Below are 215,763 nucleotides of genomic sequence, written 5' to 3' on the forward strand. Positions count from 1 at the left end.
TTTTCTTTGTTAAGACGCACTTTCTACTCCCTTAATGCCTTCTTCACATATTAGGCAATAAAGGTGACTGAGATATATTTGTGGTGTCTGTGTTGGGAATAGTCTATATCTTCTTTTTTTTATAAATTTAGATTACCCAATTATTTTTTTCAATTAAGGGGCAATTTAGCGTGGCCAATCCACCTACTCTGCACATTTTTGGGTTAGAACATAGAACAGTACAGCACAGAACAGGCCCTTCGGCCCTCGATGTTGTGCCGAGCAATGATCACCCTACTCAAACCCAAGTATCCACCCTATACCCGTAACCCAACAACCCCCCCCTTAACGATACGGGCAATTTAGCATGGCCAATCCACCTAACCCGCACATCTTTGGACTGTGGGAGGAAACCGGAGCACCCGGAGGAAACCCACGCACACACGGGGAGGACGTGCAGACTCCGCACAGACAGTGACCCAGCCGGGAACCGAACCTGGGACCCTGGAGCTGTGAAGCATTGACGCTAACCACCATGCTACCGTGCTGCCCATGGTTGTGGGGGCGAAACCCACGCAGACACGGGGAGAATGTGCAAACTCCACACAGACAGAGCCGGGATCGAACCTGGGATCTCAGCGCCGTGAGGCGGTTGTGCTAACCACTAGGCCACCGTGCTGCCCTATAGTCTATATCTTTAAGTTTTAGTTTAATTTTTGAGAGTTTCTTGTATGCCTTCGGACTTGTTTAGATGCCTACATTTGGAGTGAGGTTTTACGACCCACAGCAAACACAGGGCTAGTACCGAATAACAGAGTGGCTAAGGGGAACAGAAAGCTGTTTGAGTGCAGTTGAAAGAATGTAACCTAACAACAAGGAGTTTGCATAGAAACTGCTGGAACAAGAACACAAAAAGAGCAGATCTCAAACTAAAGTACAGAATATTTTTTTTATTCGTTCATGGGAAGTGGACGTCGCTGGCACTTATTGCCTATCCCTAATTGCCGTTGAAGGGGTGGTTAAGAGTCAACCACACTGATTTGGGTCTCGAGTCACATGTAGGCCAGACCAGGTAAGGATGGCAGATTTCCTTCACTAAAGGACATCAGTAAACCAGATGGGAAAGAGTAAGGGGATGGGTGCACAAACCCAACTCGGAATGGGTGCAGATGGAGGAGGCCTCCTGCAAGGGGATGACCCTCCGGGCCCGAGACAAGGCAGCACTCCCATCATCTACGATAAAATACGCATTTAGCCAGTGGTAGCGGCGACACTGAAAACGTGGGGCCAACTAAATCAGCACTTCAGGCTGACCAAGATCTCCAGGTGCTCCGGTTTCCTCCCACAGTCCAAAGACGTGCAGATTAGAACATAGAACAGAACATAGAACAGTGCAGCACAGAACAGGCCCTTCGGCCCTCGATGTTGTGCCGAGCAATGATCACCCCACTCAAACCCACGTATCCACCCTATACCCGTAACCCAACAACCCCACCTAACCTTACTTTTTTTAGGACACTACGGGCAATTTATCAAGGCCAATCCACCTAACCCGCACATCTTTGGACTGTGGGAGGAAACCGGAGCACCCGGAGGAAACCCACGCACACACGGGGAGGACGTGCAGACTCCGCACAGACAGTGACCCAGCCGGGAATCGAACCTGGGACCCTGGAGCTGTGAAGCATTTATGCTAACCACCATGCTGCCCATGGATTGGCCATGATAAATTGCCCTTAGTGACCAAAAAGGTGAGGAGGGGTTATTGGGTTATGGGGATAGGGTGGAAGTGAGGGTTTCAGTGGTCGTTGCGGACTCGATGGGCCGAATGGCCTCCTTCTGCACAATATGTTCTATGTCCCTCATGGCCCCCATCTGCGGTAACTAGATTCCCTCCAGCCGTGCCAAATATAACCTTTAAAAAATGGAGACAGGGCGGGGGAAGCTGACAGTGAGGGACTTCGACAGAGGAAACAGAATAGCGACGCTGAACGAACTGACGGAGGATGGTAATTGTCGACAGGACAGGAAATGAGGCACCTACAAATAAAAGACTTCCTCCGCAAAGTGACAGTAGGGTACCCCTGGGTCCCGGAGACCACATTATTAGTAGACCTGATGAGCACGGACAGTAAGGAAGGGGGACTCTGTGGGAAAATATACGGACAGCTACAGGATAGGGCCCGAACACATCGGACAAGACCAGACGGAAATAAGAGGACGAACTGGGGACAGAAGTGGGGTGGGGACTCTGGAGCGAAGCACTGAGCAGGGCCAACTCCACCTCCTCCTGCGCAAGGCTCAGTCTCATGTTCAAAGTGGTGCACAGAGCGCATCTGACCAGAACCCAAATGAGCAGGTTCTTCCCAGAGTGGAGGACAAATGTGAGCGGTGCCAGAGGGGCACGGCCAACCACACCCATATATTCTGGGCATGTCCCAAACTTGCTGGGTTCTGGACGAGGGGGCGAGGCAATGTCCTAGATTGTGGGGGTGAGGATGAAGCCATGGCAATCTTCGGGGTATCGGAACAGCTACACATAGGGAAGAGGGCCGATGCCCTGGCTTTCGCTTCCCTAATCGCATGCTGGAGAATCCTGCTTGGCTGGCGATGAGCAGCACCACCCACAGCTGCAGACTAGCTGGAGAAGATCAAATACGCCACTGAGGGTCGGGAGAAGGCTTCCTGACTGCATGGGGGCAATTTGTCGGCCTGTTCCAAAACGTGTTCCAGGCCAGCAACAACCAATAGAAAGGGATACTGGAAAGGTTAGAGAGGGGAAAGAAAAAAACGCAAGGAGGAACATCAGGAACGCACAACCCAGGGGGGAAGGGGGGAAGATGATGGAGACGCTGAGAAGGACAAAAAAAAATGTGGGGGGAGGGAGTAAACACCCCCCATTCACAAGATAGGTTTGGCCAAGACCGAAGGAGGGAGAAAAAAGGGAGGGGGGAAAGGGGAGGAATCAGGAGAAGGGGAACACCCCCCAGAGAGGGCAACGAGGGGAGGGGGGGCGAATAGGAGTGGGGGTGGTGGTGGTGGTTAGGGGGAGGGGGCCTGGGGGGGGGGGGGAAGGATGGAAGTGGGAAGTGGTGGTTAGGGGGCGGGGGGCTGAGGGGGGGGGGAGGATGGAAGTAGGGGGTGGGGTTAGGGAGAGGGGGGCTGAGGGGGGGGGGGAGGATGGAAGTGGGGGGTGGTGGTTAGGGGGTGGGGGGCTGGGGGGGAGGATGGAAGTGGGGGGTGGTGGTTAGGGGGCGGGGGAGGATGGAAGTGGGGGGTGGGGGATAGAGGGCGGGGGGCTGAGGGGGGGAGGATGGAAGTGGGGGTGGGGGTTAGGGGGAGGGTGGCTGAGGGGGGAGGATGGAAGTGGGGGTGGTGGTTAGGGGGCGGGGGCTGAGGATGGAAGTGGGGGGTGGGGGTTAGGGGGCGGGGGGCTGGGGGGGGAGGATGGAAGTGGGGGTGGGGGTTAGGGGCGGGGGCTGAGGGGGGAGGATGGAAGTGGGGGTGGGGGTTAGGGGCGGGGGCTGAGGGGGGAGGATGGAAGTGGGGGGTGGTGGTTAGGGGGCGGGGGCTGAGGATGGAAGTGGGGGGTGGTGGTTAGGGGGCGGGGGGCTGAGGGGGAGGATGGAAGTGGGGGTGGGGGTTAGGGGCGGGGGCTGAGGGGGTGGGATGGAAGGGGGAGTGGGGGTTATGGGGCGGGGGCTGGGGGGGAGGATGGAAGTGGGGGTGGGGGTTAGGGAGTAGGGGGCTGAGGGGAGGAGGATGGAAGTGGGGAGTGGTGGTTAGGGGGCGGGGGGCTGAGGTGGGGAGGATGGAAGTGGGGGGTGGGGGTTGGGGGGGCTGGTGAGGATGGAAGTGGGGGGTGAGGGTTAGGGGGCGGGGGGCTGAGGGGGTGGGATGGAAGGGGGTGGGGGTTAGGGGGCGGGGGGCTGAGGGGGGAGGATGGAAGTGGGGGGTGGTGGTTAGGGGGCGGAGGGCTGAGGGGGGAGGATGGAAGTGGGGGGTGGGGGTTGGGGGGGGGCTGGGGAGGATGGAAGTGGGGGGTGAGGGTTAGGGGGCTGGGGGGAGGATGGAAGTGGGGGGTGGGGGTTAGGAGGCAGGGGGCTGAGGGAGTGGGATGGAAGGGGGGGTGGGGTTTAGGGGCGGGGGGCTGAGGGGGAGGATGGAAGTGGGGGGTGGTGGTTAGGGGCGGAGGGCTGAGGGGGGGTGGATGGAAGTGGGGGGTGGTGGTTAGGGAGCGGGGGGCTGAGGGGGGAGGATTGAAGTGGGGGGTGGGGGTTGGGGGGGGCTGGGGAGGATGGAAGTGGGGGGTGAGGGTTAGGGGGCTGGGGGGAGGATGGAAGTGGGGGTTGGGGGAGGGGGAGGATGGAAGTGGGGGGTGGGGGTTAGGGGGCTGGGGGGAGGATGGAAGTGGGGGTGGGGGTTAGGGGGCTGGGGGGAGGATGGAAGTGGGGGTGGGGGTTAGGGGGCGGGGGGCTGAGGTGGGGAGGATGGAAGTGGGGGGTGGTGGTTAGGGGGCGGGGGGCTGAGGGGGGGAGGATTGAAGTGGGGGGTGGGGGGCTGGGGGAGGATGGAAGTGGGGGGTGGGGGTTAGGGGGCGGGGGGCTGGGGGGGAGGATGAAAGTGGGGTGGTGGTTAGGGTGCGGGGGGCTGAGGGGGGTAGGATAGAAGTGGGGGGTGGGGGTTAGGGGAGGGGGCTGAGGGGGAGGATGGAAGTGGGGGGTGGGGGTTAGGGGAGGGGGGCTGAGGGGGGAGGATGGAAGTGGGGGATGGGGGTTAGGGGAGGGGGGCTGAGGATGGAAGTGGGGATGGGGGTTAGGGGGCGGGGGGCTGAGGGGGGGAGGATGGAAGTGGGGGGTGGGGGTTAGGGGGAGGGGGTATGGTTCGCCAAGTCAGGTGGTGTGAGTTTGTAAATAAAGAAAGTCAAGGTAAAGCCTTTCCGTATTGTACAATTAATGAAAACGAACGGCAATATACATGAGCAACTCAAATGGAATGGCTGAAGGAAAAGTGGCCATTACCCATGAACAGTAAACTGATGGGGTCGGTGCAGGAAGTTTATGCTTCCCTGATAGAGGGGGTGTCTAGAGATTACGACTAGGTAAAGATTACTCTGGGTGCATATGAATTAGTTCCTGAGGCATTTAAGCATAAATTTTGGAATTTAAGAAAATTGCCATGACAGACTTACGTTGAATTTGAATGGGATAGGCAGAACAATATAGATAGGGGGTACGAGCATTGGGAGTTCAACCTATGATGCTCTGGGGGAAATATTTCTCTTGGAAGAATTTACTACAGTTATAACCCCAGCGGAATTTCACGGGATAGGAACCATCAGGCTTGATTGCCAGTAATAATAAACATTTTGAGCTAACCTACAGCTTATGCGAGGCTGCTTACCTCGGATCTAACAACTACTTTCTGTGATAAGAATTCATGTTGAAGACCAAAGGGTTACGACCACAAGCAGCAATACCGGCTGATGATTATGATCCGATCCATAAATTTTAATCTTTGTTCCGTCACTCCCATTATTTTGAAAATAGGGGGCTGGATTCTCCATGTGAGCAGCTAAGTGCCAGCGCCAGGGGAGAATGCATGAAACCCTCACCGATTCTGGCACTGGTGAGGGGCTAGCACCGGCAGCGAATGAAACTCCCGCCTCCCGTGCCGAAAACGGCTAGAGAATGGCCGGGTCCCAGGCCACGCATGTGCACGGCTGACGACCTGCAGTGGTCGCGCCGTACAACATGGCGCCAGCCGTGCGTGAACCCAACCCACCATCTGCGATCCCACAGCCCACCCCTGGCCACCCCCCCCATCAGTCCCCCCACCCCTAACAGAAGCCCCGCCGGCCAGCGGCACGGATCCAGGCAGAGTGTGGTGACGCTGAACACAGTCTGCAGCCGGCACACTCGGACCACGCGTGCCCCACACTGTCGGGAACTCGGCCCTTCGGAGCGGAGCATCACAGATGGGCCGGCCGCTGATGTGCCAATGCCACTGAAACATGGCGGATCAACGTCAAACCAACGCTGGCCCCAGCCCTGATTTCGCCGCGAAAATCCATTCTCCGTCCGATCGCCGAACACGATTTTGATGTTGGCCTGTGGAGAATCCCGCCCAGGAAGTGGGAGAGTGAAAGGAAAGCAGATAGTCAAGAATGGGAATGGGAATATTCTGTGATCTCCTCCTTAGACCGGGATGAAAGATACTGAGGGTGGAGGTGAGACTCGAAGGCCTAAGTGTTACCATTACAATAATATTAAGGTTCATAAGGAGGATTCTGAAAAGGGAACACAAGTGAAGAATATTACAGAGCAAACTATTGCTCTCACAATATCAAGGCAATCTGAGGTAAACACTGCCATGGGAGCAGGTGTGGTGAATGAGGTAGATGAAAGATATGCAGGGTTATTGTCCAAGGAGAAGATCACTCCATTTTCATTAAATGATTTAGCCAAACCCATAATTATTCTAAGGGACACAGATGCTACGCATAGCATACTCTGTGACTGGAGAGGGATTTGGTTTTTCCTCTGGAAAGTCCATTGAAAGTTAAGGTGTTAGTGAATGGGATAAGTGGAGATAATATCACAGTTCTATTGTATAAAGTGATGTGTTATGTACTCTGGGATAACACAGGCTGCAACTGGATGCAGCTTTGACTAAAAGATACTCCAGACCTTGAAGTTAGTTCAATCTGATTTATTGAACTAGTAGCACAGTTCTTTATGAGTTGGACTCTCTGCTGACCTAAGTGTGGTTACTCTGTCTGACTGAACCAGACTAGCTCTTGGCCACGTGCTGGAGGTGTAATACTGTACATACACCCTGACTCACTCTGTATATGTTCATCAGTGGAAAGAGGCGGAGTGCGAGTGCCTCGTGTCTTTTATAGTGAGATCCCACCCCTGAGAGTCCAGCCTGCTCATTGGTCATGTCCTGTTCTGTGTGTTCATTAGCTGCCTGTCTGTATATCATTATGTGTATGTTTGCTTATCATGACATAAAGTACAAGTAACAGGGGCGGGGAAGTGTGAGGGTCAGCGAGTGAGGAACAGGTTGAAGAAACAAGATGGCTCCACAAGCAGCCACTTTGGAGGGTCCCTAAACAAAGGGAGACCCCGGAGTGTAGGGGCGCACCCAAATGGCAGACACATGGTTGGCAGACATGTTGGGTGTCCCCTGGAAAAAGGGAAACCCTGGAGCATAGCGCCCAACCTAATGGTGAAAACGGCGGCCGTGGCCATCCGGACGGCCCCCTAATAAAGGGAAATGCAGGGGTGTGTCCACCAGGCAAGTATGGTTGATGCCACAGGAGGGGGGAGGGGGTATAGAGAATCGGATACCATATGGAGGAGGATGGAGGCAAGCTCGTGTAAGGATCGAGCCTCTAGGCTCTCGTGAAGGCACCACATCCATTCTGTCCAGCAAAGCAGACCTGGAATCCAGTGGTGATTTCTACTTTGAAGATATGGAGGCAGCTCAGACAACATTATATGCTGAGCGACAAGTCATTATTGGCCCCTATATGCAGTATCCGTTTGTTTACAGCATCAGGTTTAGATTTGACTTTTAAGGTATGGGAAGGGAAGGGGCTGGAGTACATTAGAGACCGTTTTTTGAAGTGGGACGGTTCACCAAATGGGAGGGGCTTTTGGCAAAATTCCAACTATCAGGGGCCCACCTGTTCCAGTACTTTCAATTACTTGACATAGTTCATGGGGCTTGCGCTGCTTTCCCCTTAGCACTGAAACCCTCCCTGTTGGAGGAAATCTTATAGTCAGCAAGGGTTGGGGGGGGGGGGGGGGGGGGGGAAGAGGGGGGGAAAGAGAGATTTTGAATATTTAGGAGTCAATTATCTCATTGGAATCTGCGCTGTTTGATCATGTGAAGACGAAATGGGAGGAGGAGGTGAGACCCATCCTAGATGATGATGTGTGGAATGAGGCCCTTTGTAGGATAAATTCCACCTCCTCTAGCACATAGCTCAGCCTGGTCCAACTCAAAGTGATACACAGAACTCATCTAACGAAAACTAGGATGAGTTGTTTTTTTTGTTGAAGTGGAGGACAGGTGTGGGCAGTGCTCCCGCCAACCAAACCCACATGTTCTGGTCACGTTCAAAGATGGTAAGCTTTTGGATCTCTTTCTTTAGCATCATGTCAGCAGTTCGTAACATCGATCTAGAGCTTTGACGGAGAGTGCCATTTTCGGGGTGCTGGACTCACCGGGGCTGCAGACTGGGGTGAGGACGGATACACTCGCCTTTGCCTCACTGATAGCCTGAAGACGGGTTCTGCTGGGTTGGGGAGTGTCCGCTCCCCCCAGGGCTTCGGCCTGGTTGGGTAACCTTGTGGACTTTTTATATCTGGAAAAGGTCAAGTATACCGTTAGGGGATTGGTGGAGGAATTCTACCTGAAGTGGCAGCCCTTTATCTCCACTTCAAAAGGTTAGTTACCATCAGCTGTTGGGGAAGGAGCGGGGGGGGGGGGGGGGGGGGGGGGGGGGGGGGGGCCTAGGGTTTGGTTCTTGGACTCGGGAGGTTTGGATGTAGCTGTTGTTGCCTATTTTTTTTTCCCCTGATCTTTTGGATTATTAACACAACAAATGTACCATATTTGAACCACCTTCAGAGTTTTGTTGTAGTTTAGATCGTGTGTGTTATCTATGAAATCCTTAATAAATTTTTTAAACAGGTGATGGCTCAAGTACCTAGCCAGGTGATCTATTTGGACGATGTGGTAGTTTGCAGTGACACATAGAAGGAGCAAGATGGACAATTGGAGGAGTTATTTAAACAACTGCATTTTCTGATTTAGTCATCAATTTGGCCAAAAGCTAGTTTGCCAAAACAAAACTGACCTACATAGGGCATGTTGTGGTACCCAAAACAACCGAGGTAAGGACATTATTGGATTTCCCCAGTTATTTCCCCAAACAGGGAAATAATGAGGTTCCTGGACATGTGCGAGTTCTATAGAAAAGATGTACCAAACTTCAGTACCACTGGCCAATGTGCTGCAGAAAAAAGTAAAAATGGTACGGCCTGAAAAGTGCCAAGCAGCTTTGAAGAAATTGAGGGCCACGTTGGCAAGTGGACCGGTGTTGGCTGCGTCTGATTTCTCCAACACATTGAAATGGCTACGGATGCCAGCAATCTGGGAGTGGGGGCAGTTACTACAAAGTGACATCAGGGAGAGGCCGGTGGGATACTTTTCAAAGGAACTAAGTCTGTGCCAAAGAAAGTACCCCACCATTGAGAGGGAAGCCTTAGCATTGCTACTAGCCCTTTGGCATTTTGAAGTTTATGGCTGGCATGATAATAAACAAAGCCTAGTCTATACTGACCATAATCTGCTTGCGTTGGTGGAAAAATTTAAAACTCAGAACGCAAGATTGTCCCATTGGAGCTTATTGTTTCACCCTTTCAATGTAAAAATTATGCATATTCCTGGAAAGGACAATATTATTGCAGATGCATTGTCATGGGTTTGAGTGTTGGTAGGTGGCAGATATAATTGGGGAACTTAAGTATTGGTAAAGAAAGGATGAATGGGTGTGCGTTTTGTGTCACATACCTTGTGATGAAACATTCTTTGTGTCACATACCTTGTGATGAAACATTCCTCCTAGTATGCAAGAGTCCTTCATGTATCTTTCCTTTGTTCACACTTTTTAAATGTTATGTTGGTCCGTGGACCCATAATCAGGGTGTACCTTTAAGCAGAAGAGTTGAAGCAGCCTCCTTATCAAGATTCCAGGTTTTGTTTTAGGAAAGAAATCAGACTCCTCGGAACTGAGTGGATCTTAGGAACCAGATTTGGAGGGAGCTGGATCGATTGGTTGGTTGGCAACCAGTGAGTAGGCCACCAGTGAGTAGGCCAGGGATAGTGTTCTGCCTGCCTACGGTCAGTGATTGGTTCCTGTGTGATACTTTGGGAGAATTGGGCAGAAGCATTTAAATCTTGGAAGTGAAAGGAACACTCTCTCTCCAGCTTGCTCAAGTAAAAGAACTACTTTATTGTCCTGAAAGCAGTGAATGCCAAGCGCATCCCTTGCTGTGAACTTGGAATGTGCTGAGCCTGAAGAGAAGATAAACAACCTTGCCAGAGAAAACCATCTCAAGCCTATAAGCATCAAAACAAAAGCTGAACTGCAGAATGACACCAACTAGAAACCAAAGATCTTTATCCATTTTTAAAAAATTAATATTTTCTTTCCCTTTCCCCTCTGTTTGCGTGTGTGTGTATTATAGAGGGGGGTAGTTAGGAAGGGGAGGCTGGGAAAGGGGTATTTCATGGTTACATTTTTGATCCATTAAATTATAATGCAGTGCATAATAAAAGGTTATTTTTGTAAGTTACAAACTTGGTGACTGCAGTTTACTGGACTCAAAGACCACGGGTATATTGAATAAAATTTAATTTTACCTGTGTTGTAGCTCTGGGTCAAGTGGGGCTGGAATTGACTGCACGAGGTAAGTGTGGATTGTGATGCAGTAAAAAGGCTATTCTAAATGCATACGAGTTGGCCCCTAAGGCAGCAGACAGATGCACGGCAGCCTGAGCAGGCCTATATTGAGTTTGAAAGGGTAAAGCAAAATAATTTAAACCATTGGATACAACATTAAAGATGAAGACAACATATGGAACTCTTAGGGAGTAATTTTCTTGGAAGAATTTAAAGATTCACTTTCTTTGGTAGTAGGAACCCATGTTGAAGACCAGAGGGTTAAAATGGACAGACATACAGCAGAGATGGCTGATGATTATGAGCTGCTCCATAGATTGACACCCTTTTTTCCGTCGCCCCTAAAAGCCCCGAGAAGGTGAAAAGAAAGCAAGTAGCTAGGGAAGACAATAGACAGCTGGCAGAGGGGGAGTCGGGTGCAGAGGTGGTCGGGCGGTTGAGTCAATTTGGGAGGGCAGACAAGTCAGTTTGGATGGGGAATTGATTCTAATGCTCAGGTTAGTTATGTGGTTAGTCACTTAGTTAAGAACACGTATTAACAGCGCAATATTTACTGTGTAGGCATCCAGTTAAATCCCGCAAATCTGGCCCAAGGCCCTGACCTAATCTCATGGCCTGAGACATTTGCAGAAGGTCTGTACTGTGGAAATCAATCCATTGGAAGTTTAAAGTTTAGGGCGGCACGGTAGCACAGTGGCTTCACAGCTCCTGGGTCCTAGGTTCAATTCCCGGCTTGGGTCACTGTCTATGCGGAGACTGCATGTTCTCCCAGTGTCTACATGGGTCTCCTCCAGGTACTCCGGTTTCCTCAAACTGTCCAAAGATGTGCAGGTTAGGCGGATTGGCCATGCTAAATTGCCCTTGGTGTCCGAAAAAGCTTAGGTGGGGTTACGAGGTGCTCTTTCCAAGTACCGGTGCAGACTCGATGGGCCAAATGGCCTCCTTCTGCACTGTAGGTTCTATAAAACTTCCCAGGTAGTTTTCATTGTGTGTGTCCGGATTTCTGCAGATACCCACGACACCCAACCAGAGTTTGGATGCTGGAAGGTTTGGGTCACCATGTTTACAAAATAAATTAGGGATAATATTAAATCCAAAGAGGAATCATATAAAATTGTCAGAAAAATAAAGCAGCAAGCCTGAGGATTGGGAGAATTTTGGAGTTCGGCAAAAGAGGGGAAAAAATTTGATCGAGTGGGGGGAAAATAGTGACTGAGATCCTAAAAGCGGGCAGAAACTGGGGAATCTATAATGGGGAACAAAGAAATGGCAGAAGAGTTGAAAACCTACTTTGGATCTGTTTTCACAAAAGAGACCACAAATAACCTCCCAGAAATATTAGGGAACCAAGGGTCTAATAAGATGTTGGATCAGTAATAAGAAGAAAATGGTGCCGGGGAAATTAATGGGGTTGTAGGCTGACAAATCACCCGGGTCTGATGAGCGTCATTCCAGAATATTAAAAGAAGTGGCCCTGTAAATATTGGATGCATTAGTGGTCACCTTCCAAGTATCTATAGGCTCTGGAGCAGTTCCTACTGACTGAAGGATGGCATATGTAATCCCACTATTTAAAAAGGCAGGGAGAGAAAAAAAGGGAGAATTAAAGGCCAGTTAGCTTGTCATCAATAGTAGATGTGAGAACAGAACACTTGGAAAGCATTAATGGGAATGGGGTTTATAGAAGGCACATCTTGCTTAACAAATCCACTGGAGTTTTTTGAGGATGTAGTTAGTAGAATAGGGAACAATGTGATGTATTTGGGCTTTCAAAAGGCTTTTGACAAGATAGGGGCCTCACGGTAGCATGGTGGTTAGCATCAATGCTTCACAGCTCCAGGGTCCCAGGTTCGATTCCCGGCTGGGTCACTGTCTGTGTGGAGTCTGCACGTGCTCCCCGTGTGTGCGTGGGTTTCCTCCGGGTGCTCCGGTTTCCTCCCACAGTCCAAAGATGTGCGGGTTAGGTGGATTGGCCATGCTAAATTGCCCATAGTGTAAGGTTAATGGGGGGATTGTTGGGTTACGGCTATACGGGTTACGTGGGTTTAAGTAGGGTGATCATTGCTCGGCACAACATCGAGGGCCGAAGGGCCTGTTCTGTGCTGTACTGTTCTATGTTCTATCCCTCATAAGAGGTTAGTGGGCAAAACAAAAGCACATTAGATCGGGGGTAATTTACTGGCATGGATCGAGAATTGGTTGACAGACAGGAAACAGAATGGGAATAAATGGGTCTTTTTCCGAGTGGTAGGCAGTGACTAGTGGGGTACCTCAGGGATCAGTGCGCGGGCCCCAGCTGTTCACGATATACATGACCTGGATGTGGGAACCAAATGTAACATTCCCAAGTTTACTGATGACAAAACTGGGCAGAATTGGGAGGAGGATGCAAGGAGGCTTCAAGGTAATTTAGATAAGTTGAGTGAATGGACAAACACATGGCAGATGCAACACAATGTGGCTAGTTATATACTTCGGTATGAAAAATGAGTTATTATTTAAATGATATATTGGAAAGTGTGGATGCACAACGGTATCCAGCTGTCCGTGTATAGCAGTCAATGAAACAGGAGAATCAAGTGCAGCAAGCAATTAGGAAGGCAAATGGATGTTGGCCTTCATTGCAAGAGGATTTGAGTAGGATGCATTACTGCAGTTATACAGGGCCTTGGTGAGACCACATCAGATGTGTTGCAAGCAGTTTTGATCTCCTACCTAAGAAAGTAAGAAGTCTTAGCTTTCAGAGCACAGCTCCTTCATCAGGTGAGTCTTAAATAAGACGTAGTGAACCAGGATGAAGCGGATGAGTTGTAGAATTGCATCTGGAGATTGGCAGTTGTTGGTGTTGAGTACTGAGGCTGTTGCAGCAATGTCGCTGTCATGGGGAATGCTGGTGTAGAGTGCTGAGGCATCCATGGTGACGAGGAATGTTCCTGGTTCAACTGGTCCATGGGTGCTGAGTTTCAGTAAAGTCCGTAGTGTCACGTTAGAAGCTGGGGGTTCCTTGTACGATGGGTTTCAAGATGCCCTCAAGTAAGAAGTCTTACAACACCAGGTTAAAGCGCAGCTCCGAAAGCTAGTGATTCCAAATGAACCTGTTGGACTTTAACATGATATTCAAAGATTTCTTACTGTGCCCACCTCAGTCCAAAGCCAGCATTTCCACATCATGGCTACCTAAGAAAGTATATACTTGCCATAGAGGGAGTGCAGCAGAGGCTCACTAGGCTGATATCAGGGTTGGTGGGACAGTCCTATGAGGAGATTGGTTCAAATCAGCCTGTACTCACTAGAGTTTAGAAGGATGACAGGAGATCTGATTGAAATATATAAAATTATAACACGTCTGGTCAGACTAGCTGCAGGGAGGATGTTTTCCCCGGTTGGGGAATCTAGAACCAGAGGACAGTTTCAGAATACAGGGTCGGCCATTTAGGACTGAGATGAGGAAAGGTTTCTTCACTCAAAAGGTAGTGAACCTGTGAAATTCTCCACCACAGAAAGCTGTGGAGGCTAAGTCACTGAATGTATTCAAGAAAGAGATAGATCATATTTTAGATTTTAATGGCATCAAAATGTATGGGAAGAAAGCGGTCATATGGCATTGAGAGAGAGGATCAGCTATGACCATATTGAATGGTAAAGCAGGCTCAAAATGCCAAATGGCCTACTCCTTCTCCCAGTTTCTAAATTTCTTGACTGTGGCAGGTCTGAAATTTGTGGGACTGCATATTTCTGAATTTACAAGATCTGAATTTACAACATCCAGCTGAGCTCAAGTGCCAATAGCAGAATTAAACCAAGAATGCTTTTTTTTTTAAACTCAAAAGTGGTTTATTGATTTTGTTAATGTATGTTCAAGTTTTACAATGTATAATAAATCTCTTGCAGCTGTTCCAAGAATAACCAACACAGACTGTAAATCGTTGTAGCCCATTCTGCAGACGTATGCCATGGATTACATATATTGAATGGGCATCTTCAATTAAACTAAAATGTTGGAACATGGTGCGGATATCTTCCGAATTTCCATTCACAATCTTGTGGAAGGATAAAAGGAATAATTAGAACGAGCCATTCAATAACTCTTTTCTGCAAAAATGTTTTACTTAGACTTTTCATTATAAATCAGTCAGCTTTAAACCCAAAATATTTTAATTCAGTAAAATCATAAAGTTACATTTAGGATTAATCCTCTTTATCCCTTATGACATTCCTTAAGGCAGCTATTTTAAGTGATGTAAGATTATTTGATGTTGCACAAGAACGGCCAACTGAAGATTATCCTAAAACTACACAAAGCCAGATTTGGGTTTATCTGTTAGCTAGGTTACTAATACCATGTTAAGACTCTCCAAAACAAGTTGTCAAGAAATTCCTACATATTGAAGATCTGTTTGCTTGATGTTGTGCATACTCTTTCACCATATTGTGCATACTCTTTCACCATATAGATATAGCCACGCCTGGAGGTCTTAGATGGATAACAGCAGGGTCTGGCTTCCTGAATTGGGTGTACTGCTGAGAATGTACCCAGCCAAAAGTAGACAGTTTGCCAGCACAGAGCACTGCTAAGTTGCAGATCGCAAGTTTTCTGAGGGGCATCCAATGGTTCTGGCCAATGAGTTCAGATGCGTGGGTGTTCCAATAGATAGAATTGATGTTTTCTGACCCTCTCAGGGTACAATACTATACTAACCATCTTAGTCTCATGCATGAAGAATAGCCATATGATGATTTCATATATGGGTGATTGCTAGCTATAGAACTGCACACCAACAGAAGCAAGGACTTTCAGAAAGGGAACCAAATAAAAATGGATGAAGAAAACAAAGGCCCAAACGCACGCAACTCAGCAGTGACTCATCATTGAGCTGTGGGGCAAGGTGATGGTGGGAAGTAGTTGAGAAGAAAATAGATTTAAGAACAGTTACGCAATCTTAGGCTGAAAGTTTTATATAAACGAGTAGAGTTGTTGCAATGGTTCCAGTGATATTTCAATGCAAAGAGAATAGAAGAATGTTTGGCAAGTCACAGCACTTACTTTGCTTAATCATCAATATATTCAAATGGCTCTGGTGGTTCAGGCTCTTCCTCTTCTTCCTCAATTTTGGGTCCATGAGCATCAACGGGTTCCACAAGCTCTTCTGTCTCTTCACTCGTGTCCTTTAGAATTATAATCCCTCCAATTGACAGCTGCAACAATAGATTTTGACCATATTTATAACAGAACTGAAGTCATTAAGAAGTGACAATTTAAAAAGCTATGCAATGTATATTTCTTTTTTTCCCCATTCGTTGACAGGTTGCTGTGGGCCAGCCTTTATCGCCCATCCCGGAGGGGGTTAAGTCAACCACATTACTGTGAGTCTAGAGTCACATGTAGGCTAGATCAGGTAAGGATGGCAGATTTCCTTCCCTGAAGGACATTAGTGAACCAAATGGGTTTTTACAACAATACACACTGATTTTATGGTTGTCATTAGATATTTAATTCCGGATTTTTATGGAAATCAAGTTTCAACATCTACATTGTTGGTATTCAAACGGGATTCCTAGAACTTTCCGTGGATCTTCTGGCTTAGTTGTAGAATTCCAATGGAGAAAATAAACATACATAATGATTTGTACTGCTGTGTTTAAGAATACATAATGCCTATCACGAGACCGAATAATATTTTTGATATTAACATTGGGATAGCAAGCTCATTAGACCAATGTTACTTGCAGATAGATAGATAGAACAGTACAGCACAGAACAGGCCCTTCGGCCCTCGATGTTGTGCCGAGCAATGATCACCCTACCTAAGCCCACATATCCACCCTATACCAGTAACCCAACAACCCCCATTAATCTTATTTTTTTAGGACACTAAGGGCAATTTTAGCCCGGCCAATCCACCTAACCCGCACATCTTTGGACTGTGGGAGGAAACCGGAGCACCCAGAGGAAACCCACGCACACACGGGGAGGACGTGCAGACTCCGCACAGACAGTGACCCAGCCGAGAATGTGGAATGATATACTGCAATGCATTCTTATAACATCAGTGCCCATGCATATAAGTTAAATTAATTCATACAGGGCTTTTGCACTAAGTGGGCAATACAATTTTGATCAATAGTCTGAAGATATTTAAGTCTGAAGCAATTTAACAAGAAATGATTCCACTGACCTACTCCAGAATTATACGCTCAGGCCTGCATTAACAATTAAAAGAAGCCTGGAATGAGGACAGACTATTCAGGCACACCAAGCCCGATTCTTCCATTAACTCATCATAGCTGCGGGCAACATGGTGGTGCAGTGGATAGTACTGGGACTGCAGCGCTGAGGACCTGGGTTCGAATCCTGGTCCTGGGTCACAGTCAATGTGGAGTTTGCATATTCTCCCTGTGTCTGCGTGGGTTTCGCTCCCACAACTCAAAAGATGTGCAGGTTAGGTGGATTGGCCATGCTAAATTGCCTCTTAATTGGAAAATAATAATAATTGGGAACTCTAAAAAAAAAAAAATATTTTTTTAAAAAAAAACTCATCATTGGTTCAGACCCCTTTAATTTACAGGGCAAAACGTTCCATAAAAATATTCCCTGAAGCATACCAGAATATAGCCCTGCACCTACTTTCAGCAACAACAAAAAAATAATTGTTCGCAGGTACCTGCGGAGACTGGAGAGCAAGAATAAAAGCGAAAAGGAGAAAGGACAGAAGACAAAAAGGACAGACAGCAAAACAGCAAGGGCAAAGAGACACACATGTACATACAGAGCCAAAGATGGGAATATTAGGACAAGTGGTAGAGACAAGTGTTAACCATAAAACCACTGAAATGTTATAGCATAGAGGCCATTCAGCCCATTGTTCGTGTGCCGGTCAAAACAATGAAAAACTAGCCATCCATTCTAATCCCACCTTTCAGCACCCACCCAGTAGCCTTACAGGTTATAAAACACTTTGGGTGTGGATCCAGATACCTTTTAAATGAGTTGAGTGTTCCTGCCTCCAAACCAGGTAGCAAAATTCAAACTTCACCCTTTGGGTGAAGAGGTTTTTCCTCATGTCCCATCTACTCCTTCGAGCAATCACCTTACACTTGCGCCCCTTGGTAATTGATATCTCCACAAGGGAAAACAGTGCATCTTTGTCTTCTCTATCTCGGCCCCTGATAATCTCAATCAGAGATCTCCCCCCAGTCCCAAGGAAAACAACCCCAGTCTATCCAATCTTTTCTCATAGCTGCAATTTTTATATCCTGGCAACTTCCCTGTAAATCTCCTTTGTAACTTCTTCAGAGTAACTACATGGCCAATTTTTGTATCATCTGAAAATTTCCCACTCACGTCTCCCACATTTAAGTCCAAATCATTAATGTACAGAATAAACAGCAAGGGACCCAGCACTGAGCCCTGTGGAATGCCACTGGAAACCCTTTTCCCTTTGCAAAAATCAATCATTACCCTTTTTTTCCTGTCGCTGAGCCAATTTTTGATCCAACTTGGCCACATTCCCCTGTATCCCATGGACCTTTAGTTTTCTGACCAGTCTGCCATGTGGGACTTCATCAAATGCCTTACCAAAATACATGCAGACAACATCTAATGTACTACCATCATCAACCTTGCTCAAAAAAATTTGTTTCACATTAGTAAGACAATATCTTTCCCGTACAAAACCATGCTGACTATCCCTGATTAATCAGTTCCTTTCTAAGTGACAGTTTATTTCATCTCTCAGAATTAATTCAAACAATTTGCCCACCACCGAAGTCAGACTGACTGGCCTATAATTATTTGGCCCATTTCTCATACCTTTTTTAAATAATGGTACTGCAGCCTGATGGGTATTCGTAAAGGCACCAGCAAAGCCTAATGGTTAAAAGAGCTAACTTTGTATCAGGCTAAGGACTGTGGGAGCATCAAGGCTGCATGGGTCTGCAGTGAACAGGATGTGCAGCCAGGGAGTCAGCATATGAGCTGATTGGATAGTAACTGATCGAACACAGATCCTTGTGTGTTGTACTCCTGAGAGAATTATGACTCCACCGAGTGAGCACGACTACCAAAGAAAAAATGCTGGAAAATCTCAGCAGGTCTCAGCATCTGTAGGGAGAGAAAAGAGCTAACGTTTCGGGTCCAGGTGACCCTTTGTCAAAGCTGGTGAGCGTGACTCTCGTGCATTTGTGACCAGAAAGGGCACTGATTGATTAGTGTTGGCCTGTGAGTATGTGACTGGAAGCATGAGCAAGATCTGTATTAAAAAAGAGATAAAGGAACTTCTGAAGCCATAACCTGCAGGAATAATCATTGGAAGAAGCTGCGCCCTGGGTCCGGGACTCAGAAAGGACATTAGGAAAACGTCCGATCACCTCGCCTCTTAACGGGTGGTATTTAGATCCAAGCCGTGAATTTTGACACCTTTTGTGGAACAGAGTCTGAAACTGTGTGTAACAGAGCTTCTGGTGCCCTGTATAGTGGTGTTTTAATACTTTTGGGGTAACTTGGCACGGTACAACAAAGGAGATTGTTGTACGATAAGTTGAGAATTTGCATGTTTTGTCTGTAATACTCGTTGACCCAAGTTTAAGGTACAACAGTATAATGTTCACAGACCACCAATACTCTGGTACCTCCCCCATATCTAGTAGGGATAGGAAAACAATCTTCAGAACATCTGGTATTTCCCTTCTGCTTTTCTGTAACAGCCTGGGATACAATATATCCGGTTCTGATGATTTATCCACGTTCAAGGATGTCAGTCCCTCCAGCACTTCCTCTCTCACTATGCCTATTGCATCTAATATTTCGCACTCCTCTTCTTGAACTAGAATATCTGCATCATCCCTCTCCTTAGTGAAGACAGATGCAAAGTATTCATTGAAACCCTGCCCACGTCTTCAGCATCAGCGCACAAGTTACCCTACACATCTCTGATAGACCCTACCCGTTCCTTAATATTCTCTTGCTCTTAAAAATACTGATACGATATCTTTAGGTTTTTGATTTTACCTGCTAATATTTTACCTGTAGCTTCTGTACTCCTTCTCTACAGTATTAAGTTTTTTGTGATTACTGCAAGCTTTCTTTTTACCGCCCTTTTTCTTTGTGGGATCATGTCTACACTGTGCCCGTCGAAGCTTGCTTTTGAATGCCTTCTATTGGTCTGCCACATATATCCCTTCAAGTAGCTGTAACCAGCCTCTTTTGCCAGATCATCTCTCAGCTTTGTAAAATTTATCTTTCCCTAATTTACTTTTACTCCTGTTCCAGCAGAGGCTGGTTTAGAACAGGGCTGAATCGCTGGCTTTTAAAGCAGACCAAGGCAGGCCAGCAGCACGGTTCAATTCCGATACCAGCCTCCTGAACAGGCACCGGAATGTGGCAACTGGGGGCTTTTCACAGTAACTTCATTTGAAGCCTACTTATGACAATTAGCGATTTTCATTTTTTTTTTCATTACATCTTTATCCTGTTCTATAACTTTTCTAACTCTAACTGCATTATGGTCCCTATTCCCACTTGCTCAACTTCATTTTCTATCACTAAACCTAGATTTGCACTCCCGGTCGTTGGATTTGTTACATGCTGGCTAAAAAAAGTTATTTTGGATACAGTTCATTACACTGTTCATATCCCAGTTTATATTAGAGTAGTTGAAGTTCCCAACTATTATTGCCCTTTTTTTTGGCACTTGGAAATTTGCCTACATATTTTCACTTGGAGGGTTGTAGGGCTGTTACGAGGTCACATAGGGATCAGACGACCAAGTAAAGGAATGGAATTAGTAAATAGGGAATGAGGTTTGTGGTAGGGATGGAAGACAATGAAATCAGTTTTTCCAAAGTTTAATTAGAGGAAATTCTGGCTGATCCAAGACTGAATGTTGGTTTCACAACAATATCTGAATATCTGATAATTATCTGAAGAGAAATTTTTGCAGGCCTGCAAGGAAAAGGCAGGGAAGTGGGAATAGGTGAGTTGTTCTTGCAGCAAGCCAGCACAGATACAATGGGACTGAATGGCTTCCTTCAGAACTGCATTCATTCTAAGATTCAATAGAGGAGTCGAGATATGTGGTTGTGAGGAAGAGCTAGGTGCTGGTAGCATCAATTTGGAACATGACTCTAAAATCAGGTTATGCTGCCAAGAGGATGCACGTTGATGAGAAACAGGTGTCAAGACTAGATGGGGATTGGGGGGAGGAGGAGGTGAAGAGGAAGGTGGTCTACAGGCAAGGTATTTGGTTTGGGGGGTTTTAAGAGAAGCCACTGCAGGAGATTCTTTGCTTCCAACCACACAGGTAATACAACCACAAAGGTAAGAGTGGAAGTCGCCGACATAAGTTTCATACAACTGAACAACAGAGCATAAGTCGATGGTTGATACCTACATAGCTGAAAATGAAAGAGAAAAATGTTTTGGGTGGCAACACAAAGTAGGTCATATACCTGCTTATACATTATTACAATTGTAGAGCAGAGTCAGGCTCAAGTTATGTACTTTGCCATTAACTGACAAGATTTTGAAAAAGCATTACTCACGGGTTTAAACGGCTGGTACCTGCACCCTTCTGGCATAACCAAGACTTTAAGCTGAGCAGGCATCACTCGGGCTGGGTTCTCCAATAACTGACTGCTTGGCTCTGGCTCCTTTTTCTTTTCTTTCTCTTTGTCTTCATCCTTTTTCTCAGTCTCTTCCTAAAAATGATAAAAAATCAGTGAAATTAACATATAACCACATTTAGATGATCAATTAAGTTAATCAAGCCATATTTGGATATCATTTTAACATTAGTTTGATCTTGTTCAAAAGCAATGAAACATTAATAATTCATGAAGCAGTGTGTACTCAGTTTGTACTTACAACATCCATTTTTTCTTCCTCTTTTTCCTTTCCCTTTTCTTTTTCCTTCTCCTTCTCCTTCTTCTTTGCTTTGGCAGTGATTGACAGGACAGCTGTGGAAACCTGAGAGTTTAACAGATTACAACTCTTCAGACCAAGCCTAAAATCACAGAACTAGAAAATTGAACAGAAATGCTTCTCAAATTTTAGAAAGAGGATTCTAGGTTAAACTACCAGATGACAACAGAAACAATAGCAAACAGGTAACCTATAAGCGAAGTTATCTATTTTATAACTATCCTTCAAAAAAATAAACAAGGGCAAAACTGAACAAGCACCCGTGCACAAATTAAATTGTCGAGCTACTGATACTTTGGACAGAAATACTCAATATAATAATAATAATCTTTATTAGTGTCACAAATAGGCTTACATTAACACTGCAGTGAAGTTACGGTGAAAATCCCCTAGTCGCTACACTGTGGCGCCTGTTCGGGTAAGCTGAGCGAGAATTCAGAATGTCTAATTCACCTAACAAACACGTCTTTCAGGACTTGCGGGGGGAAACCAGAGCACCCGGAGGAAACCCACGCAGACACGGGGAGAACGTGCAGACTCCACACAGACAGTGACCCAAACCGGGAATCGAGCCTGGTTCCTGGCGCTGTGAAGCAATAATGCTAGCTCCATGAAATTTGGGGAAAATACATAAACAGAATGCAAGATTTTTATGCAAGAGGGGAACAAGAATATGAAAAACAAGAATATTTGAATCTCTATGATCAAGTTGATCTTCAATCCACTTTAATTATACATTTGGGTTACAGAGCATTTGCTCTTCTTCATCTTTATTTGAATGGAAATGCCATAGGAAGCAGACCTTTTCTTTTTCTTTCTCTTTCGGAACCTCCAGAGGAGCAGGATAGGCAAACGTTGATGGCTTACAATTCGACCGGCACTGGACTTTTGGCATCTGTGAACAAAGAATATCATACATATGTTCAGAAAAAATTAAACAAGCCCCAAGAAGTAAGGTTAGAATTCACGTTTTAATACTTTGGAACAACTGTGTGTTTGAGTTCATTTGTTTATAGCACCTTTCATGACCTCGGGTCTCTACAGCCAATTAAGTATATCTTTAGTGTAGCTGTTACTTTAATTTAAGAAAATGACTAGGTGATCTATTTCAGGGACTGATTGAGACACGAATAATGGACAGGATACCACTACAACTTCCCGGTTCTTCCTCATATAGTCATGGTATCTTTTACATCCATCTGAGGACACATAAATTGCACCTCGAATAGCATCTTATCCAAACGATGCCACCTCACATGGAACAGAGCCTCTCAGTATCTGCCTAGATGATGTGCTCAAATCTTGGGAGTGGGAGTCGAACCTACAACCTCTGATTCAGAGGTGAGGGTACAATCACCGAGCTACATATGACATGAATGGATATTTAACTATCCATTTCTCTACCACTTGCCCTTCTATTGTACATCATAATACAAACATCACAGAGTTGCATTTTCTACTCTTAAATTATATAACATTCTGCTGAAACTTCCATTAAGAACTGAAGACTGTAGAACTTTGATTACTTCCTGTTTCAGATGGTAGTTGTTGAAGTTATAAATTTCAAGGTACAATCTTGGTCTACTTTCACTCATTTAATAATGTGCTCAGCATTCATTCTCTTTTGGAGAGGAGCAGTTACTTTTTACTTTCTTTTCTGGTTGGCAACTAACACATGCTGCCAACAAACTGATTTGTTGCCTTTCATCAGTTCTCGTTCTGAATGTTGCCTGCACTATGAACCATCTTTCTCCGCTGCCCTCACTGTCTGACCTCTTTAAAATCTGACCCTCACCTCAATGTGGTGAAGAGGTCAGCAAATAAAAGTTGGGTAAATAAAATCAAAATATTGCGGATGCTGGAAATCTGAAACAGAAATCTAAAAACAAAAAATGCTGGAAAAACTCAGCCGGTCAGGCAGCAGCTGTGGAGAGAGAAACAGAGTTAATGTTTTGAGTCCATTTGACTTCTTCAGATCTACTAGAAGTAGGGAATTGCTTGTTGAGGCAATGCCGTCAGCAACGAAAGTCTTGACTGAAGTAAATATAAATGACACTACAGTCCCAGAGGACCAGAAGCTGCTTGCCCCTTTGAGAACTGACCGGTGGCAATTTAATCTGAGGGAATTGAATGCGCGCTGTTGGCGCCGGTCCGCATCACAAACCAGCCATCCAGCCAACTGAACTAATCAACCCCCTACTTGACTGAGGGCGTTACACGAGATGGGCAGGTTCAACAGGAACTCTGAAAATAGCGGGTCAACTTTGATGGTTTCACTAGTTCATAATTGACTCAGCTGCAGAAAACATGACAAAACAGCCATTCCATGCCAGGGGAAGCAGGCCTGCCGAATTGCAACAGATGGAACATTGCTATGTTGAGACAGGACCAGAAGAATCATAGGCCCACTTCACCATCCTTCCCCGGAATAAAAATACATAAACAAATACATTATGCAGTGTTAAAACATTTCACTCTATCACATCAGATGTCGTGACAATCAAATAGAACTTCTGATATCATTCCCACCAACACAATCACATCACATTTTGACTCTTGATAAAACAAATCCCAAAAGGCACATGGAGTAGCAAGGAGTTAAAAAAGATAATACATCAAATCAAGTTACCTTGAGATCCTTGTTAAGCCCAATGACTGCAGTTGGAGTGAAGGCCAGGGACAAAAAATGTGAATGAGGGAACCAAAACCAGAACTGGGTGAACACCAGCACCCCGACCACTGAGGGCATGTGGGTGTGTCCTGTCCGTGACTGGAGTGAAATGGTCATGTTGCGGCCACCTATCAAAACAGAAGGGGAAAAAAAGTGTTAGATTTCCATATGATGCCCCAGAGCATGAAACCTTTGTCCATTGTTGTAAATAAAAATACTATCTGGTTCACTAATGTTCTTTAATTGTCCAGACAACAATGCCCACATCCCATGAATGACGTTTAAAAAAGCAAAGCAGAGTGATAGTATTGACACACAAGTGGGCCTTTTCATATCAAAATGTTCAGGTCAGGCAGGCATATTCTGTACAGCTTTGATACATCAGGACAAGCTTAATCTATAAAAATGTGGTGCAGTGCAGTGCTGCTTCCAATATGGCATCTTAGACTTCAAACTAGCTTCAGCAGATCCTAGACTCTAGATTGCAACAATTTTCACACTTGGTTCTTTTCCATAAATCCCTCATTTTCTTTGATATACTTCTGTATTTTTGAACAACTTTCAAATGAATCACTTTTTCACCCTTTTATGATATCTAGTGCGTCAAAAGTGGCTAGCACTGCTGCCTACGATGCTGAGGACCCGGGTTCGATCCTGGCCCTGGGTCACTATCAGTGTGGAGTTTACATATTCTCCCCGTGCCAGAGTGGGTTTCATCCCCACAACCCAAAGATGTGCAGAGTAGGTGAATTGGCCACAATAAATTGCTCCTTAATTTAAAAAAAAAGATTCAACTCAGGTGATTTCATGCCAGCATGAATTCAAATAGATGCGCAGAAGACAAACAGATTGAGCTACTAAAGATGCCATCAACTTCAAATAATATCATTAGCTGAATCGCCCATTAAGAACTACATAATTCCAAAGTTGAATATCAACAGATTGACTGATTTATATTATTTAACTGAAGAGTATGCAAGTCCTCAAAAGCCTACTGAAACAACTCAAATTGAACAAACATATTTTGGTGATCCTTGCAATGGCAATTAGCTTCAATCAAATTTCTTTTCACTTCTTTCAGAACATAGAATTCTTGATTTTTGTGTGTAGGATCAAGGGGTGGCAGGATATTCTGACAAGCAGATCATTTTACGGAGCTTGGAAAAACTGCAAACAGTTGATCACAGCAGCAAATGCAAGCTTGCCTAGTGGCTGTTCGCCACTGACGGGAATTAAGACATCTTCCAGAAAGAGCCATTAATATCGCAGCTGATTTGCCCTCTCAGATGGATGCAAAAGATTCAATGGTACTATTCAGGGAATTTAGGAGATTTCCTAGCATCCTGGCAAATAATTATCCCTCAGTCAAAACTCAAAGCAGATTATTTGGTCACCGTTTGTCGAGCTCACTATGTGCAAATTAGCAGCAGTGCTTTCTACACTGCAAATCACAGATAGCAAGAGCCTTATTCATTAATAATGGATATTCTAGAGGAAAATGGAAAGGGGGCAGTAATTGTTGTTTTGTTGACAGCCCAAGGGACAGTAATGGGTAAGATGAATGGAATAAGAAACACAAGCAACACAGGCGCCTAGTGGGCGCAAATATCAGTGAGAGGATGAGACAGTTGAAGTTGCTGCTTGTAAGAGGCTAGAAAAGGGAGCCTTTGGAAAATGCAGAGAAAGAGAGAGAGAGAGAAAAAGAGAGTAGCTTTTGGCTTATCTAAGGACAATGTGTCTGCAAGTGGAGGCAAGTAGCAAGGCAGGCAATAGTGAAATTCTTTTGAGTCTTTATGAATTGCTGAAACCAATAAATGCCATTATCAAGTCGATGAAAAGATACCCACATACAAGTGACAAATTTCAGTGCAAATTCTAGTGACAGGCATTGCCACTCCTACAGATGGGAAAATTGATAATTATCTGTACATTTTTAATGTTTTAGTGAAATTAGAGAAATTATAGAATAGACAAACAGTGGCCCAAATGTTGCTCTCAGAGGTGAAGGAACTGTAATTGATGCTCACCGCTCACTAACAGCTGCCTATAGTTTTGTGGACTTGTCAAAGGAAATTTCTTGTAATCCAGCATTTGTTCCAACAAGATAAGCGTTACTGGGGATGTGTGGGGGCTCTTTGACCAAGTCGGCTGAAGAACTCACACTGAGATACAAAGCACAATTTCCTTCTCAGGCCAGGAAATGGACATTGGACTATTTTTGGATTTGAAATCTACCCCTGGGGTGGGGTAGAAGGCAGTTGGGGGGCAGGAGGCAGTGAGGATGAAGAACTATGTCCTGTTTCCAGAGGGTGGCAGTAGGCCACTTTTAGAGCAAGCAGATCTGGACTGAGGTGATGAGAGACCGTGGAACAGAGCAGTGTTGTTCAGAGGAACTGGTTCCACATTTGGAAAGAGGTTCAATATCCTTATTTGTTCTGATATGGTGAATATACTGCCAGACCCTCAAGACATACGTCTGGCTATTTATCCTCTAGCAGACACAGCAGCTGAGAAATCTGAGGATGCAAAGTGCTCTTAAACACACGAGGAAATTGGGCCCAGGCAAGTTCTGGCTCTCAGCAAGGCTCAGAGCAAAAGCGTAATTGAAGGCCTGCCACTTGGAGATGCTTATGAAATAGACATTGGTTATAGAGACAAACAGTGCCTATCTCTCTCTCTCTCTCGTCCTTGTCGAAGAAATGGACTCACCATGCCCACAAAAAGGTCAAGGCTGGAGGAATTACTTTTTTATGCATCATTACCATGGAAATCGTTAGGATCACTGCTCATGAGCAAATTAGGAAAGAGATGTATCCACGGAGAGGGTGGATAGAATCTGGAATGTGTAGATTAAGGAAGTGCATTGCACTGCAGCCCATCTGAATACATTCCAAAGACTCAGCTGCATTGGGAAGTCTCTGCTCACAAAAGATGAATTCTCATGATTTCATGACTCACAGGCTCTGACATCCAGACACAAAGACTGACTCCTGCAATGGGTCAAGCGCTGCCAGAGCACACCTCACAGAAAACATCATCACACCTTGCCTGTGCACCAGCTTAAATACACTCACCTCCATGGGTCCCACCAAGCAGATAGATAGGCTGGCACTGTGATTAGCATATCACAAATGTACAGGAAGAGCTTGGAGGACAAGTACACTGCCCCTAAGCTGGATACAGGCGCATGTCCTCAGGAGTTACAGGAAAGGAGGATCTACCAAGACCAGCAGCAACAGCTGCACTCTCACATGTCAGTGCTGCCTTAGGTAATGCAGAGTCATGTACTGAGAATGAGGCTCATTCAGCTCATGTGCGCCATCATTGCTTAGGGTTTTTAAGCACAGGAATGACTAATCACATGGAAAGCCATATATGCAGTAGCACTCTGTGCACACAGAAATGGGCACAATAACATTCACAAAATGCATGGCCCACACTATGGGCCGGATTCTCCGGTTTCTTAGCTGAGTTTTCCAGAGGCGGGAAGTGTCACTCCACTCACTGGCGGCGGGATACTTTGCTCCCGCTGCTGTCAATGGGAATCCTCATTGAAGCTACCCCAGGCCAGCAGGAAATCCTGGTGGGGTGTGTTGCTGGCAGGACTAGAGAATTCCGCCGCCAATGAACAGCCAGAGAATTTTGATCTATGTAACCTTGACTTGTATGGGGCAAGTAGCCATCTTTTCAAGAATTGTTTCCCAGAATCCATCTATGGAGTTTGAGGGAGGAATTAAGGTGGGTAAAGGATGAAGGAGTCATGACAGGTGCCAGGAAAGGAAGTGAGCACGTGGAGGAAACCATGGTGGTTTCAGAAGAGTTGAACATTGAAGAATGGAGGCCTTTCCTGTTGATAAATCTGATTAGAAAGTCAGGTGGTGTCTTGATGGCCACATGAGCGCAATCAATGAAGTCCTGTTGTGGGATATCCAGTGATGGGAGGCAAAACCCAGTGCCTTCTGTGTCTGCAAGGCTGGGTTCTTCTGGTAAATAGAGTATCAGCAACCTGCAAGATGCAGTGGACAGCAATAGCTTGCAGGTTGCCAAGAAGGTCCGCAGCTAATCCTTCACAGGATCTAGAGGCAAATAAATTCAGGGTCACAGTGGCTTTGATTTACTGGCAATTGTGACCATTGTGGAGATGTCAGGTCTTCTGTGACCAGGGCACATATGGCCATCTGCCTGAACAGTAATCGTCTCTTGCAGCACTGGTCTTTGGCCATGTCAAGGCAGCTCCAGCTTCGATGGAGTGGCCTATGCAAAGAGTACGTCCTCTCTCGCCTTCCTGCCTTTTGTTCCTTTCCTCTGTCCTCTTGATGACCAGGTTGATGTCCATCCTGCAGAGGACGTTGCACCTCATCACCTCAGGACCAGAAATCTGAGATTTGTGCTTCCATTATCAGCTCTGCCTTCCTTCTGCTCAGTTGGCTTCCCAACTCAGATGTCCTGGACCCTGCAATCCCCTGCACTACTCGAGTGCTTACTTGCCACTCTCCCTGCAATCTGCGCTGACCTGATGCCACATTTGTGCCAATGGTTATGGGGCACTCTAACATTTTCTCTTTTACGCATCCACATTATTTGCAGGGGAAACCATGACTGGAACCCCGCTGTGCATCCGCCTCCCAGCACCTAGTCTGCCCCCAAACCAAGCATACAGCCTGTGCACCCTCATTAAAATCTCAACATGGCTCTCCCTCCATCGTGCCAGTGAAACTCGCCAGCGCAGAGAAACTGATTGGCTCGGTATTTTCATCACCTGCCCACCTCTGTTTCTATCCCCAGTAGGATCTAAAAAATAAGTCCATAACATTCAAGACTGGAAATATAAAGCAAAATAGGAGTTCAATTTTATACTAAATAAAAATAATTACTGAGAAATTCAGATGGGATTGTAGGAAAATCTACAACAGTAATTGTATTAAAGAATGAGACTCCAAATCTGTAAAATCCTTTTTGTAGGGATGGGAGGTTTGTTCAGCAGTCATCACCACTTTCCATATTGTTGAAAATTCACTTACTCCTGAATGCACCAGCCCCAACATTTTTAGCCTTTTTCAGTGTGGAACTACTGGGCAAGTACAGTAGGTTACATGATAAGCCTATCTGTAAGACCTGCAAAAATACAGCCAGTGAAGGAGCAAGGTACTTCTGGATTTCCACATTTAACTGTGTATTTGCAAAACACTGAATTTGTTATTAGATTTCCATTAAAACTGCGAGTGCCTATAACCTGACCATTATTCTCATCGCAAATTCCTGTCCATTTAGGTCACAGTATTGTCAAACAAAATTATTTTAATAAATACAAATCAATCAATAAACAGATGGTGAACTGCCTGGTTGCAGGAGTTCAGCTTTGGCAGCAATTATCTACATGGGCCAGCGCAACACAGCTGAACAGATGTCTTCTTAAATAACTGTGACAGAAAGCAGCTGTATAATGAAAAACAGAAACAGATAAATGTTCGGCTCAGATCTAGACCTTGCCCATTTTCTGGAAAATGAGCTGTTTGTCAAAAATCAATCTGCCAGATAACCTCGTAGTTATCAAAGAAACACCCAATTACTAATGTTTTATTTTCAAATGGTAATTCAAATTGTGTTAAAACCCTCCTATTATATGATTTATAGAAAACCCAATTAGACTAACATGATGAGAGCATTAATTGCTTACAGCATTCAAAACAACTTTTCCATTGTAAAAAGAACATTCAACTGCCAGTTTCACAGTATTTGTTTAATTCCTCGAAATTACGAGATGTCGAACGCCTCCACTTTGTGTGCGAGGTTGGGGCTGATATAGGTGAAGGTGGTAAATAGGGCAAGGAGAAACCAGCTCTTTGAGGAGGTAGAAGATATGTGTGAGTGTTGCGGTGGGAGCATGTTTTGTTCCTGTCCAAAGCTGGAAGAATACTGGAAGGAGGTTTTTAGGGTAATCTCTAAAGTGGTGCACGTGAAACTGGACCCGGGCCCTCAGGAGGCCATATTCGGGGTGTCGGTCCAGCCGGGGTTGGAAACGGGGGCGGAGGCAGATGTTGTAGCCTTCGCCTCGTTTATCGCCCACAGGCAATCCTGTTAGGGTGGAGATCAACCTCTCCACCCTGTTCCCTGGTGTGGCGGGGGCCCTGCTGGAATTCTTGGCTCTTGAAAAGGTCAAATTTGAACTGAGGGGAAGGATGGAGGGGTTCTGCACTCTTGGGCGTTATTCATTGCGCACTTTAGAGAATTGGATTACATCAAATATTATGGGGGGGTGGGGGGCTGGGAGGGTTGGTGGGGAAGGGGGGGGCTGTATGTGTTAATGGTGACTATGGGTGATTCCTGATTCCTTTTTGTCATTTATTTATGTGGCCCCAAAGGCCAGCAGAGGGCAGCAGAGCAGAGCTACTGATTGGCTGTTCCGGGGAGATTTGCAGCCTAATTTGAAGGTGTACCTGCGAAAGAGACCCGAGGAGTTTGAGTGACGGCAAGCATCCAGCAGAGGGGAGCAGAGCTACTGATTGGCTGTTCCGGGGAGATTTGCATACGTGCAGTGCGGACTGCCTAATTTGAAGGTGTACCTGCGAAAGAGACCCGAGGAGTTTGAGTGAAGGCAAGCATCCAGCAGAGGGCAGCAGAGCAGAGCTACTGATAGGCTGTTCCGGGGAGATTTGCATACGTGCAGTGCGGTCAGCCTAATTTGAAGGTGGTCTGTGGAGGGGCTGTTGTCAAGTGAGTTCAACCCGAAACACTTTCTCAGTGTTTCCCTCCCGACCCCCTCCTCTAACCAAAAAAAAAAAACCACGGTCGTTGGGAAGCGGGAGCAGGGGCCTGTCGTGAAGGTGAGTGAGTACTTGAGTGCCTGTAACAAGTCGGGCGGTTGCTAAACCCGTGACACTACACTTGCAGTGTCCCCCACCCTTCCACCTCCTCTAGGGAATATCAGGTAAGAAGCTTGCGCAGGTCAAAGAGACACAGTCGGAGTGAGGCACATCCAGAGTGGGAATTGCAATTTGGTAATTTGGTGCAGTGAGGTAATTCGGTGCAGAGTGAGAGAGGTGCTTTTTCGGAGGTGCTTTTTAACCCTGGTAAGTGACTGGTAAATAGTCTTTCTTTCATTGTCTAATTTATTTATTTTTATTTTGAAATCGTAGTTGTATAAGTTTACCTAAGGTTTAAGACATGGCAGAAGATCCCAGACCCGTGTCATGCTCCTCGTGTGCGATGTGGGAGCTCAGGGACACGTCCACTGTCCCTGGCTCTTTTACATGCAAGAAGTGTGTTCAGTTGCAGCTCCTGTTAGACCGCTTGACAGTTCTGAAGCTGCGGATGGACTCACTTTGCTCTATCCGCGATACTGAGGAGGTCGTGGATAGCACGTTTAGCGAGTTGGTCACACCTCAGGTGAAAGTTAATGAGGGAGATAGAAAATGGGTGACCAAAAGAAAGAGCAAGAGTAGGAAGGCAGTGCAGGTGTCCCCTGCGGTCATCTCCCTGCAAAACAGATATACCGCTTTGGATACTGTTGAGGGAGATGGCTCACCAGGGGAACGCAGCAGCAGCCAGGTTCATAGCACCGTGGCTGGCTCTGCTGCGCAGCAGGGCAGGAAGAAAAATGGCAGGGCTATAGTGATAGGGGACTCAATCGTAAGGGGAATAGACAGGCGTTTCTGTGGACGCAATCGAGACTCCAGGATGGTATGTTGCCTCCCTGGAGCAAGGGTCAAGGCTGTCTCGGAGCGGCTGTAGGGTATTCTGGGTGGGGGGGGGGGGGGGGGGGGGGGGGGGGGGGGGGGGGGGGTGAACAGCCAGCTGTCGTGGTGCCTCATAGGCACCAACGATATAGGTAAAAAAACGGGATGAGGTCCTACAAGCTGAATTCAGGGAGTTAGGAGTTAAACTAAAAAGTAGGACCTCAAAGGTAGTAATCTCAGGATTGCTACCAGTGCCACGAGCTAGTCAGAGTAGGAATGTCAGGATAGATAGGATGAATGCGTGGCTCGAGAGATGGTGCAAGAGGGAGGGATTCAAATTCCTGGGGCATTGGGACCGGTTCTGGGGGAGGTAGGACCAGTACAAACCGGGCGGTCTGCACCTGGGCAGGACTGGAACCGATGTCCTAGGGGGGGTGTTTGCTAGAGCTGTTGGGAGGGTTTAAACTAATGTGGCAGGGGGATGGGAACCGATGCAGGAAGTTGGGAGGTAGTACGGTAGCATGGTGGTCAGCATCAATGCTTCACAGCTCCAGGGTCCCAGGTTCGATTCCCGGCTGGGTCACTGTCTGTGCGGAGTCTGCACGTCCTCCCAGTGTGTGCGTGGGTTTCCTCCGGGTGCTCCGGTTTCCTCCCACAGTCCAAAGATGTGCGGGTTATGTGGATTGGCCAGGCTAAATTGCCCTTAGTGTCCTAAAAAATAATGTTAATGGGGGTTGTTGGGTTACTGGTATAGGGTGGATACGTGGGCTTGAGTAGGGTGATCATTGCTCGGCACAACATTGAGGGCCGAAGGGCCAGTTCTGTGCTGTACTGTTCTAAAACAAAAACAGGGACAGAAGCAAAGGAAGTAAGGGGGAAAGTGCAAGACAGAGAAGACATAGTCAAAAATCAAAAGGGCGACAGTACAAGGTACAGTGACTGAGGGGAGCTCAGTGAATAGGCCCAGTAATACTAAAAGGAGTAAAACTGGAGATGTTAAGATTCAAAACAGAGGTAAAAAAACCAACATAAGTGTACTTTACCTGAATGCTCGTAGTATTCGGAATAAAGTAAATGAGTTGATGGCACAAATCATCGTGAATGACTGATTTAGTGGCCATTACTGAAACATGGTTAAAGGATGGTGACGGCTGGGAGTTAAATATCCGAGGGTATCAAACTATTCGGAAGGACAGAGTGGGTGGTAAGGGAGGTGGTGTAGCTCTGTTATTTAAGGATGACATCCGGGCAATAGTTAGGGATGATATCGGTGCTATGGAGGATAAGGTTGAATCCATTTGGGTGGAAATCAGGAATAGTAAGGCGAAAAAGTCACTGATAGGAGTAGTCTATCGGCCACCAAATAGTAACATTATGGTGGGGCAGGCAATAAACAAAGAGATAACTGATGCATGTAGAAATGGTACAGCAGTTATCATGGGGGATTTTAAGCTACATGTCGATTGGTTTAACCAGGTCGGTCAAGGCAACCTTGAGGAGGAGTTTATAGAATGTATCCGCGATAGTTTCCTAGAACAGTATGTAATGGGACCTACGAGGGAACAAGCGGTCCTAGATCTTGTCCTGTGTAATGAAATAGGACTGATTCATGATCTCATAGTTAGGGATCCTCTCAGAAGGAGCGATCACAATATGGTGGAATTTAAAATACAGATGGAGGGTGAGAAGGTAAAATCAAATACTAGTGTTTTGTGTTTAAACAAAGGAGATTACAATGGGATGAGAGAAGAACTAGCTAAGATAGACTGGGAGCAAAGACTTTATGGTGGAACAGTTGAGGAACAGTGGAGAACCTTCCAAGCGATTTTTCAGTGCTCAGCAAAGGTTTATACCAACAAAAAGGAAGGACGGTAGAAAGAGGGAAAATCGACCATGGATATCTAAGGAAATAAGGGAGAGTATCAAATTGAAGGAAAGAGCATACAAAGTGGCAAAGATTGGCGGGAGACTAGAGGACTGGGAAATATTTAAGGGGCAACAGAAAGCTACTAAAAAAGCTATAAAGAAGAGTAAGATAGAGTATGAGAGTAAACTTGCTCAGAATATAAAAACAGACAGCAAAAGGTTTTACAAATATAGAAAGCAAAAAAGAGTGGCTACGGTAAATATTGGTCCTTTAGAGGATGAGAAGGGAGTTTTAATAATGGGAGATGAGGAAATGGCTGAGGGACTGAACAGGTTTTTTGGGTCGGTCTTCACAGTGGAAGACACAAATAACATACCAGCGACTGATAGAAATGAGGCTATGACAGGTGAGAACCGTGAGAGGATTGTTATCACTAAGGAGGTCGTGATGGGCAAGCTAATGGGGCTAAAGGTATACAAGTCTCCTGGCACTGATGGAATGCATCCCAGAGTGCTAAAACAGATGGCTAGGGAAATTGCAGATGCACTAGTGACGATTTACCAAAATTCACTAGACTCTGGGGTGGTCCCGGTGGTTTGGAAATTAGCAAACGTGACACCACTGTTTAAAAAAGGAGGTAGGCAGAGAGCAGGAAATTATAGGCCAGTGAGCTTAACGTCGGTAGTAGGGAAGATGCTGGAATCTATCATCAAGGAAGAAATAGCAAGGCATCTGGATAGAAATTGTCCCATTGGGCAGACGCAGCATGGGTTCATGAAGGGCAGGTCATGCCTAACTAATTTAGTGGAATTTTTTGAGGACATTACCAGTGCAGTAGATAACAGGGAGCCAATGGATGTGGTATACCTGGATTTCCAGAAAGCTTTTGACAAGGTGCCACACAAAAGGCTGCTGCACAAGGTAAAGATGCATGGCATTATGGGTAAAGTAGTAGCATGGATAGAGGATTGGTTAATTAATAGAAAGCAAAGAGTGGGGATTAATGGGTGCTTCTCTGGTTGGCGATCAGTAGCTAGTGGTGTCCCTCAGGGATCCGTGTTGGGCCCACAATTGTTCACAATCTACATAGATGATTTAGAGTTGGGGACCAAGGGCAATGTGTCCAAGTTTGCAGATGACACTAAGATGAGTGGTAAAGCGAAAAGTGCAGAGGATATTGGAAGTCTGCAGAGGGATTTGGATAGGTTAAGTGAATGGGCTAGGGTCTGGCAAATGGAATACAATGTTGACAAATGTGAGGTTATCCATTTTGGTAGGAATAACAGCAAACGGGATTATTATTTAAACGATAAAATATTAAAGTATGCTGCTGTGCAGAGAGACCTGGGTGTGCTCGTGCATGAGTCACAGAAAGTTGGTTTACAGGTGCAACAGGTGATTAAGAAGGCAAATGGAATTTTGTCCTTCCTTGCTAGAGGGATGGAGTTTAAGACTAGGGAGGTTATGTTGCAATTGCATAAGGTGTTAGTGAGGCCGCACCTGGAGTATTGTGTTCAGTTTTGGTCTCCTTACTTGAGAAAGGACGTACTGGCACTGGAGGGTGTGCAGAGGAGATTCACGAGGTTAATCCCAGAGGTGAAGGGGTTGGATTACGAGGAGAGGTTGAGTAGACTGGGACTGTACTCGTTGGAATTTAGAAGGATGAGGGGGGATCTTATAGAAACATTTAAAATTATGAAGGGAATAGATAGGATAGATGCGGGCAGGTTGTTTCCACTGGCGGGTGAAAGCAGAACTAGGAGGCATAGCATCAAAATAAGGGGAAGTAGATTTAGAACTTCTTCACCCAAAGGGTTGTGAATCTATGGAATTCCTTGCCCAGTGAAGCAGTTGAGTCTCCTTCATTAAATGTTTTTAAGGTAAAGACAGATAGTTTTTTTTAAAGAAAAAAGGGATTAAAGGTTATGGTGATCGGGCCGGAAAGTGGAGCTGAGTCCACAAAAGATCAGCCATGATCTCATTGAATGGCAGAGCAGGCTCGAGGGGCCAGATGCCCTACTCCTGCTCCTAGTTCTTATGTTCTTAAAACAGTGATTTTGCGCAACCACCATCAGGTATTATTATTACTATCATGCAAACAGTTTATGAATGGAATCAGGTCCTTCCTTTGTAGTCTGTAAAATACAGATATTGAGTCACTGTTGAAGAAATGAATGTGGTTGCTGTTCACATGACCTATTTTCTTCTCACTAAAATAATTACAAATATGACAAGGTGTTTAAGGGGTTTAAGTGTTAAATTTAAAAACAGTTTTGCACATATACAGAAATTAACTAGAAAAATATATGGAAAGATTAAGGAATTTCCAAATATTCTGATTGTAATACATTGAAATAAAATTACAAATGCTAAGAATTGCCTCATTGTGAGGGACAGACTAATTTAATGAGGAACTTAACTGCCCTGATGAAAAAGGTGAAAAAAATTGAAGAACGTCTCAGTCTAAAATCTTTTGCTCTCACTGAATATACTCAATTGCAAAGAAAGGTAAATCAGTTTATAACTGCATTAAAAAGGGTATTTCAATCAATCTGCAGTGCATTTTGAAACTATTTCTTCAATAAAGACTTACGGGCACGGTCCATTTGCTCTGCAAACAATATTCTATTGGCATGAACAAAGACCAATCAAGTCTTCCAACCTGGGAAAATGCTTCTGACTATTCATTCTGTCTATACATCTCGTAATTTTGTAGACCTCAATCAGGACTCCCCTCAGCCTCTGTCTTCCCAACGAAAACAATCCGAGTTTCTTCAATCTTGCCTCATAGCTAACACCCTCCAGACCGGGCAACATCCTGGTAAACCTTCTTTGCACTCTCTCCAAAGCATCCATGTCCTTCTGGTAGTGTAGTGACTAGAACTGCACGCAATATTCCAAATGTGGCCGAACTAAAGTTTTATATAACTGTAACATGACCTGCCAACTCTTGTACTCAATGCCCCGGCCGATGAAGGCAAGCAGGCCATAAGCCTTCTTGACCATCTTAACCACCTGCATTGCCACTTTCATGGAACTATGGACCTGAACGTCCAGATCCCTCCGTATGTTAATGCTCCCAAGGGTTCTGCCATTTATTGTATAATTCACACCTGAATGAATTTGATCTTCCAAAATGCATCACCTCGCATTTGTCCACACTGAACTCCATCTGCCATTTCGCTGCCTAACTCTCCTGAATTTAACATTGATATTATAAATAAGTTGCAATAATTTGAACCCAAGATTTTGTGAACCTAATGACACTGAATTGGAACAAAGAACATTATAACAAAGGAACAGGCTGTTCGGCCCTCCAGATGCGCCAATCCAGATTCCTTATTTAGACCTACTACTTATTTCCCAAACAATCTGTATCCCTCCATTCATGTGCCTATCAAGATACATCTTCAACGTTGAGATTGTGCCTCCACTGGCAACACGTTCCAGGCACCCACCACTCTCTGCATGAAAACCTTTCCGCTCACATCTTCCCTAAACTTTCCCCCTCTCAACCTGAACTTGTACCCCCTTGTAATTGAGTCTTCCACGCTGGGAAAAAGCTTCTGACTATTCACCCTGTCTATACCTCTTGTAACTTTGTACAACTCAATCAGATCTCTCCTCAGCCTCCGTCTTTCCAATGGAAACAATCCGAGTTTATTCAACCTCTCCTCGTGGCTAACACCCTCCAGACCAGGTAACATCCTGGTAAACCTTCTTTGCACTCTCTCTAAAGCTTCCACGTCCTTCTGGTAGTGTGACCAGAACTGCACGCAATATTCCAAATGTGGCCTAACTAAAGTTTTATACAACTGTAACATGACCTGCCAACTCTTGTACTCAATGCCCTGTCTGATGAAGGCAAGCATGTTGTATGCCTTCGTAACTACCTTATCCACCTGCATTATCACTTTCAAGGAATTGTGGACCTGAACACCCAAATCACTCTGTATGTCAATGCTCCCAAGGGTTCTGCCATTTACTGTATAATTCACACCTGAATTTGATCTTCAAAATGCATTTGTCCAGACTGAACTCCATCTGCTATTTCTCTGCCCAACTGTCCAATCTATCTACATTCTGCTGTATTCTCTGACAGTCCCCTTCACTATCTGCAACTCCATCTATTAGTATCATTTGCAAACCATCTACATTTTTCTCCAAATCATTTATAATATATTACAAACAACAATGGTCCCAACACTGATCCCTGTGGAACACCACTAGTTACAGATCTCCATTCTGAAAAACTGATACTTTGTCTCCTGTTGCCAAGCCAGTTCTTTATCCATCTAGCTAGCACACCCCAAATCCCATGCGACTTTACCTTTTGTACCAGTCTGCCATGAGGGCCCTTGTCAAACGCCTGACTAAAGTTTATGTAGATGACACAGACTTTAGGGCTTTGGCCAAGGGTGGTATCATGGCCGGTAGAGGCTTGGAGGGCCGATGGGTCTGTTCCTTTGCTACATTGTTTTTTGTTCTTTTCCTCAGCAATTAATTTTGTCACTTCCTCAAACAACTCTATCAAGTTGGTAAGACATGATCTTCCCTGCACAAAATCATGTTGCCCATCACTAATAAGTCCATTCGCTTCCAAATGTGAATAAATCCTCTCCTTCAGTATCTTCCCCAACAGCTTCCCTGACGTCAGTTCACCAGCCTATAATTACCTGGATTATCCTGGCTTCCCTTCTTAAACAAAGGGACATTGGCGATTCTCCCACACTCTGGAACCTCGCCTATGGTCAAAGATGATGCAAAGATATCTGTAAAGGCCCCAGCTATCTGCTCTCTCGCCTCCCACAGTAACCTGGGATATATCCCATCCGGCCTTGGGGACTTGTCTACCTCAATGTATTTTAAGATATCCAACACTTCCTCCTTCATTATGCTGACATGTCTTAGAGTATTCACACACCTATCCCTAACCTCAACATCCATCATGTCCCTCTCCTTGAATACCGATGCAAAATACTGATTAATGATCTCACCCACTTCCTCTGACTGCACGCATAACCTCCCTCCTTTGTCCTACTCTTTCCCTAGCTGCCCTCTTGCTCCTTATATATGTATAAAAGGCCGTGGGATTTTCTTTGCTTGCCAATGACATGGCCTCTTTAGGCCGTGCTAACTCCCCGTTTGAGTTTACTCCTACTTTCCCTATGTTCTTCAAAAGCTTTGTTTGTATGCTTCTTTTTTCTTTTTGACTAATCTCACAATTTTCCCCGTCATCCATGGTTCCCTAATCTTGCCATTTCAGTCATTCATTTTCACAGGAACATGCCTGTCTTGCACTCAGATCAACTATTCTTTAAAAGACTCCCACATATCAAAAGTGGATTTACCCTCAAACATCTACTCCTAATCCACATCCTCCAGCTCTTGCCAAATTCTGTTGTAGTTAGCTTTCCCCCAATTTAGCACCCTACTCAAGGACCACTTTTGTCCTTATCCATGAGTATGCGGAAATTTACAGAATTATGATCACTATTCCCGAAATGTTCCCCTACTGAAAAGTTTGATCACCTGGCCGGGCTCATTCCCCATTACTACGTACAGTAAGGCCCTTACACTGGTTGGACCATCAACATACTGTTTCAAAAAATCCTCTTGGGCACCCCTAATAAATTGCTCCCCATCTGAACCTCTGCCACTAAGGAAGTCCCAGTCAATATGGGGGAAATTTAAATCACTGATCGCAACAACTCCGTTATTTTCATATCTTTTCAGAATCTGACTACATATCTGTTCCTCTGTAACCGGCTGGCAGTTGGGAGGTGTATAGTACAACCCCAACATTGTGATTGCACCCTTCCTATTCATGAGCTCTACCCACAATGCCTCACTGCAGGATCCCTCAAAGAGATTCTCCCTCATCACAGCTGTGATATGTTCCCCAACCTGTAATGCAACTCCCCCACCCTTTCTGCTACCCCCTCTGTCTAAAACATCGATATCCTGAAACATTAAGCTGCCAGTCCTGTCCCTCCTTTAACCATGTCTCCGTAATAACAACAATATCATAATCCCCCACATTAATCCAAGCTCTAAGTTCATCCGCCTTGCCTGTTATACTTCTTGCGTTGAAGCAAACGCACTCCGGACCGCCAGATCCACTGATCAGCGACTTCCTTCTGCCTGCTCTCCTTCTTTGCTATACTTGTCTTAGTCTCAAACTCTTCCCCACTCTCTACACTTGCTGGCCTGCTGCTCCGGTTTCCATCTCCTGCCATTCAAGTTCAAACTGAAAGAAATTGGGGACTGAGGAAAAAAGAAAGTGCCCACTATTGCACTGGAGAGATAACCAAAATCGTGCTCAAGTCTCTGGACTGGAGCTTGACTCCATGACCTTCTGACTGACCTCTGGGTAAATGCATAAGCATAGATGGGCTGCATTTAGAAATGAATAGAACTAAGGGAAGTGTGAAGCTGTGATCAGGACTTAATCCAAAAAATGAACTTAATCTTGCCACATGAGATTTGGCTTGTGCGTTGCTGAGTGCTACTAGCATTTTTAAAATTTTCTTTCATAGTTTCAACATTTCTAGGTTTTTGCTTTTTAATGTACAAATATTAGTAGTGCATGGTTAGCACATTTTTGCTCCTATTCATTTTTGCATGTTATCCTGTATTCAAATGCTATATAACAGTGTCAGGGAGCTAGATCAACAAACTGTTTTGGCAGCAATTGACTGCACCTAATTCACCGTCTCAAATTGTCAGCTTTAGAGATTCCTTAAACTCGCTCAAATTACATAGTATTTCATTGCTTAAACTAAAGCCTTCACACAAGGGACGGCAGACAGGTTGGAATGAGATACTGACAAAAAGGCCTCTAAATCAGCTTCCCATTGGTAATACAAGTTATTTAAGTATTACCTGCATCAAGAATGCCCTGAGCTAGTATAGCACCAAACTTGGCCATGACATCATCATGCTTGTCATTGATAACCTTTGCGTAGAGCTGTCGGAATTGTGTGACCTAGTAAAAGAACCACAAAACATTAGGTCAAAGATGAATTTATATACATCTATAATACATAATTCTATGGCTTTGCCACTTATCAAGCAAACTGTTTTGTCCTGAATGGTCTCGAGTTTCATGAGAGGTATTACAGCTGCACCCATACATGCAACTGAAGAGTATTTCATTGCAGTTTTGACTTGTAGGTGTTGGAGAGACTTTGAGAAGTCAGATAGTGAACAATGCTCCAGAATACAAAGTCTCCAACTAATTCTAGCTGCCACAGCATTTATGTGGCTGGTCCAGTTGAGTTCCTGGTCAATGACTCTCCCTAAGATGTTGATGGTGTTGGACTCCAAGCTAGTAATGTCACCTATTGTTAGGTGGAAGCGGTTAGGCTGTCTGCTGTTACATACAATTGAATTAGGAGCAGGAACAGGCCATTTGGCCCATCAAGCCTGCTCTGTCATTCAATAAGATCATAGCTGATCTGATTGTGGCCTGAACTCTACTCTTTTACTTTTTGAATGCCTTTTTAGTTACGAATCTGTCATTAACTTAAAAATATTGGATGATCTTGCCTCTACTACTCTCTGGGGAAGAGTGTTCCACTGACTAATTACCCTCTAAAAGAAATAAATTATCCTCGTCTGTCTTAAATGAGAGAATCCTTATTTTTTATTTTTAACATTGCGGCCCCTAGTTCTGACCTCTCTCACACGGAAAAACATTCTTTCAACATTCATTTTGTCGAGACCCCTCAGGATCTTATAAGTCTTCTGAACTCCAATGGATAAATGCCCAACTTCATAACATACCCCTCTCATCACACCAATCAATAGCGAACCTTCTCTGAACTGCTTCTAATGCAATTATGTCTTCTCTTAAATAAGGAGACCAAAACTGTACACAGGTATTTTAAATGTGGTCTCATCTATGCCCTGTATAACTATTGTAAAACATTCTTTTATTTTTAAGATGAAATTCCCATTGCAATAAATTACTACATTCCATTTGCCTTCCTAATCACTTCTATACCTGTATACCACCGTTTTGCGATTTGTGTACCAGGACACCAAGATCCTTCTGTACCAAGTTCTGCAATCTGTCTCCATTTAGTTGATATGCTGTTTTTTTTATTCTTCCTTCCAAAGTGGACAAGTTCACATTTTCCTATATTAGATCCTATGTGCCAGATGTTTATTCACTCGCTTAACCTATTTATATCCCAAATGCCCTCTTCTTAATTTCTTAGTAAAGCCACTTGAGTGATAATTTACTGGTAAAAACGGTCATCGGTAACAACGGTTTGAAAATCAATTACATAACATTCAAAATGTCACACTAACCATGAAACAACAAGGAAACCTATTTTTGTCTCAATCAGCAAATTCAGCAACCATACATTTGGTCCCTTCATCCACAGATTGTAAATAGTTGGGACTCCAGCAGTGATCCCCATGGCACTCCTTTCGCTACATCTTTCAAAGCTTAAAATCACTCATTTGTGCCTATTCTTGGTTTCCTATCGGCCAACCAATCCTCTATTCACGCTAATATATTATCTCCTACATCATGTGCCCCTACTTTATGTGGTAACCTTTGATATGGAATCTTGTCAAATGCCTTCTGGAAATCTAAGTACACTACATTGACAGGTTCCCCTTTATCCACGTTGCTAGTTACTTCCTTAAATAAATCTTTAAATTAGTCAAACATGATTTTCCTTTCACAAAATCATGTTCATTCTGCCTGATTGCACCAGTTAAAAATAGATTCCCGCATTTTCCTATGACACATTACGTTCTGTAGTTTCCCAATTTCTATCTCCCTCTTTTCTTGAATGTTGGAGATAATCATTGTCTGATATTTGTCGCAAATAACATATGTGCTATGCATCAGCCCAAACCTTGAATTTGGTGCACGTCGCGCACACGATTGAACTGTTGCATTATTTGAGGAATTACAAATCATAGAATTCGGCCCATCGAGTCTGCACCGGCCCTTGGTAAGAGCACCCTACTTAACCCACACCTCCACCCCGTGCCCATTACCCCACCCAACCTTTGTATTTTTGGACACTAAGGGCAATTTAGCATGGCCAATCCACCTAACCTGCACATTTTTGGACTGCGGGAGGAAACCGGAGCACCCAGAGGAAACCCACGTAGACACGGGGAGAACGTGCAGAATCCGCACAGACAGCGACCCGAGCCGGGAATCAAACCCAGGTCCCTGGCGCTGTGAAGCAACAGTGCTAACCAAATGGAAGAGAACATTGTACAACAAAAAACAGCTCCAGATCGGACTTTTTAAATGGAAGCTTGGTCATTGATATAAGAGCTGAAGACATTTGGACCAAGGAATTTCTGCAGCAACTCTGGCCTAGGTGGATTGACCTCCAACCAACCATAAATATGTTACTTAGTGCCCCAGGTATGACTCCAACCACTGAACAGCTTTCCTCTTGATTATTACTGACTTCAACAAATGCAAAATACTGCTGAAAATCTGAAATAAAAACAGAAAATGCTGGAAATATTCTGTAGGTCAGGGAAAGCCTACAGCCATCTGTGCAGTGAAAGAGTTAATGGCCGGAGCTTGCCAGCTGTTCATGCCAGTGGGATCTTCCAGTCCCGCCGACGGCACCCCGCCGCCACTGGTTTCCCAGCAGCAGGGGGTGCATTCAACGGACCAGAATATCCCGCCGCCGGCCAATGGTGGGTCGCCTCAATGAAACACACGGCGAGTTGCACAGAAAATCCTGCCAACTCTTTCAGGCCTCCACAGATGCTGCCTGACCTGCTGAATGTTTCCAGGATTCCGTTTTTATCCTACTGACGAGTTTGAGTAGGGTTCCTTTGTGCTAAACACAGCCAAATGCTATCTTAAGGATATGCCTCATCTCTAGAATTCAGCTTGTTTCATGTTTGATCCAAGGCTGCAATGAGGTCTGGAATGGAGCGGCTCTGGCAAGTCCCAAGCTGAGCACTAATGCACAGGTTATTTTGTGAATAGGTACCACTTGATAGCACTGCTGGTGACTCCTTCCATCACTTTGCTGATGATTTGGATTCACTTGCTATGTTGGCTATTATTCAGCCTGCATTTGCCCTGCTCTTTGTGGCAAGGAAATACTTTGGCATCATTGGGGAGACATGGTGGCACAGTGGTCAGCACTGCCGCCTCAGAGGGCCAGGGACCCAGGTTCAATTCCAGCCTCGGGTGACTGTCTGTGTGGAGTTTGCATGTTCTCCTCGTGTCTGCGTGGGTTTCCTCCGGGTGCTCCGGTTTCCTCCCACAGTCCAAAGATGTGCAGGTTAGGTGGATTGGTCATGCTAAATTGCCCATAATGTCCAAAAGGTTAGGTGGGGTTATGGGGCCACAGGGATATGGTGGGGAGGGGGCCTTGGTAGAGTGCTTGCTCAGAGGGTCAGTGTAGACTCGATGGGCCGAATAGCCTCCTTCTGCACTGTAGGGATTCTATGATTCTAGACCCAACAATTTGGAAAACTGTGTGCTGTATAGTGGAACAGGTTAATTAAGGATATGATTAATGATGAAGGTTTTGAGCACTACAGATGAGATACTGTCTGGGCCCATAATCTTTGCTGTCTCCAGTGCACTCAACTATTTGATGATAATACATGGAGTAAATTGAATTGGCTGAAGATATCAGTGATGGTGGGGACCGCAGGAGCAGACCTAGGATTATCCACTCTGCACTAGCCGAAGATGGTTGCAAATGTTTCAGCTTTGTTTGTCACACTTGCATGAGGGTGGGATGATCAAGAGGCAGCCTTTTCTTGTTAGTTGGTTAATTCATCCATTGCTAATCAAAACTGGGTAATTGTTTCTTTTTTAAAAATTTTGTTTGACAATATCATGAAAGCACTCAACTGATCACTCATTTCAACATATTTTTTGAAAAACACAATTCAAATCTCAATACAAACAGGGGACAGCACGGTGGCACAGAGGTTAGCCGTGCTGCCTCACGGAGCCAAGGTCCTGGGTTCGCGCCCGGCTCTGGGTCACTGCCCGTGTGGAGTTTGCACATTCCCGTGTTTGCGTGGGTTTCGCCCCCACAACCCAAAGATGTGCAGAGTAGGTCAATTGGCCACAATAAATTGCCCCTTAATAGGAAAAAGTGAATTGGGTACTCTAAATTTATTTTTTTTAAATCTCAATACAAACTTATCTTTTGGGTTTTATTTTCCCTGCATTAAATTATTTTAATTAGTCCTGATTTACCTCTCTTCTTGATGAACAACCATATCATTTAGCCGTTGATAATTAGAATGCATCCCATCAGCGGCATAGCCATTTAACTTGGCTTGTTTCGGGGGCAGCACGGTGATGCAGCGGTCAACAGCGGTGCTGAGGACCCGGGTTCGATCCTGGCCCCAGGTCACTGTTCATGTGGAGTTTGCACATTCTCCCCATGTTTGCGTAGGTCTCAGCCCCACAACACAAATGATACACAGGATAGGTGGATCGGCCATGCTAAATTGGAATGGCCATGCTAAATTGCCCCTTAATTAGAAAACAAATAATTGGGTACTCTAAATTTATTTTTTAAAACTTGGCTTGTTTCTACGGGGAACATTTCACTGCTGCGAAGCATTGTTGTATAATGTATGGGAATAACCACTTCTCTGGACATTACTATTTGTCAGTAAAGGTATCTTTATGTACTCGAGGCACAAAACATTTGGCTGCCAAAACCCAATGATACTAGTCACCACTTGTAGAAAAAAAGTAAAAATGAGATGCTGAGCCAGTAAAAGCCTCACGGTTCAGGTTCAGAATAGTGCCCTGACATTTCATTCAGGTAGACAATGTTGCTCCCCACGGTCGGAGAATCCCCGGGGGGGGAGGCGCGAATCCCATCCCGCCTCCCCGACACCGGCTGCCACATTCTCTGGCGCCGTTTTTTGGCCGGGGGCGGGACTCAAGCCACACTGCTCAGGGGCTGTTGGCAGCGCACACCCAGCGATTCTCCAGGCCCCGATGGACTGAGCGGCGTCCACTTTTGGCCACATCCGCTGGCGTGGGTTACGCATGATTCCACGTGGCAGGACCAGGCAGGTAAGTCGGCGTGGGCAGTCCTCGGGGGGGGGGGGGGGGGGGGGGGGGGGGTCCGACCGGGCCCGCAATCGGGGTCCACCGATCTGCCGGCTGGCCTGCCTTCCACGCTGGCCCCTGTAGGGCTCCGCCATGGCCGGCGTGGAGAAGAGAACCCCCTGCGCATGCGCCAAAATATGACAGCCGGTCTGCGCATGCGCGAGATCATGACGGCCGTTCAGCGCATGCGCGAACCCACGCAGTCCCTTCGGCGCCAACCTCTCCTGCATCCACCTAGTCCCCGGGGGCCCGTTGACGCCGGAGTCGTTGGCACCGGTTTTTCCGCCGACATGGGGACTTAGTCCTCGGAAGGGAGAATCCCGGCCGTAGTATTCATATTTGATTACATTTTTGACCTTGTATGTCATCAGTTGCTCAACATTCAGGCTATTTCAGATGTTATTGTATTTTTGTTCACCTCTTTTACATTACTTTCCACCCCCTTTGGCTTTTCTTCATCTATTTCATTTGTTCTGAAGTATTTTGGGAAGCCCTGAGGATGTTGAATTTGTCAGGTTCCTTCATCTTTCGTGGGAGTTTATGCCACAACAGTATACAAGCCTTGTTAGGTCATAGTTGGAAAACTGTATAGAGCACTGTTAGTGCATTATAGGAAGGATGTGGTCTTACCAGAGAGTGTACAGAGGAGACTTAGGAGGATTTTGCCAAGATGAAAAATTTTAGTTAGAAGGAAAGATTGGATAGATTGGGATTGTTTTTTTTGGAACTTAGGAGGCTGAGGGGAGATTTAATTAAGGTGCATAAAATTATGAGGACCAGAGTGATAGCAGAAAAGTTAATAACCAGAGCACATAGGTTTAATGTAATTGGTAGAAGGATTAAGGGCAGTTGGGAATATTGTTCACTCAGAGGGTGGTCGGGGTCTGTAACTCATTGTCGGAAAAGGATGAGAGGCAGAAACCTCAGTTTTAAAAACACTTGGAAGGAAGTGACATAACCTGCAGACAATGTAGGTAGGATTAGGCTGGATATTTGGCTGGCACAGATAGAATGGGCTAAATGTCTTCTTCTGGGTCATAAATCTTCGGTGTTCTACCTCTGGCAACGAACAACAGTTTGAAGTTTCTAAATCTACTAAATCTGGAAGAGTCCCAAAAAGTTCAACATCAGGCATTTGTGACTATAAACACCTGACACAATGAAATGCACAAGTAGGACTCAGACACATGATTCATGATCTTGTTAAGTGTCTTCCTTGGCTCAGCAATAACATCCTTGGAGCCAGAAGTTTGTAGGCTTAAGTCTCACTTGAAAGAGAGAACAAATTCTAGTACTGAAGGAGTGCTGTATTGCCAATGGCACCAGTTTTCAGATGTGACATTTAAACTTCAAATGGGACTATTTTGAAGAAGGGCATGGTATTTGTTCCTAATGTCCTGGCAAACATTTATCACTCAACCAAAAATCACCAAAACAGATTATTAGTTATTGCTTCATTGTCTTGAGACATAGTTGTGCATAATTGGCTGCCATGCTTTTGCATTACAAAACAACTGCACTTCAAAAGTGTTTCATTAGCTGAAAAGTGCTTTGATACATCCCAAAGTTGTGAAATACACTATTTCAATATTTCTGGGCGGCACGGTAGCTAGCACTGCTGCCTCACAGCACCAGGGACCTGGGTTCAATTCAAACCTTGGGTGATTGTGTGGAGTTTGCACATTTTTACCCGTGTCTGCGTGGGTTTCCAACGGGTGTCCCGGTTTACTCCCACAGTCCAAAGCTGTGCAGGTTAGGTGGGTTGGCCATTATAAAATTGTCCCTTCATGTCCAAAGGTTTGGTGGGGTTATAGCGTTTCAGGGATAGGGCGGGGGAGTGGTCCTAGGTAGGGTGCTCTTTCGCAGGGTTGGTGCAGACTTGATGGGTCAAATAGCCTCCTTTTGCACTATAAGGATTCTAAAATTTCCTGAACCCTCTATCGTAAAAAAGTGACTTATTTAACCATTTCAGACTCAGTTACTTGCCTCAAACAATTCACGCACAGTCGGGTATTCTCTATTAACAAAGATGATTGGGGCAACACTTCAATTTATGCCACTAAGCATGGTGCTTATCAAGTGATGTTGTTTGTGGGAAAATCTTCCCTCATCTGCTTATGTGCAACAAAAATCTTAGAACTCAGAAGACATTGAAGCCCTGAAGAGATAGGCTACCAAATTTATGACAGTTTTTTTTTTAAACAGTACCAATAACTCACTGATATCAATGGCAAGCTTTGCTGCTTGGCCCAGAACATGTGCACTCTTTTGAAAATAATTAAGTGCTCACACAAAAAGGTATTTATATTCTTAAGTACCAACTTGCTTCAAATGGTGGTTTGATCCAGTCAAAAGGTTGCACGTTCTAGTTTCACTTTGAACTTGAGCACAACACCAAGATGATATTAGGGCAGTACTGAGGGAACTTCATACAGTAGCTTCATAATAGGAAGTGCCATCTTTCAAATAAGACATTGAGCAGAAACCTGTTCGCAGTGCCTGTTCGGGTGGACAGATAAGCCCCCATGGCACTATTTAAAGAGCAGCTGGAAAGCTTTCCCCTCAACCAACACCACTAAAAGTTATCTGATCATTTATCTCATTGTCAGACTGTGAGCATGCAGGCTGTCACTTTTGCCTATTTAAAAAATGACTAAACTTTAAAAGTAGTTTCTGGTTGTGAAGCTCTTTAGGGAATGTAATGCAGTTGAAAATTGTTACAAAAAGCACAGGCTACTGAAAGGATCCATATAGAGATATATAAACCATATCCTGATCAGAAGAATTAGCAAAGGCATGAACAAACTGAAGAGGTAAAATAAATAACATGGCACAGTCCAAAGATGTGCGGGTTAGGTGGATTGGCCATGCTAAAATTGCCCGTAGTGTAAGGTTAATGGGGGGATTGTTGGGTTACGGGTATAGGGTGGATACGTGGGTTTGAGTAGGGTGATCATTGGTCGGCACAACATCGAGGGCCGAAGGGCCTGTTCTGTGCTGTACTGTTCTATGTTCTATATGGCACAGGTAAACACAAGATTTGATAGCTACTCTAAATTATGAAAATAAATTCCAAGACAGAACTGACTATGACATGCAACTTTAAAATAAATTTTGATTTAGAACATGAATTAATAAATGCACTAATGGACAAAGTTATAACAGAACAAACTGTTGCCGCTGACAAACAAGCTTCTAAAATTAAGCATTATAGTTGAACAGGGTGAGGGGATAAAAAGCATGGAAACAGCAGGATCAATCGCAAAAATAGTGTTTGCAAATTCACATGACCTGGATTTATTGATTTGTACTAGAAATTGTAGCAATTAAGAAGAATGTATTCATGGGATTATGTAATTCAACTCTGAATTAATAGAAAAATTAGTGAAATCCCACTGCAGTTCATTTGCAGTAAACAGTGAGGGGAGCCTGCGCTGACCACGTATTTCTGGAAGATGTATATTTATAATCTGAATGGCTGGAGTGCATATTTCACATTTAACCTTACCTTTGGACATGTGACCTCAGTCTGCTGGATCAGGAGAAGGGCAGAAGCAATCAGAGCACCCTGACGAACGTAGTTCACTGGATCATTAGTCATTGGCTCCAAAAGGTTTATGGCATCCTATAAAGCAATAGAAGTTGTTACTCAAACACTAGATGAAGAAGCAGATGGTGTCCTAGGCTGAAGGCTCTGGAACTTTTCATTATAAATAATGTTTGGGCTCAGCAGAAGTTACTCAGTATACAGTAAAATCAGTGCATCTGTATACTTTCAAGATGAAACGTCTGCCCACAATAAGCACCTTAGAAAATACTTCTGACAGCTTTCAGAGACCAGAATTTATCCACCATAGGTTTGAGTTAATTTGTTAGGGACACTATAAGTCACTTATTCAGTATGCAATGCAGCCATCGTAAGATGCATTGGCAGCAGGTTAAATGAAATGAAAATCACTTAGTGTCATAAGTCGGCTTGTGACAATGAAGTTACTGTGAAAAGCCCCCTAGTTATCCCCTGTTCGGGGAGGCTGATACGGGAATTGAACCATACTGCTGGCCTGCCTTGGTCTGCTTTAAAAGCCAGCTCTTTAGCCCTGTACTAAACCAGCCCCTGGCTTGGAGCATCTTGAAACAAAAGACTCGATGATGTAGAGCTGGAAGGAAAAGGTTCTATTTTACGTTACAGTCTGTTTCTGACATGAACCAGAGTGGAACAGGCTGTGATGCCTTCAAGCAAGAGTGAAATGTCAGGCAGAAGGATTGTTTTCATCTAAATGTCTTGGGTGCAACATGTTGGGAATTAAATGAGTACCTCATACTTCAAATATGTACCTGCACAAACAAATTTGTTGCAGCTCAATAGTAATAGTGCATGAAAGATTCTGACATGACTTAAAAGTCAAAAGTCAAAAGATACAAATACAAAACTAGAAAACAAAATTTGAAATAAACCAAAACAAGTTTCTGAAAAAGCACCAAATAGCAGAATTACCACAATGTTAGCCAATTATATCGCTCAATTTTTCCAAACTTGTTTCAGCTACCATTTTCACTTCGATCTCACCTGAATTATTACCCAAGTACTTACTAAAAAGGAAAACCTACTGGAAAACCATCCAGTAAATAAAGTCAGCCAAGCTCCAGAAATATGCCACATTGTCCCAGAAACTGTTTCTGCTCATTTAATTTTGAACACATCTATTACATATCCCTATAACCTCTCTGCTTTATGGGGAGCAATGCCAGTTTCTCCCATCTTGCCATATTACTGAAGCCCCTCGTCCTGTTAACCTATCATTGAACCAACTGGTTAGCAAGCTCACATTTGAAATTTTCCTGTTGGCTACTTGTGCTTTTTGAAGCAAAATATGAAGGGTGCTCTAATGACGAATCCAGTTTACAGGGGCATTAATAAATTACTAGTAGCATATTGTAAATTGTCTTGTAGCATTTTACCTTCAAACACAATCAGTTTCTGGACTGTATTTTGTTCTTTCGGCAGGAAGATAGTTTTGAAGTTTATGACTTAAATGGCTATATCATAGATTCCCTACAATGCAAAAGGAGGCCATTCGGCCCAATGGGTTTGCACCGATCCTCTGAAAGAGCACTCAACCCTATCTCAATAACCCCTTAACCTCACCTACACATCTTTTGGACACTATGGGGCAATTTAGCATGGCCAATCCACCCAACCTGCACATCTTTGGGCTGTGGGAGAAAATTGGAGCACCCGGAGGAAACACGCAAAAAAGAAGAGAACGTGCAAACACCACACAGTCACCTACGGCTAGAATTGAACCCGGGCCCTGTGAGGCAGCAGTGCTAACCACCATGCCACCGTGCGGCCCGATTTGAAAGTTTTACAATTTTCAAAGTTTTTTGTGTCACATGCATTGTTAGAATAGATCGAGAACGTCAGAAATCCTTATTATGGTATTTCTGATTCTTAAAGTGGACAGCTCTACAATCAAGATGATTTTAAAACAACAATTTATTATTTAAACTTAGCTATACACCTAAGCCACTGAATTCTAAAAAGTGATGGAATTGGTTTCAGTATATGCACTAAAGGCTATTTACAACTTTTATTTTAAATATTTCTTTAAAATTCATGGAAGTATGACCCACATTAAGTAACAAGTAATTAAGCAAGACGTCTATATTTAAAAAGGTTCCCAGAGTTTAAAGCATAAACATCCTTTATACTGTGTATTAGTTGGTTTATGTAATAGCTAGCACAACAGAATTCTTTGAATATCTAACAGTTTTTGAAAGTTACCACATATCAATATGGAGTTTTCATCTGTCTGCACTGTTTGGATGATGAGTTGGTTTGATGGGTAGTGCCTGGCACATGTAGGGTGTGCGGAGAACTACACATATGCAGCTGCCAATATCTTGTCAATTTGGTGGAGAAAATAAACAACAAATGGTATGGACAAAGTTACAGCATTGGGCGAGGGAAGGAGTGAAATAGCATGGGAGTAAGGCATGGATTGGAGTTGGGGAATGCACAGGAGGGATGGGATGGCACAGGAAGAAGGGGTGAGATCGGGAATCGGATGATATGAAAGAAATAAAATGAATAAGAAATGAAAGGAATAAGATGAGTGTGTATGAGAGGGATGGAAGGGGAAAACTGGCATGAGGTGGGCCTTTAAAGGTGTATTGCTGGAATTAAAAATACTAATTTCACCTCAAACCTTTGTTTACCTCTGCTGTCTAAGAAATGTTATTCAAAGCCATTACAGTGCTGTAATTTTTATCCTAAAAGTTTATACTGGTGAATGAATCATTAATAGTACTGTGCACAATTCACCAAATGCACATTAGAACATTTAAACCAAAATGGAAATTAAAATCAAAGTGAATATTAAGAATTTGGGCGGCACAGTAGCACAATGACTAGCCCTGTTACTTCACAGCTCCAGGGTCCCAGGTTCGATTCCCAGCTTGGGCCACTGTCTGTGCGGAGTCTGTACATTCTCCCCGTGTCTGTGTGAGTTTCTTCTGGGTACTCCAGTTTCCTCCCAAAGTCCAAAGATGTGCAGGTTAGGTGGACTGGCCATACTAAATTGTCCTTGGTGTCCAAAAAGGTTAGGTAGGGTTACTGGGATAGGGTGGAGGCGTGGCCTTAAGTAGGGTGCTCTTTCCAAGGGCCGGTGCAGACTAAATTGGCTGAATGATCTCATTGTGCACTGTAAATGCTATGATCTATGAATTAAAACAATCTAGATCAGACATACATAACTATATTAGAATTCATTAATTAAATGACAATCTAATTATTCGTAATGTACCCTGTGACATATTCTCAAAAATCTGACAGGATTTCTTCTAATCATCAACTGTAACATCAGTGAAAATCCTGGAAACAAGTATTCATGCCATTTCTACGGTGTTTCTGGTATGTAGGGGGGAGGGGGTATTTGGTGGCATACGCAGTGCAGAAGGAGGCCATTCGGCCCATTGGGTTTGCACCAACCCTCTGAAAGAGCACTCAACCCTATCTCAATAAGCCCTTAACCTCACCTACACATCAGGTGGAAGGTGCGCACAGGTGGCTCCCGCTGGAGTACTGTTCCTTTTGCCTCCTTTCTTAGTCCCAGATTGTTTATTCTCGGAAACCCACATAGTTATTGTAATAAAGATCTTGTATGACTAAAATGCTAAAATAATCAGGGAATAGGAGGCTGGGAGCAGAACTCTCCGATGGTGGCTGAGGCCTCTCAGACCAAAGTCAAATTCAGAGTCAGAGTCAATTTCTGGTGCCCCATCCACTAAAAGGAATTCAAAAGCACCGACCTGTCAATTGAAGAGGCCTTGGCTCTTATTTGAGAGGCTCTGGGGAAAACGAATCAGACCGTTGAAGCCTAGGAGGCCATGATCAAAAATATGGAGGTGGCCTTGTTGGGCCACAGCGATCGGATTGCCTCGCTGGAATCGGAACTGTCTTCGGTGATCGAAACAAATAGATCGTTGAGACACAAGACGAATGGTCTATACAATAGGTCCAGGAGGCAACGTATTTTGATGGTGGGATTGCCGGAGGGGATGGAGGACTCAATGCCCATGGTGTATGTATTGGGAATGTTCAGCGAGTTGGTGGGTGGGAGCACTGCCGAGACAGAAGGGAGCTCGCGTGCAGATGCAAGACAGGAAAGGAGGCCATTGGGGAGGGGTGGCTGGACGGACAGACAGACAAACCAGTTCCACAGCCTCAAGGAAAAGGAGGGGGCTTTGCAATGGGCAAAGGAACACTGCAACTTTAAGTCAGCTTGAATCAGGACATGGGTGCAGAGCTAGCAAAGACGGCCATGTTCAATGGAGTCCAGGAAGAAGAGGGCCATGTTCAATGAAGTCAAGGCTGCCCTGTATAACAGTAGAGTCTGGTTCGGTTTGGTCTACCCAGCTCGGTTCAGAGTAACTTTTGAGGAAAAAAGATCATTTCTTGGACATGCCGGGATAGGTGGACTCGAGACACAAGTTAGGCGCGCTGTAATTGGGATTTTGGTCTGTCGACAGGCATGTTGAATTGTTAAGATTATTGGGGTTTCATGTTGTCCTTGTTTTTTCTTGCTCTTGTTTGGGTTGAGTTCTTATAGTTCTTGTTTAGATTTGGGGTTTTACACTATGTGGAGTTCTGTTCGTTATAATATATAGCTTCCTTTTGGTGCGCAAGGTATATGGAGTTTTGGTATTTTGTTGATTATATCTATTTTTCTTTTTCTCCAATTGCGCGCCTCCTTGCTAATTAAAGAGTTGGGTAATGAAACTGGTATTGAAAGGTTCGCTGCAGCTCATTATAGTAGTGTTTTAAATAATGAGTTTAGAGTTCTTGTTTTGCTTGGGTTTGTTTTATGTAGGTTTAAGTAGTTTTGTTTCCCTCACTTCTATTTGTATTTGTTCTTGGATGTGGTTGTATTCAAGGGGGTGGGGTAGTTTGATGATGGTGTCTGTAGATTTCTCTTTGTCCAATCTTTTGTCTTGGTTTGGTGGCCATCTTGGTTGAATCTGTTTTCTGCACCATTTTGATATCCGTTACGGTAGCATTGTGGATAGCACAATTGCTACGGCCTATTTCTCCATATTACAGACCAGGACTCTCCATGGATAACATAATCAAGTTACTTAGCACTTTTGGCTCGTTCTCTTGGTACAAGCTGAAATCAGGCAAGAGGGAATGTCAAGCCCCCATATGTCATATTATCACCTTGACGAGGCACACCTTCATTATCTGGGGGTCCGGGTGGTCCACAACTTAAATTACACCCGTTTGGTTAGTGGTATTGCAGAAGTGGAACTAGAGGGTGGCAGGGTAGCACAGTGGTTAGCACAGTTGCCTCATAGCTCCAGGGTCCCAGGTTCGATTACCGGAGTCTGCACATTCTCCCGCGTGTGCGTGGGTTTCCTCTGGGTGCTCCAGTTTCCTCCCACAGTCCAAAGATGTGCAGGTTAGGTGGACTGGCCATGTTAAATTGCCCTTAGGTTAAGTGGGGTCACTGGGTTACGGGAATAGGGTGGAGGTGTGGGCTTGAGTAGAGTGCTCTTTCCAAGAGCCGGGGCAGACTCAAATGGCCTCCTTCTGCACTGTAAATTCTATGATTCTATGATAACCTCCTTATGCTTGGCGGGTAGGGTTCATACTATTAAAATGAATGCGCTCCCAAGATTTTTATTTCTCTTTCAGTGTCTCGCCATTTTATTCCCCCAAATCCTTTTTTTATTAAGGTCAACAAATTGATACCTTATTTTATTTGGGTGGGTAAGACAGACAATCGGGGGTGGGGGGAAACTAGCCCTCCCTAATTTTTTGTATTATTACAGGGCAGCTAATATTCAGAACATATTGTAGTTTAGCGATTCCGGATCTATATGGGAACCAATGAAACCATGCTCCTGTATTACCTCCGAGCTTCGTGCACTGGTTAATGCCTTTTTCACCTGTTAAGACTTTCCTCGAATCCAGCGGTAGGCTCCTCCCAGAAAATCTGGAAGCAGTTTAGGCAGCATTTCAAGCGCCTTTCCCTGTTTACACTCGCATCCACTTGTAATAATCACCTTTTTTACCAGCTGGTTCGGACTCGACATTTAAAACTTGGGAGGGGAAGGGTCTGGAGAGGTTTGTGGACCTGTTTGTGTGGATAGGTTTGCTCGTTTTAAGTAGTTAGCTGAGAAATTCCAGCTGCCCAGTTCCAGTCTCTTTAGGTATTTCCAAATTTGTGATTTTTCACGTAAAGCTTTTCTCTTCTTTCCTGGTGAAGATGATTCTGTCTCTGGCTAGCCTTGATGGGGGGAGGGTGTCTCTATTTTGGGCATATATGGTTATATCCTTTCAACGGATTCTGCTCCATTGAGTGGTGTGAGGACGAAATGGTAGGGTGAATTGGGTCCCATTCTTAATGGTGAGGTATGCAGTGAAGCCTTTCACAGGGTCAACTCCACGTCCTTATGTGCTGTCTGAGTTTGATTCAGTGTAAGGTTTTGCATAGGACGCACTTGACTGGGCCTAGGATGAATGGGTTCTTCCCTGGGGTTGAGGATAAGTGTGAGCGCTGCTCTCGTGGGCCGGCTAACTATACACATATGTTCCCAAGTTGATGGGCTTCTTTCTTTTACACCATGTTGGGGATACTCAGTGTAGATTTCGATCGGTGTCCCTGGTGGCCATATTTGGGGTGTCAGATTCGGTGATACAGACTGGTGTAACGGCAGATGTCCTTGGCTTTGCCTCGTTGATAGTCCGGAGGAGAATTTTGTTTGGGTGGCGGTCTCCCACTCCGCCTCTTGCCTCTGCTGGGCTGGGTGACCTCATGTTATTTAGACGTTTGGAGAAGGTCAAGTTCACCAGCAGGGGGTCGGTGGAGAGGTTTTATCTCAGATACCAACCATTTATCCAAGAACCATTTATTTCCATTTCTAAGGAGTTAGTCACCATTAGCTGTTAGGGGGTTTAAGTTAGTTTCTTGTATTTCAGTTAATTAAGTATTGCACATGGCAGCACAGTGGCACAGTGGTTAGCATTGCTGCCTCACGGTGCCGAGGTCCCAGGTTCGTTCCCGGCTCTGGGTCACTGTCCGTGTGGAGTTTGCACATTCTCCCCGTGTTTGCGTGGGTTTTGCCCCCACAACCTAAAGATGTGTAGAGTAGATGGATTGGCCATGCTAAATTGCCCCTTAATTGGAAAAAAATCAATAGGGTACACTAAATTTTTTAAAAAATTAAATGTTGCACATGTTTTTGCCTTTTGTTTTTCTCTTCTATTATAATTTTCTGTTTGATTGTTTTGGACTGTTCTAATTATGAAAAAATCTCTTAATAAACATACTTTTTGTAGGAAATGGTATATGACCAAGATAATGCCCGTAAAAATGTTATCCCACGAAATCCATACTACTCAGTTTAATATTGTGTTTTAATTCCTCTTCATTTGTTAGCTTTTAAAACACCATTAAAACAAGCAAAACTTGTGAACCCAGTTGAAAAAGCTAATTATCACATACTCTTGACAATACAGAAAAAACTGTTGATGCACAAAATTAAAATTGAAAATTAGAATATACAAGTATTCAAAAATGTCCATGTCAAAATCTAACCTTCTAGTTATATTCACTGTATTAAGAGTTTAGCTAATTTTTTGGTTTTCTTGGAGTAAGTGCCTAAATTTGTGAATAATGGCAATCCAATTGATATAAGAACAGGGTTCCATCCTGGCCCCGGGTCACTGTCCGCCTAGGGTTTGCATATTCTCCCCATGTCTGCGTGGGTCTCAACCCCACAACCCAAAAATGTGCAGGGTAGGCGAATTGGCCATATTCAATTGCCCCTTAATTGGAAAAGGAAATAACTGGGTACTCTAAATTTATTATGAAAATAACACCCTTCTTTCCACCATAATGTTTGAAGTGAGGCAGTTTACCGATGACTTCAGAGTTTTCAGACTTATTTGGAACTCCACCAATAATGAAGCAGTGTATATCAACCTACAGGAAGAGTTGAAAAACATTCAGAACAGAAACTCTGTTTCACTCTCTGATAGATGTGACCGACCCTGTTATTGCAGAATTTTTTGTTTTTATTTTGGATTTCGAACATCCACAGTATTTTGGTTTTCTATTAGCAAAAGTGTCATCTGGATGATTAGCAACAATGCATCCTAACCAGATCTGCTTTTAGCACATTACCCCAATAAATAAAGCAAATTCTTATCAAATGACTGTCAGAATGAAGAGAAACACTGAGTTTTATGGTTGTGCAGATGTATAATAAAAAATATACATTCACACACGGTAATTTGTATCAATGTTTCTATGATCACTCATGTTTAGCTGTCCCAAAGACAAACCTAATATCTCAACTTTGACCAACTATGTCTTCACTCAGATGTGACAAATTTGATTATCTTTTCATTAACTCCACGATTTCAACCCCTACATTATACGGCAATACGTCACTTACTGTTGAAAACTGCTCCTCAAGTTGGCACCTAACATTTTATTTGCCCATCGCACTTCAATAATATCCAATGTTTGTTTATATACCTCAATGCTCAAGTCTCAAATGGACACAAACGGCAACAATTTTCCACATGTCAGGTCATCTGTCCCGTATGACGTAATGTATTTTCTAAACTGCCAGCACTTTTTAATCTGCTTCAAAAATAATGTTCTGTCAGAACATTCACATCCACTTGTGAAGTATCAACGTCTTTCTTGCACCTTCCTATCCAAAAGCATTTCCTCAAATATTTTTCACAAGACTCATCAGATCAGTTGTTAATGGTTGAGCATTCTGCTGCTCTACACATGGAGAAGTTGTGTTTCATTTTGGAATACTTCAAACTTTAAGGTGAAGTGTTTGGGTTATTGACGTTATGCACCCAATGAGCTGATGATATGTTCAAATAGCTACTTAATCATTTTCAAAAATCCATCTATTTTACAGAACTATCAGAACACTTAATAGGCAATAAGATCTCACCTTGTTGCCAGTTCCAGCGCAGCATATTCCCAGAGCTAGGGCAGCACCGTATCGAACATGAGGGTTATAGCTTTCAGAAAGCAGAGACACTACACTTGGGCACTGTTCCGGTGTCCTATAAAACAAAAATACACAAAAATATCAGAAGGATTTTCGAAGTGAGTTTCAAACTATTTTTCCTGTACAATAGCAATGTTTAGTTGCAAGAGACTGAGTAAAAGAGGAAGAGTACACAGAATGACGTGAAAATTAAATGTCTTGGACATTTACAATAAAGGAGATTGGCAGCACGTTCTCCACATTTACCTAAAAATGAACAGTAAACATCTATTTTACCCTCCTACTTTAAGGATAGGCCTCTGAAAGACATAGAATTTCTGAAGCAACATTTACACACATCACAATCCAAGTAGTTTATTATGAATAGGATAAAGTACTTGAGCTTCTCAGTTGGGGGGGAAAAAAACAATCTAACAATTACTATTAGTCAAGAGTTTTTCAACACTAATGTGATTCTCTTATCCATGCCCAATAAAGAGCTGTTGCTAAGTTTAGTCTTTTTTTCTGCAACTTCAAAACAAATGATGCAATTCAGAATTGTCATAATTATGGATGAGTTGTGACCATAACTACTCTATATTCCAAGATGCAATTTCCAACTTTCTGTCTTCATTTTACCAAGTCATAACACCCTATCACATGTAACAAATTGCACTAAACATTTTAAATCTAAACTTTAAAATAACTATTTAAACAGACTGCATGGCTAGCCTTCTTTTCTATGGTAGGGGAGGGGGGGGGGGGGGGGGGGGGGGGGAAGAGAGGTAAATGATACATGTCCTTCAATGTTATCAGTCTACTTGATCCAAATTGTTCTTTGTCATGGTATGACTACAATTTTAAGAGCACGTCTTAAATTTCTTAAAAATCTGAACAATGAACAATTTTGGGCAGCACGGTGGGACAGTGGTTAGTACTGCTGACTCAAAGCACCAGGCTCAATTCCGAACTTGGGTGACTTTGTGGAATTTGCACTCTCTTCGCGTCTGCGTGGGTTTCGTCAGGGTGTTCAGGTTACCTCCCACAGTCCAAAGATGTTCAGATTAGGTTGAGTGGGCATGCTTCTTAGTGTCCAACGGTTAGGTGGGGTTATGGGGATGGGTGGAGGAGTGGGCCTGGGTGGAGTTCTCTTTCAAAGGGTTGGTGCAGACACAATGGGCCAAATGGTCTCCTTCTACACTGTAGGAATTCTATTCTATGATCAAGTGCAGTAAAAACTTACAATTGTAAATATTGCCTTTTCTTTTAAAATTAAATATTAGAATTGGAAAATCACAATTAGCAACAAAAAAAATCAAAAGGCAACCCTTTTCTGTTTACCATCACCACTCGTTAAAAAGGAATCAGTGGAAATATTCATGATGCACAAAAAGTCCATTTGCCACAACAAATCTGTTAAAAATGAGGGGGGAAGCAAACAGGCGGCACGGTAGCACAGTTGCTTCACAGCTCCAGGGTCCCAGGTTTGATTCTTGGGTCACTGACTGTGCGGAGTTTGCACGTTCTCCCCATATCTGCGTAGGTTTCCTCCAGGTGCTCCGGTTTCCTCCCACAGTCCAAAAGATGTGCGGGTTATATGGATTGTAAAGGCCATGTAAAATTGTCCTTTGTGTCCAAAAAAAAGGTTAGGTGGGGTTACGGGATAGGGTGGAGGTGTGGGATTAGGTAGGTGCTCTTTCCAAGGGCTGGTGCAGACTCGATGGGCCGAATGGCCTCCTTCTGCACTGTAAATTCTATGATCCTATGATAAACAAGACCACGTGTGCTAAAGCAAAGGTGAGTATGCAAGAGCAAAAGAGAGAGTGTGAATTGGGGTGGGTGTGCCATATTCAGCGAGTTAAAAGTGTTTACAAAACTTTTTACGTTCATTGCAGTTTATGAAAACATGCACTGTACCTTCTCATTAAAGGACATTTGTTGTAAAGAGTAGCAGCATTAGTGGGATGAAAGTTAGTGAAAACATTGATGCTCGATCAGCTATCCAAGACAAGCAGTTTTATTTTTAAAGAAAGAGAACTGATTCCACACAGTTCTAACTTGTACCATTTCAAACTTTGTGCCAAATGCTTTTTAAACATGGAACTTTTCCGTGTTTTGTTATTCTCCATCAAAAACTGCCCAACTTCATTTCCATAACAGCACTAGATGCAAGAGGACTGCACATTTTAGATTATTACTGGCAGTGTACTACTTTTAAGCTGTAAAAGACGCACATTATTGAAAGAGCTGTATGAAGCCATAGTGGAAAATGAGCTCAGCTTGGCAATTTGTTCCTATAGTTCTTTAACATAGGGTAATTTCATCCACAATGAAAACTCTCGCATTTTAGAACTCCATATTATTTTTCAGTCTCTTCAAATCAAAATAAATTTGTAACATATAACTTTTAAGGACTTAATAGTCCCTATTGAGCAGTTATAAAAATGCAAGACAAGATTTTGTCTCAGCATGTAACATATCATTGTGCTAAACCAAAGTAGCTCAAATCCATAAATCACAGAGCTGCTGCAAAGCTTTTGTTGTTTCCTCATATTCAATTTCAATCTTATACTAAGAATTTCATCATTGGTCCAGTCCCACTCCACACTACAACTCCTACATCCAGATTTCAAATATAGATAAGCAAAAATTGACGTGTAGGAAAAGCAGACAACATCAAAACCCAAAGATAAAGCTACCAAAGAACAAAGAAAAGTACAGCACAGGAACAGGCCCTCCAAGCCTGCGCCGACCATGGTGCCCGTCTGAACTAAAATCTTCCACACTTCCGGGGTCTGTATCACTCTATTCCCATCCTATTCATGTATTTGTCAAGATGCCCTTAAACATCACTATCGTCCCTTCTTCCACCACCTCCTCCGGCAACGAGTTCCAGGCACCCACTACCCCCTGTGTAAAAAAACTTGCCTCTTACATCTCCTCTAAACCTTTCCCCTTAAACCTATGCCCCCTAGTAATTGACCCCTCTACCCTGGGAAAAAGTCTCTGACTATCCACTCTGTCTATGACCCTCATAATTTTATAGACCTCTATCAGGTCGACTTCAACCTCCTTCGTTCCAGTGAGAACAAACCAAGTTTATTCAACCTCTCCTCATAGCTAATGCCCTCCATACCAGGCAACATCCTGGTAAATCTCTTCTGCACCCTCTCTAAAGTCTCCACATGCTTCTGGTAGTGTGACGACCAAAATTGAACACTATACTCCGTGTGGCCTAACTAAGGTTCTATACAGCTGCAACATGACTTGCCAATTTTTACTCAATGCCCCGGCCAATGAAGGCAAGCATGCCGCATGCCTTCTTGACTACCTTCTCCACCTGTGTTGCCCCTTTCAATGACCTGTGGACCTGTACACCAAAATCTCTCTGACTGTCAATACTCTTGAGGGTTCTACCATTCACTGTATATTCCGTACCTGTATTAGACCTTCCAAAATGCATTACCTCACATTTGTCCGGATTAAATGCCATCTGCCATCTCGCCACCCAAGTCTCCAAACTATCTAAATCCTGTTGTGTCCTCTGGCAGTCCTTATCGCTATCCGCAATTCCACCAACATTTGTGTTGTCCGCAAACTTACTAATCAGATCAATTACATTTTCCTCCCAATCATTTATATATACTACGAACAGCAAAGGTCCCAGCACTGATCCCTGTGGAACACCATTAGTCACAGCCCTCCAATTAGAAAAGCACCCTTCCATTGCTACTCTCTGCTTTCTATGACCTAGCCAGTTCTGTATCCACCTTGCCAGCTCACCTCTGATCCCGTGTAACTTCACCTCTCCAACTTGCTGAGTGTTTCCAATATTTTCTATTTTTCTTTTAGATTTCCAGCAATTGCCTTTCTATTTTTTTAATTACAAAGGCTTCATTGCTGATCAAAGAGGTAAAAATTATTTGACTGACGTATTGACCAACTGAGGCCTTGATCACTCAATGGCTTTCAAAAACATTTAAACTTATCAAATGTGAAAGTAAATTTCATAGAAGTACTACTGTTCCCTGTAGCATTAGAAACAGCAGTACTTACATTTCGCCAGTATTTAAAGAATTTTTTAAAATGACACATCAAGTTCCCAAATTGGGAATATTCTTCAATCCAGGTGGAGCAGAAATTCAGGAGCCTTCTTTAAAGTGTCCACAGTTAACGAGATTCATGTGTTACCTCCAGTAAACTCATTGTGAGGGCAAAGTTTCATCTTTTTGACTCACGGTAATATCATACATAATCAGAAATATCCATTTGGCTACTGCAACAAACACAATACATTCAGATTTATCATCCCAACCATGGCCATAACATTATAGGTAAACAGCTGAGTTCAAGGATCTATGCCCCAAACATCCATCTATAAAATTTAGTGTTTAAATTAGGTTTACACACATACAGTTAGCAAAATGTATTTCATAGATTTCATAGAATTTACAGTGCAGGAGGCCATTCGGCCCGTCGGGTCTGCACCAGCTCTTGGAAAGAGCACCCTACCCAAGCCCACACCTCCACCCTATCCCCATAACCCAGTAACCCCACCCAACACTAAGGGCAATTTTGGATCCTGAGGGCAATTTAGCATGGCCAATCCACCTAACCTGCACATCTTTGGACTGTGGGAGGAAACCGGGGCACGCGGGAGGAAGCCCACGCAGACACGTGGAGAACGTGCAGACTCCGCGGAGACAGTGGTCCAAGCCGGGAATCGAACCTGGGACCCCGGAGCTGTGAAGCAATTGTGCTGACCACTATGCTATGTGCTGCCCCTATTTACCATATTTAAACCAATGCTCTGTGATATTGTACGTCAAATTCCTTCCAATACCAGTGGCACTCCAGAGCAACATACTTAAAATACTTTATTGAAGCACAAAAGTTAGAAAAATAAATGAAATCAACTTGAGCTTCCAATTCATCACAATTATGACATTCATTAATAAATAGGGAGTTTGTATTGAATAAACACATGGAAATTAAGTCAGCTGTGTGCAAATGGCACTGGAACAATTTTATCGGAGATTCTATTTAAGGTGAGAGGAGGTGGGATGGGGTTAAATAAAAGACAGTAATTGAAAAATCCCTCTCAATCCAGGGAAATGGGAGTGAAATTAAATAAATCTGGGGCGGAATCCCCCCCCCCCCCCCCCCCCACCCCCCCCCCCCCCCCCCCCCCCCAACGCCGGGTGGGAGAATCGCCGGGGTGCCGAGTGAGTCCCGCCACGCCGCCCCGGCACCTGCACGCGATTCCCCCACCCCTCCCCAAACTGGTGGGGCGATATTCAAGGCTGGCCGCTGGGAGAATCGCCGCTCGCTGTTTGTAACAGGCGAGTGGTGATTCTCCGGCCTGCCCGACACGACAGGTTCCAGCCGACGCCATCCACACCTGGCCGTTGCCGGCGGGAACAGCGTGGGAACGCTGTGGGGGGCCTCAAAAGGGGTTTGGCCCGCGATCGGTGCCCAGCGATCGGCCTCTCTGAAGAAGGACCTCCTTTCCCCCACCGCCCCGCAAGATCCATCCGACATCTTCTTGCGTGGCGGCCGTGGGGAGGACGGCAACCGCGCATGCGCGGGTGACGTCATTTACGCGGGGCCGCTTTTACGCAGCGCCATGGCCCGGCGCGCGTAAATGACGTGGCGCCGCTCCTTGCCCCGGGGGCATGAGAATAGGGGGCTGGGAGCGGCCTCCTATGCCGGAGTGAAACACTCCAGTTTTCACTCCAGCGTCAGGACTTAGTGTCCCGATGGGAATTGCGTCCCTGTTGTTCATAATTCTGCTGGTGTCAGTTTGCTACCTGGGATTAGAGCACACATATTGTAAAAGTTATCCTCAAACTCAACACGAGCAATTGCAAGGGATAGTTAATAATAATAATAATAATAATAATAATAATAATCTTTATTACTGTCACAAGTAGGCTTACATTAACACATGGAATGAAGTCCAAGGGCAGAATGGTGGCGCAGTGGTTAGCACTGCTGCCTTACGGCGCTGAGGTCCTAGGTTCAATCCCGGCTCTGGGTCACTGCCTGTGTGGAGTTTGCACATTCTCCACGTGTTTGCGTGGATTTCACCTCCACAACCCGAAGATGTGCAGGGTAGGTGGATTGGCCACGCTAAATTGCCCCTTAATTGGAAAAAATTAATTAGGTACTCTTTTAACAAACACTGCAATGAGGTACTCTGAAAAACCAAGTCACCAGACTACGGCGCCTGTTCGGGTATGCTGATTGAGAATTCACAATGTCCAATTCACCTAACAAGCACATCTTTCGAGAATTGTGGGAGGAAACCGGAGCACCCGGAAGAAACCCTTGCAGACACAGGGAGAATGTGAAGACTCTGCAAGTAGAGAATCGAACCCCGGTCGCTGAAAAGCAACAGTGTTAACCACTGTGCTACCATGCCTTATGAAACTTACATAATTTAAATTAATTTCTGACAATTCATTGCATCATGTTTTTACACTGAATATTTAAAACATGAAATACATGTATAAAATCATTTGACCATCAAAGGAACCCTATTGAAAATGGCTTGTCACTGCTTAGTGGCATGTCACGTGCACTGAACACTAAATGATTAATTTCAAGAGTTGAGAATTTGCTAGTGCATTTATTTTGTGGGTTGAACTGTCTTGACAAATTCTCAAACAAATAAAACCTCTCCCTTCCTGAAAATGTGAAAACACAATCATATCTGTTGACACAGCAAAGCCTATCTGTTCCACAATGAAAGAGTGGAAACATGTTCAAACTGAGTGTTCATAAATGCCAGGATTAATAATGACTAAGTAATTAGATACACAAGAATGGCAAGATGTAGGTATGTTGCCATAGTTTCTTATTACAAGCTTCTAATCTGTGTTAATGTTTCAGATTGGGGAACTGAGATGAGGCAGCCACTCTCCCTTGAGGTGGAAAGAGGGAGAAAAATATTTTCAGATTGCTCTCTTACATCTCCTGGTGGCAAACCATAGAGCTGCATTAACAAAAGGATTAAATTCTCTCAATCTGAAATCAGATCATCACAAGAGGAACTTTGTAAAGTATTGTCCTGCTTCACACAAGGCAAACAACTTCACTACAACTTTGACATTATTACGAAACGATCAAATGCTATTTTAAAAATGCAAGGGCCTTAATTATCCTTATCCTCCTCAATCCTTTAATTAAGTCAACTCCTTACTTTGTGATGGCTTCAAAATCCTTCCCTCAGCGGGTAAATATTTAATTTTGCATGAGCTCATTGTGGGTGATTTCACTGACATCATTGCCTTGACATAAATCCAGCAAAATTAAGCCTCCATATGGAGATACTTTTGAGCTTTTGATTTCAACCTCCCTCTTAATTGAGCACGCCTCACTCTCGGGTTCACTGCCACCTTATCCTCCATATAAACTCACTCAACCTTTTCATCTCACATGGCATTGCTAATCCCATCATGTCAATTGGTGATCAATTTGCCCTTCATCCATATCATTCTTCCACTTCCTTCTGCACCAGCCCTGGGGAAATCTCTCGATTCACTTATAACTGCACTTTCAAAATCCCAACTGTTTAGCCATTGGCCCTCCATTCATTATATTTCAGCAGCTACCAAGGTACTCAATCACACCCTTGCCCCCATCCTGGATGCCCTCGCTTCCATCAAAACCAGCACACTCACTCACTATGGCCCCATCCCCAATACAGTTCCCATCTCCACCCTCGAGCCCTTGAAAACTACACCATCTCCAATTTCCCTTTCCTCTCCAATGTCCTTTGTTATATTCCAGTAACCCAGGTAGTGAAGGCTAGCATTACTGCCAGACTTTGCATACTTTTGCAAGCATTTCTTTTCTTTTCAGCCATACATTTTACAAATGTGTGCCTTCTCACACAAACTTGCACATCCTCACGAAACAACCAGACTTTCAGTCCATTAATTTTAATAGTGACGTAAGTAAATCCCTGCCATCACAAAGACTATTTCCTTTTTAATAACATCACCCACTCTGTCCCTGCCTCAGCTCATCTGAACCCCTCGCCATGCCTTTATTGATGCATTTCCGGTCAGCCTCCCACTTTCTGCCTTCCGGTTAACTGATGTCATCCAAAACTACAATCTGTGTTCCATTGGGCACCAAGCCCTGTTCATTCATCACCCGTGTCCTTGATCTATGTATACTTCCAATTAAGCAACATCACCACTTTAAAATTGTCCTTTTCTTCCCCAATTCCTTCATGACCTCCACTCACTATACATCTTCAATCTCTCCAGCCCAACTCCTGCAATTTTAGCCTTTTGAGAATCTCTGATTTTTATCATTCCACCACTGACAGTCATGGATTCAGCTGCCAAAGCCCTAAGCTCTGGATTCCCTCCCTAAATCTCTACACTTATTTTTCTTTCCTTACAACACTCCTTAAAACAAGTAAATTAAACTCCATGTGCATTTGGCCCTGTAAGTAGGTTTAAAAAATCAAACTTAATAAGAATAGCTATCGCAAAAAAAATATATGCATATGATTCAGACACTAGATTTTAAAAGTATGACATTCCCAGCTCTTCATTTGTTTCATTTCAGCTATTTTCTTACTACCACCTCACCTGGCTTATTTTCAACACAAATGTTAACTGGCATTACATGCCAACATTTGACATTTCACTTCAATGGCTGAATGCAGCCAGTATAGTTCTTTATAATAGCAGCAGTGAGGTCTCCATAAAAATTGGCTTTCAATACACTTTTCCTTCATCAACCTTGAGGTATTCCCCATTACATCAGGACAATGATAATAGCATCCCTTTTAAAATAACCCACAAGCTGGTAATTTTTAAAAATACATTTTTCCAATTATGGGGAAATTTAGTGTGGCCAATTAACGTACCTCGCACATCTTTTTGGGGTGTGGGGGTGAGACCCATGCAGACAAGGGGGAGAATGTGCAAACTCCACATATTCAGTGACCCGGAGTCACGATCGAACCAGGGTCCTCGGCACCGTGAGGCTGCAGAGCTAATCCCTGTGCCACCTTGCTGCTCTGAAGCTGGTAATTTTAAAGCAGACTATTATAAGCCTTCTACTAGGCTCGAACAAAGCAAGACTGGCATTCATAACAAATGGAGAGATGTTTGCAAAATATAGTCATCCTGTTGATCGAATATTCGAGCAGAATGGCAAATATTTACTGGCATGTCACTGATCACTTCATATCATATACCTTAGATTTCAGAAAGAAAATTCGGTGGAGGAATAGCAGGTAAGAATTTGTACAATCTTTATCAAATCCAAAAATATACATGTAACACATATTCAAATTATTCAAGAGCATAATTTCTGTTCCAATATTGGTTTAATGAAGCATGATAACCTGGATATTTACAACTCTTCTGCAGCCATCCCAAATACTGTAATATAGATGAACTGCAGTACTTTTAGTAATTCTGCAGGAGTTCCTGCATCCTCTCAGAAACCAAGGTTTTATATTTTTCCACAAAACAGTGAAAAGGTAAATAATTGTAATAATTATATAAAATCAGGTATCATTACAGATGGGCAATAAATGCTGGTGTAGTCGTCAATGTCACATCCTGTGAATTTATAAAAACATTGATCCTGCAATGGTGTTGGGATGAGGAATAATTGGTCCTAACATACAAGAGGACTTTTGTGCCCTCTCTCAACATACTTAATGAATACAAGAGGTATAAAGGTATGTTATAACCCTTTTGTTTATTTGCTAATGGAATGAGTGTCACTGGCAAGACCATCATTTGATGTCCAACCAGAATTGCTCTTCTGAAGGTGGTGGTGAACCGCATTTGGAGTCCGTGTGGTGTAGGTATACCCATCCTGCTGTTACGAGGAGAGTTCCAGGTTTTTGACTCAGTGACATTGAAGGAACAACAATATAGTTCCAGGTCAGGGTGGTGCATGAATTGGAGGCGATCGGCAAGTGGTGCTGTCAAAGAAAGCTGCAGTTGTAAATGGTACATTCTGCTGCCACTTTGCACCAGCGGTGGAGGGAGTGAATCCTTATGGTGATGGATAGGGCGTTGCTTAAAACAGGCTGCTTTGCGGTGTTGAGCTTCTTAAGAATCAGAATGCCGACAGTGCAGAAGGCGGCCATTTGGCTATTGGGTCTGCACCAATCCTCTGAAAGAACACACTACCCGAGTCCACTCCACCGTCCAATCCCCGCAACCTAACCTGCACATCCGTAGACACCAAGGGGTAGTTTTAGCATGGCCAATCCACCTAACCTACAATCGACCGTAGGAGGAAAATGAAACACTCGGAGGAAACCTACACATTCACCAGGCAAGTGTGCAAACCCCATACAGATAGTCACCCAAGGCTGGAATTGAACCCGGGTCACTGGTGTTGTGAGGCAGCAGTGCTAACCGCTTAGTCGCCGTGCCCTTGAGTGTTATTGGAGCTGCACATTTCTTATGCCTTGTATGGGGGGGTTGTTTGGGGAGTCAGGAGGTGAATTACTTGCTGCAGAATTCACAGCCTCTGAATGGCTCTTGTAGCTACAGTATTAATGTGGCTACTTCAGTTAAGGTTCTAGCCAATGGTGACCCCCATGACGTGGATGGTGGGATAATTAGTGATGGTACTGCTGTTGCATGACACGGGGAGATGGGTTATTCTACAATTCTAAAGAGTGTAAACAAAGAAATTACTGGAGTTTAGGAAGAATTACTTTCTCCTGCAATTTTAGCTTTTCTTTGTAAGTCGTACAAAAGTCAGACATTCTCGTTGAAACTTTAAGCATTTAGGGGTGAAAGGGTTAAAATCACAAGCAACGCAACTAAAATGACTTTATTTATTTAGGCAGGATGGGAAGATTCAACTCCGAGATAGGACACCAAGACAGATCATGAATTTTTCTAGGAAGAGTACAAAAAGAAAATTCTTGGAAAAAGAAATACACTTTCAACTGTAGTCACTCGTGATGTTACTTTTCAGCTTTCTGGCTCTGTTCCTTTAGCCAAAAAATCCTTATTTATTTTTCTGCATTGAACCATTGGAGGTTAGTAACGTCCGCCAGCAATACGGAAAAAGAAAAGGACTTCGGGCTTGGAAAAAACAGTAATGCTCAGTGTGTTTGAGAGTGAGGAGATAATTGGCATATTTAGCAGAGATTTAAAGCACCAGTACTGTAAAGCTATGGCACAGAAACATTGTAGAAAAAGGAATTTAAGTGCCCAAGAAAACAACCAGAGTACATCAACCTTAAAGTACCAAATATTCTCCAGAATGGAGGTATAAACGCCAGAATAAAGTTTGCAGGAGAGATGAAGAATCTAGTATCAATGAGTATCAAAGAAAGATATAACGCAGCTTAAGGAATAAGGCAAAAGCAGTGATCTGGCAGCAATACAGAAAATGGATCAAAACAAATTCAGAGACGACAAAGAGAAAGAGAAATGGGGAACCGAAATGATTTCCTGACAGCAATCCAGGCAACACCAGTTAATTTGTCGGCTGAATTTACATTAACAATTCTTGAGCATATTTGAAAAGCATCTGTCTGAGGTAAGAGCAATTCCAGTCCCTGTAACAATATACAGTGAAGTTAATTAGAAACCTGTATGACTTAAACGGCAAGTGTTTGCAGCAGCTGGGAGTGTTTGGAGGTAGTTGGATGGCTGTTCACTTTTAAGAAACCTTTGGTTCTTCACAAACCTGTTAAAAACTATTCTCCTTATTTTTCAAATCACAGTTATTATTAAAAAAGTCATCGGTACATGGAAATTTTGAACAGAAGATGCAAGTAGAGAAATTAATACTCTGTCAAGAGTATATAGTTAGTCAAATCGAGAAACTAAACTTCTAGAAGAATCTGATGTAAAGACACGTTAGTCTGGCACAAGTTTGCCAGCATCCTGTGAACTGACTGTTCAGACCATGCTGCCTGCTTCTCAGCATTCTTCAAAAGCAACCAGAGGGTCAACTGCTTGTACTCAAACATGATGCCTGGTTCAGAAATTAATGGCACATCGAACTCAGTGGACTCTGTGACCATGTTTACAATCAGCAGAATGCAGGCAACTCCAATCCAGCCCTTCAATACTTCTGGAACAAATGGAACCTTTTGTCTTACAATTACAGAGCAATCCAGGCTCACTAGTCCACTTAGCGACTCTTTTCCAGAAGGGGATCAGACAAAGGATGGACTTCAATGGGCAGCACTACTGATTTTATTGGTGATCATACCCACTATTGGAGGCAACATACTTGTTATTTTAGCAGTTTCTCTCGAGAAGAAACTCCAAAATGCCACCAACTACTTCCTCATGTCACTTGCAGTAGCAGACATGTTAGTTGGACTCCTGGTGATGCCCATCGCTCTCCTAAACATTCTGTTCAGTAAGTTTCATTCAATTTTCTCTTTAATAGAACTGTGGTATTCTACACTTAGTTAACATTACAAGCAATTCGTATAACGTAATCCTCCCCGTGCTTTGTTACTGTTACAAATTGAATTTTTTTTATAGTGGGTCACTTTCAGCTTTGAGGAAAAAGTGAAATGAAGCACTCTGCCAATTGAAATGAAAATGCCGGAGAGTGGAGTCATTAGTTAATATCTCCTTTGAATTGCACATCATTCACTCTTCCCTGCCATCATAAACTCTTATATGCACATTTTAAATTACTTTCTGCATTTTCTTTCTGGTCTTCTAAAGGATCTTGCTCTCATTAGCTTTATTCCTTTTCTCTCCCTGACCTTACCATGCACCCTGAAAAATCTGTGTTGCGCCATAAATTTATTTGCTTGCTGTTAAAAATCAGAACTGCATCATATTTAATATTTATTAGTTAAAATATTATTTTGCAATGCCTTCTGAACAAGAGCACAATTTGTGAAAGTATCTGCATTACATGGAGTGCCAGGCTCTAGTTACAATTAGGGGCCATAAATAAGAGTCACTAATTAATCCAACAGGGAAGCTTCTTTAACCAGTATATGGAAAACTACCATAATGAGTAGCTGAAGCAATAGCACAGATGCATTTGAGAAGTTAAATAAGCATGAGCAGAAAAGAAACAGGATGGTAAATTAATCAGATTAGATGAAGATGGAGGAGGCGTGTGTGGCGTATAAACATCGATATGGACCTGTTCGGCCAAATGGCCTACTCCATTGTTGCAAATGCTATGTAACTGATTTAATCTCATAAGAATTCCTTTAACAGTGAAGTCAATTAAATGAAACAACGTACAAGCTGCACAAAATTCAACATTGAATATATTGAAAGTTTAAATAGTGCAGTCAAACCTCAATAACTCAGAAGTTACCAAATCTTTGATTGAATAAGTATTACTGAATACAGTGTAATTTACTGGAGACAGTGTTCCTTGCAACAAGCAGAAAATAAGACTTTGCCTTCCCATAGTGCTTATAAATTCATCTGAAAATATTTTGCTTTTGTTTAAGTCTTTAATGAACATTTAATTTATTTTAATTTAAATATAAAATACTTTTAATGAAAAAATGGTACACTGAAAACATTAAATTAAAATGAGGCATTCAAGGCTACCTAAATATTTTCAGTCTTTTCATTTTCTAATTGCATGCAAATAAAATGTTAAAAGTTTCAGCAGCTACTGATTAAGCAACTTACTTAAGTTTTTGAAAAATATAGCAGGGTGAGCATTTTGAAAGAAAATAAGCTAAATTAAATTTGAACCCAACACTAAATGATTGTGTTTGAAATTCTTTGTTTATCATGCTGTCCCATGGAAACACCTGCATCAACACCATGAAAATAGATGAGATGGCACTATCAAAAACACAGCAATCATAGGCACTTTTGACAGTCATGCCACTTGATAAATGGAAACCTGGGTGCCAATGGCAGAAGTGCCCAAGTTATCTAGTCAATGACTCCAGGATACATGTTAGCAAAGCAATTTTGCTGTTGAATATCGATTTTCCTCAGCTATTTAAGATACAATCACAATTTAAAAACATCTTTACATGTATAATTTTTTGTCTCCACTTGCTTTAATGATGCTCTGGCTTTGTGAAATCCACTTTTTGATATAAAGGTGGTTTCTTTTCGCTGATATTGCAGAACCATTTTCTGAAGTGGTTCTCAAATAAATATTCCATCAGTTCATCTATGCTGGATTTGAATTTGTTAGCGATGGAAATCCCACTGTTCCTTGCGAATAACATAACTAGCACCCAGCTAGTTTAGGCATTTGAATCAATTCCAATCTCATTTCACCAACACTGCAGTTTTTTTTCTTACAATCTATAACCTCAAATAATACTAAAAGGCAGATTTTTACTCACATTGAAATTCAAACCTGAATCACCAAGAGTATTGTCCCGAACACAGTAAATTGCTGAATTTAAAAGTAAAATCAAAGTAATATCAGATACAAGAAACTTTTTTTAAAAACTGTGTAGATGCCAAATTAAAAATGATTCAATTTAAAACAGGCAATGCAACATCCTGACCGATGTTACAGTTCTCAACCTTTCATCTGTTATGCTACAGGTCAATTAAAATACATGATAAATAACCTATCATCGGGTAATTGCTCCTCCTACCCTCCTCACCCAAAATTATTCTTTCAAAAATGGTGATTTAATTGTAATAAGAAACAATGAGTTAGAGACAATGCTCACAAACACAAAATGTCTGTCTGGCAAATAAGAAAATATTTGATCAGAAAGATAGTTTTGTTATTTCGAAGTATTAATGAACTGAGAAACAATGGTAAGAGAACTGTTTGACAGATGTAATGGAAATAATTGCTGAAGTTGGTAGTTATGTTTTGTACCTGGACTTTCAAAATGCATTTGATCAAGTTCCATATATCAGATTTATTAGTAATATTGAAGCCCATGGCTATAAAGGGACAATGACAGCATGAACACAAAATTGTCCAACAGAGAAAGCAGAATAGTGCTCCCGAGAATGGGGGGGGGGGAATGAAAAGAGAGTGCTCTGAAGTGCTCAGCATCCTTTTGATATATATTAATGACCCAAACTTGGATGAAAAGCATAATGTCACGGGTGAGAGACCGAAAACGTAGTAAACAATGAAGAGGACACTAGCTGACTACATAGACATACTAGCGAAATGGACCGAAACTTGGCAAATAACATTTCATTATTAATAATCTTTATTGGTGTCACAAGTAGGCTTACATTAACACTGCAATTAAGTTACTGTGAAAATCCCCTACTCGCCACACTACGGCGCCTGTTCGGATACACCGAGGGAGAATTCAGAATGTCCAATTCACCTAACAAGCACATCTTTCGGGAGGAAACTGGAGAACCCAGGGGAAACCCACGCAGACATGGCGAGAACGTGCAGACTCCGCAGAGACAGTGATCCAAGCTGGGAATCAAACCCAGGTCCCTGGCGCTGTGAAGCAAAAGTGCTAACAATTGTGCTTCTGTGCATTTAATGTTTAATGTGTGAAATAATGCACTTCGGGAGGAAGAATGAGGGTTGGTGGGGTGGGGGAATGAATGAAGAAAAGCAATATAAATAAAACGATACAATTTTAAGAGGTGTACAGGAACCTTGGGGTTCACATGCACAAATCATCGTGGCAAAACAACTAAATAAAGTGTTTTTAAAAAAGCATGCAAAATCAAGGAAATATTTATAAGTCGCTGGTTAGGACACCATGTCCAACTCTGCGCTTCGGGAAGGGTACCTGGAGAAAGTGCAAAGATTTGCCAAAATGATCACAGAGATGGAAGGGTTTCAATTATATGAATAGGCAGTTATACAAATAGACTGGGGAAACTATGAACATACCAATTAGGAGCAGAAGTAGGCCATTTGGTCACTCAAGTCTGTTCCACCATCCAAGATCAGATTGTGGCCTCCAGTTTCCTGTGTGCTTTACTCCCTTTTGATTCCTTTGTCAGTCAAGAATCTATCTAACTCTGCCTTAAAAATATTCAAGGACCCTGCCTCCACTGCATTCCATAGACTAATGCTCCTCAGAGAAAATAAATTTCATATCTGTCATAAATAGGAGACCCCTTATTTTCAAGCTTTCGCCCCTATATTACAAACCATGGCCAGACCCCAACAGCGGCTAGGATACAGGAACAAAACCCCAATATTTTAGTTTATTTTAAGACTATGCAGAAAGAATGATTTGCTCCAGGAGTGATTTCACAAAAAAAAGCGCTTTGGTATTTCTAAAACAAAACGTTTTTATGAATACAATATTAAACTTTTAACTTCACACCCAAAAGAAGTGCTTACAATTACCCCTCAACACATGACAGATGTTCGGCTAACTGGCCTGTAATTTCCTGCTTTCTGTCTCGTTCTTTCCTTGAAAAGAGGAGTTGCATTCGTTGCTTTCCAATCTCTTGGGACGTTTCCGGAATCTAGGGAATTTTTGAAAATTAAAATGAATGCTGCTACTGTTTTTAGCAGCCAATTATTTTAATACTCTAGGATGAGGTCAATGAGGATCTGGGAACTTGTCAGCTATTAATCCGAATAATTTTCTCACCCTTCCAGAGTGATTGTAATTGTTTTAGGTTTTTCCCTCCCCTTCACCCCATGATTTACAATTATTTCTGGAATGTTATTTGTCTTCTATAATAAAGACAGACTTAAAGTATCTGTTCAATTCATCCACCATTTCCTCATTTTCCATTACTAATTCCCTAGAGGACCAACTTTAGCTACTCTTTTCCTTTATAAATACCTATAGAAACACTATCTATTTTTTGATTTCTTACTAGCTTTCCAATTTCTCCCTCATGATTTTTTTAGTCATTCTTTGCTATTTTTTATATTCCATCCAATCTTCCGACCTACCACTAATCTTTGCAGAATAGAATGCTTTTTTATCAATTTGATACTATATTTAACTTTCTTAGTTAGCCAACAATGATGAATCCTTCTCCAAGAATCTTTCTTTCTCATTAGAATGTATTTTTGCTGAGTGTTCTACAGTATCTCCTAAAATGACTTCCGCAGCACCTCTACTGACCTACCCTCATTATTGTTAGTCTTGTATTACAGAATTGTAGTTATGTTATATATTTCCAGTCACAGTCATTATGGCATAGGAGTCCATTTGGTAATTTGATTACATGCTGACTCTGAAGAATAATTAAGCCAGTCCCAATCATCATCAATATCCCTGTAGCCCTGCAAGTTTATTATCTTCAAGTGCTCATCCAATTTCATTTTGAAATCATTCATCAGCTCTGCTTCCACCGCCCTAATAGGCAATCAGTTCCAGTACATGACTGTTCACTATCTATAAAGTTCTTCCTCACATCCCTTGTGAATTTTTAATCAAGTAATACAGTACTGTATATTATACTTTATGAAGGCTAGCAATCGGCCTGATGATTTTCTATGTTGCAAGGATTAATAAGCCAGAAATTTAGAAAAATCGTAGAAACAACAAAGCACAACTAGCTAAAAAATGAGAGGAAATTGAGTATGTGAAATTTGTGAGAAATATAAAACAGAATAAAAGCTTGTAGAAATATATAAAATGGGAAAAAGCAGTGAAAATAAGCTTTGAGCACTTAAGAGGGCGAGACTGGGAAATTAATATCGGGAAAGAAGGAGATGGCAAAAGCTTTGAACAAGTATCTGTATCTGTCTTCATAGTGGAAGACATAAAAAGCATCCCAAGAATCGTCAGAAAGCAGAGAGCAAAGGGAGAGGAACTTAAAACAATCATGATCTCGGAGCTAAAGTACTAGAAAAACGTATTGGACTAAAAGCTGTTACGTCCCCTGGACATGATGGCCTGCTTCCGAGGGGCCTTAAAGGAAATACAGAGATAGTGGACGCAGCATTGTTTGTCATCTTCAACAATTCCCTAGATTTTGGGAAGGTCCCAGCAGTTTGGAAAACCACAAATGTACCACAACAGTTGAAGAAAAGGGGTAGATAGAAAGTAGGAAACTACAGGCTAGTCAATTGTCATTGGAAAACCAGTAGATGTCATGTTTTAGGATCTCCAAAAGACATTTAATAAAGGGCCATACAGAAAGTTATCACGCAAGAGCTCATGGTGTCGGGGACAATATATTGCCATGGATAGAGGACCAGCTAACGAGCAGGAAACAGTCAGGATAATGAGCCATTTTAAATTTGCAACGTGCAACTACTGGAGTGCCACAAGGATTAATGCTGACTATTTACAAATTATATTCATGGCTTGGATGACGGAGTTGACTGCAATGAAGCCAAATTTGCTAATGATACAACAATAGATTGGAAAGCAAGGTGTGGAGGAGGATACAAAGAATCTGCAACGGGATAAAGCAAAGAAAAATATTGTCAGATGCAGTATAATGTGGAAATATGGGCGGTTGCCTTCTTTGGCAGGAAGAACAGAAACACAGAATATTATTTAAATAATAATCGTTATTGTGTCGCAAGGAGGCTTACATTACACTGTAATGAAGTTACTATGAAAATTCCCCAGTCACCACACTACGGCACCTGTTCTGGTACACAGAGCAAATTCAGAATGTCCAATTTACTTAACAAGCACATCTTCTGGGACTTGTGGGAGAAACCCACGCAGACAGGGGGAGAGCGTGCAGACTCTGCACAGACAGTGACCCAAGCCGGGATTCGAATCCGGGTCCCTGGCACTGTGAAGCAACTGTGCTTGGAGAGTACACTGTAGCATTCTGCAGTCTGATGGATTTGGGTGACCTTGCCCATGAATCACAAAATGTTAACATGCAGATATGCAAGTAAACAGGAAGGCAAATGGAATGCTGGAATTTATTGCAAGGAGGATGGAGTATAAAAGTAGGGAAGTCTCGCTACAACTATGCAGGGCACTAATAAAACCACATCTAGAGTACTGTGTATCATTTTGGTCTCCATATTTAAGGAGGGATAAGCTTGCATTCAAGTAATTCAGAGAAGGTTCACTTGGCTGATTCCCAGGCTGAATGGTTTGTCTTACGAGGAAAGGTTGAGCAGCTTAGGCCCAAATTCATTGGAGTTTGGAAGGGTGAAAAGTGATCTTATTTAAATATACTAGATTCTGAGTGGGCTTCACAGTGTAGATGCTGAGAAGATGTTTCCACTTCTGGAGGAATTCTAGAGATAGGGGTCATAGTTTCAAAATAAGAGAAAGCAAAATGAAATTAAGCTGGGTAAATGGGAAGGAACAGAAAGAAACAAAACAATACAGGAGAAAGCCTTCTGGCTTCTGAAGATTTGTACCGAATAGAATTCTAACTTCAAGCCAGTAAATATATTAGACAAACATTAAAAACAATTTATGAATATTTTGATATTTCTTTTATCCACCATTTGCTTTTATCCACTATTGCTTTTAGTCTTTAAATTAGCTATAGATGTGTTTAGTAAAAGGAAAATTCTGCAAGAATATATGACGAGAAACAGGGAAGGACAACTGTATATTGAAAGGGCTGAACTGATTGAGGAATATCAAAACAAAAGAAACCTGAAATAAGACTCTATAAACACTACATGTAAAATAAACCATGATTAAAATATGGAGGAATTAGATGTTACACAGTTCTATTTTCTATCTGTTAGCTAGAATCAACTTAGGGATTCTGTTGCTATGAGTTCATGGAAGCTCACCAATGAGTATAAGGCAAAGTAAAAAGTACACAACTTCGGAAGAGAGGATTCCACCAAGTAACATCTTTTTTAAACCATATAACAATGGACGCTTAAAAGGGACAGAAATAAAGAGCTTAGTCAACTCTTGTTGTAAAAGTAAAGTTGCCATAGTCCCAGGTGACTTTCCTCTTTGAGGGGGAGAGCTGACTGCTGGTGATTTAAACTAAGGATCACCTCACCACACCTCATGCAAGGGACAAAGTTGAGAAGACAGGGAGTCCATGAATAACCTCAGCCGGTACGGGAATTGAACCCGTGCTGTTGACCTCACTCTGCATCATGAACCAGCTGTGCAGCCAACTAAGCTAAATCGGTCTAATATTGTGCCATTAACGGGTATTGGCAAATATTAGGAGGTGATAAATCTTTATGAGATTATCTATGCAAGAGATTGCTGATAAAAATGGCACTTCTAACCTGAAAATTTGAATTTTGGTATTAAATTTGGTCAGGCCAAACCAAAATTGTAAAGGGATTGGGCCAAAAATGGTTATGTGGAAGATATCTAAAGGAGAAACTACTTGGAAAGAATCATGAAACATGAACATAAGAACTGATTTCATTATTCAAATTTCATTTCCGCACCCCAAAATTCACCTTATAAAATCAAACACAAATGCTGATTTTGCATTTAATTTTCTTATGATTGGGCGGCACGGTGATGCACTGCTGACTCACGGTGCCGAGGACTCGGGTCGATCCTGGCCCCGGGTCACTACCATGCGGAGTTTGCACATTCTCCCCGTGTCTGCGCGGGCCTCACCCCCATAGCCCAAAGATGTCCAGGCAAGATGGATTGGCCACGCTACATTGCGCCTTATTTGGAAAAAAATAATTGGGTACTCTTAAAAAATTTTTTAAATAATAATTTTCTTATGACAGAAGCACTGTGGGCAGCACGGCGGCCTAGTGGTTAGCACAACCGCTTCACGGCGCTGAGGTCCCAGGTTCGATCCCGGCTCTGGATCACTGTCCGTGTGGAGTTTGCACATTCTCCCCGTGTCTGCGTGGGTTTCGCCCCCACAACCCAAAAATGTGCAGAGTAGGTGGATTGGCCACGCTAAATTGCGCCTTATTTGGAAAAAATAATTGGGTAATCTAAATTTATTTTAAAAAATGACTGAAGCACTGTATTGACCATTTTTCACCATGCAGACTGTACAACAAATTGTATTTTGCACCTTTAACATTGGAAGATGCTTCAAGGCATTTCACCGAAGCATACGGCAAACATTTACATTGAATCAAAGGACATAGTAGACATTAAAAGTTTGGTCAAAGAGGTATGTTTTAAGGAAGTTCGTAAAAGGATAAAGAACTGGATACAGTAGTTGCGCGAGAGAGAGAATTTCCAGAGCTTATGGCCCAAGTGGAGTTAGGCCCATATCAGGTCAACCATGATCTTATTTACTGGCAGAGCAGAATGGCCTACTCCTGTTTCTTATGTTTAAACAGCTGAAAGTGGGGCAAAAGGAGTGGGGAATGCACAAGAGTCCAAGGTTGGAGAATTGCTAAGCTCTTGGAGGATTGCAGGTGGTTATTCAAAAAGGAAGAAATGAGGCCATGGAGAGATAGGAACAATAGAAAAGCAGAGTTCATGTTTTAGGTTGATGACCTAACCTGTAAAGTTAGCTCTACCCCTCTTTCTCCACAGATGCTGCCAGACCTTTGTCTTTCCAGCATTTTTCTTTCTTTCCCAGATTTCCAGCATCCATAGTATTATGCATTTGTAGGAACACTGGAATTGCTAGGTGGGAAGAGGTCATGGTCACATCTATTTTATTTTTTTAACAATCCTGCAAAGAGCTGTGAAAGGAGGGTAGGCCTTTGAAAGAACAGGGGTCCGATTATTCTCGAAATGTTCTTGGGGTATCTACTGACACAGGAGATACTAACTGAAGAACTTGCGTTTTGTTTAGCTTGTAGCTGGCACTTTTCACACAATAGGCAAGGTAGTTGATCAATGAACACCCCATGACTGCCAAGGGCTGAAATCTGCAATTCTCGCAGCTGAGGGAAGTTCAGCAGGTTCCAAAAATATTCAACCTTGATCTGAACAGATCTGTTGAAACAAGCTATTGAAAGGTTAAGATAATACTGTTGTAAAGAGAGATATTACTGGAGATTGGCCACAAGTCAACGGTCTATTCAACGTCCAGAGACCGTTCAGAAATGGCAGGTGACAAAGCGTCAGCAAGACAAGAGGCAGATTGCAGAATAGGTAGAGAAGGTACAAATACATCAATTCTGATCAAATAGAGGCAGTATATACTCCTGAAGAAACATGTGTTTTGGAAAGAGGCTGGAGCACAGTGTCAGAAACAAAAGACTTCAATTAACAGACTGTCACCAGCCTTTGAGAATGTGCACAGCAGTCTTGCGTTGCAGAACAGTTGGATTAGAGAACCTTTTTGAAGCTGTTCTCCTGGCTTTGGCAGTGAGTTTATTGGTCTTGATTGCTTATGGTTTAAAATCGAAGGGCCTGTTCCTGTGCTGTATCGTTCTTTGTTCCAAAAAAAAAACCTCAAACCTATTTTCAAATATTGCACATTTGATTTATATTTTGCTTCATGTGAAATTTAGCTTTTTTTAAAATTTGCATTTGAATGTGATTACAAAGTAAATACTCATGTCAGCTTCGTGATTTATTTGTAAATGTGCATTTGAGGAAGAAATATGTCAAGTTATGACGGCCAAATAATTGTCATTCTGTGGCAAATTCTGTTGATCACTTGATACAATGGGAATACTGAGAGATCATTCATTCTAAAACTAAACCAAATACAATCATTTGTGATACTGGTGAAAAGATTACGCTTGTTTGCCAGAGTCATGTCCTACTAATTCAGCAAATCTCCCATCATCCTCCAACATGCCAATGTATCTATAACGTAACAGACCAACTTTATCTGAATAATTAATTGCTTACATATTTGGTTATGCCCCTAGCTTTCATTTCAGGGGTTGGTGTTCTGCTAATCCTTTACCAGCATTAAGTGAATAAATGGAACCATGATTGGAATTCAACATTTTAAAATCATAACAAGTTCATAGATTTACTCATGCCATAATTCATTTGATTTAGCTCTTTCCACAATTCTACTTTGCATGTGGAGATTGTTTAACAGTGAAATGAATCATTCCACATAAGATATCATTCTTGTAAAACAAATTCCTTTTAAAATATTTGAGCAACTTGAAAAATTCCCCATATATCAGTAATATTCTAAAACGCAGCTACAAATCTGGTTATTTTTGACGATGGAGCTGAACAGGATCACCAGTTATGCAAATTAATCAGAGTTGACGGCAACATAAAGTTCTAAAAAAAATTGTGTTTTTTTTTGTTGTGTATTTAAAGAAACTGAATTTCAATCAGGTCAATGATGAGCAGGCCAAGATTGCAGAAATGCATATTTTCTATATCACAACAGTGACTACATTTCAAAAGTCTCAAGTTGAACAGCTTCACAATGTTGGGTCTTATTTGACTACCAGCTGAGTTTCCTACCCCAAATATATATGCCATCATAAATATTAGCTACTGACCTGGAGGGCAACTGAACTTAGTTGTCCTACTACTGAACTGCAGAGGGGTGCCTTTCTCGGTGCTACAGAAAGTGGACACGGAGGAGTGACTTGGATACCGTTGCAGCTATCTGAACGGTTTGTACAAAGGAATTATAAATAACAACCTGCGGCTTCACAGCTCTGTAGTGGCTGCAGATTGTGTTTTCTGTGTAGTTCCTACTCTAAGCAGCAACCCGGTTGCAGGCTTAGCTTCTGTTTTCTTTTTGCTGCCCCTTCTGTTTCTTTGACCTAAAGTGGGGTAGCAGAAGGCCTTGATGGCCCTACTACCGCATGAAGAGGGGAAGGGGTACCTTTCTCTCAGCTAAGAAAGTGGACGACGAGGAGTGGCTCAGATACCACTGCAGCTACCTGGAGGCGTTGTGCTTGCTCGCTGTTAACATAAGAACATAAGAACTAGGAGCAGGAGTAGGCCATCTGGCCCCTCGAGCCTGCTCCGCCATTCAATTAGATCATGGCTGATCTTTTGTGGACTCAGCTCCACTTTCCGGCCCGAACACCATAACCCTTAATCCCTTTATTCTTCAAAAAACTATCTATCTTTACCTTAAAAACATGTAATGAAGGAGCCTCAACTGCTTCACTGGGCAAGGAATTCCATAGATTCACAACCCTTTGGGTGAAGAAGTTCCTCCTAAACTCAGTCCTAAATCTACTTCCCCTTATTTTGAGGCTATGTCCCCTAGTTCTGCTGTCACCCGCCAGTGGAAACAACCTGCCCGCATCTATCCTATCTATTCCCTTCATAATTTTAAATGTTTCTATAAGATCCCCCCTCATCCTTCTAAATTCCAACGAGTACAGTCCCAGTCTACTCAACCTCTCCTCATAATCCAACCCCTTCAGCTCTGGGATTAACCTAGTGAATCTCCTCTGCACACCCTCCAGCGCCAGTACGTCCTTTCTCAAGTAAGGAGACCAAAACTGAACACAATACTCCAGGTGTGGCCGCACTAACACCTTATACAATTGCAACATAACCTCCCTAGTCTTAAACACCATCCCTCTAGCAATGAAGGACAAAATTCCATTTGCCTTCTTAATCACCTGTTGCACTTGTAAACCAACCTTCTGTGACTCATGCACTAGCACACCCAAGTCTCTCTGAACAGCGGCATGCTTTAATATTTTATCGTTTAAATAATAATCCCGTTTGCTGTTATTCCTACCAAAATGGATAACCTCACATTTGTCAACATTGTATTCCATCTGCCAGACCCTAGCCCATTCACTTAACCTATCCAAATCCCTCTGCAGACTTCCAGTATCCTCTGCACTTTTCGCTTTACCACTCATCTTAGTGTCATCTGCAAACTTGGACACATTGCCCTTGGTCCCCAACTCCAAATTATCTATGTAAATTGTGAACAATTGTGGGCCCAACACGGATCCCTGTTGTCCACTGTTTCATATTATTGTTCTGTGATTTGGTTTGTCTCCTTTGTAAAGGTGAAATGTTGATAACTTTGTTGTATTGTTGCCTGGTTATTGTTTCATGTAATTATTTTGTAATTGCTTTGTTTTTTTGGACAAAGAAATTGTCAATAAACTAAATAAAATCAACGGGGTAACCAATTGTCCGCACCAAATAGAATCCGGGCAGGTTACAACATCATCCCCCCACCCCCAAAGACCGAGGAATCCACCAAAGATCCTGGTGAAGGAGGACGTTGGACTCTTTTGACATCAGGCTCGGCTTTGAGGTGCTGGATTGGACGGCGTACAACGAGACAATGCCTTAACAGCTGCATGTCTGTGGGCTGTGGACCTGAGGGCTCCCCCTCGGAGGCGTCAAGTGTCCATCTCGGAGTCCGAGTCGAGAACCTCCGTCAACTCGGCGTCCCTACGCGACAGGGTGGTTAGCACTGCTGCCTCACTGCGCTGAGGACACAGGTTCGATTCCAGCCCCAGGTCACTGTGCATGTGTAATTTACACATTCCTCCCCCCGCCCCAAGTCTGTATGGGTCTCAACCCCACAACCCAAAGACGTGTAGGGTAGGTGGATTGGCCATGCTAAATTGCCCCTTAATTAGAATTGAAAAAAAATCTCGGCGTCCCTAAATTTCATGGGGCTCAGTATCAACCCAAGCACGCCGTAAGTACGGGCCAGTTACTGATCATGAGGACGAGCTTTCGCTGTAGCCGGATCTGTTCGCTGCTGAGGTTGGGGAAGCGATTTCCAGGGATGAAGAATCTGCAGAAGAGGTGGCCTCCCGGACACAATATGGTCTAGATGCTTACGTTCAAAATAATCCTGGGTCAGAGATTGGCCCCGTTTGTCAAAGGATAACATCGGAGACCCACTGAGCACCAACGGCAAAATTGCGAACAAACACCAAGTTTCCGGGTACAAACCACTGTACAGGCTGGTGCAGCAAAGGGCAATGCCCCTGCTGTTCCTGATTGTTGCAAACGTACAACGCAATGTCCGGAAAAATCATGTTCAGGCGGGTACGACGTCTCAGCCCATTAGGAGTTTCGCGGGAGCTACCCCAGTCACCAGATGCAGAGTGGTCTTACAACAAAACAGAAAATGAGCCAGTAGTGTCCATAGACCCTGAAGATTGTTTCTGGAGGCCCCGCTTAAACGTCTGCACCATGCACTCCATCAACCCATTGGAAGCCAGGTGGTATGGGGCGGTGTGAACACGGCATACACTTTTTATCTTCATAAAACCAGTGAACTCCTCATTCGTGAAGGGAGTGTCGTTGTCAGTAGCAAGCACTTTGGGGAAGACCATGAATACAAAAAGATAAATTCATCTTCTCTATGGTCACGCAGGATGTGGTTCCCTCCATCCTATGTACCGTGAGCCATTTTTAGTGGGAAATCAGCAAGAAAATCAAGGACCCCTGAAAAGAACTGTTGAAAACTGCATGTATCCATGCCCACGGTCTACCTCGCCATTCCTAGTGATGCAGCGGTGCTGCTGGTGGGAGCTTCCAATACTCCTGGCAAACGGAGCCATTCCAGGCCATCTTCTCAATGTCAGCATCGAGGCCCGGCCACCATACATAACTCCGTGTCAAAATCTTCATCGTGGACACACTCGGATGACCATTGTGAAGGTCCTTTAGAATCAGCTCCTGCCTTTTATCTGGGATGACCACACGCAACCCTCCACAGCAGGATAACTTTGTCACTGAAGTCAGACAGCATAGAGGAAAACGCGCTCAACTCGCTCAGGAGCTGTCCACTATGCTGCCCACCTGCAAGGCCACGTGCGAACCTTAGATTAGACCGGGTCTGTCACTAGTGAAGTGGCGGGCAGCACGGTGGCACAGTGGATAGCACTGCTGCCTCACGGCGTTGATGTCCCAGATTTGATCCCGGCTCTGGGTCACTGTCCGTGTGGAGTTTGCACATTCTCCCTGTGCCTGCGTGGGTTTTGTCCCCACAATCCAAAGATGTGCATGATAGGTGGACTGGTCACTCTAAATTGCCCCTTAATTAGAAAAAATGAATTGGATACTTTAAATTTATTTTTAAAAGTGAAATGGCAGCCATAAACATATTAGTGGAATCGTTTCACCGCAATGACAACCGCCAAGCTCTCCTTTTAAATCTGCGCATACTTACTTTCTACTGCAATGTGTGGGAGGGGAAAGCTATCGGCCGTTCACCTCCATTCTCCATCTTGTGCATCAGGGTGGCCCCGATACCATAGAGGGACACATCGTACGTGATGCGCAGAGGCTGTGCAAGATCATAGTGGATTAGTAACCCGGATGACGACAACTGCTGCTTTACCTGCTGAAAAGTGGTTTCTTGCAGCCAACCTCAAATGCAATTCTACTTCAATAGAAGGTGTAACGAGGCCAACGAGGTTGCCAGATTCGTGAGAAACATCCCGGAGTAATTTACGAGGCCGGGAAAAGAACAAAGACACTGAGCATCCGTTAGGGCTGGGGCCTGCTAGATTGTGTGCACCTTCTGCACGACGGGGTATAAACATTCCTGGTCCACGTGACGTAAACGGACTCCCAACCTCTGAGAAGCACTTTAGCACAGCCTCCAAATTGTCTATATGAAAAATGAAATGAAATGAAAATCGCTTATTGTCACGAGTAGGCATGAAGTTACTGTGAAAAGCCCCTAGTCGCCACATTCTGGCACCTGTCCGGGGAGGCTGGTACGGGTACTATATGCTCTTGTTCCAAAATTCCCGTAACCAAGACATTGTCTAAATAAACAGCAACACGTGGCAACCCTTGCAGGATGTCGTCCATTATGCGTTGGAAAATAGCAAAAGCAGAGGATACTCCAAAAAGCAACTGTGTATACTCATAAAGGCTCCTGTGCTTATTCATTGTAACATACTGTTGGAAGGCAGTATTCAACTCCAGTTGCAAATAAGCGGGACTCCTGTCCAATTTTGTGAATGAGAGTTCGCCAGTGAGTTTCGGGTAGAGATTCTCTATGCAGGAGATGGGGGTATTAGTCTAACCGGGAAGCCGTGTTTACTGTTAGTTTGTCGTCGCCACACAAGCAGACTGTATTATATGTTATCTGGCTTTATTACCGGTACAACTAGCGCTGCCCAGTCGGCGAAACAGACCTAACAGGGACTCCAAATGAGTGAGCTCCGATTGCACTTTCTCTCGCAAATTATTAGGAGCATACCACAACCCATCTTCCAACTTTACCCCCTAGCTCCCTTCTCCCATTTTGCCTTAAAAGAATTCTAATAAATATGTCAGGCATGATTTCCCCTTCGTGTAGCCATGCTGACTTTGCTAGATTATATTATGCATTTCTAAATGCTCTGCTATTACATCCTTTGTAATGAACTCTTAACAAAATGACAGAGGTTATTGACAGATGCTAACCAGCTTATAGTTACATGTTTTTCGTCTCCTCCCTGTTTGAATAAAGGGGTTACAATGGCAGTTTTCGTCCTCTGGAACTTTTTCAGAATTTAAGGATTTTTGCAAGGTATTTACCAGTGCATCCACTATCTCTGTAGCTACTTTATTAACATCCTAGGATGCAGCCAATCAGGCACAGGGGACTTTGCAGCCTTTGGCCCCATTAGTTTGTCTAGTACTTGTTCTAGTGATAGTTATTGTGTTTATTTCCTCTCCTCCATCCCCCTTGCTCCTTGATGATTTAGTATATTTAGAATATTATCAGTCTTCACTGTGCAATGTATTTATTGAACTCCTCTGCCATTGCCTAGTTCCCCATTATTTCCCCAATCTCATTCTCTAAGGGGCCTGTGTTCACTTTGGCCTCTCTTCCTTTTTATTTATTTAAATAAGCTGTTGCTGTCCATTTTTATATTACTAGCTATTTTACCCTCATATTTTATCTTCTCCCTCTTGATTACATTTTCGGTTATCTCTTGTTGTTTTTTAAAACTTTCCCATTCCTTTCCAGATTCCTTCTTCCTCACTGGGATATATCTATTGAGTCTTGAACTATTTTCATAAACGTCTGCTATTGCTGATCAACCGTCTTTTCTGCTAAACTCCCTTCCCAGTCCACTCCTGAATGCTTACATCCTAGGGTCTAAAAGGAAGTAGCACCAATGATAGTAATGGCATTGGTTCTAATGTTCCAAACTTCCCGGGATTCTGGAAAGAATTGGAAATGTAACATCCTTATTCAAAAAGGGAGAAAGGCAGAAAGTAGGAAACTATAGACCAGTTAGTTTAACATCTGTCATTGGCAAATTGTTGGAATTAATTTTATTAAGTTTAGTAGTAACAGAAAGTCAAAATGCAATCCAACAGAGTCAGCATGGTTTTATGAAGGGTAAATAACATTTGACTAATTTGCTGGAGTTCTTCAAAGGTGTAACAAGCAAAATGGATAAGGGGGCTAGTGTAGATATAGTTTATCAAGACTTCCAGAACGCATTTGATGAGGTGCCGCATGAAAGATTAATACATTAGGCAAGATCCCATTGGGTTGGGGGCAATATTTTAGCTTGGACAGACGATGGGCAAACCAACAGAAAGCAGAGAGTGGATACAAATGGGTCTTTTTTCTGGTTGGCAAGCTGTAACTAGTGGTGTGCCACAGGGTTCAGTCCTCGGGTCCCAACTATCTATAATCTAGATTAATGGTAGCACAGTGGTTAACACTGTTGCTTCACAGCTCCAGGGTCCCAGGTTCAATTCCCGGCTTGGGTCACTGTCTGTGTGGAGTCTGCAAGTTCTCCCCGTGTCTGCATAGGTTTCCTCAGAGTGCTCCGGTTTCCTCCCATAAGTCCTGAAAGACGTTAGGTAATTTGGACATTCTGAATTCTTCCTCTGTGCACCCAAACAGGCACCGGAATGTGGCGACAAGGGGCTTTTCACAGTAACTTATTGCAGTGTTTATGTAAGCCTACTTGCGACAATAAAGATTAATTAAAAATTTAGATGCAGGGATAGAATGTACCACAGCCAAATTTGCAGATGATACTAGGTGGGAAGTTGCAATGAGGTAATAAGACATTTACAAATAGATACAGATAGGTTAGGTGAGTGGACCAAAATTTGGCAGATGGAATTTTGTTGGAGGAATAAAAAGCAACTTATCTAAATGGTGAGAAACTTCAAAATGCTGAGGGATCTGGGTGTTCCCATGCATGAATCACAAAACGTTAGTATGAAGGTGCAGCAGGTAATAAGGAAGGCAAATTGAATTTTGGCATTCATTGCAAATGGAATAGAGTTTAAAAGTAGAGAAGTGCTGGTGCAACTGTATACAGCATTGGTGGGACCACATCCAGAGCACTGCACAGTTTTGTTCCCCTTACTAGTGGATGTGGGGAGGATGTTTCCATTTGTAGGAACAACTAGAACCAGAGGGCACCATCTCAGATTAAAGGGATGATCCTTCAAAACAGAGATGAGGAGGAATTTCTTCAGCTAGAGGGTGGTGAATGTGTGGAACTCTTTACCGCAGAAGGCTGTGGAGGCCAAATTACTGATTATCTTTAAGACAGAGGTAGATAGGTTAGCGATTAATAGGGGGATCAGGGGTTATGGAGAGAAGACAGGAGACTGGGGATGAGAAAAATATCAGCCATGATTGAATGACGGAGCAGACTCAATGGGCCGAGTGGCCTAATTTTGCTCCTATGTTTTATGGTCTTAATAGTGCATTCATTTTTAATAGGTCAATAAAGGTTAAGAAAACATATCAATAAATAACCAAAGCTAATTTCAAATGGAACTTCCATCTATTTCATCTTTTAACATTTTAAATGGACTATCGCCGAGGAAAAGAAAACCACATTTCGAGCCGATTCAACCCAGTCTCTGCTCCTTCCAAAACTGATTACCATCGATTGGCAGATCCAAATAAAAGTTAAAGCTAAATGCAATTTAAAACAGGAAGATGTTTTTTAGAAATGACAAATAAACTACATTAGGTATAAATTACGTTTTATATTATGTTTAAATTAAATGTAATTTTTAAAAGAGACTTTGCTACAAAGTTCAACATACAACAGTTTCACCTGTTCTGATTAGGTCAGAAAAGAACATGTAATATGCTGGTGCCTTTGAAAGGAATGTAATTCAAACCAAAGGGTTATGCTAGAAACAAAGTCAATAGCTTAGTTTGCAGACTTTTAAATTATCTTCAACATCATTCTGCCTATTAAGTAAAGATCTTTCTTAATTTCAGATTCTGAGTGGCTTTTACCTGCAAAGATATGTCCAATCTGGATCTTCCTGGATGTTCTTTTATCCACAGCCTCAATTATGCATCTGTGTGCCATCTCACTAGACCGTTATATTGCTATTAAAAAACCTATTCAGCACAGCCGCTTCAATTCCAGGGCAAAGGTTCTCATTAAGATCACAGTAGTATGGTTGATCTCAATTGGTATGTATGACATTTTCAGAAAACCATGATTCATATCTTTTAATTTGATTCTCGACCATCATATATCAAATTAAGTATTGAAACCAATTAATAAAGCATAAATTACATAATAAAAAGCCCAAAAGACGTTCCGTCTATCATACAAATGAGTAATGTGGTATGTAGGCCATACATTGTAAAGACTGGAGGATCGTGTCAAACAGCACGTCTCTTCCATTGTTCGCAATGGGCACGGCACAAATCGTACCAACCAGCCCGTTCTTGCAAAACTAAAAAACACTGTATCCAACATTAGATGTGATTCTGCGATTGGATAACATTTGCTAAATAATCCTCAGTGTACTCTGAATTACGCCAACAACTGATTTAAGATCATCAGTCATGCTTGCAGTATGGTGCATTTGTATGTACTTCAAACTACATATATTAATGCACAAGGCACTGTTCTTTGCAGACAGAAGAAACATGTACACACATTGCACCCGTTTCAGCTAAACAAAGTTATAGCCATTTGCTGGTTCATCCTCAGGGCAATGCCTTAACCAGAGTAAAGTTACCTGGTTTAAATGTTCAAACAATGCTCGGCAGTTAACGGCCAGTTGCTATTAAAAGGTGCATTTCACCATGGCAACACCTCTACCACACTTGCCAACCAATCGGCACTCTCTTCTCATACAATATGAAGTTGCTTACCCCCAACATTTAAAAAAATTGATTCATGGGATGTGAGGGTCATTGGCTAGGCCAGCATTTATTACACATCCCTAATTGCCCTTGAACTGAGTGGTCATTTCAGAGGGCATCGAAGAGTCAACCACATTGCTGTGGATCTGGAGTCACAAGTAGGCCAGACCAGGTAAGGACAGAAAATTCCTACCCTAAAGGACATTAGTGAACCAGATGGTTTTTGTTACAATAATAAACAATGATTTAATGGTCATCATTGGAATTGTTCATTCCAAATATTCATTGAATTCAAATTTCAAATCTGCCATGGTGAGATTCAAACCCAGGTTCCCAGAGCATAACCTTGGATCTCTGGATTACTGGTCCAGTGACAAGGCCACTGCCTCCCCTATTCTTACAACACCAGGTTAAAGTCCAACAGGTTTGTTTCAAACACGAGCTTTCGGAGCACTGCTCCTTCCTCAGGTGAGGAAGGAGCAGTGCTCCGAAAGCTCGTGTTTGAAACAAACCTGTTGGACTTTAACCTGGTGTTGTAAGACTTCTTACTGTGCTTACCCTAGTCCAACGCCGGCATCTCCACATCATCCCCTATTCTTGTGATTGGCCTAATGAGTGCAAGACGAAAAGCTTCAACATGTATTTTTTCAGCAATATTCAAGCTTTGTACTACCAAACAACTATAATAAAAAGGATTATATGTAAGCCTTTCAGTGGCAATAAAAATCCATTCTTCCACACTCAGGTGAAACGTGATTCGCAGGTTAGCCAGTGTGTAATTTTAGTAGTCAAGAAGGATCTGTAACAAGCAGAGCTAATAGCCAGTACAGGATTTTAGGGTTTCACGAATAACAGAATTCTACACTGATTGTGATCTTATATTTATCAGAGTATTAGTACTTAATCGAAAATTAAACTGCAACTTGAATACAGCGATTAATAGACAAGTAATAAATTTGAAACATTTGTTTCTCAGACTAATTACGATAATAGTAGAGCACTTTAAAAATAAGTTACTTGAAAGTTACAGAAATATGTAGAGCATACAAAGAATTGACTTAAAGGAATCTGAATGCAGAATAGTATTCTTAATTTTGACTTCTGAAATGAAATGGTCCAAAGTCAATTAGCTTCCAAATTGAACCAATTCCATTTAAAATTGATCCGATTAATTACATTATTGGTTTTGACAATAAAATACCATAAATTGAAATGCAATTACTGTATTGTTCTCAATTTATTTTTTCTTTAATGCAGGCATTGCCATTACCATCCCCATCAAAGGCCTCCAGAATGAAACAAACACCTTCATAAACGAAACTTGCTTACTTAAAATTGATACATTCAAAAATTTCATAATCTTTGGATCAATGACTGCATTCTTCATTCCCCTTGCCATCATGATAGTTATCAACTTCTTGACAATTCAAGTGCTGAGAAAGAAAGCAAATCTGATCAAAGCCAAACCACCTCAACATTTTAACTGGATGACTGTCTCGACCGTTTTTCAGCAAAACCTTACACCCACCAAGCCTCCGGAAAAGGTGGCTATGCTCAATGGTTCGCAAAAGGACAAGACATTTCCCTGCACACTGGAGGATATACCCATCAGAAGACTCTCCACACTGGGTAAAAAGTCCATGCAGAGCATCAGCAATGAGCAGCGAGCCTCCAAGGTTTTAGGAATAGTTTTCTTTCTATTTTTGGTGATGTGGTGCCCATTTTTTGTAACAAATGTAATTTCTGCCCTCTGCAAGAGCTGCGATCAGGAACTTCTTGGAACACTGATGGAAGTTTTTGTCTGGATCGGCTATGTCTCCTCAGGAGTCAACCCACTTGTCTATACTCTTTTCAACAAGTCATTTCGTGAGGCATTTAGCAGCTACATTACATGCAAATACATCAGAAACAAGAATGTTAAAATGCTCAGGAAATTTTCAAGCCGGATATCATTTCGAACATCAATCAATGAAAACTCCAAATTATTCACGAGATGCAATACAAAAAATGGGCGTAACCCAATGTATACCAGTCCCCTGCGACTACGATCCGCCCCTATCCAAACAACATCAGTAATTTTGGACACATTATTACTCGCTGAAAATGAGATGGATAAAGCAGAAGACGCAGTTAGCTATGTGTAAAATAGAAAACAAAAAGAACTGCATGAGGAAATAACGGTTTAGCATTCTGTGCCGTGTGGAGGTTAAATAGCCTGTAGAGACTCAGCACAGGGCTCAAACCATTTTTGAAAAACCTTTAAATACCAGTACATTCACTTCTTATTCATTGTATGCTGATCTGTGTGACATTTAGTTGTGTTGTACATCTTCCTAAATCCTACGTTAGTGATTTTACATGCCCTGGTTCTATTGGCTTTGACAGCTATTTAAATCCTCCAATAAAGTCCACTCTTGAGTGTCATAGAAAGTAAAATTTGAGAATCATGAAGTTTGACATTTCTGAAAACATTTATATTGCATCTTTAATAAGGCCAAAATTGTTTCAGTAAATTTGGAAGTTTGGTCAGAGGCAGGTTTCAGGAAGGTCTTAAGGACGAAAGGAAGTTGGAAAGACTGAGGTTCAGAAAAGGAATTATGAAACATTGGGCCAAAGGTGGAGGAGTGGTGGAAGGGGAGGCCAGAGTCTGAGAAAGGAAATTTCAGAAGGGCAAGGCGGTAGTAGGACTAGAGAGGTTAAAGAGATTGGGAAGAGGCTATGAGGTAATATAAACATAAGTCAATATGAATCAGCAAAAACAAAAAGGGGCGAGATTCTCCGCGGGCAGGATTCTCCATTGTTCAGTGCACTCACGCCCACGGGTTTCCTGACGATGTGGGGTGGCCACAATTGGAAATCCCATTGGCAGGTGGGGGAATGGCGAATCCCGCTGCCAGTGAGGGCGCGCCGCTCAGGAAAACGTGGCTGGTGGCCTGGAGAATCCCACTGAAGGAGGATACGGTAGCAGTGATATGGGTGGCACAGTGGCTCTGTGGTTAGCACTGATGCCTCACAGCGCCAGTGGTCTGAGTTCAATTCTGGCCTTGGGTGTCTGTCTGTGTAGAATTTGCACATTCTCCCCGTGTCTCCGTGGGTTTCCTCCGGGTGCTTCGGTTTCCTCCCACAGTCCAAAGATGTACAGGTTAGGTGCATTGGCCATGCCAAATTGACCATAAAGGTGTGTGGGTTAGGTTAAGGGTTATCGGGTTAGGGCAGGGGAGTGGGCTTGGTTGGAGTGCTCTTTCAGAGGGTCAGTGCAGACCTGATGGGCCAAATGGCCTCCTTCTGCACTGTAGGGATTCTATGATAGTTTATATTATAAGCGAGCCAAGATTCAGAGAATACAGGCCAGCCTGCAGAACATGTGAACGGTCGAGTCGAAAGATGATGGGCTAGGAAGAGGGTTTCATAAGCAGGGTAGACAGTGGAATAGTGATATTGTCACTGGACTGGTAATCGAGAGCCTCAGGGTATTTCTCTGCTGATGCAGGTATGAATCCCGCCATGGCAGATGGTGGAAATTGAATCCAATAAATATCTGGAATTAAAAGTCTAATGATGATCATTAAAGCATTGTTGATTGTTGTAACTTTTAAAAACCCCAGCTGATTCGCTAATGTCCTTTGGGAAAGGAAACCTGCAGTTCTCATCGGGTCTGGCCTACACGTGACTCCAGATCCACCGACTTAGATTCCTTTTGAAATGGTCTAGCAAGCCAATCAGTTTTATCAAAATGCTCCTAATGTCACAGAAGGTGTACCTACACCACATATACTGCAGTGGTTCAAGAAGGCAGCTCACCACCACCTTCTCAAGGGAAATTACTGGGTGCAACAAAGCAAACATCCCATTAAAAAATAAATTTAAAAAGATGGGCTGAGGGACAGAAGGAATCAGGAAATATTATGGATGTGGAGGCTAGCAGCCTTTGTGATGGAAACGATGGATATTGGGTTAAACTCAGCTCAGGGTTGAACAGGGCACTGTGTTGCTCAGAATCAGAGTTTGTAGTAGGAACCAAAGCTGAATGCCTGTCTTACCAATGTTTGCTGGAGGAAACTAAGGTTCATCCATTGCCTGACAAGCATTCTTGAAAGCAGAGTTGGATACTACTAGCATATAGGTAGAAACTGACGCCACATCTACAGATAATGACATCCACAGGATGATATACTGATGAAGATGATCAAAGTAAAGGGCCCTCAAAAGAGGCCAAGCAAAACAAAGACCGAAGGAATAGTTTTTGGTCACAGGTGACAATCAAAACAAGTAACGGAAGATAAAATTCGAATTACATAGGCAGAGATTGGAAGAGACGTGTCCTGGTTGTCAACACATCAATCTCATTTCAAGTGCCATGTTACAGGCAATAGAGTGATACAAACAATGTTACAGCATTTAGTTAAATCACGCAAATCCGCAGGTTGCAAAACATCATTAAACATTAAAAATGTCACTGAGCACTAAACAAATTAAGTCTCGCTATGTGAATTAAGTCTCACCTATGCGAATTAAGTGAGTCAATATAGTCTGTTCCTGGGATGTCCGGATTTCTTGATGCAGGTTTTATTTGTTTGTAGTCTTGCAACTAAAACCCCATAACCATAAAACAACAATTCACCCGTAAGATTACATTATCAGCTTTCCTCAACTACCTATCCAAATTATTTTTATGGCAGCAGATTGAAAAATATAAAATAGCTGGACAAACCTGTCATGAGGGCAAGCCCGTCCACTTTTTAAAACAATATTTTGCTTGATATTTTAACATTTTTCTCAAAAGGTTTACAAACTCAACAGTACCAACACATATATCCGAAAAACACAAGCAACAACAGTATCAGGAACCCCAATAACAAAAATGCCACCCAGAACAATCCCAACCCCACATGCAACAGCTAACAGTGACCAGATCTTTAAAGTGCAAAATAAACGGCCGCCATCTCCGATAGAACCATCAATTGACCCCTCACTGTGTACTCGACTGTCTCGAGGTAGATGAATTTGATTAAATCACCCAGCCATGCTTCAGCAATGGGTGGCGTCGCCAGTCCATTTTTAAACCTTAACAGCATTGCCCAGTTCTACCTTCATCAGAGATCACAGATTCATCAGGTAAAAGCTAGAACTGTGTCAAACGTTTACGGCTTCAATACTAAACAGAAAATTTTCAGCAAGCACTATTTAGCTGCTAGTTTACTGAATGAACAGCATTCAAGGTTCTCGTCCCAGGTAGCAGGAGGGTATCTTAGTCCTTCTTCTAAACCAATTTTGAAAACTATTACTCCTTTGATTTATTATACAAATCATATTTTGGTTTAATTAAGCTAAGTTTACATATTTCATACTTCCAGGGTACATATGCATTACAAGCTGCTTGGAGGTAGATACATTGGGTTTCTTTCTAGATTCCAGCTTTGTCATTTCGAACGTCGCAATTTCTAGCGTACAGTCAGCCCAAAAGCTTTTTGGTTTATGTTAAACACACCAGTATGGAAACAGTTGGGGCAGGACGATTTGTGTGGTATTTCATGCTACTCTACTATTGGTTTAGCTTCCAGAGTACAGAGAACATAGAATTAGAACACAGAATCACCACAGTGCAGAAGGAGCCTCTTTGGTCCATTGTTTCTGCACCAACCCTCTGAAAGAGCACCCTCACCCTAGCCCCGTAACCCCACCTAACCTTTGGACATGAAATTTAGCATGGCCAATCCACCTAACCTGCACATCTTTGGACTGTGGGAGGAAACCGGAGCACCCGGAGGAAACCCACGCAGACACGGTGAGATTTTGCGAACTCAGTGACCCACGGCCGGAATCGAACTTGCATCCTCATGCTGTGAGGCAACAGTGCTAACCACTGTGCCGCAAGTATACAGTCTATGGGAATGAAAACTTAAGTGAATACATGAGAAAGAGATATTCCAACATTTTTGTACAATGGAGGACAAGGCAAATTAAAAGAGAAAATGATTTTAAATACGCACGTACCAACATTCTCTGAAACTGCTCATTGTCAAAAAATTTCACCAAGAACAACGGTTGTATATTCCCAGACATAGACTCTAATACAAGAGAAAGGCACCGCAGATGCTGAAAATCTGGAGAGAAGCCCCATCAGAAAATACTGGCAATACCCGGCAAGTCTTTTAATATCTGTAGCAAGAGAGATAGAGGGTGCGATTCTCCCCAAAAATCTATAAGTTCATTTGTGGCAGGTTTTTCAGGGAGTTTCCTGCTGGCTCTGCCGGCGAATTCCCCACCACTATTCAATGACACTTAATCACTTTTTTGGGCCCTAGGGAGTTTCTCACCGGTTTAGCCTACACTTAGAATTTTTTTTAGCACTAGGGAGTTGAACTCTATGAGCGGGCCACTATTTTGAAAGGGGGCGCTGATCTCCAAGTGAACATGTGGTTCCCCCATGCCCCCATCCTGGGGCAATGTCACCCACCACACACATGGACACTACTCCACTATGTGGTCCCTGGGGATCCTCCTCCTCCTTTTCAGGCCCCCCAAACCTGCTTACAGCATCGCCTCCCTTCTAGGACTCCCCACCCATCACTCACCCAACCTCCCAAAGGTCCCTCCTTCCTGCTCTTCACTTCCTCACCCTTCAAACCGCCCTCCATCCTCGTTTCATTGGCATGGACCCCTCGCTCCCCCAGACCCTTGGCAGTGCCACCCTGCCACCCAGGCAGTGCTCCTACTGGCTTGGCAGTGCCATCCGGTCACCTTGGCAGTGCCAGGGTAGCACCCAAGGTGGCAGTTGGGCAGTGCCAAAGTGCCCGTAATCCAGTGGGAGGGCCAAGGAGCAACCCTGCATTTACCCTGACCACCCAGGGGTCTCCAGTGGCCCGGGAAACCCCCCCCGGGTGCCATTCCTCCTGGTCTATGTTTGTGTGGACCAGCACTGATCGGCACCCGGCTGCAGCATCTTTAGGGAGGCCGAAGAATCGAGTGAGGCCGGTGGATCCTGTGTTGGTAGGTTGTAAGTAGGTTTACAACCTATTTCCATGAATGTCATTCAGTCCCACCAATTTGGGGTGGGGTATTGACTCAGATGTCTGGCAGAACGTCTGAGAATTTGCGAGGCGCGGAGGCTGTCGGGAGACTCACTAGAAGCCTTTCCTGCCATTCACTGATCGTGCTGCACTCTCCCTTGTGCGCACCGCAGCCGGAGAATCGCACCAATTGGTAATGTTTGAATTTGCTGACCCAGGCTCATGAAGGGTCACCAATCTGAAATGTTAATCCTGCTTCTCTCTCCATAGATGCTGCCAGGCCAGAGTATTTCCAGCATGTTTGGTTTTTACGTAATTAACTTGTTATTACCGGACAGAGCCACTGATTCTGGGAGCACCAACTAATCTGAAGATCTGGAAGCATAGAGCGTGGCTGGCATGGACAAGATGGGCTGAATGGCCTCCTTCGGTGCTGTAACCTTTCTATGATTCATTACCAAGGCTGGGATCCGCAGAAGGAATGTCAGAGTCAGAGAGGAATTAGGAGCAAGGAGAATGGGGTCCAAACTGTCCTTGAACTATCACAATTATTTTTCATTATATTTTTCATGCAAAGAATTAATAAATAAAAGGCTACGCTAAAATGTACTTCAGTAAAAGTTTGCCTAAAGAAGAGTTAGCTTTCCAAAACAGCTCTATACTAAGTTGTGCATTAGTATCCAATAAATGGTATTTACCTCAAAGGAGGATGATATTCTCAAGCAAGCCAAATAATAGAAAATTTGTTAATTGCGATTCTTATTTGAGCACATTTCACATGTGTTGGAAATCATTTTTGATTCACCTGTTGGAGCTTCTGTGACAGGCATGTAAAAATCAGAACACAGACATATAGAATCTGTGTAACAGAAGGGTGGGCACTAGGTCACAGTACAGAGAGATTGAACTGGAGCTGATTTAGGTAACGTCAGTTTGGACTGGTATAAAAGCAGATAGTGCTGGAAACTCACGCCGCCGAGGACCCGGATTCAATCCCGGCCCCGGATCACTGTCCGTGTGGAGTTTGCACAGTCCCCAGTGTCTGCACGAGTCTCTCACCCACAGCTCAAAGATGTGGAAGGTAGGTGGATTGGCCATGCTAAATTGCCCCTTTATTGGGAAAGAATTGGGCAATTTAAAATTATTACAACAAAGAAAATGCTGGAAAAACCCAGCCGGTCTGGCAACATCAGTGGAGAGAGAAACAGAGTAAAAGTGGAGTCCAATATGATGCTTCTTCCAACACTGTTTTACTTTCAGGTTTCCAGTATCCACAGTATTTTGTTTTTATTTTAGCGTGTCTGGTATTCCTGCATCCTATTTTTTCTTGCAACAATGCATGAACAGAAATTGCAGAGATTGTCTCAAGTGACTTTCATTGTTCTGTGTAATTTACCTATTGTGGAATAAATTAATTTACGATTGGGATCCAACTTGTCTCAGGGTTAACTTAGTTTATCTTTGGAGAAATTGAACAAGTACACATGGCTTTAAAATCCAGTCCAAATCAAAAGGATATTATATTTTACATTCTTAAGTTCCATTACTGCTCTCAACATAGGGAAATGGAAGTGAATTTCTTTCAAGATGGTGATCAGACTGCTTGAGAGAATGATTGACCCCAACAAAGGCCAGTATCTGAGGCAGACCTGAATTCTTAAGAACCCCTTTCAGTCCACTGGGGCTGCTCCGCCATACTCAGGTCCACTCGTGCTGTTTGCCCCATTGCTTTTTGCTTTCAGCTAACTCTTGTCTCAAGACTTATATGATTCATGTTTTTCTGACAGTTTGGCACATATTTCTAGAAACAAAAACTACCTCATTAAATGTTTATGCCTTTAGTGTCTTTTCCAAAGAAAGATTTTAAAACTGGATTTGAAACAAAAATGGAAAGAAAATCTTGCCACGTGATATCAGTAAATCTGGAATTCAAGTTTATTTTCTACCTAGACTTAAATAATTTGGAAAATACAAAAATCTTCACCTTTCCCAAGGAAAGAAATACATATTTGATTAAACAGTCTGGATTTCTGTTATAACAAAGTAAACCATTGTTCAATAACAGGTGCTGTGTAGAAGTTTTGAGAGGAGAACTCAGAAAACGAGCAGTTAATATTCTAATGCAACATTTACCTGAAATTTCAATCTCCAGTTTGTTTTAAAGTCGTTTGAAAGAGGCAGATAAATTTACAAATGTTTGCAGTCTGAGGGGAGATGCACTTTAACTTGAGCTCAGAAATCATTTACCCATGGAGGTTACACAATGTGTCGAACTATCTATGCTGGAAAGATATAGTGTGGTAATACCTCTCCTAATTAGGGCAGCACGGTGGTGCAGTGGTTAGCATTGCTGCCTCACGGCGCCGAGGTCCCAGGTTCGATCCCAGCTCTGGGTCACTGTCCGTGTGGAGTTTCCACATTCTCCCTGTGTTTGCGTGGGTTTCACCCCCACAACCCAAAGATGTGCAGGGTAGGTGGATTGGCCACACTAAATTACCTCTTAATTGGAGAAAATGAATTGGGTACTCAAAATTTATAAAAAAGAAATAACTCGCCTGCTATTCTGGAGAAAAATATTCAGTGAAACCTGGACCTCACGGTAAACTATTCAAATGATGGTACTAAAATACAATTTAGTACATAAATTTATTATTTTGAGTAATAGAAATCTGTTACTCAGAACAAAAAAAAGCACTTTGAGAGATTTACTTGGTTCATCACTGCTTTGATCCTCCTTTCCCCCCCCCCCCCCCCCCTTCAGAACAGATTGTTTTTATAAGCCTATAGTAATTTTGCATTGTTGGTTTTCTAACTGCCTTAAGCTGTACATTTCCTACTTTATTCATTTTTACTTGTTGCATATGCCACAGTTAAAGTCTTATAATAGGTCTATTAAAGTGGCACTCAAACAAATTACAGCTTGGGAAGGAGAACATCACCAAAAGCGAGTCTTCTTCTTTAGAGAGTGAAACTGTACACATTTTGTATAATGTTAATCTGACTGCTCTGACCTGAAGAATTTTTGTAATAAAACCTCATTCTACATAATAACCTGACTATTAAATCAGGTCAGGCTGAACTGTTGCAGTTGAAAGAGGAAAATTTAAATCCGTGATTCTCTATGGGAAGTTTAGAAAACCCAGTTTGTCATTTCCTTCTGAAAATGTGGTCAGGACCCAAAATGGGAAGACCATTTTAAGTGAAATTTGCACAATCTCACTCGGAAAAAAATAAACTAATTTACACACATTTAAACTGTCATTTAAAAATAAAAACGTTTGAGGGGGAAAAAGATGGAATGGCACGAGGTGGCAGATTTTATTCTCTTCAGCTATGTATCACTGTAAAGTTGATCAGATGTTCTCTCTCCCTAATCCATTAACAACATGAAGCACGATGACAATCCACTTACTTACTAAGCAACACAGAAATTTCTTGGATATTCACTTTTGCTATAAAAAAACAGGGGTGGGGGAGAAAAAAGTGGCATTTAATCATTTTTAACAAGAGTCAAGGCACTTTTCAGGATAATTCCCGTAAACAGAGATAATTATTATCAGTCTGCCTGGCCAGTACTGACCTATTAACATTAAATTTAATATCAGGTATCCGGTTACATCCAATCGCACTCAAACAATATAAATAGCTTACAGCTTGTTTAAAAGTGATACGGTACACATTTTTAAAACGCCCTATTTACAGGAGCAATGCAATCTGAAAATAAGTCTCCCATTAAAACCGTTCTAACTGTCTTTTTTGTTTTATATCCCAGACTTTGTAATTAATCCTTTGGTTATTTAGTTTAGATCAGCAGTTATACAGTTAAAAGAGGTTTTCAATACCTAGTAACTGAGAAGATTGAATGAGAGATTAATTTCAGACCACATTGGTCCTGTAATTTATTTTACTTCGACAATCCATGTGGACTAATGGCCATACCATCATTGCGATTCTGCATGTATAGGCTGCAAGTGCTGTCAATGAATAATATTAAGAGCAAACACTTTCCGTGCACAAATACTTTCTACTTGGATAACAATAGCAGAAATTTTCCATTTACTAACCTACAGCAGCTGGTCTTTTAAATGTATTGGTAATCATGTTCTACCAAAGATATCGCTGCTCTCCACTTGCATCAGGCATTCTGTGAATTATGAACTGCCCATTTATTTCAGAAGAAAAGTTAATGATAAACTCAAAATTTCTTAGTGACTTGCACAGTACTCCTCTTGTTTCTTGCAATAGGTCGCTTGGATAGCTTTCCATTCCTAAAGACTCTGCAGACTATTCCAGAGAGCCTCTGCATCACAACCTATCAAGTGTTAAATCTCAGCCATTTATTTCACATATTCCAAAATAAATCGGTATTGAGAAGAGAAAGAGGACCAATACGCAATGTTTCAATATGAAGTTACCACCTCAGTTAATTATTATTGTAACATTCCTTCCAATTAATTTATGAGCATGTGCCTTTCGCATAGCTTTTGAATTCAAGTTGTATTCAATAGAAATATTGTGCAGGAAGCCTATTTATTTTAGATGTCCGGCAATACTTTTCAATATTTCTCAGTATACCAGGTTCATAATCTGAACAGTCGTTCTTTCAGAATTGATGGAAAAAAATGGTTCACACAGAGTTTAATTGTGTGAAAGCTGTAACACCTCTTGAATATTACCATCACGTAGTCATTTAACACAGTGAGACTTTGTTAGTCATCATTTTCCACTCTGGAAATTTTTTGGGTTTCGGTTGCAGATAAAGAATGTTTTTTGAGATTTACATAACCTATTGCCAGACATATTCTTCACAGAAGTCAGCCAGGTTGCAACCATTCCCTGAAACCCAAGCCAAGATTGTGCCAGATGAAAAACATCGCTACATATCACACAAAGGCATAATCAAAAAACAAATATGGAGCCTAAAGTGATACTATTGGGTGGAGGAGGGGACCAAAATCTTGGCTTCAATAAAGTCAAAAAGAGAAAGTAGAGAGGCAGAGTTGTTTAGTGAGAGAATTCCAGCATAGGTCATACCACACAATCGTGGTGATTGATGGCATGCACTAGAGGGACATTGGGTGTGGTGATTCTCAGGTTACATCGCCACCAGTCAGCTCTCCCCTCAAAGGGGAAAGCAGCCTATGATCATCTGGGACTATGGTGACTCTACCTTTATGACTGCACAATTGGTATTAATGGTTTCAAGTCTTCCTATGTAATTAAAATCCAAATTTTGTGCTGTACAAATGTCGTTACAGCATTCAGCACTTTATGCATTTGGTGTCAACTTTAAGGTTTTAGATAGTGATTTGCAGTCATATAATTTGCCTTCACATGTGAAAGCTTATATTATCCCCTGTTGTTTTATGTATTTGAGCATTTTATATTGTGTAAATATTGCAAAATTCATTCTTTAATAAAACGTAATTCATTCTTTTGTGAAACTAAAGGCACCCATTGTTCAAAGGCACAGCATAATGATTCTCTTTAGTTTTTGTGGTGATTAACTTGCTGACTAGGGAAATGTCTATTTTTGTAGAGATCAAATTAATTTGGTAATTTCCACTAGCAAATGGTAAAGACAATTGAATGACACTACCACCCAATGTCAAAGGATCAATAAGACATCAGAAGTATATGAAGGAAAAGGGATAGATAATGGTTTGTTTAAATCTAAATTTAGAAGATGAGGGATACTGAAATATGAAAGACTGATTTTGCAAAACACAATCTGTTTTGGTAGCAAAATGAAAGGAAGTATTCAAAGTATAATTAGACCAAAGGGATTCCAAAAGGTTTGCAAACGTGCTCCATTACTTACACTTCTTTACAGGAGGAAATTGAAACCTCAGTGAGCCAAATAAGCTGCTTTAATGCAGAACTCAAGATCTGTAGGCTGATTGTTTTTTTACATTTTGTACATGGAATTGTTAAGTGAACTTCAAGATGATTCAGTTTTGTTCAGCAGGTCTTTTTGGTCAAGACCACAGGTTTTAAAAACACAGCTGATGTAAAACTAAGCTTCTTGAGTACCTTTATTCAAAGCAGACGCCACCATTAAATTAGAACAGTTGAACTGTTACAAATTTATTTTTAGATTTTTCTCAAATCTAAGTCACACAAAGAATATTTTCTTCAGTTGTTCTCTCAGAAGGTCTCCAGTATAACTTGCAGCAGTAATTGTTAGACGTATTAGATGCTGTGGTATGAAGAGACAAAAGTTCTGTTCCTTTTTCACCAATACACTTTTATTTCTTCCAACAGACTCTGCACAAAACTCTACATCACCAGAGGCCACCTGAAGCCCCTTTACATATCAGTGTCAATTATTGGACACTTAACATAAACGAGACAATTAATTGCAATGTCTCTTAACCCATTACTTAACAGTAAGGAGCTTAAAAATATTATACTTTTCTGAGTTGAAGTGAGAGATCTAACAATCTTACGAATAATAATCTCAAGCTCCTTCAAGAATACTGAAACTTATGGTGACAACGTGATTCTTTTAGCCTTAATTCTCTATACAAAACTTTTCGAATACACAGAGTCAGCTGGCACCTACTCAAGAACACTTTGGACATTTGGATGTTTATTATTTGATATTCAGGTGGTCTGAAGTTACGACTGGACTATGCAGTAATATATCAGATCAGGTGCCATCACCATACCCTCTAAGGGAATTCAGGCAGACAGGAATGTAAACTATCACTACACAAATTATCACAGCTCATAACTCAGTTTTAAATTCATAAAGTCCAGCATTGCCAAAATTTAAAGAGACAGATCATCAAACGGTTCTCTCTTTCAATAAATGATAGTTAACCATAAGTGAAAAATAAAGTCCCCACTTCATCAGATCTTAAAAATTCATTATCACTGTACTTATTTTGAGGTTATCCATTGGATCATTTTAGGCAGATTTCAAAGCATGCTGATTAAAATGAACAATTACTAGATCAAACTGAGTTTGTATTATTTTTACTTGAAGAATAAACATGTACCAATTAACATTCATTAGTAAACAGAGTGAAATCCAGCTTTATTCAGAAAGAACATTCAAAATTTCAATAACCCAGCCATGGTAATTAGTAGTTTTCTAACTTATTAAGCAAGTAGTTGAAATATCAAATTGAGATTATAAGAGTCCTGATCATCAAATTCCACATGATGCCAAACCGAGCTTACCACAACATTGGCTTCAAGGTTTCAGTGTCAAAATATGGACAGGAAGTCATGTTCACTTTAAATTTGTATTCTTAGAAAATAAAACAATGTACAGTGACTACTTCATACTTACTTAATACCTAAAGGAAGGCAACTCTTAAATGGCCCTCGGTCAGCCTGTGAGGCATATTCGATTGAAATGCAAGAACTCTGCCCTCTCCCTTCACTTGTATTCTATTCCTCTCCAAATGGCTTAATCAAGACTGGTAGAAGCACGCTCCAAAGCATGGTGAATGCAAGTCATTCAAGATTCTGAATCTGAGCCTCTAAGTAGGCAGTAGAACATTCTAGAACTAAGACCACTGAAGAGTCTGACTAAGTCTGGTGTGGAGGGACCATTAAATCTTTCAAAAAATAATAAAGTCTGTGCTGTCCCCATGGACTATATTTTCCAGGAAGGTCCACCCCCGCAATCCACAATTGGGTTTGTTATTTTGTTTCTGTTTCCCTAGTGTGGCTGGTGGGTAAGAATCAGTGTCATTGTGTGTGTCAACTTTGATGGACCCGATTGCCGTTTCATGCCTGTTATTTTTGTATGTGCAAGTCATGCATTTCAGTATGACAGTAAACTCTCTGCAACATACCACAAAAAGTGAAAGTTAATTGTAAATTTAATGACAAGAAAAAAAGGCGTAAAAAAAAACTGAGTGCACTCTGTTCCTCACAATACAAATAATTTTAAAGAACGAATAATTATCTCATTATCGAAGTAATAATACAACGCATGCAAAATTAGAGCAATACTGAACCCAGACTTAGTGCCTCCACTACTTGACTCAGGTTCACACCAGCACGTCAAAACACAGATTATAATTAAGCTCCTTGTGGTAGAGAAACTACCTGACAAAGTCTTCATAAATTTTGACGCTGGAATTGGAGCATTTCAAAAGGAATAGAAAGCCACCATGTACACAATTATTACAAAGTGAGGTTTTCCAAGTGGGGCACATCAACTAAGACAGGGATTTTCTGCCTGCATTTGCCATGGACAAAAATGGCAACGCCGCCAGAAAATCTTGCGAGACCACTGAAAAGAGAATCTCGGCAGGAAGATCTTGTTTTCTGATTTCCCTTGGCCCTCACCGGTGACGTACATCAGATACCCCGGCCGGACGGTTGGGTGGGTGGGCGAGTGGGAGGGGGGAAAGAGGACACATGCCTGGACAATATCAGTGCATTTCCTGGGTTCCCGGCACATTGCCAGAGGGCCCCTCTGGGGTGCTTTGGGGTGGGGTCCTCTCATTTGTAGGGGATTGGGGGGACCCTCCCCCTCCTCCCCCTTGCAGATCGAGTGCCCTTTCTCTCTCCCGGTTCTGTCAGGCCCCGTCCATCAGCCAGCTTGATGCCTTCAGTGACGCCTGCAGCATTTCTTTACTTTTAAGTGCTGCATTATCTAGCGAGAAAAGCCAGCTGTGCAGTCAGGGAGCTGCAGGCTGGGTTATCCGCCAGAGCCAGCACTTAAGAGTAAATATCAGAAAGTTCTCGTCTGGACATTTTCCAACGGGTGAGAAACCATTTTTGGTTTAGCAAAAGTAAGCTATTCGGCAGGATATTCTCACTTGCCTAAAATGACAAGCTTCCAAGTGCTGGAAAATGGGATTAAATTGGGTGGCTTGCTTTTCAGTCAGCACAGCCATGATGGGCAGAGTGGCCTCCATCTGCGTCATAAGCTTTTCTACATTTTCAAAATATCTAAAAAGGAAGAACGCACTCGAATGTGGGGAGAAGGCAGGAGACTAGCAGTACATGAACAGCTCCTTAGGAAACCAGCATGGACACAATGGGCCAAATGGCCACCTTCTGTGCTATAAAGATTCTATGATTTCCTAATGATGGAGAACAAAGCATTTGTAAAATATGATGAAATAATCCGGCAGAGAAATAGAAAGAAGAGTACAAAAAAGGAATTTCATTATGAATACACACAGGCATCATCACTACTCACTATTTGGGAAATACTTTCTACCAAGGCAGCACAAGAGAGGATAACAAGCTCCCAAAATACAATTCACGTCAACCAGCACCACCATGTGGCAGAAGAAAGAATAGTTGCAGAATGGCAATATATAATACAAACATATATGTTATATATTCAGCACCAAAATAATTCAACAGAACACTGTACCTGAATAAAATAAATCCAAGCGACTCTACTGCAGCACGTCTGACATCATCATTGACATCACTAACCTGAAAAAGCAAAAAAAATTCTTAATCCGAAGGCATGTCTCTGCCAATATTTCATTTCCAATCAAATTATCATGAATATCAGAAATAAAAGCACCAAGACATTTACAATGTGCAATAATTAATTGGAAGTAGTCAACACCACATGTAACACAATTGTAGTGAAGCATTCAGAATATGCTAACTCAAGCGCATTTTAATTTGAAGAATTGATGGTCTGTACCATATTTTTAAAATAAATTTAGTGTGCGCAGTTCTTTTTTTCCCCAATTAAGAGGTAATTTAGTGAGGCCCACGCAGACACGGGGGGAATGTGCCAACTCCACACGGACAGTGACCCGGGGCCGTTTATACCATATTTAAATGGTAACTCTACTTTGAGCAATTTTCTGCTCTTATGCCTCAAAGTTGAACTTCAGTATCTACCACTCCCTCTGTCCCGGCCCAAAGGTTACACAGCTTTGGGGTCGGACTCGCTTCCAAACCAGAAAGTTGTGATTTTATGCCGAATTCAACAGACCTGAGGACATCGGTTGACTGGAGTGAAGAAATGTTAATCTGTTGTCTTTTCGATGAGTGGCACAAAACACAATTAAAAATAAAACGACTTTTGGCAGAAATGGCTAAGTGCTTTCATCTTGTAAAGGCTTTCTACTTTTATTTTTAAAGCAAGCCCATTGTATGAAATAGCAAATCATACATTTTCCTCATACATGCAACTACCATCAAGAACAATTTATTTTGCAAATGGCTTCTGTCCAAGGCCAGCATAATGGTAACACCGATTAACTCTACCAAATGACCAGTGGTTCTCACTGCACCATTGAAAAATCTGGATCAGAAAGTCACAGTCTGATTCTTGTCTCTTTATTATTATCACCAGTCAGCTCAGCTTACATTAACTCTGCAATGAAGTTACTGTGAAAATCCCCTAGTTGCCACACCTGTTCAGATGCACTGAGGGAGAATTCAGAATGTCCAATTCACCTAACAAGCACGTCTTTCGGGGCTTATGGGAGGAAACCGGAACACCCGGAGGAAACCCAAGCAGACACAGGGAGAACGTGCAGACTCCGCACAGACCGTGACCCTAGCCAGGAATCAAACCTGGGACTCTGGTGCTGTGAAGCAACAGTGCTAACCACCGTGCTACCATGCCGCCATTGTGGAGATTTGAGCAGTAATTGAGGAGATATCAATTGGACTGGAGATTCTCATGCTAAGGCAGATGGTGGACTAGGGAGAGCGGAATACAGTCAGGGTTCAGCTCCCGATTCCCCTCCAGTGACTCCTGTTGTATAAGTGAGAATAGGATCAAGTTTGGTAGTTAAGCTGTGTACTCAGCATAGGGAAGTTCACATACATTGACATGTGTTCTTGCAGATGAGACATTAAACCTCTCTGTCCTCTCATCTAGATGTAAAAGATCCTCATGATACTGTTTCAAATAGCTCAGGAATTCTCCTGGTCAATATTTATCCCTCAGCTAACATCAGTGAATTTAAGATTATCTGGTCATTATCTCATTGCTGATAATGGGATCCTACTGTCTGAACATAGGCTGCATTTCCTGCATTACAACAGTGACTACCCTGCAAAAGTACTTACATGTGGAGCATGGTTAACAGGAGGGTGCTGCTGCCCTTGTACCCAGACTCTAGTAAGAATCAGTGTCTTTAAGACAGGTGAAGTGGTGAAAACCAACAATCATCCAACAGCTACAGTAGAAGTAATATGTTAAATTGTATTTTTTTAATTTGCTTAAAATTATGTTTTTTTTCTTACAGCAACATGCAGCAGTCTTCTGATCGCTTTATTATTCCCAGAACCACAATATGCCATTGCAACTGTATACATTCCTGAACGTCTGAGAATGGGGTCCTGTAAAGATCACAAGTGCCCAGAAAATATATCAGTCATGAAATAAAAGTATAATTAATATGTATACGAGTGTTTAAATAAAACAAATGTAAAACACAATTATGTGGAAATGTGCAACAGATCTGACCTTCTGAATCATTTTCTTTTACTCATTTGTAACTTTTCAGAATTATTTTCCGATCAACAAGTGCAATTTGATATCACTGTATTAACCTTCCTTTGTTCTAAGCAGCTGTGCTCAATCCGCAATTATTACAGAACTGAACAGCTTTTGTGTTCAACCTATACACCCATCATTATATGATTTCTATGAAAACTATTTCCCATACATTTAGTAGAGAATGTATAAAACCATGGAGCAATTAAGCAGATTCTCTGATTAACTGAATTAATTGTAACTAAATAGTCTGGTGCTTTAACTAATTAGCTTAGTGACCCTGTGTGCATTTACAAAGAACTTTCCTCAAGAGATTCAATTGGTGGAATATAGTACATGATGGACTAGTTGGAACGTGGCCTGTGGAAGAAATGGATTGGGTGCAACAAGCTGGCTTTGTCCATTATTTGCTTATGTTATAATTATTCTTCCCACCAAATGTTTGAAAGAAAAATTCATCTCTCTTCACAATACTTGTATAAAACTCAACTTTTTGTTTTAAAACACAATGCAAAATACAAAATGCTCGACTAATAATGGTCACCATTAGCGGCACAAACTAATATTTTTTAAGTACAAGCACACACAATGATTATCTACCACTGACTTCCAGAGCTACTAAAGTGCTTTTTTACCTGCATTTACCTTCTATTTGAAACACACATAAAACAAACTTGACATCACTGTCAATGCTATAATGCATAAACCATGACAACTCACTCAGATCTCACCAAATAAAACAGAAGAAATTAGAAGAAATACTTGGGGGAAAACAAACGACTAATGTTTATCCTTACCTTATCTCTGCAAAGACTCTCAATCAGAGCATCTGCTTCTTCCATTCTGCCATACATCACCATAGCAATGCCTACAGCCAAGCCACGAAGAATCTTTTCATGCTGGGTTTCCTGAGCATAACCCACCATATCCTCAATTGCTTGGGCTGACTTTGATCCTAGCATGACAAGTCCCAGTGCCAGACCAGCTGCCTCACCTGAATAGGACAGGAAAATTAAAAGTAAAAAGAAAGGTCAGAATGGAAATATTGTTACTCTAATAATAAAAATGCAAAGAAATATTTTTCTTCCCAATCAGATAGATTAGAGTTTTGGCTAAATCTACCCATCATTGATGGATCAACAGTTCTAAAACTAGTCGGCATATCACATGCTTTGCAATTCAGAGCTGCTTTCCATATCATGAAGAACAGAAAGTTTGAACAATGCCTCTTTTGCTTCAGAAAGGTTCCTGCTCTAGTAAAAGGGGTCACTGTAAAATGATCCTGTCATCTATGGGGCATTTATACAGAGACAGATGCTGCCAAATATTTTTGGCAAAGGTGTACTTTTCCATTACAATAGAAAACAAAGGAATCTGTGAACAAACACATTTTTGAGGTACCTATGTATATATATATTCCCCCACAGCAGCCAGAAATGCCATTTTAGATCAAACTGTTAGATGATGAAAGCAATCCCGAGATGATCCTCTCACTTCGCTGGGAAACACAAACTTTTCCCTCAGCATTTTCACACAGGTGGTGAAACCCAATTCACCATCAGTGGCGCAGTATGCCTGGAATTCAATTGTGCTGTAAAATCTCTTAAGGGAGGCACAGTGGTTAGCACTGCTGCCACAGAACTGAGGACCCAGGTTCGGTCCCGGTCCCGGGTCACTATCTGTGTGGAGTTTGCACATTTTCCCCGTGTCTGCTTAGGTCTCACCCCCACAACCCAAAGATGTGCAGGATAGGTGGATTGGCCACGCTAAATTGCCCCTTCATTGGAAAAAAAACAATTGCGCACTCAATTTTTTTTTAAAAACCTCTTGCTCTCGATACTGATAATATGTTTATCTAGATAGTAAGTTATAAGTTAACATTTAAGTTTTGTAATTAGTTTTTAAACAAGCAAACTAGCATTTGGAACCAAATACAAACTCAAACAAAGCAGCTGTTACGACAAAAATTAAAGTGGATCATCTGTTGCATATGCATCATGGGAGTGCCAACCAGTATGTGCTATAACTCAGTAACAAACCATACATTACTAATCAGGAAGTCCATCTCTTAGTCACTCTGCATGGCGATGGTTGTTGGAGACAATTTTAAAATAAAAATTGGGAGGAGAGGGGGTCGGTGTGGGAAAAGAATTTGGAATCACCAGATTGGATATGAAGAGGTATTTAGAAGCATAACAAGAGTTACAAACACCCCATATATCTTTTAACTTTCTCAGCTACTTTATTTGGGACAGATTTTCTTGCTTCCATACCAGTAACAGCATCATCCTGGTACAGGTTTGTTTTGAGCAGGTCATAGACATCCTGTCGAGCAGTACCCAGTGCAGCCAAACCAAGGCCAAGGCACCCACCATGACGCACAATCTACAGGTTAAAAAAAAAGGGTCAAGATCAACTTATAATATTTTGCAAATTACACTAGAAACAATTCCTACTAAGACGCTAAATTTATGACAATATGTAACTTTAAAAAAATATTATCTGAAATTAAACCTGGAAATAGGGATCCTTCGAAGGATAGCATGTTTTGGGGGAAACCCATGTCACAAATTAAAGTTGACCTATGGTTAGAGCAACTTGACACACCAGTTTAGAAATATTAATTCAAGCTCTCTATAATGGCAAACTGAAGCTGATTTTTCAGAAAATGTCATATTTGTTTGCTACTATAAATTGGTAATAAAAGAATCAACTCAACATGTACAGCAACACAAAAGGCACAATTAATAACACACTGCTGTTTGCACATAAAAAGCCACGTTTCGTATTAAAAGCCCAGACCTAGCCCAGTGTATTTGAATAATTCTAGTGACGATCACTGAAAGTGCTAAGTTTCCACAATTTTGTGGCTCAGTTAGCATTCTGATCTCAAGAATTTCTGCTCTGCGCACGTAACCATCTTTAAATGTATTTGGAACTTACATCATTGCTTGCATTCTTTAGCTGGTTGAGCAAATATTCTATGATGTCACCACCATGATTTGCATGGATGAGACCGAGGGCATACAGGCCTCCTCCCTCCTGATAAGCTGAGCCAGGTGAGGAGTCCTTGGGTAAATATGTTGCCATTAACTGCAAGGCCTCCTTTTCATGACCCTGGAGAAGGAACATAATTCCACAATTCAAATTTCAGAGAAATATTTGAAATGTACAAATAGACTGGTACTGTTTGCACTATGTTTTTTGTAATTGGTATCTGCACACTAATGTATATTGTTACTGTTTACAATGCCAAAAATACCTCAATAAAAGTGTCTGTTAAAAAAAAAAGTACAAATAGACAATCTGTATTTTCATTATTTACCTCACAGCAAATCTTCCCAGGAATATCAAGAGTAGTAGTTTAATTAAACAAGTTACACAATGCTCAGTGCAACGACATTGATACACATAAATGGCTGGATTTAGATGGAATAGAGGAGCAGAGGTACCTTAACGAGTGGATAGATACACATGATAAAACATTAAAGCTTGATGCAAGTTATTAAGAGCATTAAAAAGGCAAACTGAATCCTTAGCTTTGGGTCAACAAAAAAAAAAGTAATGCGGACTAGTACAAGACTTTAGTTCAGCAACTGAAATACCGCTTGCAATATTTGGCACTCCATTATGGGAAGGATGTAAAAGCATTCGGCAAGATGCAACATAGATTCACTAGAATGGTACCAAGGATTAGAGGTTGCAATAATAAAGAGAGATTTCAGTAATTGTAAATTTTCCCACTAGAGTTTTAAATCGCTATTTTTAAGAAGTGACCAGATTTATCATTCATGATTATGATAGAATAAAATACTGTAATGATGGCCTGTTTCCACTAATTGGTGAGAAAAACAGAAGATGCCTGATGTGAACCATTACTAACTTTTAACTTGGGCAAATGGGCAATGAGTTATTTGCAGATAATTCGCATTCCTAATCTGGCTTTAAAACACAAATTAACCATTTGTCAAAATGCAAAGTAATTTTGCAAACCATTTTATCTAGCCCTCTCCACTTGGCAGCTGGCAATTTCCATTGAAATGATAATCCAGGTAATTCATTGGTGCGAATGCAATTTTAATCTCCTCTACCACTTATCTCTCCCCCCAAAAATACATTATAGGTTTCAAAAATTTTATGATGCTTCATGAGGAATGAGCATGGGAAGGAAAGGCATGAGAAAGGGAGACCTGGGATTAGCCGAATGAATTTGACTTTGCAGAATTCTGTGTCTGGTAATTTATGGAGTGGGTATTAAGTAACATTAGTATTGCACTACAACAACTTACATTTATCTAGCACCATTAATGCTTAAAATTGCACCAGGGAAACTGACAAAAAGAATAAAATGGATATTAGGAGTAGTATACATATATCGACCTCAGAATTTTATTCAAATTACAGAACACAAAAAAGCAAATATTTTTTGTGGCAAAATAATGGGTAACAGAAAATGTTGGCTCATGTAATGTTGTACTGTGAATAACATCAGTGTAGTATTGCAAGGCTAGCACCTACAATAAGATGTAGTGAAGAAAGTACATACAAAGAATAAAAGGGGAAGAAATAAATCTTTACAATCTTTATTGGTCGATGGAGGCACTATTGCAGAAGAACATAAGAAATAGAGGCAGGTAAATACTATACAGTCCCTTCCAACTTGTCGACTAATCAATATGATAAAGACTGATCTTTCATTCCATTTTTCTGTCCCCGTATCCCTTGATTCCCAAGGCACCAAGAACCTGTCCAGCTCAGCCTTGAATTTACTTGAATTTACTCCTTACGGGAGTAAATTCAATGGCGTCACAACCAACTGGGTTAGACAATTCCAAAAATTCACAACTCTTGAGTGAAGTTGTTCCTCTTCATCTCGCTCCTAAATGATTGTCCCCCTTATCCTGCAGCTGCACCCATTGTTCCAGATACCCCAGCCATGGGGAACACCTCTCAAGTGTCCCTGTCAAGTCTTTGTTTCAATGAGATCGTCTCTGGTTGCTCTAAACTCCAGAATGCATGGGCTCAATTTACTCCATTTCTCATCACAGGACAACCCTCTCACCCCAGGAACCAATTCACATTTCAAGATTTTACTAAACTTCATTAATGTAATGTTTGTAATTTTATTATAAACTTAATTTACAGAGGCAATGTCTCAAATCTGATTGTCCCAAAGTGGATATTTTTTTACAATGTGCCATGCATCAATGCATAAAACAAAAAAAAAAACAAATTATCTCGACAATTCAGCGAGGCATTGTATTGGTGTGGTGTAATACCGAACTAATTATCTGCATCGCCAATTGCGCGCCGACCCAGTCCAGTGTTCCAAATGACCCTTGACCCTACCTGGTACAGCTTGGCTTGAATCATCCACAGCGTGAACCTCCCAACCCAAAATTCAGCAAGACCCGAAATCCAGCACAACACTGGTCCCGCGGTTGCCTATTTTGAGACACTGTACCTTGTACGGCTCCATGTCATACTTTGTTTTGTAATGTTCGTGAACCACCTTGGGATGTTATCGTGTTATGGTGCTATATAATATAAGTTATCAATGAAAGCCGGGAAAAATAATGTCAGCAAGAGGAATACCAATTGATCTGGTAGGTAAAAATGAAATAAAAACTCAGTAAAAATTGGGACATCCAGCTCCTCCTCCTTCCGAAGACTGGAACGCAATTAGTTACCTTGTGGATAACTCCCAGACTGGCTGTTGCTGTAAACTTAGCCCAGTTGGTGGCTCTTGCCAACCACTCAAGATTCTCTCTAGAAAACAAAATAATTCAATTGTGAACCTGATTTTTCCCACACAATGTATTTCCACTTATCATCACTTTTGCATTATTTTCATCTGTTCCTTCTTTTCCGTAACCTACAGGTGCAGAGCCTAACTGCGGTACCTGGATTGTCACTCTCATCACCAGCCAATTCAGCAGCGTAGGAACCAAACTTGGGTTACTTTCAGTGCAGACAATTCGACTACACATTTAAGCCATTGGTGGGCCTCATTATCTGAAGCTGCAATTCATTTCCACAAAATGAGAAACTAAACAAAACGTTCTGATGAAAAGACACGGACAACCTGAAACATTAACTGCTTTTTTCTCCACAACTGCTGCCGCACCTGCTGAGTATTTCCAGCATTTTCTTTCAAATTTGCAGCATCTACAGTATTTTTGTTTTATATTGTATACCGGAAAAGAATTCTGTTCTGATGAATTCTCATACATGAAGGACAAACAAACGTGGAACAATTTTAATTCCAGCAGATTTTCACCATTCGTAATTGACCGACTATTACTCTGCTCATCAAGATACATTCCAAAGCAAAATAATTGTCACACGTAAACTCCCCTCTCGCCCATTGTTTGTCTATCCCATCCAACAATACATTAACAATTTGGCAGCACTCTTATCTGTGGACTGAAGTGACAATTTAACTATGTTGCCAGGGGCTATTCACAGTAACTTCATTGAAGCCTACTTGTGACAATAAGCCATTATTATTATTGTCCTGGCAAAACTATCTTTTGCTTAATCTATTTCATAAATAAACTTTATAGTGCATTTTGATTTACCTGAGAAACTGGTCACTTGTTGTTCCACAATGCATGAAAGAGTTGGTAATCACAGTTGCTGTATGACAAACTGAATTCCTGACTGCATCCTAGCAAGTAGATAAATGTTCATAAGTTACATTACAAAAGTGAGTATCTAAATTCTAAATTTAAAGTTAGATGTAGTCTCTTACCTTTGTGTTCTTTAATATCATAAGATCTGTGTTGTTATTTCGTATTAAAAACTGTAAATGTAACTCAATAGACATTTCACCACTTAGTATTTTTATCATTTTTGTGTTCTGATCCTGCAAGGCCTTGGACTCAGCAGTCTGAAAAATAAAATACAAAGCTCTGACAATCAAACATCCTCGAGAGCTCAAACATCACAGAACTTTTCAAAACAATGTTTTGACGTTGATTTGTTCATGGGATGTGGTCATCGCTGTCTAGGGCAGCAGTCATTGCCCATCCCCAATTGCCCTTGAGAAGGTAGTGGTGAGGAGCCTTCTTGAACCGCAGCAGTCCATGTGGTGTAGGTACATCCACAGTGCTGTTTGGGACTGTGCGCCAGGATTTTGACCCAGCGACAGTGAAGGAACAGAACTATATTTCTAAGTCAGGGTGGCATGTGATTTGGATAGGAACCTCCAGGTGGTGCTGTCGCTTGTCCTCCTAGGTGGTAGTGGTCGTGGGTCTGGGAAGTGCTGTCTTAGGAGCGTTGGTGAGTTCCTGCAGTGCTTCTTGTAGATGGTACACACTGGTGCCATTGTGCATCAGTGTTAGAGCCAGTGATTGGTCGAAGAGATGCCAATCAAGTGTGTTGCTTTGTCCCAGATGATGTCAAGCTTCTTGAGTGTTATTGGAGCTGCACTCATCCAAGAAAGGGGAGAATATTCCACCACCAAAATGCTATGCCACACATACTAAAGCAGCTTTCGCCTACTCTGTTTCCAAAATAATTGAACATTCAAAACCCAAAAGCAGGCGGAAAGATTCCACTGCCACATAAGCTTCGCTAAAAAAAAAATTTTTTTAAAGGTACCGGTGGTGCTTCTGGATTGGACCAGAGTCTTGAATGTTTTCCAAGATGTCAATATGCTAATAATGTCATCACAACTTGCATTGTACAAAATACAAGACTTCTTACGAGAACATATAATTATTTTGCAAGTGTTACTTTGTAGTTAGGGAAATGTAAAGAAACTATCATGCCAGGAGCAGCATCAGGCATACCTAAAAATGAGGTGTCAACCTGGTGAAGCTACAACACAGGATTACCCGCTTGCCAAACAGCATAGTGAAGTAGAAAGTAAAGTCACCATAGTTCCAGATAACAATAGGTTTATTTACCCCTTTAGGAGTTGATTTAACCGGAGGATCACCATACCTCAGGCAAGGGGCAAAGTTGAGAATGTGGCCTTCATAAATAAACTCAGCTGGTATGAGAATTGAATCCACGCTGTTGTCCTCACTTTGCATCACGAACCTGCTGTCCAGCCAAATGAGCTAAACTGGTCTAATGCTGTGCACATTAATGGGTATTGGCAGATATTATGAGACGATAAATCTTTGAGAGTATCTACATAAGAGATTGCATTCTAATGACAGTCATGAGCATGGCGGTGATAAAAATATTACTTCTAGCCTGGAAATTTGAATTTTGGTATTACATTTAGGCAGGCCAAACCAAACTTGTAAAGGGATTGGGCCAAAAAAGATCAGGTGGAAGATACATAAACTAGGAAACTACTTATAAAGAATCATGAAACATGAACGTAGAACTGGTTTCATTATTCAAATTGCATTTCCTCACCCCAAAATTCATCTTATAAAATCAAACACAAAAAGTTTGCTGATTCTGCATTTTATTTTATTTTGACTGAAGCATTGTGTTGCCCATTTTTCACCATGGAGACATTACAACAAATTGTATTTATATTGCACCTTTAACATTGGAAGATGTTTCAAGGCATTTCACAGGAGAATAAGGCAAACATTTACATTGAATCAAAGGACATAGTAGACACTAACGGTTTGGTCAAAGAGTTGTTTTAAGGAGGATCTTAAAAGGATAAGAGAAATGGAAACAGGTTGAGCGAAAGAGAGAGAGAATTCCAGAGCTTATGGCCCAAGTGGAGTTAAACCCAGATCAGGTCAACCATGATCTTATTGACTGGCAGAGCAGGCTTGAGGGGCTGAATGGCATACTCCTGTTCCTATTTTTTAATGCTCAAACAGCTGAAAGAAGGGCATGCAAAAGAGTCTTGCAAAAGGTTGGAGAATTGCAAAGCTTTTGGAGGATTACAGACAGTTAGACAAAATGGGAGGGAGCAGGCCATGGAGAGATAGGAACAATGAAAAAGGGAAAGAAACTGGACGGACCACTCGGCATTAATCCAGGCACCAGAAACGACAAAGGCAAACCCAGCGCTTTTGGCCCTGCAAAATCCTCTTTACTAACATTTGGGGGCTTGGCAGGCTAGTCAAACAACAGCCTGACAGAATCACACATTACATATACCAAGAGTGGTTTGGTAGCGTCACGATTTGCGAAGCCCTAACGGACATAACTGCTAGACTGGGTCTGCGACAGGTGGGGAGGGTACCAACAAGAGAGAAAAATAAACTAGACCTCATCCTCACCAACCTGCCTGTTGCAGATGCATTTGTCCATGACGATATTGGTAGGAATGAGCACCACACAGAGCTTCTGGAGACGAAGTCCCGTCTTCATATTGAGGACACTTGTGTGGCACCATGTTAAATGGGATCGACTATAAAACGATCTAGCAACTTTGGACTGGGCATCTATGAGGTGCTGTGGGTCATCGGCAGCAGAATTGTATTCAACGATAATCTGCAACCTCATGGCTCGGCATTTCCCCCACTCTATCATTACCACCAAGCCAGGGGATCAACTCTGGTTCAATGAAGAGTGCAGGAGGGCATGCCAGGAGCAGCACCAGGCACACCGAAAAATTAGGTGTCAACCTCATTATGTTGTTAGGCATGCAAGTAGTCCGGTGTTGACACCAGGTTTCATAGACTCTATGAAATCTATGAAACCTGATGTCTACACAGGACTACTTGCATGCCTCACAACATAAGCAGCAAGTGATAGACAGAACTAAGCGATCCCTCAACCAACAAATCAGATCTAAGCTCTGCAGTCATGCCATATCCAGTTGTGGATGGTGGTGCACAATTAAACAATTCACTGGAGGAGGAGGCTCGAGAAATATCTCCATTCTCAATGATAGAGGAGCCCAGCAGATCAGGGCAACAACAGATATGGCTGAAACATCTGTAACAATCTTCAGCCAGAGGTGCCGAGTGGTGATCCATCCCGGCCTCCTCCAAAAGTCCCCAACATCACGTATGTCAGTCCCTAGCCAATTCGATTCACTCCATGTGATGTCAAGAAATGACTTTAGGCACTGGATAAGAGCATGATAAATAGGAATAAGAGTAGGCCATTTGGCCCCTCGAACCTGCTCCGCCATTCAATTGGATCGTGGCTGATCCAACATTTCTCATGTCCACTTTCCTGCCCTTTCACCGTAACCCTTGATTCCCTTATTAATCAAAAATCTATCTCACCCTTAAATATTCACAAGGTCTCTGCCCTCACAGCTCTCTATGGCAAAGAGCTATAAAGACTCAACCCTAGCTCCAAGACATCATTGCAGGAGTTCCCTAGGGTAGTGTCCGAGGTCAAACAATCTTCAGCTGCTTCATCAATGACCTTCCGCCCACCATAAAGTCAGAAGTGGGAATGTTCGCTGATGATTGCACAACATTCAGCATCATTCACAACTCCTCAGATACTAAAGCAGTCCATCAACAAATGTCGATGATGAGTGACTTGAGGAGCACCATAACCGAGGGGGGGGATTGCAAAGGACCAATTCAGTGGAAGAGCTGTCAACAAACGTTGGTTGAGAACGTGATGTCGGATCAACCAAAGCAGCTGACTGTTAAGCATTTTCAATGTATTAGGTCGGGACTAAAATAAAAGTGTTTGGTAAGAAACAAATTTCCCAGCTAACGCAAATAAGGCCCCTAGCTAATGTAATTTTTTTTTTAAGGAAGTAACTAGCTTAAACGAGAGGGACATCGTGGCAGAAGACCTCAGGTCCGTGATATGCTCCTCCTGCGCAATGTGGGAAATGAGGGTCACTTCCAGCATCCTTGTTGGCCATATATGCAGAAGGTGTATACAAATGTAGCTTCCAGCTAACTGGATTTCGAAGCCAGAGCTGCGAGTGATCTCACTGCGGAGCATCTGCAATGCGAGGAAGTCATGGATAGCACTATTAACAAGGTGGTCACACCCGAGGTGAGTTTAGCATAGACAGAAAGGGAATGGGTGACCATCAGGAACAGTAAAAGACTCAGGAGGGTAGTGCATGGGTCTACTGTGGTCATCCTCCTCTCAAACAGTTATACCACTTTGCATACTATGTGGTGGGGGGGTGGGGGGACAGCAGCAGCCAGGTTCATGGTACCATGGGTGGCTCTATTTTTCAGGGGCTGTGGGTGAAAAATGAGTGGAGAGCAACAGTGATACGGGATTAAATAGTAAGGGGTACAGCAAGGATGGTATGTTGCCTCCCTGGTGCCAGGGTCCAGGATGTCACGGAGCGGCTGCAGGGCATTCTAGGGAGGGAAGGTAAACAACCAGTGGTCATGGTACACATTGGTACCAACAACGACAGGAAGTTAGCAGGGCCTTAAGTGTAGTAATCTCAGGATTACTCCCAGTTCCATGTGCTGGTGAGAGCAGAAATAAGAGGATAAATCAAACGAACATGTGGCTGGAGAGATGGTGTAGCCGGGAGGGATTCAGATTCTTGAGGCACTGAGACCGGTTCTGGGGAAGGTGGGACATGTACAAATCGGACAGGTTGTACGGCCTGTCCAAGAATCGTTTAAATAGTCTTAATGACTCGGATTCCACCATCACTGCTGACAGTGCATTCCACGCACCCTCCACTCTCTGTGTAAAGAACCTACCTCTGACATCTCCCCTATACCCTTTTCCAATCACCTTAAAATTATATCCCCTTTTCCACCCTGGGGAAAAGGTTCACAGCTCCAGGATCCCAGGCTCGATTTCCGGCTTGGGTCACTGTCTGTGCGGAGACTGCACGTTCTCCCAGTGTCTGTGTGGGTTTCCTCCGGGCGCTCCAGTTTCCTCCCACAAGTCCAAAGATGTGCAGGTTAAGTGGATTTGCCATGCTAAAATTGCCCTTAGGTTAGGCGGGGTTACTGGGTTATAGGGATAGGATGGAGGTGTGGGCTTAAGTGGGGTGCTCTTTTCAAGAGCCGGTGCAGACTCGATGGGCTGAATGGCCTCCTTCTGCACTGTAAATTCTATTATTCTATGATTCATCACCTAGTACACTTCTCTTCCTTCTTCGCACCAGTGAGAAAAGCCCCAGCTCCCTCAACCTTTCTTCATAAGACATGCCCTCCAGTCCAGGCAGCATCCTGGTAAATCTCCTCTCCAAAGCATCCACATCCTTCCTATAATCAGGCGACTAGAACTGGACACAATATTCCAAGTGTGGTCTAACCAGGGTTTTATAAAGCTGCAGCAAAACCTCGTGGCTCTTAAACTCAATCACCCTGTTAATGAAGCCAACACACCATACGCCTTCTTAACAACCCTATCAACATGGGTGGCAACTTTGAGGGATCGATGTACATGCACCCCAAGATCCCTGGTCCTCCACACTTCCAAGAACTCTGTACTCAGCAATCAAATTCAGCCTTCCAAAATTAATCACTTCACATTTATCGAGGTTGAACTCTATCTGCCACTTCTCAGCCCAGCTCTGCATCTTGTCAATGTCCTGTTATAATCTGCAACAGGCCTCAACACTATCTACAACTCCGCCAACCTTCGTGTCATCGGCAAATTTACTAACCCATCCTTCCACTTCCTCATCCAAGTCATTTATAAAAACCACAAAGGGCAGAGGTCCCAGAACAGACCCTTGCGGGACACCACTGGTCACCGACCTCCAGGCGGAATACGTTCCATCAACCACCACTCGCTGTCTTCTTTCGGCCAGCCAATTCTGAATCCAGACAGCCAAATTTCCCTATATCCCATGCCCCCTAACTTTCTAAATGAGCCTACTATGAGGAACCTTATCAAATGCCTTACTGAAATCCATGCACACCACATCCACTGCCCGACCTTCATCAATGTGACCTTCGTCACATTCTCAAAGAATTCAATGAGGCTTGTGAGGCATGACCTGCCCCTCACAAAGCCATGCTTACTATCTTTAATCAAACTATGTTTTTCTAAATAATCATAAATCTTGTCTCTCAGAATCCTTTCCAATATTTTGCTCACTGCAGACGTAAGACTGACTGCTCTGTAATTCCCAGGGATTTCCCTATTGCCTTTTTTGAACGGGGGAACAACATTCGCTTCTCTCCAATCATACGGTACTACTCCAGTAGAGAGTGAGGACGCAAAGATCATCACCAACGGCGCAGCAATCTCCTCCCTCGCTTCCCGTAGTAACCTTGGGTATACCCAAGGCCCAGGGACTTAACTATCCTGATGTTTTTCAAAATTTCCAGCACATCCTTCTTCTTAATATCAACCTGTTCGAGTCTATTAACCTGATTCACGCTGTTCTCATGAGCAACAAGATTCCTCTCTCTCCAGTGAATACTGAAACAAAATATTCATTTAGGGCCTCCCCTATCTCCTCAGACTCTCGGCACAAGTTCCCTCCACTATCCCCGATTGGCCCTACTCTCACTCTGATCATCCTCTTATTTCTCACACAAGTGCAGAACACCTTGGGGTTTCCCCTAATCCTTCCTGCTTTTTCATGTCCCTTTCTAGCTTTATGGCACGGAACTTAATTCAACCCATACTACACATTTTTGAACAATAACAAAGTACACTAGCCTGCATTCGTGGTCATCTTAAAAGGCATTAACATGATTATTTCCATCCTTTCATCTCAACAAGACCTGTCAGCTTTCTCTTTAGCAAATCTGGCTGCCTCATACTGCCTTCATTTTGAAAAACCTCTGAAGGAGGTGTTTTTAAAAAAGGAGATGCAGGCACAGACAGGAATCCGAGAAATTTCCAGCACATTGGATGTGAGGTGTGGTTTAATTACTCAGATAAACTAACAGTTTTAGTCTCCGAGGAAGAATCCGGCATAATAAAATACTTTTCTATAAAAATAGAAACATAAATATATTGGACTGAAAAATACAATAAAGGTTAACTCTAATTTTCAAATCCTGTCTTTGGAAAAATAGTGGAAATATGCTGAAATGTAATACTAAGTATTTCTCTTTAGATAGAAAACAGGAACAGAAAGCCGGCGATTCTGTTCATACTATACATCACTCAACAGTCTAGGAACCTCAGACAGTATTCTTGCTTGACAAAATCATATGGCGGAGCAAGATCTCACAATGGGTGGAAATTTTCAAACAAAAAGGGGTGGGGGAGGGACATAACACAATCCTATTTAACTCCTCACCAATTCTGTTGTTTTCACGGATGCTACTGGAGAGTTTCCCAATTTTTCGTCCGTCTCCATAGCTTCACTGGAGAAAGAATTCAAAAAAGCATTATCAAGAAGGGTGATCAGAGAGAAATATCAGTTGGTAGTCCATTTAGAAAAAAACTACTTTAAGTTCAAATAATCTGTTTTTGGTTAGCAGCATTCAAAGCTCAACTATAAAGGAAAGTAATAGTTTTTAGATTTTATCACCTGGGTTTCCGCAATGGACTACATTAGTTTCCCATTTCTATGTGCAGCTAAGGGCAGATGAATGTAACATGGTGTGCCAACACCAATACAACAGTCCAATTTTTCTAATATTACAGTACTTTCAAATATCAATAAACTAAACTAGTTGGACTTCCCACAGAAGAGTATCTACTGCTACATATCGAGAGGAAAATAATGTAATTTGTATCCAAGTTCTGGTGTGGGTGTCAAACCATACCTTTTCCCACGTAGAAGGCAAGAGTACTACCACTAAGCCAAATGTGACCCTTTTGTATCTGACAGATTAGTACAAAAACTGAACCAGAATACACTTTTTGATTACATTTCCCAACTCAATATAAATGATACAACCGAATATACTGACTGACGCTTTAGAGATCACTTGTTATTTATATGCAATACAGATATGGAGGCTACTGTGGAACACCTCCAAAAACTCAAAAAGCACTGCAGAGACAATAGGCATCAAACCTATTTTCTCAATTGTCGAACAGATGCGCTTTTCACTATGCACAAATCAAATTATTGTCTTGCTGAGATATTGTTCGTTACTTAACAGCTGTTGCGTGCCTGCTCATTGATAAGTGAGAAATCACAAATGTTGATAAACTGAAAAATTTCAGTAGGCTAGATATAGTGTCACTGCTTTGACAGACTTTAGTTAACAACATTTCTGAACTGTTACCTTACTGTTCCATGCAGTACTTTTTCCTTTAAATTGTGTCACTGGATGTGGGCAAAGGTGGTGGTGAGTCACCTTCCTGAACCACTGCAGCACATGTACTTTGCATTTTTAACAGTTTCCTGAAACAGAGGCAGGTTGGGTATTTTTTTTTTAACCTGTAGCTCTGCCTTTTTACTATTATCAAAAAGAAAATACATCTGGAATACATGACAATCTTTTAGTCATTACTATGCATGTGGAATTTCATAGAATTTACAGTGCAGAAGGAGGCCATTCGGCCCATCGAGTCTGCACTGGCTCTTGGAAAGAGCACCCTACCCAACCGCACACCTCCACCCTATCCCCACAACCCAGCAACCCCACCCAGGGAGGATGTTTGGGTTTTCGTTGTGCTTTATGCGTATCAGCATGGTTACTGAACAATTACTGCAAGTTTATCAATATAAAGCCAATAAACCAAAAAATTCAATTAAATTCTTATCCGCTATGACTTTGTGAGCAGCATCTTTACCTTTCTTTCTCAGCAGTTGGCACAGTTCCTGTGTTTGTAGAACCTGGTACAACAGCAACGGGAGTTCCTACAGTCTTCAGATTCTGGATAACACTAGACAGGAATTGTTGGTTGGCGCTTTCATACAAGTCAAAACAAATCTGATAGGCCATCAGTAAGTTGTCCTCCTTTACAAGCTTTTCCAAGATATCACTTACTGCCTGGGGGTCATCTAGGAAAATTAGGCACTATAGAAACAACATAACAAAAGATAGATTAAATCTCATGTTGCAACAGCCTGCAGCATCATTTGAATCTTAACCACAGGTTCAACTCAGGCAAATAGGTGGGAGCACAAGTGGGCCACCTGCTAGCATTTTAAAACTAACCTCAGCACTGAGGGAAATGGCTTTCCAGTTCAGTCATGATTTTAGGAATAAATGCTACTTCTCCCAAGTGGCAAGTGTTCAAGAATTTTTTTTTTTTTAGGGCAAATATATTTCTACAGTAAGTTTAAATTTACAAATATATATCTTATCTGCATTAAGCATTTGCTAGGAAATTCATGTCAGCATGAATAGTAGAGAGAAAACAACAATAGAGAAATAATATGCAACAATAGAGGTAACCAAAGATGTGCAGGGTAGGTGGATTGGCCACACTAAATTGCACCTTAATTGGAAAAAAATCATTTGTATTCAAAATTTTTTTTTTTTGAAACTCTCATTGTAAGACAACCCCTCATTCCTGAAACCAACTTAATAAACCCTTGGTGTACACCTCCAAAGCAAATATATCCTTCCTTAAAAACGGCACACAATATTCCAGATATGGTCGCACTAAAACTCTTTACAACTGCAGACATCTTCATCCTGCAAGGCTAATATCCCATTGCCTTCCCAATTGCTTGCTGTACCTGCATGTTGATTTTGCATTCACTGTAGGAGTGTACCCAAATTTCTTTGAGCGACAACATTTACAAGTTTCCCCACCTTTAAAAAATTTCTGCTTTTCTATTCTTATGGCCAAAGTGAAATACTTTACATTTCCCCACCTTATACTCCATCTGCCATCTTGCTGCCCACTTAGTTAATCTATCTATATCGCTCCTCTCCCCAGCTTGTCCGCCCCACATCTTGCATTCTTGCTTAGCTTGGAGTATCAACAAACTTGGATATATTACTATGACTTGAAGGCCTGCTTCCACTAATTTTTGCAATTTTGCATTCTATTACTGCTTTGATTTTAAGCCTGAATTGCATTACTTTGTAGAACTGTTCTTTGATTAAGTCAAATAATTAATTATTAATAATCTGTCATGATATTAACTGTAGACGAACATTCCCGAAGGCCTTGTTTTTCATATCAGCCATTCACAGGTGGCATTTGGTCAACATCTTGTTTTCCCTTTTCAAGCTAGACGACTAAAGGTTGTTTTTTGTTTACCAGAAATGCTTTTTGTTACTGCATTTGATGACCCTTGACCTACAAGCCTTATACATGGGGTAGTCAACTATGGTGTGGAATCAGGAGATGGAGCTTGATTGATAGATATGCAACCTAATTGATGGCAGATGGGAGACCATCAAAAAGATGTGTATATAACTTAAATGTGCCTTGCAATGCATGCAAAGAAATCAATAAGGCCTTATATTTTCAAGACTCTTTACTTTGAGAATGTCTGAATAAAGCCTCAAAAGCCTGGAATGGAGCCTGATATTTGGGCTAAACACTGCTTCCAGGATTCACTGCTGCAACCAGAGTGAAATAGTAAACCACTCAAGACTACAAGAGGGAGGGCCATGACTGACCGAAGTGTCGACTCAGTAAAGCTAAATAATAATAATAACCCTTTATTGTCACAAGTATGAAGTTACTGTGAAAAGCCCCTTGTCGCCACATTCCACTATTTGGTGACTTAGTGATGGATGAACCAAGGGGAATAACATTTGAAATACAGTACCTATCTATAATACATTATGTATATAAAGTTAGGGCAGCACGGTGGCCTAGTGGTTAGCACAACCGCCTCACGGCGCTGAGGTCCCAGGTTCGATCCCGGCTCTGGGTCACTGTCCGTGTGGAGTTTGCACATTCTCCCCGTGTCTGCGGGGGTTTCGCCCCCACAACCCAAAAATGTGCAGAGTAGGTGGATTGGCCACACTAAATTGCCCCTTAATTGGAAAAAATAATTGGGTAATTTAAAAAAAAATTTTTTTTTTTTTTTTTTAAATATATGTAAAATTGTCCTTCCTTTTAAAGTACTTTGTTCTTCCTTTTTTAATAGCATTATCTTTATTTCATTTTCTTTTAATTTTTAATTATTAATAATTGTTTAATAGTTGCCTCAATACATTGCTTGGTATAGAGTTCCTGTTCGTCCAGAGTAACAAAGTAGTAAGCACTACTCGTCTAACACTATACCTTTTTATTTAAATCCAACAATCTTAACAGACCACATTGCAGTCTGTTTTTAATTTCACCAAAGCATTTCCCTATACTTTCTCAGATATTAAGGGTTATTTCACTTCTCCGGGGTCAAATCAAGGTGCATCACAGCTGTTAGGCATACACTTTGACTCTCCTCAGTTTCCTAGTCTGGCACCCAGGTTTCCAGAGGTCGATTTTTCTTTAAAGATCCCACTGCTAATTGATTGACTGATTGATTTTTATTGTCACATGTACCGAAGTACAGTGAAAAGCATTTTTCTGCGGCCAAGGGAACATACATAGTAAACAAAAAAAAATAATCGACAGAGTACATTGACAGTGGTGCATCAACAAATAGTGATTGGTTACAGTGTGGAACAAGGCCAACCAAGAGCAGCAAAGGATGTCGTGAATAGGGAACACTATATCAGGTGAGTGAAAAACCTGAGTTGAGCATCAGGTAATCAAAGCACTGAATAACTGCTATTTAAAGGTCTCCTTACTTAAAGGAGTAGAGTTAGAGAAAACAGTAAATAACAGGTGGCCACTGATCTCTTCCACTAGTTTTCCTGGGCAGATCTGACTGGAATTCTCATGAAGTTGGACATTTTTGGACAAGCATGGACCCCAATTACAATTCCCGCTCAGTGACTCTAGATCGGAAATACCCCTAGTTCCTAATAGCCTCAATGTCCCTTAACTGGCTGCCAGCAGATGGTACACTGCTTTCTCGCAGTCTTCCAGGCTGACCAACAATTTTGGTGAGAAAACACACAAATAAACTCAAAACATAAGAAACCTTCCTGTAATCTATCCCCGTGGCAACGTGGCACATCTGGGATGTCCCAGATAGAGGTTTCACTGAATTAAGTATAATTCTTAAACTTGTCCTTTGATCTGAAAAGTGTATGGATACTTTCAAATCTTCCCTTGGCCATCTTTTGCTTTCAGCCTCGCTTGGTCTGGGACCCACACATTCATTTAAATCCCTTGATACAACTTTAAATGTTTCACTTCCACCAATACTCAGAAAATAGGCCACCTATTATTTACTGTTTTCTCTAACTCTATTCCTTTTAAGTAAGGATGGACCATGCTTTAAATAGCAGTTGCTCAATGCTTTGATTACCAGATGCTCAACCCAGTTTTTTTCACTCACCTTACATTTAAAAATTTGATTTCTCCAAAGCTAAAAGCAACATTCCTTTAACATGAAACTACAAATTCATAATACAGAATAAAAAGGACAGTGGTAGCAGGTATGAAGTAGTCTAAATAACAGGAAACAAAGTAGTAGTAAGTGATTGTTTATCCACACTGCAGGAAGATATATAGTGGGGTTTCCCAGAGTTTGGCGTTAGAATCTATATAATTGATGACCTAAACTTTGGTGTACAGGGCAGAAGTTCAAAATTTTCAGATGACACAAAACTTGAAATACTGAGAGGAGGATAGTGATAAACTTCAAGAGGATTTAGGCTTAGACTTAGGAATGGGCAGGGTGCCAGTGGCAGATGAAACATAATGCAAAGAAGTGCAAAGTGATTCATTTTGGTAGGAAGAGCAAGAAGGGATATGAATAAAAGGTACAATTCTAAAGGGGATGTAAAATCAGAAATCTAGGGTAATATGTGTACCAATCATGAATGGTGGCAAGGCAGGTCGAGAAAACAGTTAATAAAGCACACAAGATCCTGGGCTTTATAAACAGGGACATAAGAGTACAAAAGCAAGGAAGTTACAATGAAATTGCAGAAAATACTGGAGTACTGCTTATAATTCTGGTACCACACTTGAAGGACGTGAAGGCATTAGACAGATTGCAAAAAAGATTCATGACACTAGTTACAGGGATGAGAAACATGGATAAATTGAAGACGTTGGAACTGCTTTCCTTTGAAAGAGAAGATTTGTTGGAGGTTTTCAAAATTGTGAGGGGCCCGAACAGAGTAGATAAGGAGAAATTGTTTCCGTTGGCAGAAGGGCAAGAACCAGAGGACAGCAGTTCAAGAGGATTGACAAAGAACCAACAAAAGGAGAAGGAAAATCTGCTTTTTATGCTGCAGGTGGTTAGGATCTGGAATGTAATGCCTGAAAGTGTGGTGGATGCAGATTTGCATCATTGGGTTGGGTGAGGCCCACGCAGACACAGGGACAATGTGGAAACCACACAGACAGGGTCCTCGGCGCCGTGAGGCAGCAATGCTAACCACTGCACCAATGTGCCATCCTGGCTTTACCTGATTTTAATAGGCGCATGTCAGAAAATGGTCTTATAAGTTCGGAGTGGGCCAAAAAGAGCCAGCAGGATAAAGGAGGAGGGGTACGGAAACTGAACAGTGAGCACAGGTCAAACAAAGTATTGCATCTAATTTTGGGCACCACATTTCCTAATTCTGGGCATTAGAGAGGGTTCAGAAAAAAATCACAAGAAATTCCAGGGGTGAAAATCTATCTGGATAGGTTGTGACTATTTTCCTTGGAGGACAGAAAGGAATGGAGAGATGCCACAATGCCACTAGTGGCGAGAGGTATGCAACTACATTACTGTAGTTTTACAGTATTCAAACATTACTCAACAATCTTACCATGAAATAAGGATTGTAGACAGGAAATGTGTGTCACACACACACGATATATATAGACATATAGTTAAAATATTATTACCTGACACACATTAATGAAGTCTGGTTTTTCCAGATTCATATACAGTTTAACCAGAACACGCAGAACTTCATTTCTGAATTTCTTATTCTGCATGAGTGACATGCATACTTTCACACTGTATGCAAGCATCCCAGAGATATCATTCTGTGAATATATAATAGAGTTTAATTTGGCAACATCCTAACACATGGCAGTATTGCTATAAAAAAAAATACTTTTTTGTCAAAGCTTTGCATCTTACACTCCTCAGGACATTCACAAGAATACAATACAAACAAAATATAAATAATAATAGTTATTGTCACAAGTAGGCTTACATTAACACTGCAATTAAATTACTGTGAAAAGCTCCCAGTCGCTACATTCCGGCACCTGTTCAGGTACGTGGAGGGAGAATTCAGAATGTCCAAATTACCTAATAGCGCGTCTTTTGGGACTTGTGGGAGGAAACTGGAGCACCCGGAGGAAACCCACGCAGACACGGGGAGAATGTGCAGATTCCACACAGACAGTGACCAAGCTAGGAATCGAACCTGGGACCCTGGCGCTGTGAAGCAAGTGCTAACCATAGCCATTCACTGGTTCATTCCTCAAGGCAAAACTTTGGCCAATCAGAGTCAAGCTGCCGGGTTTAAATTTCAAACAATGTTTGGCAGTTAACGGTCAGTCACTACCTACTGTTCCATGGCAACACCACTACCAGAGTCCACTTGCCAACCAATCAGCATTCTCTCCTTATGCATTATAAATTTGTTGATTTCCCTTTCATTGTATTCTTGCGAATGTCCTGAGTGCAAGACGAAAAGCTTCAACAAAAAACTTATGTATGACCAAATTACTATTTCAAAATAGCTTCCTTAGAACTTATTAAAACAAACTGGAATTGTCAGAAAAACACAAATGCAAAAAAAAAATTCTACCATCTGTAAATAACAACAATCAGTTATAAGCAGACTACTTCATCAACATATCACATCGCTCTCATGGCACTATTTTAAAACTTGAACAATATGGGTTTTACCAAAACTGAAACTACAGCATTAATTCTACAATAACAATAAAAATAACTACAGAATGAGCCTTCATTGTTCCTTTTGGAGAAGAGTGAAAAGAGAGAACCAAGAGTGCATTACATCAGAAATTACATTATTCAACAATGCATACTCACAGATTCAAGAATCACTTTCTCAAAGACATCAAGCCGCCTGGTCTCTAGAGCAATGCCAATTGCCTGCTTGTATTTGTGGTCATCAAAACAGCGTTGGAACATCTTATTCACAATACCTTCTAATCGAGGGTCAACGCTTTTCTCCTCACCATCAGGTAGTTCTCTATTTTCAACTCGTAGCTTTGTATAATGATCAATGCATTTTGCTACAGTCAAGAAATTAAAATCATATTAAACACATAAATCAAGTCAAGACTCCCCATTGTCACGTTTTTAAAAATTAAGTTGCCAATTCCTTCTTTTGGCCGTATGAAATGCCACAGCAGCTATCAAACTCACTGAAAATTGCCTTCCAACAATTAAATGCTGAAGCTCAAGTACCTGGGAAACATTGCTCACTTGGGAACAAAACGTGGAAGTAAAAAGGGAAATGAAAGCTCAGCAATGGTATGGATAAGCATATAATTCTTCATCTCTGGGTTCAATTTTCTTCACTCATTCAAGCACAAAATAATTTTCTGTATGGCCTAGTCCCATTCTCATTAACCTCCTCCAGCCTTCTACATCTCGCAAACTTTTATTGCAAATCAACTTTTATGTCTTAGTCATAGCTTCAGGCACCACAGCCCCACTCTCTATCAGTCCCTCATACAACCCTCCACCAAGCTGTTGGTTACCCCAGCTAATGCCTCTTGCTTTAGCCAAGTATCCATGGTCTTCATTCCTTTCTGTCACACCTCGGTACATTTTCCAAGTTAAAGATACAAATTGCACCTGAACAATATGGAATTCAATTTCTAGCATGCATGAACTCACAGAAAATGTTCAGAATTTGATACCAAATGGTAATATTACTTAGAAACAGTTTTCCCATGGTTAATATAAAACATAATACTAGTTTAATAAAATCCAAGTGTATTACCAGGACAGGGTAATAGAAGATTCATTATAAATATTAACACATTATTCCTGTAAATATCATTCTTTAGTTTAGTGGGCATCAATATATATGCAGAATGCTTTAACATTCAATAACATTTACAGATTATTCATGAAGGTCTACCTTTTCAACCTTGCCCTCACCTGAGGTGTGGTGATTCTCAGGTTAAACAACCACCAGTCACATCTCCCCCTCAAAGGGACGAGCAGCCTATGGTCATCTGGGACTATGGCGACTTTATCTTACAACATACAAACAAATAATTTAGACTCTGGTATGTTTGATTTTACTCTCCACGAGTAATTAGGCTTACAAACCATATTTACCTGTCCAGTTCCCATAGTCCTTCAACTCCCTTTTCCTTCAACCAATTTTATCCTGAATATTGGCATAGATTTTGCCTCAACCACTAACCATGGAAGAGGATTTCTGCCTCACAACTCTAAAATTTTGCACATTTTACATTAACCAACCCAAAAAAAACTTGTACAAATACAACAATATAGGTGTTGGAAAATAAAAATAACCACTGTAATTTGGTTATGCTCTTTCCAAAGCTGAAGTCCTTCAAAAAGTCAAAAGAAACTTTGAAAAGTATGTTAAGTTATTCCAAAGATCCACAGGAAAGTTCCAACTGTGAGTCTTTAAATACCAAATTTCTTTAAAAATTCTCTTTAAAATGGCAGCACGTGGCACAGTGGTTAGCACTGCTGCCTCATGCCGTCGAGGTCCCAGGTTCGATCCCGGCTCTGGGTCACTGTCTGTGCGGAATCTGCACGTTCTCCCTGTGTCTGCGAGGGTTTCCTCCGGGTGCTCCGGTTTCCTCCCACAGTCCAAAGACGTGCAGGCTAGGTGGATTGGCCATGCTAAATTGCCCTTAGTGGGCGGCAGGGTGGCGCAGTGGGTTAGCCCTGCTGCCTCACGGTGCCGAGGTCCCAGGTTCAATCCCGGCTCTGGGTCACTGTCCATGTGGCGTTTGCACATTCGCCCCGTGTTTGCGTGGGTTTCGTCCCCACAACCCAAAGATGTGCAAGATCGGTGGATTGGCCATGCTAAATTGCCCCATAATTTGAAAAATGAATTGGGTACACTAAATTTGTATTTTTAAAAATTGTCCTTAGTGTCCAAAAAGGTTAGATGGGGTTATGGGGTTACGGGGATAGGCTGGAAGTGAGGGCTTAAGTGGATCGGTGCAGACTGGATGGGCCAAATGACCTCCTTCTGCACTGTATGTTCTATGTGCAGGGTAGGTGGATTGGTCACGCTAAATTGCCCCTTAATTGGAAAAAATGAATCCAAATTTAATAAAAAAATCTCTTTAAATAAACCTGAAGGAATTCATAATGAGTTCATAATAAGAATTAAAGAATGCTAACCTATAATGGTCTCCACATATTCAGATTCATCATTAACATTGAAGAGATCCCCAGCTCCAAGTGCATAGTTCAACGATTCTTCAAAGGCTCCCAAGTGGTAGAAAACTTTAGATGCCACCAAGGCAGCAAACTCCCGACTTCTGAAAGTCTCATCTTCGTACAGCTCCTCACTCAAAAAGAAACAATATCAATTCTTAGGATACCAGACCTCAAACTTTTTTTTTGTAAATATCTGTGAGGAAAGGCTACTTCGCCCCAGGAGTGATGACTCTGACCAATAGGTATCTTTTGTGTTAAAACAAACTTTAAATAATTTTCAGAGATGGGAGGAGAAAGGAATTAGAACACTAAAAGATTTATTTCTTGGGGGTCATTTTGAGGTATTGAAGGAGCTGGGAGCCAAGTATGGACTGGAGCAGGGGGAAATATTTAGATACATGCAGGTTTGAGACTTTGCCAGAAAGGAGATACAGAGCTTCCCAGTAGAGCCAGCTTCCACATTGCTGACAACAGGGGGACTGGAGAAGGGGTTGGTACTGGCGGTTTACTGGGCTATTTTAGAAGAGAAGGGATCAAGGCAAAGTGGGAGGAAGAGTTGGGAGAGTGTATGGAGGAGGGGTTCTGGTGTGAGGTGCTCCAGAGGGTGAACGCCTCCACCTCGTGTGCGAGGCTGAAGATTGTGTACAGAGTGCACCTCACAAGGGCGAGGATGAGCCGGCTCTTTGAGGGGGTAGAAGGTGTGTGTGAACGTTGCGGGGGAGGCCCCGCAAACCACGTTCATATGTTTTGGTCCGGTCCAAAGCTGGAGGATTACTGGAAGGTGGTGTTTAGGGTAATCTCTAAAGTGGTGCATGTGAAACTGGACCCAGGCCCTCAGGCCATATTTGGGGTGTCGGACCAGCCAGGGTTGGAAACGGGGGCGGAGGCAGATGAGGATGGGATCGTTGTTATTGATATGGGGATTGACATTACATTCGTTACTGACTATTGTTTATTGTTGGGTGTAAATCTGGGAGAAAATGTGAAAAAGGCAAATTTTTAAAATATTTTTTAAAAACTTTAAATTAAATACAGAATTAATCACATTAATCAAAGAAATACCTTTACAATGATCAGATCAATAGTTCTTAAATAAATAGAAACAATTTAACTTACTATCTATACCTGCCACTAATTCCAATTAAGCAACCCAATATAGTTCAAATACCACTTTTCACTGAAGTTAACCATACAGGTTACTTTGGGGACCCTTTGGAGAGTGAGAGACCCTTTTCAGGAACAACCTGAAAATCCTTCTGTCTTATCAAGATTCTTCTGCTCAATCAAACAGCATTTGGAAGAAATGCCAGCTACAGGCAGACCTGGCTCCTCCTATTAATTACATCATCTGTGTCCTACTAGGATGACGCATCACCTGCTTATCTAGGACTAAATACATTCCCTCATTAATTAGCTCCTCTCCAGGGGAATCACCAGCAATCAAAACAATATCCCATTCACCATCTCTCTGTTAACAAATAAATGGTTAAAATCACCTTTTATGACTCCGTATTTACAGTTTTAATAGACACACTGCCTGTTTGTATTTTAAACCAATGTTTTAATCACACAGAAATTAAATTTATACAAAGATTTCTACATTCATTGCACAGTATCGGAACCTTTATACTCATTTGATGAATTATATATTGTCACTTAGGTCTTGCAGAGCATGTTAACAGCATCATTCTCCTGCATTTAGTGTTTAGTGCAGCCAGTCTGTTTACAAAGTGGCTGCAATGTAATGCTCATGTATTAATTAGCGAATGTGTTAATCATGAGAGAAAGAAAAATTTGCTTCTAGCACCTTGAACCCATTGTATCTGCAAATAAAGGATGAATGTCAAAGAGGCTATTCTCTATTTAGTAGTTTCACACAATTAAATTTGAACTTTAATGGCTGCGCAGAATTAAAACAGCACCGCAAGCTTGAGTAATACACTGGACCATTCTAAAATGAGTAATTTTCAAAATGCAGAGTACAGACATTCAAAGGGAGGACTGAAACATAAGCTATTCATTTAAGAGACAAAATAGCTGAGATTTGAATTTTTCATCGATAGTACACAGTATCACTTCTTAGAAGACAACATAAATTTCTTACATTTTAACCACAGATTCTGAAATTTCAGCCCAGAAGTCATTGACTACCGAGTTCAACTTGTGCAGAGCAAACTCCTAGAAAAGAAAGAAAACAAACATTCATTCAGGGATGTAGATCACAATTTTGATGGCTATGAAAGTTAACTTAAGTTTCAAAGAGCAATATGTATGTTGCCTCCATGAGTTAAGAGGGCAAAGCAAGCTGCAGACTTTGTACTAACATTGTTATGTTCTGAAGTGAAGCGATTAACTCAGTCATTAGCCAAAGAAGCTTCTCAACATTCAAAGTAGTGAAGAGACACAACCCTGTAAACACAAGGCCTTAATAGTATCCAAAATATATTACAATCTAAATGCTAACCTAATTGTATTGTCCAGAAGGGTTACCAATTCGGTTAGCAGCTCCAAGTTTAATTTTCATTTACAAAATAAATAGACTTCACCCCTATAATATTTACATTAACTTCACACTGCAGAATTGTCAAGAACAAACATCATTTCTTTAAAATAAATAATACTGCGCTGTAGTCAAGTGTTTAGCAGCGTTCCCAGATCACACAGCACACTCAATCCTACTTAACATTTGCTGTGAGGAAGAAACATTTACCTTGAGCTGTGGTTCTTTTTCATCCAAAAGCGAAATGATTCCAGCTATAAAGTGCAATTAAAAGGAAAAACGTTCAGCACAAAATGTATGAATCACTTCTAGTAGATCACGTAAAACCAAGTAACAACCGTCTCGACCAATAAATACTACAGACACAAACAAGACCTTCATGCTAGCCAGACTTTATTTTGGGAGACACCAATATTTTTGCAAACAGGAATTTTCAATTTTCACCTTCTTCCACTAAAATAACCAGTTTTCATAAAAGCAATCATGATACAGTACAAAATCAAAAAAATTAATGCTGCATTTCAAGAATACATACATGAAAAAAGATCCATGATTCTGTGTAACAGACAAGTTACCTGATGTGTAACAGTGCTGGCAGTGTACTGAGGGTGCATAGTCCCTTCACCAGTTCTACCAGGCATGGGTTAAATTTATTCTACCATCATAGTAAACAGAGCAGAGCAGAGGCCATTTAAACCATAATTAGAAAGATTGCCTTCAAAAGGATAAAGTTAACCAGCATTTGCAGGATGTATGCAGACAATGAATAACTGAGCTAAACATACTAGGAAGGTCCGTAGTATATAAAATACTTGGTCTAAGCTGGGTTGTCATATGGAGCTTGTCATATGAGGAACGGTCGAGGACTCTGGGTCTGTACTCATTGAAGTTTAGAAAGATGAGGCGGAATCGTATTGAAACTTACAGGATATTGAGGCGCCTAGATAGAGTGGATGTGGAGAGGATGTTTCACAAGTTTGGGGGCACTCGCTGGCCTGGTACTCCACAAGCCCAGTGGTAGTGGCGGCTCTGAGAGTCTGGGGGCAGTGGAGGAAATATAGGAGAGCGGAGGGAGCATCAGACTGGGCCCGATTTACAACAACCAGCGGTTTGTGCCGGGAAGGCTAGATGGAGGGTGTCAGAGCTGGCAGAGAGTAGGAATTGAGAGGATGGGAGATCTATTTATAGACGGGAGCTTCCCTAGCTTGAAGGATTTGGAGGAGAAATGTCAGCAGGGAATGGGTTTAGATATCTGCAGGTACGGGATTTTCTGGGAAGGCAGGTTCCGATCTTCCCGCTCCTGCCACTGGGAGATACAGGACAGGGTAGTTTCCAGAACATGGGTGGGAGAGGGGAAAGCATCAGATATCGACAAAAAAACTTATGGAGACTTCTGTTTGCAGCTATGCGGAGCTAAGCCGCACGTTCGGCAGCTCCCGCTTTTAAATGACTTGTGGGCTCTTTTAAGGGCCCCAAACGGCACTGATTCGACGATTCCCGGTGGGTAAAGGGGTCTGGAGCAAAACCCCCCGGGATTTATGGTGCGGACCCGGAGTGGGGCGAGGAGAAAAACGGGTTCAACCGGACAAAGGCGGTGCTCCACAGCAAGCAGGTGAAATTCGGCTGAAAAGTTGGACTCAAACTAGGGATTGGGGGCTGTGGTGGTTTTTTGTATCACTGTTTATGCTGTTGCTGGTTATTCTGTTTGTTTTTTTTCCCGCTTTCGGATGATGTTGGTTATGGTTTTGTGTTTTAAGGGGGGTATCGGGATTTGTGGTTGATCTCTGTTTTTGTTTGTACGGAGTTGGTGGATGGGTTGGGACAGCTATTTGGGAGCTGCGTTAAGGGGGTGGGATGGGGCACTGGGAAAGCGCGGGCTTTCCTCTGGTTTCCCGCTCTGCGGGACGAGGGGGGTGGAGCTGGAGGCAAGGGGCGTGGATATCAGTTCCGTTTTCCCCCGCTGGAGCGGTGTCAAGGAGCTGCTGCAGGATGGAGGGGTGACCCCATATTGGGAGGGGTCGGAGTTAGGGCGGGAGCTGCCGGGGTCAGCAGAAGTCAGCTGGCTCATGGGAGTACTATGGAGGGAGCGTCGCAGCTAGGAAGGAGGGGTCCTAGCCCGGGGGGGGATACCGGGTTGCTGCTGGATTGGCCAGGGAGGAGCTGGGGTGAGTCGGGGTGAGGTTCTATCGCCGTGGGAAACGGGCCGAGTGGGGGGTGCTGGCCAGGGGCGAGCAGTCGATGGGCTATGGCTAGTCGACGGGGGAAGGGGGCGGGGTGCCCCCGATCCGGCTGATCACGTGGAATGTGAGGGGGTTGAATGGGCCGGTTAAGCGGGCCCGGGTGTTTTCGCATCTGAAGGGGTTGAAGGCGAACGTGGCCATGCTCCAGGAGACTCACCTGAAGGTGGCGGACCAGGTTCATCTGAGGAAGGGGTGGGTGGGGCAGGTTTTCCATTCAGGGCTCGACGTGAAGAACCGGGGGGTGGCGATCCTGCTGGGGAAGAGGGTGGTGTTTGAGGCGTCTGAGGTGGTGGCTGATAGTGGCGGCAGATATGTGATGGTGAGCGGTAAGCTGCAATTGGGAGAGGGTGGTGTTGGTAAATGTGTATGCCTCAAATTGGGATGATGCTGGTTTCATGAGGCGTATGCTGGGCCGCATTCCTGACCTGGAGGTGGGGGGCATGATCATGGGGCGGGGGGGGGACTTCAATACGGTGCTGGATCCCCTACTGGATCGTTCTAGTTCTAGGACAGGCAGGAGGCCGGCGGCGGCCAAGGTGTTGAGGGGATTTATGGACCAGATGGGAGAGGTGGATCCCTGGAGGTTTGGGAGGCCGAGGGCTCGGGAGTACTCTTTTTTTCTCCCACATGCACAGGGTTTATTCCCGTATCGATTTCAGAGCCGCCGGTGGTGGGGAGGGGAATGGAGAGCTTTTTGGACAGGCTGCGATTTCCAAGGGTACAGGGGGAGCAGGTGGAGGGACTGGGGGCACCGATCGAGTTGGAGGAGCTGGTTAGAGGGATTGGCCACATGCAGTCGGGGAAGGCGCCGGGACCGGATGGGTTCCCGGTTGAATTTTATAAGAAATACGCGGACCTGTTGGGCCCCCTGTTGGTTCGGACCTTTAACGAGGCATGGGAGGGGGGTGTTTTGCCCCCGACGATGTCACGGGCGCTGATTTCCCTGATCCTGAAGCGGGATAAGGAACCCTTGCAGTGTGGATCATATAGGCCAATTTCACTGCTGAATGTGGACGTCAAGTTGCTGCCGAAGATCTTGGCCACTAGAATAGAGGGCTGTGTGCCGGGGGTGATACATGAAGATCAGACGGGTTTTGTGAAGGGGAGGCAGCTGAACACTAACGTGCGAAGGCTGCTAAATGTGATAATGATGCTGGCGGCAGAAGGAGGCGGAGATTGTGGTGGCATTGGATGCAGAGAAGGCCTTTGATAGGGTTGAGTGGGGGTACTTGTGGGAGGTGTTAGAGAGGTTCGGGTTTGGGGAGGGGTTTATTAAATGGGTGAGGTTGCTGTACAAGGCCCCAATGGCGAGTGTAGTGACAAACGGGAGGAGGACCAAGTACTTCAGGCTCTACCGTGGGACGAGGCAGGGGTGCGCCCTGTCCCCCTTGCTTTTTGCGTTGGCAATTGAGCCTCTGGCCATGGCGCTCAGGGAGTCGGGGTGGTGGAGGGGTCTGGTGCGGGGTGGGGAGGAGCACCGAGTGTCTCCCCGTGTGCGCGTGGGTTTCCTCCGGGTGCTCTGGTTTCCTCCCACAGTCCAAAGATGTGCGGGTTAGGTGGATTGGCCATGCTAAATTGCCCGTAGTGTAAGGATAATGGGGGGATTGTTGGGTTACGGGTATACAGGTTACGTGGGTTTAAGTGGGGTGATCATTGTTCGGCACAACATCGAGGGCCGAAGGGCCTGTTCTGTGCTGTACTGTTCTATGTTCTATGACTTGCTGCTGTATGTAGCAGATCTGGTGGAGGGAATGCCGGAGGTGATGGAGATTCTTGCTGAGTTTGGGAGTTTCTCGGGCTACAAGTTGAACCTGGGCAAGAGCGAGCTGTTTGTTGTACACCCGGGAGATCAGTAGGGGATTGGTAGGCTCTCGCTAAAAAGGGCAGTGAGGAGTTTTAGGTACCTGGGGGTTCAGGTGGCTTGGAGTTGGGGATTTTGCATAAGCTTAATTTTACTAGGTTGGTGGAGCAGATGGAGGAGGAGTTTAAGAGGTGGGACATGCTGCTGCTGTCGTTGGCGGGTAGAGTACAGTCCGTGAAAATGACAGTGCTCCTGAGGTTTTTGTTTTTGTTTCAGTGCCTCCCCATTTTTATTCCGAGGGCCTTTTTTAGGAGGGTGAACAGCAGCATCACGGGATTTGTTTGGGCGCACGGGACTCCGAGGGTGAGGAGGGTCTTTTTGGAGCGGGGCAGGGATAGAGGGGGACTGGCGCTGCCCAACCTCTCTGGTACTATTGGGCGGCTAACTATTATAAAAACTACAAATACCCCAATAAAATGTTTTTTAAAATACAAAATAAGGGATCGGGGTTATGGGGAGAAGGCAGGAAAATGGGGATGAGAAAAATTGCAGCCATGATTCAATGGCAGAGCTTCTCGGTGGACCAAGTGGCCTAATTCTGCTCCTACGTGCAGAGTACATACAGTGCAGAAGGACAGTCGGACCATTGAGTCTGCACCGACCCACTTAGGCCCTCACTTCCACCCTATTCTTCAACCCCTCCTAACCTTTTTGGTCACTAAGGGCAATTTATCATGGCCAATCAACCTAACCTGCATGTCTTTGGACTGTGGGAGGAAACCGGAGCACCCGGAGGAAATCCACGCAGACACGGGGAGAACGTGCAGACTTCGCACAGTGACCCAGGAAGGAATCGAACCTGGGACCCTGACGCTGTGAAGCCACAGTGCTATCCACTTGTGCTACCATGCTATCCTTATGGTTATGGCTTATATGGTTTATGGGTTAACCCTTATGTTTTATGGGTTAGCTAATCTCTGCCACAACCACAAGCATACCAGGATTATGGAGAAGGAAACCAGCCTTGGTTTTTACTTCCAATCATTATCCATCAATATCTACAGGATGTGTGTTTATGGATATCAGATGAGAACAGGTTAGGCCACAGCTGTGATATCCCCACCGTCGAATAGCTTGTAGCCTCTTGATTTCAAATTCCAACTTGTGTGTGCAACTTTGCAATTTCACACACGAGCCACACTCTAGCAAGTGTCACTGCCTTTGAGAAGTTTGGAGAAAATTGAACAAGCGAGTTACGAAAGCATACACGCCTGTACTCAAACTAAAAACAATCAGAAATTAAACGACGGGGAGAAAAATGTACAAATGTATATCGCTCATCTTCAGCACTAATGAGTCAAATGCCCCAGGATCCATCCCTTTCCAAGTATCACACCATATAACTGACCATTAAAACACCTTGGTGCTGGCAGTGGCTGGCAGTATGCAACAAAACCAAAAACAGTAGCTCAGCCATTCAGAAAAAGGGGATAAATAATTTCAAATGATAAAATATTTGAAAAATGTATTATTTCATCAGCAGAGAATGGCAGAGTTGAACTGAAAGAAACTGGTTGACAAAAAACACACAACACAAACGACTAGTTTGACAGCATGGAAATGAAACTCTAATAAAAAGTGAAATTTCGTGTGACCGTATAGAATTTACAGTGCAGAAGGAGGCCATTCGGCCCATCGAGTTTGCACCGGCTCTTGAAAAGAGCACCCTACCCAAGGTCAACACCTCCCCCTATCCCCATAACCCAGTAACCCCACCCAATCCACTTAACCTGCACATCTTTGGACTGTGGGAGGAAACAGGAGCACCCGGAGGAAACCCACGCTCATACGGGGAGGATGTGCAGACTCTGCACAGACAGTGACCCAAGCCTGAATCGAACCTGGGACCCTGGAGCTGTGAAGCCATTGTGCTATCCACAATGCTACCATGCTGCCCCTTGTTTCCCTTCTTTGGGCAGCACGGTAGCACAGTGGTTGGCACTGTTGCTTCACAACACCAGGGTCCCAGGTTCGATTCCAACTTGGGTCACTGTCTGTACAGAGTCTGCATGTTCCTCCGGGTGCTCTGGTTTCCTCCCACAAGTCCAGAAAAGACATGCTGTTAGGTAATTTGGACATTCTGAATTCTCCCTGTGTACCCGAACAGGCACTGGAATGTGGCGACTAGGGGCTTTTCACAGTAACTTCATTGCAGTGTTAATGTAAGCCTACTTGTGACAATAAAGATTATTAAATGGGGCTGCTAGTGGATTAGGACACCTCCCCATAAAGAGAGCAAGGGGAAAAATTGAAAGTTTGCTGGTCCCCAGCGATCTCCTGAAGAGCACCTTACGATACAAACTGAAGATCTGCATGTGTACTCTTTGTTCAGGGGTATTTTTATGCCATATTTCCTCTAGCCGGTTGTGGAGAAGTTAGCACAATCTATCGTCGAAGGCAGAGTTACTAAGCACAAGGTCAAGAATAAGCTGTTCACAGACAGCACAGATTTATTTGTGAAGGGGTGGTCATGGTAGACCAAAGCTGAATTTTTTTCAGCAGTGCTAACACAATGAATAGGGCATGGTCTCTGGATTTTATCTGTATGCACTTCAGTCAACAAAGGCTGTCTGTCAGTTTGAGGATGTTGTCTACTCCGGGTCATGAGTTTCTGCCATGGGTCTTTTTGTGATTTAACAGGCCAATTCTCAACCTGCAGATCTTTGAAATGAGGTTGGATATCCCACTAAGCAGTGGGATCTAGAGTGCAGGATTTGCTTTTTTTTTCTTCTCTGCCATAACTCTCTTTGCCTCATCATTAAAACACTGGCTCAAAGCATGATGCAGTTTGATTAACAGGCGGTCAGTATTCTAAATGCTAGCTCTTCCCAGTCAATGCCACTGTGCTTCAAGAAGGACTTCAGAGTATCTTTCAAGCGTTTTCTTTGTCTTACCCAGAATGCTGGTCATTTGAGAGTTGGGAGAAGAGAAACTGACAGGGGAGGCAGTTTACAGCCATCCCAACAATGTGTCCAGTCCATCCAAGTTGATTTTGCCTGAATAATTGTGGACCTGGCTTCAAGAAAGACAACAGTTTGCATGACGGTCCTCCAAATGGATCTGGAGGATGTACCAGAGGCATTGCTAATTGAGTTTCTCTGGCACCCTTGAATGCTGCTGAAAGACAACCGAGGAATCACTGCAGCACAGCAGCTTGCTGGCAACAGCTGGTCTGTACACTAGGACTTTTGTTGACTTTGGAGGTCTTTGTTATCAAATGCTCACTACCACAGTTTGCAGAAGGTTGAACTGGTGCAGTTGATTCGGTGTTGGATTTCAATGTCAGTGGCGGATATTTGAGAGAGGTGGCTGCCACGGTATAGAAAGTGCTCAAAATATTCCAGAGTCTCATTTCATATATGGGAGGTGGAATATTTGACTGACCCAGTGTGGGTTAACATTCGTATTTTGAAAGCGTTTGATAGAGTTGAGTGGGGGTACCTGTAGGAGGTGCTGGAGCGGTTCGGATTCGGGGAGGGATTCATCAAATGGGTGAGGCTGCTCTACGCGGCTCCGATGGCAAGTGTAGTTACCAATGGAAGGAGATCGGAGTACTTTAGGCTCTACCGTGGGACCAGGCAGGGGTGTCCCCTGTCCCCCTTGCTCTTTGCACTGGTGATTGAACCTTTGGTTATGGCGTTGAGGGAGTCAGGGAGATGGAGGGGTCTGGTGCGGGGTGGGGAGGAACATCGTGTGTCGCTGTATGCGGACGACCTGCTGTTGTATGTGGCGGATCCAGAGGGGGGAATGCCGGGGGTGATGGAGCTGTTAGCGGAATTTGGGGGCTTCTCGGGCTATAAGTTAAATTTAGGCAAGAGTGAGGTATTTGTAGTACACCCGGGTGATCAGGAGGAGGGAATTGGGAGACTCCCATTTAAGAGGGCAGTGAAGAGTTTCAGATACCTGGGGGTGCAGGTGGCCAGGAGTTGGGGGACTCTCCATAAGCTTAATTTTACCAGGCTGGTGGAGCAGATGGAGGAGGAATTTAAAAGGTGGGACATGGTGCCGCTATCGTTGGCAGGTCGAGTGCAGTCCGTCAAAATGACGGTTCTCCCGAGGTTCTTGTTCCTTTTTCAGTGTTTGCCCATCTTTATCCCTAGGGCCTTTCTTAGAAGGGTGACTAGCAGCATCATGAGCTTTGTTTGGGCGCATGGGACCCCGAGGGTGAAGAGGGTCTTCTTGGAGCGGGGTAGAGATGGGGGGGGGGCTGGCGTTACCCAATCTCTCGGGTTATTATTGGGCGGCCAATGTGTCGATGGTGCGCAAGTGGGTAATGGAGGGGGAGGGGGCAGCATGGAAACGGATGGAGAGGGCGTCCCGTGGAGATACAAGCCTGGGGGCCCTGGTAACGGCGCCGTGGCCGCTCCCTCCTACGAGGTATACCACGAGTCCGGTGGTGGCGGCTACCCTCAAGATTTGGGGGCAGTGGAGGCGACATAGGGGAGAAGTGGGGGGCTCGATGGAGGCTCCGTTAAGGGGGAACCATAGGTTCGTCCCGGGGAACATTGATGGGGGATTTCAGGGTTGGCACAGAGCGGGCATCAGACAGCTGAGGGACCTGTTTATTGATGGGAGGTTTGCGAGTCTGGGGGAGTTGGAGGAGAAATTTGGGCTCCCCCGGGGAACATGTTCAGGTATCTGCAGGTAAAGGCATTTGCTAGGCAGCAGGTGGAGGGATTCCCTTCGCTTCTCGCGAGGGGGGTGAGCGACAGGGTGCTTTCGGGGGTCTGGGTCGGAGAGGGGAAGATATCTGATATCTACAAGGTTATGCAGGAGGCGGAGGAGGCGTCAGTAGAGGAGCTGAAAGCTAAGTGGGTGGGGGAACTGGGGGAACAGATCGAAGACGGGACATGGGCTGATGCTCTGGAGAGGGTTAATTCTTCCTCCTCGTGTGCACGGCTTAGCCTCATCCAATTCAAGGTGCTGCATAGGGCCCACATGACTGGGACGAGGATGAGTAGGTTCTTTGGGGGTGAAGACAGGTGTGTCAGGTGCTCGGTGAGTCCAGCGAACCATGCCCATATGTTCTGGGCATGCCCGGCACTGGAGGAGTTCTGGAAGGGGGTGGCGAGGATGGTGTCGAGGGTGGTGGGATCCAGGGTCAAGCCAGGATGGTGACACGCGATTTTTGGGGTTGGGGTGGAGCCGGGAGTGCAGGAAGCGAAAGAGGCCGGTGTGCTGGCCTTTGCGTCCCTAGTAGCCCGGCGAAGGATCTTGCTACAATGGAAGGATGCGAGGCCCCCAAGCGTGGAGACCTGGATCAATGACATGGCGGGTTTCATTAAGCTAGAGAAGGTCAAATTCGCCTTGAGAGGGTTCTTTAGGCGGTGGCAACCTTTTCTCGACTTTCTGGCTCAACGATAGGGTACAGGGACAGTAGCAGCAGCAACCCGGGGGCGGAGGCGGGGAAGGGGGAGAGAAATGAGGGGGGGGGGGCGGACAATGACTATGTTTGTTTATTTAATTTTAATATATTTTTAAGTTCTTTTGTTGTTCATTGGGGTTGGGGGGGTGGGGGGATGTGATACATGCGTCGATACTGGGGGTGTCACAGTTATTATGGGTTATTTTGTTGCATTTCATTGTTTGTCGTTATGTTTTATATTTTCTGTAAAAAATTCCAATAAAAATTATATTAATAAAAAAAACAAAAAAATATTCGTATTTTGATTTAGCAATATTCCCTGGAATGAAGAGCTTGTCATATGAGGAATGGTTGTGGACTCTGGGTTTGTACTCATTGAAGTTTAGAAGGATGAGGAAGGATCTTATTTAAACAGAGGATAATGCGAAGCCTGAATAGGGTGGACACGGAGAGGATATTTCCACTAATAGGGAAAACTAGAGTCAAAGGTGGTGGCTGACAGTGGAGGGAGGTATGTGATGGTGAGCGGCAAGCTGCAAGGGGAGCGGGTGGTGCTGGAGAATGTCTATGCCCCAAATCGGGATGATGCGGGTTTTATGCGGCGCATGTTGGGCCGCATTCCGGATCTAGAGACCTGGGGGGGGGGGGGGGGGGGGGGGAGACACGACTTTAACACAGTGCTGGATCCCCCATTGGATCGATCCATGTCCAGGATGGGAGGAGGCCCGCAGTGGCTAAGGTGTTGAGGGCGTTTATGGACCAGATGGGAGGGCTGGATCCTTGGAGGTTCGTGAGGCCGAGGGCCAGGGAGTATTCATTTTTTTCCCACGTGCATAAGGCCTATTCCCTGATCGATTTTTTTGTCCTGAGCAGGGGGCTGATTTCGGGTATAGTCATTTCGGACCATGCCCCGCACTGGGTAGACCTTGAGCTGGGGGAGGAGAGGGACCAGTGCCCGCTTTGGCGCCTGGAGGTGGGACTCCTGGCTGATGAGAAAGTGGGCGGGCAGGTTCGGGGGTGTATCAAGAGGTACTTAGAAGCCAATGATAATGGGGAGGTCGGGTGGGGACGGTTTGGGAGGCATTGAAGGCGGTGATTAGAGGGGAGTTGATTTTCATCCGAGCCCAGAGGGAGAGGGGAGAGCAAAGTGAGAGGGAGAGGTTGGTGGGGGAGATGGTGAGGGTGGACAGGAGATACGCGGAGGCTCCGGAGGAGGGACTGTTGAGGGAGCAACGCAACCTTCAGGCCAAGTTCGACTTGCTAACCACCGGAAAGGCGGAAGCTCAGTGGAGGAAGGCACAGGGAGCGGTGTACGATTATGGGGAGAAGGCGAGTAGGATGCTGGCGCATCAGCTATGTAAGCGAGACGCGGCCAGGGAGATTGGTGGAGTGACGGATAGGGGAGGCAATGTGGTGCGAAGTGGGGTGGACATTAATGGGGTCGTCAGGGACTTTTATGCGGAATTGTATCGGTCCGAGCCCCCGGTGGAGGGGCTGGGGGCGCCGATTGAGCTGGAGGATCCTTAAACGGGACAAGGACCCCCTGCAGTGTGGATCATATAGGCCGATCTCGTTGTTAAATGTGGATGCCAAGCTGTTGGCGAAGATCTTGGCCACAAGGATAGAGGACTGTGTGCTGGGGGTCATTCATGAGGATCAGACGGGGTTTGTGAAGGGAAGGCAGTTGAACACCAATATACACAGGCTTCTGAATGTTATAATGATGCCGGCGGTAGAAGGGGAGGCGGAGACAGTGGTAGCATTAGACGCGGAGAAGGCCTTTGATAGGGTTGAGTGGGGGTACCTGTGGGAGGTGCTGGAAAGGTTTGGGTTCGGGGAGGGGTTTGTCAGGTGGGTGAGGCTGTTATATGAGGCCCCGATGGCGAGCGTAGCCATGAATAGGCGGAGGTCGGAGTACTTTCGGTTGTACCGGGGGACGAGGCAGGGGTGTCCCCTGTCCCCTTTGCTCTTTACGTTGGCAATTGAGCCCCTGGCCATGGTGTTGAGGGAGTCGAGGAATTGGAGGGGTCTGGTGCGGGGCGGGGAGGAGCACCGAGTGTCATTATATGCAGATGACTTGTTGCTTTATGTGGCGGACCCAGTGGGGGGAATGCCGGAGGTGATGCAGATCCTTAGGGAATTTGGGGGCTTTTCTGGTACAAGCTCAACCTGGGTAAGAGTGAGCTGTTCGTCGTGCACCCGGGGGATCAAGAGGCGGGGATTGATAGGCTCCGCTGAAAAGGGCGGGGAGGAGCTTTCGGTACCTGGGAGTCCAGGTGGCTAGGAGCTGGGGGGGCCCTTCACAAGCTTAACCTCACTAGGCTGGTGGAGCAAATGGAGGAGGAGTTTAAAAGATGGGACATTTTGCCACTGTCGCTGGCGGGTAGGGTGCAGTCCATCAAGATGACAGTGCTCCCAAGGTTTTTGTTTCTGTTCCAGTGCCTCCCCATCCTTATCCCGAAAGCCTTTTTTAGGAGGGTCAACAGGAGTATTACGGGATTTGTATGGTCGCATGGGACTCCGAGAGTGAGAAGGATGTTTTTAGAGCGGGGCAGGGATAGGGGGGGCTGGCGCTGCTGGGCTGACAAGGATGAGTAGGTTTTTCGGGGGCGAAGACAGGTGTGCTAGGTGCTCGGGGAGCCCAGCGAACCACGCCCATATGTTCTGGGCATGCCCAGCGCTGGGGGAGTTTTGGAATGGGGTAGCAAGCACGGTGTCGAGGGTGGTAGGATCCAGGGATTGTGATTAAGTTTCTTGGACATCCAAATCTTTGAAGCACAATCCACAGAGCCTCGTGATTTACTGACTCAAATCCATTGCATTCATCAACCTGTTGCTGCTGTCAATATTTTCCTTGGATTTGTCTGGCAAGAAAGATCATGTTCCTCTGGAAGGTCTCTTGCCTCATTGTCCACAATGGAATCCCAGATAGGATTTGATAAGGGTTTGCACAAAGGATGGGAGACAAAGAGTAGGGATAAAGGACATGTGCCCTGGTTGGCTGAAATATGGGTGCAGGAGGTTAAAAGTGTCATACACAGAGAACTCTCTTCTGCCACAGTATTGTTCAATGTAGAAAATGGGAGGTCACCCAAATTGCCTGCCTGACACTTAATCATAGATGAGGTTTTTTCCAACTCAAAAGAGGTGTGACATTACCACCATGTTTGATCTCGCTATAAACTTGATTTTCTTGCTGAATCTGAACCAACAGGTGTGAAACCTAGGCATCTACTTATTTTGGATTGCGGTTTAAACCCTTGTCCTAGCCATCAACAAGGCCCTTATTTTCACCTCTGCAAAGTTCCCTTCCTCTGCCCGAAGGTCCGATCCAAGATCAGATTCTGAAACCTTTATTAATGTTGTTATTTTGCACTCCACCAACACACCCACAACTCAATTTTATGATTGTTCTGCTTGCTAGCCTCTTCCACTCCAAAAGCTCCCAACTGGTCCAAAATTGAAAAGCAAATATCCGTTCATCCACAAAGCCCCATTTGCCCATTACTCAAGTCCTTACTGTTGTACATTAGAGAACCAATGCAATACTTCTTAAATCTTGTCCTAGTCTTCAACTCCCTCCATCCAACACCCTGCAACTCCCCAACTCTTACTATTTCTGCATTTGCCAATCTTCCTTCACCCTACTTTTGTACTCAGACACTGCCTTATTCTGTGAAACTATAAATACCTTGACCTTTCCTGTTCACTATATTCACAATTTTTCTTCAAAGCCCTTTTCTTTGACCAATCTTTCAATCACTGCTCCTGATCTGTCCACCTGTGGTCCACTACTCATTCTTATCATCTTTGAACAATCACTTTGTTGAAAGTGTTAAATTAGTGCAAGCTCCAACACTCACTCCCAATCACGCCATTGACACTGAACTATCTGGCAGCACGGTAGCACAGTGGTTAGCACTGTTGCTTCACAGCATCAGGGTCCGAGGTTCAATTCCCACTTGGGTCACTGCCTGTGCGGAGTCTGCACGTTCTACCTGTGCCCTCTGGTTTCCTCCCACAAGTCCCGATAGGGGTGCTTTTTAGGTGAATTGGGCATTCTGAATTCTCCCTCTGTGTCCCTTAACAAGCACCGGAATGTGGCGACTAGGGGATTTTCACAGTAACTTAATTGCAATGTTAATGTAAGCCTACTTGTGACATTAAAGATATAAAGATTGTTTGTGACTATTATTCTGTCCTTGTTGCATCACTCCCTTGTTGACTTGCTTTAGGAACAGTCATTATTTCAGACATCCCCCATGGGTTTAACAGGAGTGAAATTAAGATGCATGTCGGTCCTCCTAGAACATACAGTGCAGAAGGAGGCCATTCAGCTCATCGAGTCTGCACCGACCCACTTAAGCCCTCACTTCCGCCCTATTCCCGTAACCCAATAACCCCTCCTAACCTTTTTGGACACTCAAGGGCAGATTAGCTTCGCCAATCCACCTAATCTGCACGTCTTTGGACTGTGGGAGGAAACCAGAGCACCCGGAGGAAACCCATGCAGACACGGAGAGAACGTGCAGACTCCGCACAGTGACCCAGCAGGAAATCAAACCTGGGACCCTGGCGCTATGAAACTACAGTGCTAGCCACTTGTGCTACCGTGCTGTCCTACCATTGCAGCTCTCTCTATGAAAAGCAGCTGCTCATTTAATACTTAATACAAAGTAAGTTGCTTTTATCTTGGTGTTCAATTCACTGCCACTTGTCTTCCAGGAGTGCCTATCCTGAAGTAGTACTATGTTTAATACTTCCTTGTATTTACTGACTGGACATAACCCCGAAAAGTACTTCATGTTCCTGGAGCCAGTATCAACAACACAGGCACTTCACTGACACTGCTCTAGTTTCAGGGATATGCTGCTGCTATTACACTCCTAAGACTCGGCTTGATTTTCTGGTGATAATCACGGCCTTCTCCTGGGCACGGTGTTTCGACATTACAGTGAAACCACAGGTTATAATTCAGGCCTGGTTGCGGGGTGGGGGTGGATGGTGCTGCAAAGTGGCCCCGGCCTCAGCAGGGTTTCTGAATAACGGCTCTCAGGCCTCAATGACTCAGCCTCTCGGTGCCGACCAACACAAGGCCCAGAAACTGCACGTTCAACTGGGCCAGTGGTGGGGAGAGAGGGTTAACTTAAAAAGAAAACCCTGCCGGGAAGCTTCATTCGCCCTCATGGCGTGGGAGGAACAGGCGGCCTGAGTAACTCACCGGCTGAGGTGATCATGATGAAGCCGCGGACGGAGCTCGCTCAGTCGCCCGGGGAGTCGCTGTTGTCCGGTTTCGGTCTCTCTCGCGCCGCCGCCGCCGCACTGACTCAGGAATTGTCACTGAATCCCTCCGCACAGCCGGGGAGAAGGGGGCCTCGCAACGCTCCGCCTCGCCTACCCCTCGTCCACTATCCGCCTGCCCCTCCGACAGCGCCAACCCACCTCAAAGAAGCTACTAATTATTTCAACAACCAAAAAATAAAGTTATTTATTTTATTTTTCGAGATGGTTCTCCCCTCCCCGTTCTTTAAATGGTAGGCACTTCGTTAGCCGCCTCAGTTACAGTCAGGTCTTTGGGTGTTAGGTTGTCCTCTGCTCAGCGGCTGCCGGCAGCAAATCTCAAAGCAGGCGGCGGGCGGAAGGATTCACATGGGAATATGCCATTCAATAATTCTGGCGCAACTTAAAAACTAAATGTGGTGAATGTATTCATAATATTAGTTGTCTGTACAGTCCTATGGCCAGGGAATGGTAATACGGTCTCCTTCCATGTATTGTACTGGAACCCTGGTGGGTATATAGACCTGCTGCCTGGGGGCGACGCTCAGTTGTTACAGCAGTCACAGGCAGGCAAGTTCTTCGATAATAAAGCTTATGTTCCCTCGCTCTCATCGTCTTGTAGTGAATTGGTGGTACATCAATTTATTATCCACCGACGTCACTTTGGAAGCTGCTCTGAAGCCTGATAAACTGGAACTCGACGCACGAGCAACAGAAGCTAAGGAAATCTCCCACTGGCTCCGCTGTTTTGAGGCCTACCTCGACTCCTTTGAAACGCCTCCCTCCGACGCCATCAAGCTGCGCCTCCTCCACGCCCGGGTGAACCACCGAATCTCGGGTATGATTGAGAACGCAGCCACATACGAAGCGGGGGTCGCGATTCTAAAGAGACAGTTCGTGAAGCGCTTGAACGAAGTGTTCGCGCGGCACCTCCTCACTATCCGCCGACAATGCGCCGGGGAAATTGCTGGATGAGTACCTAGAGAACCTGACTCTACTCGGCAGCAACTGCAACTACAGGGATGTGAAGGCCGATGAGCACATGAACCTGATGATCCGGGATACCTACGTGGCTGGGGTCTAGTCTAACTACATCCGGCAGCGACTGCAGGAAAACGGGGCCACAATCGCTTCACAGATCCAGGGTCCCAGATTCGATTCTGGCTTGGGTCACTGTCTGTGCGGAGTCTGCACGTCCTCCCCGTGTGTGCGTGGGTTTCCTCCGGGTGCTCCGGTTTCCTCCCACAGTCCAAAGATGTGCAGGTTAGGTGGATTGGCCATGATAAATTGCCCTTAGTGTCCAAAATTGCCCTTAGTGTTGGGTACGGTTACTGGGTTGTGGGGATAGGGTGGAGGTGTTGACCTTGGGTAGGATGCTCTTTCCAAGAGCCGGTGCAGACTCGATGGGCCGAATGTCCTCCTTCTGCACTGTAAATTCTATGTAATCTGCAGGACACGGTAAAACCAGCCACCTCGTTGGAGACCTAACAGAGCCTCAGCACATTCCCGGCAGACCCAGCGAACCCCTCGTGGGCACCACAGACATGGCCTTCACCAGACCCGACTACATCTCAGGCCTGTGCCGCTCGGCTGCCCGTTCAGCCCTGGGGACCGCCTTGCTACTTCTGCAGGCAGGGCCAACAGCCCCGGCAGTGTTGCCCAGCCCACACCGTGACTTGCAGCGACTGCAGCAAAAAGGGACATTTTGCCAGAGTCCGTCTGGCCCGATCCAAAGCACCAAAGTCAAAAGCTTACCAGGCTCGATCCACGGACTCACAGGCCCGCAGACCCCACAATGTGGCTGTGTGCCTGCCGTACCGCCCTCTTCAGACACGTCATCCGCCTTGTGCAGCTCGTGGGGGCCGCCATCTTCAACTCAGCCTGACATGTGCGACCTGTGGGGGCCGCCATCTTGCGACCCCGATACCTGTGACCACGCAGACAACCCGCAGCTCGGCGCAGTTACCCTCGACCAGTCGCGGTCAAAACATCTGAAGAATTCGATGATGGCCGTCCGGGTCAATGGGCACGAGACCCCCTGTCTTTTTGACTCTGGGAGCACAGAGAGCTTCGTCCACTCCGACACGGTAAGGCGCTGCTCCCTCCACATCTACCCCGCGTCCCAGACAATCTCCCTTGCCTCCGGATCCCATTCGGTACAGATCCGGGGCTACTGTGTCGCGAACCGCGCGATACAGGGTGCTGAGTATGCTCATTTTAAACTGTATGTCCTCCCTCACCTCTGCGCCCCTCTACTACTTGGACTTGATTTCCAATGCAGTCACCGAAGCCTGACCCTAAAATTCGGCGGACCTCTACCCCCCCTCACTCTATGTAGCCTCGCGACCCTTAATGTCACCCCCCCCTTCACTCTTTGCGAACCTCATCCTCGACTGTAAGTCCGTCGCCACCAGGAGCAGGTGGTACAGTGCACAAGACATGGCTTTTATCAAGTCACAGGTCCAGCGACTCTTGAGGGAGGGGGTCATCGAGGCCAGCTGGTGGTTGTCAGGACCGGGGAAAAGAATTAGATGGTTGTGGACTACAGCCAGACCATTAACCGGTTCACGCAACTTGATGTGTACCCCCTCCCCCGCATGGCGGAGATGGTCAACCAGATCGCACAGTACCGGGTGTTCGCCACGATCTGAAGTCTGCCTACCAGACCCGTACTTGGACAATGCCCCCCTCATAGAACTTCTCCTTCCCCACCGCCTCAAGGCCCTCAAATGCTGCCTGGGCCTATTCTCCTACTACACCCAGTGGGTCCCCAACTATGCAGACAAAGCCCGCGCACTTATCAAAGCCACTATATTCCTCCTGACGGTTGAGGCCCGCGCAGCCTTCCACCGCATCAAGGCAGATATTGCCAAAGCCGCGATGCACGCGGTGGATGAGTCCATCCCCTTCCAGGGAGAGAGCGATGCGTCAGACATCGCCCTGGCTGCTACCCTCAACCAGGCGGGCAGGCCAGTTGCCAGAACCCTCAACGCCTCCGAGACCCGGCACTCCGCTGTCGAGAAGGAAGCGCCATCCATTGTGTAAGCTGTGCGGCATTGGAGGCACTACCTAGCCGGTAGGAGGTTCACCCTCGTCACCGACCAACGGTCAGTAGCCTTCATGTTCTACGAAGCACAACGGGGCAAAATTTAAAACGGCAAAATCTTGAGGTGGAGAATCGGACTCTCCACCTATACTTACAGTATCAAGTATCGTCCTGGGGAGCTCACGAGCCCTCAGATGCCCTGTCCCGCGGCACATCCGCCCGCGCGCAAGACAACTGACTTCTGGCTACCCACAATGACCTCTGTCACCCGGGGGTCACTTGGCTTTTCCACTTTATTAAGGCCCGCAACCTGCCCTACTCCACCGAGGTCAGGGCCATGACCAGGGATTGCCAAGTCTGCGCAGAGTGCAAATCGCACATCTACCGGCCAGACAAGGCCCACCTGGTAAAGGCCTCCTAGCCCTTTGAGCGCCTCAGCATCGACTTCAAAGAGCCCCTCCCTTCCACCAACCGTAATATATACTTCCTGACCGTCATTAACGAGTACTCCCGCTTCCCCATCGCTATCCCATGTCCCGACATGACCTCGGCCACTGTTATAAAGGCACTGCACATCATTTTCACCATGTTCAGTTTCCCTGCATACGTCCACAGTGACTGGGGCACCTCTTTCATGAGCGGCGAACTGCGTCAGTACCTGCTCAGTCAGGGCATCGCCTCGAGCAGGACTACGAGCTACAACCTGCAGGGAAACGGGCAGGTGGAGAGGGACAACGCGAAGGTATGGAAGGCCATTCTTCTTGCCCTTCGGTCTAGAAGTCTCCAGATTCCCCGCTGGCAGGAGGTCCTCCCCGACACGCTCCACTCCATTAGATCGCTCCTCTGCGCAGCCACAAACGAGACCCCTCACAACCGTTTGTTTGTCTTCTCTTGGAAGTCCATCTCCGGGGTCTCGCTTCCATCCTGGCTGACAACTCCGGACCTGTCCTTCTGCAGAAGCATGCGAGGAGCCATAAGACTGACCCCCTGGTTGAGAGGGTCCAGCTGCTGCACGCCAACCCCCAATATACCTACGTCACGCACCAAGACGGATGGCAAGATACGGTCTCCGTCCGGGACCTGGCACCCCGCTCGTTTCCATGTCAACGTGCCCCACTGCCTACTGCCACCCCCCCCCCCCCCCCCCCCCCCCCCCCCCCCCCCCCCGGGCTCCTACACTGCCGCCATCCACTAACCCCCTTGCCACCATCCACCACCCCCCTGCCTACCCCCATTCCTTAACTGTCACCGACACGCCGGCCCGAAGCTCCAGACAACACGCTCTCGGAGTCAACAACTATAATGCCCGTAGCCGCCGCACCGCCAGAGCTGAGGAGGTCCAAAAGAACAATCCGGCCTTCAGACAGACTGAACGTATGATGACCCCACTTCACCCCCGCTGGACTTCATTTTTTAACAGGGGGTGAATGTGGTGAATGTATTCACCATAATATAAGTTGTCTGTATAGTACTGTGCCCTATGGCCAGGGAATGGTAATACTATCTCCTTCCATGTATTGTACTGGAACCTTGGTGGGGTCCGCCCCCTCCCCCCCGGATGGTATATAGACTGGCCGCCTGGGGGCGACGCTCAGTTGTTACAGCAGTCACAGGCAGGCACGTTCTTGGATAATAAAGCAGTTCACTCATTCTCATCGTCTTGTAGTGAATTGATGGTACATCACTAAATAAGGCCGAAATCCAGTTGGTAGCCAACTGGCCGGGCTGAGCTACGTTACCGAAACCCTGCCTGGTGGTCATCACGTTACTGTTTGTGGGATCTTGCTGTGTGCAAATTGGCTGCGGCGTTTCCTACATTACAAGAGTGACTATACTTCAAACAATATTCCACTGACTGTAAATTGCTTCGGGACAGGTTGTTAACATTGGTAGTCATTTCACCAGTTCCCCACCAAGATTAAGATTACTCTCCTGCAGTTGTAATATGGTGAGATTTTATAGAAGTGTAGCCTATAAGGGGAACTAATTATTTAATCATAGAGTAGGTGTATCTCTTCCTTTAAGACACCTAACAATACTGACCTACTTGACTAATCTTGGTCACTTGCCCCAATAAATATTTTCATTAAAACCGTAAACATTACAGTTGTACATGGCCAAATGGTACAAACACTAATTTTAGTTTTGGAGAATCTGGGTACCTTCACCTCTACCAACGTATGAGGGAGCGGAGGGGTAGGATATTCTGAACAGTAAACAACATAGTTGGACAAAAACAATGGCACAAAGCACTAAACTTTGCGCTGGAGAGACCGCATATCCTCGGCAATATCCTTACATGACTGGATGTCAAACTTTATTGATAACCTCCTGTGAAGAAGCAGCTCAAGTCATTTTACTACATATTTTTTAATTTTCCAAATCTTTTTAGCAGAGATGTGCATCACCTTGTAACAACATACTCTCAGATTCATTGTGAGCAGTACCAATAGATTTACATGACCATCTGGTATTGTGGAACTTCATTCTATCACCAAAAGATTTACTAATGAAGGTATCTCAGCACATTGGCTAACAATTTCTGGAAGGAAATCCTGGGATAAGGGGACGTGCAAGTAAACTGACAATGCAAGCTTCGTGTTTTGCATAGAAATCTGGGCAGATGTATATTAATGTTGGCCAAGCTAATAACACTGCCACATTAAAGGGTTATTAAACCAGTGCATTATCAATTATGCTATCTTTCAATTTCTCATTTAATATCCCATTATGACAAACTCCTGAAAGTTTGACATTGAAGAACTCACTGATTTTAAAAACTATTCTAAACTTGCAAATGAAGAAACAAGCTACTTATTGAATGGACTAGAATCTGGGACTGTAGTGTATAAGTATTTTTTTTAAGTTTAGAGTACCCAATTCTATTTTTTTTCCAATTAAAGCACAATTTAGCGTGGCCAATCCACCTAACCTGCACATCTTTTGGGTTGTGGTGGTGAAACCCACACAGACATGAGGAGAATGTGCAAACTCCACACGGACAGTGACCCAGGGCTGGGATTCGAACCCGCGTCCTCAGCGCCGCAGTGCTATCCACTGCACCACATGCCGCCCTCTGTGTATAAGTAACAGTATAAAAAAGCAAATGCTAGAAATCTGAAACCAAAACAGAAAATGCTTAAGATACACAGCACATCCATCAATATCAATGGGCCGAGTGGATGATCCATTTGACCTGGTATGGCATCAAGGGGCCCTAGCAAAACTGGAGCCAATGGAAATCAGGGAACCCCTCAGCGGATTGGAGTCTTCATCGCACTAAAGACGATGTTCTGGTGGTTGAAGGTCATCATCTCAGTTCCAGAATATTACTGCAGGAGTTCTTCAGGGTAGTGTCCTAGACCCAGTCATCTTCAGCAATGACCTACCTTCCATCATATGGTCAGAAGTGGGGATGTTCACTGATGATTTTACAATGTTCAGCAGCATTTGTGACCTTGGAGGTATTGAAGCATTCTATGCCCAAATGAAGTAAGACCTGGACAATATCCAGGCTTGAGCTGACATGTGGCAACTAACATTTGCACTACACAAATGCTAAGCAATGACTATCTCCAACAAGAGCAAATCTAATCATCACCCCATGACATTCAATATCATTACTATCACTTAATCTATCACTATCAACATCCTGTGGGTTATCATTGGCCAGCAACTGAACTGGATTAGCCATATAAATACTGTGGCAAGTCAGAATCTAGGAATGCTGTGGTGGGTAACTCACCTCCTGACTCCCCAGAGCCTGTCCACCATGTAGAAGGTACAAGTCAGGAGTGTGATGGGTGCAGTTGCAACAACACTCAAGAAGCTTGGCACAATCCAGGACAAAGCAGCCCATTTGATCGTTACCCCTTCTACAAATATTCACTCCTTCCGTCACTGCCAAATAGCGGCAGCAGTGTGTATGTACCATCTACACGATGCAATGCAGGAACTCACCAAGCCTTAAGCAGCACTGTCCAAACCAATGACCGCTACCATCTGGAAGGATAAGAGCAGCAGATACCTGGGAACACAAACTTCTGGAAGTTTCTCTCCAAGTCACTCACCACCCTGACTTGGAAATGTATCGCTGTTCCTTCACTGTCGCTGGGTCAAAATCCTGGAACTTCGTAACAGAATTGTTGGTGTACCTACACTCCAGGGATTGCAGTGGTTCAAGAAGGCTCACCACCATCTTCTCAAAGGCAAATTGAGATGGGCAATAAATGGTGGCGCCTAGCCAGCGAAACTCACATGTGAATGAAAAAAAAAAAATCTGAACAGAACAGTTTAATGTTTCAGGTTGATCCTGGGTCGGAACTGAAAAGATAAACAGATCTTGAAGAAACAGTGTTGTTTAGGTAGTCATGAAATACAAGTAGGTTATCAGGATTATTCAGCACAAGTGTCTGTTGTGACAGGTGATGATTTACCAAAGCTAAAAATTGTATATGTATGGTTGCATTTAGATAATAAGTTAACCACAAATTTGCCAGATCGTTGCTCTGAATTATATAGTGTAATCATCTGAAAATATCTTTGCAGTGATTTTATTTAAAATTCAAGTGTAAAAATAGAGGCAAGGAGAGAGTTAACCATTCTTGTTCTAAAAAAAATTTAATTATTTTTTAAAAATATCATTCTCTCCATATTTTAAATTCAATTTCTAACCCTCATAGATTTATTTTTTTTAAAATAATTTTTATTGAAAAATTTTGAATTTATACAACAACGAACCATAACAAAATACCACAAATAACAATAATAATAGGAATCATAAACATTCGCCCCACCTCCATGAACAACACAGCATATTAACAACAACGCAAATTAACACAATATTAAGTTACATAATAGAAACTACAATAAGGAACACCCCCCAATTACCCCCCCCCCCCCCCCCCCCCCCCCCCCTCCGGGTTGCTGCTGCTATTGACCAAGATACCTATCTTTGAGCCAGGAAGTCCAGAAAAGGCTGCCATCATTTATAGAACCCTTGTATTGATCCTCTCAGGGCAAATTTGACCCTTTCCAATTTTATAAATCCCGCCATGTCACTGATCCAGGTCTCCACACTTGGGGGCCTCGCATCCTTCCACTGCAGCAAGATCCTTCGTTGGGCTACTAGGGACGCAAAGGCCAGGACACCGGCCTCTTTCGCCTCCTGCACTCCCGGCTCTACCGCAACTCCACAAATCGCGAGTCCCCACCCTGGTTTGACCCTGGATCCAACCACCCTCGACACCGTCCCCGCCACCCCCTTCCAGAATTCTTCCAGTGCTGGGCATGCTCAGAACATATGGGCGTGGTTCGCTGGACTCCCCGAACTTCTGGTGCACCTGTCCTCACCCCCAAAGAACCTACTCATCCTAGTCCCGGACATGTGGGCCGGTGAAGCACCTTAAATTGGATGAGACTAAGCCTCGCACATAAGGACGAAGAGTTGACTCTCTCCAAGGCATCCGCCCAAGCCCCGTCCTCTATCTGCTCCCCGAGTTCCTCCTCCCATTTAGCCTTCAGCTCCTCCACTGACGACTCCTCCACCTCCTGCATTACCTTATAGATGTCAGACACCTTCCCCTCTCCGACCCACATCCCCGAAAGCACTCTATCCATCGTCCCCTGCGAGGGCAGCAAAGGGAATCCCTCTACCTGTCGCCTAGCAAATGCCTTTACCTGCAAGTATCTGAACATGTTCCCTTGGGGAAGCCCAAATTTATCTTCCAGTTCCCCCAGGCCCGCAAACCTCCCGCCAATAAACAGGTCCCTCAATTTACTGATGCCCACCCTTTGCAACTCCCTAAATCCCCCATCCCTGTTCCCTGGGATGAACCGATGATTGCCACCCAATGGAGCCTCCATCGAGCCTCCTGTTTTCCCCCATGCCGTCTCCACTGTCCCCAGATTCTTAGGGTCACCGCCACCACCGGGCTCGTGGTAAACCTCTTAGGGGAGAGCGGCAACGGCACCGTTACCATGGCACCCAGGCTCGTACCTCTACATGACGCCATCTCCATTCTTTTCCACGCCGCCCCTCCCCCCTCCATCACCCATTTATGCACCATTAACACATTTGCCGCCCAATAGTACCCCAAAAGGTTGGGCAGCGCCAACCCGCCTCTATTCCTCCCCCGCTCCAGGAACACCCTCTTCATTCTCGGAGTCCCATGTGCCCACACAAAGCTCAAGATACTGCTAGTCACTCTCCTAAAGAAGGCCCTGGGGATAAAGATGGGCAGGCACTGAAAGAGGAACAAGAACCTCGGAAGCACCGTCATTTTGACGGACTGCACCCTCCCCGCCAACGACAATGGCAACATGTCCCACCTCTTGAACTCCTCCTCCATCTGATCTACAAGTCTGGTGAAATTATGTTTGTGAAGAGTCCCCCAGTCCCTGACCACCTGCACCCCCAGGTACCTATAGCTCTCCCCTGCCCGCCTAAGCGGGAGCCTACCAATTCCTTCCTCCTGGTCTCCAGGGTGCACCACAAACACCTCGCTCTTGCCTAAGTTTAATTTATAACCTGAGAAGGTCCCAAACTCGGCTAGTAACTCCATCCCTCCCACCGGGTCCGCCACATACAGTAACAGGTCATTGGCATACAACGACACCCTATGTTCCTCCCCACCTCGCACCAAACCTCTCCACCTCTCTGAATCCCTCAACGCCATCGCCAGCGGCTCGATTGCCAGTGCAAACAACAAGGGGGACAGGGGGCAACCCTGCCTGGTCCCACGGTAAAGCCGGAAGTACAACAACCTCCTCCCATTCGGGGCCTCATATAGCAGCCTCACCCATCTAATAAACCCTTCACCAAATCCAAACCTCCCCAACACCTCCCATAAGTACCCCCACTCCACTCTATCGAAGGCCTTCGCTGCATCCAGCGCCACCACTATCTCTGCCTCCCCCTCAATCGCCGGCATCATGATGACATTCAACAATCTCCGCACATTCGTGTTCAGCTGCCTTCCCTTCACAAAACCTGTCTGGTCCTCGTGTACAACCCCTGGCACACAGTCCTCTATCCTGGTGGCCAGGATTTTTGCCAGCACCTTGGTATCTACGTTGAGGAGAGATATGGGCCTGTATGAACCACACTGCTGGGGGTCCTTGTCCTTCTTTAAAATTAACGAGATCAGCGCCCGCGACATCGTCGGGGGCAAAGTCCCCCCTTCCCACGCTTTATTAAGTGTCCGCACCAGCAAGGGGCCCACTAGGTCCACAAATTTTTTATAAAATTCCACCGGGAACCCATCCGGCCCCGGTGCCTTCCCTGACTGCATCTGCCCGATCCCCTTAACTAGCTCCTCCAGCTCAATCGGCACACCCAACCCCTCCACCTGCTCCTCCTGCACCTTCGGGAAAGAAAGCCCGTTGAGGAACCTCTCCATTCCCCTCCTCTCCCCCGTTGGCTCCGACCAGTACAGATCCCCTTAAAAGTCCTTGAAGACGTCATTCACCTCTACCCACTTCCACACCACGTTCCCACTCTTGTCTCTCATTCCAGCAATTTCCTTAGCCGCATCCCGCTTGCGGAGCTGATGAGCCAGCATCCTACTCGCCTTTTCACCATGTTCGTACACTGCCCCTTGTGCCTTCCTCCACTGTGCCTCCGCCTTTCTAGTGGTCAGCAAATCAAATTTAGCCTGCAGGCTGCGCCTCTCCCCCAACAGTCCCTCCTCTGGTGCCTCTGCGTACCTCCTGTCTACCTCCAGCATCTTTCCCACCAGTCTATCCCTCTCACTCCTCTCGCTCCTCTCCCTGTGTGCCCGGATGGATATCAGCTCCCCACGAATCACTGCCTTCAGGGCTTCCCAGACCACCCCCACCTGAACCTCCCCCGTATCATTCACCTCGAGGTACCCCTCAATACTTGCCCGGACCCTCCTACACACCTCCTCCTCCGCCAACAACCCCACATCCAACCGCCACAATGGGCGCTGGTCCCGCACCTCCCCCATCTCCAACTCTATCCAATGCGGAGCGTGGTCGGAGATTGCAATGGCCGAATACTCGGCCTCCTCCACTCTCGGAATCAGTCCCCTACTCACCACGAAGAAGTCTATCCGAGAGTAGACCCTATGTACGTGGGAGAAGAAAGAGTACTCCCGTGCCCTCGGCCTCACAAACCACCATGGATCCACCCACCCATCTGGTCCATAAACCCTCTCAGTACCTTGGCCGCCGCCGGCCTCCTACCCGTCCTAGAGCTGGACCGATCCAGTGAAGGATCCAACACCGTATTGAAGTTCCCCCCCCCCCGCCATGATCAGACCTCCCGCCTCCAGATCCGGGACCCGTCCCAACATACGCCTCATAAAGCCCGCATCGTCCCAATTTGGGGCATACACACTCGCAAGTACCACCTTCTCTCCTTGTAGCCTGCCCCTAACCATGACATACCTACCCCCCTTATCCGCCACCACCTCCGATGCCTCAAACTACACATTTTTCCTCACCAGAATCGCCACTCCCCGGTTCTTCACGTCCAACCCAGAGTGGAAAACCTGCCCCACCCATCCCTTCCTCAGACGGACCTGGTCCGCCACCTTCAGGTGGGCCTCCTGAAGCATTGCCACATCTGCCTTTAGCCCTCTCAGATGAGCAAGTACCCTCGACCGCTTCACCGGCCCATTCAATCCTCTCGCATTCCAGGTGACCAACCGAATCAGAGAGCGTCCCGCCCCCTCCCCCGTCGACTAGCCATAGCCCCTCGACTGCCCGCCCCAGGCCAGCACCCTCTGCCCGACCCAGTCCCCACAGCGACAACACCTCACCTCTGTCCCCCCGGCCCCCACCAGCTCCTTCCTGATCCTACCAGCAGCAACCCGGTATGCCCCTTTCCCCCCCTCCTAGGAATCCTCCTAGCCGCGAACCGTCCTCCATTGTACTTCCGTGGGTCAGCTAACTTCTGCTGACCCCGGAAACTCCCGCCAATAACCCGACCCCTCCCAAGGTGGGATCATCCCCCAATCTATCCCTCCTCCAGGCACCGCTCCAGCGTGGGGAAGAACCAGTTAAGGCCCCGCCTCCCCCCGTCATCGTCTCCACCCCCCCAGCCTCGCAGCGCGGGAAACCAGAGGAAAGCCCGCGCTTTCGCACCGCCCCACCACACCCTTCTGACGCAGCTCCCAAATACCAGCCCCACTCCATACCCCCAACCCGACATAGAATACAACAAACCCCCCCCAACCCTCCCCACAAGATACATAACTCAAACAATGCCCCACAGCAAAAAAGAACATAACAGAACAACACCCCCATAAATAACCATATCAAAATTGCAAAAGTACAGAAAAAGAGAACACAGCAACAGCAGAATCCAGCAATAAGGTATTACAACCGACCCCACAACCCCCAACCCCTAGTTCAAGTCCAGTTTCTCCGTCCGCACGAAGGCCCACGCCTCCTCCGGGGAATCAAAATAATAATGCCGGTCCGAATAAGTTACCCACAGGCGCGCAGGCTGCAACATTCCAAACTTTATCTTTTTCTTGTAAAGCACCTCTTTCGTCCGATTAAACCCGGACCGCAGCTTAGCCACCTCCGCACTCCAATCCTGGTAGATCCGTACTACCCCATTCTCCCAATTGCTGCTCTTCACCAGCACCGCACGCCGGGGTTCATTCTCCTTAGGCCTCCTGGCCAGTATTCTGTGTGCTCCCTCCAGCTCCAAGGGCAGATGGAAAGACCCGGCCCCCACTAGCGAGTTCAGCATCGCAGCCACGTAGGTTGTCAGGTCCGACCCCTCCAGCCCCTCCGCAAGGCCCAAGATCCGCAGATTTGTCCGCCTCATGCGGTGATCAAGCTCCTCGAAGCGGTCCTGCCACTTCTTGTGGAGTGCCTCGTGTCCCTCCACCTTACTCACGAGGATCCCGGCCTCCTCCTCTCGTTCAGTGGCCTGCGTCTTCAACTCCTTGATGGCAGCACCCTGGGTCGTCTGAATCGCCGAGAGCCTTTTGTTCCTTTCCTGCAGAGAGCTCAGTACCTCAGCCTTGAAGTCTGCAAAACAGCGCAGGAGAGCAGCGTGTTGCTCCACGGCCCACTGCTTCCACTCCTCTGGAGCTCCGCCGGCCGCCATCTTGGATTCCTTCCCCCGTTTTTTCTGGGGAGCTGCTGCCGTTTTTACCCCCTTTCTATTCCGAGTTCGAGTCATGGACTGCGGGGAAAGTCGATCAGCACACCTTCTCCCACCGGGAGACGTCGAAAAATTTCCGTTTTGGGCTCTTAAAAAGAGCCGAAAAGTCCGTTTAAAACGGGAGCTCCCAAATGTGCGGCTTCCTACGTCATCGCCGCCACCGGAAGTCCATAGATTTATTTATTAACCCCCACTCCCAATATTTTAAGCAGACACACAGAATACTTGCTTTATTAGCCAAGGCATAAAATAGAGGAGCTGGGACATTATGTTGGAACTGTGTAAAACCATCTAGAAGGTTGGTTGGCCACAGCTGGATTATAGTATTGTATGCAGTTATAATCACCACTTTGGGAAAGATGTAATTGCACGAGAGAGGGTATAGAGGAAATTAACAAGGGTGATGTAGGCGGCATGGTGACACAGTTGTTAGCCCTGTTGCCTCAGGGTGGCGAGGTTCCAGGTTTAATCCCAGCCCTGGATCACTGTCGCATGGGTCTCACCCCACAAGCCAAAAGATGTGCAGGGTAGGTGGATTGGCCACGCTAAATTGCCCGTTAATTAGAAAAGAATTATTGAGTACTCTGAATTTATCTTAAAAAAAACAAGGATGTTGCCTGGACTTGAGAATTTTAGTTTTTTTTGTAAATTTAGAGTATCCAATTCATTTTTTCCAATGAAGGGGCAATTTAGCGTGTTCAATCCACCTACCTTGCACATCTTTGGGTTGTGTGGCGAAACCCACGCAAACACGGGCAGAATGTGCAAACTCCGGACAGTGACCCAGAGCTGGGATCGAACCTGGGACCTCGGTGCCGTGAGACTGCAGTGCTACTAGTGCGCCACCGCACTGCCCTGAGAATTATGGGCGGTATTCTCCGCCGGCTCCAAAAATCGCGGAGGCCGTCGTGAACTCGGCCAAGGTTCACGACGGCCTCGGGGCCCGCTCCCCGCACCTAATTCACCCCCACCCGGGGGGCTAGGAGCGGGCCCCTGTCGTTCCCGGCCGCGACCTCCGGAAATGACGCCCAAATGGCGCTTCGCGGATGTCATCCGCGCATGCACAAGAACCCGCGCATGCACGGATGACATCAGCACGCAGACGACGCAAACCCGCTCATGCGTGGTGCCGTCTTTCTCCACCACCGCCCGGCAAGACGTGGCGGCTCGATCTTGCCGGGGCGGCGGAGGGGAAAGAGTTCGTCCGTTTTGGACACAGGCCCGACGATCGGTGGGCACCGATCGCGGGCCTGTCCCCTCCGGAGCACAGTCACGGTGCTCCCGTCCCAATCGGGCCCCTGGATGCCCCAAACGGACATCTGGTGCCCGTTTCATGAATGCAGCGACCAGGTGTGGTTGCTGCCGTGGTGAAACGGGCGTGAAGGGCCGGTGCATCGGGCTCGGAGAATCGCCATTCACCGTGAAAAACGGCGAGCGCCGATTTTTCTGAGAGGGAGGGGGGAGAATCGCTGGGGGCGCCAGGGGGGCGTACAAAATGGCGGGAGGCCCTCCCACGCCACGTGGGGAGCGGAGAATTCCGCCCGATAGTTTTGAGGAAAGATTGGATAGCATAGGATTGTTTTCTTTGGAGCGGAGGAGGCTGAGGGGAGGGGCTCAATTGAAGTGTTTTAAATGTTAATAGAGTGGACAGGCAAGATCTATTCCCCTCTGTTTATGGGCCCATAACCCGAGACAATAGATAAACAGTGGGAAGCTTTGAGAGAATCCCAAGTCTAATCTTTCACACAAAGGCTAGTGTGGATCTAGAATTTGCGGTCTCAAAGGATGTCGGAAGAAACCCTCACAGCATTTGAAAATGAATTGAAATGAAAATCGCTTATTGTCACAAGTAGTCTTCAAATGAAGTTACTGTGAAAAGCCCCTCGTCGCCACATTCTAGCAAGACCAAGTACCAGAAAGTGGGACTTGCCGAATGGTTCCATGTTTGCTGGTGCCAACATGATGAAAAGAATAGTTTCCTTTTATGGTGTAGATTTCTATGATTCTAGGTGTAGTTTGCTGTGTGGTAACTCCCCAAGTGACCATTATTCATATACACCTTTGCAGCAGATCGTATAATGACACCTGAACCTCAACTTATGTTCTTTCATACACGTACTTGAAGCACAAATCACAGGAGACTAATCAGGAGTGAAAATTATCTGATTCTTCCCATTCTTATCTGCTCAGCAGTTTATCCCTGAGATTGAACCTGAAACCTCCCTGCTTTGCATAGTTCAGCTACAACTTAATGAACCATTTAGGGAGCTTAAAGTTTAAATTCCTGATTGATATAAAACAAAGATCCAAACCACACCCACATGACCTATTAGCTTTGCCTATTTAGTCTGCACGGTCAAATTAGTGTCCCCAATAATAAAGCCATTGCCAAACTGTCAGAAAAAAAGCTTCAAGTCCCAAAGGGATAAGGTTTACATTCTCACAGCTCACTCAGCATCAGCAGAGAATTCAACATCCTTTCATTAGTCAGAGATGTTCTTCATTTTGAGAACGATAGCAGGGGGTAATTGTTTGCCAGTTTCCAGCTTGCACTTTTCTTTCCTCAGTTTGATGCAGTGCTCTGAGCTACCAAGCAGTTGAGGAAATCACTGGATTGTATTCCATCAACATCACTCACAGCAAGAGAAGAAACGCTGCCCACTCCTTTGCTTTGGTCCGATGGTGGCTATTGGATAATTCCTTCTTATCCTTTTAACAGATTCATAAAGCTAGAGACTAATATATTTTCAGATTAACTTAATTTATTCTTAACATTCCATAGAGAAATATACATGTGCCTCATGCCTGAAACTTGGGCAGAGAACACCTTGGGAGAAATCACGAGAGTGACTTGTTCAAGCCACCAAAATGGTCACGTCAAGCAAAAGAAACTTGTGTGATGTAAAATGATACTATTTTTTAAACCATTTTTTTGATTATCTGTTTCCTGCTGAATGCCGCATGATTGATGTTTTAGTATCACCCAGTTAAACAGGGTTGAGGACCTCATGACTTTTCACAATACACTGATAATTCCCATCACTGTTTTCCCTGACCCATATCTTTTCTGTATAAACCCCTTTGTTATATACTCTATTGCAATATAATGGGCGCAAACTAACAGCCGCACCGGGTGCGAATCCGAGCGGGCCGGTTAGATTGCGGGACAATCTGAAATCAGGAAGCGCACCAAGCGCCGATTGATTTCAAATCTAACCAGCCCACTTCCGTTGGCGAGATCAGGATTGCGCCGCGGCGTGGCGAGACACCAACGATCAACAATTAAGGCCAATCTCCATCCCGTTAACTGGAAGGACCCCCGATTTAATGGCCTCCTGTGATCTAACCGGCTCAAGCGGTCACGCAGATGCCCTTTAGTACACCTATTTAAAAACGTGAAGCTAGCAAAATGGCTGATGTGGGAATCGGACGTGAGTAGCCATCTTGGTAAATGGGCAGTCAGTCCGGGGGAGTTGTTGGGGCTATCGCCCCAGTGCTCGGGAATGGTATTTGGGGGGGGGGGGGGGGTCAGGACTGTCGCTATGCCAGCTGCACTGGTGGGGTGTCCCCCTGGGATGGAGGTGGCTCAATGCCCACAGGCCTGACATACCAGCCCTGGATCGTGTATACCAGTACCAGGGGCGACAGCAGCTTCTCACTGAGCACCCTAGGTCAGAGTACCGTCTATGATAATATGGTGCAGGTCACTTTGAGCCGCACAAACCATGGTGGCCTGTGGTTTCACAGCTGAAGGCTACTGCTAATAGGGAATTGGCAATGTTAGTAATGTGAGCACTTCACAGCCCCCAAGTCGTTGCAGGTTGTGTGTGCCCTGTGCTCTCTTGTTTTTTGCTGCAAAACTGCTTGAAGACCTGGGGCTGGATTCTCCGTTGCGCCGGCAGCACACCCAATGCCCATGGGTTTCCCGGTGGCATTGAGTGGCCACAATGGGGAATCCCATTGGCAGGTGCGGGAATGGAGAATCCCACTACCAGTGAGGGTGCACCACCAAGGATAACATGGCTGGTGGACCGGAGAATCCCGTCCCTAGTGTTTTGTTTGTTGGCTGCCTTTTCTGCTTCTGAAGCCTGGAATAAGGCAAAGGAAAGCTATGAACAAGCTTACTACCAAGAAGTGCTTTCTATTTCCTCTGCTATGCTATGAGTAACTGTGAGTAACTCAGGTACTGACTTCCTGTTTTGAGTTCTGCTACTGGAAGATGCCATGGGGGAGAAAGTGGAGGAAGGCCTGACTGTTAGTGCAATGCCTGGGCTGTGTTTCTGCTTGGAGCTGCCCGTCAGCTTTTTTTTGATTTAGAGTGAGGCAGGGGGAGGATTTTGGCTGGCCTACTATCGGGTGGAAGACGGGGGAGGCTTTGCTCTTGCAGTTTGTTGATACTGTCACTGGAATATTTTGTTTATTGACTTTTGACTGTTTATCAACTTATGTCTGGAACTGTGTGGCACTTGTTACTGCCCGCTGTGTTCCTGTGGCCGGTCCTCGGACTCTGTTGTCGGGGGACCAGATGCTGATACTGCAGGGGGAGGGGCAGCAGCCTGATTCGACTGAGCAACTTGGAATTTGTATCGGGATGCATTTGTAGACCAATTGTATGTTTGATATCATGTTATTGTGGCATGTTATTATTATTGTTTCTGGTGTGTGTACATGCCAATTGTAACCCCTCCTGCTTCTGTGGCCCGGTGTTTGGCGAGCTTACTCTTACTGGTGAAGGGGAATGGTTTCTCTCTCTTTCCTGCCTTGCTTTGTGCCACCATTGGCACAGGGGCTGGTTGAGCACAGTGGGCTAAACAGCTGGCTTGTATGGCAGCAGCGCGGGTTCAATTCCCGTACCAGCCTCCTCAAACAGGCTCCGGAATGTGGCGACTGGGGGCTTTTCACAGTAACTTCATTGAAGCCTACTTGTGACAATAAGTGATTATTACATTGGGTGCTTTTCACTGCTGCTGGGTGCTGGTGTCTTTGTTTTCTTATTTCCTGTTAACTGGTTTTGTTCATGGTTGGTGTTTTCATTGTACTGTTACCTGTTTTGTGGTTTCTATGTTTACTATGGATTTTGCCTTGACTTTTGTAGGAGGAACCTGTCCTTGGACTGAACTGTGCTCTCTCTGGGGAGGGGTGTTTTCTCTCCCGCCATGTTGCGTCGGTGTGTCATTTTCCGGTGGACTGTGCTGCTCGTGTTTCACACACGCACACTCTTACAGGCGTACACATAATAATAAGCTTTATTATTGTCACAAGTAGGCTTACATTAACACTGCAATGAAGTTACTGTGCAAAGCTCCTAGTCACCACATTCCAGCACCTGTTCGGGTACACTGAGGGAGAATTCAGAATGTCCAAATTACTGAACAGCACATCTTTCAGGACTTGTTAAGAGGAAACCGGAGCAGCCGGAGGAAACGCACACAGACACAGGGAAAAGGTGCAGACTCCACACCGGGAATCGAACCTGGGACCCTGGCACTGTGAAGCAGCTGTGCTAAGCACTGTGCTACCGTGACCCCATATGCAGACATTCATTCATATACTCTTTATTACAAGTACACTCTTGCCAACGTGCACGCACTGCTTTCTACATATGCATGCTTTCCTATACACGCATTGGATACGCTATCACTGATGTGGGGCTGCTGCTGGGGTGTGTGGGGGGGGGGGGGGGTGGTATATGGGTATATGGACTGACTTAGATGCTGGTGGTTTCATTTCTTGTTTATTGTTTATTGGATTTTTGTCTGTGATATAAAGTGCGTAGCTTCAGTGTATTGTTGTTTGCTATGTAATTTGCTTGTTTTTCTTTAAATGTAGAGTACCCAATTTATTTTTCCAATTAAGGGGCTGTCATTAGCCAGGTGCTAAGCGAGTGCCTTATACCCTTATACCCCAAGAGCCATCTGGTCCTCCTGGGGTATCCCTTGAAGACGCATGGTGACATGGGTGCCATCTGTTACCTCCAGACCTGGGGCATCCCAACGATGGCAGAGAATGCTGCGGGTATCTTTGTGGACTTGGTCAAAGTCAAAAATTTATAGTCAGCTGCGCAGGCAAACAAGGCATCCATCACTTCATGGATGCACTTGTGGGCTGTGGGTTGGGAAATGCCACACAGATCCCTGTTTGAGCTCTGCAATGACCCTGAGGAATAAAGGTTTAGAGCTGCAGTGACCGTGGCTAGATCCAGGATCACCGTGGCAAGGGGGTGGGGACTGGCGAACGGGGAGGGGTGCAGGCCGGCACAGTGCGGAATAATGTGACAGAGACTTCACATGTCTCGCGTGTAAAGTGTTTTACTGGAGTACAATCATGACTCTAACTGTCCCTAGTTACTGATGATGCCGCAATCACCACCCCGTGCCCTCTCAGTGACCCTCAATCTTCTTAGCCTTCCATGCTCTGCCGCCCTATCTAGATGTGTTCCCAGAATGCACATCAGTGGTGGTGGCAGCCTGCTGCTGTTTCACATTGCCATAGGGATGAGGGCAGAGGAAGCCATTGTTTGAGATCAGACATCCTTACAAAACCATGAATATCACAGACAGATGTCTTTTCTCTTTGGTGTGGTCTGCAATCATCTGAGGGACAGGAAGCAGGACATAGAGGCAGCCGCACCTGAACCAAAATTAAACATTGACTTTATTGTTCAAGCAGAACGCAGATGGGTGCTTGCACTGAGATTGAAGGCCGAGTTTGAGAGGATTTAAAGGAGGGTAGAAGACTTGTCTAGCTTAGAGCTAGAGGGAAATGATTTACAGTATAATCGTTACAGTGAAAGTTTTGAGATCAGCAGTTTTACTTGGCTGAGAAAGTAAAAAGGAAATAAACCATCAGGATTTAATCTGGCTCTTCGAGGATAAAGTGTCCACTTACAGGCGAGTGTAACATCTAACCATAGCGAGAGATTTTGGGCTGTGCTAAAAGTTAAATGGGGATCTCTTTATATTTTAAAGTACAAGATACCAACAAAAAAAGTGTTAGTTGACTCACTAGTTACAAAAAAAAATTTAAAAACTGAAATCTTGAGGTGTTGTTCTTTCAGCAGTTCACCAGAATTTCACATTTCTCTTTAAAAGTTATCGATCTCCACGGAGATTGCAAGAATAAAACAATTCCCTTGTTTCCCCCGCCCTCCCAAACTGCATGCAACCAAAAAAAAACTTTCAAATCCACTTAATAGAAAAATTTGTGACTTCATAGTTTCTCTTATATGAGCATGATCATTGTAGCATGATCAATTAACTTCTTGGCATCAACATTGAACTAACTACCGAGATTGAGCTCTACAAAACTAGTATCAACAATAACTAATAACCTCTACTTTTGGAGTACTGTAGATGAGCATTATGCACCCCTTAATTTTCCAAATAATTTTCCAAATTTAAAACAGAAATGTTTTTGCTTGACCTGTATAGTTTTGAGCTGAAGTGTGAACTACACAGCCTACATTTACCAAAAGGCAAACATACAATGGCGCTAATACCCACGGCTAGTGTCCACACCAATGCTGTGAGCTCAGGATATTTCCGACTACTCAGGGGCATGAGACAGGGCATGCCCCGTCTCCACTACTATTTGCGTTAGTGATTGAACTGTTGGCCATTGAGCTTAGATTGTCAGGGGAATGGAAAGTATTGGGGGGGGGGGGGGGGGGGGGGGGAGGAAAGAGTGATGAGGAATATAGAATGTCCCTTTACGCAGATGATTTAATATTGTACATTTCTTATCCTCTCACACGTATTGGAGAAATTATGGAACTTCTGAAAAAATGTTGATCCTTTACATAGAATCCCTGTAGTGCAGGAGGCCATTCAGCCCATCAAAATGCCACCATACCCAGGTCCAATCCCCTGCCCTATTCCTGCAATCCCATTCTAAGGGGCAATTTAGCACAGCCAATCCACCTAACCTGCACATCTCTGGACTGTGGGAGGAAACCGGAGCACCCAGAGGAAACCCATGCAAACACGGGGAGAATGTGCAATGTCCATACATCACCTGAGGTCGGAAGCAAACCAGAGTCCCTGGTGCTGTGATGCAGCAGTGCTAACCACTGTGCCACCCTATTCAGGGTATAGATTGAATAAGAGAGAGAGAGATTGGTAAATTCCTTGAGGAAAGAGGACAGATCTTTTAAACTGGCCAAGGCACAGTTTAGTAGTTAGGAATTCAGGTTGCACTGATTGTTACATAAACTGAACTCGAGAGTCTGGTAGAAGAGGTGAAGGGGTACCTGAAGAGGTGGGAAGCCCTTTCCCTAAAATTGGCGGGTAGAGTATACACGGTCAAAGTGAACATTTTACCGAGGTTTCTATTCAGAGTCTCCGATCTTTCTGTCTAAATCTTTTTTCCACTCGGGTTGACAGATTAATCTCTGCCTTTGTCTAAGCAGGAAAGACTCCTAGGATTAGAAGAGCTTTCCGGTTATCTGGCACCAGGGTGGGGGCTACCAAGCTAGCTCGGTGAGCTAGCTCTCGGAAGCGCAGTGAGGGGTGTGCATATGTTTGGTTTAGGAAAGGGATTGGGTTATAGGGTGTTGTTGCTGGTCAGTGGGAGGGAGGGGGGGGTGAATGTTCTGCTGACGAGGGAGGGACTTGGGCTGAGGGACAGAGAGGAGTCGGGCGGCGGGGGCTGCCTGGGGATGGACCTGTGGAGGCGGGTTTAAAAAAGGGGGATGACTGATCGGTGGGGAGGGGGGCGATGAGCCCCCCAACTAGGCTGATCACCTCGAATGTTCGAGGGTTAAACGGGCCGGTCAAAAGGGCACGTGTGTTCGCACATCTTAGTGGATTGAAGGCGGATGTGGTACTGTTGTAGGAGGCGCATCTCTGGCTGAGAGGGTGCAAACGGTGAAAATGACGGTCCTCCCGAGATTCCTATTTGTATTTCAATGTCTCCCCATCTTTATTCAGCGGCCCTTTTTTTAAGCAGGTCAACAGAGTGATCACAGGCTTCGCCTGGGCAGGCAAGACCCCGCGGGCAAGGAAGGTAATGCTTGAGCGGAGTCAGGGAAAGGGCCGGCTGGCGCTGCCAAATTTTAGCAACTATTACTGGGCGGCTAATATAGCCATGATCAGAAAGTGGGTGGTGGGGGGGTTGGTATGGCTGCGTATGGAGACAGCTTCTTGTAAGGGCACCAATCTGTGGGCATTGGTAACAGCGCCTCTGCCGCGCGGTACTCCACCAGCCCCGTGGTGGAGGCGGCCCTGAGAGTTTGGGGCCAGAGGAGGCAGTATGTGGGAGCATCGGTCCGGGCCCCAATTTGTGATAATCATCGGTTTGCCCTAGGGAGGATGGACGGGGGGTTCCGGTTATGGCGGAGAGCGGGGATTGAGAGGATGGGGGAAATGTTTATAGAGGGGAGCTTTCAGAGTATGAGGGCTTTTGAGGAAAAGTTTGGGCTGACGAGGGGAAACAAATTCAGGTATCTGCAGGTGCAGGACTTCCTTCGTAAACATGTGTCAACCTTCCCGCTCCTACTGCTAAGGGGGATTCAGGACAGGGTAGGTACCAGAGAGTGGGTGGGGGAGGGAACGTCTCGGACATCTATAAGGAGCTTATGGGACCGGAGGAGTCGCAGACCGAGGAGCTGAAGCGCAAGTGGGAGGAGGAGCTGGGAGGTGGGTTAGCCCCGCTGCCTCACGGCGCCGAGGTCCCAGGTTCGATCCCGGCTCTGGATCACTGTCCGTGTGGAGTTTGCATATTCTCCCCGTGTTTGCGTGGGTCTCGCCCCCCCACAACCCGAAGATGGGCTGGGTAGGTGGATTAGCCACGCTAAATTGCCCCTTAATTGGAAAAAATGAATTGGGTACTCTAAATTTATTTTTAAAGAAGAGCTTTGGTGCAACAAGGGTGACAATCAGGTGGGTTGGTGCAGCCAAACCTTATGCGTGCAAAGATGGTTTGAGGAGCCGGGTGTGGGGTGGGGTCGGATCAAGGAGGCCTCTTGTGTAAGGTTATGTCTGAGGGCGTTGGTTACGGCCCCTCTTCCGTTCTCACTGGTTAGTTGACAAGCCCGGTGATAGTGGCACCTTTAAGAGTTTGGAACCAGTTTAGGCAACAGTTTGGACTGGGGGATATGTCTTTACGGTCACCAATTTGTGTTAGTCATAGGTTTGCACCATCAGGGATGGACGCAATATACAGGATATGGAGGAGAAAAGGGGTTGAGAGGTTCAGGGATTTGGTTGTGAAAGGTATGGTTGCGGGTCTGGAGGAGAAATTTCAACTCCCAAGAATGGGTGCATTTCGATATTTGCAGGTGAGGAACTTCATTCGTAAAAAGAGTTGTCCTCTTTCCCCCCCAATTGCTTTGACCCCATTATTAGATGTTATCACGGGATGCAATGGGGCAAGGGAATGTCTCTGATACATACAAATACAAGCTGGAGATGGGGAAGAGGAAGTGGGAATTAGAGCTAGGCCTAGGGAGGGCTATGGAGCTTTCATATTTGGAGTTTTACCACTACTTGACATAATTCAAGTATGTTAGTCTAGGATGGAACAAGTAGGCAACGTGATGTTTTGAAATGTAAACAAATTATATTTTGTGTCATGTGAGAGTACCTTTAAGAAATGGGTGTTTATAAGTGGGTGTGTATATAAATAGCTGTAGTGAGAGTACCTTTAAGAAATTGGTGTTTACTACTGCAGTGATGTCAGAGACGAGGTGGATCTGGGCTGTCTGTCAGCTTTTTACTTTTGTTTTAGGCTGTTTGCTGCAGGGTGTGTTTTAGTTTCACTTTCAGAACTGGATAGCTGCAGTCACAGCCAGAAGGTGTATTAGAGTCTCACTCTGTAATCTAAAAACTGTAAATCGATCCTGGTGATTCAAAACTAATAACTGCTCTCAGTAGTGAAGAATTACTTAGTGTTGTATTCTTTGGGGATTATATTTGAATTGATGGTTGCTAAGATGTTCACTGTACGTTTCAAAAAAGGTTAACTTCAGTTCATAGAATAAACATTGTTTTGCTGTAAAATATACTTTTCCATTTCTGCTGTGCCACACCGTAGAGTGGGCCATGTGCTCCCCAAACCACAATCTACTAACAGTTGTGGGTCAGGTGAACTCCATGATACACTTTGGGGTTCTCTAAACCCTGGCCCATAACATTTGTTCTACTCTCCCTTGGAGTGATCTGTTCCCTGTAAACACTATTCACAACACCCTATGCTGCTCTTGTTTGGCCTTGTTTCGCACTGTAACCAATCATTATTTGTTGATGCACCAGTCAATGTACTCTGTCGATTATTCTTGTTTACTATGTACGTACTGTGTACATTCCTTTGGCCACAGAAAAATACTTTTCACTTGTACTTCTTTACATGTGACAATAAATATCAATCAATTAATTTATGTTTTATAAAACTTGTATACTCAATTTCCAATACTCTATTGTTGGTCCATTCTTTTAACAAAAAGGTGGTTACAAACCAAACAAAACAAATATTTTCACTATCAGCTCAGGTGTCAACTTTCTTCCATACATGACTCACCATGGGCGGGTTTCTCCGTCCCACCGCACCAGATTTCTGGTGCAGCACGCCGTCGGGATTCTCCGTTTCACCGGCTGGTCAATTGGGTTTCCGGCAAAATTCTGCCGGCAAAACGGAGAATCTCGACGGTGGAAAATTCAGCCCCCGATCCTTGGAGTAGGTGACTTTGCTGAGGCAAGCCATTTGCTTTGGTCACCTCATTTTCCACTCTCAAAAAAAGATTTCATTCTTTACACAGAATTATCTGAATGCAGAAAGGTGTTTCAACATCGGCGGCATTAAAATTTATATTGTAATTTTATGTTGACAAAATTTTAGATCAAAGGTATGATCTTGAAACTAAGTAATCATATAATCTTTTAAAATTCTCCACTGAAGTAATATTTAAAAAGGCAATATTTTATTCAATTTGTGAGCAAACAGAAGTAATTAAATGTAATAAGCTCAAACTACTGACAGAAATAGTAAAAGTTTGCTGGTTGGTATTAAACTGCACTGCTAAGTCTTTTAAAAATATTATAAGTTATAAAATTGTGGTTGTATCTGTATGAAACTATCCTTGTTCACGGAATAGATTTTCATTCAGGTGTTTAAAATAAAAAAGTATGGTTCACACGAGGAAGGAATGGCAAACCCTTTCAGTTTTGCATATTTCTCTTCAAATGGCAGAAAAAGATATCTCTCTTCATAATTGTCAACAAGTCTTCTGCAAAGGAGTTGATTCAGAAAATGGTGAACTGGACTATGTCAGGATTCTCTTCAAATGTTAACAGCCGGTGAATTTGTTTGAGTGAAAGACGTCTAAAACTGAATGTACATACTCTCTAATCATAGGTTACGTCAACTGTGAGGACTACAATACCATCATATTTCAGGTTCTTCTGGAACAGATATTTGTTCAGATAAACCAGACTCTCCCCAGTCATGACACTGATAAAAAGAGAAATGTCACATCTGGAAAATCAAGTGTTTAATTTGTTTTTCTCAGGTCCTGGTACTCTTAATAAATGCGCAAATGTAGAAAATAGTGGTTTATAAAAATCATTTAAACTTCAGTTTCCATATTCATTCCATTATTTCCACCAGAGTCAATCTGTAGGTCAGTTTTAAAGCCATCAACCGTGGATGGACCCACTGTCAATTGTTGCGAAACAGCATCTGTCCCAGCATTCTTGGATATTCCTAAAAAAAATACAATACGCAAGTATTACAAATACAATACCACAATTATCATTTACTTTAAAGCCAGATACAAAATTGCTGTATTTTCCATTTTATTTCAGTCAATTTGACTTGAGCTTATCAATATCTATGATATCTTATCTATGAGGACAACAAAGCCAAGGAATTAAATTCAATTATTTTGGCAACCAGCATCAAATACATAGAAACACAGAAAATAGGAGTAGGCCATTCAGCCCTTTGAGCCTGCTCCTCCACTCATTATGATCATTGCTGATCATCGAACTCAAACCTGTTCCCGCTTTTCCACCTTTGTTCCCTTTAGCCTCAACAGATATATCCAACTCCTCTTGAAAACAATGTTTTGGCCTCAACCGCTTTCCGAGTTAGCGAATTCATTCTCTAGGTAAAGGAATTTCTCATCAACAAAGTTCTAAATGGTTTACCCCGTAGCCTTAGACTGTGACTCCTGGTTTTGGATTCCCCCCTGCCATTGGAAACATCCTTCCTGCATCTACCCTGTCTAGTCATGTTAGAATTTTATATGTTTCTATGAGATTTCCCTCCCCCGCCCCATTCTTCTAAACTACAGCGAATATAATCTTAACTGACTCAATCAGCTGAGGGCAGCACGGTAGCACAAGTGATTAGCACTGTGGATTCACAGCACCAAGGTCCCAGGTTCAATTCCCTGCTGGGCCACTGTCTGTGCGGAGTCTGCACGTTCTCCCCGTGTCTGCGTGGGTTTCCTCTGGTTGCTCCGGTTTCTTCCCACAATCCAAAGACGTGCAGGTTAGGTGGATTGGCCATAATAAATTGCCCTTAGTGACCAAAAAGGTTAGGTGGGGTTACAGGGATAGGGTGGAAGTGAGGGCTTAAATGGGTTGGTGCAGACTCGATGGGCCGAATGGCCTCCTTTTGCACTGTATGTTCTATGTAATCTCGCCTCATACGTCAGTCCTGCCATCCCAGGACAAACATCTTAGGTTAGATATAGGACACCGCAATACAGAGTAAAACGCCTTCTATTCTGATTCAGTTTGCGTCAGTCGAACCACAGAAGCCCACCTGGACCACAGATTTTTCCATTCCCCACATCAGTTATTCTGTAGGAACTCAGTGTGAGATTGCCAATTAATAGGTTTTATGCATGGAGCCAACTTTCATTGGGAACTGGATGAAAATAGTCCAAACTCATTTTTCACAAATGCCTTATAGAAATCAGAAATTGGGAGCATTTAACCCTTCATTCAGGATTTGATTTGAACACAGATCTTCCCCAGACTCCTGACCATAGTACTGATCTGCCAAGGGCGAAATTCCAGCTCCGTCTGAAGACAGGGACAGCTTTATAAATACACACATTATCACCAGTATTTGTTTATTTTGATTTTATTTAGATGAACACTTCAAATACCAGCTCCTCCTCTCACCAATGGCCCAATGGAGAACAGTATCACTTGATATGGCTGGAGGCCTGGTTCTGCTATTGGATGGCAACGCAAGAGGTTAGCACAAGAAAATATTCAAATTATCATCAGCTTCCATCTTTAGGAAAGGGAACTTGTCGTCATTGTCCATTCCAGCTTGCATTAACTGAATTCCATACTGTCTGGATGATTGAGGGAAAAACATCTGCCTTAACTGAAAGGCCCATGTCACAGGAAAAACAAACTTGAAAAAATTCCACTTTTGCTTCCCAGAGTTACCCAATCTCAACAGTCTTAAACAGATAATCGCAGACAACTGCTTGAGCCATTTCTTGCCAGATCTGGCTGGACTGCATTATGCACCATTAGGTCCTGCTCTCATCTGCTAAAACTGCTCACCCTACCAAGATTATCCCTGAATGCAATGATAATCCCACCTGGCTTCTTTCCTCCAATGCAAACCATATTTTTAAACCCCTCTCCCATTTCCACTCACCCTCACTGTCAACAAGAGGAGTTCATGGAACTCTTTGTCACAAAAACTGAGGCCATCTGATCGGCTGCTTCTGCCAAGTTCCTCCTTTCGCCTATCCCACTGGGCCAAATATCTAAAGTTGCCCCCTGGCCTCTTCCCCAGCTTTGCATATACATCATTCTCTAGTTTCTCTTGTATATCCCCCTAGTGCTCTCTGGTTTTGTCCTCCTGTTCCCTTAACCCAACATTCCTTCCTAGTTCTCACATAAGGGGCCTCACGGTAGCATGGTGGTTAGCATCAATGCTTCACAGCTCCAGTGGTCCCAGGTTCGATTCCCGGCTGGGTCACTGTCTGTGTGGAGTCTGCACGTCCTCCCCGTTTGTGCGTGGGTTTCCTCCGGGTGCTCCGGTTTCCTCCCACAGTCCAAAGATGTGCGGGGTAGGTGGATTGGCCATGCTAAATTGCCCGTAGTGTAAGGTTAATGGGGGGATTGTTGGGTTACCGGGTATACGGGTTACGTGGGTTTAAGTAGGGTGATCATTGCTCGGCACAACATCGAGGGCCGAAGGGCCTGTTCTGTGCTGTACTGTTCTATGTTCTATTAGCTGATATTGCCAATGGTTCTTTTTCTTTCAAATCTGCCATTACCTTTTCAAACTGTGCCTGCACTGTAATTAAAGGTTTATAATGACAGTAAACAGGATTAAACAGGATTAAGGCTGTTGCTTAGCAACCAGGGGTCACCCTAGGTTACAAAGAACTTTTGCATTTTTGACTGGATCCAGAGGAAACCTGACAGGACAATGGTGCAGCTGGGAAAAGCAAACTTAGAATACCTACAGGGGGAGGGCAGCACAGTGGCTAGCACTGCTGCCTCACAGCAGCGAGGACCCGGGTTCGATCCCAGCCCCGGGTCACTGTCCATGTGGAGTTTCCACGTTCTCCCCGTGTCTGCATGGGTCTCACCCCCACAACCCAAAAAGATGTGCAGGGGTGAATTGGCCACGCTAAATTGCCCCTCAATTGGAAAAAAATTATTTATTACAAAAACCAATCCCTGCAGTGCAGAAGGAGGCCATTCAGCCCATTGAATCTGCACTGACCCTCTGGAAGTGCGCCTTACCTAGGCCCACTTCCCTGCAACCCTGTCCTATTCCTGTAGCCCCACCCAACCTTTGGACACAAAGGGGCAATTTAGCATGGCCAATCCACCTAACCCGCACATCTTTGGAGCACCTGCTGGAAACCCATGCAGACCCGGGGAGAACGTGCAAACTCCACACAGTCACCCAAGGTCGGAAATGAACCAGAGTCCCTGGCACGGTCTTGCAGCAGTGCTAACCACTGTGCCACCGTGCTGCCCAAAAAACAGGAGGAAAACTAAACCAGGGAGATGAAACAAAAAAAAAAGGTCTCAGCAACAGTGAAGTTAAAGGAACAAAAAAAAAGAAATTGAACAAGTTGGATAAAGTTAAAGCAAAAAGCAGAGAAAGTGCTCAGAGTTAAAGAGACAGTTGCATCAGAGATAAATCAAAAGGTTTGTGACACCTTAATGTCGCCTGTGAAGCAGTGGTGTTCGGTTTGCATGGCTGGATACCGGCGAGATTGTGTGAAAGCTTGAATGCACGTGGCAATCCAGAGCAGGGGAATACTGAAAAAAATAATTGAAATCCTGGAAGTGGATCCTTGGCGGCATCTAAAAGAAAGCGTTGTTTGGGAGAAGGTCCTACAGTATGTGTTTTGAGAGTAGAGTTTGGAAACACAGTAGAGTGTGGAAGTTAAGAGCTCCAGTGAGACCAGTTGGTTCACAGTGTGACAAGCATCTGGGGGGGATTTGTTAAGAAATCCACAGAAGCTACATTGGGTAGCATCTGTAACGTGGTTTCAGTGCATGGTGCCTGACCACATTTTGCCTATTGTTTTCGCCTATGGACTGTGTATTTACTGAGAACATTGTAGTGCAAGATATATTTTTGTAACTGATGTTATCCTTAAAAATCTGTGTACATTTCGGAAGATGTAAGTAGGCTGAAAGAGTATTATATTTCAGTCAATCTTTTCATGCTTAATAAATGTTTTATTATTTTGTTAAACGGTAGCCCTGTGACTGTCCATCCATGTCTAAACAAAAAAAAATGACAGCCTATTGAGCCAGGCTTCCATTCTGGTACCCGATTGTCCAGTAGTAACATCAGCTGGGACTGTAACAATTGGTGGCCATGCCTTTAGCAGCCAAGGCCCCACAGCTCCAGAATTTGCTTCTAAATCTCTCTCCCACTCATTCTTCCTTTAAGCCAGTCCTTAAAACCTATTTCTTTGGCAAGCTTTTGGTCATTTACCTGCATATCTCTTTGAGTGGCTCGATGTCAAGGCGAAGCACCTCAATAATTTATTATGTTAATTGCTATATAAATATAAGTTGTTCTTAAGAGTAATCTTCAAAAGAGAATTGATTAAATATTTGGAAGGAGAAACAAATGCAGGGATATGGGGAAAAGTAACTCCTCTCATGCTGAACTATTCTAAGAAGGATACATGAAGATTTAGTTCATCTGAAAGTACCAGACAAAGGCAAACTTTTAAAATTTTGTGCTTTTTTTTAAAAAAAAAGAGGCAATGTCATTTTCCATTTACCTTCTTGTTCTATACAATTCCGAATGTTATTAACTTGTCTATCCTCTATACGTCTTCTGGTATTCCTGAAGAAACAGGGAATTCCAGGAAAACATATTCCTCTTCTTTTCCTCACATCTGTAAGCAAAATAAAAGTTCCTTAGTTTCTTGTTTCACCAAAGCAAAGCAATTTAATGTAATTTACTTGTCTGGTTTTTATTATTACTTTCTGTTCAAGTAATGCCTGCAAGCAGTAGTACACATCTCTCACCATTTCATTACTTACTGATGAAGGCAACCAATGTTACAAGTAGATTTAAAAATGAGTTAGTGGGAATCTACAAGTACAGAATTTCTTCAATCTCTTCAAATATGCATTTAGGTGCTTCAAGACACCGAGCCACAGAGATATTTTGGTAAATGGCCAAAAGCATGCCAAAGCAGTAGGTTTTAAGGACTGTAATTTTTTGAAGATCCCATGAAAATCTACAAACCTGAGCCTTTGGATCTAAAGAGTGAGCTGAAATTATAGGGTGTATGAGATAGAAGTAATTGACAAAGGTATGAATGGAAGTTTCAGCAGCAGGTAATGTTACAGCAGTGGAAGTAGGCAGCTTGATGATAAAGATCTCCTGCGGGATTCTCCTTTGGCAGGATCCTCTGCCCTGCCGTCAGCGGACCCACAGCTGCACGATTCCCGACAGCGTGGAATGGCCCACAAATGGAAATCCCAATGACCGGCTGTGTGAATGGAGAATCCCATTGTTGGCGGGGGTGGAAAACAGGGCTGGTGGGACAGAGAATACCACCCAATGATTCAGAAACTTAGCTTAGCTTCTAATAGATACCAAGTTTGCAAACAATTCTGTTCAACATGATGGTGTCAAGGGAGTGAGATGGAGTGTGGAGTTGTACCAAAAATCAATGGTTTTCCCAATGTTTAGCTGGAGGAAATTAGGACTAATCCAAAACTGGATATCAGAGTTATATTCCAGTAACATAAAAGACATTAGAAGGGTCAAAAGAAGTGAAGGAAAGGTATGGCGAGATAGCATCAGCATGCATGTGTAAAACAACTCTACTCTGTGGATAATGTAGAGGGAACAAGAATTTAGCTGATGAAAAGGAGTAGAGGATGAATCTTTTGGAAATCTCTGAGGTAATGATGTCAAGTTCTGAGGAGAAATCGTAACAATGCGATCGATGTTACTGGACGGATAAGGGCAGAGTCAAATGAAGACTGTCCAAACAAGCTGGACAACAGAGGAGTGGCACGGGAATGCTGTAATCAACTATCTCAAAGGCTAGAAAGGGCAGAGAGAGGCATAATGCACCCGAGTCAGAGGGGATATTGTTTGAATAGGGTAGACTTAGAATGTGTCAAATTGATTGGAGAGATACAAAAAAGAGCTTTTGGACAAAAGGACATATATCAAGGAAATTTTGTTTTTTAAATTTAGAATGCCCAATTCATTTTTTTTCCAATTTAGGGGTAATTTAGCCTGGCCAATTCACTTACCCTGCACATTTTTGGGTTGTGGGGGCGAAACCCATGCAAACACAGGGAGAATGTGCAAACTCCACATGGACAGTGACCCAGAGCCGGGATCGAACCTGGCACCTCGGCGCCGTGAGGCAGCAATGCTAACCACTCCGCCACCGTGTTGCCCCCTAGATCAGGGAAATTACATGTTCAAGGACCTTGGAAATTGAGATTAGCGATGAAAGACAATTAAAAATTCAATCATGGGTTGTGGGCATTGTTGAATAGGCCAGCATTTGTTGCATATCCCTAACTGCCCTCAAGAAGGTGATGGTGAGCTATTTTCTTTAACCACTACAGTTCATGTGGTCGAGGTACATCCACTGTGCTGATAGAGTTTCAGGATTTTGACTCATTGCTTTAAATCACGTAGCAGCATGGATAGACAACTGGTTAGACAAAAATGAAGGATTACGGCAAATAGGTGAAGCCAAGGAATTCAAGGGCCCTTTTAATGAGTGCTTACAAAGCTTGCATGCCTTTGCATCTACAAATTAACTTAATCACTGACTTGTGCCCCGCTCCCCACCACGTTTTACATGCTGACAAGCAGCTCAAATCAGACCTGATACTACTTGGTCTTTACTTCATCCCTCAATTATTTTAAAGACATTTTTTTAAAAACATACTGGATATATTATTCACACATTCATACACTCAGTACTACAGTCTTTGCCTGCCGTTTAGTTGTGCTCTATTTGGAATGACTGGTTTACTCCCGTCAGAGACAGAGACACACACAATATGCCTCTATCATCATTATTCATAGCTCCAGACAATAATATTACATGAAAATTCATGCTGCCTCAGTAACTCTGGGGGTGGAGTATGGATCAGATTGGTGCCAACAGCACTGGGGTTGATTCCTGTTCCGGCTGAGGTACATTCAGGACTTGCCCCCTTGTCTTTCTTGTGAAGGAGGTCATGGTGCTGTAGGTCAGTAAACTCCAAGATGAAGCCATACATACACAAAACAGAGGGCACTATTATGCTCTTCCCTCGATGAAAAAAAAGATACAAAAGTTCCATACAACGTATATACATTTCCTGTTTTTCATTTATTTACGAATCAAACTTTGCCACTGGTTTCCTATTCTCAAGAGCATACCTACTTTCTCGACCCAAACTTTCAGGATTCTGAAAGACCTCGGCCTATTTTGGCTGAATCGGAGAAGATTTTTCCAACAACAAAGACGGATTTTGATCTTGAACTTGAGTTGAATGTTCCACTCACGTCTGTCTGACTGTGACTTGGTTCTGAACTAGTTTCAGGCACTTGTGTGGGAAAACTACTGATACCCTATTCATATCCAATTCATCAGACTCATTTGATTTTTCCCCACTTTCCTTTCTTCGTGAACAAACCTCTGAAGGTTAAAAAATATCTACATGTACAAACCTAACCTTTCCACGACTGCCCACCTTGACCAAATATATGCAAGCAACAAACAAAGAACAATACAGCAAAGGAACAAGCCCTTCGGCCCTCCAAGCCAGTCATGATACCACCCTTGGCCAAAACCCTCAGCACTTCCTACTTCTATATCCCTCTATACCCATCTTATCCATGTATTTGTTGAGATGCCTTTTGAACGCTGTGAATGTATCTGCTTCAACAACCACCCCTGGCAGCACGTTCCAGGCACTCACTACCCTCTGTGTAAATAAACCTGCCTCGCACATTTCCTCTAAACTTTGCCCCACGGACCTTAAACCTACGCCGCCTCGTGACTGATCCCTCCACCCTGGGAAAGAGTGTCTGCCCAGCCACTCGATCCATACCTTTCAATCTTGTAGACCTCTATCAGGTCGCCCTCAACCTCAATCTTCCTAATGAAAACAGTCCCGAGTCTATTCAGCCTCTCTGCATAGCTAACACCCTCCAGACCAACATCCTGGTAAACCTCCTCTGCACCCTCTCTAAAGCCTCCACGTCCTTCTGGTAGTGTGGCGACCAGAATTGTGCGCAATATTCCAAGTGCGGCTCTATAAAACTGTAGCATGACTTGCCAGTTTTTATACCCGATGGCCCGTCCAATGAAGGCAAGCATTCCGTATGCTTTCTTCACTACCTTATCCACTTGTGTTGCCACTTTCAAAGATCTGTGGATCTGTACCCTCAGATCTCGCTGACTTTCTATATTCTTAAGAGTTTTGCCATTTACTGTATATTTCCCCCTATGTTAGACCTACCTAAATGCATTACCTTACATTTGTCCGGATTAAACTCTATTTGCCATTTCTCTGCGCAAGTCTCCAACCTATCTGTGTCCTGCTGTATCCTCTGACAATCCTCAACACTATTTGCCACTCCACCAACCTTGGTGTCATCCATTTACTGATCAGACCAGCTACATTTTCCTCCAAATCGTTTATGTATACTACAAACAATAGGGGGGATTCTGGCAAGGATTTGCCGACGTTAAGGTACGGGTGGTTCCCAGTCCAGAGGTGGCGATTTTTGGTACGTCAGAAGACCCAGGAGTCCAGGGGGGCGAGAGAGGCCGTGTCTTGGCCTTTGCCTCCCTGGTAGCCCCGAGTCGGATCTTGCTAGCATAGAGTGACTCAGACCCCTCGGCCCTCGGACCCCCCTCACCCCCCGTTTCTCAGGCGTAAGAAATTAAGTTCGCCCTGAGGGGCTCAATGGTAGGATTTGCCCGAAGGTGGCAGCTGCCTATCAATTTTTCTTGAAAGAACTAAGCTGTGAGCAGGAGGGGTGGGGAGGGGGCGGGGCGGGTTGGTGGGACCACCATTATAGTAAATGAGTTCTGAGCCGGATGGGATTTACCCCAGAATAATGAGGGAAGCAAGGGAGGAAATTGCTGGGGTCTTGACTGGCATATTTGTATCCTCATTGGCTACAGGTGAGATCCCAGAGGACTACCACTGTTTAGGAAAGGAAGCAGGGTCCGTGTGGAGTTTATACATTCTCCCCTTGTTTGCGTGGGTTTCGTCCCCACAACCGAAAGATGTGTAAGGTAGGTGGATTGAACACGCTAAATTGCCCCTTCATTGGAAAAAATGAATTGGATACTCTAAATTTTTTTTTTTAAAAAGAAAGGTAGCAGGGATAATCCAGGACACTATAGGCCAGTGAGCCTCACATCGGTAGTGGGTAAATTACTCGAGAGAATTCTCAGGGACAAGATTTATACCCATTTGGAAACAAATGGATTTATTAGCGAATGACAGCATGGTTTTGTGACGGAGAGGTTATGCCTTACTAACTTGATCGAGTTTTTTTGAGAAGGTGACAAAGATGATTGATGAGGGGAGGGTGGTAGATGTTGTTTACTTGGACTTCAGTAACGTCTTTGACAAAGTGCCTCATGGAAGACTGGTACAAAAGGTGAAGTGGCAAGATGAATACAGAACTGGCTCGGTCACAGAAGGTGGAGGATAGCAGTAGAAGGGTGTTTTACTGAATGGAAGGTTGTGTCTGAATGGAAGGTTGTGACTGTTATATTACAGAGATCTAATATATATATATTACTCATTTTTCATGCCGAGTTGTATTTATTCAGCAACAAAATAATATAGTGTGTTCTTTTACTTTAATACTTTGACTAGTAATGAAATTAGATTAGATTAAATTAACAATTAATATAATACACTACATTCTGAGGTGGTCACTACTATACTCTAGCTGCAATACACACACACTAACACTAAGAAACAGTGGGAAATTCCTTATATAGTTCCTGTTAATATTGCCATCTAGTGATCATTTGACTACATTAACTAATCATGTATTAACATGTACAGAGATCACTACAGTGACTAGTGGTGTTCCACAGGGATCGGTGCTGGGGCCTCTTGTTTGTAGTATGCATAAACAATTTGGGCCCATTAGTAGCCCGCCTGCACAAACCCTGAAATCACCGCATCCATCTTCCTAAAAAACTTGGGAATTGGGAGGCTCTGAAACATGAACGAGAACCTCGGGAGGACCATCATCTTGACCGTCTGAACCCTTCCTGGAAATGACAACAGGAACGCACCTCCTAAAGTCCCCCTTCATCTGCTCTACCAACCCAGCCAAATGTAACTTATGCAGCTGCTCCCACCCCTGTGCCACCTGAATACCCAAGTACCGAAAGCTCCCCCCACCACCTTGAACAGCATCTCTCCCAATCTCTTCTCTTGCCCCCTCACCTGGATCGGAAAGACCTCACTCTTCCCCATGTTCAATTTATAGCCAAATTCCTCCAAGGTCCCCATAATCCCCCAATGCCTCCCGATGGGTCCGAAATGTACAACAAATCGTCCGCAAAGAGCGAGATCTATGCTCCAGCCCCCCCCCCCCCCCCCATACTATCTCATGTCAGTCCCTCGACACTCTCAACTCCATCGGCAGTGGCTCCATGGCCAAGGCAAATATGGCCTCGGCAAAGAGCAATGAGGAGAGTGAGCATCCCTGCCTCGTCCCCCGAAGCAGCCCAAAATAGTCCGAGCTCACCCGGTTTGTCCGCATACTAGCCACCGGTGCCTGGAACAGCAGCCGGACCCAGTCCACAAAACCCTGCCCAAACCCAAACCGCCCCAGTACCTCCCACAGATCCACTCCACCTGATCGAAGGCCTTTTCCGCGCCCATGGCAACCATCGCCTCCACCTCATCCCTCAGGGTCATCATTATCACATTTAATAATCTCCTAATGTTGGCCGCCAGATGCCTCTCCTTCATGAACCCCCATTTGGTCCTCCCCTATTACTCCTGGCACACAGTCCTCAATTCTTGAGGCGAAGATCTTGGCCTCCACTTGCCGTCCACATTTAATAGTGAGATTGGCTTATAAGACCCACACTGCTTTGGATCTTTATCCCATTTTAAAATCAAGTAGATCGAGGCTTGTGATAGCATTGGGTGGGGAGCACCCCCTGATCCCTCGCCTCGGTAAACACCCTCACCAAAAAGGGCTCCAGGACCCTTGAAAACATTTTATAAAACTCCACTCGGTATCCGTCTGAGCCTGGGGGCTTGCCCAACTGCATCGCCTCCAGCCCCTCCAACCACTTCTACCAGCCCATTGGGGGCTTCCAAGCCCCCAGTCCAGGTCTTCCTCCACCCTCGGGAACTCCAACCCCTCCAAATACCGCCTCATCCCCTCCACCCCGGCTGGGGGCTCCTACTCATACAACCTACTGTAAAAATCGCTAAACACCTGATTCACCCCCACTGGGTCCAAGACCATTTCCCCCCCCCCCCCACCCTTGTCCTTCACTTTCCCGATCTACCTCGCTGCCTTCTGTTTCCTCAACTGATGTGCCAACATCCTGCTTGCCTTCTCACCATATTCGTAAACCACCCCCCTCGCCCTCCTCAGCTGCCCAACCGCTATCCCTGTGGATAAAAGCCCAAACTCCATCTGCAGTTCCTGCCGCTCCAAGGCCTCCAAATACCTCACTGTCCACCTGCAAGATCTCCTCCACTAGCCTCTCCACAAGCTCAGCCTTCTCCCTGTGCACCCATATCGAGATAAGCTCCCCTCTCACTATCGCCTGTAATGCCTCCCACAATGTGGCCGCCAAAACTTCCCGTGTCGTTCAGCTCCACATACTCCCGAATGCCCCCAAACGGCCACCCTCACCCGCTCACCAACCTCCTTGTCCGACAAAAACCCCACATCAAGCCTCACTGCGAGTGCTGGCCCCCTCCCTTGTTTACCCGCAGTTCCACCCAATGTGGAGCATGATCCAACGCAACAATTGCTGAATACTCCATGCCGAACACCCCCGCCAGCAGCGTCTTAATCTGGCACAAAATAGTCAATTCGGGAGTACACCCTGTGCACATGGGAAAAGAACGAAAATTCCTTCTCCCTCGTCCTCCCAAACCTCTTTCTTTCTCAAACCAATGTTTCTTTTCTACTGCTTGACATGTAGAACACTGTTTCACTGTGTCCTCTACGTCCTTATCCAGCCCTGGCGGCCTAAGTGTTGACCCTGAAATCAAATAGCAAGTGTGATCTGTAACTCTCCGAAATTACAACTTTGGCATCACCCCACATAATACAACATTTATCAACCTACGGTTCATTCTTGCACATAAAAATGGCCTGAATTCCAAATACAGTATCTGTGTTGGCCACCCATTTGCCATATAGTCATATACCTTTGCCTAAGAGTTGTTCTACCAATGTCATCTGATGTGACTGGCAGCTCATTTACGTCAAAAAGAAAAATAAATCCTCCCTGTTGGGTGCCACCTCTGATGCAGGTGGTGATCTAGACATTGCAATGATCTGCAATAGTCTGTACTTAATGTTGCACTGACAAGCAGTTAAAATCAAAGTCCATCTGTGCAACCCGGCTACAGACAAAGTGGATAGTAGGTTCAAAATAGCCATCAGTGGCTTATGAGGAGTTTAAATTGTGAACTACAACTAACCATACAAGTAGTTATAAAATCTTCTTACCCTGAAAAATCAATGGCCTGAATTTTATGTCCAGAGTACGCCCAAAGTCAGCGTGGGCAGGAGGGGATGTGAAAACCGCTCATGCTAAAGATCACATTGCTGTGGTGATATTATGATGGATGGCCAATTATCAGCCATCCAGTGCAAAATGTGCTCCGAATGGCTGAGCACTGCCAGGGAGGACAGGCACAGAGTAAGGGGAATGTGCGGCTGGCAGTTCCAATGTGCTCCCTCAGCGGGACAGCCACTGCAGACCTGTAAAAAAGATAATCAGTGGAAAACCTGTGCCAAGAGAGCCTGGGCAGCACAATCATATTTCGCCCTCAATCCCCAGACACATTTGTTAATTTTATTTGAGTCCTGAATTTCATCCCACCCTGGATTAAGATTGCAGCTAAATTGCAATGGCTGCCCTGCCAATCACCTTGCCTACCAACTGTGAAAACAGACAGGTAAGGCAAAATATCAGCTAATTGCTGTTTAATTAACTCAAACTGGCTTCTTGATTGTCGGCAGGTATGGTTCAGACTCGTGCACGTGTCGACTGACTAAAATGTCTATGGGAGCATGAAGACATCAGGACACGCGTCCAACATCTTCTCACACGGTTTTGCAGGTCAGGCACATGCCCAAACTTGACATGTAAAATTCTGGCCAGAGACAATGCTTCACGTCCCGAGGAGAATTTCACTCACTGGCAAGGAGGGAAGTGCAATTGGTCTCTCTTCACCAATATCCAACATAAGAGATCATTTGTATGGAAAGGCACCACATGCTAACTTAATTTCTTTTGGACTCATCGTAATTTTTACACAATTTGAACGTTATGTCACTCCAGTTCATTCAATGGTTGCAATAAAGTTTACAAATTTGGCATGAATTTACAATAGTTATTCATGAGGCCCAAGACGGAAGAGAGCTCAAGAGATATTCTGCCAGTGTGGTGATGATTCTGTTATGGTTCAATCTAGCTGTTGGTAGGATGTAAACCATCAGTGACCCAGTTTTGAAACATTTCATATTTATGTGCCTTCACCCAAACTCCGTCCTTTTCAAAATCTTAGAACACCTATCATCTGTCATCATGGGAGCTGAAGTACATCATCCATATTTCTTGCAAAATTGAACTCCTCAGCACTTGGAAAATTCCAGGAGCTGAAGAAACACCAAATGGCAGCCTATGAAACTGAAATAAACCAATGCATGTTAATAGTCAATACAATACAAATACAACTTTGGATGAGGAGTCTAAATAGTAGATATGCATTTTTCAGATCTAACTTTGAAACAAATTTGGCCTCCTGACAACATTGTGTGCAGATCCTCCATGTCTGGCAAAGTATCCGGTGGATTATATTACAAATACTTTAGTTACCTTCTAATCACCACATATCCGTACAATACCATCTGACTTTGATGCTACTACTACTACTACTACAACAACAGGAATAGCCCACAAATTCAAAACATATATAGACTATTTGTAAGGGTCCATCCTGATGATTCCCTTATTTCCCATTTCTTTACTTTAGCTTTTTTTGATCCATGGATACTTCATGAACATGGATCTTTAAGCCAAGCAGCAGAGAGAATGTGGAATTCAAGAAGTTGGAACATAGTATATGGTGCTGCTAGTTTTCAAATGGGAGAACTCAGACTTTGTGGCACCCGAGAGATGGGGTGGGTCTCAGTTTGATTGGTTGGGCGGTAGATTGGCCAAAAGGCCACATTCTTCCCGGTAACTGGTGATGATTGATTCCTGCCCAAGTGGGATGATTTCCAGAGTCTTAAGGAAAGTAGAGTTGATACCTGGACACACACTGTAGCCACCTAAAATGGACGCTGAGCTACAAAGTAAGCCAAGCGCTAAGACTGCAGGGAAACAGGCAGTTTAGCCAAAACAGCAGTCTGCAAAGACAGCATTTTGCATTCTGCAAGTAGCAGAAACCAGTTTGGGCTCAGGTGAGAAGACCTTAGTTAGGTGCAAATGGCAAAACGCTTTGCATGCTAATGAGGCAATCAGACCTGAACACCCACACAATAGAAACATTTGATTCTGAATGGACACATTTGAATCAAGGCCCAGACATCGAGGCACCAGAAACCTCCAAACAAAAGGGCATAAGAAACGCCCCTCCCCCCCCCCATCACGGAGACCCCCTCGCATTGGGGAATTAAAACAGTATCGATGAGGAATTGACCCAATAGATAACCAAAGGTTAAAGCCCGCCCAAGAAGAGGGAAGGACATTGGGATCCCTATAAAAGACAGGGACCTCGTGTTGTCCGGTCTGTTGTTTGTGCTCCGGCTTAACTTCGATCAAGTTCTGTTGTTCCGTGCTCCGGCCCTGACCAAGACCTTGAAGACCTGACTCCAGCCGTTGAGCACCAGCCGCCGAACCGTAAGTGCCAGTACGACGCTCGCTACGCGAACTAAGCCCGCTAGAACCCCCAGTGACCAGAACGCTTGCTGAAGGTTGCAGCCCAAGACCAGGACGAAGGCCTCGCTCCCTGACCTTGCCTGTTCCTGTTAGATAAGTATTCTGATTACTTTAGTTTAGTCATAGCTTAGTCTCTTAGTGTGTGCATGAGTATTTATTATAACTGTATAATAAATATTATCGTTTGGACCTTACTAATCGGTGTATCGTCTTTATTACTTTGAACTTGACCTTGGAATACTCGTGACGGTGTGTATACGGCACCTGGCGACTCCTAAGCTGAATAAATACATAGAACAGAGCCTAGTGGTGTTAAGCACTTGGAAGTTAATACACTCCAATAAACGCGTTTTACACTCATAGCAAAACGTGCAACAACACACACGGACAAGGACCTGCTCTCTTTTTCTCCCTCGTGTTTTCTCCAGTAAAGCTGTATAGCTGTACACAGAATCTGAATGAATCTACAGTGAAAACCTCAAAGTGAAAGCCTGCACTGAAGCAAGGTATGTTAGAAACAACAATCTGAACAAAGACTTTTATTTTCATTATCTTTACACCCCTCCGTCCCCTTTGTTTGCGTGTATACAAGGTAGGAGCAAGTTAAAGTGGGGGATTAGGAACTAGATAATAGTTAGCCAGCTGTATTTGCTGCATATTTCACTGTGGTTCTTGTTATTATTATGAACCCAGACCATAACCCAACAGTGGCTAGGATACTGGACTGAAAGACAACATTTTAGTAAATTTTTAAGATTGTACAAAAAAAATGATTTGTTCCAGGAGAGATTGCATGAAGAAATAGGGCTTGGTTATTTTTAAAACAAAACTTTATTATGAATACAATATTCAACTAGCCAACCTCACACCAAAAGAAAAGCTTACAATTACCCCTTACAATTACCCCTTACACATTACTTTCCAATTTCCCATTAAACAACAAGAAAATTAACATACAGCTCCCAATCTATCTTACTGTGGGGGAAGAAAGGATCAGAGTCAGGCAAATCAGATCCGAATTCAACTCCTCTCTCCAAAGTTTTCTCCAAAAATTCCCTCTCTAAAGCTTTTCAAAATGTCTCTCTGCAGTCCGTGGCTCCACCCAGCAATGACCTCATCTCCCCAAGCTGAAAAACAAATTATCTCTGCAGGTTGGAGAACGCATTAATTCCCAGGGACTTTCCCAGTCAAATCACAGTCCATTAGTCCAGAGACAAGTTTTTGCCAATTTCACCTACTGGCTGCTAAAAACACTCAGGCTCTGAAAAACAGAATTATTTTTAAAATGACCACTGCAGTCAAACACGCTAACCTCAGTTTTTTAACGGGCAAGACATCCAGGATTCGGAGAGTGTTCCTGCAGAGGGGATGACAGGCCTTTCTAAATTTACCCTATTATTATTGGGTGGCGAATGGGGAAACAAAGTGTAGCGGTTGGGAGGGGGTGAAGTCGGAGTGGGTGCAAATGGAGGTGGTGTGTCTAAAGGCGGTGGTTGCAGCCCCTCTGTGGTGGTGGCATCCCTTAAGATTTGGAACCAGCTTAGGCGGCACTTTGGGTTGGGGGGGCATGTCGGTACAGTCACCAATTTGTGGAAATCATAGGTTTGTGCCAACGGTGATAGTCACAAATTATAGGAGTTGGGAATAGGCAGAGACTATTTGGGATTTTTTTGCGAGGGGAGGTTCGTGGGACTGGAGGAATTGAAGGAGAATCAGCTCCCAAGGGAAAGTGAATTTCGGTTCATACAGGTGCTGGACTTTGTACAAAATGAGTTTCCTTTGTTCCCTCAGCTGCCAACACTCACACTGTTAGATAGACTGCTATCAAGCGATGAGCTGCGGTCGAGAGAATCTCAGAAATATATGGGTGGTTTCTGGAGATGTGGAAGGCATCATTAGAAGAGATAAAAGGGAAGTGGAAGGAGGAGCTGTTGAGTGGCACTGGGGGGAGGGGGATATTGTATCAGGTGAACCCGACCTGCTCCTGACATAATAATCTTCACAGGTAGATTTACATTAACACTGCAATGAAGTTACTGTGAAAATCCCCTAGTTGCCACATTCCGGTACACTGAGGGAGAATTCAGGATGTCCAATTCACCTAATAAGGAAGTCTTTCAGGACTTGTAAAAGTGGAGCACAGGCCTCATATGACTCATGCACTGCACGCTTGAGCAGGTTCTTCCTGGAAGTGGAGAATAGATGTTACAGGTGTGAAGGAGGACCGGCAAATCACGTGCATATGTTTTGGCCCTGTCCGAAACTGGGTGAGTTTTGGACATCGGTATTTGAGACATTGTCGAAGATTATCATAGAATTTACAATGCAGAAGGAGGCCATTCGGCCCATCGAGTCTGCACCGGCTCCTGGAAAGAGCACCCTACCCAAGGTTAACACCTCCACCCTATGCCCATAACCCAGTAACCCCACCCAACACTAAGGGCAATTTTGGGCACTAAGGGCAATTTATCATGTCCAATCCACCTAACTTGCACATCTTTGGACTGTGGGAAGAAACCGGAGCACCCGGAGGAAACCCACGCACACATGGGGAGGATGTGCAGACTCTGGACAGACAGTGACCCAAGCCGGAATTGAACCTGGGACCCTGGAGCTGTGAAGCGATTGTGCTATCCACAATGCTACCATGCTGCCATTATATGGGTGAGGGTGGAGCTGTGCCCTTTGGTGGCAATCTTTGGTATATCGGAGCTGGAGGGAAGAGGGACAATGTTGTGGCCTTTCCTCGAGTGCCCGGCGCTAGATCCTACTGGGTTAGAGGCCGGCGGTAGAATTTCCGCAAATGGAGAAATTTAAGTGTGTCCTTAGGGGTTAGAGGAGGGATTTGACACAAGATGACAGCTGTCCATCTCGGTTTGTCCCCAGTGAGCTGTGTGTGTGTGTGTGTGTGTGTGTGTGTGTGTGTGTGTGGGGGGGGGGGTTTGGAATTTGATTTTATGAATATGGAACTTTCTGTATGATTTGGAATAAAATTATATTTTATTAACTTTTCATGATAGTGATTCAGAAATCATGTTAACTGATGCATCCATGGCTGTGGCCCAAGGATGTTCAGGTTAGTACGGGTTAATGTGGCACAGTTCCGCCCACATTATGTAGATAGTGTGCAGAGAGAGAATCTGAAAAGTCCGCATGAAGATAGTACCTCGTGTAGCCACACGTTGCAAAGAATGAAGGGAAAATGGACAATGCTGAGAAAGCAAGCAGGTGCAAGGTTTGTCTGTTGATTGGAGCTATAGCTCCCAGACAAGCCCAATACTGCAAAGCTATTACCATACTAATGAGCCATCTCCGGAGACAAAAGAGTAACATTTAGGTAAACGATACTAACGCAGACACCCCGGCGCCAGAGGAGACTAGAACAAAGCAGGTCAACGGCCACCTAGGACCCGCCCAGCAATCAGGGCAGCCACCCCTTTATTGGAGGAAATCGATACCGATGATCAGGATACGGTCCAATTAATTGGGACCAAGTTCAAAGCCCGCCCAAAAGCGCGCCAAGCCCCCTTCGGGTATAAGAAGCCCCCAAGAGAGGATCGTTCTTCTTGGCCTTGGCTCTCAGCGAGGAGACACCTGCCTAGCATCTGCTCCAGAACAAGTAAGTCCAAAGTCAACGCACGCTACGAGACAGACGCTCCTAGCTACTATTCCATACCAGCTTGACCCCAGCAGCCTCAGAACCGGACAACGGCCATTGTTCCTCTGACTGAGTGGGCGCCCGAAGCGAAGTATAGGCTTTAGTAGTAGTGATAGTTTAGTTGGTAGAGTCTTGTGCACGAGTATATTTGACTGTGTGTGTAAATAAATAAGCATTGATTTCGAACTTACTAACTGGTGTATCGAGTCTTTGATCAGTATTCGGTTTTGAACCTTGTGGTGGTATCGAAAGATACCTGCCGACTCTTTAGCAAACGTAATTAGAATTAAGGAAGGCGACCATATTAACCGCCATAAACAGAGCCAATTAAAGAGAGAACACAACGAGCAACACTAGTTAGCCCGATACATTGGAGATATGTATATTGTTGTTGGGCAGACGCAGCATGGGTTCGTAAAAGGCAGGTCATGCCTAACTAATTTAGTGGAATTTTTTGAGGGTATTACCAATGCAGTAGATAACGGGGAGCCGATGGATGTGGTATATCTGGATTTCCAGAAAGCCTTTAACAAGGTGCCACACAAAAGGTTGCTGCATAAGATAAAGATGCATGGCATTAACGGTAAAGTAGTAGCATGGATAGAGGATTGGTTAATTAATAGAAAGCAAAGAGTTGGGATAAATGGGTGTTTCTCTGGTTGGCAATCAGTAGCTAGTGGTGTCCCTCAGGGATCCATGTTGGGCCCACAATTGTTCACAATTTACATAGATGATTTGGAGTTGGGGACCAAGGGCAATGTGTCCAAGTTTGCAGATGACACTAAGATGAGTGGTAAAGCGAAAAGTGCAGAGGATACTGGAAGTCTGCAGAGGGATTTGGATAGGTTAAGTGAATGGGCTCGGGTCTGGCAGATGGAATACAATGTTGACAAATGTGAGGTTATCCATTTTGGTAGGAATAACAGCAAACGGGATTATTATTTAAACGATAAAATATTAAAGCATGCCGCTGTTCAGAGAGACTTGGGTGTGCTAGTGCATGAGTCACAGAAGGTTGGTTTACAGGTGCAACAGGTGATTAAGGCGGCAAATGGAATTTTGTCCTTCATTGCTAGAGGGATGGAGTTTAAGACTAGGGAGGTTATGTTGCAATTGTATAAGGTGTTAGTGCGGCCACACCTGGAGTATTGTGTTCAGTTTTGGTCTCCTTACTTGAGAAAGGACGTACTGGCGCTGGAGGGTGTGCAGAGGAGATTCACTAGGTTAATCCCAGAGCTGATGGGGTTGGATTATGAGGATAGGTTGAGTAGACTGGGACTGTACTCGTTGGAATTTAGAAGGATGAGGGGGGATCTTATAGAAACATTTAAAATTATGAAGGGAATAGATAGGATAGATGCGGGCAGGTTGTTTCCACTGGCGGGTGACAGCAGAACTAGGGGACATAGCCTCAAAATAAGGGTAAGTAGATTTAGGACTGAGTTTAGGAGGAACTTCTTCACCCAAAGGGTTGTGAATCTATGGAATTCCTTGCCCAGTGAAGCAGTTGAGGCTCCTTCATTACATGTTTTTAAGGTAAAGATAGATAGTTTTTTGAAGAATGAAGGGATTAAGGGTTATGGTGTTCAGGCCGGAAAGTGGAGCTGAGTCCACAAAAGATCAGCCATGATCTAATTGAATGGCGGAGCAGGCTCGAGGGGCCAGATGGCCTACTCCTGCTCCTAGTTCTTATGTTCTTATGTTGTGTGCTGACAATAAACGGTTTACATTCAACTACACAAGCCTCCACATCTCGGTGAGGCACCTAACAACCTTGGTGTTGATATCCATGTTTATTGGAGCTCCATTCAATGTTATTTGGACCAGTGCCCTGCGGGTTTCCATGAGACATCCTTAGGCTTCTGATCAAATGGATCATCAACCTGCTGCAGTTCGACAACCGTATGCAGCCAATATAATTTCTTCCAGTCATCATTCTCTCGGTTAACCTTCTTGTGGACATGCCTTGCAAGATGACCCTCCTTTTTGCAGCTGTAGCACTTGTGACTTCACAAACTGTGCCCAATGTTGGTCTGAGCACTGGTAACAGGGCCTTGTATCATTGCTACCACCAACTGCTGTCACTAGGTCCTTCTGCTTTCTCAGCTGCAGCTTACTTCAGCACATGACTGGCAATTGTGAAACTTCTCAAGTCACCATGTTTGTGGACAATGCTATTTGACAAGCCATGTCAAAAGTTAACCATGGCAATATCAACTTAATGCAAATGTGTTCATTTATTAAACTATGCACAATCCCGCAAGACTCTCTCTTGAAATTCTCCAAAATGACAATGAATGTATAGTTTTTGCCAAGGCCCCAATAAACGCTCCAATGTTGTCACTGCGCAATTGATTCCTTGTTCCAAAGTGAAGGCTTTCAGTAATCTCCAGCAGTTTAGGATTGTAGCGCCGCTTGTGTTTACACAAAAAGTCTGATAGCACGTGCCTTACGGCTTTACTGGGGCTAATATCTTTGAGGATATTAGCAGTAAAGATAATCTCTAGCCACTCTTGGTACGTACCAAAAGATTCTTGGTCACAGTCATTAACACTGCTGCCTCATGTAGTGCAAGGACCCAGTTCAATTCTGGTCTTCTTGGATTGTCTTTGTGGAGTTATGTTCTCCCTGTGTCTTTGTGGGTTTCCTCCGGCGCTCCTTTTTCCTCCCACAGTCCAAAGATGTGCAGGTTGGGTGGGGTGCTCTTTCGGAGGGTTGATACAGGCTCGATGGACTGGGTGGCCTGCTTCTGCACCGTAGGGATTGTATGGATCTTTGCAGGACAAAAACCACTGTGTACAGCATGAAGTCTGGTACCAAATTGAAAATTAGTTCACTCTGGGTTGGTTAATATACACACACATGGCCACAAGGGGACACTATTACGGCTATGTGCTTAAAGCAGCAGCTGAAAATACCAATAAAAGAGAAAATACAACATTTCCAAATGACCTTTGGTCTCGTCTATACAGTAGTCCCCCGTTATAACGCGCCCCGCAATACCGCGGTTCGCGATATACGGCGGGGGGGTTTATGGACCCCAACTTACTTGACTCATTTTAAACTCTTTTTGAAACAGCACCTTTTTGAGCCGCGATGATTAGACCGATTAGCAGCGATGATTACCCGCGATGATTAGACCGATTAGCAGCGATTATTACCCGCGATGATTAGACCGATTAGCAGCGATGATCACTGTACTGTAGAACGATTAGCCGCGATGAGTAGCCGCGACCGATTAGCCCAGTTACACAGCCATAAAAGGGATACCTTTTCCAGTGCAGGTATCTTCGAGTTCAGTTGCTGTCGTTCAAAATGTTTAAGCGCAAGTCTTACTCAGTGAGTCAAAAGATACATTTGATAGACCGGCTTCGAAACGGGGAAACGAAGGCAAAATTATCCAGAGAGACTGGTGTACCAGAGTCAACCCTCCGTGGGTGGGTGAAAGATGAGCCCAATTTAAGAGCATATGTTGGGACAGTTTCTCAGAGTGAAGGGCTTAGCAGGAAAAAGGCAAGGAACGCTAGTGACAGTAACTTAGAGAAGGCTGTGTTCACCTGGTTTGTCCAGGAACAGTCTGGTGGCACCCCCCTATCTGGACCTATCATCAGGACTCAGGCTGAGAAGTTCCATCACCAGCCCCACCCAGAGGACAGCAATTTCGTAGCCAGCGAGGGTTGGCTCCATCGGTTCCAGAAAAGACATGGGATAGGTGCAGTTACCATCAGTGGTGAACAGAGATCCGCCGACTCAGGAGCCGCAGCAGCCTTTCCCGACATCCTCAAGAACTACATGGTGCAAGAGGAGCTGACCCCAGAGCAACTCTACAATGCAAATGAGTCAGGGCTTTACTGGAAGATGCTGCCTGACAAGACCCTAGCTGTCAAGGATGATGCCCACAAGACTCTGGGGTACAAGCAAGCCAAGAACAGGCTCACCATCCTGTTTGCCAGCAATGCCACGGGAACACACAAGCTGAAGCCATTGATTGTGGGCAAATTCAAGTCTCCTAGATGCTTTCACCACATCAACATGGAGAACCTACCCATTACCTACCGGAACTCTGGCAAAGCCTGGATGACGGCTTCCTTATTTGAGGAGTGGTTCTTCAAGTTCTTCGTACCCAGTGTCAGGGACCACCTTAGAGCCCGCAACTTACCGCAGAAGGCCACACTCCTACTGGACAACTGCTCAGCCCACCCTCGGGGAGATGTTCTCAAGACCAGGGATGGGCAGATCCAAGTGCTCTATCTCCCAAAGAACACCACCAGCAAGATTCAGCCATGTGATGCTGGCATCATTCAGACCTTCAAGTCTGTGTACAAAAAGGAACTGATCCTGGAAATGACAGACTCGCCTCTCACTGTCCCAGATTACCTGAAAGCCATCACCATCAAGGATGCCTGTTATCTGGCAGGGAACGCCTGGGGAGCTGTGACAGAGAAGACCATCGCCAACTGCTGGAACAAGGCCCTAGGAGCAGCACTCCCACGACCCCAACATTACCCGGATGAAGAGGATTTCGTAGGCTTTAAAGACTGAAGCAGAGATCAGGGCAGCTGAGGAGAGGCTAGAGGACCAACTGGATGAGAACCTAACACTCCAGGATTGGGTGAACAGGTGGTCAGCAGCAGAGGATGACATGGCACCCGCAGAAACATTCACAGAGGAGGAGATCATCGACCAGGTCACCCAAGAGGAGGCAGAAGAAGAAGAAGAACCCCAGCCCACAGTGGCAAAAAGCCACTCGGATGCCATCACGCATCTGAAGTGGCTCATAGCATACACAGAGCAGCAAGACTTCGACCCGATATACATCCTGCACCTGAAGAACCTCCAGAGACAAGCACAAGTCAAGATGAAGAAGGGGATGTGCCAGAGGAAACTCACAGACTTTTTTTAAATGATTTTTAAAAATATGCGTGTAAGTACAATTTTAAGTATATTATTGTATGTATACTGTATATTATTGTATATATTTTAATACATTTAAAACTTGATTTAAGATTTGAACGAACTTTGATGTTTTTTATTTAAAACGCCCTTCCATTCAGCAATGTTCAGCACAGTCAGCGATGTTCAGCACAGTCAGCAATGTTCAGCACAGTGCAATGTTCAGCACAGTCAGCGATGTTCAGCACAGTCAGCGATGTTCAGCACAGTCAGCGATGTTCAGCACAGTCAGCGATGTTCAGCACAGTCAGCGATGTTCAGCACAGTCAGCGATGTTCAGCACAGTCAGCGATGTTCAGCACAGTCAGCGATGTTCAGCACAGTCAGCGATGTTCAGCACAGTCAGCGATGTTCAGCACAGTCAGCGATGTTTCCTCCCGTTCATTCATTTGGATATCTACTATCTTGGATATCCGCGGCTCGGTTACAACGCGGTTGGCTGTCTTGGACCCGAACACCCGCGTTATAACGGGGGACTACTGTATTTAACATATATTCTATGTTTGCAGAGAATATGATGGGGCTAATTAGAATTACAAAATAATCTGCCACAGGCATTACAGGATTGTTCCATACCGATTAATATAACTTGTGGTGAATGTGATTCACACTATATATAGTTGCCAATATCACTCCATGTATATATGTTCGTTATCTACCCATTGTAAGTGCAGTTGCACTATCCGACCACCAGGGGGAGTCGCTCTGTGAGCACGCGAGTGTTGTATTGGGCTCCTCCCTTGGCTCCGCCCAGGACTCCTCCCCCTGGGACCGATGTATAAAGATCAGTGCCTTCGAGCCAGCCTGCCATTTCACCTGAAGTTCAACGATGAATAGGCTGGCTCTATTGTAAGTGTATTAAAGCCTCTGTTCAGATCCAACTACACGTGTTCGCTGAATTGATGGTTCCATCATTACTGTTTTGCTTTTTAAAAAAAATAATACTTCCGATGGTTTCACAGCATCTCTTGAGTTTCAGTCATCTCAGGACAAGCCCTACTGTACCAATATAGATAGGTATAACAGCATATAGATAGGTATAACAGCATAGTGGCTATGTAAATGGATCAGTAATCTTAAGATTTGAATAAATAATCTGTGGTTACAGATGTTGTCTGACCTGCTGAGTATTTTCTATTTTTGTTTCAGATTTCTAGCATTCACAGAATCCTGCTTTTCCAAGTCTGACCATTTGGTTTTTGAACACAGTTTACAAAACCTCTCACTAGACCGGGACTGTGTGCGGAACACATTTTTGGAGTTGAAAAAAAAAGTTAAGTTCAATGACATTAGTTCAATGCCCTTTTCTAACCCCTTACCACAGAGTCGCAGATCGTTTTATTTTAGGAGGGTGGTGTTATATGGAGATGGGAAGAGGGAGGAAAAGAGGGGAATTTGTAATAGTTCACCAAATCTTTGTTATTGTTAGTTACAAACACAATAAATATACGAGAGGAGATCCTGGCTGATCACAAGTTCTGACAATCCAAATTGAATTCATTTCCATAAGGTGTATGTTACTGACCACATATTAATGATTAATGGTCAGTAAGCAAAGAAGTAAAATCTGGAGGAGTCCAATGTTTACATGTCCAGTTTATTCTGACTAGTTTTGTTTGTTGTACATTTTCTGTATTTGTATTACAGTCCAATATCACTGACCAACTGACTAATGAACCCATTCATAAAACCTCTACCGTTTGCATCTTTAAAAATTGAACATTCAGAAGCTCAGAACTGACTGAAAAAACATGGAGATATAAGATGCGATTCTCTGGCCTCGTTATGCTCTCACTCACGCAAAACGCGGCCAGTAAATAGGGGGAGGCCAAAAACGAGAACCGTGCCAGGCACCAAACAGTTTGCAATGTAACAGCCCGCTCCCATAGATGAAATCGGGTTCTCGCCGTAGCAAGCAGAGAAACCAATTATCACCACTCAAGCCCAATTTCCACATAATTAATGGGAGGCACCCCATATCCAACCACCTCATCACTTAGCGGACTTCCCAGCAAGTGCTCACGCTGCCCCTGCATCATCTGGCTCTGCCAACGATGGCGGCTCCCCATGGTCTGCAACATCGTGTCGACGCCCTTGGTGATGCTCCTCAGTGACTGGGCTATGCTCTGCAGTGCCTTGGCAATGCCCACCTGCGGCTGGGACAAGCTCTGCAGCGCCTCGGCCATGCACATCTGGGAGTAGGACATGTCACACAGAACCTAATCAAGATTGGCCTGGTACTGGACGACATCCCCCAACGATTCGGACATTCTGCCGAGACCTTCAACCATGGCAGACACTGACCGTGCGACGCCTTGCACACCTTCACTAAATGTTGCTGACATCGTGCATCAGGCTCTCCACCATGGTCGCCACCCTAGCAGTGTTAGCCTCAGTGCCATGCATTGCCAGCAGCATCTCCTGCACGCAGCCTCCGAGACTCCTCCAATCAGCTATTAATATGCTGGAGTGACATTGACGTCTCCACCTGATCAGCTCAGAGTACCTCTGTACCACAGGCTCAGCATCAGGCTAGAACCCAGCTGGGTCCTGGGATCCAGCAGACCTCCGACTGCTGTCTCGCCTGGGGGTTCCTGCCTCCACCTGATGCGCATCATCAGCAGTGTGGTGCTCACTAGGTTGTATCCCCAAAGTCTCCTCCAAGTTGTTCTCCTTGGAATCAGGAGAGGGTGCAGCCTGGGATGGGCCGTCACCGTCGGCTGGAGGACCTGTGGGACAATGGCATGTGGTCGGTGGGAGAGATGGGTCAGTCAGTGAGGCAATAAGTCCTCACAATAACAATGCCATCCGCCAGCTTCTGCATGAGTGACTGATCTGTCCTCGGTCACCCCAGTCACTTCCAGGGCACGCTACTCGAAGGAGGTGAGGATTCCCAAGTCCGGCACCTTCCTCCAGTATGGGCCCCCTCCTGCTGATTATGGGGGAGCTATTCCTGAGGAGAAACAGAGGGGGCATCATTAGCCACGCGAATAGTTCACAATGGTGGGAGGGAGGGGTGGAGGGAGGGTTGGGGTCGCATGAGGTGTTGTTGGGGGGGGGGGGGGGGGGGGGGGGGGGGGGGAGAGAATTGGTGGCACGATCATGGTGGTCAAGCTGCCAAGACCCTCGGGACACACTGTGCTGCCGATGTAGATCATTGATCTTCTTATGACACTGGAGGCCAGTCCTCCTGGTGACAGCTGCCGGCACCTCATCCCAGACAGCACTGGCTGCCTTGTGGCTGACTCTCCGGGACCCTCGGGGGTACAGGACATCCCTCCTGGCCTCCACGGCATCAGCAGCCTCCCCAGATCAGCATTCCCGGATCTTGGGGCCAGTCTCCTCGGCGCCATTGCTGTGACTGGCTGGGGTTGGCGGAGTAAGTGCAGCTTAACTGCTGCTCAACCTCTGTTAGCGGGGTCTGGCGAGCACAGCCCTGGTGAATCATCTGGCGAGCCTTCATTTGCAACAGGAATCTCATGAGGCCTCTCGTTAAGTAGACCAATTAACATTGAATCGCATCACCAGCCTCACTGGGCCGAGCGCCGGGAAGCTCGTGGCAATTCCCACTCTCTACCACACTTAGAAATTGTTCCGGAGAATCACGTCCATAAATGCTGAGTCCAAGGATATTCAGGATCAAAATTGAGAAACGTTTACCTGCTTCACTGCTCTGGGTTGCATGTACTGAATGGGGTTTGGTGTTTTCTTCACTGATCTGTTCCGAAAGTTGTTGCCTTTGCTAGTTCTTTTTTTGTATTCTTTCAAAGGACGTGGCTATCGCTGGCAAGGTCAGCATTTGTTGCTCATCCCTAATTACATATGAACATACGAATCAGGAGTAGGCAATTCGAGCCTGCTCTCCTATTCAATAAGACTCCACATTTCTACTTATCCCCGATGGCCTTTCAATCCCTTGCCCCATGCTCATCAAGAATCTATCTCCCTCCGCCTTAAAAATATTCAAATGCTCTGCTTGTTTTCATCGCCTTTCGAAGAAGACTTACTACCTTCAGAAAATAAAATTATCCTCACCCCTTATTTTTTTTAAAACAGTGGCCCCGTGTTCCAGATTTTCCCACAAGGGAAAAAGTCCTATCCACATCCACCTTGTCAAGACCTCTCAGGATCTCACATGTTTTAATCGAGTTACCTCTTACTCTTCTGAACTCTAGCATATACAAGCTAGGCCTGTCCAACCTTTCCTCTTAAGACAGCCCGTCCATTCCTATTATTAGTCTGGTAATTATCTCTGCTGCCTCTAACATTTTATATACTTCCTTTAGTATTTTTAAATATAAATTTAGAGTACCCAATTCATTTTTTTTTCCAATTAAGGGGCAATTTAGCATGGCCAATCCACCTAACCTGCACATCTTTGGGTTGTGGGGGTGAATCCCACGCAAACACGGGGAGAATGTGCAAACTCCACACGGACAATGACCCAGAGCCGGGATCAAACCTGAGACCTCGGCGCTGTGAGGCAACAGGGCTAACCCACTGTGCCACTGTGCTGTCCTATATCCTTCCTTTAACAAAGAGACCAATACTATACACAGTACTCCAGATGTGGTTTCACTAATGCCCTGTATAATTGAAGCATTATCTCTAATCTTGTATCCAATTGCACTCTCCATAAATGATAATATTCTTTTAGCTTTCTAATTACATGCTGTACCAGCATCCTAACCTTTTGCAATTAGTGCAGTATGACACCCAAATCCCTCTACATCTCAGAGCTCTGCAATCTCTTGCCATTTACCATGCTTTTTTATCCTTCCTGCCGAAATGGACCATTGTCCATTTTCTCACATTTGCCAGATCTTTGCCCACTCACTTAACCTATCTACATCCTTTTGTAGAATCCTTATGTCCTATTCACAACTCACTTTCCTACTTATCTTTGTAGCATCAGCAAATTTAGCAATCATACCTTATGGTCCCTTCATCTAAGTGATTCATATACATTGTAAAAGTTGAGACCCCAGCACTGATCCCTGTAGCACACCACTTGTTACATCTTACCAACCAGAAAATGACACATTTATGCCAACTTGCTGTTTCTAACCCATCTTCAATTGCCCTTGAACAAAGTGGCTGGCTGGGCCATTTCAGATAGCAGTTAAGAGTCAACCACATTGCTGTGGGTTTGGAGTCACATATAGGCCAGACCGACTAACAATAGGAGATTTCCTTTTCTGAAGAACATTAAGTGAACCAGATGTGTTTAGAACAATTGAAGTTGTCATACAGTATTCACCATTAATGAGATTAACTTTATGTTCCGGATTTATTAATGGACTGTAAATTCCACCATCCGAGACCTGTGGCAGAGTGGCTCATCCCTTCCTGCAATGTGCAGTGTCAGAGTTGTGCTATAGTGGTGTTGAAGCAAAAAATTAAAAATTCCAAAACAGAGTTCAGAATCTCAGCAGCTCTATCAAGGAACACACAGCACAGCTACATGTATTTAGCAAAATAAAAAAAGGTTTGTACAGATGGTATTTTCATCATCAGGTTTCCCAACTTCAATTTGCATCTCTTGTCCCAAAGGGTGTTTCATTCTCCGGTTGATTGTACTAGTTCTCAGGTTTTGTCAGTGGTGTGGTGTTGTGTGTTGCAGGAATAGATGGGTAAATGTGGCATTTACACACCTTTCAATAGCTATACAAAGAGAAAAGTCACTGCATTATCATACTCTAGCAGGATTCTTCCTTCAAGCAAAACTGTATGCATTCTTAAAAATGAATTTGGAATTAAAATATCACCTTTTCCTTACCATCACACCCTGTTGCTTCTGGGCATGCATTAAGCAAATGACTGACTGAATGAAGAAAAGTTTTATTCCTGCAGCGTGAATTTTAAGCAGTGTTTCCCATGTGTGGTGATATGCATGCACACATGAATGTATGAATGTATAACGTAGCATATCAGTGCATGCAACTATCGGTATGACCTCCTGCCAGCAGGTGGTGTCAGACATCCATCAAATGACTGGAGTGACCAGCCAGTTGGTAGTAGGACGTACAACAGGATAATTGCATTTATGGAGTAGCTCCCGAGGAATTCGAGTAACTTTGTCTGTACTGTACTTTCCACTCGTTAGCCAATAAATCATCATTCCAGTTAAACACCTATATGTTCTGTGTGTATCACTGCAACGGTGGGACCGCTTTCCCTGTGGTCAACAGCGCAAACTCCGCCTGTACCCTCCGCCGCTCCTTCAGTAGCCTCGCGTCCGGGACCTCAGAGTATTTCCTGTCCACCTGGAGTATCCCCTCCACTAACCTGTCCCTCTCAGCCCGTTCCACCTTTTCTCTGTGGGCCTGTATAGAGATTAATTAATTCCCCTCTGACTACTGCCTTCAAAGCTTCCCAGACCGTTGCTGCAGAGACCTCCCCGGTATCATTTAATTCCAGGTAGTTCTAGATGGACTTGTTAACCCGCCCACAGATCGCTTTGTCCGCTAGCAACCCCACATCCAGTCTGCACAGCGGGCGTTGCCCTCTCTCCACACTAACCCGTAGATCCACCCAGTGCGGGGCATGATCCGACACTGCGATTACGGAATACTCGGTATCCATCACCTTCGGTATTAGCGCCCCGCTCAGAACAAAAAAGTTGATGCGAGAGTATACCTTGTGAACGTGAGAAAAATGAAAACATCTTCGTCCTCGGCCGTGCAAACCTCCATGGGTCTACTCCCCCCCCATCTGTTCCATAAAACCCTTCAATTCCTTTGTCTCAGCCGGCCACCTCCCTGTCCTGGATTTTGATCGGTCCAATTCCGGATCAATGACTGTACTGAAGTCCCCTCCCACGATCAGGTTATGTGACTCTAAGTCTGGGATCTTACCTAAAACCCGCCTCATAAATTCCACATTGTCAGAGCATACATGTTCACAAGTACCACTCACATACCCTCCAGCTTCCCACTCACCGTTGTGTACCTACTTCCCTGTCTGACACAATTCTCCCTGCCTCGAATGCCACTCGTTTGCTGATCAAGATCGATACCCACCTGGTCTTCAAGTCCAGTCCTGTGTGGAACACTAGGCTGACCCACCCATTCCTCAATCTCGTCTGTCTGTAACCTTCAGGTGTGTGTCTTGTAGCATTGCCACGTCCGCCTTCAGCCCCCTCAAATGCACAAACACACAAGCCCTCTTGACGTGCCCACTCAGTCCTCTTACGTTCCATGTGATCAGCCTGGACGGGGGGTTTCCAACAAACCCCCTGCTGACTAGCCATCACCATTTTTAGGCCAGCCTTGAGCTGGCACCGTCCGCTTCCTCGAGTCCCCACTCGGGCAGTCACCGTTCCCGACCTCCCATTTGTCCCCTAGTAACACTTCTTCCCCTGTCAGCAAAGCAGTTCCGTACCTAGCAACAACACTAGAAACCCAATCCCCCAAGTCAAGCTCCAGCTTAACACCTGCTCACAACCCCCCCCCCCCCACTGTGTTTCCGAGAGTCAGCTGACCCATGCTGACTTGATAGCGCCCGCCCGCGGCACCAAGCAGTCTGTCTCCCTATTGTTCTCTCCCCTCTCCCCCCACATGAATAAACATTTTAAAAGCATCACATTCCCAAGTAAACAAACAGCAGAAAAAAAAGTGAAGAAACAGTCACTTTAGAAAAATAATCACCCAAAAAGCAGAACCAAATCCAAAGCCTACCCCCCCCGCCTCTAACCAGCTCCCTGCAAGACAAAGCGACCTTTAACCATCCACACAGCCCATTATTTCACATAGCGCTACTTAAATTTATACAACCCAGGACAACAAATCGCCGTCACAGTATTTCTCCAAGGTTTCAGTGTCTTTTAATTCGCCTCCAGCTTCATTTCTTTAATAAAGGTCCATACTTCGTCTGACGTTTCAAAGTAGAAGTCCCTTTCCTCATGTGTGACCCACAGGTGGGCTGGGTACAGCATCCAGAGCTTCATCCCCTTCTTAAAAAAAAAAGGGTAGTTTTTGCCCAATTGAACCCAGCTCACCTCTTGGCCAAATCCACTCCCTGGTCCTGATAGCTGCGCAACTCACAGTTCTCCCACTTGCTGCTCCGTTCTTTCTTGGCCCACCACAAGCTCCGTTCTTTCTTGGCCACGAAACTGTGAAAACATACCACCGTGGCTCTCGGCAGCTCATTCGCTCGGGGCTTCTTCGCGAGGGCTCTGTGCGTTCGGTCCAATTCCAGGGGCCGAGGGAACGCCCCAGCCCACATCAACTTCTCCAACATGTCCGTCACATAAGCCCTCGTAACCAATCCCTCACTGCCTTCAGGAAGGCCAACAATCCTGAGATTCTGCCTCCAGGACCGATTCTCCAGGTCCTCCAGCTTCTCCTGCATTCTTTTCTAGCGGTCGTCCATCATCCCCACCTTGTTTTCCAGCAGGGTTATGTACTCTTTGTGGAACCTCGTGGATCACTCTCCCGTGGGTTTCCTGATTCTGAACCACTTGATCAATCAGGTCCAGCATTTCCTTCTTCAGCTTGGTGAAGCAATCCTCAAAACTTCACCAGCTGATCTGTCGACCACTGTGTCGTCTGCCCACGGCCCTGCTGCCCCACCATGCTGTCCCATGTTACCAGCTCTACTTGCGTCTCCCTTATAGGACTTTGTCCTCTCACATGGCCACTTCTAGTCCAATTCTCCATACACCGGAGGGGGATTTCTCCTTACTGTCTCACTCTTCACCGGTTTATCCCATAAAATCAGGAAAAAAAACGAGGGAAAAAAGGTCCAAAAGTCCCTTACAGGTGGAAAGCTATCAAATGTGCGACCTACTCCTCCAGGGCCGCCACCGGAAGTCCTACTTTTTCTTTTATTTCTGAAAACAACCTATGTACTATATCAGTTAAACCTTTTATTTCTCTCAGTTTGGATATTTTATATTACGCCAAATATAAGGTATTCAAATGATTTACATAGACTCTTTAAGCACGTTTATCCTTTCCCCTTTCTCTCTGTCGCTAGGATGAATCTGACTGAAAATAGTGGGTAACTCAAGCAGCTAATGTGAAAATAAAAAGACCAATCAAACCAAGTAGCGGAGTACGTACTACTAATGGAGCCAAGAGAATACTTAAGGAAACCCCAGGGAGGAAATAAAGGATATTATTGAGAAAGATTCATGGGCAATGGTTTAGAAGATACCATACATATGCCCACAGTGGGTCGGCGCACTCGATGGGCCGAATGGCCTACTTCTGTATTGTACGTTGTCTGTTCTTTTCTTTTAAAACTGCTTTTCCCCATATCTTGTACTGTGAGAAGTGACTCATGTTGGAGCCTGATTTTAACTCTGTACAAGTGAGTGAGGTTTCAATGAGTTAAAAGCTTACCAGCGATTCACATTGTTGTCCCTACTTATTCCATCATTTTCAGCATGCCATAACGAAGATTATACACTCTCAAAAGGTGAACCCTTTATTCCAGTAATCTATGGAAACCAATAAAATCCCAGTTTGAGGGGAAGTACCCAATCCTAGCATGCATTGTGGCCAAATCAAATCAGAAAAGAGCGCATTGTCTTTTGGTTTACCTTCACGTAATATGTTGAAGATACAATTACATTATGTCCTTCTGCACACAGCTGACAAAACGTGCTGCAAAAATTTCTTCTGAAAATGACCCTAACACAAGTCATTTCCCCCTGGTGAAAGCAAAATAGAACAAATGAAGGGGGCACTCAGCAGTGCATTCTTCTGCCATGATGTGTTAACTCAATATTATTACAATAACACAGTTCTTCATCAAGGACTTCCCCTGCCTGGTTGATGCTCTGTAATGACAAAGCTGAAAAGAGAAGTCTTTTGTACAAGAACTTCCATCTCATGAGGAGGCTGCAGGCTAATCCATAACCAACAACATGCTATGAAAACTCTGCTCATATTTTGACTGCTGTAACAAATTCCATCACAGCAGCTGACACAATCCACAACATTCTAAATACAATCATAGAAACACAGAAAATAGGAGCAGAGGCAGCCATTCGGCCCTTCGAGCCTGCTCCGCCATTCATTATGATCATGGTTGATCATCCAACTCAATAGCTTAATCCCGCTATCACCCAATATCCTTTGATCCCGTTCACTCCAAGTGCTATATCTAACTGCTTCTTGAAAACATACAATGCGTCAGCCTCAACTACTTCCTGTGGTAACAAATTTCACAGGCTCAACACTCTCTGGGTGAAGACATTTCTCCTCATCTCTGTCCTAAATGTCTACCACTTATCCTCAGACTGTGACCCCTGGTTCTGGACACGCACACCATCGGGAACATCCTTCCTGCATTTACCCTGATTAGTCCTTTTAGCATTTTATAGGTTTCTATGAGATTCCCTGTCATTCTTCTGAACTCCAGCGAATACAACAAGACTTACTCACCAATCAACTGCGCCAATTGGTCCCACGTCACTTCTTGAACTATAACATCACCTCTGAAAGCCACTGTTGGTAGTTCCGACGGTCCCTGCTGCAAGGCCGCTTTTGAGGACAGGTAGAAAATGAAAGGAGCACCTCGCTCCCTCCTCACTGAATTCCCTCAGTCACAAAACTCCAACTTAAGCATGTTACTGCAGCCCAAAGTAGCACACCAGTGCAAAGGTGCACAAAGGCTTTCCACTCCAGTGGTGAAAAACGATCAGAAACTACCCCTGAGAAGATTTGAAAATGAAATGAAAATCACTTGTTGTCACAAGTAGGCTCCAATGAAGTTACTGTGAAAAGCCCCTAGTCACCACATTCCGGAAACTGTTCGGAACGGTACGGGAATTGAACTGTGCTGCTGGCCTGCCTTGGTCTGCGTTAAAAGCCAGCTCTTTAGCCCAGTGTGCTAAACCAGCCTCTAGTGCACATTTATATTATTATTGCATATATCTCCCTGATACTGTCAACATCGGAGTAGTCCCGATGAGGCTCTCCCACTAATTCCGTGGCCACTCCCCCTCCAAGCCCAGGGTGATTGATGCCCCTTTCATTACTATATATAGTCTTTGGAATTAACACTGTGCATTCTGCTTCTCGCATTACATGAACATTTAAAAAGTCAAACCTAAAAATCCATTGCACAAAAAAAAAATGGATTTAACAAAGATTACAAAACGAAAGAAAGGTTTTGTATGGACAATGCGTGAATAATAATTAGCCAACGAGAAAAAGGAGTATTCTGACAACCAGTTACCGGGCGAAAATCTTCTAATGCCTCCTTCATTCCGCTTGTGGAGCACTTTCAAAACTGGGGCTGTGGTGAGGTTATCAGAAAACCACAGAGGGTGATCTGTTCTAGAGTTCAAAGTTTTTCTCTGGGCTAAGGTTACATATTGCTCAAGAGACAAAACAAAATAAATAGCATAGTACCACTACTGAATTGAAGCCAATTAAGGCCACGACAGTCTAACTTAAACATTTTCTTTCAAATGACTCACATTTGCCTCAAGTAAGTACAATAGGTCTGTGTACTGCACGTGCGTTAGGATCTCAGCACTTTTACGGAATTACGATTTTGTCCCCAGGACTGATAATGAGTCTCGTGTTCCTCATGAAGGGTAACCACGTGTGTTATCATTGCAGAGATGGGTTAAAACCTACACAGAGTGGGATTTTTGTGTGTGATGGATTTTTGTTGTTCAAAATGTTAAAATTATAAATGCCTCAATAAAATATTTTCTAAAAAAAAAAACCTACACGGAACCATCAAGATCTCCAAAATAACAGCCCACATAGGAGGGGGGCTTGGGTTGCTGTGCAGTGCAGTTCACTGGTCTCCACTCAGTCTGCCAGGGCAATATTGTAGACTAATTTCAGGGTTTGTTGTTTGTACAGAATTAGCTGTCAAAGGTGGTTTAAATATGGTGATAATTAGCATTTCCCAATCGCTGATTTGTGGATTATAGAAGACCTGCAGTATTTTGTATGTTGGTCATTCATTGTGTCTGCTCCAGTACAATGAGTCAGAGGGTGCACACATAATTTTGCTGCAATAAGATCCTGGAGCTCAAGTGCAAAATCTATGATTCTTTATGGTTTGCTCAATCAGATTGAGAACCACAGTTGCTTGCCCTCTTCATACACGTAGAGGACATCATGTTGCTTTGATGTCCCACTAACAACATATTTTGTAAAACCTCCATGGGCAAGTACAGTCTGAAACAGCTGACACTTCTCATTCACCAGGTACACTTTAAGAAACAAAGTATGCGTGCCAGGATATAATTCTCAGACAGCAGCCAAACAGAAAACGGTTTGGGATCTCTAGCACCCAGTTTCCCCCACCCTGCCTCCAATTGAACACGTGTGCCTTTTTTTAAATGGAAGAGTTACACAAAGATGGATAAATGGCTTAGACTGCTATTCCTGGCTCACAACAACATTTAACTACATTAGGATAGTAGTTAATTAGGATAGATGGGGAGGGCAATAAATATGCACCAAAAACAAAGTTGCATTACAGTTCCATTCAAAAATACAGTATCCTATCATGCCTTTCATTAGGCGGGAGACTTGCTAGATACCTGTTGTGATGCTCGACACAGCTCGGATGACAACACAGGTGGTCTTTTTCAGCTGTGTCATGGAGTCTGGCTGGTTGGCTATGAAGGGAAGAGCCTGCACGCACTCACCGGGGTGCCGGTGAAAGACTGCCCGCAGGTAGTACTCTATAAGGCGGACAGCCACACTAAGCTCCCCGGTAACAGTGTCAGCGTGGACCACCCCAATGAGAGCGGGCAGATCTTCCCAGGAGCTGGACCGGTGCCGAACATCCTTCAGCAGCTCCCGGATCACGAGGTCGTTCCGCTTGTTACAGATGAAATCTTGGTGGAAGAGGAAGAGAATGAGCCGGGCTTTGATCCGCCGCTGCTCCTTGGTCCCATTAAGTGTGTGGGTCACCTTGCTCGGAGAATCCAACAAGGTCTCAAACTCCCGCTCGTTGTCGGGCTCCTTGCACTGCGGCTCCGCCGTTTGCTGACTGCTCCCCGAGTCCGAGAGTTTACTGTGGAGTTTCGCAGAACACGGGAACAAGTTGTTAATGAACTGAAACATGAGGTCCCGGCTCTCGCACACTTCCCCGATCAGGAAGATGCTCTCTCTGCCACCTATGGCTTTGACCAGTTGCTGGAATTCCCTCTCGGTCCAGTCTGGATCCAGCTCAGCTCTGCCTCCCTCCATCCCCCCTCACCCGGTCCTCACCCAACGCCGCTGAGCAAAAGGCGGCTGCAGCCCCGGGAGCTCCGCCTCTTGGAATGCCAGTCTGCCCAGTATTGACCAATCAGATACGCTAACGCCGAAAGGGGCGGTGCTGGTATTCTTTATGATGTCATAATCGGGGTAAATAGGGCTTTCCGCCTTTACTCACTACCCTCAGACATATTGGGGAGAACGAGGCAACATGTGCACCTAACTGCTACCCGAGCCATAGAGTCCATTTGAGTCCAAAACCATTGGAATAAATACAACTGTAATATCTCTCCTGGAGCAAGACACCACTCATGGACAACAGTGTTTTTCCCAGGACTCATTTTTACCAACTGGCCATCCTTCGGGACCCACACCAGCCGACCTTCGCAACCCACCATTTTCACTTACTTTTAAAGTGACCGGTGAGCCTCCTTGGTCCTCATGATCTTACTTGCTTGGTGATTCAATGTTACATTTCTGACTATTACTTCAGCCAATGATTTAATATTTCACTACATTGGTTGAAAAAAAAGGTTTGTCCTCCAACTCACCAGTCTTCAGATGCCTTTGAAGTTTTGAAAGCATTTTTAAAAGCTGGCCTTGTTTTTCTCATAAGCTGGGGAACCATTCGTTAACAAGACAATTGATCTATCAGAAAAGGAGACAGAAGGGATTCTATGATAGGTTTGCCAAAAGACTTCTACCATTGCAACCAGAGGATACGGTGAGAGCAGGAGATTCCAAAGGAAATGGATGGTCTAAACAGGCAAGGTACTGCGACAAGCAGGTCCAAAGTTGTATCATTATTACGAATGAAGGTGCTGTCTTAAGAAGGAATAGAAGAGCTGTGCTCAAAGCAACTGTTTGTCATGCAACCACTAGAAGAAGCATGCAACAGTCCTATAACATCTGAAGAACATAGAACAAATACAACAAAAGGGTGATACATAAATAAACAAAGACCATCAAACTCAAGCAACGAACACTAAAGAACCTTTGCAAGTTCAGCAGACACTGAGAAGGTCTACAGGATGAGACAAAAGCCAGAAAGACTGAACTTGTGACAGACTGTAAAAAAATTCAGAACATGTAAAGAGTTATGCAAATCATGGTGACATGTAAAAAAGCAATTTAATGTATGTAAATAATTTAATTTTCCAAAGGAAATGGGATGTGATGACATGCATAAAGCAACTTTGTACATAATGTTATGCACGGCCTCTGGCCACTAGGTGGCAATGTAAACCCACCACATGACGCTGTGGCTGGGAAGTTGGGAATAGGTCGTGTTGGAGGATAGACGTATTTTGCAGTAGCTCTACAATATGTTTTTTAAAGATATTTTTATTAAAGTTTTGCAAAATTTTTCATCATAAATAGTAATAATGCTAACACAGGAAAATAGAGAGAACATTAACATAGTGCAGAAAGAGAATATACAATAGCAATTAACTAGACTTTACCCTACGCGCCTTAGTCTTTCCACACCCTGCCAACGGAGCACTCACACCCCCCCCCCCCCCATGGATCGCTGCTGCTGCTGCTGACTTTTTAATTTTCCCCAGAAGTCAGCGGACGGTATTATGCTCAACAGCAGCAGCTCTGTACACTTGGCAAAAGTATTTACACACATAAGTAGGCTCTGTTCGTGGTGTTGTCCCTTGCTTCTCTCGGACGGAGTTCGCTGCCATTGTCGTCTCGTGCGTACATCCGCTTCTGCGGCCCTCCTGTCTGCCCCGTTTTCTCTGTTCCTGTGGATGCCAAGTTTGTTAACGTTTCCCTGCCTCCCCCCTCCCCCTCCCTGGGTCTCCTCTATTGTTCCCTGTTTCTTCCCTCTACCTCCCCCTCTCCCTGCGTCTGCCCCCCCCCCCCCCCGTGGTTCGCCTTTCCTTCCTCTTAGATTTAGCTGTCCCCCCCCCCCCCCCCCCCTTCTCCCGGTCTATCTCTCCCTCTCATGCTTTGGCTACTTTCCCCTGTTTCTTGGCTACCTGGCTATTCTTCTGCTTGTTTGTTGGCCACAAACAGGTTCCGGAACAATTGGGTGAATGGCTGCCACGTTCTGTGGAAGCCGTCGTCTGACTCTCGGATGGCGAATTTGATTTTCTCCATTTGGAGAGATTCCGAGAGGTCGGATAGCCAGTCTGCAGCTTTGGGTGGTGCTGATGACCGCCAGCCGAACAGGATTCTACAGCGGGCGATCAGGAAGGCAGGGGCGTCCACCCTCCTCCCCAGGAATAGATCTGGCTGGTCTGAAACCCCGAAGACCGCCACTTTCGGGCATGGCTCCACCCTCATCCCCACCACTTTGGACATTGCCTCGAAGAAGGTTGAGCTCTAAAATAGTTAATTAGTGTTAGTAGTTTATTATTTTATTTATCCTAGTTATCTTTATGCAGTTGTTACAGAATAAATTATTTAAATTAGATGTTCTGTAGTTTATCATTCACTTGGGCCAGTCTATCATTCACTTGGGCCAGTCTACAGAACATGACAGTCAGCACTGCTGTCTCGTGGCGCCGAGGACCCGGGTTCAATCCCAGCCACGGGTGATGTCTGTGTGGAGTTTGCACATTCTCCCCATGTCTGCGTGGGTCTCAACTCCAAAACCCAAAGATTTTTAAGTAAAACAGGTCATGCCCACTTCAATGCCCGCTGTTGTGGAGGACCTCAATCAAACTGGTGGACTCTGAATAAACTCATCCAAATGGTTACCTGGGCTTGCAGTAAGGCGCGGAATAACAGCAAGAAGTCAGAGATCCATAGAAGGGCTGGTTTAGCTCAGTGGGCTAGACAGCTAGTTTGTGATGCAGAACAAAGCCAGCAGTGCGGTTCAATTCCCGTACCAGCTGAGAATTCTGAATTCTCCCTTTGTGTACCTGAACAGGCGCTGAAATATGGTGACTAGGGGCTTTTCCCAGTAACTTCATTGCAGTGTTAATGTAAGCCTACTTGTGACAGTAAAGATTATTTACATTTATGTTGCATCAATACGCAGCTCTGTCCAAATGAGAGATTGGATAGAAGCACTCCACGCTCTTCAGCTTCTGTGATGTAATTGATAGCCCAGTTCCTAGATAGCCCTGATTTCAGAATGGACATAATGCCAGTTCATCATGGTGACGAGCACACAGTAGTCCTTGCAGAGACAAAGTCCACATCCCAGGCTTAAATATAAAAAAAATGATGATATATGTAATTTCACTCTTGCCCTCCAAGTGCTACCTGCACATCTTCTCCTGACCCCTCCGCATTCTGAAGGGACCATTCACTCTGTAACACCCTGGTTCACTCTTCATAGCCTTTACTACCTGCTGTCCTTCCCCAGGCAAGAATAGGAGATGCAGC

The 215,763-nt window shown here is 44.3% G+C and overlaps 3 protein-coding genes and 1 long non-coding RNA gene across 7 annotated transcripts; 2 read left to right on the top strand and 2 right to left on the bottom strand.

The window, feature by feature from the left end:
* Positions 1-14,268: 14,268 nt before the first annotated feature.
* Positions 14,269-149,945, bottom strand: psmd1 (proteasome 26S subunit, non-ATPase 1). The gene is made up of 25 exons (XM_038815916.1): positions 149,756-149,945; positions 135,279-135,322; positions 134,673-134,746; positions 132,530-132,699; positions 130,214-130,419; positions 129,046-129,189; positions 123,970-124,196; positions 122,519-122,585; positions 115,181-115,318; positions 115,008-115,096; positions 114,117-114,195; positions 111,370-111,543; positions 110,700-110,811; positions 109,224-109,420; positions 108,174-108,269; positions 106,327-106,391; positions 58,175-58,289; positions 49,197-49,313; positions 40,477-40,579; positions 24,007-24,176; positions 22,180-22,272; positions 21,321-21,422; positions 20,999-21,154; positions 15,504-15,655; positions 14,269-14,499 (listed from the first exon to the last, which is right to left on the bottom strand). Exons 1-24 carry the CDS (start codon positions 149,769-149,771, stop codon positions 15,509-15,511), a joined length of 2,901 nt encoding a protein of 966 aa, XP_038671844.1. The 5' UTR covers positions 149,772-149,945; the 3' UTR covers positions 14,269-14,499; positions 15,504-15,508.
* Positions 68,763-92,365, top strand: htr2b (5-hydroxytryptamine (serotonin) receptor 2B, G protein-coupled). 3 transcript variants are annotated; one of them, XM_038815918.1, is made up of 4 exons: positions 68,763-69,760; positions 69,948-70,594; positions 89,080-89,280; positions 91,222-92,365. In XM_038815918.1, exons 2-4 carry the CDS (start codon positions 70,195-70,197, stop codon positions 92,106-92,108), a joined length of 1,488 nt encoding a protein of 495 aa, XP_038671846.1. In that variant the 5' UTR covers positions 68,763-69,760; positions 69,948-70,194; the 3' UTR covers positions 92,109-92,365. The 3 variants fall into 3 exon arrangements, with proteins under 3 accessions (XP_038671846.1, XP_038671845.1, XP_038671848.1); XM_038815917.1 differs by lacking the exon at positions 68,763-69,760 and having other exon boundaries at positions 69,762-70,594; XM_038815920.1 differs by lacking the exons at positions 68,763-69,760; positions 89,080-89,280 and having other exon boundaries at positions 69,762-70,594.
* LOC119975949 lies at positions 149,051-208,587 on the top strand. Its single transcript, XR_005462837.1, has 3 exons — positions 149,051-149,210; positions 200,384-200,507; positions 208,214-208,587. It is a non-coding gene; the product is annotated as an uncharacterized LOC119975949 (long non-coding RNA).
* On the bottom strand, positions 174,900-212,457 carry LOC119975947. Of its 2 annotated transcripts, XM_038815924.1 has the most exons (3): positions 211,755-212,457; positions 180,244-180,360; positions 174,900-175,703 (listed from the first exon to the last, which is right to left on the bottom strand). In XM_038815924.1, exons 1-3 carry the CDS (start codon positions 212,407-212,409, stop codon positions 175,567-175,569), a joined length of 909 nt encoding a protein of 302 aa, XP_038671852.1. In that variant the 5' UTR covers positions 212,410-212,457; the 3' UTR covers positions 174,900-175,566. The 2 variants fall into 2 exon arrangements, with proteins under 2 accessions (XP_038671852.1, XP_038671853.1); XM_038815925.1 differs by lacking the exon at positions 180,244-180,360.
* Positions 212,458-215,763: the final 3,306 nt, after the last annotated feature.

The sequence above is a fragment of the Scyliorhinus canicula genome, chromosome 13, assembly GCF_902713615.1.
Source record: "Scyliorhinus canicula chromosome 13, sScyCan1.1, whole genome shotgun sequence".
Taxonomy (NCBI): Eukaryota; Metazoa; Chordata; class Chondrichthyes; order Carcharhiniformes; family Scyliorhinidae; genus Scyliorhinus; species Scyliorhinus canicula.

Excerpts from the sequence above, each read along its gene's own strand:
- psmd1 (XM_038815916.1), bottom strand. Across the intron at positions 130,420-132,529 it reads ATATGTGGAGACCATTATAG|CAAAATGCATTGATCATTAT; the intron begins GTTAGCATTCTT and ends TCTTGACTGTAG. Across the intron at positions 21,423-22,179 it reads AAGAGAAAGAAAAAGAAAAG|GTTTCCACAGCTGTCCTGTC; the intron begins GTCTGCTTCCTA and ends TTAAACTCTCAG.
- htr2b (XM_038815918.1), top strand. The coding sequence starts at position 70,195 with ATGATGCCTGGTTCAGAAATTAATGGCACATCGAACTCAGTGGACTCT. Across the intron at positions 70,595-89,079 it reads TCTCCTAAACATTCTGTTCA|ATTCTGAGTGGCTTTTACCT; the intron begins GTAAGTTTCATT and ends TCTTAATTTCAG. Across the intron at positions 89,281-91,221 it reads AGTATGGTTGATCTCAATTG|GCATTGCCATTACCATCCCC; the intron begins GTATGTATGACA and ends TCTTTAATGCAG.
- LOC119975947 (XM_038815924.1), bottom strand. The coding sequence starts at position 212,409 with ATGGAGGGAGGCAGAGCTGAGCTGGATCCAGACTGGACCGAGAGGGAA. Across the intron at positions 180,361-211,754 it reads TGTGTCGAGCATCACAACAG|ATGTGAGGAAAAGAAGAGGA; the intron begins GTATCTAGCAAG and ends TTTTGCTTACAG. Across the intron at positions 175,704-180,243 it reads GAATTGTATAGAACAAGAAG|GAATATCCAAGAATGCTGGG; the intron begins GTAAATGGAAAA and ends TATTTTTTTTAG.